Genomic DNA, 259,294 nt, shown 5'->3' on the forward strand with positions numbered 1-259,294 from the left:
GCTAGAAATTTCAATAGGCCTAAGCAAGGGGATGGTGGAAAAGTATGGAAGACAGGGCAAAGGCACAGAGAGAGAGAATGGAAAGTAAAAGGTCAGTTTGGCCAAACCATAGGACACCTGAGAGAAAAATATATAGTAATCTTGGAGAGGAGGGTTTAAGCCCAGACTAGACCACGAACTTTGATGGGAAACTAAAAAAGTGAACCAGCTTGGACATTCTATGTTGTAGGGTCCAAACCCCTTTTTATCTGTTACTTTGTGTTCTAAGATCCTTTTCAGCTCTGACATTTTACTTTAATCTCCCTTGCAGTTCTAACATTCTCTGTTCTGAGAGCCCTTCCAGCTTTATTATTCTGAGATGCTGGGCTCTAATGAATTATCTCAGGATGCCTAAGAAAAGCCCAGGACAGCACTTATAACATCATACTGTGACTGTGGCCTGTGTGATTTTTTTATAGGCTAGGTCTTATGAATGGGGGGTGGGGGGAGTTCCTCCTAAGGTGAGAAGCAGGTCCAGCTCAGAAAATGGATCAATAGGGATGTCCTCCTCACCTGCTCCATCTCTCCAAACCAAATTCTTGGCAAGAGAATGGGTAATTCTATAGAAAGGTTGTCATACCGAACCATGTAGGGCAGGAGATTGAAGGGGGAATTTCCTGTGGTGGGCTTCATTCATTAAGGTTCACCCCTGGCAGGGCAGTCGTGTTCCCGCACTAGGGCTGGAATTCCCATCTCCCAGGAATACTCCTTCTCCTGCTGGGACAAGACAGGCCACATGCTGCTCCCAGAAAAGAGAGGACCACATCATCCTGTCTCTTTAATTTAGTCCTGATGTTGCCAATTCATGGCAGAAGGGAGGGATAATGTGAGGCCCAAGAAGTCTAGATTGCCTAAGATTTAGGAATTGTCAGATTGTGCCCTTTTGAGTCTACTTCCTTCTGGGGAGAAGAGCCAGTTGGTCACTTGGAGGAATTGATGGATCCCCTGCCAATCACCCTCATCTGCATCAACATCATTAGAAGACATTTTCTGTGCATTTCCCCCAAATAATTCCTGATTTTGCCATATACAGTGTAAACTTGCTACTTTCTGGTGAATTATTTCCAGGGTGGTTAAAGCAGGCCTTTGACCTTCTGCTCTGGGCAAGCCACTTGTGCCAGTGAACAGAAGCTGAGTATATGTGCTTTGCCAGGACAACAGATGGAGAAGCCCAATCCACCCTTTCCGTTTTCTGCTGCCTGCCTACCAGGAAATGGGGTCTTTGAATGCACAATTGGGAGAAAGTTTAAGACCAATTCCTGAGCTGCTATGCAATAACAATAATAATAACAATTGCTATAATTTCTGTAGTCCTGTATTTCATCAATCCCTCTAATATCTCCTATGAGACTGAGATTATTCCCATTTTGCAGATATAAAACTGGACCCCAAGAACAAGGTTCTTTGGAGCATATCTTGTAATAACTCATCTTTGAGAATAACTCACATTTCTATAAGAGCAAGGCACTTCATTCACTATAATCCTTGAACTGGGGCTCAAGGTCATACTGCTAGCAACTAGTAGAGTCAGAATTTGAATCTGGTTCTCCTAACCTCCAGGCAAGAGCTCCTTCTGCTACAACAGACAAGACTATGGAGCAGACCCTAGAGCTTGGTACCTACAGGAATAGAAAAATGGTCTCCTAGACCAGGACTCACACTCACTAGACCAGAGCAGATGAGGGGTGTGAGCAATCATGTGGTAGAAAGCTCTTCCTAGGAGTCATGAAACCTGGATTTAAATCCTACTTCTTCCACTAATTCACTGTATGAACTTGAGCATTATTTCTTACCGACTCTAGGTCTTAAGATGTTCATCTATAAAGTAAGGGAGTTGGATTCAATTATTCCTGAATTCCTTCCAAGCTCTAACATTCTGTTACTGGAATGATCCTACAAAAATTGGAGAAAAGAGAGACTTCCATGATCATAAATAGTCAAGGAAGGCTTCTTGGGGGAGATGGGATTTCAGTTATGACTAGGAGGATGAGAAGGATCAGAGGGGTTGAGGAAGAGTGAAAGTATTCTTGAGGAAATAGAGCAGCAGATGGCTGGGGAATGTTTGGTTTCCTCAGACCACTTGCTCCATCCCCTAAAACCTATAACCTTTGCCTGAAGGAGGTTCTGTTTGTCCCCATCCTTCCCAAGGAAGGACAGCAAGTAGAGATAGCCATCCATTTTCCTTAGCCTTGGCTCTCCTTCAGAAAAGCCTGGAGCCAGAGAACGGAGCTGAGACCAGCCAAAGGGGTTGGGCAGTCATCCATGAGAGGTGGATAAAATCCAGATCTCAGCTTCCCAACCCTGCTCAAGGAGGAGGGGGACTGCTTCTTTTATTTGGCTACATACTGACAGACACACACACAGACACACACAGACACACACAGACACACAGACACACACAGACACACACACACACACACACACACACACACACACAAGCTCAGGGGGAAGCTAGTCCATAAGCAATCTTGATAGACTTAGCTCCCTCACAAACTCATCCCACAGAGGCTGAAACACTGAGAATCCTTTCCTCCTCATTCCCTGGAAAGAAAGTTTTATCAAGGAAAAGAAAAAAGAAGCAACATGTTTTCAGTCATGTCCTATTTTTCTTGATTCTTTGGAGTCTTCTTGGCAAAAATACTGGAGGGATTTGCCATTTCCTTCTTCAGCTCAGCTGACAGATGAGGATACTGAAGCAAACAGGTGAAGTGACTTGCCCAGGGTCACATAGCCAGTAAGTTCTGAGGGCAGATTTGAACTCAGGAAGAACTCCCAGGGCTAATAGCCCTAATTGACTTCAACCACCCAATTGCCCAGAAGCAGCACCAGGCAAAATTACTGGGTGAATTGCTTCCTCTATCAAGGCCCCCATCTATCAATAAAGGAAAAAGTTAATCCAAATGGACTCCAAAACTCCTTCCAGTTCTAAAATTTTGGTACAGTGTGTACTACAGTCCATTCTTTCCAACATTTCATATTCTGAGGTCTCTTCCCAAATCTAAGATTTCATGTTTTAAGGATCTTTTCATATCTGACAATTCAGATGCTGGATTTCAACAACCCATTCTGTCTACTAATCTCAAATAAATGATTGTTCCTGAACCCAGAGCTACAGAGCCCTGTACATTTAATAAATGCTTCACGACTTCCTGATTGTCTCCTCTGGCCCTTGATTGAGAGGCAGCTTGGTATGTGTAGAAACAGAATTCAATCCTCTGGATTGAAAGCCAGAGGACTGGGTTCGATGCCCATGTTTATGAGTTGTATGATCTTGAGAAAATCATTTTCTCTCTCTGAGCATCAGTTTCTACAAGAAGATGATGAAGAGGATGATCCCTGTCCCACATTCTTCAAAGGCATACAAGACCAGGAGTGGGTTGGAGCTAGCTAGCTACAACTAGTTCCTGATTAAATTTTCACTGTAAATATTTGCACCTTAGAAATAGAAAATGCTGGGCAGCTAGGTGGCACAGTGAATAGAGCACTTGTCCCGGAGTCAGGATGACCTGAGTTCAAATCCAGCCTCAGACACTTAATTGCCTAGCTGTGTGCCTTGGGTGAGTCACTTAACCCCCCATTGCCTTGCAAAAAAACCTAAAAAAAAAGAAATAGAAAATGCCACAAATTTTTGTTTTATTGTCTTATGAGTTGTGTAGACTTAAGAAAAAGATGGAGAAAAATTTAATGCATATTATACTGAAAAGTGTGTCTTTCATATATATATATTCCCCTCCACCCTCCAAAAAACCAGCATACCCTTGTATGAGGCTCAGATGATTATTATGTGTTAGTCACTGTGTTAAAGGGTAGGAATAAAAAGAAAGGCAAAAAAACACAGAACCTGTCCTCAAGGACCTTATATTCTAATGGGGATTCAACATGTAATCAACAAGGTAGATAGAAAATACAGAGTATATACTCACAACAAAGTGTCTCAATGGAGTCAAGAAGATCTGAGTTCAGATCCCACCCTCACTTATTGTGTGATCCTGAACAAGTCAATTAACCCAATTTACCTCAATATCATCATCTGTAAAATACACTGAAGAAGGAAATGACAAACCACTCCAGTATCTCTGCCAAGAAAACCCCAAATGGAGTCACAGAGTCTGACATGACTAAACAACAAAAATATACATTGTAGATAGGCAGGACTCTGAGACAGGAAAGCATTGGTAGCCTGGTGGACCAGGATAAACTTCCTGTAGATGATTGGCTTTGAGTTGATCCATGAAGGAAGTCAAAGATGTTTCAAGCCTTGTGTCCAACCTCAGGAAATATTACAATCCAGTAAAAGAGTGAAATCTAGTAGAGATCACTAATATACCAGGCAAGGTTAGAATTTAGAGGAAGAAGAGTAATTCCTCATGAACTGGGGGTGAAGGGAGAAGGACTTCCTAGAAGAGGACTTGACCTATACCTTAAAATAGAATTTGAACAGGTGGTAGAACAAGGGATGTCAAGCATTCTAACACACATTCTAGGTAAAGTCTCGGAGATGGTAGTTGGAAAGATGAGTTTGAGGGATAGTAGGTTACTCTGTCTAGTTGGATCAAATGGTTTATGGAGAGATGCATATGAGATAAGGTTGGAAAAGCAGACTTGGGACCATATTTGTGGATATCCTGAATGCTGTGCTCAAATGGGAGCTTTCAAAGAAGGATTGTTTCAATAGCAATCAGTCTGAAATTAGTAACTTTCTCCCCAGAACAGTTGAGCAGAGTTGTTCACTAAAGGCAGATGGAACAGGGAAATTCATAAATGCCTTTTGGAAGTTGAAGACCAGAGATCTCCATTCTGAAAAGACCAAAGCCCCCTTCTACAGAGGCAGGAGATTCCTTCCTTTATCTCCTTATTTGGCAAATGAAGGAACTGAGGCATTGGACAGCAAATCAGCTTGGCCATTTACACACCCAAGGGCCTGGTCTTGAGGTAACCTATGCAACTGCGTGATAAGGTATGAATTCTCCAAAGGACATAATGCAAGTCTGACTTATCTTGTATTCCCTTCATAGTAAGTCGATCATTGTGTGACTGAGAAAAGAGAGATCCCAGATCAGTCCATCTTCTACATGGAGCTCTCCAGGGTGGGGTTAGAACTCTTCTGCTCAGAGACCAGATTTCTCAAGCAAGGACCCAGAGGATATGGGTCAAGATTCCCAGGCCCGGTCAGGACCGTGGCAGTCCCCTGGGGCCAAGCCTGCCTACAAAATGTGTTTGTTTCTTGGATTGACTTGAATGTGCCCTCTATCCCAGGGCCCCTGGGCACAGACAAGGTTTCCATTCCCTGCTGGAGATAAGATCCAACTGCTCAGATTCCATAGTTCCCAACGTCACAGCCCTTGAGGCTTCTGCCCCGTACCCCATGAGGTCAACCAGCTAGACTCCATTCTTGTCAGGAAGGAGGGGCCCATCTTAATCAATTGGTAGCACAGCTTATATGTACCTTAGACCCCAATACAGAACACTGGAGTCAAAAGGGCCCATTTTGAAATCATCTAGTACAATCCCAGCCTACAAATGGAGAAACTAAAGCCTACAGAGGGGGAAGGATTTATCCAGAGTTCTGATTTTTTTTTCAATTGAGACAGAAATAGTTTGGTTTAAGGAATAATAGGTGGTGCAATGTAATTGAAGTCTATCATGGAAGACTCCCTTGGGACTTATGAACAACTGTGTTGCAACAAAAGAACTCTGTGTCTGTTGGTATTACACAACAATGTAAAGTGGTAGAAGACTTCCAAGCCAAGCACAAAAATAGTGGTGGATGCAGGAAGGAAATATATATATAAACACACACACACACACACACACACACACACACACACACACACACACATTCATACAATTCTAGAAATGGGAGCCTTGGAGTAAAACTCTTCTTACCCCATTATACCTCTGGACTTAGCCAATTTCACATAGCAACTTCCTCTGAAGATCAGAGTTAGAACCCAGATCATCGGGCCTCTAATCCAGAGCAAGATGATAGGTTCTCTTCCAGACATAACATTATGCATTCTGTATTCTAAGATCTCTCCTAACTCATTTTATTGTCTCCTTACAAATCTATATTCCATACTCCCAAGCCTCTCCTCTGTCTGTCTCTCCCTCCCCTCAGTCTCAGTCTTTCTCCTTCTCCCTCTCTCACTCACTCTCTCACATATACACTCTCCTTCTCTCTCTCTCTCTCCCCTCCCTCCCTAACTTTATGTCTATGTCCTATGACGTAGTTCCTCTCCAATCCTGACATTCTATGTCCTATCTAAGAAGATAAGGTCCCACAAGGTAGTGTTTGTGTGGAGGGTAGGTATTACTCCTATTGGGGTCATCTACTTGCTTCAGTCCTGTCTGACTCTTCATGATCCTATTTGGGGTTTTCCTAGCAGAGATACTGGAGGAAGACCAAGTAAAGTGACTAGCCCAGGGTCACACAGGGAAGTGTTAGGGCCAGATTTAAATCAGGAAGAGAAGTTTCCCTGACTCCGGTCTCTAGCAGTATCTCTGAGCACTATGGCACCATCTAGGTGCTCTTAGTTCTTAATTGTTCCTATTTAACTGAAAATTTACCATGTCCAGAGCTTCTCACAGAGTGGCTCATGAACATGAGAGGTGGTGTGGTACAGGGGACAGAGCTCTGAACTACAGGTAGGAAGGAAATTTGAGACCCTATCTTGGCCCTGCTAGACTTTGCTGTATGACTTTAGTCAAGTCACTTTCCCTTCCAAGTCTTAGTTTTCTCCTCTATTAAATGAGAGGATTAGACTAAGTGATTTCTAAAGTTCTAACTTCTGAGTTCTAAGACTTAGTGTTCATAGAAACATAGAGTTAGAGTCAGAATGGACATAGCTGTCTTTCAGGAAACCAGGGTCTGGGCTGAGGCATTCTGACTCACTGCTATATAGACTCTTTAAGCCCTTTCTACCTCTTGATCTTGATCAGTGGCCCTATTACTGCTGTTGATGGTCTGCCCCAAGGCTCCACTCACCACCTCCTCCCCTTACCTATCCCTGTGACTGCAGAGGAAAAATCCCTTTTCTCAACTCCCTTTACCCAATCCTCTTAGGGTATAAGTATCTAGAGTACAGAAACTGTCTGACATTTTAATTTAATCTCCAGGGCCTAGCAGGGAAACTGGAATGAGACAGATAATACCATCAATACTATGGTTTTCTCTGTCTCTGGCTCTCTCCAACTCTCCCCCTCCCCACCCTCTGCATCTCTATCTCTGTGTATTTCTATCTCTCTGCCTCTATCTCTCTGTCTGTCTCCATCTCTGCCTTTCTCAGCCTCTGTCTCTGTGACTGTATCTATCTGTCTCTCCGTCTCTGCCTTTCTCTGACTGTCTCACTGTTTCAGTGACTGTCTGTCTGTTTCACTATCTTTCCGTATGTCTGTCTGCTTCACTCTGTCTCTAATTCTGTCTGTCTCTGCCTTTCTCTGCATGTTTCTTTCTGTCTTTGTCTTTGTCTCACAGATCCTCCATCTCTCTCCTTGTCTCTCTCTCTCTTTCTCTCTCTCACTCTCTCTCTCTCACACACACACACACACACACACACACACAAACTCTTTTTTATTCTTGTTGGACTTTTTCTGTCCCTTGGCTTTTCCCATTCTTAGGCAAGCCTGGCATCTCAGAATAAACCCTGAACCAGGAGGCCCTCTGCTGGCTCAAGAAAGCCCTATGTCTGGGCTTCTGTGACTGCTTATATGTCTACAAACGTGTGTATGTGGTGGGATGGGAGGGATGCATTCCTACCACCACCCAAAAAAACCCACCAAAAGCCCTAATATTTTGATAATTTACAACTTGAATCAATGGGACAAAAAAGAGTACTCTCCTGGGAGTTTGAATACTTAAGCTTCCTGATAACTCACCATGCTATCACAGATGCTATTATATAGGGGTTGGAGAACCTGGGCTCAACTCCTGCCTCTGATGTTTCCTTCTTGAGTAAGTCTCTGATGTTCCCCAGACTTCAATTTTCTCATCTGTAAAATGAGGGAGTTAGGGGGTGGGGTGGACAGTGAGATACTAAATTAATTAATTAATGCAAAAAAAATGAGGGAGTTAGTCTAGATAGCTTTTGAAGTTTCTGACAGCTGCAAATTTCTAAGAGATGTATCCTAAGATTCTTCTAAGGTTGGCATTCTCTATTCTGTCTTCTAAAGTTACATTCAGTTGAGGATCCTAAGGGGACCTTCTCTGTGCTAAATAAATTGCTCATTGGATTTTCTGGAAAAAAACTTGAAAGTCAACAATAATAGTACTCTACTCCTCAATGCCCATGATTCAGGAATAGGGTTGCCAACTTACCAGCTCAGTAGAACAGTGACCTGGATAGAAGAAGGTTCTGGAGACATTTCAGCAGGGGATTTGGGAAGAGCCCTTAAGAACTACCTTTCACCCAAAGACTTAACATGCAACTCAAAGGCCCCTTTACTTCCAACTCCACATATAAACATGTACACTGACACATACACTAGGGTGACAGAATGGTGATAAAACAATGTAAAAAGAATCAAGTGAGCAAAGTATGGTGGCATAGAACTGCAACAGGGGAAACTGAGACTATAGCTGCAGAAGAACTAAAGTAAGGGGTTTCTACATTAAGTCTGGTATTAATATGGTAAGGAACCAGGAGTGAGGGAACAGGGAAAACAGGCTGCTTAAGGATTGTTGGACCAGTCCAAGTGGACATGGAGTAGGTCAAAGCTTCCAGTCAAGTAGCAATAGAATTGTTCCTCAGAGTAGCTTCCACGCCTCTAGCCTAGGTCCTGGAGATGGTTGATTGGCAGTGGAAGAATCAGTATACCTAGGTTTAAATTCAATTAAATTCTCAGTCACTGTATAATTCACTAACTCATTTCATGATTTATTTCCTTCTCTGGGACTCAGTTTCCCCTTTCTAGGTAATTGCTCAGATTCCTTCCAGTTCTGACTCTATGATTCTAGCTTAGTTCTACCACATCCTAATTGTGTGATCTTAAACAAGTCATTTCTCTCACACTCTGTTTCCCCATCTATAACATGAAGATAATAGTACTTGACTGCCTCTCTGACATGAAATCACAGAATTTTATCATAGAAGGGAAGGCATTGCCCTGTCCAAGGTCACACAGCTTTGTTTCTGTGATTTTATGATCTTTGGTTTACTTTGCTGTGGCAATATGAGCTTAGGAATTTCTTAAATAGTTTCTGTAAGTAATGGATAAAGATAACATCTCTCAGCTGCCTTACACCTGTATGCAGTCAATGCACCATTGATTTCATGAGGGAAAAAAGTCATAACTTGTTTCAGCAGAAGGAATGCTTTCTAAGAATAGAGATAATGTAGTCCGGTTGAAATTGTGATAAACTTGGCCTGAGTTGCAATTTTGTTACTTAATGAGCTATGTGACTATAAGGAAATTATTCCCCCCTCTCTAGAACTGAATTCCTTATCAGCTTCCTAATCAGCATTTATGAGGAAAGGGTTTAAAAGAATGGCAAGTTTTAGGGAAATGTAACTAACAAGAGGTTTACTTGTATCCTCAGAATTGTACAATGAAACAAGATGTCTACTATCTTAGCAACCTTTACACATATACCCGATCCTATTTTGGCATTGTTAAGGGAGACAGAAGTAGACTCCCCATTAAGTCTCAAAATCCCCTACAAGTTCATTTGTAAGCAAATACTTGAAGCATATTTTCTCACAGAAACAAGGTTATACATAGATGTTAGATTCCCAGGGTAGCCCACATTTAACTCATAATATAGGCTTAGTACTACTACTCCTACCACTCATACCTAAATTCAACTTAATTCACAGTGACTTAATTTGCAGCCCACCAAAGTTCACTTAACATCCCAGGCTAGCCCACCAAATCAACTTTGATATAAGGGATGACACATCTGACTTGGTGTGAGGAAGTCCTGAGTTCAAATCCCACTTCAGATCTTTACTGTCCATGTAACTCTGGGCAAGTTGCTTAATTTGTCTCAGTTTCTTCATATATAAAATGGGGGCTTGTAATAATAGCACATACTTCTAAGGGTTATAGTAAGGATTCAATAAGGCGAAGATTTAAAGTGCTTTGAAATGTTTAATAAAGATTAATTCATACTAATCCATAAGTCTGTGATCTCATCGATGTGGTATTCCATCCAGTGGTGTAGATTTCAGGCCATACTTACTTTCTCATCTTGTGAGTCTCTTGACCATGTCCTAGCACAAGTGCTTGACTCAAAGGTCACCCAAAAGGCTCAATACTTTCTCCTAGGTCTCTTACCATTACGTAGATACTTCTGTGGGATATGGGTATTCAGGACCATATCTCTAGAGCTGAAAGAGACCACAGAGGTCATTTATTCAACCCTTGTGTTAGAGATGAAAAAGTTAATGCCAGAGAAGTTGTTTCTTACCAGAGGTCACACAGAACCAGGATTTTCTGACATTCAATCCAGTATGTTTTCTACTGCATTATATTGGCTCCAGTGGTTCATCGTTTTATCCCTGGCCCTTGACTGATGAGTGGTCCCCCCTTTTTTTTTAATCATATGTCTCCTTGGTGAACTTATGTGCAAGGTATCAACAATTATGCAATATAATCTATTTATGCTAAATGAACAATCTTTCATTCCGTTTTTTGGGTCCCTGAAAATTTTAATTTCTGGAAGATAATGGTGTTTCATGATTCACAGTCATATAGCAACTTAGAAGTATACTGGTGCTTAAAAGATTGGCCTTTGTGTCAGGGAACCAAATTGGAACTTTCCCCAAAAAAAACATCTTCCCAAACACAATCTGGTTTACTCTTTCCCTCCTATTCAATTCTGGGCCCAGATAATTACTAGATGCATTTTCTGCTTAAAATAGATGTTCAGCTTAGGCCCAAAGGGCAATCAAACTGTAAATACCCTCTAATACATAAATATCACTCCTAGGCCTGTATTCCAAAGAGATCATAAAAAAAGGGGGAAAAGAACTCCATGTACAAAATATTTATAGCAACTCCTTTTGTGGTGGCAAAAATTGGAAAATGAGGGAATGCTCATCAGTTGGAGAATGACTAAACAACTTGTATATGAATGCAATGGAATACTGTTGTGCTATAATAAATGATGAGCAAGTGGATTTCAGAAAAATCTATAGAGAATTATATGAACTGAAGCAAAGTGAAGTGAACAGAACTAGGACATTATACACAATATCAGCAACATTATGATTGGCTTAATTCTTCCCAGCAAAACAATGATCTAAGACAAGACTCATGATGGAAAATGCTATCCGCATCCAGAGAAAGAATTAATAGAGTCTGAATACAGATTGAAGTATATTATTTTCACTTGTTTTTTCCTTTTGTTCTATTTCTTCTTTCACTACATGACTAATATGGAAATGTGTTTAACATGACTGTACATATATAACCTGTATCAAATTGCTTACCAGCTTAAGGAGGGGCAAAGGGAGGAAGGGAGAAAATTTGGAACCTAAAATTTTATGTTAAAAATGAATGTTGGGTCACCTAGGTGGTACAGAGGATAGAGGAATCAGGAGGACCTGAGTTCAAATTCAGCCTCAGACACTTAATAATTGCCTAGTGTGTGACCTTGGGCAAGCCACTTAACCCCATTGCCTTAAATAAATTTTTAAAATTAAAAATGAATGTTAAAAATTGTCTTTATATATAATTGGAAAAAATACTCTCTGGATAAAATAAAAAACTAAAACAGATGTTTTGATGAACTGGTATTCAATTCAATTAGATAAATATTCAATGGAGCAGTTAAGTGGTACAGTGGATAGAGCACCAGCCCTGGAATCAGAAGGACCTGAGTTTAGCTGTATGACCTTGGACAAGTCTCTTAACCCCATGTCTTGCAAAAATACAAACCAAAAAAAAACCAGATAAGCATTTATTAAGCTCCTATTATGTATAAGGTACCACCGCCTCAAGTGCTAAGAATATAAAAAGAGTCAAAAGATGGTCTCTTCACTCAAGGAGCATCTCCATTGGGAGAGTAAGCATGCAAATAAATATATACAAAACAAGCTTTATATAGGATAAATAGGAAATAATAAAGCACACTGGAATTAAGAGGAGTTAGGGAAGACTTTCTATAGAAGATGGGATTTTAGCTGGAACTTAAAGGAAGCCAGGGAGATCAATAGTCAGAGGAGGGGAGAGTTCCAAATGTAGGGAACAGAGAAAATGACCATAGTTGTGTGACCTTGAACAAGTCACTTAACCCCATTGCCTTGGAGGAAGGGGGGAGGGGGAAAGAAAAAAGAAAATGACTACTGTTTAAAGGTAGAGGATCTTGTTCATGGAAAGGAGGTCAATGTCACTAGATCCGAGAGTGAAAGAGGAGTAAGGTGGAAGAAGATTGGAAAGGTACAGGGGACTGAAGTAGGAAGGAAGGGCTTTGAATGCCAAACAGCATTTTCTACCTGATTTATGTATGGGGTTTTTAGACTAAACTCTTTTAAGTAATGCTGAAATTCAGTTAGGAGACTCTACAAAGTACCTGGGCTTGTTTTGTTCAGCACAATTTCAACTACCAGGCATAGAATCATCAGGACTTCCCAATATGTAAGTAATCTCTCATTTGGACTCTGCTTTGGACCTCCTCCAGAATTGTGGCAAACACTTTACTAAGCATCAATCTCTCTATTTTCTGTCTCATTTTATATTTTTATTGGTATAACTATAACCTAATAGTGTTAGCTTGCTTTGCATCTTTCAAAGATAGATGCATAATTTTAGCTTATTCATAGGAGTATTAGAGAAGGGGTGGAAGAGGAAGGGAAGGGAATAATCCCTTATTAATCACTTATTAAGTGCCTACTCTGTGCCAGAAAATGTTTTAAACACTCTGCAAATATTATTTCTTTTGATTCTCACAATAGCCCTTTGAGGTAGGTGATGTTATTATTCCCATTTTACAGTTGAGGATGCAGAAGTAAACTGAAGTTATTAGCCCAAGATCAAACAGCTAGTAATGTCTAAAGCTGAATTTAAACTTAGTTCTTCCTGATTTCAGTCCCAGTTTTCTATTTATTATATCATCTTTATCCAGCTGGCTAGAAGAGAATTTAAAGCATCATTTACTATACCAAATAAGTACTTTTGTTATAATCAACAAATAAAATGCATAGTGGAACCTTGTATTCTCTGTATTTTTAAACTTTATAGCTGATCAACAATGAAATAATACAGAAGGAAAAGTTCAGTCATTTTGATTCAACTCTTTGTGACCCCATTTGGGATTTTCTTGGCAAAGATACAGGAGTGGTTTGACATTTCCTTCTCCAGCTTATTTTGCAAATGAGAAAACTGAGATAAACTGGATAAAGTGACTTGCCCAGGGACCCAAACAAGTACATGTCTGAGGCCAAATCTGAACTCAGAAAACTCAGTCTTCTTTACTTCAAGTCTGGTGCTCTACCTACTGAAGCCCAAGCTGTTCAGTAGAAAAGAATACTGGTTAGGAAATCAAGTAACTTGAGTTTAAATCCAAATTCTGCCAACTGCTACTTGTTTAACCTGAGTGGGTCTCAGGTTAAAAATGAAGTAGTCTAGACAATCTTCCTGCAACAAACCTACAATCCATGAATATCTTCTGTGACAGTCTGTCTTTTCAGTACCTTCATACATTGTTGAAACAGATATGAACTGGTCCAGACTAGAAAACAATTCATAACTGCCCCAAAATCTGCCCCTTTGACTACTTCTAGAGATCAAAGAAATAAGAAAGGGACCCATAGGAACAAAAATATTAATAACTGCTTTTTTTTCTGGTGCCAAAAAAATGGAAACTAATGGTGTGTCCATCAATTAGTGAATGGCTGGTTAAGTTATGATTTAAGTATGTGGTAAGAAAGGTTGATGGGTATGGTTTCAGGAATACCTGGGAAGACATATAAAGCTAAGCAGAGTGAGGTGAGCAGAATCAGGAGAACAAGTTATACAATAACAGTATTGTAAAGACCAACAACTTTGAAAGACTTATTAATTCTGATCAATACAATGAGACCAATCACAATTATAGAAGAATCAGGATGAAACATGTTACCTCCTGATAGAAAAAGTGCAGATGGAGATTTTTTTTAATGTGGACAGTGGGGGATTTGTTTTGTTTGATAATCTATATTTGTGTGTGGTGTAGGGGGGGAATTCAAATTTGAGAATAAAATTTAATTAGAAAAAAAAGTCAACCTATGTCATTCTCATGTTTTCATAAGAATACCCTGGATACACAAATGAGTCAGCTTCATAAAGATTTTCTGGGCTGATGCGGAGTGAAACAAACAGATCCAGAAGAATAACATACACAACAAAAAGGAAGTCTAAGTAATTGAAAAACTAATAGAATTGAAGAATAAATATTGAAACATACTTTCCTTCTCTTAACATAAAAGTGAGAGGGTCCTGAAAATAGGTTGTTAAATAAATTATGAGACAGGGTCATTGTATTGTTTTGTGCTTAGTTGGTTGATGTTGTTATAAAGGAAAGTTCAAACAAGGCTAAAGGATAGGGCCACATTTCAAAAAATGACCATGATATAGTACCACAAGGTATCAATATAATTTTTTAAAATTTCAAAAACATGAAAAAGCATATGGCTCAGCAGTAATCGATGTACTATCAACTTGCCTCTACTTTTATGTTTAACAAATTTACTTTTACATGCATTTATAATTGATCCCTCTCGATTCTCACCTCCTATTGAACAATAACAAAAACAACCATAAAAATCCAACCATAAAGCAAAACCCTCATTATGTGTACACAGACTCCAGCAAAACAAATGTCCATAATGGTCATGCCTAAAAATGTACATTGTTTGCAGATTAAACTTATCACTTCTCTGGCAGGAGGTAAGTGGTATGTTTCATCTATTCTCTAGTATTCCAAGTTTTAATGTACCTTCTTTTTAAAAAATCCATTTCATTTTTTTTCAGTTAGCAAAAATTCTGCACCAACCTCCTTCTCCCCTCCTCAAAAAATTGTTTATATCCCAAGTTCTTCACCTCTCTTTCAGGGGTGGGGAGCATTTTTTCATCTCGCACCCTCTGGAATCACATCTGGTCATTACCCTGAGCAGTGTTCCCAAGTCTTTCAAAGTTGATTATCTTTATAGCAGTGCTATCATTGTATCAGCTGTTGTCCTTGTTCTACTTACTTCACTCTTTAACAGTTCATAGTCTTGGTTTCTCTGAAGTCATCCTCTTCATCATTCCTTATGGTACAATAGTATAATAATCAGATTTGCATACCATAACTTGTTCTTCTATTACCCAATTTGGAAGCACCTCCTCAGATTCTGATTCTTAGTCACCATAATAAGAGCTGCCATAAATCTTTTTTGAATATCCGTAGTTAAGAGTTCATTTTATTTAGGACCATTCCTTCCCTTAATCTAGTCTTCCTCTTATCCCCTCCCTGCCCCAAACCTTCTCCCTCTTCTCTCATTTCCTTAAGAGAAAGGTATTTCTGTACCCAACTTTCTGTATGTATATTCTTCCTGCATTCTACATTTCAGATCAGTGAGGTTCAAGAGATGCTTACTCCTCCACCCTGTCTACTTTTTTGTTTTTATAGACTTCTACTTATCTATCCTAATCATATTAAATAATTTTCCTTATCCTTCCTCCTCTAGTCCAATGTATCCTCCTCCCTTTCCGTTCTTTTTCTAAGATCATTAAGACATGACAGAATCATTACCATACCTTCTAGTTAAACTCTCTCCATAAGAACTGATGAAACAATTCTGAGGAAATATATGTATCATTTCCCCTTGTTAGAAGGGAAAAGTTTTTTCTAGTTTTGTTCCTAATGATTATTGTTTTATGTTTACCTTTTTCTTTCTCTTGTTACATTTATACCACAAAGTTTCTATTCTATTTTCATTAGAATTTTTTTCATCATAAATTTATTCAGTTCTACTATTCGAGTTATTCTTTGTTCTAAGTCTATATGCTTTGGCCTCTGGAATAACATACTTTAAACTCTCCAATATTTTAGAGTGATGGATGCTAAAGCATGAATTGTCTATGATTTCTTTGTGTACATACATATATGTATATATACATTTAATGTGTTTATAATGAGAATACACATGTGTGTAAACAAACATGTGTGTGCATGTGTATTGAATGTATATCTATAGAATACACACAGAATCACATAACTCTGGATTTGGGCTATGATGGTCCTGCAAGTTTTTCATGTGAGGGTTCCTTCAGGAGGTAACTGATGGATTCTATTTCAACTCTGCCCTTTGATTCTGAGATCTGTGTAATTTTATGATTTCTTGAAATATGGTGAATCTTTTTTTAGTCATAGAGTTCAGGTAATACAATGATTCTCAAATTATTTCTTTTCAGTCTATTTTCTAAGTCACCTCCTGTTGAACAATAATAAAAACAGGCATAAAATCCAACCATAAAGCAAAACCCTCATCATAAGTATGCAGAATCCAGCAAAACAAATGTTCATAATGGTCATGCCTAAAAATGTACTAAATATGTTTTTACTTTGAAATACTTTACATTTCTTTCTCTATGTTTTTTAACCAGTCCTATGACTTTGCTAATTACTTTGTGTTGTCTCATTGAATCATTATCTTCTATTTGATCCATTATAATTTTTAGGGAGTTTATTGCTTGCATAAGGTTTTGTACCTTTTGTGCCAAGCTATTAATTCCTTTTCCAATTCTTTAATAGTTCTTGTTTCTTACCCAATCTCCTCTATTCCATAAATACTCTTATTTATAAAACCATTTTAATGCTTTTAGAAAAAAATCTTTCATAATTCTATTGAACTTGAGCCTATCCTGGTTTTTTCTTTGTTTATAGATATTTTAGTCATTCTCATCTTCTGAGTTTATGATTTGAATGTCCCTTTCACCATAATATCTTTTTATAGTAGAATTTTTGGTTTGTTCATTTGCTCATTCTTCTAGCCTACTTCCTGATTTCAGACTTAATGTTAGGACCAAGTTCTGACAATTTCTGAAGTAAATGTCTGAATTCATCCTGCTATTGTTTTCTTGTGATATTCAGCAGCATACTATTCCAGGGTCTCAGGGACAGCTCAGGCTAGGGACCTGCAAGCTTTCAGTGCTTCCAAAGTGCTCTGATCCAGGGCAAAGTCTGATTGCTGCCCAAAGCTGACTAAAGTTCTTTAATTTCATGACCTGGAAATTGTGAGTCTGGGTTTAAATCTGGGTGACACACCAGTGAACTTGCCCTTGTTGGAATTCCAGTATATTTGCTTCTGGATTCAGCCTCTATCAGCCAACTAGAAAGCTCTGCTGGTTCAGAATTATCTAACTGCAGACTCCTCTTTGATCTAGGATTACTACCCTGCTTATTCCATTTCAGACAAGTTGAAAGCTAGAATTAATATACTGCTCCACGTCTGAGGGCAAAGCCACATAGCTGCTGCTTGCTTCTGAATTTGCTTGTTTGAAATACAGCTTACAGATTACAACAGCTCTTTACCCTGGGATGCCATCCCTAAACATAGGTACTTTCTTCAGTTAGCCCTGAATCTGCGACCAAGAACTGAATAATAAGCAAAAAGAGCTGTTAGGCTATACCTATTCCTACACCCTACACAACTTTAAATCTTTCAATCCTTTTTGTTCTGTGCTGGAATGCTTGGTGTATAGATTGTCTTCCTAGAGTCTACAGACCATTCTGTCTGTCTTCCTATGCCAACTTGGGCTAGAAAAATGACTCACTATGATTTTTCTCCTTGGGTTCCAGATCAGGATTCAGGCTAGGGTGTTCTATTTGGAGCAGTTGTGGAGTAGAGTTTGGTTTTCCTTCCTTCCTTTCCTTCCTTCTTGGCTTTGCTGCTTTCTTAATGTCCTTCAAATCACTTCTTATCTGTAGGAATTTCTTTTCCATTCATTTAGTATCTTTGCCTCTTACAAATGTCTTGAAAATAGGACTTTCAAAGTCCTCAAAAATCTTGTTTCTAGAACAGACCTCTCAGGGTATAATTGGTCTTGTCCAACTATTTTTCCCATCTTCATCATCTTCAGTGCCAATTCTATTTCCTCACATAGACTACTATTGATTCAGAAAATAGTTTCTTTTTATAGAAATGCTGACAGATTCATTTTTCTTTTATTTGTTGTCCTCCTTCCAGTACCATCTCTATATATATTCTTAACTTAATTGGATCTCGGGTCTGGTTTTTGGCAAACTTGTTTTTCCCTTTATTATGAAATGATGCTATTCCTCTAAGCTTTCACCATCCTCTTCTGTAAGGCTTAAAAAATGAATTTATATTCTAAATTGATGCTGCTCTTGGCTGTCATGGTTTCTCTGATGGCAATGGAATCAAGTGTTAGTGGACTAAGGAAGTTTTTCAGTTCTTCAGGCTTTCTTATTATGACTGTTCTACTTAAACTTTAGCAGGAAATGGTGGTAGTCTGTCAACATCTTTTCATTGTTACATTGTGGAGAGACCTTGTTTGAATAGGTCACATTAGATTTGCTGTAATTGCACTTCATATCTTCTCATCTTCATCCTTTCTCCTAATTATTTGTTACTAATGGTGATTTTTAATTTGTTCTAACACAGAGGAGTTCTTAATTTGAAGCCATGAACTTTTAAAAAATATATTTGGAAGGGTCAATTAAACAGTAATGTGGAAGGCGGCTAGGTGGCACAGCGGATAGAGCACCAGCCTTGGAGTCAGGAATACCTGAGTTCAAATCTGACCTCAGACACTTAATAATTACCTAGCCTTGTGGCCTTGGGCAAGCCACTTAACTCCATTTCCTTGAAAAAAAATTTAAAATAAAATGGTAATGTGGATTAAAACCCCAGTCCTGGAGTCAGGAGGTCTGGAGTTCAAATTTGACTTCAGATACTTGCTGTGTGACCCTGGGCAAGTCACTTAACCTCAATTGCCTCAAAAAAATTTTTTGGAAAACTGTATTTCAATATAATTGGTTTCATTGTAATCCTATGAATTTTACTTTATATATTTAAAAACATTCCTAGGCCATTCATGTAGGAAAAAAAAGATTAAGCCTCTGTTCTAACAAGTCAATGGTCTGACTACAAGGATAAATTACTCCTACATTAAGGAGAGATTTTCTTTCTGCTAAGATACAATCTGCTTTGTGTTTAGAACTTACCAAAGCCAAAAATTTCCTACTGTCTCTTAAAAAAAAGTGTCTTAGAGGTGTGAGACTTCTATCCAATCCCTTGCCAACATTTATTAGTCCTGAATTATATTCTCTTCATGTTTTCCTCTCTTCTCCTATATTCTCCTGTAAATTGAAGTCACAGTATATTCATGTCTACACAGACTTAGTTGGAAGAATCTTGCCAAGTTCTTCATGGACCTTCTTGACTTTCTCATCCTCTGCAGTAGACATTGGTCACAGTTTTCTTCATGGTAGCCTCCTCGCTTTTTGCTCATCCTGACCACTGCAAGGTGAGATGCCCCTTAAAATAATATCTCTTACTGCATTTGGGCATAGGATGGAACCAATTCCTTCATTTGCCTCTTCAAGGAGAATTTGTGAGCTCTCTGTTCAGTTAGCTGCAGCTTCTTTCTGGTTCCACTTATATTAAACATGTTCCTATGCATTTTCTCCTACTAACAGCATGGAGTAAGGAATAGAAAAGCCAGGAAGCCCTGGGTTCAGGTCATACCTTTGACTCATACAGTCTGGGAAGTCATTTAATCTCTCAATCAGTGCCCCAAGGCAACAGTCTAAGACTTACATTGAAGGGAGTTGTTCTGCTTTGGCACACCCAGAACTTCCTCATACCATTCAAATCTAGTCCTATCAGTTCCTACAATAGTAGTAAATCAAGTTACAGGTTGTTGCATACACCTATCATTGTTTAGAGACAATAGAAAAATGGTGTGATCTTTGGCACACTGTGACCTTTTACTGTTGCTCCATCATCTAGCATCAGGAATTAGAAAGCAAGGTTGCAAAGGATTGAGACTCATTTTAAAAATTTTCTTTGTTGGACGGCTAGGTGGCGCAGTGTAGAGCACCGGCCCTGGAGTCAGGAGTACCTGAGTTAAAATCCTGCCTCAGACACTTAGTAACTACCTAGCTGTGTGGCCTTGGCACTTAACCCATTTGTCCTGCAAAAATAAAAAAAACCCAAAAATAAAAAAATTTTTAAAAAAATTTCCTTTGTTGCCACTACTAGGAACAGGCAAGTTGATGAAGACTGGGCAAGAAAGATAATCTGTATTCAAAGCCTTTCTGGAGCTGTAGAGTTTAACAGAGATTGTATGTCACCTCCATACCACAATGAGGCACCAGAATTAGACTTTTGTGGAAGATATAATTCACGGTTAAAACAGTAACCAGTTGTAACAATACTATTTTCCAGCACTTTATTTTATAAAACAAATGGATATGGATGTGATATGGATTAAATAGGATTTGTAGGCTAGCCCAGATCATTGCCCCTTTTCCATCATCAACTCTGCTTGGTTTCCATCATACCCCCTTGCCCAGATTATCCATTGGTGACTTTCTTTTGTATTGTCTTCCTCCATTAGATTGCAAACTTCTTGAAGGCAGGGGGCATCTTCTTATTTGTATCCTGAGAGAAATGATTATTCATAACCAATTATTGGGGGAGATCCAGAGTTTCTCCTTTTTTTTCCCTAAAGTCCTCATTTCAAAGTCTCTGAAGATTAAACTAATTTTCTTCTCAATCCTGGTCAGATCTCACTCAACCTTTCAAGGAATCTAATCTATGATGAATTGTTGCCCATTGTGTTCCATTCAATCAAATTTGGATGGAAGATAAATCCTTTGACTGGACTGCCCAAGTCTGGGGGTGGACAAGACTATCATGTGACGGTCCTTCTCCCAGCCTTTGATTTAAGTGAGTTCACTTCTCTTTATAAAGTGCATTTCTCATTACTTGTTAACCAATCAGAGTTGATTGCCAACCTTAGAAACACCTACTCTTCTAAGGGCAAATAAACTAGCCCACCATCATGAGGGATTTTTGGCATTCAAAAACATCACTGACCCATTTCTGAATAAAATGTTAGCATTATTAATAAAATGATTAATTACCCAGAAACCATGTCTCTTGAACCTTTTAACCTTTTAAAAGTCACAATCCCAGCACTTAACATAGTCTCTAACACACTTAATAAATGCTCATTGGAATGAATTAAAAGCTTGGGAACCAAGACTAGCATTGTTTAGATTAAAAAAAAACTCTGAATGTGACCTTAGGACATCACTCCATGGATCATCTTCACTCTCTCCTATGCCTGTAACACTGGGCAATACCTGTCACACCCTTACCCCCATCCCCACTCCCAGTTATTACTTCTGATGAAGTAATAAATGAATTGCCTGGCCTGGCATCTGAGGTAGCATATGTGGAACATTCATAACAATTCAGCTTATCAAATATTCATGAGCACCTACTATGTGCTGGGAAAGATTTAAAAAAATATTAAATCTGTAATTTCATCAGGTAAGAGCTCTCCCTGTGAGAAAACTCCCTTTACCAATGCAGTTTAACACCTCCTCTGCAATTTAGAGTTGCTTAGGGCAAATGTCAAAAGGTGGATATGTCAAAAGCTGGATGTGAACATAAATCCTCCAACTCTCCAGAGTCTCAGATTCTGAAGCTAAATGAAGTGATAAAAAAAAATTAAATAAGTAGAAGAAAGGGATCAGCCAAGACAATAAGACTTGGGGCTCCCAATAAGACTTGGGGCCTAGATACATTTATCAGGGGAAAATACACCTTGATAATTTAAGATGCCTCTCTAGGTACCACACAAAGTCTGCTTGGATTGGCTGGGGGACTTGGATATGGTCTCTGAGGTCTGGATAAAATCCCTGAATCCTTGAATCAAAGATTCAAGTAGAGATTCAAGAATTTGGAGGTAAGGGAAGAGAGAACCAGCCCTGAGAAGAAATTGCTTGGAATAGGAAATTGCTTGTCCTTTCCATCAGAGTCTTAGCATTTCCCTTTCCCTATCATGCCCATCAACTGATGGTAGAGTCTGCATTGGGAGTCAAGGATTAACAGAAAAACAAGTCAAGGCCTCTTACCACTTATTTTAAGTGGGGTAGGGTAATTATCAAGACCAAACTTCCACTCTTACATAAGGTGGGGTTCCTGGCACTTAACAGCTTAGAGGGAAGTTAATAAATTAGGTGTCTATAAATTAGAGTATATAACACATTGTCCTCTCGCTGGAAAAGAAGCATATCCTATGTATAGAAAACTCTGGGTGAGGTTGTGTTGGCTAAGAGCTAATCCACCTAATCCACCTCCCTAGGCTCTAGTTTTCCAGGGGGCCTCAAACACATTACCTCTAGCCCCCTCTTCAACCTTCCCACACGCTATTCCACATCTAGTCCTGGGTTGCCCCAGCCTAGTCCCTTGATGGACTTAGTACACCTCCAATGACCTAGTGAGGAATTTTGCAATCCCTGGGGGAGATGGGGAGGATGGGGGGGGGGGGGGGAATGGAGAGTCTGACACCTCTCTAGGGTGTCAGATTTGAAGGCCTCATTGCCCTGGACCTTTTTCCCTTATTTGAAAATAGTACTCAATCAACCCTATGTTTCTGAACCATCTGAGAAAAAAAAATAGTACCTCAGTTCTGCATGACCAGAAATCATGTCTCCTTCCCACAAGGATTACCTCCAGAACCAGAGCCTCCAAGCCCTTACCTGGAGCACTGCAAGAACCATGTGTGGGTGATCCTCATCATTGTCTACCCTATTGGAGTAAAGCAAAGGTACTGGCACTGAGAATTGGTTCAGTCAAGTTCCACTTCCCCTATGATGGATCTTATCACCTGAACCCAGAAATCTGAATAGGATATCCATGCTGACTCAATTCTCAGATTGCCAAGGTTTGAAGTGAGAATAGGCTTCTCATTTATTTTCCACCTTGCACTTCTGGAAATCTGGCTTATTCTAAAAGAAACTATATCCCTAATTAGCCTCTTAGTACAGGCTACTCTCTCCCTCATGCCTTGGACCAAGAAGAATAGGGGATAGTCATTCTCCTCATTTGAATTTTTAGATCCTTCTACTACTGCCATCACTTAATCTCTTCTTTGAGGTTCAGTAATTTGGCATCATCTGATCTACATCTTTGTGATTGGGATCTCCCCAGGCTCCATACCACTCTCCTTCCTTTATGAGGGAGTTCTGTACCTAGTTCACAGACTTTTCTACTCTAATCCCTTCCCTCAAATATATGCCCTTCCAGTTCTTGAGATGTGCATATAATGTCAGATCTTTTCAATGTTACTGAATTTTGCTCAACCATTTCCCCTTCCTTTATTCTTTATTACAAGAGATTACTCTTCATTTATAAAATATATAAGGAACTGAGTCAAATTTATATGAATAGGAACCATTCCCCAACTGATAAATGATCAAAGGATATGAATAGCCAGTTTTCAGAGAATCAAATCCAAACTAATAATATTCATGAAAAAAGTTCTAAATTACTAGCAATTAGGGAAATTAAAATTGAAACAACTCTAAGATACCTCCTTATACATATCAGAATTGGATGGAAAAATAAATGCACTATTGGCGGAACTGTGAACTTAGACTAACCATTTTGGAAAGCAATTTGGAACTATGCCCAAAAAGCTATTGAACTTTGCAAACCTTTTCAATACTAAAATCAAAGAAATTGGAAAAGGATCCAAATGTACAAATATATTTGTAGCAGCTCTTTTTAAAGAATTCAAAACTGAGGGGATGCCCATCACCTGGGGAATGACTTAATAAGTTATAGATAGGAATACAATGAAATGCTATTGTGCTATAAGAACTGATGAAGGGGATAGTTTCAGAAAAACCTGGAAAGAGTTTGATACAAAGTGAAGTGAGCAGAGCCAGGAGAATAACTTATGCAATAAAAGCAATATTATAAACAATTTTGAAAGACTTAGTAACTCTGACCAATACAAAGGTTCAATCACAAATCCACAAAGACTCATGATGAAATCTTTGGATAGGTTACTGATGAACTCAAGAGAGTGTAGACTGAAGCATATCACTTTCCCTTTCTTTGTTTGATGTGGGTAACGTAGAAGTTTGTTTTCCATGATGGTAGAATAGATAGACCCTTAGTAGCTGTGTGACCCTGGGCAAGTCACTTAACACTATTTGCCTCAATTCCTCACCTGGGAAACAAGTTGAAGAAGGCAAAAGTAAACCACTCCAATTTCTTCACTAAGAAAACTCAAAATGGATTTGTGAACAGTCAGACATGACTAAAACAACTGAAAAACAACAACAATGAGCTTTCCATCTCAGTAGGGAAAAGGGGAATGGCATGGAGAAAATTTGGAACTGAAAATAAAATAAAATTGAATTTTAAAAAAGAAGGTATTTTCTGGCAGGGAATCTGAAGTTCAGGGAGGTGAACTGATTTACCCAAGAGGTAAACTTTAACCTAGATCCTCTTATTCTATAACTACAGTGAATGCAGACATACATGTGTGTGGTCAAACATATGTTATAGCATGTACATGTGATCCTACCCAACTGAAATCAGACATGTACAAATAGAAACATATATGAAAATAGAAACATATATATGATTTTAGACTTTGATGGATAACAGCTAACATTTATATAGCTTTGCAATACAATTTACAAGCATCAGCTCATTTTTACCCTCATTATTATTATTGTTATTATTATGTATTATTAATATTCCCATTTTACAGATGAGAAAACTAAGGCAGCCAGCAATTAAATGACTTGCCTCATATCATACAGAAATTAAGTGGCTGAGGAAAGACTTGAACTCAACATGTTTTACTGAGTCCAGGTCTAGTCCTAGCTGTTTCTCACTGGGGAAGATCTTGGCTCATTCACACTACCATTTTAAGCTGCTTCTGTCTGTATTTTTCCCCAAAACACTCCATAGGGACTTCAGTCAACTTGCTGGTGACCTTCCTCTGGATCTCATGACATCTTGCAGGCAGCACAGGAGTCTCCACTGAGTACTTCCCCTGCTCTCATTACAAGATCAGCCCATCTCCTTTTTAGTCATCTCTTTCTCCTAATGATGTCCTTTGTGCTGTTCCTCATGTATAGTTCTTGGTTGGTCAAAACACAGATGCTTACTTCTACCTACCATATCCTCACTGCCCTTTTAATGGCATGTATCTTTAATTTCTTTAGAAACTTCAATAACTCAGTCATATATTGTCATCGCAGGAATACTAATTTATTTTTTCCTAATAACATGTAAAGGCAATTTTAGCATTTGCTTTTTTTATTCTTAAAAATTTATTTTTCCTTGCGGGCAGCTAGGTGGCATAGTGGATAGAACACTGGCCCTGGAGTCAGGAGTACCTGAATTCAAATCCGACCTCAGACACTGAATAATTACTTAGCTGTGTGACCTTGGGCAAGTCACTTAATCCCATTGCCTTGACAAAAAATAAAAAATAAAATAAATTTATTTTTCCAATTATATGCAAAAAATAATTGTCAACATTCACTTCTTTTTGGTTTTTTTTGCAAGGCAATGGGGTTAAGTAACTTGCCCAAGGTCATACTGCTAGGTAATTATTCAGTGTCTGAAGCCACATTTGAACTCAGGTCCTCCTGACTCTATCCACTGCACCACCTAGCTGTCCCAACATTCATTTTTGTAAAATTTTTCCTCTAAACCTTCTCTCCCTTCTTCCCTAGCAAATAATCTGATATGTTATATATATGCACAGTCCTGGTAAACATATTTCCATATTAGTCATGCAGTGAAAGAAGAATCAGAACCAAGGGAAAAACCATGAGAAAGGAAAAAAAATTATTTAAGTGAAAATAGTATGCTTTGATCTGCATTCAGAATCCATAGTTCTTTCTTTGGATGTAGATGGCATTTTCCATCACAAGTCTTTCAGAATTGTCTTTGGGGCAGCTAGGTGGCACAGTGGATAGAGCTTTGGCCCTATCCAGTGGTTGGGAAGTGAAGTTGGGAAGACCTGAGTTCAAATCTAACTTCAGACACTTAATAATTGCCTAGCTATATTAACTTTTGCCTTGGAAAAAAGAAAACAAAAAAAAATTGTTTTTGATCACTGTATTGTTGAAAAGAGTTGTTATTCATAGTTTGATCACATAATGTTGCTATTACTATATACAATATTCTCCTGGTTCAGCTCATTTCACCCAGGATCAATTCATGTGAGTTCATTTTACCTGCTTACCATTTCATAAAGCAGAATGGTATTCCATTACATTCATATATCATAACTTATTTAACCATTCTCCAATCAATGGGCATCACCTCAATTTCTAATTTTTTACCATCAAAAAAGAGCTGCTATATATATTTTGTATATGTAGGTCTTTTTCCTTTTTTTATGAATTTTATGAACAGATCTCTTAGTGAAATTGTTTGATCAAAGGGTATACATTATGATTGCCCTTTGGGTATAGTTCCAAATTGTTCTCCAGAATGGTTGGACCAATCCACAACTCTAATAGTGCAATAATGTTCCAATTTTGCCACAGCCCCTCTAACATTTATCATTTTCCTTTTCTGTCATCTTAGCTAATCTGATAGGTGTGAGGTAGTACCTCAAGTTGTTTTGTATTTCTCTAATCAATAATGATTTAAAGCATTTTTTCATATGATAATGAGTAGTTTGGGTTTCTTCACCTAAAAACTGACAGTTCATATTCTTTATATATCAATTGGGGAAAGTCATATATTCTTATAAATCTGACTCAATTCTCTATATATTTGGAAAATGAGGTCTTTATCAGAGAGCCTTGCTATAAAACTTGTTCCCCAGCTTTTGCTTTCCTTCTGGCATTGGTTTTGTTTATACAAAACCTTCTAAATTTAATGTAATCCCCATTATTCATTTTACTTCTCACAATGCTCTCATCTCATTTGGTCAAAAATTCTTCCCTTCTCCATTGGGCTGACAGATAAACAATTCTTTGATCTCCTATCTTACCTACAGCATCCATCACCTTTTATGTCTAAATTATGTATACTCATTTTCTCCTTATCTTGGTATAAAAGGTATGAGATATTGGTCTATAGCTATTTCTTGTCAAACTTTTCCCAGCAGTTTTTGTCAAATAAAGAGTTCTTATCCCAGAAAGGGTCTTTGGGTTTAATCAAATGCTAGATTACTCTGGTCATTTACTACTATGTCATATGTACCTAATATATTCCACTGAACCATCACTCTATTTCTTAGCCAGTATCAGATAATTTTGATGATTACTGCTTTATGATATGGTTTGAGATCTGGCAGGGCAAGGTCACTTTGCTTTGCATTTTTTCCCCATTAATTCCCTTGATATTCTTGACCTTTTGTTCTTCCAGATGAATTTTATTTTTTTTCTAGCTCAATAAAATAAGAATACTAATGTTAAAAAAAAATAGGCTTTGTTTCAGAGAGACATGTGGGGGTCATTAAAAACATTAATTAGGCACCATTTCCCAAAAGCAAACAAGCCTTCTCCCTTTCAGTCTTGGAAACTATTCACTGATCCCTCTATATCGTGTCCAGAATGCAGACACCAATGGAGAGGACAATGGGCAGCAATCCATTCACTTCCCTACCATAGTCTGGCCCCTAGGCACAAAATGCATGGTCTAGTGAAGAACACAATAAGATCTTCCACACTAAACCAGTATTTTCTATTATGCTTGGTATCTTGAATGCAAAAATGGGACACTGGTAAGAAGGCAAAAAACGCAATGGAAATAGTGATATAAGATCAAAGAGAGAACAAGAATGGTCAGACTTAAAGAACATATAGAATTTTTTTTTTTTTTAGTTTTTGCAAGGCAATGGGGTTAAGTGGCTTGCCCAAGGCCACACAGCTAGGTAATTAAGTGTCTGAGGCCGGATTTGAACTCAGGTACTCCTGACTCCACGGCCGGTGCTCTATCCACTGCACCACCTAGCCACCCCGAACATATAGAAATCTTAAAACTATGCATCAAAAAAAAAAAAAGCTTTGCATTAGAAACTCTCTGAAAAGAGAACCAGGTGTTAGACAGACATGACAGTCAAACACCCACAGACATGCAAATGTATGCATACATATGTGTCCAAACATGCTGTCAGGTAAAGAGTCAAGCTGTATCTGGTCAGATTATGTTCAAAGCCTGGCCTAGGTTCTGGCAGTGACTTCACTGAGGAGAAAGATGGAGGTATGTATACCCTATCTTATCCATCTCTGGGTCTTGTTTTTCAACCTGGGAATTGGAATGACTGAATTAGCTTAAATGCTAATCTATGTGGGGGGGAGGCACTCCTCACATATGAAGGCACAATTCTACAATTTCATAATTCATAGATGAGACGAGAAGTCCAGAAAAGGTAGGTATCTTGTTCAAGATCACACAACAAGCTACTAAACAACAGTAAATTCAGGATGCTCACCTCAGGATTACTGTCATTCCTTATATTTCCTGTCCTGGGTTGCTTTTTATCATTGTATATACTCAGTATCGAGCAAAAGGCCACTTCTGATAACTGTATAATAAATATATGTGGAATTGAATCAAATTAATTAAATTAAACCTTACTCATGGAAATCATGATGGGGGCCCTAATCTTTTTCTAACTTCCTTCTTTACTCTCCCACACACCCTCCCCAGATTATATATATATTTCATCAAGTACTCAATTGTTTCTTTCAGTCTGGGGAAAAGAGGAGGATCGAGGGATGGAGGAGAAGAGGGTCAGGTCCCACCTGATACCCAAACAGCAAACTGGGTGCTGGGGTGGAAGAGAGGAAATCCTGGTTCACAGAGCTCAGACCTCTTAATCCTCCATTCTCTATGCCAAGGATTGTCAGGGACACATGTTTTTATGCACATGCATGCATGCATAAACAAACACAGACACACAAACACACACAGTATATTTCCCCTTCCCCCCACTCCTCAATCTGGAGCCAGGATGAGGGGAAAATGGACTAGCCAGAGAGATGTATGTATAAATGGATGCTTCCCCCTAGAGTTGTCATAGCAACTGCTACCCTTTCACCTCCACCCTCCTTCCCAACCTAGAGCAGGCCCAGCAAGGAGTAAATGGGCTCAGCTGAGCCTCTTGCTGAGGACCAGGGTCACTCACCCCCAGCCTTAGCTTAACAGCTGCCACTGATTAGGCAGCCACCCCCCAAGGGGGCCCTTGCTGCACTGCTCATATTTCTTTACCAGCTACGATTGATGCTCCACTCTGGTTCTGTCTCCTCCTCTCTCTCACCAAGTCTCAGGTACAGCAAGCCAGAGTGAAATCAAGATCTGGGAATGACCTCAGACCCTAAGACTTCAGGAATCAGTGACAAAATACCTGAAGTGTAATAGGAGTGTATAACCACATCAATGCAACATATACTACATACATGACCACATACATGTAACACAAACATGATGGAACAAGCAGCCTCCTTCTAGACCACATTATAGCAGAAAGGAGTAAAATTAGATTCAGTCAAGAGACTTCTCACTGGTTGGTGAAGGCTGGAGTTAAAGGGGAGAGGGAAACAGAATTCAAATACATTCCCTAAAGACCCATCTAGAGGGAAAAATCAATGCTTCAATAGAGGGGGCTGAAGCAGTTGACAGCTGGAGGTCCAGATCAAGCTAAACTTGAGGTAGTCTATATAGGGAAGACAAAGTCACAGAGATTCCTATCAGGGAGGTTTAGGTCAGCCCCTCAGGGGCCCTGAACTATTCATTGATGAGGTACTACAGGGGGTCTGCCATAAACAACCCTTACCTTGGAGTCAGGAGACCTGGGTCCAAAGGTTGGTTCCTACCTCTAGCAAGTCTCCCCCCCCTTCCCCACCCCCGGGCCTGTGTTTCAAGTACCTTTCCATAAGTTGTGAACTTCAGAAAGGTGTTGTTGTCATGTTATCTGCCTGATACCCCCATCCCCAAGCCAGGCTCCAGTATCCATCACCTGGGGAGGACATCCTGTCGTGGAATATCCCCCCAGGGGTCAAGGAGCTCTCAGATCACACACACACACACACACACACACACACACACACACACACACAAACACAACAGGAGCAGTAATTTGGGACCTTCAGGTTGTAGCTTCCACCAGAGGGTGCTACTCTGCTTTGGAGATCTCTGAGGTCATAGGGTTCTTTTCCCTCTTCCTCCTCTCTGTCTCTGGCAATCTCTGCCCTGTCTTCCTGGGGAATTGGCTTAAGGGAGGGGAAAAGAGCTGGGTGGTCCAGATAAATGATGAGGTCGGCTACTGCTGGAAGGTAGAGAAGCATGGGCGAGGTTGGCATACAGGAAGGATCTGCTATTTCCAGAGATAAGGAAGTCCTAGAGTTAGTGGTAGTATCCAGCAGTGAAACAAAGGCCTTGGAAACTCTTGGCTAAGGATGTATCTGGCACTGCTGCAGCCTCTCTTCAAGGCCCTGCTTTGCTGATAATAGTATGTCCTTGGGTAGATCACTTTATTCAAGGATCACAAATAGCCTTAAGTGGTGCAATGGATAGAGCACTGGCCTTGGAGTCAGGAAGACCAGAATTTGAATTCAACCACCAACACTTACTAGCAGTGTGACCTTGTGGAAGTCACTTAAACCTGATTGCCTCACATCCAAGGCCATCTCCAGTCATCCTGATCCATAGCTGGTCACTGATGGCTCTGGAGGAGAAAGTGAGGTTGGTGGCTTAGCATAGCCCCCTCATTTTAATCCAATTCACTTGCTTGTCATGTCATCACCTCTCTGGTATCAAAGTCTTCTTCGATAATAAGGGGCAGCTAGCTGGCACAGTGGATAGAGCACTGTCCCTGGAGTCAAGAGGATCTGAGTTCATATCCAACCTCAGACATTTAATAATTACCCAGCGTGTGACCTTGGGCAAGTCACTTAACCCCACTGCCTTAAATAAAAATTAAAAAAGAAAAAAAGATAATGAAAGACAAACATGCATAGCCTTAGAATTGGAAGGAATCTTAGAACCTGTCCACAGCAGCCTTCCCCTTTTGCAGATGAGAAAAGGGGAAAAAAATTACTTTTTCATAGTGAATGAACACAAATTCAAACCCAGTCTTCTGACTTCAAAACTCATCCTCTTTTCTCTATTTAGTTGCATTCAATTCATTCAAATATTTTTTGACTGACTTCTTGCCCTTTCTAGGCCTCAAAAAGAACAATATCACAATACACCTAAGAGGAACAATATCAAAGCAGCCAGAATAAATTATCTGTGATGACCAGTCTTAGGGGCAGCGATCAGACAATGAAACTCATTGCCCTCTTCTGAAGCACTGGAGCTGAAGGGGAACCATAGAGACAGAATGTTGCAAACTCTGTTTGCTATGGTCTCTGTACTTTGTCAGTTTAGCTTAACTATCTTTTTTGTTTACAAGAGAGTTCAGAGGATAGATTTGAAACAAATGGATCGTGTAAAAAGGCTCCACTCAAGTACTAAGAAATAAAAATAAAATGAGACCTCTCTAAGATTTCTTCTAGCAATATCTAAATTTGTCTTCTTGAAGGTGGCTCCTACCTTTAACATTCTCTGGCCTCAAGTCCAGATAGGTTCTAATGGCCTTTTCTGCCTTGATATTCCAAAGGTCTAGCTCTTTGAGGACAGACTTGTCCTATATTTTTTCATGACACAATGGAAACCCATCATATGTGGGTTGAATAAATGAATAAATGAATGTGTTAAACTGAGTTGGTTTATCCAAGAAGCTGTTTTGAAACTTTTTTCCTCCCCCTTCACTCAATGCAGACACACACATGCATACCAATACACCCTGGAAGTTATTTTGTAAACAACTGGCACCACCCTGGGTTATTTTGATTGTTGGGATGCCACTGTGACTTTCAGAAAGGCCTTCATTCCTTCTGAAGCTATGTCATTGTTGGGGTATTTGCACAATCTCTAGTTTCATCATCACCTTCAAATCTGGGGTGGCATCATCACTGTAATGAAACCCAAAGGCCAAGGCCACCATGATTAACAGGTCAACTACAAGAGTAAAAAGCTGGAACATGGTAAGTAAAGATTCTTCAAATCTTTAATCCATAAAACCCAAAATGTCAGAACCTAGAGGAAGCTCATAACACAGAACATCAAAACCAGAGAGAAAAAAATCTTTGAAATCATCTAATCCAACCTCTTCATTTTACTGACAAGAAGACTGAGGTCTAGAGTGGAGAAATGACTGGCCCCAGGTCACACCATGAGTTAAACCTTGAGGAATCCATTTATTTCATTAAGGGAGGTCCACATGCCAAGGTAACCTAGAAATGAAGCCTCATGTCAAACCTGGAGGCAAGATGCCCTCCTCCACACCCCCAATCTCTAAAAGGAAAAGGGTTTGGTTGCTCTTGCCCACATTCACCCACCCCAGGGCCAAACAACCAGCAAGTTTCTTCCTAAGGCCACAGAGGAAACCTGAGGCAGAGCTTGGCCTGTCACCTAAGCTTCACATGACTCTTCCTGGGCTTCTAACTAGCCTTCCAAAGGCACAACATGTAAGATGAGAGAACAGCGCAGATTCCTCAACCAAGGCTGGAAGGAGGAAGCAGGAGAAGGGGAGTGGAGTTCTTTAAGAGGTAACAGTATGCCTAGAAAAGTAGCCCACCTCAGATAATGTCCCCATTCATCACCACTGACTCGTTCCAGACTGCTTCCCTGAGAGTTTATAGGACCAAGTTAGGCAGGTCAACAGGAAGCCAGTTTAGCTTGGGTTGATTACCCCTTATTACCATGGAAACAGTCCTCATTTTGACTTGGGACCTCCCCTCAAAAGGGAGCTCTCTCAGTCTCTACTGTGTTAGCTCTTTCACTCCAACTGTAGTTTATGTCAGAAGACTCAAATGTATCCCACTGAAAGATGATATGGATATGCAAAGGCAATTTACAGATGAGATCAAAGCAATCCATAGCCATATGAAAAATTGCTCTAAATCATTACTTATAAGAGAAATGCAAATTAAAGCTTCTCTGAGGTACCACTTCACACCTCTCAGACTGGCCAATATGACCAGAAAGGATAATGATCATTGTTGGAAGGGTTGTGGGAAATGTGGGACACTATTAGTGTTGGTGGAGCTGTGAACTCATCCAACCTTTCTAGAGAGCAGTTTGGAACTATGCCCAAAGGGCAACAAAAATGTGCATACCCTTTGATCTAGCAATACCACTACTGGGTCTATAGCCTGAAGAGATGATGAAAAAGGGTTTTGGAAATCAAGTAAATGTCCTTCAACTGGGGAATGGCTTAGCAAACTGTGGTATATATATGTCATGGAACACTATTGTTCTATTAGAAACCAGGAGGGATGGGAATTCAGGGAAGCCTGGAGGGATTTGCATGAACTGATGCTGAGTGAGATGAGCAGAACCAGAAAAACACTGTACACCCTAACAGCAACATGGGAGTGATGATCAACCTTGAAGGACTCGCTCATTCCAACAGTGCAACAATCAGGGACAATTTGGGGCTGTCTGCAGTGGAGAATACCATCTGTATCCAGAGAAAGAACTGTCGAGTTTTGGGGGTTTTTTAGGTTTTTGTAAGGCAAACGGGGTTAAGTGGCTTGCCCAAGGCCACACAGCTAGGTAATTATTAAGTGTCTGAGGTCAGATTTGAACCCAGGTACTCCTGACTCCAGGGCCAGTGCCTTATCCACTCGCCACCTAGCCGCCCTTAAATATATCTTTTTTTTTTTATATAAGGTTTTTGTTTTTGCAAGGCAATGGGGTTAAGTGGCTTGCCCAAGGCCACACAACTAGGTAATTATTAAGTGTCTGAGGTCAAATTTGAACTCAGGTACTCCTGACTCCAAGGCTGGTGCTCTATCCACTGTGCCACCTAGCCACCCCCAAGAACTATGGAGTTTGAACAAAGATCAAGGACTAGTACCTTTAATTTAGAAGAAACAAAACAGATCTTACTGGCTGATCTTGCTATCTCTCATACTTTGTTTCTTCCTTAAGGATATGATTTCTCTCTTATCACATTCAATTTGGATCAATGTATGCCATGGAGTAGAGAAGACCTGACTGACTTCAAAATCCGGCTTTGCCACTCATTAACCACAGCAGCCCTAGCCTAAAAGTCACTCCAATGCCAGGCTCTTCCATTCACTTATTTCATGACCAGAGAGGCAAGTTTCCTTACCTGTAAACTGAGGATGTTAAACCAGATGAGAGAACTGCAAAGTTCTTTACAGACTCATTAATAAAGACTCATTGCAGATAGTATTCTCCCCACTTTACAGAAGAGACTTCATCCGAGAGGTTAAGAGACTTTCCCAGAACCACACATCCTAGAGATCTAGCTATAGCAGCCCACATGCCAAGACCCCAGGACAACTTAATTTATGCCTCATAAGTATATTCTTCATAACTCTCACCACCATCCCCACCCCCAGGGAAAGTAGAAAGGGATTATTTGTTCCATTATAGAAAGGACCCTAAGGGCACCTAGAACTATTTGTGTTTATATAATCTGGATTTCTACACAGCCCACAAACTGGACACATACCCCACAAGTCTCATTCACCTAACCCACTCACCTACCCAACCATAGTACACACCACAGGTCTCTGCTTGCTTAAACCTCCCCTGATCCCCACAAGCTCTCCCCACACTCAACCAAGCCAAACCACTCCTCACACTACTTCCCCATGCCCTGGGCCAGATTTTGTAAACCAAGAGAACGTGGGGTGGGTCCTACCCATGGGACTCTGTCGGAACCCAGAGTGACTGGTGCCCACAGGAATCTAGCTCTACTTCTTCCGGCTTCCAAATAAAAACCACAGTCCCCAGGGCCCTGAGCCAAGAAAAGACTATTGGGATGGATGCTCCAGCCCATGAGCTTCCAACATCAGCTACTACCTCTCCCGAGGTGGACAGTGTCCCCAAGGGCAATGTGGACAGACCCTAGAAGGCAGCTATGGGCAAATGATGTATTCCCCTTTCATGAGTAGAGAGGTATAAAAAGGGATGCAAAAAGAGGATATAATACGGCCTGAGTCCATATCCTGAACAGCCCTTACAGGCTTGGGGAAGGTTTTTACTCTAAAGGATAGAGATACCCAGCAGTCTTGGTTCAAGGTATGATAGAAAGAGAATTTAACTTGTATGCAGAAATTCCTGGTTTTAAACATTAACACTTGGAGTTGATCAGGGTTTGGTCACATTGACCTCTTCTTTAGACTTCAATGTTTCCTGTTTGGGCTAATCAAGTCTGACCCCAAAGAACTGAGAAAATATACCTCCCACTAGAGAGGTAGGAAAAGATGAGGGAACTAGGAATATAGAATGATGGTATATATTTTCAGAAGAAATCATGCTCTCAGTCACTATTGATTAGAGAAATTAAAACAACTCTGAGATACCAACTCACACCTATCAGATTGGATAACAAGACAGAAAAGGAAAATAGTAAATGCTCAAAGTCATGGAAAAATTGGTATAATAAAATTGGGATAAAAATTGGGATACTGATGCACCATTGGTCCAAAGGGCTATAAAACTGTGTAAATCCTTTTATCCTGCAATATTACTGGATCTGGATCCCAAAGAGATCAAAGGGGAAAAGAACTATTTGTATAAAAATATTTATAGCAGCTTTGTGGTGAGAACAAATTGGAAATTGGGAATGCCCATCAATTGAAGAATGACTGAACAAATTGTGGTAAATGAATGTAACAGAATAAGAATTGTGCTATAAGAAATGAAGGGGATGGTTTCAGAAAAATCTGAAGAATCAAATAAACTGATACCAAGTGAGTAGAACCATTATATACAGTGACAGCAATAGTGTAATAACGATCAATTGTGAAAGACAACCATTTTCATCAATAGGATAATCCAAGTACAAAGGTAGAAAATATGATAAAAAAATGTTTTGCACCTCCAGAGAAAGAACTGATTGGGCCTCTATGTATATTTAACTTTATTTTTCTTGCTTTTTAAAAAAATATGTGGACCAGTGGAATAGACTAGGTGTAAAAGCAGGAGAGGATTATAGTAATCTGCTGTTTGATAAACCCAAAGAGTCCGGCCATTGGGATAAAAACTCCCTCTTTGATAAAAATTGCTGGGATAATTGGAAGTTAGTATGGAAGAAACTTAGATTAGACCAACACCTCACACCCTTTACCAAGATAAGATCCAAATGGTTACAGGACATAGACATAAAAAACAATACTATAAGCAAATTAGAAGATCAAGGACTAGTCTACCTGTCAGATCTATGGAAAGGGGAACAGTTTATGACTAGGGAAGAGTTGGAGAACATCACTAAAAACCAATTAGATGATTTCAATCACATTAAATTAAAAGGCTTTTGCACAGATAAAACCAATGTAATCAAGATCAAAAGAAAAGTAGTAAATTGGGAAACAATCTTTACAAATAATGATTCTGACAAAGGACTCATTTCTAAAATATATAGAGAACTGAGTCATATTTTTAAAACAAAAAGCCATTCCCCAATTGATAAATGGGCAAAGTATATGCAGAGGCAATTTACAGATGAGGAGATCAAAGTAATCCATAGCCATATGAAAAAATGCTCTAAATCATTAATTATTAAAGAAATGCAAATTAAAGCTTCTCTGAGGTACCACCTCACACCTCTCAGATTGGCCAGTATGACCAGGAAGGATAATGATCATTGTTGGAAGGGTTGTGGGGAATTTGGGACACTATTACATTGTTGGTGGAGCTGTGAACTCATCTAACCCTTCTGGAGAGCTATTTGGAACTATGTCTAAAGGGCAACAAAAATGTGCATACCCTTTGACCCAGCAATACCACTACTGGGTCTATACCCTGAAGAGATGAGGAAAAAGGGTAAAAACATTACTTGTACAAAAATATTTATAGCAGCCCTGTTTGTGGTGGCAAAGAATTGGAAATCCAGTAAATGTCCTTCAATTGGGGAATGGCTTAGCAAACTGTGGTATATGTATGTCATGGAACACTATTATTCTATTAGAAACCAGGAGGGACGGGATTTCAGGGAAACCTGGAGGGATTTGCATGAACTGATGCTGAGTGAGATGAGCAGAACCAGAAAAACACTGTACACCCTAACAGCAACATGGGAGTGATGTTCAACCTTGAAGGACTTGCTCATTCCATCAGCGCAGCAATTGGGAACAATTTTGGGCTGTCTGCAAAGGAGAGAGTACCATCTGTATCCAGATAAGGAGCTGTGGAGTTTGAACAAAGTACAAGGACTATTCCCTTTAATTTGGAAAAAAAACCAGATATCTTATTGTCTGATCTTGTTACCTCTGAGAATTCTGTTCTCTTTAAGGATATGATTTCTCTCTCATCACACACAAATTGGATCAAAGTAAAACACGGAAACAAAGTAAAGACTGATGTTGTGCTATCTGTGGGGTGGGGGTGGGGGTGGGGGAGGGAAGCAAGATGGGGGAAAATTGTAAAACTCAAATAATATCTTCAATAAAAAAAATAAAAACAAAAAAGTGGGAAAAAAAAATATGGCTAATAGGGCAGCTAGGTGGTGGCCCTGGAGTCAGGAGTACTTGAGTTCAAATCCAGCCTCAAACACTTAATAATTACCTAGCTGTGTGGCCTTGGGCAAGCCACTTAACCCCATTTGCCTTGCAAAACAACAAAAAAAAAAACAATAAAATTTTAACTGGGGAAACATTTAACAAATTTAACAAAATAGATTAAAAGTATGTATTAAAAGGATATCTTTTTTTTTTTAGGTTTTTGCAAGGCAAATGGGGTTAAGTGGCTTGCCCAAGGCCACACAGCTAAGTAATTATTAAGTGTCTGAGACCGGATTTGAGCCCAGGTACTCCTGACTCCAAGGCCGGTGCTTCATCCACTACGCCACCGAGCTGCCCCCAAGGATATATTTTTTAAAAAAAGAATGATGATGTGCATGCTGTCTGGGGAGGTAGATACATTGATTGGTTCTGGTGAAATTTCTTTTCTTTTTTAATCTTTATTGGGAATATTAGTAGGATAATAGAGAGGAGGTAATCAATCTGCCTTAGATCCATACCATGTAACCCTAGGTAAAAAATCTAGTGTCCTAGGCAACTTCCTTTTTATTTTTTGGATTTTTTTGCAAGGTAATGTGGTTAAGTGACTAGGCCAAGGTCACACAGCTAGGTAATTAAATGTCTGAGGTCACATTTGAACTCAGGTCCTCCTGATTCCAGGGTCAGTGCTCTATCCACTGTGCCAACTGACTGCCCCTCTATGCAGCTATATAATACTATAAGTTACAGTATGTACTAATTTCCAATAGTAGCGGAAGTTTCTGCAGTAGGAGTTCCCTATAGCAATGAAATCATAGAGCCAGTTCCCACTGTCTATAACAAAAGGATTTCTGGGTGGCAAATGGGGGGAGGGGCAGGAAAAGAATAGACCCAGAAATGAATGTGATATAAAATGCAGCATGCTAAATGGGTCTCTCAAGTCCCCCCCCCCCAAGAACCGACATTCTACAATTTCACTCAGTTTACCTAGGTTGGACAGGATAAAGATATGGATTTGTCTGGGGATAAGGTGCTGGCTTAGCAGGCTAGGCAAGCCTGAATAGAAATCCCAGATGCCTGGCGCCTTTTTCTCAGCCCTGCCGTCTCCCAGGCGTCCCTGGATCCTGATCCTTTGCCCTCACACCTGTCTTTTCCAGGGGGCCCAGGAAAGATACACCAAGAAAGCTGGCCTCAATTTGGAGCTGTGTACATTTGTTTCCAGACAGATGAGGGGGAATAAATCATAGAAGACTAGGGTAGTGTGACCTTGGAGAAATCTCCTGGTCCTCTATTTCCCCATTTGTAAAATAAGGGAATTGAATTTGATCATATTTACAGTCCCTTCTAACATTGTCATTCTGTATCCTGGGCTGACATTCCATGAGTGTGATTCAGGGTGAACAGAAGCACACCTACACAAGGTGAGGTAGTGGGAGCCAGCTTCTTCCATGGGTATCTACCCTCAAAAACATATGAACAGGATTAAGCTATAATCAGTTGCTCCAGAGGCAGACCAGGATTGGTTAGCCTCACCCTAGACCCCTTCCCAACGAAGAGAATACTTTGAAACACAGCTACAAGCCCCTTGAACACCCCTAGTAGCTTTGGCAAAAAGCACTGTTTCCATGGCAACAGTTATAGCCACTTTTCTTCTGGTTCTATCCTCTGCCAGGGAATCTTTGCAGTGAAGATGCTAAGTGTGCCACTGGGTAAAAGAATCAAAGGATGTTTGAGTTGGAAAGCACGGATGTTAAAAGAATACATGACTTCTTCTGGTCAAAGGAATTTTCAATAATTAAATTCAACAAAGATATATTAGGTACCTACTGCATGCCAAAGAAGAAACAAAGGTCAGATGGGGGAGAGAGTGGAAGGAGGGATGCCATCAGCAGCTGAAACTGATTTCATCAATATAGGGAACTCTCTGTGTGTGGAAACTCCCTTCAGCAACATAAGCAATAGTAATTTAAGCCTTAGAGTGTTACCTTGGGCACCTGGGGTAAGTGACTTGTCCACATTCACAGAACTGGTATGTCTGAGGCAAGGCTTTGAGTGATGTCATGGCTAGCCCTCTATCTGTTATACCATGCTGCTTTATAAAGTTTGCATAAAAATACAAAATGTCCTAGAATGGGCCAGGAGGGATCTTAGAGACCTTATAATTCAACCTTATTTTACAGAGGCAGAAACCTGAGAACCAGAAACAAGTGACAATCTTAAGGTTACACAAATGAGTCAGAGTTGGGACTAGAAACTAGGTCTCCTGATTCTTAAGACTAAAACTGCCATGGAGTTTAGGAGCTGCCTGGCTGTCTGACAAATAGAGGCATATTTGCTGCTGGCTAGGGCACCTTGGATATTTTTCAACAACCACTTCAGCATCAATCGGAAATCTCCTTTCAGTGCTCTCACAAAAAACTACCATAAAAACCTCCAACCGACAAACTGATTAGTGTTTTCCTTTCCTGATCCTCTGGCCAGCAAGATCCCTGGGGAAAAAGAGGAAACCATTTCTCCTTCTCCAGTCTCAGCCTGGTAGGCCTAGCAGCTTTCCAGATGCCCTCTACCCTAGGTACTCAAACCAAGTGGCCACAGCTGTAATCTCTCCTGCTCTTCATTCCTTCAGTTGCCCCTCTCCATTCACTCCAATAGCAAGGATAGGGGGAAAACAAGGAGTCTCAAATGAGGACATCCTCAAGCTCCAAAACTGAATGAGGTGTCAGAAACTCTCTAATCTAATCCCCTAATTTCACAAAAGAGGAAACTGAAATTTAGAGATTAGAAATGACTTGCCCTAATTCCCACAGTAAATTCAAAGGCTGGGTTGGAAGGGATCTTGGTGGTAATCTAGCCAAATCTCTTACATTTTGCAGAAACTGAGATCAGAGAAATGATTTTCACCAAGCCGTGATGATCAGGAAGGTTTCCTGACTTCCTATTTAGTGTAGTCTCCAAGTCTCTGTGCCTCCCATCCCTAACCTGCCCCACTCTGCCACTTCTTTTCCTGGGTTTCCTATGTCTCCTGCTCTCCTTCCCCTCTCTTTCTCCTTCAGATCTTTCTTCCTCTGTGATTTGGAACAGGAGGTAAGGAATAAAGCTGACTATGGTCAGAAGACCAGGATGAATTAAGAAGTGGCCTTAGAGATCATCTTATCTGAGGGTTCTTAACCTGGGTTCACAAAAACCCTAGAGGTCCACTGGCTATCAAAGGGTAGATTTTAGGGCATCTATCAACTTAAATGGGGGGGGGGGGAAGCTTTATTTTCACTAGCCTTTCATTTCCTTTGTAATACTTTGTATTTTTTAATGCATTTTAAGAACTTGATTCTGAGAAGGAAGGGTTCCATTGGGCTACCAAAAGGGACCATGATATAGTACTTGATATAGTCCGATTCTCTTTTGTAGATGAGGAAATTTGAGGCCCAGAGATGGGCAATGATTTGCACAAAGTCAGTCAATAAAGACGCAGGGCCAAGATTCAGACTCATATCCTCTGTAATTTCAAACCCAGTATTCTTTCTCTTATCCCATTGCATGATGGCCCTTTCAATGAGCCAGGCTGGATTAGGTCTGTGAAGACTCTGCCCTCCAAAAATCTCAGCTTATCTAGGGAAGAGTTAATAATTACTGAAACCTTCAAAAGCTTTCGGTTTGTCCCCGTCCCCCTCCTCCCACCCAGGGCCAGGACCTGGGCCTAAACTTTGAAAACAGGAAACCAAGAACAGCATTTTCAGAATGAGACTTTTTTGTCCAAAGAAAAACCACTTAGGTTTATTAACAAAAAGCAAACTCCAAAGAAGGTCAACAGGGGTCCAACTAGTGGCATAATGAAACTGGGTCCCCAGAGCTCAAAGGAGAGACCAAGAGTTCAATTTCTGAGAGAATTTATCCAAAAGAAACAAGGTAACGAGCACGAGCACCTACCTATGAAACAAACAAACACACACACACACACACCTCTCTCTCTCTCTCTCTCTCTCTCTCTCTCTCTCTGACTTCAAGAAAATGTGCTGGGGCACCAGAATAGAAACCCCAGCATATGCTAGACCACCAGGAGAGAACAGCTTCCAGTTTCCACACCAAGTCTTTCCAGTGTCAGGCTGGTGGACATCCTGGTGCCCCAAGTTCCAGATACATTTATGTGCTGAGGGGCTAGCTGCCCTAATTCCCACCCTCTTGGGCAATTGGCAAACAGAGCATCAGCCCAACAGTATGTGCTGGGAAGCCCCTGAGAGGATTTAAGATGGGGGGGGGGGGGAGTCTTGCTTATGAAGCTTTCAGACCAAATACATGGTCCTCTGGCTTCTCTTCTTTCCTTCAAACTTTCTATCAAACAATGGAAAGAATGAGCTCAAAATGACTTCACATTGGCCTGGGATTCCACAGATTGGTTCCTCTCTCTTTGCCCCCAAAACCACTACTGGATTCCCCTTCCAGCTCCCTGCAAGGAGGGGAATCTCACATCATCACCACCGCCACCACTTTCTGTATTTGTCAAAGTGTCTGCTTCCATCAAGTCTATTAAGAAGGATCTAAGTAGGTGACATTTCTGTTGAAGATATTGGTTTTATGGAACCAGATGTGAAAGAACTCTGTCCTGAGGTTCCTGGCCCACCAATCCTAGGCTGGATCTCCATGAAAACATCCAACAATAGGGAGGGAGTGCCTTTCTTCATTGTGGGTATCCACAGTGACAACCACAGAGCCATTTTGTCCCTCCCAGGAGGGGGCCCCAAGCATCCCTTCTCCTCAGGAGCACAAAGCCAGAGGCATTTAAACATTGGCGCCTCTCTGAGCTGCCTCTCGAGCCTGCCGCAGCCCATACAACCACTTAATGACACGGGCATTTCGCTCAATGACAGAGACACCATAAGGGGTTCGCTCTCTGGCCTTGTCCTCGGCGGTGGCTTCACTACGCTGAGAGCGTGTGCCCTCTGAGCTGCTGGTGCTGACACTGTGAAATTTAACTGAAACTATGTCTGAGCTGGCCCTGGCAAAGTGCTCCACACCCAGGCCACGGGCTTCCTCTGGGTCCAGACCACAGTAGTTAAAGAAGCGTTCAAGGTCAGCTGTGGCCCTAGAGAAGCGGTCACTCAGGTCTGACTTGGAGCGATGCAGGTGGGTAAGACGTCGAGGGCCCTCTTGGGGACTGGGGCCAGGTGAGGAGCCCAGGTTAAGGCAAGGGCTGACAGGTGAGTTGGGCATGACCCGGATTTGGGGTTCCCCAGAGGGTCGGACATCCACCCTGCGTACTGCTGCTATACTGGGAGGTCGAAGAGGAGTAGAAAGGGAACCCTCAGAGGCAGGGCTCATTCGCTTCCCATCCCCCACGGACATCCGACCCAGGCCAGGTGAGGGACCTGCCTTCCACTTGCGTTCTGGAGGAGGCCCATCAGACAGGGGTGGAGGGCTGTCACACAAGTTAATGAGATTGCTGAGGACATCCATGTTGAGAGAGGCCCGGGCCCCACAGGCCTCAGCCCGACGGCTGCCTGCACCTGGAGATCGGCGATTGGGAGTCAACATTGCTCTACGAACTCCAGGGCTAAAGAGGGGTTGCTTCAAGAGTAAAGGCTTTATAGGCTCCTGGCGGGTGCTGGCCACCCGCAAACTCTTCACATATTTGGCCTTGTCTGCCTCCAGCCTCTCCACAGCACTTGGTTTTCGGACGTTGCCTTCACCCTGGCGTCGGAAGTAGCTGGGCCCCTTGGTAAGGATGCGGAAGGGCATGCTGGAGGCACAGGGTGCCCCGGGTGCTACCTCCTTCAGGCTGTCTGCTGTGGTAAGGGTCTCCACAGGCATGTTCGTCAGCTTTTGCCACTAAAGAACCCCGGGGACTTGTGGAAGCTGAGGCTGGGATCTAGCAGGAATCAGCAAGAATTCACATACCCTGGGCTGGTCACTGGAGGGGGGTGGTAGAGACAGCAACAGCTGGGCGTCTTAGGCTCCTGAGTCTTCTGGAGTGTCCAGTCCACTATAGGAAAAGAATGGGGGAAGATTGGAAAGCAGAGTTTCTATCAATGACTGTGGCCAGAAACCCCAGCTCAAACAAAGGCACAAAGGTACAGCATCTGAGCTACCCTACCCACCCCCAACCCCAGCTACCAACAGCCCAGTCTGCTAGAGAGCACAACTGAACAAATCCCACAAGCTCCCTTCCCTATTTCAATGCTCCAGGTCCCACCCCTAGCTGGTTTCCCCTCTCACCCAAAAGCCAATCAGTATGCAGGAAGGAGTTTCAAATACAGCCCTAAGACCTACCCTCTCCTCACACACTCTTCATTCTCCCAACAGACCAAGCAAAGATGGGAAAAGAGAAAGAAAAGGAAGGGAGGGGGGAGGGAGAAAGATGGAGACAGGGGAGGGAACAGGAAAAGATGAGGGACAGATGGAGGAGGTGGGGGAGATGGGGGAGGGGAGCTGGAAGAAGAGGAAAGATCGGAATGAGGGGAGAAACAGAAGGAAGAGAGAAAAAGGGAAATGGAGATTGTGGAAAATAGAAAGACAAAGTGGAAAGGAGACAGATTGAAGAAGGAAAAAGGATGAGGCAGTGAGGAAGAAAGGGGAAGGGAGCAGAGAGATAAGGGAGAAAGGAGAAGGAAGATGAGGGAAAGAAAAAGAAGAGGGGAATGGCAAAGTAGAGAAGGGAGATAATAAAGGACAAAGAGGAAAAAGATGGAGAAAGAGAGAAAAGGGATGATGGGGAAAAACAGTGTGGTTGAGAGAAGATAAAGAGAGAGAGAGAGAAAGGGAAGAAAGGGTAGAGATGGAAGTTTGAGAAAAGGTAGAGTAAGAAAGAAACAATTACAAAGAATAAGCAAGATAAGGGAGAAAGAAAAATAAAACTTAAAAGAGTAGGGAAAGAAGGATAGGGAAGAGGAAAAAGTCAGCAAATTTCCTTGCCCTTTTTGGAGTCTTTCCCCTGCCCAGGAGGCAGGCATATAGTGTGCTGCTATGGAAAGGACTCCCCCCTTTCCCCACTTCCCCCCTCCAGGGACTAGCCCTAACTCTTTAACACTAACTTTCAGTTGGATTTTGGGTGTTTCCTCTCTGTATCAAGGAGCTGATGGGTTTTACAATGCATCCCAGAGAGAGCTCTGGCCCTTGCTTTCCCACCAGCACCATAAGTTACACCAGAAATACTACAGTCCTGGCATTTCCTGGCCTTGCCAAATGAAAGGGATATACAGGGCATGGATATTGGAGGCCAAAAGTTCCTTTACTATTGGATCAGAGAATTCAGAGCTGCATAAGATTTTGGTCATTATCTAACCTTAACCCTGATTGTTTTACAAATGAAGAAACTTAAGTCCCAGAGGGTCCAAGGTCACAGAGCTAAAATTTGAGTTTGATTCAATTCAAGAGAAGGATGGTGAGGAGTTACAGATAGGAGAAGAGAACTTGCCTCAAAACCAAGATTTGAGTCCAGTTTTTGTCACATGATGACTGAGTGACCCTGGAATTGTAACCACTCCGTATTCTAGGTAACTCTGTTCTCTAAAGAGAAGGGACATACTAGTATTGGTAAAAGGGAATTCCTTTCTGGGAGTTGTTTTTACCAATGAAATTATATGACCAGTCCCAATCCCCCAGAGTAAGTTCCTTTGTCCTCAAAGTCTCCAGCCTGCCCCTAACTCCAATTTAACTTCAGCTGAGGCAAGCACAGCCCCAGGCTCCATGTACACAATCCTATGTAATGTAGAAGGGAGGGCAGGACCAGGCAAAGGATCTAGCTCCCCTCCCTGCCAAGGAACCAAAAATACCAGGGGTTATGATTCATCCTAGGTCACACAGCCAGTCATTCAGTGGTGAAGAACCCAGGTCTCCTGAGTCCCCAGTGCAGAATTTTTTCATTTTTTCCAGTGCTTGGAGATGGCCAGGGTGGGAGTAAGGGGGGGAAAAGGAAGGCAGGGGAAGAGGCCTTGACCTCCTAGTCCTAAGGGGCTGACAGTGGAAGCATCTTTTGGTGGATAGTTTTTGCACTGTCTCTCCAGCACAGGGCCAAGTAGGGCTTAATAAATGCTTCTGAGATGAAAGAAGGGTACAGGAAACCCTGAGGTTGAAAGGAAAGAACTCCAGCTTCAGAACCAAGGAGAAAGGGAGAGAAAGAGGAGGATGGGGGGCAGAAAGAATGATTCTCTCAAATTTTTCTCTGAGAGTCAAGATGGTCCTTCACCCCTCAAAAAGAGGGATGAGAAACAGGAGGGCCTTGAATCCCAAGACACTCTGCTTGGGCCCTCCCTGAGCCTTGAGTTAGTCCTTAGTGTTCTGCCTTTTTAATGTTATTTCTCCCTATTCATTTATATATGGTCATGATGAATGCCCCCCAGGATAATGTAAATTCCTGAGGGCAGGGACTAGTTTGGGGTTCTTTTGGCTGTATCCCCAGGGCCTGGGATAGCTAGGAGATACAGTGAACAGGTCTGGAGTCAGGAGAACCTTTGTTCAAATCTAGCCTCAGATACTATCTAGCCGTGTGACTCTAGACAAGTCACCCTGCTTGCCTCAGTTTCCTCAATTGTAGAGTGAATTGGAGAAGGAAATGGCAAATCACTCCTGTTGCCAAGAAAACCCCAAATGTGTTCATGAGAAGTCAGACAGAACTGAAATGACTAAACAACAACAAAAGTCCTTCGGCCTAGCTTAATAAACTGCTGGCTGACCTGGACACAAGCTAACCAGCTAAAAGTCACCTCCCCACCTGGCTAAGTGACCTGCTACTAGAAATGGGCCCTCTTCCCAATCCTTGCTTGCCTCCTGCCCTTCTCCTGCCCAGGCCTTGGGAGCTCACTTAGGCACCTCCCATTGCTGGCTGATGGGGGAGAGGCTGCAAACCAGTCAGACTCGTTGCTGAGAAGAGCTCACTCCCTGAGAAGGAGGTCACAGATGCCAAGGGCCGAAGCACTCCACCCCCTGCAGATGGGCAGGCTGAGTTCCCATAATTCTGCTGCTCTCTCAAATCCCTCATTTTCATCAGAGAGAATGATCTCAGGGATCCAAGCCCAGGGAATGTGGGAGGGAAATGTATTTTACCCCCAAAGAATGGGAACAACAAAGATTCAGGCACCCCTGGCTATGGGCGACCTCACCGGTGGGGGAAAAAAAAATCTTACCTTAGTCTCAAACTGAAATTCAGGGAGTCTCTTGCTAAAAGGGTACAAAAATGAAACCCTGATCCTCTCTCAAGCTTCTAAAACATCAGTTCTTTCTGAATCTCCAAGCACCCCAAGCATGTGATTAGATAGCATATATAATTTGTCCCATTTTACAGACAAGGAAACTGAAGTTCTTCTGAAAGGTGAGATGTCAGCCCTCCAAGAGGCAGGGAGGAAACAAAAGGAAAGAGTTCTAGAATGGAAGTCAGAGTCTGAATCTGAGTCTTGCCTCTGCTACTACTTAACTGTATGATTCTGAGTAATTTTGCCCCCTCTGGACCTCAGTTTCCAGGATTTAGCTAGATGGGCCCTTTCAAGTCTCAATCCAAAGATTCTAAGTGTCAAAGTTCACAGCAAGGGAATTTGATCAGAATTTGTCTCCATGCCCAGTCCCAAAGTCTAACTAACAGCTAGTTGGGATGGGTTTTCAAATGATGCGCCAAAATCCGCTGGCACAGTCCCAACGAGTGACTCAGGGCAGGCAGGATGAATGGCAGATCAGACAAGGGAAACGTCCCCAGGATCCAGTCCATGGCCGCCCTCGATCCCTCTCTGCCAATCCATCTCTCCCCTAAGAGGGCGGGGAGCCAGGTCCCCCAGAGTCCTGGAACACACAACTCGACAGCTCCTCACACTGAGGACAGGGAAAGGGGAGTGGGGCAGCCTCTTGTCCCAGTCCCTCCTTGTATGCCAAAGCGAGAAAAGTTAACATGGTGCCTTGCCACCCTCCCCCTTCAGGATCCAACCAGTTCTTACTATCCAGAACTCAGCCTTCTCTTCTCTGGTCTTAGTTTTCCTCCTCAGTCTTTGCTTTAAGTGAGGAAAGATATTCTGCTAGGGCAAAGAAGGGTCTACATCCAAAAATCTCAGGACCACTGTCACAAAGGCATGGCCCTGGAGGGGTCTCATCAGTCCCCTAAGTAATAATCCCAGCATAAATATCTCCCTTAACCCTCAAGTCCACCTTCCCAGGATACCATTCCCCACCACCACCCCGAGGTTTCCGGGATCCCCAGCGTCCCAGGTCTGAAGCCAGTCACATACCTGACTATGCTCTCTCCAGTCACCAATCCCTCTGCTCTGCCCTGCTCTGAGCTGGCTCCCCTACAGCTCAGGTAACCCACCTTTGCGCAACTTCCTGCTGCCGTCCACGGGGAGCAGAGCAGCCCTGGCCAGGGTGTTACCTGAGAAGGGACCAGGGAATGGGAGGGAGCCCTGCTCCAGACTCACAGCCCTGCCACCAAGCTGAGGGAGGAGGAGCTGAGGGCTCCAGAGAGCTAGCTGCAGGAACCTACGATCGGTGTGACCCAGGCATGGGGGAAGGCCCAGAGGGCGGAGACATCTGAGCATGAGATCCCAGCCCACCTCCTGGAGGAGCACTCCTGAAGCTCCATCCAAGTGAGAGGTTAGGCTCCTGGATTCTCAAACATGGATGAAGTGGAGCAGGTCAGCAGAGCAGCCAGGAGAGAACCACAGAATAGGATGTTGAGGCAGAAGGGGCAACCTTGTTGGAGTCAGAAACAAGAGACACGTTCTAGTTCTGGCTTTTATACTGTCTCTCTAGAAGACCCTGGACAAGCTACTTCCCCTGTCTGGGCCTCAGTTTACATTTCCAGAAAAATAGAGAAAAATCATACTTGTACCACAAGATTGCTGGGAGAAAAATACTTTGTAAATTGCTACAGAAATATAAGCTGTTGTTGCTATTATCAGGAGGCAGGGAAAGGAATGGAGGACCATCTGCTAGGGATACTCTAGAGGGGATTCTCCATTTAGGCAAAAGGTATAACTAGAGAGCTTCTAAGGTCCCTTCCAGCAGATCCGGTCTCCCAGGCCAAACCAGCACTGGCTAGCATAGTCAAGGGCCCCCTACCCTCCTGTTTCACAGTGCCTGGTATACAGTGGACCCTTAAAAACTGCTTGTCAACTAACTGGTTGCTACAGACACTGCTGTGCTCTGCCCCCCAAACTGGTCCTACCCAGAAGGAAGGGAAGACACAGGAACAGTGGAGGCAAGGGGAGGGTGTACAGGCTGATCATTCAGCAGACAGCAAATCATAATAGCTTCCATTTCTAAAATACCTTAACATATATTATTGCTAATATTGTTTTCCTACTTCCTCCTGATCCTTTCCATATTAACTTAAAGAAAGCAAGCTTGGGCAGGTGATATTAAGCCCCTTTTACAAATTGTGAACCTGAGGTTCAGAAGTACAAAGGCTATTTTCCAGGATTACACAGTGAGTAAATGGTAAGGCTCAAATCCAGGTCTGACTTGCAAATCTACAATTTTTTCAAATAATTCCCAACAGAGCCAGGCCCATAAATCTTAAAAATGCCAAAGAACTTCTGGAGTCAGATCTCCCCCTGCCCCCACCTCCTCCTCCTGCCAAGCACAAGTTCCTGAGAGAATAATGGAACAAGTTCGGCCAGAAGGGAACCCAATCCCATGTCCTCCTAGACAGCTACCCAAAAAAAAAAAAAAACAAAACAGGGGGAAAGGAAGGTGATTCAGCAAGGATACCTCTCTCTCTTTTTCTTCCCCCCACCCCCAACTATGAGTCAGCCCTGAAGTAATCACCAACCTGCCACCCACCCCCGAGGCACAGATGGGGTCAGCCTGGTACCTGAGCTACCAGGTTTTCCAACCAAAATTCCAGAGAGAAAAATCAATCCATATCTCCCCCTCCTTTCCAACTTTCTGGGAAGGATCACCCTTCACCTTCAATTTACATGCCAGCAGAGGAAGTAGGGCACTGAAAGATAGGTAGGTAATGGAAAAAAAATAGATTAGGAATTTGGGGTTTTGAATTTTCCAAAATCTTCCGATACAAACAATATAATTTTGGGCAAATCACTTCATCCTTCTAGATTCTATGGTCTCATCTATAAATGGGAACAATGATACTTATACTCCTTCCTTCACAGGGTTTTTGTGAAAATAACTATAACAATGGGATGCCTCAGGCAGGGCCAGTTTTCTGGTAAAATCATTGAGGTGGCTAAGTATGGGACTTCCTCCTAGATCCCAATTTACCAGCTTAAGCCTCAAATACCCAGAACTTTCCCTTCTTTATCCCTTAGGGACTGGACATCCAAGAATATATCAAAATCTTTAGAGTCATGAGCTTCAGAAAATAAAGGAACCTTGGAAGTTATCTAGTCCATTCATTTTTCACTGCTCAGATGATGGAGTTGAGATCCACAGAGGTCCAGAGGATTGCCCAAGGTTACCTGGACTAAAAATATCAGAGAGGATTCAAACCCAGGTCCTCTGATTTTAAATCCAGGGTTCTTTTGACTTTTCCCTGATTTATAAAACATGCTTTTATTTCTAGCCTGTATTACCCCCCACCCCGGGAGAATGAATTCCATGTCCCTGAGATAAAGTAGGGATCCTTTTAGTGCAAAGATTATAAATGGGCAAGAGTCAAATATAAATGGAAACTGCCTTATGCTAGGAATAAGATATCTGGTTTCTAGTCCCAGCTATAATACAAATTAACTACATGGCTTAGGTAAATCATTTATTCAGAAGCCTAGTGTAGTAAAGAGAAAGAACCTGGAATCTGGAAAGACACAGGTTCATCTAGGACACTAATACATTGTTTAGTGGAGCTGTGAACTCATCCAACCTTTCTGGAGAGCAATCTGAAATTAGGCCCAAAGGGCAATAAAAATGTGCATACCCTTTGATCCAGCAATACCACTACTGGGTCTATACCCTGAAGAGATTATGAAAAAGGGTTAAAAACATCACTTGTACAAAAATATTCATAGCAGCTCTGTTTGTGGTGGCAAAGAATTAGAAATCAAGTAAATTCATCAATTGGGGAATGGCTGAACAAATTGTGGTATTAGGTATGTATGTTATGGAATTGTTCTATTAGAAACCAGGAGGGATGGGATTTCAGAGAAGCCTGGAAAGACTTGCATGAACTGATGCTGAGAGAGATGAATAGAACCAAAAGAACATTGTATGTCATAACAGCAACATGGGGGTGATAATCAACCCTTAATGGACTTCCTCACTCCATCAATGCAATAATCAGGGACAATTTTAGAGTACCTGCAACAGAGAATACCAACTGGATCCAGAGAAAGAACTGTGGAGTTTAAACAAAGACCAAAGTCTATTACCTTCAATTTTTTTTTAAAAAAGTGTCTTATGTACAAAAAAAAACCAGGATCAAATTCTGCTTCTGGCACTTATAACTGTGTGGCCATAGACAAATTACATTACTCTCTACATTTTTAAATTTCCTCAGCTGTGAAATGGGATAGTAATGCTTGTGGAACAGAAGACAAAGCATTGAATTTGGGTTCAAAAATCTGTCTCTTACACCAGCTGGGTAACCCTGGGGAACTCACTGAAATTCTGTGGGCCTCAGTTTTTTTTAATTTGTAAAATATCTTTAGACTAGATGACCTCTAAGGTCTTCCAGCTCTAAATCTAAGAACACAGTTTTGAGGTCTTTGTAAGATACTTTGCAAACCCTGAAGCACTGTATTAATGTCAGCTGCTGTTATTATTCTCCCCTTCCTCATAAAATGAAAGAAGTGGACTCAACAGTCTCCAAGGCCCCCTCCAGTTCCACATGCTACTTTCTAAGGTCAGTTCCTTGTGAAGTATTTCCTGAACTTCAACTACCTGCCCAGTCCTGTGCTGTAGAGATTTAAAGATAAATAAGAGGAATTCCTAGTTTGCAGGAGCTCAAGTAAAGGGAACCAAGAACCCCACTCATCAAACAGAAAACAACAGGGCACAAAGAGATGATACCCTACTATGCTCCGCGTGTCTTTGGACTTTGCTTCCAGCAGACAAACAGTATCCTGGCAAACATTCGCTGAACACCTGCTTTGGGCAGGGGATGAAAGCAGCAGGTGGAAAAAGTAGGGCCTAACAGAAAAGAAAGATTATATCAAAGAAAAGATCACTACCAAGGCCAGGTTATCTAAGCCTAATATCCTATCCAAAAAAAATAGCCAGTTATTCCTCTTATTCATTAAACCCCAGTGTCTTTCTATAATCTTTAGGATCAAGAACAAAACCCTCCATTTGACCTTGTAAAGCCCCCTTTTTGTGGAAAGGGGAGCAAGGCAATCAGGGTTAAGTGACTTGCCCAGGGTCAAACAACTGATAAGTGTCAAGCATCCTGAGACCACATTTAAACTCAGGTCCTCCGACTGCAGCACTGGTACTCTATCCACTGTGACACCCAGCTGCCCCTGTAAAACCTTTTTTAATCTGGTCACTTCTTAGTTCCTGCTCTCCTGCCTGTAATCTGCCTCCTTGCAGGTTTTAGCACAAGTCACACCCTTTAAACTACAAGCAGGTTGCCAGGCCACCTCCCATCCATCCACATTAGGCCTGCCCAGCTCCCAATGATAAGAAGCCTTTCTCAGGTCTCCTTAATCTTCATAATGGAGCTTGTCCATCTCTTTTCTGTACATCGCTAGTTGTTGTCTCCTCCCTTAGAAGGTGAGTTCCTTGAGAACAGGGATTGGTGCTCTTGCTGAGCAGGGACTGGCACAAAGTAAGTAATAAACGCTGACTGATGGATAGTTGGTTCTAGAAGCTCAAGAGAGAGCTCAATCCCTGGTCAGGCCTTAAAATAATCCCTGAAGAACTGGTAGGATTTAGACAGAAGGAGGGAAGGCAGTAATGGACAAAGGAACAGGTCTCCTGGGTTCTGAGGACAAGAAGACCCCTCAACTGACTGGGGCAAAGGCATGCTGTGGAACAAGGGAGGAAGATTGAGGCCAGAACACGAAGGTTCTCAAATGTCACACTGAAGGCTGGAAGTGACTGAAGGTTTTTATTTGGGAACTATCTTTCAAATTTCAACATGTGCCTCTTAATTCTACTTTCCTGGGATGTGTAATCAATGGAGAAAGCCCCAGAGTGAGTATCAGGAAACCTAGATCTTCATCCTATCTCTGTCTCTGACTCACTTGGGTAATAAAATCATTTCCTATGACAAATCATTTCCCCTCTCTAGGCTTTCCTATCAAAAAATATTGAACTTAAAGCACCAGCCCTGGAGTCAGGAGTACCTGGGTTCAAATCCGGTCTCAGACATTTAATAATTACCTAGCTGTGTGGCCTTGGGCAAGCCACTTAACCCCATTTGCCTTGCAAAAACCTAAAAACAAACAAACAAACAAAAAATATTGAACTTAGGTGGACTGGGCAGGGGAGATGAGGTCCTCAGACCACCTCCTCCCTTCCCCTAAACCATCTCTGTCAGTCTCTTTGCTCAGCTGTTAGAGAATCCCCATATGGCAAAGTAGAATACTGAGACAGTCCTAAAGCTGGAACTCCAACTCAGGACACAGGATTCCAAGTCTAATGCCAACTCGGCTGCTATTTTTCCTTGGGGTGGGACTGAGGGAGAGACAAGCTAGAATTCCCCAGTAGAAGAGTTTTCTTCAGGGTAACTAGATGACACATTGATGATACACTTGGAATCAAAACAGTCTGGGGAACTCTACAAGTGGCTCCACCCTCTAGAGATGCCTCCTTTGCTCCCAGCACCCTTCCTGAGCTGGGGCAACTAGCCTATGTCCCTGGTCTGTGATACTGAATGGTACCTGGGTGAAGTCCTCCCTGCCCCCCCCATAGCTCCATACATTTCAAGGAGCACTGTAATGGTGAGGAAAAAGCCTTAACCTGGGTGTGAGAAAATCTGGGTTTGAACCCTATTTCTATCATCAACTCACTATGTGACTTTCCCTTTCTGAGTCTTAAGTCTCCTCATGGGACAAATAAGAGGTTTTCCTATGAGATAAGCTCTGAGATGTCTTCCAGCTCGAATGGTCTGCAGTAAAAGACAGAGGCAAGGAATAGAATGAACTCAAGAGTTGATTTAAGGAACTAAGTTTGAATCCTGGCTCTAATATCTAAAAGCTATAAGCATCTATGTCACTTTAACATCATAGAATCTCAATTTCCTCAGTTGTTTAAAAAGAAAAAGTATCTTTGAACATAGGACTAAAAAGGACCTTTGTGACCTGCTAGTCCAGCCCCTTCACTAGGGCTCTAAGGACCCAGAGAATGAAAGTGATTATCAGCCCAATCTCATGTAAGTAAAAACCACTGAGTCTGAATAACAAACTGGATGTTGGTTTCCTGACACTGATTCCAGTATTCTTTCTATAACTTTTAAAACCTTACCTCTGGGACAGCTAGGTGGCACAGTGCATAGAGCACCAGTTCTGGAATCAGTAAGATCTGAGTTCAAATTCAGCCTCAGACACCTAAAAATTACCTAGCTGTGTGGCCTTGAGCAAGTCACTTAACCCCACAGCCCTGAAAAAGTCAAAAGAACCCCCAAAAAAACCTTACCTCTAATTTTTTAGCATAGTGGGTATAATCCAGGGCTTAGTTAGGAAGACAGGGGCTCAAATATTGCCTCTTACACTTACTAAGCACTTATCTTGGGACAAGTCTCTTAAACTCTATTTGTCTTTAGCAGCTACTTAGGAATAATAAGTAAAACCTCATTTATATATTGATTACTACTTGTCCAAGTACTTGCTAAATTCTGGAGATACAAAGAAAAAATGGTTGTCTCTGACTTCTAGGAGCTGACTAATTCATAAACAGCCTTCCTCCTAAGAGGGAAGTGGGGATAGAGCATGGGTCTGGTGACCCTGGGCAAGGCAGAAGGCATTTAACCTGCTTCTCTCAATTTCAACCATAAAATGGGGGGGGTCATAAATAGCACTTCACAGGTTGTTTTGAGGATCAAATGAGAACTATGTAAAGTGCTCTAAAGAGTATAAATATGCCATTATTATTAAAATAAGGGTGATTATTACCCATAATTCCATAACTATCAGACACAAGAGGCTCATTCTGCACTAGTAGGAATGAGTTTACCATGAAAAATGGGCACTCTTACCCTTTAAGGGCCTTCTCATTAACAAGACAGTGGGAGTAGAGCTGAGGTATGGATTATCACCAAGAGGAAGCAAACCCCTAAGACCTTCCTCAAGTACACATCTGAGCACAGACCTTTAACTACTGTTCTAAAACTCTCCCAAGAACAGTTTTGGCTAAACCATTTTGGGGAAAATATATTTAGGACTGGGTGGAGTAGAAAGGGAGGAGATATGTATTGTGTTGGTTGGGAAGTATCTGTTATATCAAAACAATGTGTAATAACTACATCAGTTGTTGGGCTGTTGTTATTTTAAAAGTCCCCAAGTCTCTTTTAAAGTCCTGGGTGGGGCAATTGGGATTTTTTTTATAATCAAGACAGTTTTCCTCCTATCTAACTTTTCTGACCAGTTGCTGTTTCCTTTTTCAGGAAGGGTAATCTAGCCCTCACTAGGGAAACATCAAGGCCAGATAGTGTTCCTCTCCTTTATCCAGGCTAACCCTGGAATCAAGTCTTACTATCCGTGGGGGTCTGGGGAGGAAATAAACTGGCAAGGTCATATCCATTTCAAGTCAGCTGTTGCCTCACTGAACTGGCCCCAGACCCAAGCAGCCCCTCAGGCACCGCTCCAGAGCCTGCTGACCCCAGTGGTATTTCTGGAGCCTTACCTGATCCCCCTGGTGCATGTTACACCCTGAGAGGGCAAGACCAAAACCTAATCTGGTTCATCACAGCTGACTTGAAAACAGAACTAAAATCAAGGAGATTTAGATTAATCAAGATTACAAAGAAACAGATTTCAGTTCAATATAAGGTAAAATTTTTTGAGCAACAGAGCTACTCCTCAATGGAATGAACAACCATGAGGCAAAGAGCTCCCTCCCCATCACTGGCAGAATTTAAAAGTAGAGGTTAACCAAATCTGCTACTTGCTAGGGATAGTGCAGTGGCAACAGGAAAAAGCTGAGAAGTGAGCAAGGCCAAGCATTGTCCACTGTGAATGACTTAGCTATCCTGAGCAATATAATGACCCAAGATAATTCTCAAGGACTTAGTATGAAAAATTCTATACACCTTCAGAGAAAGAACTGATAGGAATCTGAATGCAAATCGAAGTACACTTTTTTAAAGTCTATTTTTTATGGAGGGTTTTTCTTTTTTCCTTTTCTGATCTATTCTCTTCTTTGTAACATGGCTAACATGGAAATGTTTTGCATGATTGCACATGTATAATCTATATCAAAGTGCTTGCCTTCTCCAGGATGAGGGAAGGAAAGGAGAAAATCTGGAACTCAAAAATGATACATTGTGAATGTAAAAATTGTTTTTACATGTACCTGAGAAAAAATGAAAACTTTTTTGAAAAAGAAAACTTTTTTAAAAATAAAATTTTAAAAAAAGTTAAAGAAGCTAGATTTGGAGTCAGAAGCACTGGATTCAAATTCCAGAACTACTACTACCTGTTCTACACTGGACAAGTCAATGCCTCTTCAATTCATTCTAAAGCACAGTGAATATTTACACTATTCTTAGCATTCCCTAATTGTTATTATAAGTCAAATCCACCACCAACCGCCTAACCCCAGGAGACTGTTAGCTTCCTAGGCAGCAGGAATTGTATTTTCTTTATCTTTCTATCCACAGGGCCCAGCATCCTGCCTTGCATTTAATAGGTACTTAAGAATTGTCAAATAAAACTGAAAAGAATCTTAATATCATTATACATTAAAATACTGTAGGGAACCTAGAGCTCCTCTTGCACAGATCCTGAATCTCCTTCCACTACACTTGGATAATTAGTCTTCTAACTTCTTTTAAATACCTGAGAAGATTTTAACACACCCTCATCTTCAAGAATAGGCATTAATTATGCCTCAGACACCTACTAGCTGTATGATCTTGGGCAAGTCCCTTACCCCCTGTATGCCACAGTTTCCTCAACTGTAAAATGGCTTTAGAGAAGAAAATAACAAACCACTCCAGTATCTCTGCCAAGAAAACCCTAAAAGGGTCAGGAAGAGTCTGAAACAACAACCACCCTCCTCCTAAGGTGTTCTCTTCCTTGGTTTCTGTGACAGTGCTCTCTTGGTTCTCCTCTTACCTGCTTCTTCTCAGTCTCCTTTGTTAAAGCATCCTTTCTTTTGCCTGCCAAATGTATAGATTCACTAGAATCCTATCTTGAGTCTCTTCTTTAATCCAATCTTCTTTGTTGATTCACCTACTACTTAAATTTCAAATTATCTCTATGTATTTTAGTCTCAGTCTGTACAACCAGCCCTCATTTCTGCCTTGTACTTCAGTCTTGTATTATCAATTTCCCGTTGTATAGCTCCACCTGGATATCCTAGACACCTAAAATTCAGGGTGTCCAAAACAACTTTCATCTTACTTGTAAAGATAAAAATCATTTGCTTGGTTTTTAAAACCCTGTATATCCTGACCCCTTTCTTAGACCTTCCTCCCTGCTCCATGTATCTGTGATCTGGTGACCCTTTGCCTCCTTGCTTATTCCTAACACAAGACACTCCATCCTCCAACTACAATCATTTTCAATCAAATTAGGGGCCGTTAGATGGTACAGTGGATAGAGCACCAGCCCTGGGATCAGGAGGACTTGAATTCAAATCTTCCCTCAGACAATTGACACTAGCTAAGTCACTTCACCCTGACTGCCTCCCATCCAGGGCCATCGCCAGTCATCCTAATCCATATCTAGTTACTGGACCCAGATGGCTCTGGAGGAGAAAGTGAGGCTGGTGACTGAGCACAACCCCCCTCACTCAAATCCAATTCATGCGCTTGTCATGGCATCACCTCCCTGATGACCTGGTCTTCTTCCAGAATGAAGGACAAACATCAGAAGCATTTTCACTAACTGGTTCCCATGTCTGGAATCTCCTTCATCTCCCTTTTCTGAATTCCTCCGGAAATAAGATAAAATCCCATCTTCTCCAAGCAGTCTTTTCCTATTGCCTTGCAAAAACAAAAATCATTCCTTACTGCCTCAAGGTAAAATATGAACTTATCCAGGTATGTCAAGCCTTTCACAACGTGGTCCCTATCTTCCTTCCCAGCAGAATCACTCTTTGACCTATATTCTGTCTCAATCGAAGTAGCCTCCTAGCTGTTCCCCATGGGTGGCATTTCACCGCCCACTCAGCATGCTGGCAGTCATGCTTCCCTCCACCAGGACACGGAGAAACACCTCTGGCAGAACCCCTGGCTTCCTTCGAAGCTCGGCTTGGGTAGGTGCTTCACACCTGGGGCCTTCCCTGAGCCTCTCAGCGTTGCTTCGCGCACTTTGCACCCACAGATCTGGCCTCGGTTCCTTGAAAGCAGAGGATGATACGTTTTTGTCTCGGGATCCCCGGAGCCTCAACCCATTGCCCTAACAGCGCCTTTTGCACAATTACAAATGACAACAATAATGCACAGCTCGGATGGGCCAGGCTCTATGCTAAAGGATCTACAGTTCTCTCCTTTGAGCTTCACAATAACCCGGGAGGTGGGCGGCGCTGTCATCGCCGTCGGACGGATGAGTAAACTGAGGCCCAGGGAGGTTTAAAGGAGCCCAAGGCCACACGGGCTGGAAGCGTCGGGCCCCGGCGGCCGGGCCGGCGGACTGGGAGGGCGCCCGGCCTCGCCGGGCGGCTCCGGGCCTTGGGAGTCCCCTCGGCTCCGTCGCGGCTCCTGCTGCGGGCGGGCTCCCCCCCAGCGCCCGGCCTCCACCCCGCCCCCGCTGCTCGGGCAGAAGGGGCACGGAGGTAGCCGACCGAAAGAGGGGCCCAGGCCCCCTCGAGGCCGCTCCGACCCGACCGAGCCCCGACACTCACACGCCCGTGGGACGCCCGGGGAGCCGCTCCGCGCGCCCGCCGCCGCCGCCGCCGCCCCTCCTCGCACGCAGCCTCGGGAGCCCGGCCGCTCCCAATGCCGCCAGGCCGCGGGCTGGGGGGGGGGCGTCTCGGCTGTCCCCTCCTTCCGAGGCGCCGGGACCTGTTCAGCGACATTTCCCCGCACTGCGCCTAAAGGCCAACGCAGCGGGTCGCTCATTCTGCCGGAGGTCACCGTCTCTTAGGCCGGGAGGCAGGAGAAAGGGGTCCTTCGGAATCTGAGCCCCCCCTTGAAAAGAGCGGAATGGTTCATCCCGGATACGCCGATTGGTTCCTGGGCTCCCTTCGAACTCCGCGCTGCCTCAGTTGCTAGGCGACCGCTTTATGAATGAAGTCTTCCTCCCAGGCCCGAAACCCCCTCCTCCCGCCCGGCTCCCCTTCTTTCTCCTTTCATCACCGACTACCGGAAGAAGCCGCGCCCACCACCCCGCGCGACCCTTCGTGACCCCGCTTGGGGCTTTCGGGTTTTGCCGTGGCCTTCTCCAGCTCATTTTACAGATGAGGCAACTGAGGCAGACATGATTAAAGGACCAGCCCCGGCTGCTCAGCGAGGCCGGAGTTGAACTCAGGAAGATGATTCTTCCCGCATCTCTGTCCTGGACCGCCAAGCTGCCCATCATCATCCGTACTTAACATCTAAATAGCTTTCATTGGGGGCGGCTAGGTGGTGCAGTGGATAGAGCACCGGCCCTGGAGTCAGGAGGACCTGAGTTCAAATCTGGCCTCAGACACTTAATAATTACCTAGCTGTGTGGCCTTGGGCAAGCCACTTAACCCCATCGCCTTGCAAAAAAAAAACATAAAAAAAGTAAGAAGGGTTGGCGAAGGCTTCCAGGAGAAGGTGAGGTTTTAATTGGGACTTAAAGGAAGGTAGGGAGGGGTCAGTATTTAGAGTGGAAGGAGGACAGTGGTCCAGGCATGAAGGGCAGCCAGAACAAATGCCCAGAGCTGAGAGATGGAGCACGGAGAAGGCCAGAGTCACTAGACCAAAAAAAAAAAATGTGTAAGAAGACTGAAAAGACTTTGTGAATTAATCGACTATGATGGACGAAGCTCTTCAGAGAGATAGGACAACCCTGGGAGACCTGTTATGGACAAGGTCAACCACATCCAGAGGAAAAAACAAAAAACACCAGAGAATCTTTTTAAAAACTGCTTTTATGTTTTTTCCTCCTATCCCATGATTTTCATTCTTTTCCCGTTGTCCTAATTCCTCATACACATGGGCAGCTAGATGACACAGCAGATAGAGCATTCATCTTAAAGTCAGGAAGACAGGAGTTCAAATCCAGGTTCACACACTTGACACCAGCTATGTGGCTTTGAGCAAGTCCTCTTGATTCTTATCTGGCCACTGGGACTCAAAGGACTCCAGAGGAGAAAGTGAGGCTGGTGACTTACCAGAGTCGCCCTCACTTAAATCCAATTCATCTATTTGTCATAGTATCATGTCCCCTGTCTTTCCAGGAACAAACATCATGATCATCAGTATGTAAGCATGTTAAACACACAGGTTACATGCACAACTTTTACCAGACTGCTGGAGGGGGATAGAAAAATGTGTAACTTAAAAAATATGCAAGTGGAAGAATGTTGAAAAATTTTCATAACATGGAATTGGGAAATTTAAATTAAAATTAAAAAAGAACATTTGGGGTGGCTAGGTGGCATAGTGGATAAAGCACCAGCCTTGGAGTCAGGAGTACCTGGGTTCAAATCCAGTCTCAGACACTTAATAATTACCTAGCTGTGTGGCCTTGGGCAAGCCACTTAACCCCATTTGCCTTGCAAAAAAAAAAAAAACCTAAAAAAAATTTAAAAAAATAAAAAAGAACACTGGAAAGATGGGAGAGGCTAGGTCATGAAAGGTTTTGAATATGAAAACAAAACATTTTGTATTTGCTTATATTTCACAGGAGGTAGTGGTGGACTTTGACTCTCAAAAAACATGTCTGTAAGGACAATTGGATGGCACAGTGGATAGAGTACTAGCCCCAGAGTCAGAAGGACCTGAGTTCAAATTTGGTCTATCATTTGATATTTACTAGCTGTGTAATTTTGGGCAAGCCACTTAACCTCACAAAACCAAAAAACAAACAAAAAAAAATGCCAGCACTAGGACTATTCCCCAATGAGATAAAAAAAAAAGAAGGGAAAGTCCTATATGTTAAAAAATATTTATAAAAACTCTTTTAATAATGTCAGTAACAGGCCGAAGACACTTAATTACCTAGCTGTGTGGCCTTGGGCAAGCTACTTAACCCTGTTTGCCTTGCAAAAACTAATAAATAAATGAATGAATGAATGAATGAATAGATAGATAGATAAATAAATAAATAAATAAATAAGCAAATAAATCATGTCAAGTAACTAGAAACTAAGTTAATTGGGTAATAGTGATACATAAAGTATGGCACATAAATATAATGGAATACTATTATGCTGCAAGAAATTATGAAAGGAAAACCTAGGAAGAATTATGGTTAGTACAGTGGATAGAGTTCTGGTCTAGAATCAGGAAGACCTGAGTTGAATGTGACACCAGATGCTAGCTAGCCTTGTCTCCTCAGCTAGTCATTTAACTTCTCTCTCCCTCAGGTTCCTCAACTGTAAAATAAAGACATTACTAGCACATACCTCTCAGGGTGGTCGTGAGGATAAAAAGATAATATTTGTTATTGTCTGATAACATAGTAGCCACTACTTTCATTGTATGAACTGATGCAAAAATGAAGTGAGCACAACCAGGAGAAAATTTATACAATAATATTTTAAGGCACTCTGATCAATTCAAAAATTAAGCATGATTCCTGGGGACCAATAAAGTCTGATACCCACCCTCGAAAAAGAGGGAAATCAAAAGAATAAGATACATTTTTGGAAATGACCAAACTAGAATTTGTTTTGCTTTGCTATGCATATCTTTTGTTATATGGGTTTTGTTTTGCTCTCTTTTCATCCTCTCCTTCCCTCAGGTAAGAGGGGAAGATGGGGGGGGGGGGGGGGGAGAAATGCTTGTTTAAAAAAAATAAAATTTAATTTAAAAAGAAAATATAAAGGAACACTGATTTGAACAACCTAGGTAGGATCACTTATAAGCACGGGGTCAGGAGTCAGGGTTCAAATCCTACCTTTGATTCTGGTTATCTGAGTCATTTGTATGAGAGAAGTGTGAGAAAAGTCATGTTATTACCTTTCTTTTAGTCTCAATTTCTCCTTCTGTAAAATGGAAGTAATAATAATACTTACCTTAAAGGGTAGTTGTGAGGATCCAATGAGACAATGTAGGTCAACTGCTTGACTGATATGCTAAATAAATGGGGTTTTGTTATTATGATGGTCCAGGAATAGACTGTTTCTTTTGTCCAAGAATCAGCCTAGCCAAATCTGAAGAGGTTGGCTAATCCCCAGCAGGTTGGCCAAGGTTTCACTAACAAACTAATTAAGCCCTGTAGATTCCATTTCCTCCACATTCTTGGCCTTTAAAAGCCTTCTTCTAGCTCCCAATTGCCTTTCCAGTCTTATTTCACCCTTTAGTTCACTCTCCAATTCAAGTTACAGGAACTGTATACCTAAACTAATCACTGAGAATTCTCAAAGGTCATCCCCACCCCAACCTACCACAACTCCTACCCACCCCCTACCTGCCAAATGCTTGGAATGTTCTTCCTCTAATCTCATCCTTTTAGAGTCTTTATCTTTCTTCAAGGTTCCACCCAGGTACCATCTTCTTTGTGTAGCCATCTCTTTAAGACAGCTGAAAATTCTTGCCCTCCTCAAAACCTTCCTAGAGCAGTCCTCTGATACTCACCTTTGTCCCCAACACTGCACATTGTATTATATGTATATGTGCCCCTGCCCATCCCCTTCTCGGTGGAATGTTAGTTCCCTGAAGAGAGAGAGAGGCAATATCAATTTTAATTATAATTTTTTATCCTTAATAGTGGTAGGAATTGCACACAACAGGTGATTAATAAATGGTTGTTCAATTTGATATGTATCTAGTCTCTCATGCACTTATGAAGTTCTGTTTTGTACTATGGCCTTATCCCCAAATAGACTATAAGCTCCAGAAAGGCCTGAAACTAGGCCTTAAACATCTGTCTCATTGAAGATGTAGAAGGGTACTAAATATGGTAAGTGCTCTGGGTTTGTGCACTAATATTCCTCTCATGTCCCCTCCCTGTCCCTCAGCCCCAAAAAACTCCTTCCTAAAACCATGGAGAAGTCATGGTAATAAATAGGAGAACCTACCCAGGACCTATTGATATAAAGAATTCTTTACATCCAAGTCTGAACAGTGTTTTGATGAATGATTTACCATCGCTATGCCTCAGTTTCCCTGTCAGCAGAACAGGATAATAACATTCTCTTTCCTACCAGGAGTGGCATACAGCTTTAATTAATGCTTGTGCCAATTAAGTGCTAGGAGATGAAAGGTCCTGGAAAAGAATGTAATGTTATTTCTATTCTTAGTCTTATGACTTCAAAGCATTCCTCCTTACAACATGCCCAGAAACTGAACAAATAGGGCCAGTCTTGCTGTGCAGATTTGGAAAGTAATGCCCCAAGGGCAAATGATGCCCCCTGGGCTGCAGAATGTGGAAGGAAAGGAAAGAATCCCGGGAGTTCTTGGACACTCACTATTTTCAGAGTTCTAAAACACTGTGCATTCTTACTTTATAGAATACAATTCCAAGAATAGTTGGTGATACCATTCATTAATCAATCATTGGGTATCTCAAAAGACTGGGTTGGACTCAATTTCTACCCTCAATGTGCTCAAATTCTCAAACAGATTAAGTGGAGTAAGTAACATACTATAATTAACTAGATACAAATAAGAAAGAGAGGCAAGAGAAGGATAATTATGCTGTTTATCTAGCAGGAATGGAAAAATAATCAACATTATGCATTATTGACATTTTGGTAACATGATCATTGGGTGGAGATTGTCCAGGACTAGATTACAATCCATAATACCTGTAAATCCATCCCAAGTCACTCCACTCTTTAAGGCCTTTAAGTGTTGTGATGGTAGAATAGTGCCACAATGTTCTCAGAAGACTCAGAATTTTCATTCAAAAGGCAACCCAAAGTTGAAGGATGGCTACTCCATTTGTACTGCAACACTGCTCCCAATATTGCATGGTGTAGCAGAAATAGACTTCATTTATAAATCTGGAGATAATTAACTGTGCTATTGTTGTTTAGTTGTTTTTCATTCATGTCAGACTTTTAGTGACCCCATTTTGGAGTGGTTTGCCATTTCCTTCTCCAACTCATTTTACAGATGAGTAATTAAGGCAAACAAGGTTAAGTGACTTTCCCAAGTTCACACAGCTAGGAATTTAAGGCCAAATTTGAATTCAAGACTTTCTGACCCCAAGCCCAGCACCTTCTACCACCTAACTGCCACTTGGGCAAAATCTGAACATCAGTATCATTTATAAAACATTGGAACTATAATATCTAAAGTTCCTTTCAGCTTAGATATACTTCTAGAACCTCAGAGGTGGAAGGACCCTCAGAAGGCACTTACTTCAACTCATAACTGAACAAATATCCCCTCTATAACATCTACAGCATGTGTTTATTCAGATCTATGGCAACCCATTCCACTCTTTTAACATTCCATATTGTTATTAAGTTTTTTCCCCTTAGATCTAGCTGAAATCTGCCTCTCTGCAATCCTACGTTCATTTCTTGGTACTCACTATATCCTCTGGAGCCAAAAGAACAAATCTAATCCTTCTTTTCCATTTTACAACCCATCAAATAGTTTAAACAATGATCTTGATGCCACAGCTTTTCTTTTCAGTTCTAACATTCCATATTCCCTTTTTTAAATGACATTCTATGTCTAATTCAATTTAACAGACACTTAAGGATCTACTATGTATCAGGCTGCACAAAGATAACAAGTCATTGAACTCAAGGAAAATGCATTTTACTAGGGTGATGCCACATGTATACAAGTAAATATAAATTAAACTAAGGAAGAAGAGAAGAGTGGTCTGTGAGGGAGGGAAAGACAAAGGTAATGTGGTTAAAGGAAGATAATACCTGAGCTGAACCTTAAAGGAAAATAAGACTTCTGAGTGGCAAAGAGAAAATATAGGAGAGGAATGTATTCCAGACATGGCAGCAGTTTGGGGAAGTAAGAATGTTGAGTCTCAGGAATGATAATGAAGAATATTTGGAAAATAAATTCAATTCAATTGGAAATATCTGGAAAGAGACAAAAGTCAGGCTGTGGAGAGCTTTAAATGCAAACATAAAATGTTTTTGTTTTATTGCCTTTTTCTAGAGAAAATAAGAAGCCTTGGAAATTTTTGAGGAGGGGAGTGTCTTGGTAAAATTATTTTGGCAGCAATGTGGAAGATGGATTCAAGAAGGGAGAGATTAGAAACAGTGAAACTTTAGGCACCTACTGCAGTAATTTAGGTGAGAAGGGCTGAGGACTTGAATAGGTGGTTAAGAAAGGAATCCAGATAGCAAAGACTTTGTTGTGGAAATAAAATCAATATGCTGGCCCATGATTGGCTATCAGGAAGTAAAGGAGAGGGAAGAGTCAAGGATGACTGAGTTTATGAATTTCTATGACTAAATAGCTTGGATGGTGATAAAGTCAAAAGAAATTAGAAACTATAAATGAAGGCCAGGTTTAGAGGGCAAGGTAATAAATGACTTTTGATTGTAAGAGATTGAATTTGAGATCTTGAAGGAACAACCAGGAGATGGCCAAGGTAAGAACTTCATAAATATTAATTGTCTAAGTGACTAAGATGGGCAGTGGGGTAATGGAATACAGGAGAGATACTAGAACTGGATAAAATTTGTTAATTCTAGGGTCTCATATTACCATGAATTATGAGAAAGGATGAGCAGTCAATGAGAACAATTTTGGCCATGTTTCAGGCCCAGGTGCTAGATCAAACACAACCTCTATGGGGCAATTCTACTAATGCCAGGGTTTGAGGTTGCCAATTAAGATTGAGAGGCCTTTGAAATGGTGAAAGAATTCACATACAGCCCTCTTCTTTACCCTACCCTTACCTTGCAAAGATAGCTACCTCTCTTTCTTATACCATGTGCTCCCCGCCTAGGCCCACTGGAGAACCATGGGCCCCTATATGGCCAGACTAAGCTAGACCTTATAGCTGGTTGTTCTCTGTCTCTCTCTCTCCCTCTCTCTCATCTCACCTAGCCTATCCTCGAAGTACTTGCTTCTTCAGGAGGAGAAAAGTTTTAATCTGTATACTTTATAGGCTTCTATAATAAATCATGAGCAGTTCAAAATCCCAGGGCTGCTGTATGTGAATTCATTCACTTTTACCAATTCTCAATTTTAAATTTGTTGACACCAATGATCAAAAAAACACTACCACCATCTCCTCCTTCACCCCTGTCACAAATGATGAAGTGACCTTTCTCCTTAGCAAGGCTGACCCCTCTGCTTGTTCATGCAATCAAATTCTTTCCCCTTCTCCTCCAACACATTGCTCATTCTGTTATCCCCCATTCTTTCACTTATTTTCAATCTCTCCTTGCTTATTGGTTCATTCACTACTACCTGCAAACATGCCCATAGCTCCTCTGTCTTAAAAAAAAAAACCTCCCTTCACCTTATTTTCTGTTCTTTGTAACTAAACTCCTCCAAAAGAACATCTACAGTAAACTCCTTCACTTTCTCTCCTCTCACTCTCTTCTTAACCCTTTACAATCTGGCTTATAAATAGCTTATCATTCCACCACAATGCCTCTCTTCTAAGTTACCAATGATCTATTATTTCCAAATCCAATGGCCTTTAATTTAAACTGTAATTCTTTTTCACCTCTCTGCAGTCTTTAACACAGTTGATCACTTTCTCCTCTTTAATTATCTTTTAAAATTAGGTATTCAGGACCATTCTCTCCTGTTTCTACTCTTTTCTATATGACCATTCCTTCTTTGTCTGCCTCCTTTGCTAGATTCTTTTCCAGATCATGGTCTCTAACCAAAGATATCCTTTAGGTGCTGTCCTGGTCCTCTTCTCTTCTTCTATACTACTTTACTTGGTGATATCAGTTCCCATGATTGATTGCTAAGTGTTTATTGATTAAAAGGTGGTATCCAGGAGTAGAATATTCCTACCAGAACCAATCATTCATGACCTACAGGAAGTCAGTTGGGGAATGGTCATAGCCTTCATCAATCTGGCTTGAGTTGTGTTGAAATCTTTACCATAAAACCAATAGCTAGGCTGTAAATAGGTATTAAACCACATAGCTATCATAATTTTATTTATTTTTTTTATTTTGCAAGGCAAATGAGGTTAGTGGCTTGCCCAAGGCCACACAGCTAAGTAATTATTGTCTGAGACCAGATTTGAACCCAGGTACTCCTGACTCCAGGGCCAGTGCTTTATCCACTGTGCCACCTAGCCACCCCGTCATAATTTTAAAAAGACATTTTCCCCTCTACCACTCCCAATAAGACAATAACACCTTATTGTGAATGTTTCCATGTTGCCATGTTGTCAAACCCTAGAAAAGAAGCAAAGTCCCTTCCAAACCTTCATAGGGAGAGTCTACTACCCTAATGGGATAGTAAAGAGGCTAATCTGGGTCAGACTCTTGAGACCTGGAAAGCTCACACCACCTTCATTAAGAACTTGGTAGAGATTGGGCACCTTCTGGGTATGTCTCCCCCACCCAAGAAAAAAAAAAGGCTACCAGTCCAGGATATATATATATTCTTTACTGGAAAAAAAATCAATCTGATTTCCCTTAAAGAATTTGAAGCTCCTGGAATATCAGAGAAGGGAAAATGCCTGTTTCCTGGGAATAGTCAGATTTCAAAGGATACACTCATTTAACAGATGAAAAAAAACTAAGGCTAAAATCAGCACTACACTTCGTGGCATACCAATTCCTAGTTCCTCAGACTGGTCCTGATCCCTCTTCTGGGTCCCCAAGGCTCCAAGATTATTAGACACCCATTCCCCACAGGGGACAATAAAGAGGAGTACCCACTCAGGTTGGAGGTCAGTAGACCTAGTTTCTATTCCGGTTTCTTTCACTAACCTCTCAATAACCTTAGGGGAGTCTCCTAACCTCCCTGGCCCTCAGTTTCCTATTTGCATTGTGAGAATAATAATAGCTGCCCTGCCTCCCTCCCTGGGTGGAGGAGCATATCAGATAAGATTCAATCAGATAATGGGCTTTGAAAAAGTGAAACATTCACAATAAAGTGTTGTTATTGTCTTATTGGGAGTGGTAGGGGGAAAATGTCATTTCAAAATTATGATGGTGTGGTCTAATACCTATTTCTTGACCTCTCAGTTTTCCTATCTAGGAAACAGTCTAGCTTTTGGCTTTATGATAAGATTTCAATACAACTCTAGGAATATTAGTATGACATTATATGCTGAGGTGGGGAGGGAAGACAGAGAGAAATAGGTTCAAGGAATGAAAATACAAAAATAAAATTAGATCTTCCTAATTTTTATAGAATGAACTTGCCCTAGGAAACACCTAGTTTTCAGGTTGTGAGTTGGAAATTAAATGGAGAGTAAATGCAAAAAACTTGTCTAAAGTCATATAACTGGTGGCAGAGCGGAGACTCAAATCCAGATTTTTTGACTCAGTATACATTGTTCTCTCTATATCCCCAGGTTCTAGACCATGTGGTTTCCAATTCCTTCTTCTAAAATAGTTTTTTAAATGGGGACAGGGATTTGGAAAGGATCTCAGACATTCTCTTGTCTCTTTTATAACTCTCATGCTCCTCCCTTAGAAAACAAGACAGAATTGGAGAGAATCTGGATACTGGAAGAGAGTGACTCTGTTGTAGATGGGATTAGGGTAACCAGATAAGCACAGAAATTTGGGGACCACTGAAAAGATGAATGAATTTGCACTCTCTCTGGGATGTTAAAACTGCTCAGGATGTTATTATAGTAAATTATTACAAATATACAGGTTAAAATTCCTAGAAAAGCAGTAAGTTTAAATGAGAGTGCAAGAGACAAGAGACAGAGAGAAAAGGGCAGGCAGTCATTAGGCTTGGCTTAGTCAGGCCACATGGATAGGGAGGCCTATAGTGGGCTCTGTGCTTCCTATTAAATACCCTTCTGTGCTAGGTTGGGCAAGAGGAGTGGTCTTACACCTTGGGCTAGGTATCTTCCAATGGTAGGCTACACACAGGTCCCTTCCTATCCCAAGGTGACTGACCTCTTAAGTTCAACATGTTATTTCCAGTCATACTTCTTCCCTCCCCATCTCAAGGCCAAGGCTAGCTTCATGAAGGGGAAAATGGGAGACAAGATACAAAGTAACAGGGTCAAGGGGCAACAGGATACAATCAACAATCAAGGTCAGTTTACATCTCAGGGGCAAACAGCCTTCCACAATTCAAGATTTTAACATCTTTAAGTGGGGCATTTAGCCTAGAGAAGAAAAGACTGGAATGGGTTTTACCTCAATGTAAGGAAAGACTTTCTGACAATTCCTTTTTTGTTGTGAAGGAAATGAAGTTCAGTGACTTGCCCAGAGTTACACAGCTAGTGTATGAAGTAGGATTTGAACTCGGGACCTCCTAACTACAGAGCCATTCACAGTTCTTGATGAACAAAAATAGGAATAGGCTATCTCTGAAAGTTGTGATTCCACTCTTCCTTGATTTTTTCATGGGGAGGCTAAAGTACCAGTTATCAAGAATGTTGCACAGAGGGATCCTATAGAGGTATAAGTATTCTAGTATGATGTAGTAAGAAGAGATCTGAAGCTGGGAGCATGGGGCTGAAACTTGTCTCTGGATAACCTTGAACTAGTAACCCCTCACCTTCATTTTCTACTCAACAACCTCTAAAAGATCTTTCTAGTTCTAAATCATATGATTCTAGTGCAACAGCTAGCCAGATATTGCTGGGTTGTGGCCCAAGTTGCTAACAACTTCTCTTTTTTTTCAAGGTATGAAGAGAAGGCTTTATTCATTTCTCGGGAAATGGACCACAATCAGTTAGAGAGACTGAGGCGAAAGTGAAAGGTTCAAGAATCACATTCATCCTAACTGGATCCCCCCCCCCCCCCCAACAACTTCTTTATCTCCATCCTTTACCTGCCTGCCCTAGAGGTTTGTCTTAGGTTCATTCATTGCTCCAGGAAAGCTTATCTCTCTTCAATAGAACTAGACTCAATAAAGCTCTAATTCCACCCCTTTCTCAGTTTCCTGAGACAATTCTGTTTGGGGCCCTAGTTTGAGTCCTGGTGCTGGAGAGAGAGAGAGGGTTCCTTTAGTGAGAAAATCACAGAACTCTGACTCAGTGAGGTAAGAAAGGATTAGACTTTAATTCATAGGTTGCACAAGCAGTTTACAAATAATCACAAAAACTCCATAAACTATTACCAAAAATTCACCTTAGGTCCTTTGAAGAAACAACTAGATAGTGAGTTTCTTAAAGGACAGGCTGATTAGCAGGAGCTGAGGGAAAGTCTAAAGTGAAGGAGAAGCAAATTTAGGCACTTTAAGGAGGGAAGAGCTGTCTGGGAAGAATAGCAAAGAGAATAGTCAAGTTAAAAAGTTGAACTTCTAAGAAGGTAATAGAGTTAAACAAAAAGAGACAATTATAAGCTGGGAAAGAAAATGAGTTTCTTATGAGATACTTTTTAAGGAGATAGTTAAATTAAAGAGATATTTATAAGCTGGGAATCCTTTCCAGGTGACTAATAAAGTTAAAGAAAAAGAGATAGTTGAGAGAGAATAGCAAAGAGGAAAGTCAAGTTGAAAAAAAGAAAGGAAAAGAAACTTAGATCAACATAAGATCTAACCACATAAATATGGGAAACATGTGGATCCATCTTAGAGAAAGAAAGTGAGAAGAAAGTTGAGCAGCTAGGCTGGGAGAGGAAGTGATCCTTTTTTTTAAGTACCCCCTAGGAGGAAGGTAGAGCAAAGGTGGCCTTTAGGGGGTAGCCTAACACCTGGTATAGTTGTAGTTTTCCATTCCACACATACAGATGTGTGACTTAAACCTAATGTAAGGCAGCAATCTACACATGATCGCTGTTCTTTAGTATAACACATGAGTGGAGTGCATTGCCCATTAAACATCCATTGACACCATACATGTTCCTACCCCAGGATGTGACCAAGGTCAGACAGTCATCTACCAAGACCAGACATAGGTATACCTACCTGGAGAGGGTTTCCAAAAGCCAATAGGTAAATTACAAGATTTCTTTCCAATACAAAAGGGTTACAACATTTCTCTGTAGTCAGAGTACTCTGTACTCCCCTGCCACACTTCCGTTGTTTATGTGTTAGTGTGTATGTGTGCTTGTGTATGAGGCATAGAACAATTACAATCATTTGAAAGGTTAATAATTCAAACCTCCTTGTGACATTTGCAACAGAGCTGCTCATTAGTTATTTTACTTTTCACCTCCAGTGAGTACAATCCAATCAATACAACGTGGGTCCTTTTCTCCCCCAAATCCCTCCTCTCTCTGGTTAACTCCTATTCTGTTCAGTCTTTCTTTGCCACTGTTTCCTCTCGTGCTCCAGAAAGGATGCCAGCTGAAGATCTCACAAGGCCCTGTATGGAAGGAAAGAAGATTTAAGAGAAATAATCATCTGTCACATGCTTCCCTAGACAGTCATGAGTTCACAGATTGCAGCCTAGGAAAGGTCTATCTCCCCAAAAATCTCAGTAACTTAGAGAATCTTCCTTTTGAGGCAAGAAAGAAGATGAAGTCTGAGAGATGGAATTACCCCTTTAGAGATCCAACTCAATAGCCTGGCTAATAGGAAGCAGTCAAGAGGACAGTATGTACTTGCTCTGAACTGGGGAGGGGGTATGTTGATCATGTACTCCAAAGGGGACACTTGATATGGATAGAAAGGAGATAGCTAATAGGAAGGAAAAGTGGATGGCAAAGAAAGGAAAAAAGAATAGAAAAAGGGAAGGGATAAGAGATGAAAAAGGAAAAGAAATAAGGAAGAGGAGGGAAAAGGGAAAAAAGATGGAGGAGAAAGAGAAGCCTTCATTATCTTTCTTGGTGGTGACTCCTCCATCTATATATCCAACCCTGGTCTCTCTCCTGAGTTCGAATTCCACATCATCATATATTGCCTACTGACATCTCCAGCTGGATGTCCAATAGGTATTTTAAACTCAACAAATATAAAACAAAAATCATTTTCTCTCCTCCAAAGCTTTCCCACATTCTAATTTCCTTATTTCTCTTGAGGGCACCTCCATGGTTCCCTTTAAACAACCTCAGAGTCACACCTGATTCTTCCCACTCTACTCCTCATAATCAATTATCAAGTCTTGTCAATTCTACTTCCACAGTATCTCTAGCATATGAGTCTAACTCTGTTTACACAGCAAACCATCTCATGCAGACTGTTGCAATAACTATCTAACTGGTCTCCCAGCTTTCAATCTCTCCTTTCTTTAGTCTGTCTTCTACATAGCTACCAAATTGATATTCCTAAAGTAAAAATCTCATTTTGACACTTTCTTGCTCAAAAATGTCCAGTAATAGGGGAGGCTAGGTGGCGTACTGGGGCAGCTAGGTGGCGTAGTGGATAAAGCACCGGCCCTGGAGTCAGGAGTACCTGGGTTCAAATCCGGTCTCAGACACTTAATAATTACCCAGCTGTGTGGTCTTGGGCAAGCCACTTAACCCCATCTGCCTTGCAAAAAAAAAATGTCCAGTAATAGACTCTTCTTTATGACTTTAAAAATTCCTTCACTGCCTGTCTCCTGATTATCCTTCCAAGCCTTATTTCACATTATGTTTCATCCAACTTGTCTGCTTATTGTTGCTCTTACAGGACATCCCATCTCCTAACTCCATGACTTTACAAAATCTGTTCTTTTTTTTGTTCTTTTTCTTTAATTTAGTATTTAATTTCTCCCATTTCCTTTTTTTTTTTTAGGTTTTTGCAAGGGAAATGGGATTAAGTGGCTTGCCCAAGGCCACACAGCTGGGTAATTATTAAGTGTCTGAGACCGGATTTGAACCCAGGTACTCCTGACTCCAGGGCCGGTGCTTTATCCACTACGCCACCTAGCTGCCCCAGTACGCCACCTAGCCTCCCCTATTTCCTGCCACCTAGTCGCCCCTATTTCCTGCATTTTTAAAACTTTGTTCCAAATTCTCTTTTCTTCCTTCCTTCCTCTCATTCCCTTGATTGAGAAGACAAGCAATTTTATAGAGCTTTATACATGTGTAGTCATGCAAAATATTTCCATATAGTCACATTATAAAAGAAAACATATTGCCCCCCCAAAAAAAACTCTCAAATAGTTTAAAAAAGTATGTTTCAATCTGTATTCAGACACCATCAGTTCTTTCTCTGTGGATGCATAGCATTTTTCTTCCTCATAGTCCTTCATAGTTGTCTTGAATCATTGTAACACTAAGAATAACCAAGGCATTCACAGCTTATCATTTTACAATATTGCTGTTATTTTGTACAGTTTATTTCCTGCACAAGCTGTTCTGCTTGCCTAGAATACATTTCCTCCCCATCTCTGCTTCCTAGAAGTCACAGCTCCCTTCAAAACCCAGCTCAAGTACCACGGCCTAGGGAAGCCCACCTTGATCATCTTTGTATCTACGTTCTATATATTTTGTACTTTTCTGAGTCTGTGTTATTTCTTACGACAGAAGATAAGCTCCTTAAGGGCAGGAACTATTTCATCTATGTGTTCCCCAGTACCTCACACAGTGCTTGGTACAAAGCATGTTCTTAATAAATGCCTGTCAATTTAATGAATGGAAAAACAGAAGGGAAGGGATAGTTAAGAAGAGAAGAAAGAAGAGCAGATGAATCAATCATCAGCAAATATTTAATTGAGGGCCTTCTATGTGTCAATCACCGTGCTGGATGCTATGGATACAAGTACAGAGAATGAAACAATCCCTCCTCACAAGAAGTTTATATTCAATCAGGGATGACTACAAATACATGTAATACATACACATTCTATAGAGATATAGATATATGTGTCTATATAATAAATACATATATAAAATAATTAAATAGAGGATAGCATTAAAAGAAGATCACTAGGCAACTTTCAGTTCAGGAAAGGCTTCAAGCAAAAAGGAACATTTGAGTCACATCTTTTTTTAATTAAATATTTTATTTTGTTTTTCCAATTACATATGGTGGTAGTTTCTATCAATCATTTTTTTGCATGGTTTTTAGTTTTACAATTTTTCTCCTTCCCTGTCTTCCTTCCCCCCCCCCAACAAAAGGCAATCTGATACAGATTTTACATTTGCAACCATGATAAGCATAGATCAAAATTGAACATGTTGTGAGAGAAGAATCATATTCAAAAGGAAAAAAGAAAACAGATATAACAAAATTTCATAACACATAAGACAACTTTAAAAAATTGAAAAAAGGGGTGGCTAGGTGGCATAGTGGGGGGTGGCTAGGTGGCGTAGTGGATAAAGCACCTGCCTTGGAGTCAGGAGTACCTGGGTTCAAATCCGGTCTCAGACACTTAATAATTACCTAGCTTTGTGGCCTTGGGCAAGCCACTTAACCCCATTTGCCTTGTAAAAAAAAAAAAGAATCCAATGTCTCAAAAAAAAATTGAAAATAAGCAGCTTAGGTCTTCATTTAAACTCCACAGTTCCTTCTCTGGATATGAATGGTATTCATCCCAGATCTTTAAGATTGTCCCTGATTATTACACTGATGGAATGAACAAGTTCATCATGGTTGATCACCATGTTGTTATTAGTGTGTATCATATTTAATTCATGCAAGTCTTTCCAAGCTTTTCTGAAATCCTGTCCCTCAGGATTTCTTATAGAACAATAATGTTCCATCACACGCATATACCACAATTTGTTCAACCATTCCCCAATTGATGGTCATCTCTTCAATTTCTAATTCTTTGCCACTACAGAACTGCTATGAATATTTTTGTACATGTGGTATTTTTACCCTTTTTCATGATCTCTTCAGGATATAGACTCAGTAGTGGTATTGTTGGATCAAAAGTGTGCACATTTTTATTGCCCTGTGGGAAAAATTCCAAATTATTCTCCAGAAAGGTTAGATCAGTTTATGCTCTGAGATACATCTTGAAGGAAGAGAGAGGCTGTGTGAAGTGGAGGTAAAGAGAGAGTGGATTTAATGCATGGGGGACAGTCAGGGAGATAAAAGATGGCATGTTATGAGAGAGGAACAGATAGAAAACCAATCTGGCTGGATCAAAGTTGGATAGGGCTTTAAAAGCTAAACAGAATTGTTTATATTTTATTCTAAAGGCCACTGGAGTTTGTTGAGTCAGGGACTCACATGATCAGATCAGTACTTAAGGCAAATTACATTAGGAGCAATGTGTAAAATGGATTTGTAGTAGTGAGAGACTTGAATCTGGGAAAACAATTAGGAGGTCAGTTCAATAACCTAAGGAAGAGATTATAAGGGTCTGAATCAAATTGGCACTTCTATGAAGAGAGAGAAGGAATTAGATATGAGAGATACTGTGAAGACAGAAAAGACTACTGATTGGATATGTGGGGTGAAGCATAGAGGATAATGCTGAAATTGCCAGTCTGAGACCCTGGAAGGATGATGGTGCTTTTCACAAAAATAAGGAAGTTTGGAAGAAACGAAGGGTTTTTTTTGGGGGGGGAAGGAGAATCAATTTAGTTTTAGACCTATTAAATTTAATATATCTCAGTGGTCCCCAGTTTGAAATATCCAATAGGCAACTGGTGAGCCAGGACTAAAGCACAGGGGAGGGAGAGAGAGAGACTAGGGTTGAATATCAAGATCTGGTATTTATCTGAACAGAGATGATAATTAAACCCATTTGATCTCATGAAAGTTATCAATAGAGGAAATAGGAAGGGTTGAATATGAGGAGTCAGGAGTTGGAAAAGGGGTTAAAAAAAAAGAATCAAGAACAGGGATAAAGCTGGGATTGGAAGCTTTCACATAGCCTGACTTCCTAGAGGAGGCTATTTCTCAGTTCAACTGCAGTGCAAATATATGATGGGAGCAGAGGGAGGGGAATTATAACAGCTGCTAGAGGGAAAGGGTTGTAGCAGTGGAGTAGAGGGAGCAGGGAGAGGGCATGGATTGGATTTGAGGGATAGAAGTGAACCTATCTGGGCGTCTCAGATTGGTAGACACTGGGGTTATTGTGGGGGTGAGGGGGATGTCAAAGGTCAAAGTCTGACCTCACAGAGTTAGCATATAAGGAATTGTTCAGCATATAAGGTATGACAGATGGGAAATCATGAAGAGTGGAAGTGAAGAAAGAGATCCACTTCAACACTACCCCCACGCCAGGAGCTCTTTGTTCTTTTTTTTTTTTTGCAAGGTAAATGGGGTTAAGTGGCTTGCCCAAGGCCACACAGCTAGGTAATTATTAAGTGTCTGAGACCGGATTTGAACCCAGGTACTCCTGACTCCTGGGCCAGTGCTTTATCCACTCCACTACCTAGCCACCCCTAGCTCTTTGTTCTTGAGAAGATCCCTTGTTAAGGACACACTACCCTCCTCACCAGGGTCCCTGTAGCATTGGGTAGAGGGAAATGAGGAATGAAAGACCTTAAAAGGAAGAAAACTGCAACTCTCCCTCCTCCCATACAGACTAGCTCTTGCAGACACCAGTCTTTTGGTTTTCAACTTGACCCACTCTAGCATGCAAATCAGAACATCCCTTCCCCCAAATTTTCCCCTCCTCCTAGTCTGGGGCCTCCAGCTTCAAAGCCTAGAAGAGACTGTTAATTTTAATCTAAGACAGGGCTGTCCAAAATGCAGCCTGCCTGTGGGTTTACTAAATGCTTTAGTAAATGAAGTCAAATTACCATAGAATTCTCCCTAAAATGGCAAATCAAAATATGTTGTCTATTGTTTCAATAAAAAACTTGTAAAAGTAAGGTTGGATAAACCTGACCTATGAGGTACTATGGAAAGAGTATTGGAGTCAGGAGTCCTGATCAGTCAGGTGATGGGACTCAGTTTTCTCATCTGTAAAATGAGGATAATAATCTTTGAACTACTTGCATGATGCCTAGGACTTAATAAATGTTGGTGCTTAATCAATCATCAAAAAATTTTGTATAAGAGATACAAAGAAGAAGGAAAGGTTGGACTGGAAGACTTTCCTTGGGGCTCCAGTTCCCTTGTTCTTGGTTAGTTCTGTGTGTGGCAGATGATTGGTACTAGAGTCAGAAAAAATTTTCTCCTCAATAAACTATCATATTTTCTGTCTGTCAGATCTCAGATCCAAAGTCAGTTGTCCTTTGGAATTCCAACCACCCCAAAATGGTGGCTACCACCTGGCAGTGAGAATATTGTGCTAAGTGAATCTGAGGTTGGACCCCAAGTCCCTGGCTTCCCCTTCTGCTTTGTGTTGTCTTTTTTAAACACAGATCTATGATGAGCAATCCAGAGAGTTGGAAGTTTCTAGCCTTGAGAACCACTTCAGGAGAGCTCCTTCAACCCTAAGTCAACAGGTGGTGGTACTTCCTGAAACTGTACTCTTTTTATAGGGGATGTTGATTGATTAAGAGTTATGCATGGCTGGGCCAGAATATCTGGATCTTCAAGTTGCTCGGATAATAAAGATCCCGAGTAAATGAGAATTATCTGATCATCAGTCCCCCAAAGCTGTCTTTACTTCCTGGGAATGTATGAGGTATAATAGATTCTTGTTTTAAATATTTTTTAATGCTCCCTCTTGACTCTCTTTTCTTTCAAGCATTTCTTTTATGGTAGGGAAATATATAGAGATATATAACTGTCCTATGCTTGATATTCATTTTGCTCATTAAATTCCTTTTTTCTTTTTTCTTTTCTTTTTCTTTTTATTAAAAAATATGCAATGCTTCACAAATTTGTGTGTCATCCTTGCTCAGGGGCCATGCTAATCTCTGTATTGTTCCAATTTTAGTATATGTGCTGCCAAAGCGAGCACTTAAATTCCTTTTTAAAGGACATCCTGAAAAATCTCTGAAGGAAACCTTAGAAATGAGCCAAACATCTTTGGTTTAAGAGATTCTCCCTGGTGTTCCCGACTGCAGGGAGAGGACATAACCAGCTAGAGAAAGTTAAGAAAAGCTGAATCTTTGGGGTCAGATAGCCCTTCAGAGTGAACTTTTTTTTAAGAAGTTCATAGCAGTAACCCAATACAAAATAACCCACTCTCTGGGTGCTATATTCAACTAGGAAAACAAACATGTTCATAGATAGGTAAATATAGAACACACACAAAATAAGTATTCAGAGATATGGGAAAATTAGGGTCTCCTGATTGAAAAGATAGCATTTGAACTGAATGTTGAAGGGAACTAGAGGCTTGAAGAGGCAAAAGTTCAGAGGGCAAACATTCTAGGCATAGGGAAGAAGGCAAGAGGGTTAGAGGTAGAATGTATTGGAACAGCAAGCAAGTCAACTTGGCTAGAGTGGGTTGGGAGAATAATGTACAATTGGCCTAAATAGATTGAAACCAAATTATGAATGCTAACTAACCCAATGCTCTACATTATCCAAAATCCTTGCCCTATCCTCCAAAGAGGAAGTATTGTGTTAAAATTGGAAGTCTCAATTAATTAATAAATATTGAAAATCATGACCTCTGGGTTCTCTAAAGTCCTTCCCCCACCCCCATTCCATTACCAATTCCTTATTTTCCCCATTTTATTCTATTTTTGGTTTTTGCAAGGCAATGGGGTTAAGTGACTTGCCCAAGGTCACACAGCTAAGTATCAAGTGTCTGAGGTCACATTTGAACTCAGGTCCTCCTAACTCCAGGGCTGGTATTCTATTTACTGTGCCAACTATTTTCCCCATTTTAAAGATGAGAAAACAAAGACTCAGAGAGATCTCCAATCCTTTCCAGGCCCCTCCAATCTTCTTCCAATCCCCACTGTCAGATACCTGGAGGATACCTAGAAAACTGACCTTTTCAAAACAACTCATATTCCAAAGCAATCCCTCACCCCTCCCTCTCCAGGTCTGGAATGCATTCCCTCCTTTTTTTCTATTTATTAAAATACTCTTCCTTCAAGGCCAAGTTCAGGTCTTTTGGCATCCTTAAAATTTTCCCTAACAGACCTTAGTCAACAAGCATTTAATAAGTTTTAGGTGCCAGACATTGTGTGGAATGCTGGGGATGGCTGGTTCTTGTCCTTCAGAATTGAAGAAGACCAAAATGTCATCACCAAGTTAGAGTCAAGTTACAGTATGTCTTGACTGTGGCTGATCAGAACACGACAAGCTCAGAATGTTCTACCACAGATAGGGTACAAATAGTCCATGTGAACATTTGGGGTATATACTCTAAATTTGTGCATTTCAAGTTTCTTTTGAACTACCCCAATTCTGCCTTGCTCACAGCACCCTCTCTGATGAGGACACCCCATGTGGGGCAGTCCTGTGCCCATGCCACTCATGCTGCACATGCATTTCCACAGATCTTAAGAAAGACCTTGACAGTGTTCTGGGATCTATTTTTCTTTTCTTTTCTTTCTTTTTTTTTTTTTTTTAAGAATTTTGCAAGGCAAATGGGGTTAAGGGGCTTGCCCAAGACCACACAGCTAGGTAAATTATTAAGTGTCTGAGGCCAGATTTGAACCCAGGTACTCCTGACTCCAGGGCCAGTGCTCTATCCACTGCACCACCTAGCTGCCCTTGGGATCTGTTTTTTTGACCACCAAGTGTGTCCTATGTGGTGTGAGTTCTTCATTAAATAATTTTTTTGGCAAGTGTATGTTTGGCATTCTAACTTGGCCAGCCCATCATAGTTGCACTGTCTGTAGTAATGTCGGAATGCTAGACAGTTTAGCTCCAGAAGGGATCTCAGTGTCTGGTATCTTCTCCTGCCAGGTGATCTTCAGAATCTTCCTAAGACAATTCAAATGGAAGTAATTCAGTTTCCTGGCATAATGCTGGCAGACTGTCTAAGGTTTCACAGGCCAACAACGAGGTCAGCACAACTACTCTATAAACCTTCAATTTAGTAGTCAATCTAATACCTCTTCTCTTCCACAATTTCCATCAGAGCCTCCCAATACTGAGTTGGCTTTGGCAAAGTATGTGTCAACCTCATTATCAATACAAAGAAAAGGAAAAAGTAGTCTCTTCTCAAGGACTTCATCATCTAGTGGGGGGAGACAACAGACAAGCAAGTACATACCAAAAAAACCTACATTCACACATATTTGTGTATACATGTCTATGTGGGGAGAGAGAGAGAGAGAGAGAATAAGTTGGGGTAATCAGCAGAGAAAAGACAAAAAAGGATTGGGGGGGCAGCTAGATGGTGCAGTGGCTAGAGCACTGTCCCTGGAGTCAGGAGGACCTGAGTTCAAATCCGACCTCAGATACTTAATAATTACCTAGCTGTGTGGCCTTGGGCAAGCCACTTAACCCCATTTACCTTGCAAAAACCTAAAAAAAATTAAAAAAAAAGGATTGGGAAGTAATCTCTCCACACATTTTTCCTAAAGAAATCACTTTGCTTGAGCTTCTCCCTACAAATGTGTACTTAGGTAGGCAGTCACAAACTTCCTGGGCCTCAGTTTCCTAAGATGTGAATGAAGGTATTAGAACTAGAGGACTTTAAAATCTCCTTTCCCTATGATCCTCTCTGATCCTCTGAACTTTGCTGCTATAGCTATATATGTACTTTTTAGTTGTAAATGGCATACCTTGTCCTAATAGTGAAAAGGTTGGGTTGAGAATCAAAAAAGGTCTGTGATCAAATCCTAATTCTGAATCTCTCTGTGCAACCTCAGGCAAGACACTTCAGTTCTGAGCTCAGTTTCATTCTCTGTAGAGTGGGGATAATGATGCTTGCATTACCTCCCCCATAGGAGAGCTGTTATGTCCAATAAGCTTTTGTAAGTCTTACCTAAATGCTGATCATCCCTTCTTCCTCCTCTCCTCTTTGATCCCCGTGTTTAGAGTTTTGACCCCTCCCTTCCCTCTGGGAAACCCTTGAACATCTGCTCTGAGCACCCCCCACCCCCAGCCTCAATCTGGGCATAAGGAAGGGGAGAGAGAATCTCAGCTGTTCCAGGTCCCTGGGGAACCCTGGAGGCTGGCACGTGTCAGAGGAAAAAGTAAAGTGAGAAATCATTGGAGCTTGGGGCCTCTTACTCACCCAGCCCCCTCCTTTGTTCTTCACCCTCCCCTCCCCAACCTCTCCTAGGACCTGAAAACTGCCTTTGTTTTCAGAAAGCCTGGCCCTAATTGTATAGTGTGGAATCCAGCACAGAATGCAGAATGATAGAATACCAGTAAAGGAAAAGTTCGTAGAATACAGAATGTCAGAGCATAATATATTAGTGCAAGAAGGAGCTCGGCCCTCATAAATCATCAGCATTTTTATGTTATCAACAAAGCCCAGCAATAAGAGGTAGAAAAAGAAATTCCATTTAAAATAACTATAGACAAAACAAAATAATTGGGAGTCTACCTGCCAAGACAACCCCAGGAACTATATGAACACAATTAAAGACACTTTTCACATAAATAAAGTCAGATCTAAACAAATGGAAAAATATCAATTATTCATAGGTAGTTAATATAATTTAAATGATGATATAATAATATAATAAAATTATCCACTTATTCAGTGCTATACCAGTCAAAGTACTAAATAATTATTTTATAGACTTAGAAAAACAATAAAACATATCTGGAAGAACAAAAGATCAAGAATATCAAAATGAGAAAAAATGAGAAAAATTTGCAAAGAAAGGTGACCTAACCATACCAGATCTCAAACTATATACATTGTAAAGCAGCAATCATCAAAACTGTCTAGTATGGGCTAAGAAATAGAGTCAGTGGAATAGATTAGGTACACAAAACATAATAGCAAATGACCACAGTAATCTACTGTTTGATAAACACAGTTTCTCAGAAAAGAATTTACTATTTGATAAAAACTGCTGGGAATACGGAAAATAGTAAGACAGAAACTAGGTATAGACCAACATCTCACATCCTATACTAAGATAAGGTCAAAATAGATTCAAAATTTAGAAACAGACAAATTAGGAATAAACAAGAGATAAAGAACATTATGAAGTACAAAATGGATAATTTTGATTACATTAATTGAAATGTTTTTGTACAAAGAAAACCAATGCAGCCAAGATTATAAGGAAAGCAGAAAACTGGGAAACCATTTTTACAGATGGCGTTTCTGATAAAGTCTTCATTTATAAAATATATAGAGAACTACATTATATTTATGATGACAATTCATTTTGGATTGATAAATGGTCAAAGGATATGAACAGGCATCTTTAGATGAAGAAATTAAAACTATTGACAGTCATATAAAAAATGCTCTCAATCACATTAAAATAAACCTGAGGTATCACCTGAAACCTATCAAAAGATTGGTTGATAGTGCAGAAAAGGGAAATAATCAATGTGGCAGAGATGTGAGAAAACTGAGAAACCTCCACTAATTGGTGGAGTTGTGAACTGATAAACACAACACAAATATTCTGGAGAGCAATTTGGATTTATGCCCAAGGGGCTATAAAACTGTACATATCCTTTGATCCAGCAATATCACTGCTATGATTCCAAAGAGATCGTAAAAAGGGGGAAAAGATCCAAAAATATTTGTAGCAACTCATTTTTGGAAATTGGAAATTTAGGGGATGCCCTTCAATTGGGAAGTGGCTGAAAAAGTTATGCTTTGTAAATGTAATGGAGTATTACTGTGCTATAAGAAATCATGATTGGGTGGACTTCAGAAAAGCCTGAAAAGACTTGCATGAACTGATGCTGAGTGAGGTGAGTAGAATCAGAAGGACATTTTACATGTTAATAAAAACTCATTTTGTGATGATCAACTATGATGCACTTAGTCCTCATCAGTATAGAGAGCAAAGACAATCCTATAGGACTTGTGATGGAAAATACCATACATATCCAGAGAAGGAATTATGGAATCTGAATGCAGACCAAAGTATATTATTTCAGTTTTTAAAATTTGTTTTATGCTTTATTTTTCCTTCTCATGTTTTTTTCCTTTTGTTCTGTTCTTTCACAAAAAATGATTAATATGGAAATATGTTTAATTATGTGTATATGCATAACCTATATCAGATTATTTGCTGTCAAGAGAAGGAGGGAGACAAGAAGGGAGGGAGGAAACTGTGGAACTCAAAAATCTTTCAGAAAAACTAATGTTGAAAACTGTTTGTATATAGTTCAAAAAATAAATTAATTAACTTTAAAAGAAGAATCAATGACAGGTGGATTTCAGAAAAACTGGAAACAATTAGTTGCACTGAAGTTGAGTGAAGTGAGCAAAACCAAGAGAACATTGTAGGTAGTAACAGCAACATTGTATGATGATCAGTGATGATAGGTTTAGCTCTTCCTTAACAAGGTCTCCTTTTTGTTTGTTTGTTTTTTGCAAGGCAGTGGGATTAAGTGACTTGCCCAGGATCACACAGCTAGGTAATTATTAAGTATCTGAGGTCATATTTGAACTTAAATCTTGCTGACTCCAAGACCAGTACTCTATCCACTGCACCACCTAGCCATCCAGCTCTTCTTATCAAAGACAATGGAGTGATAGAAAATGGCACCTCCACATCAGGGAAAGAACAATAGAATCTAATTGCAGAACAAAGTCTACACTTTTAACTTTTTGTTTGTTTTTTTGCAAGGCAATGGGGTTAAGTGACTTGCTCAAAGTCACACAGCTAAATAAGTATTAAGTGTCTGAGGGTGGATTGGAACTCAGGTCCTCCTGACTCCAGGGCTGGTGCTCTATCCACTGTACTACCTAATTGCTCCACTATTGTCACTTTTTAAAATTTGTTTTTTTGTTTTTTCTTTCTCATGGTTTTTCCCTTTGGTTCTGATTCTTCTTTCACAGCCTGGGTGACTAATATGGAAATATGTGTAATATGATTGTGCATATATAATTTGTATCAGATTACTTGCCATCTTAGGGTGGGGGGAAGAAAATTTTACAAAAGTGAATTTTGAAAACTATACATATAATTGGAAAAATTCATTAAATAAATATAAAAATTTTAAAAAGAAGGGACCTCAGATGTCCTCTCTTTTCATCCCTGCCCTTTCACTTATATTCAGTGTCTCTCTGTCCATAAGACTTTCTCCCTATTGACTTCAAATATACCTATGTCTCTCCACCCTGAAAAACCTTCATATGATCCTTGGATCATTCTGGCCTTGGAGTCAGGAGAACAGAAGTTTGAATCCAGCCTCACACACTTGATACTTACTAGCTGTGTGAAGTTGGGCAAGTCACTTAAACCTGACTACCTCGATTCCAGGGCCATCTCCAGACATCCTGATTCTTATCTGACCATTGGACCCAGTTGACTCTGGAGGAGAAAGTGAGGCTGGTGACTTAGCACAGCACCCCCTCACTTAAATACAATTCATGCGCTTCTCCTGGCTTCACCTCCCTGATGCCATGATCTTCTTTGAGAACAAAGGACTAAAAATATCATCATCATCATTCTATAGTCTATCCTTTAGAGCTAAATTCTAAAAAGACACCTACAATAGGCACCTTTACTTTCCTCTCATTCAATATCTTTCCCCCTAAACTAAACCCTCTCCACCTCCTACCTTCCCTCTTAGTATGGAAGGGAAAAATATCCTCTTGGTCCCTCAAATTCTCAAGTTCATAACCTAGAAATCATTATACATCCCTTACTATCTCTCACACACACACCCCAATTTCAATCTGTTGTGAAAGTCTGTCAAGTTATCTTTGTAGCATCTCTTTAATAAGCCCCCTTTCTCCTTTGATATTCCCCTTACTCTAAGTGCCTGGTATCTAGTTCATCACCTTGTACTTGGATTATTACAGTGGATAGGTCTGCCTGAAAAATCTCTTCCCATCCAATTCATCTCCAAAAAGCCACTAAAGGGATTTTTCTAAAGACAGATCTGACCATGTCACATAACTTACCTCTCTCACCCCCACTCAATTAACTCTAAAGGCTCCCTATTGCCTTCAGGATCAAGTACAAAATGTTCAGTTTGATATTCAAAGCCCTCCATCACTACTTCTGTTCTGCCTTTCTAGTCTTCTTTCATCTTATTCCCCAAGATGTACTCTTTGACTCTGTAACATTGGTCCTCAACACTCTATCTCTTGGCTCCAGGCATTTTCTTTGACTGTGCCTCATGCTTGGATCTCTCTCCTTCCTCTGTTCAGATCCAAAGACCTCCCTGGCTTCCCTTATGTCTCTCTCTTTTTTTTATTCTTTTTTTTTTTTTTTAGGTTTTGCAAGGCAAATGGAGTTAAGTGGCTTGCCCAAGGTCACACAGCTAGGTCATTATTATTTAGTGTCTGAGGTTGAATTTGAACCCAGGTCCTCCTGACTCCTAGACCAGCGCTCTGTCCACTGTGCCACCTAGCTGCCCCGCTTCCTTTAAGTCTCAACTAAAATCCCATCTTCTACAGGAAGCCCTCTGCACATCTCTTAATTCCAGTGTCTTTTTTTATACTTTTAATACTCTTTTAAATACTTATCTCCTGTTTATCCTGTATATAGCTTTCTATGTATGCATTTACTTACATGCTGTTTCCCTCATTAGATTGAAAGCTACTTGAGGGCAAGCATTATTTTATGTCTCTCCATACATCCCCGGAACTTAACACAATGTCTAGTGCTTTATAAATGTTTATTGGTTGATTGATTTAGTCCTACAACCTCATTTTATAGTCAAGGAAACAGATTTAGAGAGTAGCTTAATGCAAGTAGGTTTTATAGTACAGCCACCACAAATGAGTGAGAAGAAGAATGAAGGATTCCCTACTCATTTACACAGAATCTCAGAATTGGAAGGAATGGGGAGGATCTGAATCTGAATCAGAATCAGACTCTTACAGCTGGAAGGGATCTTAGAAAACAGGCAGAACAATCTGTACTCAAACAGGAATCTCCTCTATAATAACCTTAACAAGTATCCCTTTGCTTCACTTTGTATCCCCAGCTTGTTGGCCAGCAGCAGCAGCAGCAGCAGCAGCAATGATGCTAAGGAAATATTAGAGAGCAAGGAGCTAAATTTGTGCCTTTCTATCCTGCTCTTGTATATCCTGAGAAAATAGATTATAGAAAAAACTGCCTTGCACCACCTCTGGGAAAAGTTTGCTGCTATCTCTGAGAAAGTTCTCCTCCCTACCAGACCTTGGATGCTCATATCTTGCCAATTAGATAAGACACCTGGCCCTGCAGCCAAGAGAATCCTACAAGGACAAGGAAGTACAGGTTAGAGTTCTACAAAGAATATCTAGATAACAAACTGTTATCCAAAATGAGCTATTGTTATCCAAAATGAGCTAATTATCCTTGAGCATCCAGACATAACCCCCATGCTTTTAACATATATTTCCTGCTTTGTTTCCCTAAGAAATAACATATTTTACAGTTAGCTGCTTTGTCCCTTAAGGATTAGCCCAGTTGGAATAACTCCACAACTATATAATAAAACTTATATGTGCCTTGTATTTCTGAGTCTTGAGTCTTTCTCATAAACTCATTCACTCCTTGAATCCTATGCTTTATCATCATCATCATCACGTTCAGCAATAGCAGCAGCAATAGCAGCATAAAAACTTAATCAGGTGGGCACTGTAGTCAGAAGATTGAACCTGAAGACCTGAGTTCTTTTCCACTTATTATCTGTGTGACCCTGGGCAAGTCATTTGGCTCTGCCTCAGTTTCTTCATCTCTAAAATGAGTTAGAGAAGGAAATGTCAAACCATTCCAGTATCTTTGCCTGTACCCCAAATGGGGTAATGAAGAGTCATATAAGCAATTTTTACCTTTGCTTCGAGATTGCCATAAAGTAGATACCATTAGGAAGAAAGGAAATAAGTATTTAGTGTCTACTATAAGCCAAGTTAAGCAGCTAGGTGGTAAAGTAGATAGAGTGCTGGGCCTGGAGTCTGGAATAACTAAATTCAAATTGAGCCTTACTTACCAACAATGTGACTCTGAACAAGTCACTCAACCTGATTTACCTCAGTTTCCTCATTTGTAAAATGAACTGGAGAGGGAAATGGCAAACCACTTCAGTATCTTTGCCAAGCAAACCCTAAATGGGTCATGAAGAGTCAGACGTGACTGAAAGGATTGAATGACAACAAATGTGCCAGGTAAATTATAATTATCTTGTTTGATCCTTACAACTACCCTTCAGGGAAACTGTAATCATCATCATCATCATCATCATCATTATTATTATTATTTTACTCACTGTGGAAACTGAGGCAGAGAGAAGTTAAATGACTTGCTACTATTAAAAATAACTTACCTAGAAAACAGATTGAGGAAAAATAATTTAAATCATCAGGTATCCTTGAAGACCATGACTAGGATACTATATTTTAAGAAATCATAAAAGAAAACTGCTCAGTTTTATTCAAACAAGAAAATATAGTGAATTCACTGATCACCTCCTGAAAGAAATTCCAGATTTAAAATATTCAGAAACACTGTAGCAAAAAAAAGTCCAGTTTTCAAATCTAAGAAAAAAATCCTTTTCATATAGAGAGAAAAAAGAGTTCAAGTACCAAAGAACCTTAGTCAAGATCACACATAACTTTGCTGAAACTATGCTAAAGAGGGAAAAAATCTTGAAATGTTATTGTTCAGTTATTTTTCAATCATGCCCACTCTTGGTGATCCCTTTTAGGGATTTCTTGCAAAAATAATGGAGTGGTTTATCATCCATTTCCTTCTCCAACTCATTTTACAGATGAAGACACTGAAGCAAAGATTAAATGACTTACCAATCACACAGCTAATTAGCATTGAAGATCAGATTTGAACTCAGGAAAATGATTCTTCCTTACTCCAAGCTTAGCACTCTTCCTATCCACTATGCCACCTAGCTGTTCAAATTTAGAACATATTACAAAAAGTAACTTAAACTCTCTATCACCCCAACAATCTCTAAGAACAAATGAAAATGGGAACATTTTACATAGAATGGGTCTATCTCTGCTATGCTGGAAGTGAAAGTATTGACTATGCTCTGATTAGCAAGAAAAATTTGACCTGTTTCATTTCTGGCCAAAGTCCTCCACTGCTCCCTTCCACTGTCCCAGAAGCTCATATTAATTACAAACATTAATGTTGAATTTAATTTAGACTTGTCCCCTGCAGTTCAGAATCCCTGAACTTAAGAGCCTCAGTTTCCTTGATAGCAACAATTTCAGGTGTATATCACATACCTGTAATATTTTTCTTAAAACCTAAATTAGCTTCTCCAGTGTCTGTACCCTTGACTCCTAGTTCCTGCTTCTCTGTGATTTCTAATCATAGTCTATAGTACTGCTCCTACTGCCTCCCAATGCCAGTCTAAACCTAGTTCTTCACCATGTGATTTCAATATCCCAAAGAAGAAGTAGCACATTCCAGAATACCAATCATAGTCCATCACCCTAGCATTCTTGACACTGTTCAAATACCAATGGATGGGGATAGCTACCCCTGATTTTTTCTTTACTTCAGCTGAGGCATAATATATTTTGCTCCAATCTTTTACCTTTACCCTCTGTGTATCTCTCTGCTTCAAATGTGTTTCTTGTAAAAAACATATTGTAGGATTCTGGTTTTTAATCCATTCTACCATCTGCTCCCATTTTATGGGACAGTCCATCCCATTCACTTTTTTTTAGTTTTTTTGCAATGCAAATGGAGTTAAGTGGCTTGCCCAAGGCCACACAGCTAGGTAATTACTAAGTGTCTGAGACCAGATTTGAACCCAGGTACTCCTTATCCACTGCCCCACCTAGCCACCCCTAATTCACATTTACAGTTAAGATTACTAATTCTGTATTTCCCTCGATGCTATCTTTCTTCATTTATATTTTTCTCTTATTCCTCTCCTCACTAAAATTTTACTCTTTCCCCTTTGATTTTTCTTTTAAAATTTAAATTTTCAGTTTATTTTCACTTATACCTGTACCTTCTCTTTTATCAGTCTCTTTTCCCCTTATCTTTCCCTTTCCCCTCCCTCTTCCCTGTAGATTAGGATAGATTTTTAAACCCAAGTGGGAATGTATTTTATTCCCTTTTTGGGTCAAAACTATTGAATAGAATTTACTCAGTGTTCACACTTTCCCTTCTCTCCCTCTAAAATTATAAATCTTTGTGCCTCTACACCTGGTGTTATTTATCACTCTAGTACTATTAATCAGATATCATCAATCACAGTTTGAATATTTGATTTTTTTTGTTAAGCTCATATTGTTATCAAAGTATCATCACAGATTGATTGCTTGATAAGCATCATTGTCTCAAATTACATCAAATTATAGTTATAATCATTTTTACCTTACCCCCCTTTCAAGTACCCTCCAAAGATACATAATCTCCCTCAAGAGCCAAAGTATCATCCAAAGCCAAATAATTTCTTGAATTATTTGTGTCCCTCCCCCCAGGTCTATATTCTTTTAACCCCACCCAAGGTACTTAACCTCTTCTTAAATGAAGCACAGATTTAGTTGAACCCTGATGTAATTAACTACTAGTATTTTAAAGGGGAGGGGGATGCCCATCAATTGAGGAATGGTTAGACAAATTATGGTCCATGAATACTATGGAATATTTTTTTAGTTTTTTTTTTTTGCAAGGCAAATGGGGTTAAGTGGCTTGTGCAAGGCCACACGGCTAGGTAATTATTAAGTGTTTGATACTGGATTTGAACCCAGGTACTCCTAACTCTGGGGCCTGTGCTTTATCCACTGAGCCACCTAGCCACCCAATGCAGCATTCCAATACTATGGAATATTACTGTTCTATAAGAAATCATAAATGGTCGGAATCTAGAGAAGCATGGAATGCTATATAGGATCTGATGCTGAGTGAAGGGAACAGAACCAAGAGAACGATGTACACATTAACAAGAACATTGTGAGATGACCAAACGTGATGGAAGCAGCTCCTCTCAACAGTTCAGAGAGCTAAGACAACCAAATTAGACAGGCTATGGACAATGTTATCCCAATCTAGAGGAAGAAAAACAAAACAAAACAAAAAACAACCTTCAGAATCTGATGAACACTTTATAAAAATTATCTTTTATGTATCCTTTCTCTTAATCCTAATTCCTCATCCTGAAAATGACTAATCTGTATACATATTTATCAAAAATAAAAAAATACCAATGGACACAGCAGGGGTATCTACTAGTTAGCTATCCTTCATTCCCAATACATATTCAGTTACATTTTTTGACCTCTCAAGTATTCCTCTTTATAAGGTGTCTTAACCATTTACACTTATCATGGTGTTCTCCGTTATCTTTCAAACATCTTGGGCCCCAATTGGTCCCATCAATTCTTGGCAAATAGAGAGAAAGGAAATGGAAGCATTATCAGATTTTCTATTTTTGGGTTCAAAGATCACTTCAGATGACAACTGTGACCATGAAATTAAAAAAAAACACATTTGTTCCCTGGTTGGAAAGCTATGGCAGATCTAGACAGAACACTAAAAAGCAGAGACATCACCTTGCCAACAAAAGTCCATATAATCAAAGCTATGATTTCTTCTTGTAGCAATGAATGACTGTGAGAATTGATCTATAAGGAAAACTGAGCACAACAGAATCAACACTTTCAAATTGTGGTGCTGGAGAAGACTTTTGAGCATCCTTTGGACCATAAAGAGTGTCCTTTGGACTTCAATACCTAAAGAAATTAATTCAGATTATTCACTGGAAAGTCAAATGAAAGGATAAAAGGGCCTTATTCTATAGTCCATAGGGTCACAAAGGGTAGAACATGACTGATTAAATAACAACAATACTAAAAGACAGCTATCATATCTCAAAACTAAGTATTCCCTTCTCTAGAATTTACTTTGTTTCATTTGGCAGTTAGGTGGCTCATTGACTAGAATTAAGACGACCTGTGTTCAAATCTAGCTGTAGCACTTACTAACTGTATGATCCCGAGCAAGTCACTTGACTTTTGTCTGACTTGGTTTCCTCATCTGTGAAGTGGGGATGATAATAAATAGCATTTATCTCATATGAATGTTATGAAGATCAAATGATGTAATATTTGATAAGCACAGTGCCTAGAATGTAGAAGGTGTTTAATAATAAATATTTATTAATTGATTGAGCCTTGTAAAGTCATGGCATGATTCCCAGGACATAATAACTACCCTGAAGTATTTTACAGGGCTATGGAGAGGAGCATGATGAGTCTGGGTGGGCTGAGACACAATATGAAGGCTGAACAGGGGCAGTATCATAAAGGATGGTCAAGTAGCTCTGATCAGGGGCAGCTAGGTGGCGTTGGGGCGGCTAGTTGGCATAGTGGAGGCTAGTTGGCGTAGTGGATAAAGCACCAGCCCTGGAGTCAGGAGTACCTGGGTTCAAATCTGGTCTCAGACACTTAACAGACACCTAGCTTGTGTGGCCTTGGGCAAGCCACTTAACCCCATTTATCTTGCAAAAACCTAACAAAAAAAAAAAGAAGCTCTGATCATATAATATATGTGAGGGATAGCTAACCAGTAGATTGCCTATGGATGTTCCAAAACTTCAACTGTCATATAAACGCTAGCTTTTATTATTTCCTTCAATTGATTCTCATATAGAATGATCTCTAGGGCCTCAAACCTTCTTGGTCGCTGTATTTTGGACATTCACCAGCTTATCAGTAGTCTTGCTAAAATATTGTCTCCAGATCTAAATACAACCTCAAAATGGTCTGACCAGGGCAATGTATAAAGGGCCAAAGGGTTCCATAGTTGTAGACACTATGTTTCTTTTAATGAACCTCAAAGAAACATTAGTTTTGGTGGCTGCTTTTTTGAGCTCACAGTCTCCTAACACCTCTTAGCACTTTTTCGGAAGAAATACTTGCTGCCCCCACCTCTCCACATCATGTATTTGTGATCCATCTTCTCCTTAAATCAGAGAAACACCGTTCTATGGGTCACTGAAATTACCTTTTACAGAGCACTCCTCTTTGTAAATCTTAGCTGTTCTCCATTCATTCCCTAAACATAAAATAGGAAAAAGTAGTTTTCTTACTAAACATATGACATTTATTAAATAATTAATATGTGCAAGGTCCTATGTTGGAGGTGGAGAATATAAATGTAAAAAAAAAAAAATGATAGTCTCTGATTCCAAACAATCTGGGACTTAGACCCATGCAAGCTGACTTGAAAGTCCAAAACTGACCTGATGGCGACACCTCGTGGTCATCCAAGATAGCAACACCTGTCCTCACCAATGTCTGGTCCTGAGGCTCTGAGAAGGAAGCGGGGTTTTCCTCACCTAAAGGAGATGGAAGAGGAAAAGGGAAATGACAACAAATATTTACTCTGGAACTTTGCCCCAAAATTACTGAATTATGATACCACTACTGTGTCTCAATCTTAAGAAAATCAAAGAACTTATATGTATGAAATATTTCTAGTATTTCTCTCTCTTTTTTTTTAAAGTAGCTATTGGGGAAATAGCTGAGCACATTAGGTTATATAAATGTAACAGAAACCTATTATGTTGTAAGGAATAAAGAAAGAAATAGTGTCAGTGAAACCTGGGAAGACATATGAACTAATCCACAGTGAAATGAGCAGAATCAAGAAAACAATTTATATAACAAAACACTACAAAAATAGTATTTTGGGTCAAAGCAGCCAACTTTGCTGAAATAGCAAGGTATCCTAAAGGAGAGACAGGATACTAGGCAAGTCAAAACAGCATTACCATCTTGAACATCATCTCCCTTCAGACCCTGATGAAGATAGCCCAGGAGCCTGAACCTAGGATTGGCACTACCCATGCTTCTAGCCCACTGTCCTCAGACATCATCCCAGAAAGTCACAGACCTGAGCCACCATTCCCTGTGGAGTTGCAGTCTTACATCAACTCCTGAATAGTATAGAAGACTCAGAAAGGAAAATTCTTATTATTAAAGTCTTTGGCATTATCATATGGCTCAACATTAGAAACAGATATGATTTTTATCAGTGGAAGATGATATTAAAGAAGATTCATCATAGGGCAGCTAGGTAGTGCAGTGGATAGAGCACTGGTCCTGGAGTCAAGAGGACTTGAGCTCAAATCTGACCTCAGACACTTAATAATTGCCTAGCTGTGTGACCTTGGGCAAGTCATTTAATCCCATTGCCTTAAATAATTAAAAAAAAAGAAGAGGAATTATCATTGACTTTGCTGCAACACCCTATGAACCATTGGACTTTTCCATCTGGCCAGAAGCTAAAGTTTTTCATTTGTGTTGTCTCCCCTCTTAGAATATAAACTTCTTGAAAGCAGGAACCATCTTACTTTTCTTTTTATATCCTCAGTTTTTAGCACAGTTCTTTACATACAGTAAGTACTTACTAAATGGTTTATTCATTTATCAGTTCCTTCAATCCAAACAAAGAATTTGGAAAGCTTTTGACCAATCATGACTCTAGAGAATTTATGATGAAACTTGCTAATAGAGAGGTAGTGAATTCAGGATACAAATGAAACATCATTTTTTTTACACAGTCAATATAGAAATTTATTTTAAAACCTATTTGTTGCAAAGCTTTGTTTTTATTTTTTTTTCCAGTGGTAGTGAAAGGTTTGGAGGGAGAGAAAATCAATTTTTTATTATTTAAAAATATAAAATTTAAATACTTCCCCCCAAAAGTATAATTTGCTCTTCCTTCCTGATTCTGTCCATAGTCTTAGATTACTCAGTAAAGTTAAGCACAACTGCATTCTAGATATTGTACTAGGTTTTAGGGATAAAAAGGCAAGGGTAACATGATCCCTGTCCTTAAGGAGTATATGTTCTATGAAGGAGACAACATATACATTGTAGGATTTGTGGGAATTGAGTGAACCACATTCAGTCTATCTTGTGACTCAATTCTGGAACTAGCTCAGTTCCCTTACTATTCAATTATGGATCTAGTTCAATTTCTATTTTGAGAGAAAACCTTACTGCATTATTTGAACCTAGCCCTGTGTGACTGGGAAGCTAGACTACCTTAACCTGTTGCTTAGAGACTCTTAACTAAGGATCTGGGGTTATCCTGACCAAGTCCCAGTCAGAGTTGAAGATTTATGCAAGGAGTTTCCTCACAGTTATAAATATCAAGCTAGCCATTTGTCTTATTTTAAAACTGGCCTCTTTTTGGTCAATTAATTACTGTTTCTTTGTTTCTCTGATTGAATACAGATAATTGGCAGGAAAAGTGGAATACCTCTTTTTCTGTTTCAAGGAATTGCATCTGTTTTCTCTCCTCCTTCCAACTCAGAAAGCCTTTAATCTCTCCTCCAATTAGAAATCAGATTATATAATCATTTATCCTGGTTTATATACTGTTGTTTTCTTTTTAATGCATAAAATATGTCTCATTCTGATCTACTTCAACCCTAACTCCTTACCAGAAGACTACACACCAGATCTACCCACCTCTTCAATAATGCATTTTAGACTTCTATAATTAATAGACAATAATCAATAATAGTACTAATAACTTGTTTTACAGTACTTTTGTGTCTTCTCTCACTCATTTAGACCTGGTTCCCCATGAAGTGAAATGCATGACTGGCCATCCTTTCCAGCTCTAGTTGTATCATCTTTCATATTCCCCAGTGTTACCAGGATGGGAATTAGAAATCTCCTGGTTCCCTACAACCATTACAGAACCACTTTCTACCACGTCACTCAGAAACCTTTTCTCCTTTGAGGTTCACATTACCCAAATTTTTCTACTAATCCAGATCCCAGTATCTGTTCTCTACCAACTTCCAAGTCATTCTCCCTTCTTTCTTCATGAATGCAGTGCTTGATTCATAGTCTTCCTCACTACCTCAGCTTCTGTCTTCATACTAGGAGATTTCAACATACTTGTTGAATAAGCTAACCTCCCAATTTCCCAATCTTTTCAACTTCCATGACATACTCCTCTATTCTACCTCGGTTTCACACAAGGATTGTCATATCATTGATCCTGCCATCACCCACATGTGTTCCATTTACATATTCAAGAACTCTGCATTTACCTTTTGTCATTCAGTATTTTCTCTGCCTTACTACTCCTATACCTCTTCTTCCTCACCATCACATTCCAATCTCTCCACCTGTCACTAATTTTTCCCAAGTCATCACCCTTGTTCTGGCTATACGCTCCTCTTTTTCTGATTTTGACCCCTGAGTAATCTGGTTCAACCATACCCTATTTATTCTCTACTTGCTTCTGTTATGCCAAAGTGACTCAGTTTTGTGACTATTGAGTTTCACCTATAAACATTGACATTTTTGAATTTCAAATTCTTCAAATGCTTTCTTTAAAGCCTACCCACTCATGAGACATCAGCACAAGTTTTGATCAAATTACAGCTTGGCTGATGCATTTCTGTTCCCCTCTTCTACTATTTGAAAATTGATTAGAAGCCAAAGTCTTGAGCTTGCAGGTCCCTGCACTGACTGAGAGTCTTGGACCTGATTTGTTTCTGCACATGTCTTACTAAATAAATAATGGTCTAGAAGTAACTTAGTGACTTTATTTTCACTAACAGTTCTGGTGAGTCATCTAAGAGGAAAGCATGAGTCTCCATATGACAATTGGCCTTCAACAAAGGAACATCCTAGAGGTTCCAGTAGAAATCTTAACCCAAGGGGCTTCCTCAGGAAGGATCTTAGATCTCCATGGCATCCCGAACTTCATCCAGACTGCAACCTCAAAGAAGGGAAGAGAGTATTGATTGAGGTATAATGGGAACTACCTCTAATAAACTGATAGAGTCCCCTGGGATTAGGAAAAATCTCAATACTGAAGGACTGTCTAAGAATAGAGTTCTAAGAGGGACTTGACAGAGACATAATGGGAAGGGGTGGGTGGGGGGAAACTTGGCATGCTTAAGAAACCACTTTAGTGGGGAAAAATCAGAGAAGAAGGAAGTAAAGATTTTGGCAAATTTCAGAAAGAGTGTTATGAAGACAATGATTTGGGCTTGATGGGGCTTCTATTTCAGAAGTTCTCTAGCATGAATAAGATCTTGGAGAACTTTGAAAAGAAAAGAAATGCCTCATCACCTATTTAAAAAAAAACCCTACAACACAGCACCAAAGGGGAGTAGGATAGAGTTTCAAAAAAACTCTTCTAGCTATTGGTAATATTAAAGCAAGAGCTTAATTTCACTGATTTTTTTTTAAATTAAACTTTCAGTGGGAGATAAAAAGGAAAACTTTGAAATTCTTTCTGACTTTAAAACCCTGACAAAGTTGGAGATTGTAGAGATAAAGACAGACAAGAAAAAGAAGGAAATATTTTTCCTGGTTTGTAGAAATTTATGGCATTAGAAATGAATTAAAAGACAAAATTTGTAATGAAATGCAATATCTTTACTGTAAATTTACAGATTATAATTACTTCTTTGTGCAAACCTTTAGAGGTTTGCAGCTAGGATTAAGATTAAGTACAAGCAACACATACCTCTCTCCTTTTCTTGGAAGGAAATAGAAGTATTGTTCAAGAAGTTGATTTCATCTACTAGAAAATAAGCAGAACTGAACTGGTTTGAAATGATTCAACAGAATTTAATTGTTTAGGTCAACTAGGAGCTAAGGCACCCTAAATTGAAATGGGCTATTGTCATGAGTAAAGTTCAACAAAAATAGATTAAAGCACTTTTTTTTCCCTGAATACATTTCATTTTATTAACAGGGAACAAACCTAATAACAGAATAGGTGTTTGCCTTGCTTGAGACCCACTAGATCAAATGAGATGCAACTCCTCTTTATAATCACAGAACAAAGAACAAAACAAGATTAAGTAAGGAAATGTATAATTTCTTTGCATCCTCTTGGGGATAAATACAATATGTATGGTTACATAGTTGAGGTATGGGAAATAATATGATTGGCTGAAAATTGGGAATAGGGGCACCTAGGTGGTACAGGTGGCTGGAGCACTGGCTCTGGAATCAGGAGGACCTGAGTTTTAAATATTAACTCAGACACTTAATATTTTTTTTTACAAGGCAAATGGGGTTGAGTGAGTTGCCCAAGGTCTTAATTGTCTGAGACTAGATTTGAACTCAGATCCTCTTAACTCCAGGGCTGGTGCTCTAGGCACTGTAACATTTTGCTGCCCCTAGACACTTAATAATTATCTAGTTGTGTGACCTTGGGCAACTCACTTAACTCCATTACCAAAAAAAAAAAGAAAGAAAGAAAATTGGGAATGAGTGGTTAGCAACAACCTCTTTCTTCCCTCCTACAACTAAGAAAAGTTCAGTATTTGAGAACAGCTGCAAGGTTAGAGATAGTAGAATATATACTTCTTTGGATAGTAAATCTGACATCCTTGAAGGATAACTAGATAGTATAAGACACTAGACCACATCCCCTGGTATCTACCCACATTATTCAAAGTTAACAGATTTCCTTTAGGCAAGAACGGAAAAGAGATTAGCAGAAGAATTGAATATCTAAATTTAATTCATTTCAGGTCAGCTGAATCTCTGCACTAAGCTTAGAGACAAAGAATCATGATTTGGGCAGTTACAAGGCAAAATCAATTAATTGTGAATAGGATCAATAAAAATTATTCAGAACCAATTTAATCTTCTCACTATGCAATTTAAGAAGTAAAGATTTAGCAATTGTTATTCTATAAGGAAATCTGTACAGGAGAGATTCAGTAGAATGTTAGACAAGAATATGATTATGAAATAATAGGATGGACTTAAAGCAGTGAAGGTAAAGAGAAGTGAAGAATCAGAGTATAAAATGAAAAGTTAATTTTGAAGGTGTAGGTTTTAATCAAAGTCCACTAAACAGAAAAAAAAATTTCAAGACACAAGTTTAAGTAGATATAGGACGAGAATGGGTAGAAAGTTAAAGCTGAAGACTTTTCACTAAGTGTGACTAGAGAGTTTAAAGTAAAGGGCTTGGAGTTTGGAAAGAAGTTTGAGAAGAATTTGATTACACTGAGAATATTATCATTTGTGATTGCAAATTCAGATTTCTTTTGATTTGGTGGAAGTTTGTACTGAAACTAAATTATATTTTGATTTCATTTACAATGAGATACTTTTTCCTATTAGGATAATTGTGGTAAATCAGATGTAATGAAAAATGCATTTGCTATTTGGAATGGATTAGAAAAATCTGACTTTGGTCTCAGAAATTTATTAGTTTTGTGACCTTCACCTCAGTTTACCAAAGCTTCTTAATCTGTAAATTACCTCCCAGGGTAGTGTGAGGATCAAATGACATAACAATTTTAAAGTGCTTAGCACAGTGCCTTGCTTATATAGTAAACACTCTATAAATATTAGCTATTAATTTTTTTAATGTGATGACTATATTGAGTTTTGTATGTGATTTGTATATAGCATGTCTGATGGTCACTTATTTTTATATGAGGATTTGGTAATTCATTCAAACAAATTGATATTATTTGACTGACAAAAAAGTTTTGTGTTATGTTTTAGAAATCCATAGTATTGTTTATATTATTACTAGATTTCTTATTTTTCTTGTTTTGTGAAATTTGTGAAGCCCTTGTATCAGAAATGTTTTTCTAAAACAATCTCTTTTTAATTTGGATGCTATTAAATTATGAATTGAGCTGTTAACAGAATGTGGCCAAAATATTTGCAAGCTGTTAAATAATAATGGGGGATATTTTGCTTTAAAATGGATGATAATAGTAACTTACTACTGGGAGAAAAGTAGCAAAAGCCTCTTTATTTATCCTTATCTGTGATGTTCCTTGGAACTTTCTTTGTGGACAAGGCCTTGAGATTTTATTAGCCCTGATGATAGCATATCATAAAATTCTAAAGTGCTGAAGTTTACAAACTATGACCACTCCGAATCAAAGTGGGGAGACTTACAAATTCATTTATAGTAAAATATGAATTTCACTTGAGATGATTTGATCATCACTAGTAAATATTATATATATTAATAAATTTTGTGTATTGAAGTTCATCTTTGAACCAATAAACCTTAGATTCAAAGATTTCAATTTTGCCTTAGCTGTTAATAGGTATAGGGATAAATTAATCTGGAGATTTACTTTAGTCAATATTTTCCTGGGGTTTTTGAGTGAACTATCATGTGTTAACTGTATGCATAAGCTTCCAGAATGTGATTATTCTTAATTTATAATTGTAGGATAAATAATATATACTTGTTAATTGTTATTGAAACATGAGAAAAATAATAATAACCTAATTTTAAACTATGATTGGTCAAGTTTTACTATTTGAAGTAAAATCTCATGAGATTGTAACTTGATATTATTCTGAGTTTTGATTTCAGTTATTGTCTGAATTGTCATTAAGCCAATAGGACACCATTCAAGGGGAATGTCAAATGCTATCCAAAGGGAATGTGGTCTAAGAACTGCTACAGGCAAATTCTGTGTAAATTCTGTAAATGTCTGTGACTGGGGAAAGTTGAGAGGATAAGATTAAAAAGGCAAAAGTAAGATTCCCTACTCAATTTTCCAATTGTGCTATTTTCTTTGTCAATGGAAATTTTCCATTCCCAAATTATGAACCTGGCTATGATATTCTATGAATTCTGTGGATCTTTGCTTAAGATTAGCTATTAATTATGACTCCTATTTAGAATCAAAGAAAGCTAAGGACATTTTTCCCATTATGGTTTTTGACAGCTTAATGTATGCCCTTGAAGGAATGGTCTTGATATTATCATAACCATGTCCCTCCTTTTTCTTTTCATAGCAAATTCCTATAATTAGATAGAGTTAACAGTGAAAATTTTGTTGTTGCAATACTAAATCAATTAACAGATCAATATTAAAACATCTAATATAATATGGAAGTATTAAAAAAATCTTACTTATAATTTGAATTTGTGGTTAACTCCATAACCTAAGCAACTAGGTAAAGGAAACTTACCATTCCCTTGCTAAAAGATGCATACTCATACACAAGATTAGGTCTTTAAAGTATATCATGCTTTCAGGATAATAAATAAATAAATAAATATATATATATATATATATATATATATATATATTAAAATCTATACACACACACACACACACACACATATATATACCATATTTACATACAAATATATGTCCACAGATAGATTTATCCCCAAAAGAGAGTACTAAGATAAAGATGAAAAAAAATTTAAATTTAATAAAATAGTAAATTGAGAAAGCAATAAGATTAGACTGTTAGCAACATGGGGGTGATAATCAACCTTAATGGACTTGCTCATTCCATCAATGCAACAATCAGGGACAATTCTGGGATATATGCAATGGAAAATACCATCTGTATCCATAGAAAGAATTGTGGAGTTTGAACATAGACCAAAGACTATTACTTTTTTTTTTTTTGCAAGGCAAATGGGGTTTTAAGTGGCTTGCCCAAGGCCACACAGCTAGGTAATTATTAAGTGTCTGAGGTCAGATTTGAACTCAGGTACTCTTGACTTAAGGGCCAGTGCTCTATCCACTGTACCACCTAGCTGCCCCGACTATTACTTTTAATTAGAAAAAAAACAAATTGTTTTTTTATTATGTAATTTTGCTATCTCTTATACTTTATTTTTTTCCTTAAGGATATAATTTCTCTTTCATCACATTCAACTTAGATCGCTGTATACTATGGAAACAATGTAGACTAGCAGACTACCTTCTGTGGGGGTGGGGTGGGGGAGGGAAGTGAGATCAGGGGAAAAATTGTAAAATTTGAAATAAATAAATTTTTTAAAAAATTAGAAAAAAAATTAAACCATAAGAATCTAAGGACAAGGAGATAAATAAACCATTGACTTCTAAATGTTTCCAATAGGAAATTCAGTAAATTTTAATAGAAAATTCTAAAAATTGGATTAAAGATTTTACACATAAAATTGCATTAATAATTATAAAGAAAACTTTAAATTATCTTTTTCCTACTTTAAAGTCAAAATCTTTTATTTTGGAGTATATGAGAATGTTTTTCTTGTCAATATTTCCTTAGGGTAAAAATCCAATAATGGAGTCTTTGGATCTGATCATTCCATGGATATTTTAATTCTTTATTTGCATAATTCCACAATACTTTCCAAAATTGTACCATTTCATAGTTCCACCAACAATATATTGATGTCCTTGTCTATTTACAATCCCTTCAATGTTGACTTTTACCATTTTGTCACTTTTGTCCATTTCAGTATGTGATGTGAAACATCAGAGTCATTTCCATTTTCATTCCTTTCATTTTCAGTCATTTAAAGCATTTTAAAAATATTGAATATTATTTTAAAAAAAATTTATTTTTATTTTAAGGCAATGAGGTTGAATGACTTGCCCAAGGTCACCCAGCTAGGCAATTATTAAGTGTCTGAGGCTGATTTGAACTCAGGTCCTCCTGACTCTAGGGCCAGTGATCTATCCACTGCGGCACCTAGCTGCCCCATTTAAAAAATATGGATGTAAATGCTTTGCAATTCTTTTTGAGAATTATTTGTTAATATTTTTAAACCATTTATCTATTCAGGAATAATTATTAGTCTTATATAATTTTATTAATTGCTTATATATCTTAGATATCAAATACTTATCAAAAAAATTTGTTAGAGAGATATTTTATAGGGCAGAACCAAGATGGTGGAGGAAAGGCAGGGAACTCACTTGAGCTCTCTTAAATTCCACTCCAATTTTAAATAAAACCTCAAGATGAATCCTGGATGAGGTGGCACACTTTTCTAGCCCAAGACAAGAAATTCAGCAGAAAAAATCTCTTGCACCTGAGTTAGAGTGAAGTGCACTCTTCACAACCAGCAAATAGCAATAAGCTTTAGGGATAACTAAATCAGAAGCAACAACTGTGGCTGCCGGATCTCTCAGTCCATAAGTGATAGGAGTCAAAAAACTGGTCAGAAGTTTGCATGGGTCCCTTTGCTGGCACTGGGTGTAGAACTCTGATGCATTGTCCAAAAATGGAGCCACATCAAAGTTCTGGGTAGGTTGCCATCCCAGGACAAGGAGTAAGGTTAGCATAGAAAAGTTTATAGCCAAAGAGGAGCCAGGACCCTGATAACAGTTCTAGAATCGAAAAGGCCTATGATAGCTCACAGACTAGAACACAGTCCAGGAGGATAGTAAATATACGTTTCTTCATATCATGCTACCTTGGAAGAACCAAAAACACACAGACCCTCAAAATTAACTCTAAAAACAACTGCATACAGCAGGGCCGCTAGGTGGCGCAGTGGATAGAGAACCGCCCCTGGAGTCAGGAGTACCTGAGTTCAAATTTGACTCAGACACTTAATAATAATTACCTAGCTGTGTGGCCTTGGGCAAACCACTTAACCACTTGGGCAAACCACTTAATTTGCAAAAACCTAAAAAAAAAAAAAAGACTTCAGCATCCTATTCACCCAGAGAGCAAAGTCCTACTTTAATATAATTTTAAATTCACAAAATAGGCTGGAAAAGTGAGCAAACAACAACATAAAAAGAATCTTCCCATAGAAACTTACTGAGATGAAAGGGAAGAACAAAATGCAAACTAATAAGACAAAGTCAAAGCATTTTCTAAATGAAATCTAAAAAAAAAAAAGTGAATCTCTGTCAAGTCCAAAAAGGGCTCAAAAAGGATTTTAAAGATCAAATTAGAGAAGTAGGGGGGAAATGGAAGATAGAAATGACTCTGATGCAAGAAATTCATGAAAAAAGTCAACTGCTTGGTGAAGAAAGTAACACCTTAAAATAATGGTAAAAGAGGCACAGAAATCTACTGAAGAGAAAACTCATGAAAAAGTAGAACTGAGCAGATGAAAAAAAGATATCCAAAAAAAGTCAATGAGGAGAAGAATGCCTTAAAAAGCAGAACTGGGCACAAAGGAAAAGATGTACAAAAATTCACTGAAGAAAATAATTCCTTAAAAATCAAAATTGGGCAAGTAGAAACGTTTGACTCCAGAAACATCAAGAAGCAATAGAACAAAATCAAAAGAATGAAAAAAGTACATAAAATGTGAATATTTCATTGAAAAGCCATTAATGGGGGCAGGTAGGTGGTGCCTGGTGGATAGAGCACCAGCCCTGGAGTCAGGGAGGCCCTGAGTTCGAAAGCTTCAGACACTTAATAATTACCTAGCTATGCGACCTCAGGCAAGTCATTTAACCTCATTGCCTTGCAAAAAAACCAAACAAACAAAAAAAAAGGAAAACAATTGATCTGGAAAATAGATCCTTGAGAAATAATTTAGGAACTACCCAAAGACCATGATCAAAAAAAGAACCTAGACATTATCTCTCTTTTAAAAAATTATCTATTTATTCATTTATTCACAATTGATATTTTATTTTTCTAATTATATGTTATGTAAGTTTTTCAACATTCATTCATCATGCTAATGCATATTTATAAATTATACAATTTCTTTCCATCCTCCCTTTCCAACCCCCCCCAACAGCAAACAGCTTGGTGAACATTGTTAAATATACATTTATATTTTACATGTTTACAGATTAGTCTTTTTCTGTATGAGGAATTAAGACTAAGAGAAAAGAAAGAAAACCATGAGATTAGACAGAAAAACATAAGATAAATTTTTAAAAGGTGAACACACTGTTCATGGATGAAAAGACTGAGGAGGTGGAGAGAACACTTGAACTTCAGTCTCACTGGAATTGTCTCAAGGAGGGAAAAACACACTCAGTTGGATACAGAAATCTATCTAATCTTACAGGAAAGTTGGAGAGAAAGGGGTAAGAGAAGGGGGGAATGCTAATAGAAGGGAAGGAGGATTGGAAGAGGTGGAAATCAAAAGTAAAACACTTCTAAGCAGTGATGGAATTCAAATAAATTAGCAACTGGTTCACTGCCCTCAAAAAGATATACTGAGAAATAGTTTAATATTTCATGCATTTAATACTCAAATAAGAACAATAAAAGAGGTACACAAACTAGATTATGTTATATTACTAACTAGCAAATGTATTCATGACCACAGCAACCAATTTTGGAACATATGCAGAATCAAACTCATTCTACTTACTGTAACTCTTTTTGCCTTCTTACTTCCATATCTTCTGAAATGGTAAATTAAATAACCATTGAAATCTATTTCTATTGGTTCATTATGTCTGGACTCCTATTGGTTTCACTGTTCAGGGAACACTAGCACATTCATAATTATCTCTGTGGAATTTTGGGCCTAAAACAGAGCAGAAACAAACAATAGTATATCACCCCGGTTGATTAGCACTTTTTCTCTATACATTATATATTTGTTTAATTGAAATAACAAAAGCAAGGTAATTAAAATGTAGTATTTCAAAGTTATAATGAATGTTGAGTTTTTTTATTTTTTTTATTTTTTGAAAGACAGCAGGGTTAACTGACTTGGCCAAGGTCACATAGATAAGTAATTATTAAGTGTCTGAGGTCATATTGGAACTCAGGTCCTCCTGACTCCAGGGCTGGTGCTCTATCCACTGTGCCACCTAGCTGTCCTAGGTATAATAAATTTTAACAAATGTTTAAATAAATATTACAAGCATAGTTCTGTCAATTTTTTTCACCTATGGACAGAATGAATATTGCTAAAGGTATTTGGAAAATACTGTTGCACAGCTGAAAGTTAAAAAAGAATAATGAAAATTGAGGGGATGACCATCAATTTGGGAATGACTAAACATATGTTTATAATGGAATATTATAATGTACTATGAGACATGATGAGTAGTATGTGCACAGAAAAACCTGGACTTATATGAACTGACGTAAAGTGAAATTGTACACAGTAACAAAACTGTATGATGATCATCTAACTATGAATAACTTAGTCATCTCAGCAATACCATGATTCAAGACATTTCTGAAGGACTTATGATGAAAATGTTATCTGCCTCCTGAGAAAGAACTGGAGTTCTTTTTTGAAATTTCTTTTTCTTTCTTTCTTTCTTTCTTTCTTTCTTTCTTTCTTTCTTTCTTTCTTTCTTTCTTTCTTTCTTTCTTCCTTTTTTTTTTGTTGGTGTGTATGTTTTATTTCACAACATAACTAATATGGAAATATGTTTTGCATGACTGCACATGTAAAATCTTCATAAATTTACTCACTATCTCTGGGCAGGGGAAAAAGAAGGAGGGAAGGGAGAATTTGGAACTCAATTTTTTACATGTAATTGGGCAATAAATAAAATAATAAGTAAATGTTAAAAAAAGAAATATTTTCCCCCATTCAATCACTTTATCTTATAGATATTAATTTTGCTTGTATAGAGGTAGTTTCAGTTTCAAATGATCAAAGTTATTCTTTTGTCATTACTTCTATCTCTTCTTTGATTAAGAATGCATCTCTTTCTCAAGGCTCTGAGAAGTACATGATCTTTTTGCTGGGCCATACCAGTCATTCTGGGTTTGTTTGTTTGTTTGTTTTTGAAAGGAAATGGGGTTAAGTAACTTGCCCAAGGTCACACAGCTAGATAATTATTAAGTGTCTGAGTCTGGATTTGAACTCAGATCCTCCTGACTCCAGGGTTGGTGCTCTATCCTCTGCGAGACCTAGCTGTCCAAATACCAGTCATTCTCATCTATGTCTTGCTACTGGATTATGAACATTCTGGAAGAGAGAGTGGGGCTAATGGCTCTGCACAGCTCTGTTTCACTTAAATCCAACTAAAAATTTCAAGTCAAGACAATACCCTCCTAGTATATCATTGATCTTCTACCAGAACAAAAAATAAACAACCATCTATACTAGTAGTAGCCATCTCCCTTGGAGATCCAAGAGACCAGTTTCAATTGAGCACTGCTACTACTTTTTTCTCTTTGTCCTCCTCATTTTTCTTTTTGCTCTGTCCACATGGGGAATTATACCTTTGCATGTGGATGCTCTGTCCAAAGGAATAAATTTAGATTGCTTATATTTTGCAAGTTGTCTTGGGGTTTGGAGGTTAGATATTTTTGTTCCCTACTTATCTATTCTATCATTGCTTTTTGGATTTTTAATCAAAAAAGCTTTTTAAAAAAAATATGTAATACCTTGGGAGGGGTGGAAGGGAGACTGTGTCTTTGAGGTGATGCCTTTATTGTTAAGTTTAGTGTTTTAAGAAACCGTGAACACTTAACCCAGTTGTCTCCCCCCACAAAGAAATATAGTGAAAATTTAAACTGCTAATTTAACAAAATGGGGAAAAGATTAGAAATGTGCATAAGGGGACTTCCATGGCAGAACTAAGATGTGGCATGAAGCTAATATGGTTCCAGAGCTTTTCCCTATACAATTTTAAATGAAGCCTCTACACAAACATTAAAGCTACAGATTCCATTAAAAAAAAGATCAAAGTAAGTTTTCAACTATAAACATTGTAGGTAGAGCATTGTAGAAAATCTTCAGTGAAGATCTGTCTCTTTGTGGAGGGTGGGGGTAGGAGGGGGGTAGAAAGAAGTAAGAGCCAAATAGGCAGAAGAGTGGAAAACCAATGGGAGGCTTTTAGCAAGACAGCAGGGAGGGTTCCAGCCCCAGACAAACTCTGAATCTTGGAAATACTGAGGCAAAAGACAGGACTGGGCTGGGAACTACATAGTCAGAGTCTGAACATAAAGGAGGAAACAAACCTCTGCACAGGAAGCACCTGGGCTGCATAGGTAACAACTTGGCCAGAGATATAAGCCAGGGGTCAGACCTCAGCCCCTGCACAGAAAGCTCAGGACTATATTCTCTATATCCCAGAAACAGAGCTCAAAAAATTAAAATAAGCAAAAAACTAAAAGAGAAAACTACATAGAAAACTATAGTTAACCATAGAAAACTACAGTTAGAAAAAATAAAAATGCCATCATAATGCAGTCAAAGGAGTCTATGAATTGAACTCAAATCCAAAACCTCATAGAAGAGCTTAAAAAGAATCTAAAAGCCAAAGGAGAGAGAAAGAAGAAAAATGGAGAAAAGAAATGAGAGCCATGCAGAAAAATTATGAAAAACTGAAAAAAGCAATCAACCTCTTTAAAAATAAAAAATAGTCAACTGGAAAAAGAATGAAACTCTTCAAAAAATAAATTTGACCATCTGGAAAAGGAATGCTACTCATTTAAAATTCAAGTCAAAAACTTTAAAGGGGAAACAGCTCAACAAAAAGGAAAATTAACCAACTGGATAAGGAAACACAAAAGCTAACTGAAGAAAATAAAACCCTAAAACTAAGAATTAGACAAATAGAAACTAATGAATCTGTGAAACACCAAGAGTCCATCAAATAAAATCAAAAGGCTGAAAAAATTGAAGAAAACATAAAGTACCTTTTAGGAAAAACAAAGGATCTGGAAAATTGATACAAGAGGGATAATTTATGAATTATTGGTCTACCAGAAAGGCTAGATTTAAAAAAAAAGAATCTAAAAAATATCTTTCAGGAAATTATAAGGGAAAATTGTCCCAATCTATTAGATCACGAAGACAAAAATGGTCTTTGGAAGAATAATTATCTTCAGAAAGAAACCCCAGGATTAAAAACTCCAAGGACTATCATAGCTAAATTCCAGAATTCTCAAATAAGGAGAAAAATACTGCAACCAGTCAAAAAGAAGCAATTTAAACACAAAGAAAGCACAATCAGAATAACACAGGACTTATTAACTTCAACATTAAAGCATCAGAGGGCCTGGAATATGATATTTCAGAGAGCAAAGGACCTTGGATTACAACCAAGAATTTACTACTATGCAAAATTCAGCATATTCTGTCAGTGGAAAAAAAAATGGATGTTTAATGAAATAGAGGACTTCTAAAATTTTCTGATAAAAAGACCAGATCTGAACAAAGAATTCAATTTTCAAATAGAAGACTAAAGAGATGCATGAAAAAGTAAATGGAAAAGGGAAAAAAATACTACTCAAGAACATTAAGAACCCTAAAAGGTAAGATAATACTTCTAACTCTTGAGAATTGTATTTGTCTTAGGATAGTTGAAGGGTTGAATATAGTTGAAAGATATGGATATGGTTTGTTCTTGTCCTTTGTTATTGAAAAAACCCAAAATGAAAAATCCCATGTTTGAAACAAATTACACTGCATTTGACTGTGGTTGATCAGACTAATGTGAGCTCAGAATGCTCTACCACAGGTCAGGCACAAATAATCCAGATTGAGTACCTAGGGTGTTTACTCTAAATGTATGCATCTCAAATTTCCTTTGAGCTACTTTAATTCTGCCTTGGTCATAGAGCTCAGCACTTTCTCTGATGAGAGAAGCCCTATTCCAGTGTCTCCCATGTTGCACAGTCAATTTTAAAGTTCTTCAGAGAGACTTTCAGGTTGTTCCAGTTCTTAGAGTACTTAGAGGCTCTATATATAAATAAATACGAAGTAATTTTACTTTACTAGACACCTTGAGATTTGTAGTACAAAAGGGGCAGAGGGTAGGAGCATACTTAGAAGGGTTAGATGTAAGAGATTAGGAATTGATCTTGTCTTAATCCATACTTTAGTTAAGGATTTTAGTACCAAGGTTGGAGTGCTAAAGGGACAGTGGGAGAGAGTGTACCCTGACACTTTGGTTGGGGAGGGCTGTAGGGCTTTGGATGGTGTGCTACAGAGACTGAAGGAGACTTACAGGAAATGGACATGAAAACATCATGAAGCAATTTTGTCTTGCTTGACTCTTTGGCTATACTTGGAGGGATCATGCCTTGGGGGGGGCTATAAATGGTTAATGATATGATTTGACTTAATATGATGCTTTGAGTCATGAGGATTATATGTCCATGGAGGGTATAAAGTGATTATAATTTGATGTGATTCATAACTCTTGAGAAGTGTATTTGTAATGAGACAGAAGAGAGGAGGGTACTTAGTGACTATAAGGTAATTCTGCTTATCAATCAATCAGTTTATCAACTATGGATAATATTGCTTCTCTCAGGTCAGATAAAAAGCATATTTTCAAAAAAAGGGGATGTAAGTATAAGACAGGGTTTAAAAATAAAGCCATAAACAGAAGGACTCTTCTAGGAGAAGGCTAGGTATTAGTGGATAAATAATATCAGGTGAAGAGGTACTAAGACCTGTTATAGTAGAGGGAAAGAAGGGAGGGTGTGAACACTGAGTAAATCCTACTCAATAAATTTGACACAGATTGGGAATAACATACATTTCTAATTTGGTTTAAAAAAATCTATCCTACTCTTACAGGGAAGTAGGGGGAAGGAAAGAAAAGGGAAGAAGGGACCGATAAAAGGGAAGACCAAGGTAAAAGTAAAAACAAATCTAAAGTTAAAATTTAAAAGAAAAGTTAAAGGAAAAAGGGGGAAAAATCAGTGACAAACAATAAGAGAAAAGGAAAGACAAAAATAGAAACAGAGAAATATAGCAATGGAGGGAAATACAGAATTAGCAATCTTAATTGTAAATGTGAATGGGATGAACTCTCCAATATAATGTAAGCAGATAACAAAATGGATTAAAAATCATATTCCCGTTAATATATTGTTGACAAGAAGCACATATGAAGCAGAAATGTACACAAGGTAAAGGTTAAAGACTGGAATAAAATATATTATGCTTCAGTGGAAATAAAAATTTTATGAAGAAAGGTAGAAATAATAAATACATACAAATCAGATCATGATACAATAAAATTGCATGTAATAAGGGTCATGGAAAGATAAACAAAGAATTCATTGAAAGTTAAATAACTTAATTTTAAAGAATGAATGGATCAAACAACAAATCATAAAAATAATCAATCATTTCATCCAAGAAAATGATAACAATGAGACAATATATCAAAATTTACAGGATGCAGCCAAAGCAATTTTTAGGGGAAATTTATATCTCTAAAAGTTTATATGAATAAAAAAAGGGAAAGAGGAGATCATTTTATTATGTATACAACTAAAAAGCTAGAAAAAGAACAAATTAAAGATTCCCTGATTAAATATCAAAATAGAAATTCTGAAAATCAAGGGAGAGATTAATAAAATCAAAAGCAAGAAAATCATTGATCTAATAACTAAAACTAAGAGTTAGTTTTTTGAAAAAAACCAATAAACTTGATAAACCTTTAGTTGATATGATTAAAAAAAAGAATTCCAAATTACCAATAACAAAAATGAAAAGGGGGCAGCTAGGTGGCATAGTGAATAGAGCACTGGCCCTGGAGTCAGGAGTACCTGAGTTCAAATTCGGCCTCAGATACTTAATAATTACCTAGTTGTATGTATGTATGTCCTTGTGCAAGCCATTTAACCCCATTGCCTTACCAAAAAAAAAAAAAAAATGAAAAGGATGAACTCACCACCAATGAGGAGGAAATTAAAGAGATATTCTGGAGCCATTTTGCCCAACTCTATGCCAATAAATTTGATAACCTGAATGAAATGGATAAATATTTACAAAAATACAAATTCCTCAGATTGACATAAGAGGAAATAAAGTAGCTTAAGCAGAAAAATAAATTTAAGAAACCATCAATAAATTCCCTAAGAAAAAGTCTCAAGGTTCAGATAGATTTAAAAGTGAATTCTACAAACATTTAAGGAACAATTAATTCCAATTCTACATGAACTAATTAAAAAATAGGAGGAGTTCTGCCAAATTCCTTTTATGACACCAATATGGTGCTGCTTACCTAATTCAAGAAGAGGCAAAAACAGACAAAAATATAGACAATCTTCTTAATAAACATTGAAGCAAAAATGTCAAATAAAATTTTAGCAAAGAGATTAGAGCAAGTTATTACTAGGATAATACACTATGATAAGATAGGATTCATACTGGGTAGGCAGGGATGGTTCAATATTAGGAAAACACTCAAGGTAACTGAACATATCAATAACAAAACCAACAGAAATCATATGTTTATCTGAATAGATGCTGAAAAAGTCTTTGACAAAATACAACATCCAATCCTATTAAAAACACTAGAGAGTATAGGAATAAATGTAGTTTTCCTTAAAATAATAATAACTATCTAAACTATCTAAAAACCATTAACAAATATTATCTGGAAATATTAATAATACAAATATACTTCTCAAGAGTTATGAATCACATCAAGTTATAATCACTTTATACCTAACCCACTTTTCAAATATTAATGGAATGAACTAGGAGCATTTCCAGAAAGATCAGGGAAGAAACAATGATACACCTTAATCATCATTACTATTTATTATAGTATTAGAAGTATTAACTTTAGCAATAAGAAAAGAAAAATAAATTGAAGGAATTATAATTGGCAATGAAGAATCAAAACTTTCACTCTTTGTAGATGATATGATGAAAAACTTAGAGAACTCTAGAAAATCATCTAAAAAAACTACTTGAAACAATTAACAAATTCAGCAAAATAGCACACAAATCATCAGTATTTCTATATATGAACAGTAAAACCCAAAGGCAAGAAATAAAAAGAAATTCCATTTAAAGTAACTGCAGACAAATCTATCTTCCAAGACAAATCTAGAAACTATACAAACACAATTACAGATCTAAACAATTGGAAAAATATCAGTTATTCACGGTTAGGTCAAGCTAATATAATAAAAATGACAATTCTACCCAATTAAATTACTTATTTAATGCCATACCAATCAGACTACTAAATTACTATTTTATCAAACTAGAAAAATTAGTGATAAAAATTCATCTGCAGCAACAAAAGATCAAGAATATCAAGGAACTGATAAAAAAAAAGTAAAGGAAGTTGGTCTAGTTCTATTAGATCTGAAACTTTACTATAAAGTGGCATCATCAAAACTGTCTGGTATTTGTTAAGAAATAAAGTAATGGACCAGTGGTTTAGGATATATACCCAAAAAACAGTATTAAATGATTATAGTAATCTATTGTTTGACAAACCCAAAGACATTAACTTCTGGCATAAGAACTCACTATTTGACAAAAAAAATTGTTGGTAAAACTAGAAAATTGAGCAGCAAAAACTAGGCATAAACCCACATCTCACACTCTATACCAAAATAAGGTCCAAATGAGTTCAGGATTTAGACATAAAGGATGATACCATAGACCAATTAATAAATCAAAAAATACTCTGTCAAATCTATGGAAAAAGGGGAAAATATAACCAAACAAGAAATAGAGTGCATTATAAATTACAAAACAGATGATTCTCACTAAATTAAATTATAAAGGTTTTGCACTAAAGAAACCAATTCTGCCAAGATTAGAAGGAAAACAGAAAGTTGGAAAACAATTTTCACAACTAGGAGTTCTTATAAAGGTCTCATTTTTAAAATACGTAGAGAACTGAATCACATTTATAAGGTCTTAAGTCATTCCCCAATTGATAAATAGTCAAAGGATATGAACAGGCAGTTTTCAAATGAAGAAATTAAAGCTATATATAATCATATGGAAAAGATGCTCTAAATCATTACTGATTAGAGAAATGCAAATTAAAACCACCATGAGGTACCAACTCACACTTATTACACTATCTAAGAGGCCAAAAAGAGAAAACAATCAATGTTGGTGAGATTGTGTGAGGATTGAGATATTAATGCATTGGTGGTAGAGTTGCAGAACTAATTCAATCATTCCCTTCTAACCGTTCTAATAATGAGAAAGTCCTTATGAGTTACCAGTATCATCTTCCCATGTAAGAACATAAACAGGGCATCTAGCTGGTGTAGAGGATAGAGAACTAGCCCTAGAGTCAGGAGCACCTGAGTTCAAATTCAGCCACAGACACTTAATAATTACCTAGCTGTGTGACCTTGAGCAAGTCACTTAACCCCATTGCCTTGTAAAAAAAAACCAAGAATATAAATAGTTTAACTTTAATTTCCTCATGATTTCTCTTTTCTGTTTACCTTTTTATGCTTCTCCGGAGTCTTGTGTTTGAAAGTCAAATTTTTCTATTCATCTCTGGTCTTTTCATGAAGAATACTTAAAAGTCCTCTATCTGATTGAATATACATTTTTCTCCCTGAAGGATTATACTCAGTTTTGCTGGTTAATTGATTCTAGTTTGTGAAAACAATTGACCTGGAAAATAGATCCCTAAGAGATGAGTGAAAAATTACTGGACTACCTGAAAACCATAATCAAAACCGAATGAAAGAAAAAAATAGAAGTCTGTGTAAAATATCTCATTGGAAAAACAACTGAATAAGCCTAAGAATGATCTACTTTACCTTCACAAAAGAAACAATCAGGAAGGGGAAAGACCCTGAGAGTTTCTGGCTGGAACAGAAACAATTGCTATTTCCACTCACTCTAAATCAATCAGTGCCCAAACAATGATCAAGTAAGGTCCAAGTACTGGTCACTCAGTGAGAGCCAGAATGACTTGGGTTAAATACTTTATCAAAGCTTGGATTTCCAAAGCTATATTTTAATAAATCATAAATGAAAAATACATGAGATGAGAGAGCTAGTTGTCCCCGTTTTAAAACAAACAAATAAAAAACAATGATCTGGGAGGCAGTGCCAAGGTAGTGGAGTTTTCCAAAACCCTCCAAATATCTTTAAATAATGACTCTAAACAAATTCCAGAGAGGCAAGAACCCATAAATAGAAAATGAAGATTTAGAAGGTCATTAGGAAAGAACTGTGTACCTGGGTGAGAGTAAAGTACAGTACAGTACAAGCCAGAAACTCTGAAAATTTCCCCCCCCTCCCTTATTGGTTCTTTTGTGAAGATAAAGTAGACAATTCTTTGCCTTATTCCTTCCTAGCCTTAATCACTGGAAGGGTGTTAACTCAAACAAACTGAGACCAGTAAAAGATTTTAGCTCAAAAAAAGTCAAGGTCTTTCAATTGCAACCAGGGCTATCTCCACTCATCCTGATCCACGTCTGGCCACTGCACCCAGACGGTTCTGGAACAGAAAATGAGGTTATGACTTTGCAGAGCCCTCCCTCACTTAAATCCAATTCAATTGCATGTCATGCCATCCCCTTCCTGATACCATGGTCCTCTTTGAGAATAAAAAACAAACAGCAACCTATAGCAGGAAAAGCCTCACTGCTGGTCCTTCTTTCTTCTCTCTCTCTCTCTCTTTCTTTTAGTTTTTTGTAAGGCAATAGGGTTAAGTGGCTTGCCCAAGGCCACACAGCTAAGTGTCTGAGGTCAGATTTGAACTCAGGTACTCCTGACTCCAAGGCCAGTGCTCTATCCATTGCACCACCTAGCCCCCCTTTTTCTTTCTTATGTAAATTTTGATGAACTACAAATCACTCTGGCTCTCATTGATTGGCCAATATTATAGACCAATTTATACTTGGTCATTGTTTGTACCCTGATTGACTCAAATAAATGTAACTAGCATTTGTTTATGTTCTGGCCAGAGATTCTGAGAGTTTTTATCCTCCTTGATTGATTCTTTTATGAAGGCAAAGTAAGACATTTGATTGAATTCTTACCTGCCTTAATTACTGATTGGATGCTGCCTCAGACAAACTGCAATCTGGGAAAGACCTTAGCTTAAAAAGGCCACGATCTTCATCTCCAGTCATACTGACTTCTGTCTTGCCCCTGGATTCTGATGATTCTGGAAAAAAAAGAATAAGGCATCTGATGGCTTTGCATAGCTCTGCTTCACTAAAATTCAATTCACTTACAAGCTAAGACATTGCCCTCATTGGATTTCTACCAGAATGGATAAACAACAATCTGTGAGTAGTAGTAACTTACCCGCTTGGGGGACCCAAAACACCAGTACTAGAAGGGCAATGCTACTATTTCTTCCTCCTCTTCTTCCTCTTCCTCTGTCCATGTGAGGATACATATCCTTACATGTAAGTGGGTATTCTGCCCATAGGAATATAATTCTTGTATAGCTCTGAAAATTCAGGTTTTGATAAAGCCCATTCTAATGAATTCCCTGAACTGAACTCTTGCCTATGCCTTTAAACCAAAATCACTCTGCCTCTCATTGATTGGTCAATAATAGATTTGGGTCTATGAACAACAACAAACATAATCTTTCTCTCCTAATTTTTTTTTAACAATATGAGTTTTAGTGTTAAGGTCACAGTGTAACAGGAATGCAGTGTAAAATGTTGGTCTAAGAATTTTTTCCATACTGCCTTCCAGTTTTCCTGGTGTTTTTTTCATCAAATAGGGAGTTTTTCCCTCTGGAAACTTATATTTTCATTACTTTCATTACCTTTGTCATTACTCTTCATTACTTCCTTTTTCAAGTTAACTTTTTGCATTGGAACTTTAGTGATTCAGGTTATATTTGAAAATCACTAAAATCTTTGATTTTTTTTTTAATTCAAACTTGTCTATTCATACCTCCTCCATGTTGTGGGTGTATAGTTAATATTTTTGAAACTTTATGCCCATTACAATCCTACCTCAGATACATCCTAGCTGGGATGACCCTGGGCAAGTCATTTAATCTTTTATCTCATTTCCTTCAACTGTAAAAATAATACCACCTGCCTTACAGGATTTGTCACAAGTTCAAATGAGATCATATTAACACATTGCCAGATACTAAGTAGGTGTTTCATAGATGCTTATTCCCTTCCCTTTTTTCCCCCAAAAAGTCTTGGTCTTGAGGGTAAAGTTAGGCTACTTTTAGTCTAATTTTGTTGGTATAGGGAATATAATAATATAATTAAGTGACTTGTCCTTGCCTTTCAGCCAACATGAATCAGAACCAGAGGTTAGGTCTAACTTTATACCAGCATTCCAAGCTCATGGTGAGCATTGAAGAAATGATTGTTCACTACTTTATTGTTAGCCACCAGGCTGTCCTTCATCATTTCAATCAATGTGGCCAATTATTCTCATCAACTGAAATTCTAGGCTATGACCTGGAACCAATTATCGATGAGGTTGCACTAAGTAACTGTTTGGTGCTATGGGGAATAAAAGAAATATAAATCATGATCCTTCCCCTCAAAAAATTTATAGTTTGGTGGGCACCAGCATTCCAGGAATGAGGTCAGGGTTATAACCTATACACAGTAAACAATTAATACAATACTGTAGGAAAAGAATGGCTATTAGAGATTCATAGAAAGAGTATTACTAGGTGGCGGCTAGGTGGCGGCTAGGTGGCGGCTAGGTGGCGGCTAGGTGGCGGCTAGGTGGCGGCTAGGTGGCGGCTAGGTGGCGGCTAGGTGGCGGCTAGGTGGCGGCTAGGTGGCGGCTAGGTGGCGGCTAGGTGGCGGCTAGGTGGCGGCTAGGTGGCGGCTAGGTGGCGGCGTGGATAAAGCACCGGCCCTGGAGTCAGGAGTACCTGGGTTCAAATCCGATCTCAGACACTTAATAATCACCTAGCTGTGTGGCCTTGGGCAAGCCACTTAACCCCCATTTGCCTTGCAAAAAAAAAAAAACAACCCTAAAAAAAAAGAAACAGTATTACTCTAAAAAAAAGGTCAAAAAAAAAAAGAAAGTATTACTGACTTTGAGTCCTGACTGCCACTAATTTATTGTGTTACCTTGGGAAAGTCAATTAATTTCTCTAGACTTCAATTTTACCTAATTGTGAAAAAAGGGAATGGATTGAATCATTTTTCATACCCCATGCTACTCTTACAGTGTTCTAAGGTCCCTCCCTTTCATCTCTGACATTCTTTTTTTGTTTTAGGTTTTTGCAAGGCAGATGGGGTTAAGTGGCTTGCCCAAGGCCACACAGCTAGGTAATTATTAAGTGTCTGAGACCGGATTTGAACCTAGGTACTCCTAGCCGCCCCTCAGCTCTGACATTCTAACAAAGTTAAAGCAGCAAGTAATTTTTGTCCAAGTAATTAGCAGCTCAAGACCTCAGACCCAGGTCATCTGGTTATATTTCTATTGCTCTCTCCTAATCCTGACATGCTCTGTCCTAGAATCCTTTCCAGTTCTGATTATCAAAGCCCTTTGCAAAAGAATGCACAGTATATTATGTGCTTCAGAGAGAGCAAAAGTAGGGGAATCTTTCTTGAACTTCATCAGGAATTGGAGCAGGGGCACAGAATTTAGCGATTAAGATAAATACTACTTACCTTTGAAGAATGAAGAAAGAGTTCAGTTCCTTGGCCCATACCCAAGAGGCATTCATAAAGTATCAAAGACAGAAAGGAATTTTTGTCTATCAGAGCTAGAAGGGTCCTTCTAAGTCATCTAGACCAACTTTTCATTTTATATATGGAGAAACTGAAGCCAGAGAGAAGAAAGTCACACAGAAAATTGAAGGCATATTAGGACCAGACTCCAGATTCCAGGAATACAAGATGACCTTGAATCCCAAATTTATCTACAGTCATCTTTAAATTCTGATGCCCGCTAACCCATCCTTAGTCAAGAGGTCACAGTTCTAGGTATCTAATCTGGAAAAAAATCCCTCTAGTCCCAGGGAGAAGGGAAAGAGGGGGAATGGGGATATTGGTGTGAAGGTTGTCACCTGAATATAAAGGTATCCGGTGACCCTGGATCAATTTCCTCAGGGAAGAAACAGGGACCAAGTTAATGCTTAGCTGCCTATTTGCCCCTTCTGAGAGGAGACTGGGAATCAGCCAAGGGTGGAGGAAGCACTGAGTGAAAGGAGAGACCTGGAACTACGGGGAATGGAGGAGGAACCTGAGACAGAGAGACAGACACATGGACAGACAGACAGACAAAAAACAGACCAACAGTGACAGAGATGAGACAGCACACTTTTCCTGTGCCTTTTCATCCACTTCCAAGCCCTTAAGATGGGATAAGGAAACTTTTGGTGGACTTCCCTTACCTTCCTCCAACCCCAGACTTTGATAGGAACAGGAAGGACAGGTCTCGATAGACTACTGGCTTCTCTTTCCTCCTCCCCAGTAGAAGATCTGGCAAGGTGACAGAGGAACTCCCCTAACTCCTTTGGGGGGGCCCCTTCTCCCTGTCTGTCATCTACCCGTGGAGAGAGATGAGGTGAGGGATGGGGAAAGAGGTGGAACAGGGGAAGGTAGAGGAGAGGGTTAAGCAGAGGGACCCAGAGAGTGATTTATGAATCCCTCCCCTGCTGGGCGTGCTGGAGCTGACCTTGCTTAGACGTCTGGCATCTGTTCATATGAGCACCAGGGCACTACGTCCGACTGCCCCCAGAAGCCCAGTAGGAAAGCAAGACTCCCAAGTCTGGGCAGAGTGGCCTGGACCAGGGCCAACACTCACATTCTCCTCTAGTCCTCCCGAAACAGGCTGCCTCCAGGTAAATACTCTTGGGACATTGGGTTCTTGGGGAACTACCAAGCAAAGGGGAATGGGGGAGCTGGGAGAAATATAGTAGGAGAGCTAAGGAGAAGGCTTGGACAGCTGGGATACCCACTGCTTGGGAGTTGGGAGAAGAACAAGACATGTCCTGCTCCAGATTAGACATACCCCTGGCTTCATGGGATTATAAAACCAAGAACTGAAAGGTACTGCAGAGATCATTTAGTTCAATTCCCTTGTTTTCTAGATGAGAGAAACAAGTATAGAGATTGACTTACCCAAGATCACACCCCTTAATTAAGGGTCTGAGTCAGAACTTGAAATTTGGTCTTCTAACATCAAATCTAATTCCAATTTTATCTGGAGTCCTCATTGCTCCTGGAGGAGGTCTTGCTCCTATGAGCATTTAATTCTAGTGCCTTCCCTTTGTTAATTATTTCCTATTTATCCTTTTGGGGTTGATTTGTGTGTGTGTATATATATATATATATATATATATATATATATATATATATACATATATATATATATATGTATATATATAATTTGTATGTTGTTTCTCCCATTAAATTAATTGCTTGAGGGTGGGGATGAGATTTTGCTTTTTTGTATCTTCTATACTTAGCACAAAGAACCTGGTCCATAGAAGGGACTTAATAAATATTTATTGACTGATTTATATAACTGACCCAAAACAATTAGCACCTGTGGGACTGAAATAGGACTAAAAAAATTTGTAGTTTTTGCAGAAGCTGATCCCCTTATATTTCCAATCATGACTAATGAATGATCAACACGTATTTATTAGGGATCTTAGGAGGAGGCTCTAGGAGGTTCCATGGTATGTCCCTGAGAAGGGCTGCTCTTCTAAAGGCTTAGGAAGCAGGCTTGCCAGAGAGAGGAGAATACTTTGAAGAGGTCTGCCTCTCCTCTCCCCTAAGAATCCCAGGTCCTTGGTTTTTCCTCTTCTTATCCCATATCTTAACTCTTCTCATTTACTTATTTCTCTATACCTGGAAGGAGCAGCTGCAGAATAGTGGGAAGAGCATGGTGGGACTGGGTTTGGGAAACTTGGGTTGATTTCTTTCCCTATCACTTGCTAGCTGTGTAATAGGGAGCAAATTAATTCCCTTTTCCCACTCTGAGGTCTTTTCTGCCTCTGTAAAATGAGGATAATAGTTCAGCCCTCCTTCCTTATATGAAGTTACAAGGATGACTAAGAAATTCCCCGTTAAGGGGGTCTATAAAGTGCAAAATACCATAGACCTGGCAGCTAGCGTGAGGTGCTTAGCACTAATGAAAAGAGACCTAGATTTAAAGCCAGAAGGTATACTTCTACTTAGCAGTTATGTGATTTTTGAGCAAGTCACTTTCTTTCTGCCTTGTTGGTCAGTCAGGTTTTTTTCAGCCATGTCTAATTCTTCATGACCATATTTGGGATTTTCTTGGCAAAAAAACTGGAATGATTTGTCATTTCCCTCTACAGTTCATTTAACAGATAAGAAAACTGAGGTAAGAAAACTGAGGTAAACAGGGTGAAGTGACTTGCTTAGAGTCACACAGCTAGGAAGTATCTGAGGACTGATTTGAAGGGAAGATTCAATCTTCCTGACTGGCACCCCCTGGCTGCCCTCTGCCTTAGTAACCTACGTTGTAAATTAAGAGTTTAAACTTGATGCTTTTTATGTTCCATGGTCCCTTTCACTCAAGCATTCTGTGGTTCTAATCATGCCCTTAATCCAATCATCTAGTAGCTTTCATTACTTTCCATTAGGAGCTTCCACTTCAGTCAGACTGCCAACTTGGATGATTGGATGACAGAAGCTGAGATAAAGAGCTTAAAGGGACCCCCCCAAAGGCCACCTCAAAGTAAAACCCCTTCATTTTATTGATGATTGCCAAGACTTAGAAAGATGAGGTGATATGTCCAAGCTCCCAGAAGTAGTGAATGTTCGAGATAGTATTTGAAACCAGGGCTTCTGTCTTCTGGCCCAGTGCACTTCCCACTACACTTCAATGATGAGGTCAAGGAGTAGACATACATCCCATCCTAAATGCTACAGTTTGACAACCTCTGAGATACAATTTGACTGGAAAGACAAGGAAACACTTAAAAGCCATTCAAGACAGCATGTGCTTAAGAATCTGATTGCAATGGTACAGACTGTAAAATGCAAATAGTTCAGAAAAGGGAGTGATAACTGTGGACTTGAGAATCTCGGCTCTTGGACTCAAAAGATCATAGACTGTTCTAAGTCTACCTCTTCATTTTACAGAAGGAGAAACTGACTGAGAGAGAAATATATATAAGACCCACAAGACCATAAAATGGCACAGCTAAGGTCTGGTCCTAGTTCTGTTAGCTCATTATTTGATCATGGGAATTCACTTCCCCTGAACAGACCTTATTTTTTCTCACTTTTTGAATGAAGAGAATGGATGAGATGATATTATAGGATGCTGCAATTATTTCCAAAAGATTTTCTGAGAAGACCAGATTCTGACCTTGAGGTTGGCCAGGATCTGGAGAAGCAGAGTTCAAAAACACAGAAATGGAGCTGTAGCAGTCCAAGTTATGGAGAGCAGTGTGCATACATGACCAAGAACAGAATGAGTCTGATATGTGGAATCTGACTAAAGTAGGAAGGTCTTAATGAGAAGTAATAGGATACAATGATGAATGGTTAGAATGAAATATAATTAGTGCAATCTTAAGACTCCCAGAGTCTTTCAGCTGAAAAGGACCTTAGAACATGTAATGTCAGCACACAAGGATCCCAGAAGAGGATGAAGAATATGGGAATGGGAAAAGATACCCCAAAAATAGAATATCAGTCATAAAGAAGTCCTATATAAATATTCTAATTAGACAAATGGAATCCTCAGAGAAGGAAAGGTAAATTTGCCCATGGTTACCCAGGAAATGGTAGAACTGAAAATTTAAACACAGGTCTCTTGAGTCCTCACAAAACAAACAAACAAAAAATCTTTGAAGGAAATGGGCCTTTGCAGGAAAGGTAGGATTTAGACCTACTAGGCTGGGGATTAGATAACATATTTCCGAGGAGAAGGGGAAAAGGTTGTCAGGAAGTGTGAAATGGCTAGAATGAAAAGAGAAGATAATGGGCAGATCTTTCTGTTCTCAAATATTCTGACACCAAGACTCTCTCAAAACTGGGTTGCAAATAAAAAAGAAAAGCCAACACAAAGCCCTTTAAAGGAAGAAATGACAATAACTAGGGGATCTGAGGGAGTAAAAAGGAGCAATTGGGTTTCAAGCTAAAGGATTTGAAGGACAGTTATCCAAAGAAACAAAGTTAGATTTGGACTCAGAGGGCCAGGCTTCAAACTCTGTTTTGCTACTTACTCCCCTGTGTGACCTTAGGCAAGATCAGCTCCCTCATTAGGCCTCAATTTCATCTTTTGTCAAATGTATTTCATAAACTGGAAAGTCCTTTGAGCTCTAAATACTGTGAATCCTATGACAGGTCCTGCATCTGAGTCATTCCTTAGGAAGAGTGACAGTGGAAGCAGGAAAGAATCAAGGAGTAGCATAAAGAAAATTCCCTTTGTTTCAGGAAGTCCTGAAAAATCAGAAAAATGAATCCAGTCAGTTTTGACTCATGAGAAGAGATCAGCTACTGTGAGCCTCACCCCAGGAGTATGTTCAGTGTCAATGTTTGCCTAATTTATAATATCTAACTTGCAGAATGAATCCTTTTGTTAGCACAGAGGGGTGGCTAGGTACCTGCCTGCCTGTCATCTGTTGAGCCTCACTGTCCCAGCCCTTTAGAGGTGGGGAAGGTCAATTTTTCAAATCCATGACTTTATTAGAGAAAGAGAGGAATGATTGGCACAATGGGAAGGGCAGACCTATCTCTGTAACTTATTAGTCTTTCTAGATAAAATGAAGGCATTGGATCAGAAAATATTGAAGGTTCCTTCTAGTTCGAAGACATGTTATTTTAATTGTAATAGAGGATCAGAACCTCCCAACGTCCCTTCCAGCTCTAAAGCTGGGGTTCTACTTATTCCTGTTCCATTATATGTGGATGGTTCATACATTTAGAGCTTGGAGGAACCTAAGAAATTATCAAATCCAACCACCTTCATTTTATAGATGAAGAAATTGAGGCACAGAGTATAAGTGACTTATTCAGGGTCACACAGTTACTTTCTGAGGGAAGAGTTTGAACCTAAGTCATGCCAATATTTAGTTTCCTATCCACTATACTCTTCCTTCTCGATAGGTAAATATCCACCTACTGTCTCAGCTATTCAGGTTATGCCAAGTCAGTTTATCTCATCCACAAATTTCAAAGCAGTGGAATAACCTGTGGGACAGGTGACCTAACACTTCCTGAAGAAGCATGTAACCTCCCTTCCCATACCTAATACTACTCCTAATGATAATATTTAGAGAAACCCAACTGACTCAGAAGGTTAACAAACTTCTTTCAACTTCTAGGTTTTTCTGAAATCAGTAGAATTCCCTCTCCCCCATCTCTCTCCTTGCACTCCTCTGGTACCTTTTATACTATCCCCTGCTAAAGAATTGAAGAGTTGGTGGGAGGATTCCCAAGACAAAGCTGACCTGCTTTTTGATATAGATCTTATGCCCATCCTTGGGAAGAAGTGAGTTAACTCTAGCTCCCAGGCCTCCCCTGAATAGCTTGGTAGGGTCAAGGTCACTGTTGGGAAATGAGGTTGAATGACAGAACAAAGACTGTCACACTCCCAATCCAAACTAATAAACATTTAAAAAGCATTTTTGGGGGCTAGACACTGTCCTAAATACTGGGGATACAATTTTTTTTAAAAGATAATTCTTACCCATTAGAGGAACCACAGCCCCATCAGCTCCACCCTGCTAAACAAGGCCACAATTCAGAGGGCCCTCCTTGTTTTTGTTTCCTTCCTCTGTGCAATTAGAGATGTAAGAGGTGCCTGCCATGGTGTGTCCAGGACAAGTCTTAGAGACAGGAAAGCCTGTGCCCAGAATCATAGCTAGCTATGTAATCAAAGAATGTCACTTAATTTCTCAAGTCACCAAGACTTTCTTTTCAAGCTCAGAAGTTACAGATGAGTTGCTTATGTACAATAGTGGAAGGAGTTTCCAACTCCCAAGACATAGGTCTTGAACAAAAGCATAAAATGAGTTTCATTCCAGCCCTGCCTTCTCCTGGTTATGAGATTCAAACAATGGCTGGGAAAGTGCTTTGAAAAGCAATATACAGGTAAAGTAGCTTCCAGTCCCTGCTGCTAGTACCTTTAATCACCACATTCTCACATCCATTTTGTTCTCTCCCTTCATTGAGCTTTGTATCTCCTTCTCAGTTCTCTCCCTTTCTTTTTCTTTGTCTAAGACTTGTCTATCTCTTATTCATTCACTCTTTTCTCTCTCTCTCTCTCTCTCTCTCTCTCTCTCTCTCTTCTAACTTTTGTTTCTTCTGAATTTTCATTTAGACCCTCTGACTCTTTGTTCCCTCTAAATTTATATCTCCTTTGATTTTCCTTGGACATTCAGGAAACAAGGCCCTTTCTGGTCAGTTCTCTAAACAAAACTTCCACTTCAAGCCAAAAGGCACTACTGTCAACCTCCCCTTTCCCTCCCACCTGATCTCCTCACTCACATATACCCAAGTGGTTGCTTCATTTCCCCACTACCACCAGACATTTGTGTCTCAACAATTTTTAAGCTGCCCTCCTCCTGCTTCCTGACTCATATCCTTTCTAATTTCTGTTTGTCCACACTCCTCCCACTTCCGCTGGGCCCCTCAGGAGTAGAGCTCATTTTTGTAATCCATTGTCAGGATTCCTGGAAATCTGTCTCCTGATCAATGGTCCAACCTCTTCCCATTTCTGGGCCTCAGTTTCTCTTTTGTATAAAAGAGATTCAACTGGATGACTGACGATTACGTCCAGCTCTTTCTGTGTTCCTTTCTAGCTCTAACATATGATTCTGTTGTTCACAACTATCTTTCACTAAACCTCGTGAGGAAGGGAGAGAAAGAGAAAGAAGAATTTGTCAGCGATAGGGAACAATTTATCATAATATTGATAATATTAGCTGCTAAAATGTAGACACAAGGTACAAAAGCTTTGTGGGTAAAAACAACAAATTAATTAATTTCCTTTTCCTTTCAACAGGTGAGTCCCTAGACATTCCTGGAAGTCCCCAGAGAAGGCCAGGGAAAGAGAACCCATGGCTCTGCTCATCCACCTATTAGTCTGCATCTTTGGCTCTGGCTCCTGGGTGGCCATCAATGGACTCTGGGTAGAGTTGCCTCTTCTGGTAACAAGCCTACCGGAGGGCTGGTACCTGCCCTCCTACCTCACAATCATCATCCAACTAGCCAATGTGGGACCACTCCTCATCACCCTGCTCCATCGATTCCGGCCCGGCTGCCTCTCTGAGATCCCAGTAATATATGTTGTGCTGGCCCTGGGCACAACTGCCTGCCTCCTCTTTGCTTTCTTGTGGGAGAAGACTTTAGTGGTGGCTGGTGTTTCCCATAGTATAGCTTTTCTGGTCCTCACTTTCTTCCTGGCCCTGGTGGACTGCACCTCCTCAGTCACTTTCCTACCCTTCATGGCCCGCCTGCCAGCCCAATACCTCACTTCCTACTTTGTTGGGGAAGGGCTGAGTGGTCTCCTCCCTGCTCTGGTGGCTCTGGGACAGGGCTCAGGGTTCAACACCTGTGCCCAAGACAACAATGGCTCCATAACCACTGAACCACCTAACATCACTGAAGCATCCTTCCCCCTTGAGTCACTGAACATCACTCTGAACTCTGACCTCACCCCCAGCATCCCTCAGCAGACTACCTGTGATGTGCCAGCCAACTTCTCCCCTTTTGTCTTCTTTCTCTTGCTGACAATCATGATGGCCAGTTGCCTGGCTGCCTTCTTCGGCTTAACTCGCCTCCTTAAGCAAAGGGTGCTCTCCACCGAGGACCTCCTGGTCAGCCAGATGACCCTCAGTTCCCTCCAGCTCCAGGAAGCCTCAACTGGCAGCAACAACAGAGACAGTTACCCCTCAGTGGTCCTACCTGAGGAGAAGGGGACCACTGTCTGGCCACGGACCCAATTAGCTTTCATCTATATCCTGGTGGTCTTTGCAAATGCCCTCACCAATGGAATCCTCCCCTCTGTTCAGACTTACTCCTGTATGTCTTATGGTTCCTTGGCCTACCACCTGTCTGCAGCACTTAGTGCTATGGCCAACCCCCTTGCTTGTCTCCTGGCTATGTGCCTGCCCAATAGGTAAGTGACCCTGACCCCTGAAACATCTCTCTACTGGAGGGGAGGGGAATGGGTTAAGCAAGAGTTAGGAGCAGGAGAAAGAGGGTGGCAAGGAGCAGCCCCCACAGAGCAGAATTATGGAGGCCATAAAACACTTGATCAGCAAATAAGGACCTCTGGATTCTGCTCTCATCTCTGCCATTAATTAAACCCCCCCCTTAGCCTCAGTTTCCTCCCATTTAATGTAATCATAATTAAAGAATAGATGTACAGGAGGAAGGAACCTCAGAATACATCTAGTCCAAGTATTTTTTTTTTAGGTTTTTGCAAGGCAATGGGGTGAAGTGGCTTGCCCAAGGCCACACAGCTAGATAATTATTAAGTGTCTGAGACCGGATTTGAACCCAGGTACTCCTGACTCCAGGGCTGGTGCTTTATCCACTGCACCACCTAGCCACCCCCAAGGGTTTTTTAACATGGATTCTGAGAACTTTTTTTTAAACATTAGTATATTATATTTTAAATCATTTTTCTGAAAAAGGATTCCAAAACATTACCAACCTGCCAAAGGATTCTAAGATACAATAATAATTAAAAACTGATCTAATCTTGGGGGCAGCTAGGTGGTGTAGAAGATAGAGCACCAGCCCTGGAGTCAGGAGGAACTGAGTTCAAATCCAGCCTCAGATACTTAATAATTGCTTATCCTGTGACCTTGGGCAAGTCACTTCACCCCATTGCCTTGCAAAAAAAAAAAACTCCAACCCTAATCTAATCTTGCAGAGAAGGAAATTAAGGCCTAGGGATGTTAAGTAAATTATTCAGTTTAAATATTGATTGATTGATCTAGATAAATTAAAGAGGAAGAAAACAGTTAACAAGAAAGGTAAAAAAAATCTAAAAGAAAAGCCAGAATTGGAAGGAAGATAAGAATTAGATGTTGTGGGTTTTTATTGTTGTAAATCCTTTCAGTCACAAAGATAACAGGAGTGACTTTCCATTTTCTTTTCCTGTTCATTGTTCAGATGAGGAAACTGAGGCAAACAGGGTTAAGGATTTGCCCAAGGTCACACAGCTCATGTCTGAGGTCAACTATGAACTCAGGTCCAGCACTCTATCCTAGTCACCTAACACTAAAGATCAAGAAGTAGAATTTGAACCTGGATCTTCTGCTCTGGAATGGGTGAATGTATTTTCCACTGAACCATAGTGATCTTTAAGGTCTTATCTATCTGGACATTCTTCCAGAGCAAAGAATCAGTGAATTTCTTTCCCTGGGCTAGGGCCAGGCCCAAATGTCTTCATTTGTGGCAAGTGACCATTTAAGTTACTCCCAGTCATAAAAAATCTTAGCACTTTTAAATAACTTTGTCCTTTTTTGATTCTCCCACCTCTGGGTAGGAAGGAAGTAGGAAAAAAGGTCATGGATGAATTTAGAAGCTGGCATGTTTAGATTCTTAAGTCTCAATTTAATTGTAACCTTTCACCTTGAGTATATTGAAGGTTGGCAGATACTGCATTAAAAGTAGAATACCAAATGGACACAGGGCTGTTTCATTTTATAAGCTGAATTTTCCTTGTGTGCAGAGAATAATTATAGAAATGTCCTCCCCTCCAGGACAGAACAGATTCTTAGCTGAGACAGTATTCACATACAAAAAAAGAATTTAACATTTACAGTGTTCACATAAACAAGTCCAAATGAACGTCAGAGAATCAGAGGTAATGAAGGACTTTTAGAAAGCAGATAAAAGACATGGCTAAGAACAGGTCCTGTGACTTCATGTGGAAGAGAACTCTCAGACGAGGAAGCTCCTAGGAATACAGTTTCAGTTTTTGCACCTTCTCTAGAGTCTTATGACATTACCAATCTTCTAATATGCTGATAAAGGTCAGATAGTATGTCAGAAGCAGGACTTGAACCCGAACCCGGATCTTCCTGGTCTCATCTTCCTATGTCAATGTTGGAAGATACCCTAATCAAACACTGTCATAATTATAGATCTGAAAACTAAGACTTAAAAAAAGGGACTTCCCCAAGTAGCAGAGACAGTAATAACTCTCCTGAATCCTCATGTCCATCACATTCTTCTCTGGTTGCTGGCAGATGATCAGTCATATTTGGGTGGGGCAGATTCTTACTCTTAAAAGTTTATTTTGAAGGTGAGGATATTGGGAGGGAAGTGAAGGCACATTCTGGACAGTGACAAGTCTTGAGTAGGGACACTTCTTCACACTATTTTTTGTTTCCCTTCCCAGGTCTCTCCTGTGGCTGGGGGTCATCACAGCAGTTGGCACTGGTTTTGGAGCCTATAACATGGCCATGGCTGTCCTGAGTCCCTGTCCTCTGCTGAAAGGTTCCCACTGGGGAGAAGCCATCATTGTGAGTAACTTCTGCCCCACCTCCTTTCTCCTTCCATCCTTTCCTCTTCTCCCTTCTCTGACTCTGTTCCTTCTAGGTCAGAGTAGCTATCAGATCATTTGTTTGGTTTTCAGGTGGGGAATCATCTCAGGTTCCCTCCCATGGTGCTGAAGGGAAAACACTGGGGCTCCAATGGCACTGGGAGGTCAGCTTCATAGGGTTCTTTTCCCAGTGGAGGATCTTGTCTAAAGGGAAGGGGTATGTCTGTATTTTCAGGTTATCTCTTGGGTACTTTTCACTGGGACCCTAAGCTATGTGAAGGTGATGACTGGGGTGCACCTGCGGGACCTGAGCCACAGTGCGCTTGTGTGGTGTGGTGCAGCAGAACAGTTGGGATCTGCATTTGGAGCAATACTTATGTTTCCTCTGGTCAACGTGTTGCAACTTTTTAAGTCTGACAATGGAAGCAGCCTGCAGTGTCTCAGCTGAGCATGCTTCAGGACCAACTTTTCTGGGATGAATTTCACTGGGTCAGGAAAGATAAAGCCATGGAGAACCAATCACATCCCCATTTCAAGTTTCACCCAGACACTGGCATAGACACTCCCAGCTCTCCTTTCCAGCAACAGAGTTAAAGCTTCCATAGCTTGAGCCCTCCAAAAGTCACAGTCACAAATTTCACCATTAGATAGTCAGGACTTTGGTAAGTGTTTTTAGAAACCAGTGTTACTGTCTTTTGGGTGCATGCTCTGCCTCTGGGGAAAAGTAGGTTAGCCCACAAGTCAAGTTGCCTGGAACCCTGAGAACTTAAGGAACTTGCCCAAAATCATGCATCCACTATGTGACAGCAGCAAGATTTGAACTCGGGTCTTCTGGAGACTTGGTTTTTTTATCCACTAAAGCACATTTCCTTGTTTTTGTACTTCAAAAAAGTTCATGCATCTATTTCTGAGATGAATAAAATCAGTTTTCTACTTATTCAATGCAATAATTATTAAATAAGTGATATACTGTGCTATACATTGGGGATACGAAGAGGAAATATTTAAAGCATCAACAAACTCACAACCCTCAAGCTTACATACTAATGGGGGGGATTCAATTTGTAAATTAAAAACATGATAATTTGAATAAGAATATGTTAATAACTAACCATACTTTAAGAAGTTTCCCATAGGAGTGGCATCTGAACAGTTTTAAAAGGAGCTAAGAATTCTTTTTAAAAATACATTTTTGTAAAATTTTCTTCCTCCTACCTTTCCCTCCTCCCCATTCTGATACAGATTATATTGGTCATGCTGTGAAAAAATCAGAACAAAAAGGAAAAAACACAAAGGGAAAAGCAAAACAAATTTAAAAGGTAAAGATATAGGATGCTTTATCTGCATTGATTCCATAGATCTTTCTCTGGATATGGATGGCAATTTAGAATTGTCTTTGATTCTCTGTATTAGTGAGAAGAGCTAAATCCATCATAGTTGATCATAGCATATATTGCTGTTAAGATCATAATACAATGTTCTGGTTCTGCTCACTTCACTCAACATCAGTTGTGTAAGTCTTTCCAGGTTTTTCTGAAATGTCTTGTTCATTGTTTCTTATAGAGCAATAATACTCCATTATATTCTTATGCTATAACTTGTTCAGTAATTCCCTAATAGACATCTCCTCAATTTCCAATTTGCCATCACACAAAGAATATTCTTATACCTGTATGTCTTTTTCCCTTTTTAATAATCTCTTTGGGATACAGACCTAGTGGTGGTATTGCTGGGTCAAAAGTTCTGCAGTCTTATAGTTCCCAATCCTTCTCCAAAAGTGGTTGGATCAGTTCACAATTTCACCAACAGTGCTTTAGTGTCCCAGTTTTCCCATATCCCCTTCAACATTTATCATTTCCCTTTTCTGTCATATTAACCAATCTGATCAGTGTGAGGTTCCTCAGTTGTTTTGATTTGCATTTCTCTAATAGTGACTTAGAACATTTTTTATGTCTATAGATAGGATAAGGACATTCCAGACAAGGAAATAGTTTGTGGATAATCCCAAAGATTACCCCAAAGAGGAGGGAAATCTGAGATTAGAGAATAGCTGAAATATATAGAACACATGAGAGGAGGCAATATGAGATAAATCTGGAATGGAAGGTTTAGTGTTAGGTTAATGGGAGTTTAAGTACAAGATTGAGGGATTGGCATTTTATCCTAGAAACAACAGTCAATAAAATTTCTTGATCTAGGAAGTGGTGTAGTCAGACCAGGGATTTAGGAAGTTTAAATTAGCACTTCTGGGAGAATGGTTTAGAGAGAGGAGAGATCAAAGCTGAAACCCACTAGGACATTATTACAATAGTCTAAACAAGAGATCTCAAGTCCTAGTTCTTTAGTTCCTCCTAGGCCTCCACTATTTGTATCTCTTCCTGGCAAACAATACTTAATGTTTTTTGCCTACTCCTGTTGCCTAAAGTGGGGAAGTAGTTTGAGTGAAGGAAAAAGGGATGTATATCAGATGTAATAAAGATAGATTTGATAAGTTTGGGCAGCTAGTGGAATGGGGATGGAAAGTGAAAAAAGAAAAAGACAAGATCACTCTGAGGTTGTAAACTTTAATGACTGGAAATGGAAACACTAATACTTCAACTATAAAAAGGAAAAGCTGGCAAAAGGATAGGTTTAAAAGGAAAATGACAAGTTCAGCTTTGGATGTGTCAAATTTCTTAGGGACAAATAGGTAAAGATATACAACAGTCAGTTTGTAATGTAAGCCTGGAGGTCAGGAGAGAGATCAGGATTGGGCTATGCACTTTTGGATATTTTAGTGCATAGATATAATCATATATATATATATATATATATATATATATGTATGTATGTATATTAAATGAGATCACAGAGATAAACAGAGAAAGAAAAAAGTAAGGGGAAATAAGAGACCAGGACAAAGCTTTAGTAGACTGAGAAAGAATGATTAAGCAAAGAGGAAAAAATGTCAAAGACAACATGAAGAGACAGGGATCCAAGAGGAAGATGTGATTAACAGTGTCAAAAGCCTGCCAAGAAGTCAAAATGGGTGAGTTTTATCAAAGAGATATCAAGTGCTAGATGGAGAGTATGGGATAGTCAGCTGAAAGTTTTCGATGAAAATGACCTAGACATGACCTAGGCCCATGTAGTGTGAAAGGAGCCTTTAGAAAAGAAGGTTCAGAGAGTGGGAGAGTCTGATTAAAAGTGGTAAGATCCTGGAGCAGACAAAGGGATGGGATCAAACAGAGAAAAGGTTTGGAACTGCCAAGTCTGGGAGGGTGAGAAATAGTCAATCAAGGAAGAATAAGAGGATTGCTGTGTAGACACAATATAATTTCCGATTATAGGAAGGGAGTGTGAGTGAATGAAACTGGATAAAGAGGGCAACCTAGAGTTTGTCCTAACAAAGCAAAAGCAGAAACACCACTAGAGGGTAAGAGAATCAAAGACTAATCTATATATCCATTTCAGGGAATCTATAAAATCAGTTTTTTATCTTTACAAGACAAAGAATCAGAGCTCAGGACTATCCCAGGATCAGGAAATCAGGAAATCTTCAAATTTAAGAGTAAAGGAGTTAAAATTGTATCAGGACTGGAAGATATTAGATAATGATAATGATTAGTGATAACAATAATAATGACATTTATATAGTGCTTTAAGAGTTTGAGTAGTGCTTTACACAAGTCTATCTCATTTGATCCTCTCAATGACTCTTTGCTTTTATTTCCCCCATTTTACAAATTGAGAAGACTTGACTTCTAGAGTGGTTAAATGACTTAGCCAGAGTAACATAGTAAGTGTCCAAGGCAAGATTTTCACTCAGATTTTCAAGTCTCTAGTTCCAGCACTTTACCTACTTCACTAATCAATCAGTTGCCACATAACTAGCATTCATATAACTTTTTGATGTTTACCAAGCACATCTCTCATTTGATCCTTATAACAACCCTGTAAATTAGGTGCAATATCCCTATTTTACTGAGAGAAAACTGAGAGAGAGGTTAAAGTGATTTGCCCAGACTTAAATATCTAGTAAGTGTCTGATTCAGAAATCCAAATCCAGTCAGTTGATAAAGAGAACTGGACCTGGAGTCAAGAAGATTTTCTGAGTTCAAATCTAGCCTCAAATATTAACTAGCTGTAGGACTCTGAGAAAGTCACTTTACCCTTGTTTGTCTCAGTTTCCTCATCTGTCAAATGAGCTGGAGAAGGAAATGGCAAAATATTTCTGTATCTTTTTGTTTGTTTGTGTTTTAGGTTTTTTTGGCAAGGCAGTGGGGTTAAGTGGCTCGCCCAAGGCCACACAGCTAGGTAATTATTAAGTGTCTGAGGCAGGATATGAATGGTACTCTGTCCTCTGCTCCACCTAGCTGCCACACCTAGTGTATCTCTTGAGTTTGACTACTCTGAGATCAACAGACTGTCTCAATAGGTTTGGCATTAATATAGTGAGCTCCAGGAAAGTGGAGGCCACCAGAGTGCCTAAGGAGGGCAAATTGGCCTAGGTCAAAAATAGAATGATTGGCATAGTCCCAGAATTTCTGACCTGAGAAAATCTTTATAATATCTCAGAGGTGATGAAATCACAGAATCATAGAATTGAGCCTGAAGAGGCCTTAGAAAGCATCTAATCCAAACCATCTTTTGAATGAAATCTTTTCTTATTCCTACCTACTGCTAAGGGCCTCCTCCCAAACCATCTTGTCTTCAACTACATTGTATTTATTATTTTTGCAGTTATTTTATTTATATTTCTATATGTAACTTGTCTTCACAATTAGAAATATTTTGTATGAAATGATTGAGTCTATCTCCATGACAGTGCCTGGCACATAGTAGGTGTTTTATAAGAACTGATTGATTGGCTGATTACAAAAGAGGAAACTGAGGCACAAAGAGAACAGGAACTTTATCCAAAGGTCATACCCGCAATTGGTAGCAGAGCCAGGACTAAGAAATCAGTACTCCTAATTCCTTCTAGTGCAGGGCTCCATCTACCCAAGGCAGAAAGAAGAGTTTTCTTGGACTGTGTTCAACTTGTTCCTACTCCTTACCCCTCATACATGCCTTTCCTTTCCACCCACCACTTCAAGTTCCTCTGATCCTTCAAACATTGCCGATTATAACACAGGAGAAATAGCCTTGAAAAGGCACATAATGTACCCAAAGGTTTTCCGTTTTTTCCAACATATCTGGAGCAATCTCACACTTCCTGAGCCTGGAGAATGAAAAAAGCATTCAATACAAAAAAGTTGAGTTTCAATCCACACGTCTTTACTGACACTTGGAAGCAGTTCTGAAGAAACTGGGGCCTGGGCTGGGTCAGACATGGACCTAGGGCTGGGACAGACTGGGGCTGGGGCTGAGACTGGAAAAAGAAAGGAATGGAGCAGAGGGGAGACAGAAAGAAGGAGTGGGAAATCGTGCCTGGCTCTCTGGATGATTCCATAGAAGAAAGCTCAGCCTTATACAGACAAAACTAATCCAAGTGAAACATTCAAGGCTGAATTATGTTTGACACAGGAGGATGAGGTCAGTGTTAACTTGGAGAACCAAAGAAGACTCCTCTGCTCTTCCTCCTCCTCCTCCTCCTCAATCCCTCTCTTTCCCATCTTGCCTAGGAAGAAAATTGAAAATCCCCCAAAGCAGAAATGTCACCCAAGTGTGTAAATAGCACAGCTAATTTTCAGTCACAGGTCCTGAGACCCCAAGTTCAGTATGCTTTCCATTACATCGCACTGCTTGCCCACAGATTATAGGAAGGAGCGCATGGATGCTCCAGAAATGGTGAGATGGGACAATTCCAGCCTGGAGAGTATAGTGTGTATGTATCAGGGAGTCCAGGGAGTTGACAATAGTAGCAATTATTCATCTGTCTTTAATGCTATACAATTTACAAATCACCAACAATCCCATGTAATAGATAAGGAAACTGAGGCCTGGAGAGGGAGAGTAATTTCACTAAAGTCATAAGTAGTGACAATAGCAAGATTAGATGACCAGCTCAAGATACATCTCAATAGGTATAATTAATTCCATTAATCTCCTAATTGTCCATTCAGCTTTATTTACTCCCATAGAAAGCTTAAACATCTTTCCTTTCTCATTTCATAAAATTGTAGATTTAAAGACAAAAGAGATCTTAGAAGAAAATATACACTGGGAAAACCATGGTTTACAGACAGAGGACCTGGGTTGAAATTGTACCTCAATCATTTATCCCCTTGGGTATGTAATTTAACTTCTCTGGTCTTCAGTCTCCCCCATAAAAGGAAAACAGAGCTCCAAGATCCCTTTCAGGTCTGAGTCTAGAGTCCCACTTTCACCTATTCATTTTATAAAGGAGGACAACTCTTCTCATTGTGCTAGTGTTACAAAAATCAGATACAAAGCCCAGAAGGCCTGGTTCAGAGGATTTCCTTCACCTGGGGTCAGGCCCTTGAATCAGAATTGACCCCAATCCCTCTAAGAAAGGTAGGATGCAAAGGTCTGCAGGATGGGGATGAGGGAAGAAAGGAGAGGGAAGATGGAAAGAATCTCACCTGCTAGGAGAGCTAATTAGGAAGAAGTTTCAAATTGCTGACTCTGTTGAATAAGCAGTTTGTTTCTAAATCTGCTGGAAGCCCTCAGGGCCGGTCTCCTTCTTTGGTGGATAGTCTTGCTTCTCCATCCACCCCCACCCCCCAGAATCAGTCTTATTTTGTCTAAAATCCTACCATTAATGCTTCTGTCCCTTGGAAGAATCCTAGAACATAGAATATCAGAAGAAGAATCTAGGACTTTAAAGACCATTTAGTCACACCTTTTCATTTTTCAGATAAGGAAACTGAGGGCCTTGAAGGGGTATGGGCTTATCCAAGGTCATATGCTGGGTCAAAGGCAGATTCAGTGGTAGAACTGGCTCTCCTAAGCAGTTTTCCACAGCACAAATGCTGATTTCCTAATATGGCAGTGGGTCACAGTTCTCTCCCCAAGGAAGATGCCCTATTCCCAGGGCTATGGAGGACAACACTAAGGAATTGCTTCCTATCCTGTGATGAATTGATATGTAATAGAAGGATTCCTTTAGCTTTATTTGCCAAAACCTTCCAAAAACCTACTTCCCTACTGTAACCAGGATGTGCAGAGGGAACTAGTATAGACAAATCTTAGCAAGAAAAGAGTCCCACCCCAGGTTTGAATCCCAACTCTGACAATTTTGAGTTATGTGAATATGTGAATTTCCTTGATTTTTCTGGGACTCCTTTTCCTCAAGTATAATATGAGAAGGTTGGATAAATATCCTCTAAGGCTTCTTCTAGCTCCAAATTTTATGATCCTATGACTCAGGCAGGTCTCAACTAGAAATTCTAGTACCTAAGGTAAATGGATTAGGGATTAGGGAAAGGAGAAGTGGAGATCATGGGAACTGAAAAGAGGAAGGAAACTAGGAAGTAAGAATGTTTGAAGGAAGCTATAGTTGGGGTGAAGACATGAAGTCAAGTATTAAACGTAAAAGGAAGTAGAAGAAAATGAGTGGCCTTAGATGACAACCAGGTACATCTGGAGATCAAAGAATATAGAAAACCTTAAGAAGGAAGACCTGAAGGAGGCAGTGGGGAACTAGGAGTATGATAACACTTTTTCCTGGCCCTGTGTCTCAGAGAAGGAGTAGCCAGTCTCAGAGAGAATGACAGGAGATAGTGACTTCAGGAGAAAACCAGATGGTAGAAGGCATAGGAGATATGGAGAGAGGGAAGCAAAGATTCAGGAAGACATAGTGGAAGGTGAGAGAAGACAGTGATACTGAGGAGGACTAATGTTGAAGTTACTGGAGCAGGGAAAAGGAAGAAAGAATGGCCAATTCTACTGCTGAATTCCAACTAATTCTAAATATGGCCTGTAACCATATAGGGTGAAGGATCCCCCTCCTCCAGTTAGAGTTTTATTTTTGGTTTTGATCTTTTGGGGCAAAGGCAGATTCAATGACTCTTGGGCATCTCCTTTCTACTATATCAACAACCTTGCCTTGCAATGTGATTCGGTGCCACCAGGTGGCCCTGTGGCTAAAGTCAGGAGAATGGTAAAGTGGGAGAACATATATGGAAGTGGTCCTACATGAATAGAGTTTAAAAAGAGTTCTTTTTGTTTTTCATTTGAGTCCAACTCTTTTGACTCATTTGAGGTTTTCTTGGCAAAGATATTGGAGTAGTTTGCCATTTCCTTCTCTAGCTAATTTCAATAATGTGAAAACTGAGCCAATCAGGGTTAAGTGACTTGCCTAGGGTCACACAGCTAGGGTTCACACAGAAGTCAGATTTGAGTCTTTTCTGGGTCCAGTCCCAGTTCTCCATTTCAACAACTTGCTGGGCTCTAGAGAACATCTTTCACTTCACAGATGGAAGCCCAGAGAAGGGCAAAAAGTTTCCCAAGACCCATAGGAGTTTTGAATCCATATCACCAAAAAGGAAAAAAAATCAAGAGTATAAAATGAGATTATACATGTGAAAGTGCTTTAAAAAAATAAAAAATTTCAGAGAATCAGATATATAAGTAACAGGTACCAGAGAAGTCACCCAGTCTAATCCTCTTCATTTTACAAATGTAGAATTGAAGAGTAAGTGACTTTCCCTAGTCCACACAATGCTTGTGCTGGCAGGAGGACTCAAATCCATATCTTCTGACTTTATATCCAGCATGCTTTTGTCTATAAGTTAAAAATTGTATTTTTTTCCCTAAAGTCCAGACCTGTAATTTCATTAATGCAGAAACAGTGAACCTCAAGTTAAAAACTTTCAATGCATGCATATCAGCAACTATTTTGCAATTTATAGATTTGTCTAGGGCACTGATTACAGTATTCTCCAAGTCAAAGAGTATGACATTTGTTCACCAGACAGGTCTTGAAGTCCAGGTTAAACTACCAGCAAAGCCTGCCCTGTTTTCCCATGCTATGCTCCCTCTCAGCTATCAGTGTGAATACAAAAGACTTATAATAAGATGACTTCTTCTAGAAAGAGACTTGCCTCCAGGTCTGCTAACAATTTACATTGTGACCCTCAGATGCATCATTACTCTTCTCTTTGGATCTCATTTTGTAAGATTGTATATTTATGACATCCTGTTTGATGTTCTAAAGTCTTTTAGAATATTTTATGTTTTCTAGGGCAACTAGGTAGCAAACTGACCTGGAGTCAGGAAAGTATCTTCCTGAGTTCAAATCTGAGCTCAGATACTCACTAGCTATGTTACTCTGGGCAAGTCACTTCACCCTGTTTGTCTCAGTAAAATGAAATGGAGAAGAAAATAACCACTCCAGCATCTGTGCCAAGAGTTGAATATGACAGAAATGACTGAACAACAAAAATAACGTTCTATGTTCTCAGGTCCCCCCCAGCTCTGCTACTCTGTAATCTATAATTCTGAGATTCTGTTATTCTAGTAGTCTACAATTATGAGATTCTATTTACCAAAGATTTTCCTTTCAATGACTTCTGGTGTTCTGTAGACTCTGAATAGGGCTGGATTGAGAGAAGGAAGTAAAATATACTGATGGGGGCAGGGACAGATCAAGAACCTTAGTAATCTATTGCCTGACCCTTTCCTAAATCCCTCCCTGTCCCTTCCCCTAGGGAAGTGGCTTCCAACCCAGCTACCCACCCTCCCAGCTGATGTGTGCACAGTTCTTCCCCAGCCCAGCTCTCTAACCCTTCCCTTTGTCTGGGGGACTCAGATGTATACGGTTCCTATTAACCCCTTCATGGTCTCAACTCTCCAGTGTGCAGCTGTCATGCCTCCCCCACCAAGAAGAGGGGAGAGTAGGGGGAAGGTGGCCGATGTGTAGGGACCCTCTCTCCACCCCATAGTTAATCACAATTAGGGAGAGGCATGTCAAATTCAAGGCTGGTCTCATCCATCACCCAGCAGCCAGCCTGAGCTAAGGGGGTGACCCAGATCCAAATGGCTCTGCAGGAGCTGGGGGGAGGGAGAGGCCAAAGATGGAGATCTCCACTTTCCCTTCTATTGCTCCTAGGGAGATTTATCCCCTGGGAAAATCTGCAATATTGGCTCACCTCCACTCCAGTTGGAACTTCCCCCCCCCAGCACCTCCCTCCACTCTCTCTCACAGGCCCATCTTGGATTCAAAGAACTGGAACAGCTCTCTTTGGGAGGAGCACTAAGACCCTAATAAGTAAAAGAACAAAGTCACAGAATGAGTCATTGGCAGAACCTGGGATGAGCATACAAGTCTTCTGACTTTGAGGGTTCTTTCTACTGTGGTCTCTCCATAATGTAAATTAACATTTTTTTAGGCACTAATGTTGTAAAAAAAACTGTATGAGATAAATTCACATGGTCTAATTAATGAGAAAAGATATACTTTTTTTTCTGCCACTGACTTGCTTGCTGTGTAGTCCTTGTCAAGTCACTTCCTTTTCTGGGCTTCAGTTTCCTTATCTGCAAATGAAACAATTGAAATAAACATATTTTGAGCTTTTTTTTCCACCTCTGATATTATGTTCTAAGGTAACTTCCAGTTGTGACATTCTAAAATCTATGGGTATTAGACTCACATCCAGTTTTAACTCAATAAAAGCACTAATGTTTTCACTATGGGATAAAAATAAAGAATGTACATGGTAAGAGAAGAGAATGATCTCTCTTGACCCAGAGATAGAAAAAAGCTTCACTAAAAATATGAGACTTGAGCTGGGTCTCAGTGTGAAAGAAAAGTGTGAAAGGCTGGATGGGGGGAAAGATTTGTCATTTGAAGTCAGGAATGTAACTGTGCAGGGAGAGGTGGAAGGAAGCAAAGCAATTAGTAGACTCGGTAATCAAATTTACACGATGGGGACCTTTGTTTGGATTTTAGAGCTACAGAATGTGAAGTAAGACTGGGAAGATGGGTGCTCTCCTGCCCACCCCTCAGCCCCCAAGATGCTAGGAATGATTACTGAACACAGAACATCAAAGCTGGAAGCAACAATAATAACAACTCACTTTTACACTGAGTTTTAAGAGGAAGAGAACAAGCATTTCTATAGTGTGTCAGACACTCTTTGCATCTCATTTGATGCTAATTTTGAAAAGTGGCGTTGTTATTATAGCAACCCTGTGAGAGCCATAGACCAGTAGGGAGCCCAAGGTGGAAGAATCCAAGATGCTTGGAAATGGGAGGAACCTTTCAGAATATCAGAGAGAGCTGAGAGTCCCAGGCCCAGGAGCTTGAGCTCTTGGATTTAAAGCCAGCGCTACTTCAGCGCTGTGTGAGTGGAGACTTGACCCGGGCAAAGACTTCCCTCCCTAGGATTCCCGCACCCCTCCCGTTTTTTGGCCCGAGGGGTCGCTAGGGGGCGGCACTTCTCCGCTTAGAAATCCGACAAGATGTGGGAGGGGAGGGGGCACTGGGAGCGCGGAGGGACCGGGCAATGGGAAGAGGAGGGAACAGACGGCTCCCTTGGGTCCCCGTGAAGGTTGATTTCCAGCCCATCCCAGCCCCCTCCCACCCCAGTTTCCCGGCGGGGGACCCAGTCAGCCGGGAGGCGGGGGAGAGGAAGAGGGAGGGATCCCCCTCCCCTCCGTTTCGCTCACTCGTCACAAAAGGGAGAGTGCCTGGGGGCCGCCCCTCCCCCTCCTGGCATCGGATAATTAACTCGAAGCCAATAAAATGCTGATTGGGGGCCTTTGTGCGCGCGGCGCATTGTCATGTAAAGCGGGGCCCGTTACGGTCCCGCCGCGCCGGGGGGGGGGGGGGGGGGGGGGGGGGTGTTAGAAGGGTTGTGGAGGAGGGGAGATGAGGGGGATCCGAACCTCCCCCTTCCAGCCCCTCCAGGCCGGGCCCGGCCCCGGCCCCGATTCCGACCCCCGCCCAGCTCACGCAGCTGGTCCGAGCGGCTCTGGCCACCTGGACCTTCTCTGGGCGGGGGCCGGGAGATCCAACGGGGCCGCTGCCCGACGGCCGGGCCATCTGCTCCTTCCTCCTCCTTCCTTTCGCTTCCTTCCCTTTCTTCCATCCCTTCCCTTCCCTTCTCTCCCCCTTTACTTCACCACATCTCTCCTCTTCCTCGCCTCTCACTCCTCTTTTCCTCAGTCTCTCCCCTCCATCCTCCAGGGTCCCTCCCCCGGGGCAGGAGAAGAGGGTTACTTGGGGGGCACCCCATTTTGCCAAAGGAGAGGAAAGAAAGGAGAGAGGTCCCGAGGAGGATTCCCACATTTTTCGAGGGGACATGCGGGGAATTCTGTGGGGGCTCGGATGGGTATTGGGGGCTGCTGTCCAATCCCCGCTCCGTATCCAAGGGTTCATTGGAATTCCTTTTAAGGGTTGAGCACCCTGAGATTATGTAGTGAAGGGAAGTCGACTAGTCCTTTGTGGGAATGGGTGGCCCTGGAATCTGAGAATCCTCAGGGGGAGGACCTTTCTGAGGTCTGCCAATGATTGTTCCCCTCCTATTATTTCCCACCATTACTGCAACACGTCCCAGCACGAGTTCAATTTTTTGTGTTTTGTGTATGTGTGTATATTCAATCAATATTTATTAATCAAATTCAATGCCAGGTCCTGTTGTTGAAATAAAAAGGACAGAAACCTGGTCCCCACCTACCAGAAGCTCACATTCTGAAGGGGGGGAGCTTTGTACAAGCAAGATATAAATAGTAGAAAGGGGATAAATCTCAGGGAAGCTCCAATGTGACTAGTGGCTCAAGTTAAAGTCTCTGGGTCAGGCACTTCCTCTAAGTATTTTAAATAACTGTCAGGATAAGAGAGCCCTCGATAAAATAGACCTGAATGTCCACCTGTTTGTTTGTTTTGTTTACAAGGCAATGGGGTTAAGTGACTTGTCCAAGGTCACATAGTTAGGTAATTATTAAGTGTCTGAGGCTGGATTTGAACTCAGGTCCTCCTGACTCCAGGGTCAGTGCGCTATCCACTGTGCCACCTAGCTGCTCCTGTATGTACATGTGAACAGGCCTACTTGCCATTTCTCAATTTCTAGTGTAATTACCTTTATCTCCATGCTATCCTTGAGGAAAATAGTATAAAGTAAACGCAAGTATGTATTAATCTCCTACAGTATAACCAGTTGGCAACTAGGTGCTGCAATAACTAAGAGTGTTGGGACTGGAGTCAGGAAGACTCATCTTCCTAAATTCAAATCCGGTCTCAGATATTTACTAGCAAGTGGGGCAAATTCTGTTTGCCTCAATTTCCTCATTTATAAAATGAGTTGGAGAAGGAAATAGCAAATCACTCCTATATTTTTGCCAAAAGATCCAAATGGGGTCATGAAGAGTGGGACAGGACTAAAATAACTGAACAACAATGTGCCAGTCAATGCAATAGGTACTGGAGATAAAAAGATGCCAGGGAGGCAGAAATGTCTCCTTATTGGTCATAGATGGAGGAAGCAGAGAGACTCTGAGATTCTGTTTCCATCCTGTCACTCCAACTCTAAGATCTTCCCATCTTTCTCTCTTTTTCATATTTATCCCTCTTTCCTTTTGGGGGGATATGTCCAGAGGCCATATATTCTGGGGGCAGATATTCTGCCCTATCTGTCCTTTCCCCTGAAAGGGAGGGAACCAAAAGGGTTCCTAAATTTCTTCCCCCTTCCCTCTCCCCCACAACATGCTCTCCCCTAGTTTGGCCCACCAGACCTGCAGCTCTTGCCTGAACCTATATCAGCTGTTGCAGCTTCTCAAGATGCATAGTTCTGCCAACTGAGGTGCCAGGGGAGGCTGTCACCCTGTGGCACAAAAGACAGCTCTCCTCACTCCTCTTCTATCCTCTCGGGCTGGGGCCAGGAGTGGGGACTGTGCCAGACCCCGACCACCTGGCCTTCCAACTGCTCACAGCGGCTGCCCCAGCCCTCAAGCCCAGCTGATTTCTTATCTTGTTCCTGAAGGAGTGTGAATTTGGGGAGGGATGGGGGAAGGGCATTGACCAGGCCCCACATGCCCTGGCAGAAATAAGATCAGAGGAAAGCAAAACCTGAAGAAAGGAAAATAGAGAAATGAGAACAAGAAGGATATAGAACAGAAGGGAAAAAGAGTAAGGGAGAGAAAAATAAAGGACAGAGAAAAAGAAGGGAGAAAAAAGGAGGGGGAGGGAAGAAAGAAATGGAGGAAGCTGGATAGATATGATGTAGAAGAAGGCTAGAAATAAGAGAATAGTCCATCCCAGAAGGCAAAGTAACTCTAGAGAAACTTGCCAAGGGATATTAGCACTTGGAATAATTCCCCTGAGCTTAGGAAGGCATGGTGGGTCTGGGAAGAGAGTTTGATGAATGGTCAGTGAAGTGAGATCTTGGGCTTGGAGAAGAGGGTTACTGGGCAATTCCCCCCCCCCCCCACAGCCCAGCCTTATTCTCTCTTCTTGAGTGAACTGAAGAGAATAAATTCAAATTAATTCTGTTCAAAGTCTGTGGATCTCTCAAGGACAATCCCGATAAACCTATTATGTAAAATGCCATCCACATACAGAGAAAAAACTATGGAATCTGACCAAAGAGCAAAGCATGCTATGTTCACTTTTTAAAACTTCTTTTATATTTTTTTCCTTTCTTTCTCATGGTCCCTCCCCATAAATTCTAATTCTTCTTTCACAACATGACTAATATGAAAATATATTAAATATAATTGTAAATGTACAACCTATATCAGATTGTTCAATGCCATGGGGAGGAGGAAGATATAGGAGAGTGATAGAAATATGTGGAACTCAAAAGTTTGCAAAAGGAAAAATGCTGAAAACTATCTTTGCATGATATTGGAAAAAGTTAATTTTAAAAAATGTTTGTGAATTTCTTTCCCAACTTAAAATACTATGGAAGATACTATTAGCTTCCTTAAAGATAAAGATTTTGAGGAAAAGGAGTCCTTATTTGGAAATCTCAGGGAGAAAGGAAGATTTGGGAACATTTACAAATATTGTGACGAATGAAGATTTCCCTTCATGATCATTTATTTCATTTTTCTGAAGGTGGAAGAATCTATAAAGGGACATTCTATTCTGTATCTGCTTCTCAGCAGGAAAGAGAAGAATTGATTTCTGAGGTAGATATAATAGAAACTTTAGAAGGAAATGACAAGAAGGATTCTACTTAGAAGTCAGAAAAGACGAGAACCTCAAGAGTAAAATTTCAAAGACACAAAGGGAAACAATCCTGAAAGGAGAAAAAGCAGGGTAATATGAAGAGAACAATGCAAAGAGAATTCAGCAACTATTTTAGATCTTCAGAAGATGGAAGCAAGGGCAGGTAACAACGAAAGAATATATAAGATTGTGGCAAGTTCTTACACTACTACAAGTAGTATAAGGCATTAGTCCTAAAGCCCCATAAAAGGCTAGTGAGGCTAGTGAGAAAAGCAAAATAAAAAGGGTTCTCAAGATGTGGGAGTGGGAGGAGAGGGGTGGAAAATAAAATCATAAATGAAAATAATTGTTGCTTTGTGGTATAAAGGAAAATGATAAATGACAATAAAGAGAAGGTACAATGACTCCTTTTTCATTACGTTTCTTTGCCAAGAAGAATTACACTTAGGTGTGTCTGGAAATGACAGCAAAATATGACTTAAAAGGGAAGTGATACCTCTTATTAGGTAGGAGATATTAAGAGAAGAGAGGGAGAGGAGAAGAGAGGATGTGTAAAGGCCATCAATTTTGACCTAAGAAAAATTCTAAAAGAATCATTAAGGAGATGATTAATGTGCATTTAGAAAAGGAAGAGTAAAGATAATATTATTAAGTTATACTGGTTATAATAATTATTGCTATATTAATCTAGATGACTAAATTTAGTTAACCTAAATTTTAGCAAAGGATGAAAATTTGATAAATTATCACATTCTAATTTTTCTTGTGGAAATGGAGTGTGCCAGACAAACTGATGATATATTTAGATGGATCCTGAGCTGGTAGATTAGCAGTACTAAGAGAATAATCATAAATAGGTCAATATGAACTTAGTGGAAGGTCTCAATGATGTGTTTGGCTCTATGCTGTTTAATACTTTTATCACTTTTGTAGATGATATAAAGCAGGGAGGTTTGATGATAGAATCAGTATTCAAAAAGATCTTGACAGACTGGAACATTTTGCTGTAAGCAAGATGAAATTCAATCACAACAAATGTAAAGTCTTATATTTGGGTCCAAAAAATCAACAAGATGAAGAAGTCTGATTAGATCTGAGGGGGATTAGTGGACTATAGACCTAATAGCATCAACAACAGGATATGGTAGCCAAAAGACCTAATAAAGAGATAATAATGCTTCTAAATATTGTCCTGGCAAACTGTATCTGGAATATTATGTTCAATTCTGAACCCTATATTTTAAGCAAGGCACTGATAAACTCTTGTGGCCAAAGAAGATGATGAGCCCATGGAATATCATGAGGATCAGTTGAAAGAATTGGAGATGTTTAGTTTGTAGAAGATCAAGTTGCAGTAGGAAAAAGGGACTTTATAGCTGTCTCCAAGTATTTGAGAGGCTGTTCTAGGGAAGAGGGATGAGATTTGCTTTGTTTGACCTCCAAGAGAAAAAAACTAGGAACTAGTTCAAAGAAGTAAATATTAACTTGATTGCAGGAAAAATTTCCCAGCAATTAGAACTATTCAAGAGTTGAATGGGATATTTGAGGAGGCAATGAGGTCCCTTCCATTAAACGTATTTTTTTTTTTTTAGGTTTTTGCAAGGCAAGTGGGGTTAAGTAGCTTGCCCAAGGCCACAAAACTAGGTAATTACTAAGTGTCTGAGACCAGATTTGAACCCAGGTACTCCTGACTCCAGGTCCGGTGTTTTATCCACTGCGCCATCTAGCTGCCCCTCATTGAACATCTTAAAGCAAAAACAGGAAGACAAATTAGTTGTTCATTATTGGTATAAGGATGGGGTTGAAATCATCCCCATTCAGCTTGGATCTCCGACAGTTGATTAGCAGAATAAGAACACTTTTTGATTGAATATGAACCAGGCCTATACATTTTCTTGAATCAATCAAAACCATTGTTTCGAGACTGTCACATCCTGAGCAATAAAATGTATAAAAGAGAAAGCTATTTCAAAATGGTTTTTGGGAGAAGACCCTTCTCTGAGAGGCTGGAGAAAACAGATCAAAGCTGAGGTAGAGACGAGGAGAAGATATGAACAAGTATGTAGAGTAGCTCTGCAGACATCATCTCTGAGATTACAGTAGATACAAATACAAAAACCAAGGATGATCTTTGACATTAAGGAACATATTCAAATAGGGCAAACAACATTCATGAGAGTGTGGTGGCTTTAAGGGTCACTTCTGGTCAGAAAGCTACTATCATATCACTTGAACCCATTGGGAAGTAGAATGACACTTCCCATATAACAGCAATGATTATGGTTCATGATTCTAGAACTGGAGGGAAGAATATGAAGATAGCAGTCTGGCAAAGAAAGGGTATAAGTCAATGCAAGGCAATTGGTTTAGGGACCGTGCAGAAGTTGATGAAGTAAAAGTAAAGCATAGTTAGGGGTTTCTTGAAAGAGTGTTTCATCATGTCATCAATGAGAAAGCAGAGAGTGACCAAGGGTGGGAAGAATGAGACATGGTAATGGAATCAGAACACAAAATTTGTCTAGCATAGCCTGCCCTACTGAGAACCTGGATCTTAAAGAAGAGACCAACAGGATATGGATAGAGTGAGTTAAAGTCCTGCAACAGTTCCATAGTTTCTCTTAAACTAAGGAATAATTAATATCCAGCCACTCCTTATTCTGGAGCATCAGGTAGAAAGAGAGAAATTTACAGAGGTAGAACCCTAGCCTTCACCAGTTTCTCACTGGCTATTTGATCAAGAGCAAGACCTTTCCTTTCTATGAGCTTTAGTTTCTGTCTTTGTGAAGTGAAGATAATAATATTTGCATACCAGCTCTGATAAAGAAATCTGAGATCCAATTCAACTTGCTGTATATAAGGTACTGGACAAGGCATCAAATATTAAAAATTATGTAGTCGGGTGGCTAGGTGGTGCAGTGAATAGAGCACCAATCTTGGAGTCAGGAGTACCTGGGTTCAAATGCAACCTCAGACACTTAATAATTACCTAGCCTTGTGGCCTTGGGCAAGCCATTTAATCCCATTGCCTTGAAAAAAATCTAAAAAAAAAATTATGCAGTCCCTATCCTCAAGCAGATTACAATCTATAGGATGGGACATGATATACACAATAATAGTGTGATTGATGGTGGTGGGAGGAATAATCCAAATAAAGGGTCTTAAGAAAATGAAAGGAAGAGAACTGATGGTAAGAGAATTTAGAATCTGGAAGAAGGATCTTTGATGGCCTCTCATTTTACAGAGGCAGAAACTGAGAAGTAAGAAAATAGAAATGATCCATCCAATGTCATACAGTTAATAAGGAACAGCAGCTGGACTTCAGCCCAGGTCCACTGATTCCAAATCTAGTATTCTTTCCATTACATCATACTGAGCTATTATCATCACTCCAGTTACATAGGGGAAAAAAGGCTGAATTCTATCTCATGAGGTCTGAGTAGGTTCTTCCCAAAAGGACCAGAATGAACTTCACAGAATGAATTTTCATTGAATCAAAGAGCTGGGTTCAAATCTTAGGGTTTTTTTTTTTACAGTCTATGTGACCCTAGTCAAGCCACAACTTTTATTAGTGTCAGTGGGCTTATCTACAAAATTGAGGGAGATGAATTAAATGATCTTTAATGTCCTTTTCCAGCTATCAAGCTACCCTCCTTTGCTCCAATGAATCCTAAACTGGGCAGGGCTGAGAGCATCTGCAGAATTCTCCGTCCTCCCTCCCCCAACCCCCTCAGGGTGACCATGGCTCCCGGCTTTTGTCCTTGCTCTTTGTCTAACAATCTGTTTTACCTCAGGAAGATGAGCTTCTGGGAGCAGTCAGTCTGTTGTTTTAACTTAAAAACACAGATCCAGGCCATTTTTGAGGGGATGGGAGTAGGAGGGAGAATGTTTGAGGGAGGAGAAGGCAACTGTTTCCTAATTACCCTGGGGAAGGTGAGAGAGTCGTGGGGACCAGTTCTGAATGCTGTAGAAATAGTTTTTAGAAAAGGCTGTTTCTGGCTGCAGTCTTTCCTTAGCTCCTCTTGCAACTTTAACACACAAGCACAAAAGCAGAAAAAAAAAAAAACCCCTCAGAACATAGGATGATAGTTCCTCAGGCATAAAATGTCAGAATTGAAAGGGGCCTTAAAGCTAGATCTCACCTAACCTCCTCATTTAGATTTTTCAAACTAAATCTGAGCTAAATACTGAAATAGGGAATTGTTGTGGCTTAGGGATTCCCTGCCCTTGGCCTCACCTTTCAGAATGCAGATAAGAAGCTGATTTTAACACATGATCTCAGCAAAGTCAGATTTTGAAGCTGTCTTCAAAGGCCTTTCTGAGAACCGATAACCAGTAATGGTGCCAATCCAGAAAGCTGGACAACATTGTTAAGCATTTGATGTGAAGCATATCTCCTTTTTATTCATCTTCCTTTCTGACTTCTGGGCTCAAGGTCTGTTCTCTCCAGTGTATCATTATTTATTTCAGGTCTCTCAGATAATCCAAGATCCTTACCACAAAGCCTGGATGCTCCCTCCTGCTGAGCAATCCCCTATCTCAGTTCCCTTTCTTTGGGGGGCTCTTTTAGCTCCTTTCTAATCCTTGAGGTAAACTAGCCCTGTCCAGCCCTCTCCCCTTCCCTGGTAACATGGTGGACCCAGGGGTTCTGCTCTGATGCTTTAGAGGGGTGGGGTGTCAGGTAGACTGTGCCTAGACTACAGGAAAGGGGGTGGGGGTTGTGAAGTGAGGAGAGTGGAATGTGTCTGGATTCTGAATCAGACGACCTGTATGATTTTGATAAAGCTCCTTTCACCTCTAAACACGTCTTCTGAAAGAATCTTGTATATTGCTCTAAAGATCCTAAAGCCCATTTTCTCGCACACCAATCCTAGGAGGGACAGTTAGGTGGCCAAGTGCTGAGTCTGGAAGACTCATTACCCTTAGTTCAAATCCAACCTCAGAGGATTTACTGTGTGACCTTGGGCAAGTCACTTCACCCTATTTGCCTCCACTGCTAAGAGGTGAATTAAATGAGCTGGAGAAGGAAATGCAAACTCCTGCGGTATCTTTGTCAAGAACACCCCAGAGAGGTCACAAAGAGTCAGACACAACTAAACAGCAACTTTTCATTCATTTATGTATTTATTTTTGCAAGGCAATGGGGTGAAGTGGCTTGCCCAAGGCCACACAGTTAGGTCATTATTAAGTGTCTGAGGTCGCATTTGAACTCAGGTCCTCCTGACTCCAGGGGCCGGGGCTCCAGACACTGAGCCACCCAGCAACTTTTTGAGGCAGGTGCAGCGATCATTATTCCCATTTTACAGAGAAGAGAAACTTAGAGGCAGGATGGGGAAGTGCAAATCGCAGACAGGCTGACAGCACCATTGTGCCGGTAATTGTCGGAAGCCTCGCCCCTCGCCCCTCTTACACGGCCTGGCCTGGGGACTGCGGCTCTGGCAGACCTAACAGGATTCTTTCGATTGCGGGTCCATCGCCTGTCCTGGCTCGGTCCCAACGCAGGCCCGGCTCTGGGGCCAGGCTTCCTTTAAAGTCCTGGTCGAGCTGCGCGGCGGGGAGGCCCGATGGTGGCCCGGGGTGCCTGGAGCCCTGCCCGGGAGCTGGAAGGAGCCCGCCGCCCCCCGCGCTCCCTCCCTCCCTCCCTCCCCGCCTCGGCCCGCCCCTCCCCCAGGCCCCGGGGGAGAGAGAGGCGCAAACAGATGGACGCAGCCTGGCAGGGAGGGGAGGCGGGGAGGGAGGGCGAGTCCCCGGCCCGTGGCTGGCTGACGGGCGCACAAAGGCCGCGCCGGCGGCTGGGCGCTCTGGGGCACTTGGTGCGGCGCCTTATCGCCGCGCGCACACCCGCGGCCCGGCCCGGCCCGGCCCGCGCGCCGCGCCCCCCCCATTCAGCGCCGCACAAAGGGCGGCTGGCGGCCGAGGTGCGAAGATTAATTGCCCAATAAGGATGGGAGGGGTGGGGGAGGGGTGGGAGGGGAGTGAAGAGGGGGGCGACCTCGGGGAGGGGGAGGAGGAGGGAGGAAGGAGGAGGAGAAGGAAGACACAGAGACACAGACAGAGAGAGAGAAACACAGAGAGACACAGAGAGAAACAGAGAGACAGAGATAGAGAGAGGGAGAGAGAGAGCGTGAGAGTCCTGAATGCCAATGTAAGGTGGAGGGCGCCCGCACCCGAAGGGCTGCCAGGAACTGGGCCCAGAAGGGGCTCTGTGGCTCCCTTCCTACAACTATATTATCTTCCCCTCAAAGCCCAGTTTTAACCCCAACCCCCAGATATTTTTTTTTTTTTTAGGTTTTTGCAAGGCAATGGTTCAGTGGCTCGCCCAAGGTCATTATCAGATTATTCTTAATAAGAACTCTCGGAGCAAGTCCATTCTGTAACAGGAGGGAAGGGAACCAATGGCCGACAGCCCTTTTCTAACATCCTCCGGTTCTACAGGTCCGAAGAGGGACTCCCCGTGCGGGACGGAGCCCAGGCCGGGTGGCCACGGAGCCCCGGCACCTGACGCCTGACAGTTTAACTCTCCGCGCCCCGATCTACTTCGACATGATCTCGGCCCGTGAGACTATCCCGACAGGCCCAAAATAAGGTTTTGAGATGTAGAGCCCCGACTAGCTCAGGCTCCCAAAGCAGGTCGGAGAAGACTGGGAAGAAGCAGCTTCGGAGGGAGTGGTGGGGATGTTCCCCACCCATTGGCCAACGGTTACAAAGGGGAGGAGCCCCATCCTCTAGTCCCAGCCCCGCACCTCAGCACATTGCACTACAAGCACCTCCCCCCACCCCACCCCGCAACTCCAATCCCACCAATCTTCCTTTTTCTATTCACTTTCCTAGACACTAATGTTGGTTTTTCTGGATGAAGTTCCAGTTTTTTCCTAGATAGGATTTAATTTAGGGGTCATCACCCTTCTGCTTTGTTTGCCCTATATTTGGATTTATAAAATAATTTGTTTGCTAAATCCCCAAATATTAGAACAAGGGAATTCCTTTGGAACTTAGAATATAAATCAGTAGTGAGTATGAGTCGGAAAACCAGGGCAATCATTTTGGCTTCTGCTAGTCATTCTTTTTAACTTTTTTTTTGCAAGGCAAAAGTGACTTGCCCAAGGTCACACAGCTAGATAATGAAGTGTCTGAGGTCACATTTGAACTCAGGTTCTCTTGACTTCAGGGCCGGTGCTCTATCCACTACACCACCTAGCTGCCCCATTCTTTTTAAACTTTGGACAAATCATTTCCCCTCAGAGTCATAGATCTAACCCTGGAGTATAAGAACTTAAAGGAGCATTGCAATATAAAATGGAATGATAAAACTGTACTGTACTGAAAACAGTTCCAGAAATATATCCTCAAGAAAGGGAAAGACAAAGGGAAAGGTCCTATTCAAAAAATACTTATAATACTTTTTTGGGTAACAAACAAATGGAAGTAAGGGAATGCCTATGCCTGAGGAATGTCTGAAAAATTGTGGTATGCAATATTACAGTTCGACAAAAAATGACCAAGATGGAGAAATCAGAGTAACAAGGGATGAGTGAAGCAAAAGGAATCTAGGGCCTAATTTATACAATGACCACAATAAAGTAAAGGAAAACAACACTGATGATTGTGGTGACCATTCATGATCCCTGAGGACTGGTGCTGAAGCATGCTTCCCTCCTCTCAGAATGATTCTAGGTGGAGAATGAGTGTATACATCTTGAGATCTAGTCAAATGTTGATTTTTCTTTTTAACTTAATGCTACTTATTACAAGAGAAGGTTCTATGGAGGACGGAGGGGCAGTCACTGAGAAGTGACAGTAATGTAAACAAAAGATACATCAATAAAACATGGTTAAAGGAAATGGAAAACATTATTAAGAAAATTAGATGTAAGGAGTATTGCAACATAGAATATTAGAATTAGAAGGCATTTTGTGAACTGAGGCCCAGAGAGAAGTGACTTGTCTAAGGTTACATAGAAATTTTAAGGTAGAGCCAAGATTTAAATGCTAATCTCCTGACTTCTAGCCTGTCTGACTAGTTTAAATCCATTAAAAGCATCTTTTTTTTTAGTTTTTTTTGTAAGGCAATGGGGTTAAGTGGCTTGCCCAAGGCCACACAGCTAGGTAAATATTAAGTGTCTGAGGCCAGATTTGAACTCAGATACTCCTGACTCCAGGGCTGGTGCTCTAACCACTGTGCCCTCTATCTACCTCTGAGTATCTCAAAGCTGAAGGATATCTAGTCTAACACCTTGACAAGATCTTCAACAAATGCACACTCAACCTACACTGATGGACCCTCACAATAGATAGCATAATACAGTGAAAAGAGCAAGAAAAGTTAGAGCCAGACAAGCAAGTGCTAGGTCTAAATCGTATCTTTCAGCCACTTACTCGTTGTGTGTCCCAATTTCATTTAATTTCTCTGAGCTTCAGTTTCCTCAGCAAGAAGAGTAGTATAATACAGCTGCCAAGGAGAGAGTGGTGCAATGTAACGATAGTTGGTTTGGGGGAGGAAAAAGAAGGGAAAAGTCATTTCTATAGTACTTATTTTCAGGAACTGCACTAGGCAATTTTTACAAATATCTCATTTTTTTTCTCATAACAATCCTGTGCTAATATTGTCGCCATTTTACAATTGAGGAAACTGAGGCTGAAAGCCTATTCACTGTCCCACCTACCCGCATCTAATTCAAAGAGTGATCTTGGGCAAGGCACTTCACCTTTTCTGCCTTTGTTTACTTCTCTGTAAAATGAAAGGTTTAAGACTAGATAACCTCTAAGGTTCCCTTCCAATTTTATACCTATGATCCTATAGATTGAGGGAGAAAAAGAGAAACAGTCAGAGTCAGGCAGACCCAGGATGGCTCCTTGGAGAAGTCTGGGAGGGGTGAGAGCCAAGTCTAGGATTTATGGCTGCAATCAGAATAATGAAAAGAAGGAACTGTGTCTGCCAATGCCCAAGAACCAGAGATGCTGCCCTATTACCCAAAACAGTCCTGCTTTACGTTCTTTAAATTAGCATGAAACCTGCTGTTTTGCATATTATTTACATACAATTTGCATGTTAATGAAGGTTTTTTTTATGTTAGAATGCACCCAAATCCCCCCAGTCCCTGATCCATAGAACATAGAATGTCAGAGCTGGAAGGGATCTTAGAACATATAACATTAGAGTTGCAAGGCAGGTGGATATCATCTTAAGCAAGGGTTCTTAACCTGAGGTCTGTGAACTTTTAAAATATTCTGATAACTATTTTAGTACATTTGGTTTCCTTTACAAACCTATGCATTTTATTTTGTACTTTTAAAAACTTTATTCCAGGGGTGGCTAGGTGGTGCAGTGGATAGAGCACCGGTCTTGGAGTCAGGAGTACCTGGGTTCAAATCTGATCTCAGACACTTAATAATTACCTAGCTGTGTGGCCTTGGGCAAGCCACTTAACCCCATTTGCCTTGCAAAAGCCTAAAAAAATTTTTTAAAAATTAAAACAACCCTTTATTCTGAGACAGGGTCCACAGGCTTCAGCAAGAGGTCTGTGACTCAAAAATAGATTAAGAAATCTTGATAGAGAGGAAGAAGAGTGAGGTGTAAAGTATTGAAGAATAACTTTGGAGATGGTTAGACAGGGCAGTAGAGCCAGTCCTTGGAGAAGCTAGGGAGAAAGGAGGTGAGGGAGAGGTGAAGAACAAACATGGTGAGATTCAGGTTAAGGTAAGGACCTTCAGATTCTTGACTCCAAAGGCAGAAAGGCCAACTGAGTCTGGGGGGTGCCCAGGGCTGGTGGGGTGATGGACCTATTGTCCCTTGCACTGGTCAGACCATATCTGTAGCTTTGAGCTTCAAATTGGAGGTCCAGTTTTTAGTGTCACATTTTGGGAAAGACATTAAATAACTGATGAGTGTCCAGAGACAGGCAAGAGAGTTATTAAGAAACCATGCCATGGTTGAAGGAAGTATCATCTTCAAAGATCTGAAGGAATCTGAAAGAAACTAGACTTGCTCTAGCTCACAAAGCAGAAGTAGGGTAGAAGTCATAGAGAGGTTGAATTCACTTGATAGAAGGAAAAGTTTCTAACTTCTAAAATTTCCAATAGTTAAAATTGTTCAAAATATAAGGTGCTCCTTTGGGAGCTTGTTTGTACCCCAGATAGTAAAAGTCTTTGTAGAGAGGATTCCTTTTCATGAACAAGCTGGACAAAATGGTCCCCAAGGTCCTAAGTCTTCCCACTCCCATTCTCACAAAACCAATGACTCTCTCTGAGGAAAGGGAACAGCCATCTTCAGAACCCAGTAAATGCTGTCTATGGCATGGAAAAAAAAGAGGAACATGGTGACAAAGTAGCTTCAGGTCTTCCATCCTCCCCACAACCCCTCCCTTCCAAGCCTTAGTCTCAGACAACACAACCCCAGCTGGTGTATCTTAAAGGGGACAACCTCACAGGCTGAGTAGGCAGTCCCTCAGCCTGGGAAAAACGGCAGCTCTTAAATCAAGACAGCCAGCAGGCTCACTGAGGTGCTGCAAGCTGGGGCAAGCACCAGGTGTGCCCACTCGAGCCTGGGGGGACACAATGGCTGGGCTGATGGCTGCCCCGAAGCCAGCAGGTGGAGATGGGGCATGGTGGCGGGGGGGGGGGGATCTCTAGGAGGTAGGTCTTTTTCTTAGCATTGCGAGTGGGTACTGAGAGCTGCTTTGGGCAATGCCAGGTGCTGGGCACCCAGCCCACATAGCTCTCTCTCTCTCTCTCTCTCTCCTCAGTTTCCTTGTGGCCTGGCACTTCTCAGATCCTGGGCAGTCTTTAAGACCAAATAGCACCAAGGCTCAGAACTCTTTGATTCCTGGGACAGGGGTCCTTCTGAGCTCTCCTTAGGTCAGCCTGGCCCATGTCTTTCAGCCTACTATGAGTCTACTTACAGAGTTATGTAGATTAAAGGTTATTAGAAGTTATCTAGTTTCATTTTATGTTCCCCAGTTACATGTAAAGACAATTTTTAATATTCATTTAAAACAAATTTTGAGCTTCCTTTCTCACCTCATCCCCTCTTAGAAAGTAAGCAATCATGCAAAAGCATATTACCTTATTAGTCATGTTGTGAAAAGACACAGACCCTAATGAAGAAAAATCATGAAAAAAAAAATGAAAACTAGGATGCTTCAATCTGCATTCAGACTCCATCAGTTCTTACTCTGAAAGCAAATAACACTTTTCAACTTGAGTCCTTTGGAATTGTCTTAGATCATTGTATTGCTGAGAAAAGTTAAGTCATTCATGGTTAATCATCATCTAGAATTGCTGTTACTGTATACAACATTTTCCTGGTTCTGTTCACATTACTTTGCATCAGTTCATATAAGTCTTTCCAGGTTTTTCTGAAATCAAACTGCTCATCATTTCTTCTAGCATAGTAATATTCCATTACAATTATATATCACAACTTGGTCATCCCCTCAATTTCCAATTCTTAGCCAAGAGAAAAGAGCTATTAACTATTTTTGTACAAATAGGCCCTTTCTCCCTTTGTTGTAAATCTCTTTGGGAAACAGACCTAGTAGTGTATAGCTGGGTTTGGGGCATATCAACTTCCTCATTCTTAAGAGAAGTAAACTGTGACAGAGAAGAAAGTGATTTGTTTAACAAGATCATACAACAAACTAATGGCAGAAGCAGGACTAAATTATACAACACACACCCCTGACTGTCAAACAAATTCCTTTCTTTTAACCGTTATTTCTCCCATCTCTTACCTCTTCTGTAATTCTTTCATTCATCCAATGACCTACTTCTGAGGAGTCTCCACAATTGAGGCATCTGCAAGTCTGAGAGGCAGCCAAAGAGGAAGCCATAAACTTATTAATTAGGTGATTAGTAAGACATGTAAAATATTTCTTTCTCTGGACCTCAATTATTCCCACCAGATTATTCCAAAGGTTCCTTCTAGTTCTAATAACTGATGTCTATAGAATGCTTCAAATTTTCCAAACATAGATCTATCACTATTTTATATACCTTTATATTTCATTTTTATAGCTACCCTAAGAGAGAGGTGCTATCATCTTGCCCATTTTATAGTTGACAAAACTGAGGTTCAGCAATGTTACTCAATTTACTAGGGCTCATGCAGCTAACTAATGTCTGATGAAAGATTAAACCCCAATTCAATACTCTGTTAGCTATACACACAAATTCTAGAATCATCTTATTTGCAAAGTCTAACGATAAGAACTTAAAACGATACAAATAAGTATTATATGCTAAACTTGCTCCAAATTCTAGCCTGGTGCTCATTCCAATGAGTAGGATGGTCAGGGCTGAGAGATGCCAGGGAAGAAAGGCATAGGCGCTGAGTGATAAGGGAAGGCTTCCTTGGAACGGATAGGCAGAGATAAGGAGAGAGGAGTGTTCAGGTGGTTGAAACAAGAGCAGTTAGGAAAATTAAAGGTATATCTAGAGGGCAGTAAGTATACCACCCTGCCTGCAGCAAAGAGGATGAGTGTTAGAGGAAGGTAAAGTGATATCAGAAAGGAAAGAGAAGTCATCACTTTATCTCTAGGAGAAGGAATATGGGTGTATTGTCACCTTAGGATAGCCTAGATAAGAAATCACTGACTATTAGGAAAACTGGATTCACAAACCAAAAAACTACCTTGGTTTCTATCTTTTCTTCAGGTCTAGGTTGATGATAGAACACAGATCTGATTTCTATGAATAAGCAACTGTATATTAAATCAAATATCAAAACTTTAAGATTTGACAAAAATAAACAAATTTTAAAAATTTTTTAAAAACAAAACCTGAGTTCAAATCTAGACTCTCACTGTATATTCTTGAGCAAATTACTTCCCTTTTCTGAGTTTCAGTTCCCAGTCTTTAAAATGGAGTTAACTCCTGTTATTAACTCACATAGGTGATTGAGGGTCAAATGAGAATGCTAACAAGTAAGTGCTTTGCTAGATTCTAGGGACTGTCATTAGATTAAATTCTACACCTTCCAGATTCTTTTTTCTCTTCCTCTTCTCTAACTTTCTATTCATGTAATCCCTGAATCTCCTATAGGAAAGAGACCTTAGAATCCAAGATAAAAAATGTTAAAGATTGGTCCCTTTGTTTTACAGAGGAGGAAACTGAGGTCCAGGGAAAGGAAACAAATTTTACAAAAATCAGGCAGCTAATGAGAGAGATGGGGATTCTTTACATCACTTCATATAACACCAGCAAATGGAATAAATCTGGGAAGGAAAGCTAACCCACTACAGGATGATAGAATTCAAATTTTAAAATGATTGGGACAGACTAGATCATTGGACAGAATCTTAACAAAATGAAATTTAGCAGAGATAAAGGTAACATCTTATATTTGGGTTGAGGAAACCAGTTCAAATCTGCCTTCAGACACTTACTAGCTGTGTGACCTGGGACAAGTCATTTTATCTCCTTGCTTCAAAAGAAAGATCTAAGGGTGGAAGAAAGGATGGTTTTTAGTCTGGAGAAGGGAACTCAGGGAGCCTGATAGCTGTATTCAAGAATTAGAAGAGAAATTGGATTTGTTATGTTTGACCCCATGGGACTGAACAAGGAACCATGGTTGAAAAAAGTAAAGAGGTCACTTTAGGCTTAATGTCAGGAAAATCTTCACAACAATGCAAATCCTTTAAAAGTAGACTGAACCTCATCATGAGGTTCAGAGACTATATAACTATTTGTCTGATTTGTTATAGTGTAGTTCTCTTTTTAGGTATGGGTTGGAGAGGGTGACTCTTCTCAAAAAGTTCTTTCCATCTTTCAAATTCTGTGATTCTGTGAATCTACTATTCTATCATTCTTTCTACTATGCTGTATAACAGAGAGATCATAAATGCTATCAAACCCTACTGATGACCAACCAGATTTTCAAGGTTTGGATTCTGAACCAGATGGAATGTCTAGAAGTAAAGAGGGGCAACTAGGTAGTGTAGTAGATAGAGCACCGGCCCTGGAGTCAGGAGGACCTGAGTTCAAATCTGTTCTCAGACACTTAATAATTACCTAGTTGTGTGACCTTGGACTTAACCCCATTGCCTTGCAAAAACCAAAAAAAATTGAAGAGATAGGGGCTACACTATTTCTGTGCATTTTGGGGTGACATTTACTGGCCTTTGTAAATGAAAATGGCAAACTTGACCCACTATTACTGGAGCCTTTGCCCTGATCTCTATCTCTATAGATGAAGATATGCTAGGAAGTGCCGGCCACAGTCCTTTTTAGATTCCCCTTGAGGCCAAGGGATAGATTTACAATGTGGTTATTGTTAGTCAGAGATCACTTTGAAACTGGGAAGGGGCAAATACTGGATATGGTTCAGTCAGAAAGAGGGGGGTCAAAGTTCAGTCTAGAGTTGGGACATAGATACTGAATGAAATAAGGCATCACTAGTGATTCATTGTAACTGGTAGAGCTCCCAGGCTCAGCCATTTTTTGCCATTAGATAAATAAAATACAAAGGGCATATGAATCCTAAGGCCAACTGGCATCTCTTGTCTTGGAGTTCAGTGATGAAGAATCTCTTGTGCTAGCTAGACCAGACTTGAGGTGATGGTGGGTGCTGGATGGGGAAGGTTTCTGTCTTGTTCTTTGGCACTCAACTTCTCTTACTCCCTCTGTGTCCTTACTTGGCTTGTTTCTGCCTGTGCTTGTCTGGCTGGGCAGTCCACTGTGGACCTAATGAACTGGCTGGCATTCCTGGCCCAGTTACGCCCTGACAGGTGTTGTATTAGCAGGGGCTACCACTCCTGCCTCGGCCTTCTCCTGTCCAAACATGGAAGGGGAAGGGGAAGAAAACCCTGGGCTCACCCAGGTAACAAGACTGGAGTTAATTAATCATCTAGGATCACTTTCATGCTTTTCAAAGTCTTAAGCCCAAACCAGAATCACTGACTCTTCTACAAGGAAGGGATGCACTCCAAAGATCCATTTATCTGCTTCCATGCAAGACGGTAATCACCCATCATTATGAGTAGCCATCTTATTCCCAGTAATCACTGGAAAAGGGGACACTCTACATTGGTAAACTAGAGGAAAGGAACAACAATGAGCAGGAAATCAAGAGGTCTGGATTACTGATTCTGACACTATATGGCCTTATTGCTCCATATTTGAACTTCAGTTTCCTATTCTGTAAAATTAAGAGGCTGGACCAGATTGTTTCTAAATTCTTTTCCAACATTCACATTTATGCCAAAGGCTTACACCAAGTCTGAGATCTATGTTCTAAAGTCCCATTCTTTGACTGATCTTCCTCACTTGTTCTTTCTGGTATTACATAATCCATTTTTCACAACTTTCATAGATGGGGAAGTTCTTCCTTGGGTCTAACTTCAGGTCTTTCCAGTGCAACAGGAGCTAATATTTTCTTTCTTTGCCTTCAGTGGAGATGAAGAAAAATGAATCACTGTTTCCAGTGTTATAAGCTATTTGTAGATACTGACCAATTTTTGGTAGCCTGATTCTAACTAGTCTGATACCTTTTTAAGCTTAGGCTGAAGGTTAATACTGAAGACTACTTTTTAAAATCACAAGGTATGTAGCAATCTTTAAACATTCATTGTACTTCTTTTCTTATTTTCTCTTCAGAATAATATTAGTAGAGGGGCAGCTAGGTGGTGAAGTGGATAAAGCACCAGTCCTGGAGTCAGGAGTACCTGGCTTCAAATCTGGTCTCAGACACTTAATAATTACCTAGCTATGTGGCCTTGGGCAAGCCACTTAACCCCATTTGCCTTGCAAAAAGAACCTTAAAAAAAGAATAATATTAGTAGAAATATGAGTAGCTCAAGTATTTCTGTGGCTTTAGAATTTCCAAAGTACTCTCAACAATTCTTTGAACTAGGTGGAGTTCACATCTTAGCCTAATTTTTCATTATTCTTCTTTAGTTATTTCAGTCATGTTCAACTCTTCATGGCATCATTTAGAATTTTTGGGGGCAGGATTCCTGGAGTGGTTTGCCATTTCCTTCTTCAGTTCATTTTACAGATGAAGAACCTGAGGCAAACAGGGTTAAGTGATTTGCTAAGTGTTTGAGGCTACATTTGAACTTAGGTTGTCCTGACTACAGATTACTGCACCACCTATATGTCTTATCTTCATTTATCAATGAGCAAATAGACTAAGTGAAGGTGAAATGACTTGCCCAGGGTGATGAAGTTAGTAAATGACTGACTCAGGCCTTCGGTTTCCAATATCAACCAGATTGCACCACCTCTAACCTGTGGATGATTAAAATAGAGCAGGCTAGAGATAGGAATCAAACAAGTCTAATTTCAACGTGAGGGAAATGACTTGCAAGTGAAATTTTCCTTCCTAAGAAGAGGGGCTCACCAGTTTATGGTAGGGGTATGGTTTTTTTTTAAGTGTGAAAATTATGAACAGCATTATTGAGTCTTGAGTAAACAGTTTCCAAGTCCAAGGTTGAACTGCAACAGTCTCCAAATTGTTAGGACCATTGAAGCTTGTGGTTGTTTATCAGGGTATAAAACCAGGGTTAGTATTAGTGACAGTAGCAGTTGGGCATCTGATTAAGTTAGATGGTGGTTACAAGCATAGGGGATTATTGGTAGTTATAAATGTGAGGGAGGTTATTGTTATGCCAAGTTTAGGGTACAGCATTAGCTCTGAAAAACCAAGGTGTCTCTTAATTGTATCTTGACATTTCCCTTTTTTGGCCAAAGAGAGGGAATCTGAAAGAACTCCTACCCTTCTGGCCAATAAAGAAGAGGCAGGTATAAGCCAAGATACTAGGAAAGGCCATTTGGACCAGGACAAGGTGATGACTTGAATAGGTATCATCTTAGCCATTATTTGCTTGAAAGTAGAAATGAGATGGAAGCCAAGAATGTAAAGGGAGAAAATGCCAGTACATGTTTGATCAGGATCTTGGTGGTTGAAGTCAAGACAAAAGGGAAGAGGAGAAAATACTAGGACAATATACTGTTCTAGTACTTGTCCAGAATTTTGGAATTGCAATCTCATCTAGATGTTGGCATTAGATGTACTTTGGGGGTGGGGTGGGGAATTCTACCATCCACTAAGGAGCAGGAGCTTTCTTCAGATAATATAGGAGTTCACACCCATAAGGCAGCTATGGGAGTAGTCAGAAGGATCAGGTAGGGTCCCTTAGAAACAATGATTAGAATCAACAATTGTGAAAAATATTTCTTGCATCAATATTTGGATTTGATTTTCTGGTCAGCATCTCTAAAGAGCATATAGAGATGGTCATTTCCCAGTCATGGAAGGTTAGGTTCAAACAATGCAATAAGGTTTTCACACAATTCCCATAGCTGCATAATTACATTAAGTCAGGTATAGATCAAACTACTTAAAGGACTCACAATGGAAAAGTTTTGAGAGAGGAGATTGACATATATTCTAGTGACCTATTCTTAATATCCATTTGACCAGCACATTTGAGTCCCAGATGTCTCATGTCGTTATCTGGTCACAAGATGTCTTTTCTTAAACAATAGGCTTTATTTTCTGGGCTGCTCTAAAAAGGGCTCTGCTTCTCTGATTCCAAATCTAGAGGTTCCAAGATAATTCTAGCTTAAAATAAATTTGGTTTTCTTAATATAAAATATAATATAAATATAAATAAATCATATAAATATAAATCTATAACAATATAAAAATTTGGTTTTACTGAATATAAATTTAAATTTCTAATCTTGAAATTTCAGAGTTCAATTTATATACCAATTGCTATTTCAATCCTTGCCTAAATTCTGTACCTGATATAAGAATCCTTAAAAATTCACAAGGGTCCATCAGACAGATAAATAGAAAAATAATTTCACATTTTTTTTACCATTATCAATATAATTTATATGTAAAATTCAGTTAATTCTAAATTAATAAATCCTTAGTCCAATTTGGAAAGTTATTTAAAAATATACTCAAAACATGAATTCCTATTACAGATAAATTTGAAAGTCAATCATATACTTATGTTTATAGTTATTAGAGAAAATAGTCTAATACTATTGCTTATTCAAAAATTACAATTTGGGGCAGCTAGATGGAGTAGCATTTTGGTCCTGGAGTCAGGAGAAACTGAGTTCAAATTTGACCTCAGACATTTACCAATTGTGTGATCTTAGACAAGTCACTTAATACCATTGATTCACCAAAAAAACAAACAAACAAAAAAAAAAACCCAAAGCCTAACTATTTATTTAGAAAACTTTTTACATCTTTGTCTTATTCTTGTCTAATCATTTCTCCCCTCAGGAGGATATCATCTTTATATTATAATTTGACCACAAATATAGATTAAACTTGTAAGATGTTTATACTTGCATCTTATTATAGTACCTCAGAAATGTTCCAATATCAATATATTTTCCATTTATTTATTCATTCATTCATTCATCTATCTATCTATCTATCTATCTATCTATCTATCTATCTATCTATTTATATTCTTTTTTAGGTTTTTGCAAGGCAAATGGGGTTAAGTGGCTTGCCCAAGGCCACACATCTAGGTAATTAAGTGTCTGAGACTGGATTTGAACCCAGGTACTCCTGACTCCAAGGCCGTTGCTTTATCCACTACGCCACCTAGCCGCCCCCATATTTATTTATTTTTAAATTAAAGATTTTATTTATTTTGAGTTTTACAATTTTCCCCCATCTTACTTCCCCACCCCCCCCAGAAAGCAATTTGTCAGTCTTTACATTGTTTCCATGTTGTACATTGATCCAAATTGAGTGTGATGAGAGAGAAATCATATCCTTAAGGAAGAAACATAAAGTATAAGAGATAGCAAGATCAGACAATAAGATACCAGTTTTTCCCCCCCTAAATTAAATGGAATAGTCCTTGAACTTTGTTCAAACTCCACAGTTCTTTATCTGAATACAGATGGTATTCTCCATTGCAGACAGCCCCAAATTGTCCCCAATTGTTGCACTGATGGAATGAGTGAGTCCATCAAGGTTGATCATTGCCCCCATGTTGCTGTTAGGATATACAGTGTTTTTCTGGTTCTGCTCATCTCACTCAGCATCAGTTCATGCAAATCCCTCCAGGCTTCCCTGAATTCCCATCCCTCCTGGTTTCTAATAGAACAATAGTGTTCCATGACATACATATACCACAGTTTGTTAAGCCATTCCCCAGTTGAAGGACATTTACTTGATTTCCAATTCTTTGCCACCATAAACAGGGCTGCTATGAATATTTTTGTACATGTGATGTTTTTACCCTTTTTCATCATCTCTTCAGGGTATAGAACCAGTAGTGGTATTGCTGGATCAAAGGGTATCCACATTTTTGTTGCTCTTTGGGCATAGTTCCAAATTTCTCTCTAGAAAGGTTGGATGAGTTCACAGCTCCACCAACAATGGAATAGTGTCCCAGATTTCCCACAACCCTTCCAACAATGATCATTATCCTTTCTGGTCATATTGGTCAGTCTGAGAGGTGCGAGGTGGTACCTCAGAGAAGCTTTAATTTGCATTTCTCTAATAAGCAATGATTTAGAACAATTTTTCATATGACTATGGATTGCTTTTATCTCCTCATCTGTAAATTGCCTTTGCATATCCTTTGACCATTTGTCAACTGGGGAATGGCTTTTTTTAAAATATGACTCAGTTCTCTGTATATTTTAGAAATAGTTTTTTTGTCAGAAACATTAGTTGTAAAGATTGTTTCCCAGTTTACTACATTTCTTTTGATCTTGGTTACAGTGGTTTTATCTGTGCAAAAGCTTTTTAATATATTATTTAATAGATTTTGTATTATATTTATCAAACTTCTTGCATACAGAAATTTGCTATAAAAGAAAAGGGTTATATACCATAATATGGAGAAAACTCCATTAGCTCTGTTTGATTCCAAGCACAAGTCATATCTGACAGCCAATATGTAGCCACAGAATATTAACCAGGTAGGGAAATTTCCTTTTCAGAAAGGAAATAGCACAATAAGATTGCAGCACATCACCACATATCCCTGTAATCAAAGCTCAAAACAATAGTAAATTACAGTCCCTAAATTTTTTTTCTTTTTGGCAAGGCAATAAGGTCAAGTAACTTACTCAGGGTCACCCAGTTAGATAATTATTAAGTGTCTGAGGCTGGATTTGAACTCAGGTCTTCTTGACTCCAGGGCTGGTACTCCATTCACTGTACCTAGCTGTCCTGTCCCCAAAATTTTTATCTTAAATAGCAAAATTTCACTAACCACAATTTAGGACTTGAATATCTTTCCTGATGTTTCCTAAGAGATAACATTTCATTTATCCTTTACATATAAATTAAAACTATCCATATTCTGGGGCTTTAGACATACTTGATAATTGACTCATCACCACATCTTTAAACCACCCTATTCACTTCAAAATAGGCAGAATTATGAAATGAAAATTCACTATTAAATTTATTATTATCTGTTTTATAAAAAAACTCATCAAACACTTAACAGTTTTCAAATTTCTATTTTTTAATTACATCCTTTTATAAACCCAATTCAGATGTAAAGACATTCAGATAAAAAAAGGTGCTTTGTCTAACAGCAATGGTCTCTCAAATTCACAATATAAGAGAATTTAGAAATACAATAATATATATATATATATATATATGAACATTATGTGTTTAAAACAGGAAACAAAATTTCAGATAATATCAATGGTGTTTCCAAATTATCCCATACAAAAATCATTAATCTTATTACCTTTGGCATTTCCAAAAAACCCATTTTAGAGCTATCAGGCATAGAATTGAATTACATTCAATTAAAGAAATAATAATGATATAGTGCTTAGCACATGCCAATTATGGCATTAAGCACTTTACAATCATCAAATTATTTTAATCTCACCACAACACTGGGATATGTCTTTACAGATAAGGAAACTGGGGCAAAAGGGAACAATAGAATTTGCTTATGATTACAAAACATAAATTTCTGCAACTGGGATATAATTTAAGTTTTTCCACATTTTTCTAACTTTTTTTCAACATCTATATTTGGGAATCTACTCTGGGATTACAGGGGTTAACAGGGAGAAGGTGTCTGATTTGAGAGAGTCACAGGAGTCTCTTTTCATGGTCAAGAAAGGGCTAACAAGAGGTGGCTAAAAGGTGCAAAATATTTACCTTTCTTTTTCTTTCTTCACTCTGGGATTATTTCCAAACTAGCTGCTTTTCTTTGCCCTAGAACAATGAAGCTATCCATATCCATCTTCAGGGGGAAGTGCTATCTACTTTTAACTTTTATAAAATTTAATCCTTATATTGGGGCGGCTAGGTAGCATAGTGAATAAAGCACCAGCCCTGGAGTCAGGAGTACCTGGGTTCAAATCTGGTCTCAGACACTTAATAATTACCTAGTTGTGTGGCCTTGGGCAAGCCACTTAACCCCATTTGCCTTGCAAAAAAAAAACCTAAAAAAAATTTAATCCTTATGAATTTCTTAAAACAAATTCTATAGAATGATACCCCCAAAACTTACTAAGATATTGTAGAAAGGAGCCAGGTCTTCTCTCCTGCAATCTTAAAAAATAAAAACTCTTCAAACTTCTTACAAACTTTGATTATCTGACTTTATTACTATAATTCCAATGTTACCAAAAGTGAAATAATGGGAAAAATTGTCTTGCAAGTTTGTTTTTCCTTTTTCTCTTTTTTTCTTAAAATCTAATGTCCTTCAGAAAGCCTAAAGTGGGAGTTAGTCATGTTTACTGGGACAATTGCTCCAAGATAATCGTTGCCAGTGTTCTAAACCTTTGGCTTCAAACTTTACGAATTTTTTTCTTACTGGCTGCATTTAAAATTTTTCCAGTTAACAGGATCTACAAACAACACAATCAAGGCACAGACATTTTATATTTTACAAAAATACAGATAGAATGACAAGACAGATACAGATGGACATAAACAGTTCTAATAAAGCATACTGTCATAGTCCCTAACCAGGTATGTGTTACTGTCTTAACAGAGGCACTGAGCTAACCAAACACTCTCTTAGTTTAGCGGGGAGGTGAAGCCAGAATAAAGCCTCCTGGTCTTCAGAGGTCAGAACCAAACAAAACAGTCAAGAACAATTGGTTAGGGTAACAGAATATAGAAAGGAAATCCTTACCCCAGTGATACAAAATGAATCAGATCACAGGAAGACTTCAGAGTTTTCTTCACAAAGAAGAGTAAACTGTACTAAGGCAGGAGCTTGGAGATTGAAGCAGGGACAAGGACACAGGACTCACTAGATGAGGGAGAAATGTATCTCTGGTGGAACCAGTTTTTTCCCACTGGTACCAGAGTCCAATGATCTGCCCGTATCCAATCCCTCTTCTGACACCACATAATGACAACTGGGTAGACCCAACTTCAAACATAGAGAGCCAGAGCTGAGCAAAGCAAATTAGAGTCAAGAATCAAACAGAAGTTTAATTTCAAAGTGAAGAAAATGGTTTTGCAAGCAAAGGGAACAAAACACATGTGCCAGGACCCCACCTATAAGAATCCCTTTAATGTGGCTGAACCTTGATATATATACTTGTGGCTCGACAGAGCCAAGCAATGTAGTGTAGCACCAGAAGTGAGGCATAACAGCAAGAGTGAGGCAAGGTTATCTAGTAACAAAAAGTCTGTACATAGCAGGACTTCCTGTCTGAGCCTTTTGGTGTTTGGTGTTTGATTGAGCTCAAGGACCATCAGTACTGAAATTGAGTTGCAGCATCGTTCATCCAGGGAGAGATTGCCAAGGATTTTTGTTATGCCAAGTTCAGGGCACAGCCTGTTTCTTGAACAGTAACTCTCGAAAACAGGGTGTTCCTAATACCTTGAAACCAAGGTCAATACTTGCCTCCTAGGAGACTGAGAGGACCAGATAATAAAATCTCTTGTAACCCCTGGTAAGTCCTTTAATATTTCTGAGACTCAGTTTACTTATCTATAAAATAAGGGTAATGGTTTTGGTCCTGTCTCCCTACAGAGTTGATCTGAGGTTCAAATGTTCCAGTGAATATTTTGTACCTATAAGGCATAAGGCATCCCAATAACAGCCCACCTTTAATATTCAGAGTCCTTGTCTCAGAAAACCAAGCATTACTGTTCCCATTTTATTGATAAGAAAATTGGGAATCAGGGAGATAAAGGAAGACAGTGAGTGTCAGAACTGGGAACAGAAACCAGGTATCTCCTGGTTCTAGATTTAGAACTCTCTCCATTCTTCCATGCTTATTCTTATGATGTTTATTACTCTATACCTGGACAGCTAAATGGTGCCATGAGCACTGATTCCTGAAGTCAGGGAAGACCTGAGTTCAAATCCAGATCTGAGTTCAAATCTGTAATCATACACTTCCTAGCTGTGTGACCTTAGGCAAGTCCATCTAACCCTGACTGCCTTGCATCCAGGGCCATCTCCAATCATCCTGATTCATCTCTGGCCACTGGACCCAGATGGTGCTAGAAGTGAAAGTGAGATTGGTGACTTAGCACAGTTTTCCCCTCACTAAAATCCAATTCATGTGCTTGTTAGGGCATCACCTCCCTAATGTCATGGTCTTCTTCAGAAATGGACAGGGCAGCTAAGTAGTGCTGTGGATAGAGCATCAGCCCTGGAGTCCAAAGGACCTGAGTTCAAATAAGACCTCAGACACTTAATGATTGCCTATGTGACCTTGGGCAAGTCACTTAGTCCTATTTCTTACAAAAAGTAAAAAAAAAAGATGACAAACATTTTCATTCTATACCTATGTCAAATACCTTTCCAATCACTGCAAATGGAGAAAATAGAGTAATAGGCCAATTCCAGTAAACATAACAACTTCCCTTCAAGCTGATTTAAGATGGTAGAGTTAGAATGTGGTTAAATATTTAGATCAATTTCCATGTGCAAATAGACTATTTTAAATTAGGGGTTTTCTATTCACTCTTTCATTCAGGAGAAATTGAGGCCCAGAGAGACCCGATTCCCTCAAGTCACACTGAGTTATTGATAAAGTGAATTAAATACTGATTTAAAAAAATAAAGCAACTGGATTCCAATTCTCCTATCTTTCTGACTAGTTCTATTTTATTTTGGAGAAATATTTTATGAATGTTCATTGTCATTTGTCAATAATTTCCCTCTCCCCCAAACCTATCTGTTTAATTATATATGTTTCATTCCATAACTATAGCCCAAAATTTCTCTGTCAAGAAAAGTATTGTTTAATATAAAAATACCTCATTAACAGTCTTCAGAATTATCTAGTATCCTTCACAATACACCAGTACCAGGCAAAGTTGTCCCAACTATTGGTGTCAATATTTTAACCATGAGGTGGAATATGTGGGATGAGCTGGTAGTTTCATGTAGGTTATGCAAGATGGTAATTATCCATGCCAATTTTGATGCCTTTTCTGGGTGCCAGAGATGTCAGGGTCAGTCTACAAATTTCTTCCTTTTAGAGTATTTAGAGTATTAACCCAGAATAAGCCAGAACTCCCAGGCAGCCATTTCCCATTAGTGCTGTATGAATTGTATATTTCTGTGGAATGATTAGATTGTAAACTCTTGGAAAAGAAAGCTTGTTTCTATCTTATCTTTATATTCCTAGCAAACAGGACAAGACCTTGAAAATAGCAGATACTTAATAGACATGATTAATTGAATTGTTGAAAGCTATTTAATTGAAAAATGGAATGTTATAGGTTTTTTTGTTTTTGTTGTTTTTTTTTTGCAAGGCAAATGGGGTTAAGTGGCTTGCCCAAGCCACACAGCTAGGTAATTATTAAGTGTCTGAGGTCAAATTTGAACTCAGATACTCCTGATTCCAGGGCTCTATCCACTGCGCCACCTAGCCGCCCACAATGGAATGTTTTAACACAAAATAATTTTATTTTGAAAAATTCTCTAAGAAAAACAATAGAACCATGATTATTAAATGAAAACCCTTCTTGCTTGAAATATATAGTAACTAAGACTACACTGACATCTTTTCAGAAAATTATCATCAATCTCATCCTCACTGCTGCTATCATTAGCATTGAATATTATTATCACCATCCACTCCTCCACCAACATTACCAACATAACCCTCAGTCCCCATCAACATCTTCATCATCACTGTCACCACAATCATCCCTGTCATCAACATGGTAATAATTATCATAATTTACCAAGGTCTTTATCATCATCATTGCTATGATCACTATAACCAACATCACCATCATTATCACCATCATTATCCCCCAATTCCATCATCATCCCCCTATTTATTGTTATCAACACTCTCATTAGTATCACAATTATTGCCATAATCATCATCATCATCAACACAACTAGTATCAGACAATTTATTAAGCATTTATTAAGTTTTTATTATGTATGTGGGCCTGTGATGTAATACTATTTTCATTATCTCCATAACAATTCCCATACTCACTATTATACCCAGTCACCATATTATGCTGGCTTTCATTACTGCCACCACCACCACTTTGGGAAGGGGGGATGGTAGGAAGGACAGTTAAACCTCATCATTTCAATTATTGTGTTAAAAGTAAAGTAAAAATATATAGGCTGGGCATATATAGATGATATATGAACTTCGGGTCCTTTAAACAACAGATGGGGGTTCTGTTTCTTTCTTCTCCTTATATCTATCTGAATGAGTGCTAACAAAACTATATTGGAGAATTTGAGAGTGGCATTTCCCAGATTTGGAAGGTACCTATGTCTAATTTAGAAATCTCCCATCTGCCCCTACCCAATTACTTAAAATGTATAGAACAAAACATGTAGGAAGTAGTTCTCAGACTTTTAGTTTTCAGTATCACTTTAGACTCTTAAAAATTATCAAGGATGCCAAAGAACTTTTATTTATGTGGGCAATTTCTATAAATATTTACTATATTAGAAATTAAACTGATGAAATTTAAAATATTATTTCATTTAAAATAGTAATAAACCTAATATAAATAACATATATACTATGAAAAATTACCTTTTTTCCAAAAGAAAAAATTTGGTGAGCAGGGTAGCATTTTTTTTTACATATTTTTGCAGATCTCTTTAATATCCAGTTTAATAAAAGATACCTGGATTTATTATCTGTTCTGAATTCAATCTGTTATAATATGAAAAAATCCAGCCACACACAGGTAGCTGGGAAAACAAGGAGTATCTTAATAGGAGAATAACATTTTGATATTATTATCAAAATTAATTTGACTTCATGGACCCTCCCAAAAGGTCTTGAGAACTCCTGTATTCCAAGGACCACATGCTGAGTGCCTTAGATCTCCTAAGTTAAAATTGAAAATTCAACTATGTCTGCAATAACCCAGCTCTTTCCAGAATAACCTTGGATAATTTCTATTTCTAGATACTAAGCCTGACAAGAATTATCAAATCTAAAAAAAAAAAAGAATTATCAAATCTCAGGACAATGACCCACTTCTCATGATTCATGTGGCTATAAATGGTGCTTTCAGAGGAATCTCGACAATATTGATAAAGTTTATAAAGTCTTAAGCAAGAAAATGATGACCTTATGAAGATAGAGAAAAACAGCATAATCAGAAGATTGGAGTACACAATAATTATCACATGAGTATGAGAAAAAGTGAAAGAGAATGAATGGGTAAGGAATCTTGATGGAAACCTACCTGAAAAAATGTTACAAGGTTTCATGCATTAAAATTAATTTAAAAGTGATGTTTTCACCATTGTGGTCAATTGACTTCAGAAAAGAAATTTGTAAACAAAATATAGTAATTGAAAATTGAATTTAGATCACTAAAAACACAGCTTAAAATACAGGAATAAACAAGTTCCAGGCCAATGATGGAGTGCAACTGACAAAGATTGGCTGGAAAGTATTTGCTTGGAGTCTTTTTTTTCCTTTTATTTAATATTTATTTATTCTCATTTTGTACAATTTTTTTATATATTAATAAAATATTCTTGTTTAAGAATAAACAAAATACCCCCTCCCCCAAAAAAATATAGACTCACTTGAGCGATAAAGGGGAGAGAAAAAAATTAAAATTAAAATAAAAAAATAATAGTAATAATTGTAGGTATGGCTAGGTGGAGCAGTGGATAGAACACCAGCCCTGGAGCCAGGAGCACCCAAGCCCATATCCAGCCCCATACACCCAACAATCACCCAGCTGTGTGACATGAAAGCCACCACAACCCTACTACCCTGCATAAACCAAAAAAAGAAAAAAGAGACTTAAAATAAAAGAAAATAGTACTAATAGTAGGGGAGGCTGGGTGGCAGACAGAGCATTGGCCCTTGAGCCAGGAGCACCCGGGTCCAAATCCAGCCTCAGACACCCAAAGATCACCCTGCTATGTGGCCCCAGGCAGGCCACCCAGCCCCATTTGCCCTTCGGCCTCCAAATAATAATAATAAAAAATGTGCTTCAATCTGTGTTCCAACACCACCAACTCTGTTGTGGGTGGATCACATTCTTTATCATAAGTCCATCACAAAAGTTACTTCCATATTTTTCCACCATTACCATTGTTGATTGCAACTCCCTCCTTTCGTATTTCTCCACTACCATGTATTATATTTTCTCTCTCCTTTCACTCTGACTCTGCTGTAGGGTAGCCGAGTGGCGCAGCAGGCAGATCCCTGGCACTGGGGCTAAGAGGCCCTGAGACCCCATACCACCCCTTAGGCCCAGCATCCACCTGGCCCTATGGTTCCGGACAGGCCGTCCAATCCCAGCTCCTTGCAAGAAGTAAAAAAGAAAATGACCACTCTTCCCCCATGGTCCATCCTCTCCTCCTTCATTTACATCCCCACCCCTTCCCCCTGTCCCCCCCCTTCTTACTCCAGATATCTATACCCCATTGAGTATATTTGCTGTTTCCTTTCCTAGCCACCTCTGATGAGAGCAGAGATTCCCTCATTCCCCCTGGCCTTCCCCCCTTCTGTATCATTGCAATAGCTCATTGTAATAAAGAAAAATCTTATTATATGAAATATCTTGGCCTATTCCCCCCTCTCCTTTTTCTTTCTCCCATTACATTTCCCTTTTTTTCTATTGACTGCATTTTTATACCATATTTTATCTTGAAATTCATCTTTCTCCTGTGCTTCATCTATAAAAGCTCCTTCTACCTGCTCTGTTAATTGAGAAGGTTCATATGAGTATTATCAGTGTCATTTTTCTATACAGGAACATATGCAGTTCATCATCATTAGGTCCCTCATATTTTCCCCTTCTCCTCCAATCTATATGCTTCACCTGAGTCCTGTATTTGAAGATCAAACCTTCTGTTCAGCTCTGGCCATTCCAACAGGAACATTTGAAATTCCCCTGGTTCATTGAAAGTCCATCTTTTTCCCTGGAAGAGAACATTTTGCTGGGAAGTTGATTCTTGGTTGTATTCTAAGCTTTTTTTTTTTAAGGTTTTTGCAAGGCAAATGGGGTTAAGTGGCTCGCCCAAGGCCACACAGCTAGGTATTATTAAGTGTCTGAGACCAGATTTGAACCCAGGTACTCCTGACTCCAGGGCCAGTGCTTTATCCACTACGCCACCTAGCCACCCCTGCCTTTCTGCTCTTTTCCAGGTTACCTTGAATAGGAGAACTGCCTCACTGGGTCCCTCTGTGGGTTCTGTCTCTCAAAAATTTAGTGTCCTTAGTTTAGAAGTTTTATGAGAGAGCCCCTAAGACAAGATCCTCTCTTGTCATCATCTTGGCTCTGCCCCATGCTTGAAGTCTTGTAAAGCTAATTAAAAGGGTTTTTTAAACTGACATTAGATGGAGAAAAAGGAAACTGCTTTTACATACCCAGCTTCATTTCATAAAAAGTAGCTACAAATGTGGAGATACTCAGAAATTCATAGGAAATAAAATCCAAGAAAGTATCTAGCAATAAAACACATGGTCTCAGTAATCTATGTACAAAAGCATTGAAGTATGGATTATAGGAAGAAGACTAGAAACCTAATACAAGGAGGGAATTTTGACAGCATAGATGAGGGTAGGACCTAGAACCAGAATAAGACTATTGAAAGACATGCTTTATTCAAAAAGAGCAGGTTAGGTAAAGGTATGTGGAGTCATATTGCATATTTATAAGAGATATGCATCTGACAAAATATAGAAAATAGATCTGAACAAAAAAACAAAGGTATTTGGGTAGAGAGTAACAAAGGAAAAAATAGAAGTTATTTTATCTTTAGACTATATAGCTGTAGTGGGCAAGGCTGATCTAGTAGTTTGGGTTGGAGATTAGAATGAAATGAGACAATCATTGATTCATAAAAGAATTAATAAAAGAAGGTTTACTTAGTCATAGCAGGAAAAGGATATTCAGAATGGGGGAAAGATATTCAGAAAAAAATACAACATTAATTCAGTTAAATGCAGTTTTCCTTCCTCCTGTTTTGCCCATAGTAGTCCATTAAGATCTAGCCTCAGACTTCTATTGAAGCTCCTGAATTCTTTTTTTACTCAGGCAACCAGGAAGCTATAATCTTGTCTTTCTGATCTAGTTGAGTCTCAGGGATACTTTCAATATCTTTTTCAAAAAATATTTAAAATAAGAAATAACCTTGACTTCTATTAGGAAACTAATAACTACTTCTCCAATCACTATTACAGATCTGTGGACACATGTTGTTTATCCTTTGTTTTTGAAGATCAATTATATTATTATTGTACCATGCCTTCATCAAGTTTGGAATCTGTTTCATGAATTTCTCATCTATTTGCTTTTTATGTCCCTATTTGAATTGGGTGGATAGGGTATATAAGAAGGACTAGCAACTCTAAGCATCTAATAACAGAAAATTTCAATTATCTGAATATCAGCTGTAGCCCTCTCCAATGCCAAAAGGAGAGTAGCTTATCATGTCTTCATTTGTCTTATGATAATTTCATCCTTCAAAATATGGAGAAACTAAATAGAGCTTCTATTATGGATCTTATTCTCACCAATAAGGAGAAATCAATTGCTGTGGTAGAAATATTAGGAACTTTGATGGGAGGTGGCTACTTTACCTTAACATTATACCAGAAAAGAGGTAAGTTGTGCATTGTCTGACATGAAGCCTAGATTTAAGGAGAGAAAATTTTAAAGGGTTTAAAGAAAGGATCAATACAATCCATTGAACTGAAATTCTATGGAAGTTAATCTAGAAGTGGTAGGAAGCTCTACAGAAAGAAATTCTAAAGAAACAAAAGAGAAAATTTTGATTAGGAGAGTGAAAAGGGTGGTATTGTTGATGAATGCAAAGATGACATTCAAAATCATGACATGATCTGCAGAGGGTAAATCTATGATCTCATGTGGAGGTTGACAAGTAAAGTTAAGGACACCAAAAAAGGAAAATGCTCGTTATATTCAGGGAGAAAAGAAGATCAAAGAAAGAATAGAACAACTTCACAGTATGTTAAGGATGATGAAAACAAATAGTGGAGGAAAGGTTAACCTGCTCCATTCTTGTTCTGCTTTCCTTTTTCTTTGTGAAATATAATGATCTTTAGGAAGATATTGTAGATAATACACACACACACACACACACACACACACACACACACACACACACACACACATATAAAAACACAATCCTAAACAGGCATAATAAATGAATCAATGTACTCCATATTCATTACAAAGACCCTGAATACAGAGTAATTTCAGATTTCTATGTATTAAAAACAATTTTAAAAAGTCCTATTAATTAAAAGAAAACAATTAATAGGATATAAACAAGTTGGGAGGAGATATCCAAGATAAGCAGGGAGATAAGAAGAAGAAAATCTGGCTTCCTCTGATGAAACATCGGGCCCAGATGAAACATCTTCCAGCATGTTGAAATAACTGATCCAAGGGATTACTGATATACTTGTAAGTAGTTTTAGTAATATCAGGGAGAATAGAAAAAGAACTGGAAGGCAAATGTCTCAATTCTCAAAAAACTTTTATATATATGGAGATATATACATATACATATATATATGTATAAACATACATATATTATACATATTTGTATATACATATGCACAAGCATACATGATATTATTACTAAGTATGATATTTCTATATCAATTAACTTAGTTGGGTTGCCTAAAGAAAATCTTTGGAAGAATTAATTTTTTTTTCATTTTTTTAAAATTTTTATTAAAGATATTATTTGAGTTTTACAGTTTTCCCCCAATCTTGCTTCCCTCCCCCCACCCCCACCCCACAGATAGCACTCCGTCAGTCTTTACTTTGTTTCCATGTTGTACCTTGATCCAAATTGGGTGTGATGAGAGAGAAATCATATCCTTAAAGAGAACAGAATTCTCAGAGGTAACCAGACCAAACCATAAGACATCTGGGTTTTTTTTTTCCGAATTAAAGGGAATAGTCCTTGTACTTTGTTCAAACTCCACAGCTCCTTATCTGGATACAGATGGTACTCTCCTGTGCAGACAGCCAAAAATTGTTCCCAATTGTTGCGCTGATGGAATGAGCAAGTCCTTCAAGGTTGAACATCACTCCCATGTTGCTGTTAGGGTGTACAGTGTTTTTCTGGTTCTGTTCATCTCACTCAGCATCAGTTCATGCAAATCCCTCCAGGTTTCCCTGAAACCCCGTCCCTCCTGATTTCTAATAGAACAATAGTATTCCATGACATACATATATCACAGTTTGCTAAACCATTCCCCAATTGAAGGACATTTACTGGATTTCCAATTCTTTGCCACCACAAACAGGGCTGCTATAAATATTTTTGTACAAGTAATGTTTTTACCCTTTTTCCTCATCTCTTCAGGGTATAGACCCAGTAGTGGTATTGGGGGGTCAAAGGGTATGCACATTTTTGTTGCCCTTTGGGCATAGTTCCAAATAGCTCTCCAGAAGGGTTGGATGAGTTCACAGCTCTACCAACAGTGTAATAGTGTCCCAGATTTCCTACATCCCTTCCAACAATGATCATTATCCTTCCTGGTCATACTGGCCAATCTGAGAGGTGTGAGATGGTACCTCAACGAAGCTTTAATTTGCATTTCTCTAATAATTAATGATTTAGAGCATTTTTTCATATGGCTATGGATTGCTTTGATCTCCTCATCTGTAAATTGCCTTTGCATATCCTTTGACCATTTGTCAATTGAGGAATGGCTTTTTGTTTTAAAAATATGACTCAGTTCTCTGTATATTTTAAGAATTAATTTTAAAAAAAGAAAAAGAACTATTAGTATGTCAAACTCAGAAGAGGAAAATAATTTCACACTTTCAAGGAAAGCCTCAAGAAACATAAGCATATCCATAAAATCAATTAGAAAGCTAAAAGAAATAATGTACGAGTTCTTTTAAAAATTTTTTAATTCAATGAGAGCAAAAGAGGAAAGAATTGGAAAAGAAATGAAAGTTATGAAGGAGAGACTTGGAAAGAGAATTAATAACTTAGCAGGAGACTTATGAAGCCTTACCCAAATAACAAAATTCCTGAACATTAGAATGGACCAAACTAGTCAATAACTCCATCATACGACAAAAAATTTTAGAACAAAGTCAAAAGATTTGAAAAATAGAAGAAAATATAAAGTATTTCATTTCAAAAATAACTATTCCAGAAAATATGTCAAAGACAGATAATTCAGTAGTCATTAAATCCATGACCAAAAACTATCATGGGTATTTCAAGAACTCATAAATGAAAACTACCTTAGATCTCTTAGAATAGGGGTTGGGAATCTTTTTTTTTTCTCCTGCCGAGAACCATTTGGATATTTATTATATTATGCACAGAGCATACAAAATTATCAATTTAAAAATTAGTCTACTATATTTGGGTGAACATTTAATTAATTCATTTCTAAAAAGGCTCCTAGATTTATTGGGTTTTGAGTTGCCATGGCAGCACCAAACCAAAATATTTCATAAGGCTTATATGTCTTGCGGGTCAAATGTTCCCCACCCTTATCTTAGAATGACTAGTAAAGCAAAACTAGAAATGTATCCTCCAATAACCTCCTGAAAAAAAAAATCCCAAAATGAATATTTCCAGAAAAATCATAGTCAAAATTCAGAACTTCCCGGTTAGAGAAAAAAGATACTAAAAGTAGAAAAAAAAAGTTCAAGTACCAAGGAACCAAAGCCAGGAAAACATAAGATTTAAATCTGGTTTACCATTGTAAAAAAATGGAAATCACAACAGGACTGATATAGAAATACATGAAACACAATTGTGCATGTACAACTTTTACCAGATTGCTTGCCATCATGGGGAGGGGGGGAGAGAAAAGAGGGTGATAGAAAAATGTGTAACTCATAAACCTGCAAATGGATCAATGTTGAAAACTACCTTTGAATATAATTGGAAAAATAAATTAATTTTTCAAAAAGTAGAAATCATGGAATAAAATTTTATTATACAAAATATCGTAGCCTAATCCACCTCTCCTTTCTCTTACTACCATTACATTTCCCTTTTAACCATTGACTCTATTTTTACAGTATATCTTCAAATTCAGCTCTCTCCTGTGCTTCTTCTATAAAAGCTCCTTCTACCTGCTCTGGTTTTTAAGGGGTTTTTTTGGTTTTGTTTTTAGGTTTTTGCAAGGCAAATGGGGTTAAGTGGCCTCACACAGCTTAAGGGGTTTTTTTTTGCAAGGCAATGGAGTTAACTGACTTGCCCAAGGCCACACAGCTAGGTAATTATTAAGTGTCTGAGGCTGGATGTGAACTCAGGTAAGACTCTAGGGCTGGTGCTCTATCCACTGGGCCACCTAACCGTCCCTCTACCTGCTCTATTAAATGAGAAGTTTCTTATGAGTATTATCACTATCAATTTTCTATGCGGAAATACATGTGGTTCATCATCATTAAGTCCCTCATATTTTACCCTTCTCCTCCACTCTCTATGCTTCACTTGAGTCCTGTATTTGAAGATCAAACCTTCTGTTCAGCTCTGGCCATTTAGCAAGAACATTTGAAATTCCTCTGGTTCATTGAAAGTCCATCTTTTTCCTTGGAAGAGGATGTTCAGTTTTGTTGGGTAGTTGATTCTCAGTTGCATTCCAAGGTCTTTTGCCTTCCAGAACATTATATTCCAATTCCTACAAGCCCTTAATGTAGTTGCTGCTAAGTCCTGTTGTGATCCTGACTGCAGCTCCACGATATTTGAATTGTGTCCTAGCTGCTTGTAATTTTTTCTCTTTGACTTGGGAGTTCTGGAACTTGGCTATAATATTCATGGGGGTTGTTTGGTTTTTTTTGGATCTCTTTCCAGGGTAAATCAGTGGATTCTCTCAATTTCTATTTTGCCCTCTGCTTCTAGGATATCAGGGCAATTTTCCTGTAGGAATTCTTTAAAAATGAGGTCAAGGCTCTTTTCCTGATCATGACTTTGAGGTATCCCAATAATTTTAAAATTATCATTCCTGAATCTGTTTACCATATTAGTTGTTTTTTTTTCAATGAGATGTTTCACATTTTCTTCTAATTTTTCATTCTTTTGGTTTTGAAGTATTGTGTTTTGACTTTTCATAAAGTCAGTAGCTTCCTTTAGCTCCATTCTACATCTGAAGGATTTGTTTTCCTCAGAGAACTTTCTTATCTCTTTTTCCATCTGGCTAATTCTGCTTTTTAAAGCATTCTTCTCCTAAATAACTTTTTGAACTGTTTTATCCATTTGACCTATGCTGGTTTTTAACATGTTATTTTCTTCAGCATTTTTTTGGATCTCCTTGACTAAGCTGCTGACTTCTTTTTCATATTTTTCCTACAACTCTCTTATTCCTTTTCCCAATTTTTCTTCTATCTCCCTTACTTGATTTTCAAAATCTTTTTTGAGCTCTATCATAGCCTGAGCCTAATCTCTGTTTTTCTTGCAGTGTTTAGATGCAGGAGCTTGTACTTCCTCATCTTCAGATTAAGTATTTTAATCCTTCTTGGGATCATAGGCAAAGTATTTCTCAGTGGTGTTTCTCTTTTTAATCTGTTTATTCATTTTTGGGGGGTGCTTCCTAAGCTTTTGAGTATTATTGGGTTACCCCCCCACACAAGGATCTCAGTGTGTGAGGCTCTGTCTTCCCTCCTGGTCTGTGAATGACCAGTACAACCCTCTGCCACGGGGCTGAGGTGGGGGTCCCTGCTGTTCTACGGGGGTCCTAGACTGTGATCAGGATCTGAATGTGGTCAGAGCCCCAGAGTCCTGTTCCAGGTACAGAGGACAGATGTTAGAAGTCTCTCTTCACTCCCCTACCTTTGGTAGGCTGAGTACTCAAGGCTCAGTTGCCTGGGGGCTCCTGCTTACCAGCTCTGTCTGCTTCCATTTCCTGGATCTGGGATGCCCCAGCCACACCGCTTGCTGAGTGCCCTGAGGGCTTAGCTTCACACCCTCGCTCTGGCAGAAGTCCCCCCACTGATCTTCCAAGTTGTGCCTGGTGCTCCCTGGGGTGTAAATCAGGAAACTGCCCCTACTGTTGTGAGCCGGGCTTCCAGGTACCCTGGGGCTGCCTCCAGGAGGCTGAAGTTCTTTCACTCTGGCAGGCCACCCCTCTAACTGTGGAGCAGAGCCTTTCCACTATTTTCCAGGTTATCTTGGGCTAGCGAATTGCCTCAGTGGATCTTTCTGTGGGTTCTGTCTCTTAAAAATTTAGTTAGAGTCATTATTTTATGAGTTTTGAAATATTACAGAGAGAAAGCACCTAAGAGAGGCTCTTCTCCTGTCGACATCTTGGCTCTGTCCCCGGAATAAAATTTTACAAAAAACAAAAGAAATAGACTTACTATCAAGAATAACTTACCTAGCAAAGTTGAGTATAATTCTACAGGGGAAAAAACAGACTTTTTATGAAATAGAAAACATTCAAGTATTTCTGATGAAAAGACCAGACCTAAACAGAAACTTCAGACTTTCTATTTACAAACTATTTAGTTTACAAATATAACAATAAACATGGGAAAGAAGAGAAAAACAAAAAGGCAAAGGTTTTTGAGGATGAAGTGAATGCATTCTATTGTGGAATGGGGATGATAATAAGCAACCTCAAAGAACCATAGTGCAATCAAGGGTCATAGAAGGAGACAAATAAGATGAAGGGCTGAAAATGTTTTTTGTTATGCTTTGATTATTTCAAAAGAAAAGAAAGGGATGGAGAAAGAACACACTAGAAAAGAAAAATGGAGAAATGGGGGCAGGGCACAATTAGATGTCTATATTTACATTATATTTATATACTATATATTATATTATAATGGAGATGAAAGTGTCACTTCAACTTCAATTTCACTGAACTGAACAAAAAGAATAGGACACAGAAATACACACACATCAAGCTTGATGTAGAAATACATTCAACTCAACAAAAGAAACAGAAGAAAATAGGAAGATGGAAAAGAAAGAAATAAGAGGGTCAGCTGATCTAGGAAGGGATTAGTCTTCTTCCATATAGAGAAGGAGTTGGGAACAAAGAGAAAAAGGCATAAAAGAATTAAGTTGCAGGAAAATACACAAAAATTAAAAGATTTTACACAAATTCAATACAGATAAAATTAGAAGGCAAACATAACTAGGGGAAAAAAATCATTGCAGCAAGTTTCTCTGATAAAAGTCTTATTTCCAAGATATATAAGGAATTAATTCAAATTTATAAGAATAAAAGTCATTCAATAATTGATAAATGGTCAAAGGACAAGAACAGGTAATTTTCAAGGCAAGAAATTCAAATGATCCATAGCCATAATTTTTTTACAATGCTCCAAATCACTAATAATTAGACAAATGAAAAACTAAATGAAAATAACTCATACTCCTCTAGTTGGCAATGTTAACAAAAAAGGAAAATGACAAATATGGGAGGAGTTTGGGAAAGCACATAAATTGATGCACTACTGGTGAAACTGTTAATTGGTATAAAACCATTCTGTAAAACAACTTTAAAATCTTTCCAAAAAGTCATTAAATTGTGTATATCCTTTGACCCAGAAACATTGCTAATAGGTCTATATTCCAATATTCCAAGAAGATCAAAGAAAGACTCAAAGGTCTTATATGTTAAAAAAAATATTTATAGCAAGTGTTTGTGTGTTGGTAAAGTAAAAACTAAGGGAATATTCATCAATTTGGGAATGGTTGAACAATTGTGGCTTATGAATTTAATGGAACACCATTGTGCTAAAGGAAATGAAGAAAGGCAATTTTAGAGAAATTTGGGAAGATGTATAGACTGAAACAAAGTAAAGTGAGCAGAAGCAAAAGTACAATTTATTCTTTAATATCAGCATGACAAAAATGAACAATCTTGAAAGACTTAGAACTCTGATCAACACCATGACCAAGTATGATTCCAGAGGACTCTGAGAAGGAGAATGCTATACACTTCCTGAAATAGAGCAGTGTAGGAATTTGTTTTGCTTGGCTGTGCCCTTTTTGTTCAAAGATTTTGTTTTTGTTTTTCTTTTTTTTCTGATTGAGGGAGAAAGGAATGAGAAAAAATGCTTGATAATTAGAGATAAAATTTAATTTTAAAATGCTAAGTGAAGGAGTTTATATTTGATTCTAGAGGCAGTAGGAAGCTACTCTACTTTATTGAGTAGAGGAATGATGTCAGATTTATGCTTAAGGAAACTCACTTTAGTATATATGCGGAATATAGATTGAAATGGGGAGAAATTTGAGGGAAGAAGGTCAATTAGGAGACTAATCAATCAAAAAACATTTATTAAATGTCTGTGCCAGGCACTCTGCTAAGAACTAAGACCAATGCAATGGTCTAAAACAAAGCAATGACACCCAGAATGCCATAGGGAAACCGGAGGAAAACAATTAGAACCTTTATAAAGTGACACAACAAATCAGTAGGTAGGACAAGACTTTAACCTAGACTTTGTGGTTCCTAGTCTACCCTACCAGACTTACAGAATAGGATCCTCCTAATAGAGCTTTTCAGCATCAAGAACAGTTATTTAAAAGGAAAGATTAGAGCAATGTCCTAGCTAGTCTAACTTCAACCTGAACAAAAATCTTTCCATTGTTCTTAGCTTTTATTTAAATTAGAGAAGGAAATGAAAAATTACTCCACTCTTAACCAAGAAAACCTCAAATGGGATCATGAAGAGTTAGATACAGCTGAACAATTTGAATCTCTCTATTAATAGGAAGCTCAATACTTGCCCAGGTAACTTCCTCTATTCATTGCAGCTAATAATAATTGTCCTTCGTATTCAAAAAAGGACCACATCAACAAGTCAATGGTGGCATGACTTGCACATTATGTTTATTATAGTGAGAGGTATATTAGGCAAAGACATCTTTCTCACAGGACTTTTTTAGAGCTATTTCACCCCATAGGAAACAGGACTTCTGATGATGGTCTTGGAGTCCTTGGTTGGCCTTTCTCCTTCAGTCAGCAAGGTACCTTGGAGGACTGCCAGGCAGAGTCAGTTTGTGATATCTGGTTACAAAATAGTGACAACATGATACATCCAAACCAGTCTCTCTGTGGACTAACTGTCAATATGGACTCTTCTCTCAGATCTTCAAACATACTCCCCCCTGGAATCCAAAGATTATAGTTTCCCAGAACCTGCCTGGAAGGTCATGGGAATAATGCTATCAGAATACTAGTTGGCATCATTTATGGTCAGAACTACTATAGTATCTGAACATCTTCAAAGCCTCCAACTGTTAGAAATGTTTGCCCAAGTGTGTGAAGAATTCCCCCAAAAGAATGAGTAAATGAGAACAATTCATTCTAATGATTATGAAGGCAACTAAGCAGGCATTGTAGAACACTTAGACTTTGGTTCGACATTAAAGACATCAAGATCATTCACTACGTACTGAGCCATCACCTGTCATCTTAACATTTGTCTCGCCACTAGACTTCAATGACTCCAGAAGAGTGAATGAAGCTAATGTAGAGCAACTCTGCCTGCCTTATATCTAATTTATTTGAGAGTCAAAAGACATTACTCATAATTTTTTACCTTAAAGTCCTGTGACCACAGGCAAGTGACAAAACAGCAGGTGCAGATACACTGGGAGCTGTAGTCACAACCCTGCATGTAGGAGGCCCAGGCCAACCTCCCTGGGTGACTGAACAGCTTTTACAAAGGATCATACTGCTCACCTCCTGGAAAGCTAGAAAGGAGCTGAGAAAGGAGCTAGAAAAGGTGCTTTAAAAATTGTCTGACCTGCTTACTGCAGCAAGTAGGGATCCTATCCTGTGGTTTAAACATATAAAAATGTACAAAAACTTTCAAAGATGATTCCACTCTCCATTAGTACATGCAATGTGTATGTTTTTATGTACAACACAGAATACAGTAGACCTGAAAGACAAATATCTCTCAATGTGAGGGAACTCACAGGTATTGTATCCAAATATCAGGGTGAGACAAGGCTGACAAATGAAGATCAACTTGCCGAAGATGAAGATGGATACACATTTTCTGAAGTGACCACAGTGATAGAGAGCACTGTCATGCAGGCATGAGTTTTGAAATCAGCACTAATCTAGTCAACAAGTTTATATGACTCCGAAAAGGAGTGAAAGACAGGTTTGTTATGATATGATTGCCATTTGCAGGAAAGTACCATATCACCATCATCAGTGAGTATATTCACTATGACAAACCCTAATGAGGTCAAAGAAAACTGTTATGAAGATCCAGAAACCTTCATCACCAATATGTCAAAAGAGGATAAGCTTGCAATTCTGTACAATTTTATATAATTTAGCATGATTAGGAGATAGCTAGGTGATGCAGTGTATAGAGTGCCAGGTGTAAAGTCAGGAAGACTCACCTTCCTGAGTTCAAATCTGACCTCAGACAATTATTAGCTGTGTGATCCTGGACAAGTCACTTAATCCTGCCTTAGTTTTCTCATCTGTAAAAAGAACCTGAGAAGGAAATGGCAAACCTTCTAGTTACTCTGCCAAGAAAAACACAAATGGTGTTATAAAGAGTCAGACACAACTGAAGAACAAGCTATGGCAGGAAGTCATTGGGAGAAATGGAGTCAGAAACAGCACCAGCAATAATCACTTACTAATGAGGGTGTGCATTTCATGATCTTTTCATCATGGCTTCCATTTATCTAAATGCAACAAAACTTTGTGGATGCACCTTTGCAGCAAACATTGGCATTTAATTGACTATCACTGTAAGGAGAAGAGACAGATAGGATGTGAAAGTGACAAAGGTGATGTGTGTACAGAGTACTGGAATTATCATAGACATATTCCCCCCAAACTAAACATTCAACAAAAGAAGCAATCCCAAGGCAAGAGGCCTACCAGAAGATTTAATTTCATAGATCAAAGTTCTTCTCCAAAAGTGAACAGTTTCTTGCTAACTTGGAGGCAAAACTGGACCAACACTTGGTTGGCAACAGTGAAGCAGAAAAAGAATTGGCAGTTTTCAGAGATTTGGTATACAGAACCACATTTAATTTTCTAGGTCAAAACACTCACAAACATCAAGATTGGTGTACTAAAAATGATGGTGCAATTCAGAAGCTGCTAAATAAATAGGAACTCCATAGGTTTGTCAGCAGAATAGTTCTTTCTTTTTGTAGTTTTTTGGCAAGGCAAGGCAGTTAAAGGAAAAATGAAATTCGGTTTTACACTGATAATAGCAATCCAAAGCACTTTTATGATGTCCTGAAGGTTCTTTATGGGTCAAAGACTTATTGTGCTTCTCAGTAATTCAGCACTGATGGAGTCACATTGATTAGTGATAAGGACATGATCCTAGAAAGATGCGCTGACTATTTCCATTGCATTCTCAATAGACCATCATCAACGAATACTGAAACCACTGACGATATACTTCAGATTGAAGTCAAGTTCTCTCTAGATGAACCTTCAACTGAAGAAGAAATTCAGAATGATATTAGACTCCTCTCATGTGGTAAAGTGCCTGTTGCTGATTCTATTCCAGCTGAGATTTACAAGGCAAGGGCTCTACTACTCATACAAAAATCTAACTGCAATCTTCTGGGTTATATAGCAAGAGGGCATTTATTCCCAGGGAATTCAAGGATGCTTCCATTTTCTATCAATATAAAGAAAAAGGAAATAGGTTATCCTGTGACAATCATGGAGTGGGGAAGGTTGACGGGGGGGGGGGGGGGGGGGGGGGGGGGGGATGGGAAGGAGAGATCCTCTCTCTTAGTCATTGTCAACAAGATTCTTGCCAGAGTTCTCCTTAAGAAGCTGACCTTTGAATGGCTTAGCAAACTGTGGTATATGTATGTCATGGAACACTACTGTTCTATTAGAAACCAGGAGGGAAGGAAATTCAGGGAAGCCTGGAGGGATTTGCATGAACTGATGCTGATCGAGATGAGCAAAACCAGAAAAACACTGTACACCTTAACAGCAACATGGGGGTAATGATCAACCTTGACAGACTTGCTCATTCCATCAGTGCAACAGATAATTTTGGGCTGTCCTCAACGGAGAATACCATCTGTATCCAGAGAAAGAATTGGGGAGTTTAAACAAAGTTCAAGGACTATTCCCTTTAATTTAGGGAAAAAACCTGGTATCTTATTGTCTGATCTTGTTATCTCTTATACTTTTTGTTTCTTCCTTAAGAATATGATTTCTCTCTCATCACACTCAATTTGGATCAATGTACAACATGGAAACAATGTAAAGACTGACAAATTGCTTTCTGTGGTGGGGGGAGGGAAGTAAGATGGGGGGAAAATTGCAAAACTCAAAATAAATAAAATCTTTAATAAAAAAAAGAAGCCGACTCTTTATCTATCCAAGACCCAGTGTGGCTTCAAAAAAGAATAAGATATGGTATTTTCTGCTCAACAACTATAGGAGAAATGCCAGGAGCAAGGAGAGAGAGTCTATATACAATATTGGTCAATCTGACCATACTGTCAGTCATGAGGGCTTGTGGAAAGAAGTAAGTGTTCTCAGTGAACAAAACAGATTTCCAGGAGCTCAAAAGAAACAAGAGATGGCAATTTTAGAGACATCTCCACTCCAAATGGATTATTTGTACCCAACATATGGTAGAGGCTTCCAAACTCATATTGGTCTGATCAGTCAAATCAGACACACTGTATATTGACCTCAACAAAGGTGATATCATTTTGGTCCTCTTCAAGCACAAAGGACAATAACCAAACCTAAACTAGAAAACTTTCCTCTATCCCCCATCCCCACCCCTCCTCCCCCAGTATCCGGGATGGCAGTTTATTGAGTCAAAGGCTATAAGAAAAATGAGTCTGGCATTGTGTCTGATATGAACTGTAGAGCTGAGTCCAGAGAAGAGAGAGCCCTTAGCAAAAGAAAGCAAGGACCCAATGGTCTAACTGATAGGGCACAGCCATTATTCTTAACTTTAGATAAGCAAAAACAAAATAATATAAAGTAATGTTAAAGTAATATAAAGTCATTCTGAGAGGGAAAATGCAAACTGAAGACAGGAAAGGACTGGTATAGGCTTTAGTCCCTGAACTATGTCTTGAAGGAAGCAGGGTGGGGGCAGCTAGGTGGCATAGTGGATAGAGCATCAGCCCTGGAGTCAGGAGGATCTGAGTTCAAATCAGACCTCAGACACTTAATAATTGCCTAGCTATGTGACCTTGGGCAAGTCACTCTTAACCCCATTGCTTTAAATAAATAAAATTAAAAATAAATAAAGGAAACAGTGATTCTGTTAGGTGGAAGAGAGTAGAGAATGAATTCTAGATTTTGAGGACCACCTGGGCAAACACATGCAATGTGGCATGCAAGTTAATGCATGGGAAAGAGAGATGAAGTCAATTTGACTAAAACAGAGAATATGTAAAAGGGATATGATAAAATAAAAATGCAAAGCTCAGTTAAACCTGTGGTGTGTGGGGCTTTAAATGGCCCACTAAGGATTTTGTATTTTATACTATAAGCAATAGGGAGCTACTAAAGAATTCTGAGTAGAACTTTCCTGTCCTATACAGTCACCATCCTATCAACAGCAGACACAGCAGGGTAGGGTCATGCCAGGCCTGAACTCAACAAGGAGGGAGATTTCTCTTTCCAGCAGGCTGCTCAGACCACCAAGGCCATAGGCTGCCTCTCCTCCTGCCTTGAGCCCCCTCCACTTTCAAGGAAAACATAAGCTTCTAATATAAATGCAAATATTTCTTAGTCCCCAGGCTCCCTTCTTCAGTTCCAGCCTTCCAGGGAAGGACTGAAGCTGCTGACACCAGACAGAGGAGATAAGGCAGCTCTGGGGCCAGCCCCCACCCCCAACCTGGCTTCCTGGGTCTGTCAGCAGCACAAAGACACCAAGACAGATTCAGAATGGCCTTATTCCAAAACCCTGCCATTCCTTTCCTGGCACTACAGTCTCAGATTGGAGAGCCAGTAGACTACAGGGGAAAGAATTCTGGACTAGGAAATGAAGAACTAGGTCCTAGTTCTGGCTCTGCCTCCAATTCAGTCTCTTTCCCCTTTTGAGCCTCTGTAAAATGAGGAGGTTAAAATGCTAGGTTTTTTAAAGGGCCTCTCCAGCTCTATGACTATAATTTAAGGTTTATAAGTAGGGTCTGAACCTTGGAGAAGCTCCCAGTCTGGCTGGATAGATAAGACAAATATCACTAAAAGAGAGATAACAATAAATATCCTTTCTCCCACACTTGACAGTTTTTTTACACTCTTTTATATCTATTATCTTATTTAATCCAACAATTCCCTTATGAGAGAGGCAGGGCAAGGATTATTATCCCCATTTTAGAGAAAAGAAAACTAAGGTCCTCATAGAGGTAGTGACATGTTTAAGGCCACACAAGTAATAAGGGCAGAGTCAGGATTCTGAACCTAGGTTCTTTGACTAACAAGTCAAGGTTCCTTCTACTATATCAACCTTCTGTTTTCCTTGTAAAAAAGGAATTTCCATTTACTTATTTCCAAGTTTTTTGAGCTGAAAGATGAGGGGGAGATGAAAAGCCACCAACCATACTATTTCTCATGAAAAGTTCCACCCATGGGTAGACTGGACTCTTTCTCTCTGTCTCTCTCTCTTTCTGTCTCTTTTCTTTCTCCTCCACCTCTCTCTCCACTCTCTGCCTCTCCTCTGTTTCTGTCTCTCCCCTGTCTGCCTGCCTGCCTGCCTGTCTGTCTGTCTGTCAAACATACACATATCTTCACAATTCCAGAGTGGAAGAGAACACCCCCAGTTTTTGTGGCTTTCAAACAATTGACCTTGCCTCACAAAAGTCTTTATTTTTATTTCACTTCTCACTTTACCAAATCATTAAATTCTTCCCATTGATGTCCAAGCAGAAGAGTTCAATGAAGAAGGTATGACTTAAGCCTGACCTCAAGGAGAGAGAAAGATTTATGTAAGAAGAGAGGAAGGTCAGGTAAACAATAAATTAGAAAGGATCTTAGAACATCAAACACAGAATTTAGAACTTGGAATAGAGAAACATGGATCAATCAACCAAAAGCACTGTTGTGCTAGGCCTTAGGGTTACAAAGGCAGAAGTTAAATAGCTCCTGCCCTCAAGAAGCTTATATATATAAGATATGGAAAATATATAAATATAAGGTAATTTAAACTGAGGGAGTCTGTAGCCACTGAGGAAATTAGGAAAGGCTTCACACAGGTGGCATCTGAGCTGAACTTAATGTCTTTGGTGTCTCACAAGCTCTAAGTACTCCATAGTGCCCAATGCCTTTTTGGCCATTGAAATAGTTGTTCTCATCTACCCATTCATCTAGAAGTTTTCATAGGTTTGAGGCCCATCAGTTACTCTTAACCTAATTTATTGTATTTGTGAAGATGGTTTCCTGGGGTGTGTCCACTACACATGCTATAGCTTCTTGGAGCCACAAAGGGAACTGGATGGCTCAATGGTAGTATTTGCAACAAAGTCATAAAGATCTGAGTTCAAATCCTGCCTTGATCATCTACAGACTCTGTGTCTTTGTAAAAGTTAACTTGACTTTCTTCATTCAGTCTCAGTTTCTTCATCTATAAAATGGAGGTAATAATAGCTAATAATAGCATCTCTTTCAGACTTGTTGAAAGAATTAGATAAAATGACATATGCAAAGCATTTGGCAAATCTTAAAGAATAATATAAATGCTAACATCTTAGACATGAGAAGGAAACCTATGCAAAGTCACATAGACTAACGAGGAAGTCACTTACTCAAGGCCACTTGTACAAGGTTAATACACAAAAGACCCCCAAATTCAAGGATCTTGACTCCTGTCCAGTGATTCTTCTACTACCTAAGGCTGCTTCCCATCCCCACCACCCCTATCTCCCACACTCAGCTTGCTCAAAGACAGAAGCAGAAAACTGGATTGTGAGGGTGTCATCTCTTCTTCCTGCCCTGCCCCTGGGTCCATACTATCTCCTCCCCTCCCCCACCAAGCCCCAACACCAATACTGCCTCCCCCCAACCCAAACCAAAGACTGAAGACACAATCACATCCTAACCCAGGGAGAGGGGAACACTATTTCCATACAGCTGCCCCAGGGACGGGAGGGGTGGAGGGGAGCAGGGAGCTGTCCGATCTCCCCCATTTTCTTTGAAAAGGAAGGATTGTCTGGGATGTTTGGGGGGCTGGGGGAGGGAGGGGAAAAGGAGCCTCCTCCAGGCAGGAGTATTCGCCCAGCTCAGCGGGGCCTGATTGCAGGTTATTATCATACATTATCTCACTCCCCTGCTCCTGAAAAGAACCCAGTTCCTATTCTTCCTTCTTCTCAGCCCTCCCTTCTCTCCACTTGTCTTCTACACTTAATTACCTCACTTATTACGCCGCAGCCCGGAGAGGCAGAGAGAAAGTGCAGGGACAGTCAGCAGGCAGAGCAGATCGCCACAACTGGGGCGTAAGTAATCCCTTATTCGGCTAACGGGCCTTCAAGGGAGGAAATTGCACAAGCAGGCATATAAATAAATAAGGGAGTTCAGATAGCTTAAATGCAGCAAAGACTTTTCTAGTTGGGATGGGGGCTGGGTAAGAGAACTTCCAGAGCAAAGGGGTCCAAGGCTGACCCGTGGTATTGACATCCCCCAAGCCTGCTCTGGTTGGTCCTAGGAGCTGCTGACCTTGGACTTCCACAGGCCTCTCATGTCACAGCTCAATGCCACTGAGACAGATGGGACCGTGGTGTTGCTGGGGACAGAGGGGGTGGGGTGGGAGTGAGAGCAGAAGGGAATGATCTCCCCTCACCTCCCCCTCCTTGACACAGGATTCACAGTCAGAGCTGAAAAGAGAGGCAGGGGCTGAAAGGAGGTCTTTTGGGTGGAGTACACAGGCATGTGTATATATGTAGGGGAGGGATGGAGGGGTGGAGGGTGACTTAGAATCTTAGAATGTCAGAGCTGAAAGAGCTCTCATATATATTAGAAATCTGAACAATGAGTGTCAGTATTGGACAAGAACATAGACACAGAACACCAGGGCTGTAAAGAACCTTAGAACATAAAGCACAGAATGTTAGAATTTAGGAGGGCTCTAAGAATATAACGTGTTAGCACATATAACAAAGAAAGTTAGCTCTGTAAAGGCTCTTAGAATATTGAATGTCCAAGTAAGAAAGGACTTTAGAAGGGGAAACATGGAATGTCAGCTGGAGTGGGGGGGAGTTTAAATAATTTCATCTAATCCACCCTCTGACATTTTTCAGAGGAAGAAATTGAGTTCTAAGAACAGGGAAGTGCCTGACTCATGGTGGTGCAGCTTATTATTGGCAAAGTCCCCTGATTCCAAGTCAAAGGTTCTTTTCCTCTATACCACAGCTGATACCTTGAATATGATAAATCTTCAAATAATCCCAATCCAACATGATTGCTTGAGCCTAAAATAGATGTGAGCAAGGGGAATCCTAGAGATACTTCACAGTTCCTGAGTTATCCAGCTTGGTTTTTTTTTTAAAATTTAATCCCTGATTGCTCTAAGAAGTTTCATGTTACAATCCCTTCCAGCCCCTCACCCTCAAACCTCTTTCCACCATAGGACCTGCCATCATGGGAATTTACTCTTGCTCAGTTGAGACACTGATATTCTGAGACCCTACAAAGGGGTTTATCTGTATACACAACCAGTCACTTCTTCTTAGATCATATAGAAAGTTAGGTTGAATATATACTATATATATATATATATATATATATATATATTTCTAGCTGTGATTCTACAGATTCCAAACCTTAGAGAAGGAGAGTAGTAGCTATCTTTTGGAACTGAGGGACCTTTAAATGCCATCAACTAAAATTGTTGCTAATAATTATGCTTTTTGTATTTTCATCTTTCAAGGCTCAACTTCTGCCACAAATCCTTTCCTAACTATATAAATCTTATCTCTCTCTCTTCTGTAAAGTCCTGTTGAAGTTAAGGTCAGTACACACTTTTGTACTTAGTTTATTGTTTTCTTTGTACCATGTCACTTCAACTAAACTGGCTTTGCTAGGGCAAACAGCTGACACCTTGAATATGGCAAATCTTCAAACAATCCTAATCCAACATGATTGCTTGAGCCTAAAACAGATATGGGCAAGGGGATCCTAGAGATACTTCACAGTTCCCGAATTATCTCTGCTTTTTTTTTTTTTTTTAACAATATGAGGAATCAGAGAATACTGGGTTTTTCTCCCATGATGGAGCTAAAATTTGACCTGAAAAGAGGTTAAAGGGAAAGGGGTGAGATTTGGATGTCCTTTGACCTGATTTCTGAATGAATAGGCATTGAAATGGTGGAAAATGCACCAAACTTAAAGTTTAAAGCCATGATCTATTGCTGTGACCTTAGAAAAAAATCATTTCTCATATACTTCCATTTCCCCATCTGTAAAATAAGCGTTATACAACATATACTCTTATTGTTTTATATATATATATATATATATATATATATATATATCTCAAGTCTGTTGTAGTGATCAAATGAATTGATCGTTGTGAGTGATTTACAAACTCTATAATGCTTTAGTCAAGTCAATAAATATTTATTAATATTGTATTAAATATGAGAGATACAAATATGAAAAAAGAAAGGCAATCCCTGCCCTCAAGGAGTTTATACTCTAATAGGAAAAGACAGTTCACAAAAGGAAGATATAAGGTGGAGTGAGAAGCTGCCCAAGCTGGGGACATGGTAAAAATGGTTAAATCAAATAGATTCCAAAGAGCAATACAGTCAGATGAGAGATGAAATGCCTGAGCTGAGTTCTCTCCTTAAATGGAGTTTTGGAGCTTATGAATGCACCCACCATTTGAAGGTTTAGAGGATTATGCTAGGGTGGGGCATAAAGTAATAAGATGATGTGATTATCCCAATAATGAGTTTCCTGGTTATGATGGAAAAGTCAGTCTAGAGAAGTCCCAAAGTAGAGGAGATTGGTGAGAAAATTAAAGAAGTATTATTGTTATTATTATTGTATATCATATTATATAGCACACGTATTATTAGTAGTATCCTATTAGAAAACAGACCAACTTTATAGGATCACAAATAATGCAATTCACAATGGATTAAGATTTTGCTTATCCTTTAAATCTTGGTTCCTGTGAGCTAAGCCCCTGATCTAAGAGTTGTAGGAGGTAAGGAAGTCAAAGATCTGGTCCTTGCCCTAGCAAAGCCAGGAGTTCAGTTGAAGCGACATGATACAAAGAAAACAATAAACTAAGTACAAAAGTGTGTACTGACCTTAACTTCAACAGGACTTTAGAGGAGAGAGATAAGATTTATACAGCTTGGAAAAGATTTGTGGCAGAAGTTGAGCCTTGAAAGATGAAAAGTATATAAAACATAATTATTAGCAACAATTTTAGTTGATGGCATTTAAAAGTCCCTCAGTTCTAAGAGATAGCTACTACTCTCCTTCTCTAAGGTTTGGAATTTCTAGAGTGACAGCTGGAAATATACACGTTCAACCTAACTTTCTATATGATCTATTTCAACATTCTTTGTTCTAAAGTCTCTATCCACTTTAACATTTTATGGTCTATGTTCTAAGGGCACTTTCAGCTCTGACAGTTCAAATCCTGAAGTCTTGTCCAGTTTTCCTCTTTCATGACCTAAAAACAGATTCTTAGTATGTCTCAAAAGTCTTTTGGATCATTCTGTATACTGCCGTTTAAAGTTGGCAAGGGGTTTTGCACACATTTTTCTCATTTGAGTTTCAAATCACCAGATAAGACAAGCACCAGAGGCATCATCATCCCTATTTTAGATGAAGAAACTGGCACTAAGAGAGATTTAAATGGCATGGTCATAGTCTTGGTCAGGAAGTGTCTGGATTTGAAGCCAATACTCTATTCATTATGTTACACTGCCTCTCTAACATTTTTTGTTCCTACATTTCATTTCCTAAAATTCTATTTTATATGTTGAGATCCCTTCCAGGTCTAATATTACACATTTTAAAGTTCTGTTATAGCTCTGACATTAAATGATTTGGGGAGTCAATCTTATAACCTTCCCATAGAAAATGGAAACAGTCCTGCTTTCTCACCATTTTCCTTTGTGCCTGAGTTGGTGGAAGAATGAAGAAGAAAAGACTGCCGGGTGAGGGGAAAAGTGAACAGAACTGACTGCTATGCACTGCCTGAAGCACATCCCTGAGAGCCTCAGGAATGCCAACTCAGCAATCCTTGAAGCAGCAGCAAAATCTGGTTCTGGGCCCAGCTAGAAGGAAAGAAAAGGAGAGCTAGGTCTCCATCTCCTTGAACCCCAAGGCAGGTGGGGAGTCAAAATTCTCCATTCCAGCTCCCCATTCTTTCTTTTACAGCATCCAAAGTCCTGGTGTGGAAACAGTCAAAACTAGCTGCCAATATTAATCAGTACTGTGGACATCTGCCTCTCCCAAGGCTTGATCATTCCAGCTTATATTTTCTAATGGGGAGGGGGAAGGGAGAGTCGAGTGAAATTTTATTAGTCATGTGACCTTTGTCAAGTCACTTCTACTCTGTTTTTTTTTCTTTTTAGTGAAGGGAATAGATTATATAATTTCCAAGTAGCCTGTAAGTAACAAGATTTAAGAGACAGTCTGGAAAGGATCTTTCCATAGACTTCAAAAACTGGAAAAAACCTTAGAGATGATCTAGTCCAGGAGTATCCCAATTTGCTTGGATATGTTAAAATTTGATACATACTGACAAAACCATAAATACTGGGTTGAGAAGTATAAAGCCATACATGCAAGGAGAGTTGGAGGGATTTTTTTTTTAGCAAAATAGAGAAAATTAAGCCTATTTTCATACTGGAAGATTACTTAATGTAATAAGTATTTTTGGTACATCTGTGGTTTCAATTCTAATGTTTCAGAGAGGAAAAATCCTTGGCATTGAATTTCCATAAGAACCATTGTTACCATTGGAACAGAGCTCAATAGAATAGTTTTAGAGACATCATTCTAGACTTAACACTCTTGCTTACAGCTAGAGAATTTGAGAGGCCTAAAATGAGAAATCAATTTTCCCAAGGTGATATAACTGAGAAGTAACTATCAGGCTAGGGACTTAAACCTAGTTCTTTTGATCCCCAGCCCAGAAATCTTTGCACTAGTCTCCTTAAGAGCATTACTGTATTTACTGAAAATTGAGTCCAGACCTTCTCTATGACAGGAAGGATTCAAGCAATGGTAAGTTAGCATTTCTTACAAGACATAGTTTAGAGTTCAGCTCTACTACTTATAATGTTTGTCCTTCATTTTTAAAGAAAACCACTACATGAGGGAGACAATGCTACGACAAGCACATGAACTGGATTTGAGTAAGAGGGTGCTGTGCTAAGTACCAGACTCACTTTCTCCTCCAGAGACATCTGGGTCCAGTTGTCAGATATGAATCAGGACCACTGGAGATGGCCCTGGATGCAAAGCAATTAGAATTAAGTGACTTGCCCCAAGGTCACACAGCTAGTAAGTGTCAAAGGCTGGATTTGAACTCCTGTGTTCCTGATTCCAAGGCCAGTGCTTTATCCACTGTATAACCTAAGTATTCTACTCTACCACTTATTATTGGCCATTTAAACTTAGTAAATTTTGTGATGTGGAAAATGGGAATAAATGAAACTTGCCACCTCCTCACATAGTTGTTGTGAGCATCAAATGAAGTAATGAACATAAAAGGTTTTGCAAAATTTAAAACGCTATGACAGAAATGTCTGTTATTATTCCTTTCTTTCATTTTACAAATGTAGACAAATAATGCTTAGGGAGATTTACTGGGGTTCAGAGGAAGTCCAGTCTTATAGCATACAACTGGAACAAGCCCCATTCAACCTTCCATGAGTTCCATTAGAGGAAATGGCGATGTCCCTGATGCTGCATGCTGGTTACTTAGGAACTACATACCACACATAAAATTTGAGGGTATTTGGAAAGGTGAATTAGAGAAGAATAAGGTGGAGAGCACAGAAAAAAGGAGATTAAAAGTAGTCAGTCAGATTTGGAATACAGGTTTTGATAGGTTGTCTTCAGACCCAAATGGCAAGGGAAAACCACCACCTAGCCAATGAGAACTGTGAACTTGATATCACATGCACTATCCCACTGAACAAATATTGGACAAAGCTTCTAGATTTAAAATTCTCTTGGGTCTTAGCCTCAAGGGATGGTTTCTTCACAGAGAAACAATGTCTGCCCACAACTCCCTTGACATATGGTCCAGTTATCCTACTGGGCCAAAATCCAGAAGAGCTATTCCCCTTACCTACCACAAGGACCTTGTCCCAATCATCCATGGGCTCTTCTAGCTCATGCTTAGCCACCAATAAACAAAGGAAACTCTCCTGCCCAGAGAGTTTGCTCACTCATGATCAAGCTTTTTCTACCAAGATTTCTGTCTATTCCTGATGCACGTGTGTCTCTATTGTCTATCCCCTGCTTCAGGGAAAGATAGAACTGAGTAAGTGTCAGAACCAATGCCCCCACACACACACACACAGCAGGAAAATAAATTATTTTATTTCTGAACAGGAATGATTGGAATCTCTTGAATAACTGCTTCCCTGTCTCTGTTGGAAGTGTGGGGGGGGGAGGGGAAGCAATGTATTTTAATCCTTTTACCTTTACTTCCCCATTTTCCAACCCCATTTCCCTGGCCAAAGAAAGTTCTGTCTTAAACTGACCTGGTTGGTAGTATTAAGCACAACCCCACTAGAGAAGAGGGAGAGGGACTGGCATCTTTTTCTTTAAGGCACTGCTCTGGCCACTACCCTGTCTGTTCCATGATTTGGGAAACAAGAAAGCCAGAGAGGAAGAAGCAATTTAAAGCAGATGGGCAGTGGGTGATCTCACTGTTTCTTCCTTCTATTCCTCTCCCCTTCTCTCCCCCTCCCTTCTCCTCAGGCCTCCTTCTTCCTCTTTCTCCTTTATGTCCCTCATCTTTCTCTCTGCCCCTTCCCCTTTGAATCTTTCCCTCCTTCTCTCTCCAATTCCCCTTCTATATTTTCTCTACTCTTGCCAGCTAGTCCTCTGTTTTTCTTTCCTCATACTTCTTTTTCTTTATTTTATTTTTTCTTCCTGTTCATTCTTTTTTTTTCCCTCCTCCATCCCGAGTCTCCCTATGTGTGTCTCCTTGTCTTTCTCTCATCTTCCTCTTTCTTTATTCTTGCTCTCTAGGTGTCTCTGTCTCTCCTTGCCTTTCTCTCCATCTCTCCCCGTCCCCTTTTCTTATTCTTGAGCTTTGTATTTCTCTGTCTCTTTGCCTTCCTCTTTGTCTCTGGGTGTCTCTGTCTTTTCTAGTCTTTCTCTTCATCTCTTCCTCTCTCCTCCACCCACTACCCCATTCTTGTTCTTGAGCTCTCAGTCTGTTTCCCCTTGTCTTTTTATTCCTCTCTCTGTGTATGTCGGGGTCTTTCTCTCTCGGTCTCTCTCTCTCCCTCCCTCACTTTCTCTGCTCCTGCCTCTGCTTGCTCTGTGCCTCCCTCTCCCCCAGCTCGCCTGCTCTCTCTGCTCTGCTCCGCTCTGCTCTCCACCCTGCCTGCCCGAGCAGCCGGTTCATGGGGAATGTGAATGATTGTCCTGAGGGACATTTGATGGATTAGAGAGCTAAACAGTTCCATTGCGAGAGGACCACCTGATCTCCAGCCTACGTCCCATATAAAGCCGGCAGCCGGACTGCTGAGCTCAGCGAGTGTGCCAGGCAGCGCCGCCTCCCCTCCCCTCCCCTCCCCTCCTTTCCGCCCGGGCCCTCCCTGCCTCGCTGCCTAGGGACCGCATGCGGGTAGTGCAGGGAGCTGTCCAGTGCTGAAGAGCCCGCTCTGGAAGGCAACAGCGTCCACTTCCCTTCAGCCTACAGCCCCCGTGCCCCCAAGCTTTCCCCCCTCCCCTCCCAAGGCCCCGCTGAAGTTCCCCGCCGGGCCGGCTCCGGCTCCGGCTCAGCACAGCACCATGCCCCGCTCCTTCTTGGTGAAGAAGATCAAAGCAGATGCCTTCCAGTGTAGCAGCGTCCCAGCTCCCAGCTACCACCCCCTGGGATCCGCATATGTGCTGCCGGGCTCCAGGGGGGCAGCCGGCCCCACCGGGGACAGCGGTGAGTGGGGCCTCGGGAAGGGGGAAGGGGATATGGCGGAGGCTGGGGGGGGTGCAAGTCCTGGAGCTGGAGAATCGGGAAGGGAGATTCTGACCCTCCCTTTCACCCAAATCTGGAGAACCCTCCCCCCCGCCCCCCTCCCCACTGAGGATACTCTACACACATCCGCCAACTCCCAGGAGGGTCACAGTGGGAAAAGAAGAGCGCTAAGCAGACGAGAACAGAGTCAATACAAAGGGAAAAGTCGTTTGGGCGTCCGCCCTGGGCCATGCTCTCAGACTTTGAAAGTTGCATCCCTGGACTAGGCTGGGCTGAGGAATGAGGAAAGGGAGAAACCCGTGGACCCCTGAGTGGACACAAATATAGCTGGAAGTATGGAGTCTCTTTCACTTATTAGAGGTGCTGATCCTGGGGTGACCCAAGTCAGAGTCAGGGGGTCAATCTTGGCTTTGTGATCAACTATAGTTGTAGTTAAGTGACCCTGCCCACACACAGCTCATGTGGCATAAAGCCTGATGGTCAGTAGTGACAGCTGGCTGAAGATTCTGACCTCTATTTGGGTCTTCTGCAAAGTAGAGTCTGAGATGAAGGAAAATCATTTCTCTCCCTTTCCTAACTCTAAGAATTTTCAGCCTAGACAGGATCAGGTGCAAAACCAGCTCCCTCACCACCACCCCCTCCTTGTGAGCTTTTGTTACCCTCAGCCATATGCATCCAGAAGGCAAGATCTTGTCATGGACCCAGCCAGAAGAGGTTTTATTCAAAGGGTTTAACCAGGGAAATAGCTACAAATCTCTGAATTAAGCAAGCTTGAATGGGGGGGGGGGGATAAACCTTGAATTGTCTCTCCTTCCTTTTCCTGCTTCTAATCCCTCCTGAACCATCATCTGGGTCTTCTTAGGGTGAGTTTGTGCAAGGAAATGGGATTTGTTAAAGGGTATGAGTGAAGAGATTCAATGGAAGGGGGTTAAGAGGATAAGACTTCTGAAAGAGTAAAAGAAAGCTGGTCTTTCCCTAGGGCCCTCTCCAAGAATCAGAAATGACAAAAGGTTTTCCTTTGGTGAACCCCTACTGGGCAGGTGCACAGGGAGGAGACATCACTTTGGCAGGGAAAGGTCTGGCATCAGCTGGTGACATCGGCTTCCGGACTCTGTGTGTTTGTGTGTGTGTGTGTGTGTGTGTGTGTGTGTGTGTGTGTGTGTGTAACCAGGGAAGAGGGAAAAAGCAAAGAAGAAAAGAAAGAGCTGGGGGGGGGGGTTGGAGGAATAATGGAGAATAGAAAAACAGGAAGGTGGGGGAGAAAGAGCAAAATGGCACCACTGAGTCAAGATAACCTGGTTCCTTCAATAATCCTAAATCACCTACATTCCTTCAGTCTCCCAGACTAGATAGACAAAATTAATAGGAGATGAACACTCTGACCTATCCAAGGTCAAAGAAGTTAGTAGCAAAAGCAGGACCCCTGCCTAGACCTGAAATTCCCCCTCCTCCCCACCCAAACACACATTTCCTCTTGTTAGGATCAGTCCTTTTCTGGTCAAAGCACAAATTCTTCTGGGAAGATTCAGGGTAAAAAACAGAAACATCTAAGGTGGATAACTGATGAAAGGGGATGAGGAAGGTTCCTCTGCCAGCTCTCTTCAGCTTCTGTTCATATTGGTCTGAAAAGACTGAAGGTGGAGGAAGAGAAGCAAGATTTTGCCAGAGAGCATCTTTTTCTCTAAAGTAATCTTATTTTCCATTCCCCTGAACAATTCCCAAGAGAAGGGGAAGTTGAAGCACCTTCTATATCTGAATTGTCTCCTCTCCACCCCTCATCAAACACTGGAGCAGAACAAAGCCCTTTGGCCTGGATCTCCTCCCCCACAATTCCCCCTCCCTGTACATTTTTCTCTCCCCTGGGAACAGAGAGTAGAGAATCACATAATCATAGAATAATAGACCAGGAAGAGCCCTTAGAACATAGAACAAACAGATTGTTAGAGCTAGATAGGATTCTATAGATCATTTAGTTAAATGTTCTCATTTTACATTAGGGAAACTGAGGCCATAAACCACTATGTTTTTTTTTCCATTTGTTCATGATTAAGGGAGATGAAAGGGAGATATTTTAGACTTGGAATAAGTCAAAGGTAGTAGGAAGGTACCCCAAAAAGAATCCCATAGGCAACTAGGAAATTGGAGTTAGGGTGGGGGGAGGCAAGCAAAATCAGAAGAAAAGATACAGTCAGACAGAGACCCCCCACCTCTGTTGTCCTAAGCTTGTCCCTTTCTGACTTTCTCAAAGTAGAAAAAACAAACTCTAGAAAGGATATGAACTCTTTACCCTCCAGAAACTACTGGAGGCACAGGATTGTGCAGGCTAGGGTCAGAACTAGAAGGAAGAGCCTTAGGAGGAAAAGGGCTTCCAGAGATCTAAAATTTATTACTACCCTGGCAGCCAGGGACCAGTGCTCAAGGTTGGACATTTCACTCAAGCCAGAGAGAACTTGGTATTTGCAGGATGACCACCTTGCTGACAAAACTCAATTCTACCTTATCTGAGTGTATAGCTAGTGTAGACTGAACCATAATGCCTTCAAGAGGTGATTCTACAAGCCAGCATCTCCAAACATTAATATACTTGGGCATAACGGGGCAAATAAAACTGGAGACCTATGAGTCATTGGATGCCACCTGTGGGGGAGGGGTAATTGATAGGGGAAGTGATTCTGCCCCTGGGACCTTCAGGGAAGAGGGTGGGATTCTAGAAGGCTAGGACTGGTGGGTGGGCGCCTGTTTTCTCCAATCTCCCGGAAATAACCTTGCTGAACGTTTGAGGGAAGTGTGAAAAATTGCTGAGCTGAGCGCTTTCTCTCCCAGCGTGTGTGACTGTGCTGTGTAAACAAGGAGAAAGAGAGGAGAAGAGAGGGGAGGAGAGGGGAGGGAAGAAAGGAGGAGGGAGGATAGAAGAGGGAAGGGGGGGAGGAGGAGCCCTGGGGCTGCAGACAGTTCCAGTTATTAGAAAGATCCTCTTACAAGGACTGCCTGCATTTTGCAGCCACTCAACCAGGCTGGGGTGGAGGAGTTGGGGGGGGGGGGGGAGCTACAGGAAGGGTCAAAGGGAGAAGGGGAGGGGGAGGGAGAGACATGCCACAGTGAGGAGGGGGCATGGACAGAGGAACAAAGACTGAACTAAAGCACCCCCAAAGGGAAAGAAGAGGAGGCTAGGAGCCTGCAAGGGAAAGGAAGATAAGAGACCCTCAGAGGCTACCCAGATTAATGGAGTCATATTCCAGTCCCCTGATAATAGTTGGGGTTTGGAAATAAGGGGAAGACTAATTTGTCCATAATCATAAAAATCTCACATCTTTTTGGAGATTTAGTTTTTATTTGAACCCCACACTCAAAACAGCCTCTCTGGACCTCAGTTTCCCCTATCAATAATGTGAGACAATATTTAAGTTAGAGGAAGGAAAATTTAGACTAAGGTTCAGCAATCCAGATTTCAGGATCTTAAACCTCCTGCTCATGAGAAGCAAATATTCAGATCCCAGGATCTTTGGGGCTTTCCTTCATTATGAACTGGGAAGAACTATATGTGAGAGTTTCTCTCACCTTCCCTACCTCAGCTCCCTTTCTCACTCTTTCTCACTCTAGCCACCACATTCCTCCTTCTTAAGCTCCCATTCCTCACACACAAAGACACAGACAGACAGACACAGACACCACACTTGTTCTTTGTCTCATTTAATAGCTCTATCTTCTTGTGTCCACCTGTCTATCTCACTACATATCTATCTCTTTCTAACTGTCTTCCAAGGGCATCTTTTTCATTCTCTTTCAGTTTGTCCTTCTTACTAGATGATTCTTCTTAAATCTCAGAGTATCAGCACTGGAAAAGATTTCAGAGGTCATTTGATTTCTCTTCCTTCTTGTTTTACTGAGAAAAAGACTGAAGCCCAAAGCAGTAAAGTAAATCCTCAAAGTCACAAAGTGAAACAGTTTACAACTGAATCCAGGAACTCTGATTCCAGAGACAGAGCTCTTTCCACTAAGCTTAATAATAATAATGATAACATAGTTAGCACTTATGAAGCTTTAGATTTGCAAAGTTTTTTACATCTATATCATGCTGCCTCCTGCTGTGGTTCTTTCCAACTTAGAGTCAATGTTTCTCTAATTCTCTTTCTCTCTCTCCTCTCTCCCCCTCCCCCTTTCTTTCTTTCTTTCTTTCTTTCTTTCTTTCTTTCTTTTTTTCTTTCTTTCTTTCTTTCTTTTTTTCTTTCTTTCTTTCTTTCTTTCTTTCTTTCTTTCTTTCTTTCTTAGGATTTTGCAAGGCAAATAGGGTTAAGTGGCTTGCCCAAGGCCACACAGCTAGGTAATTATTAAGTGTCTGAGCTCGGATTTGAACCCAGGTACTCTGACTCCAGGGCCAGTGCTTTATCCACTGTGCCACCTAGCTGCCCACCCCTTTCTTTTCATGTCCAAAATCTCATTTGAACCCCACAATAGTTCTACAACACTCACCCTCTCTGGACCTCAGTTTGGGGGTAGTTGAGTCCATGGTTTCTGAGACTTCTTCCAGTCCTAATGAATAAAGTTTACTCACCGCAAATCCCAAAATCTTTCAGGTAGGGCTGGGGAAGGTGATGCAAGTATTTAATTCAGAGGAAAGAATTTAGACTCGCTCTCTCTCTCTTTCCTGCCACCCCCCTCCTTTATATATACTATCTCTCTTTTGTTTTTTTTTTTTTAGATTTTTCAAGGCAATGGGGTTAACTGGCTTGCCCAAGGCCACAAGGCTAGGTAATTATTAAGTGTCTGAGGTCAGATTTGAACCCAGGTACTCCTGACTCCAAGGCCGGTGCTCTATTCACTGTGCCACCTAGCCACCCCTACTATCTCTTTTTAGCTGACTGAGATATTGGTTCACTATCTCTTGGAGAATCAAAACCAACCCCTCCATCACTTCCCCCAGTGCCAGGAAGTATGTGTGTGAAAGGAGTTGATGCCTGTAAGTATAAGACTTAGCCAAGGAATTCCACAACCATCTGCCCCCCAAGCAATTCAGACTTCAAAAAGTTGATGTTTCCTGTTTCTCCAAGAGGCCTCCCCACAAGCACCAGAAACACTGGAACAAAACACTCTACATTTTTTATCCTGCCCCCAAACTGGGAACTCCCACCCCTTTAAAACAAAACAAAACAAAACTGCAGTTCATAAATCTCAGCTCCTCAAAAAAAACAAGCCTGAATAGGGATGAGGAAGGATCAATGCTGAAGCAATAACATATTTCTCTCCCCTCCATGGGATACATTAACAATCCCCCAGTGTCAAAGGGAGTTCTCCAACTCTTGCCCATACTCTTATCTATTTGACCACATTACATCAACAGGCTGAACCCTCCTCGACTCCTACTCAGGATGGCGCCACAGATACTGATAGGAAATTATTTTAGTCCAGAGCCTGAGAGCCTGCTAGGTGTCTCTGGATGAAGCATCAGACGAGTCACAAGTCACCCTAAGATAGTCTCTCTATGGACAGAGAACTCCAAGACACTTGTCAAAAAAAGGAAAAGGTTGGGTGTGTGCTCAAGGTAACACAGTAGACCTAGTGCTGCAGAAAATCTGAATCTGATGTTTTCTGGCCTTGCCCTTCTTTTATTCTCCTCCCTACTGTAAACACACACACACACACACACACACACACACACACACACACACAAACACACACACAGAAACACACCTCACTGTAGTCACTTTCAATACTAAACTAGGAGAAGAGCAAGCTAAATTCTAGGTTTGAATTTGTCCTCTATCAAATATGAAAGTTGAATTAATTTCCAAGATCCTTTCCAATCTCAAACTCTCTCATATTCCCCTATTGTCAAGCTACTGAAAATATTTCCTGATATTATGGCATAATTGAGAATTTCCAAAATTACTCTGATTTGAGGTAAGATCAAGGAAGGGGGAAGGGAGGAAAAGAGAATGGAAGAGCAAGGAGAAAAAGGAGAAAAGAGAAAGAAGAGAGAGAATAAGGGGCAGATTGAATTCAGGAGACCCAAATTTAAATCCTAGTTCTGACAGTGACTAAATTTCAACAAGTCACTTCCCCTCCGAGACTACTTTCTCCTCTGTTCAATGGAATTAAAAGCACTTGTAGTTCCTATCTCACAGGGTTGCTATGAGATAAACTGAAGTGTTACTAAAATGTGAGTTACTAATTATAAAGATGGGAATAGGTAAGGGAGAAGGGGACCAAGGTTCATTGTAGACACTTATTAAGTCTTCCCATTTGCCCTTCCCATCTCTCTTCCCATCAATTCATAATCTCCAGGGTCTCAATCTGATCAAATCAATCAAGGGATTACAGGATGCAGAGTTGGAAGGGACTTCAGAGACCATCTAGCTCAAGCCCCACCTTTCTACAAAAGAAACTAAGGTTTAGAGGTTAAGTGATTTGCCCAAGTCACAGTAACTAAGCAGCAAAATGAAGATTTCTTAGCCAGGTCCCCTGACTACAAATATAGTACTTTCCCCCATTTCCATTGTTTTCGTGGTTCTATGTCAGAAAGAACAGAAAATTTGGAGTCAGAATTGGGTTCAAATCCCAGCGCTGCTAATTGCTATATATATATATCACCTGTAGAAAGCTACTTAAATTCTTCTGGGTCTTAATTTTCTCACCTACAATATTAATCCATTAAACTAATTAATCTTTTAAAAAGTAAACTGAACATTGTGTAATTATCATTATCAAGTTTGTCCCAAAGAAGAGGTAAGAAAATGAACCTCATGAGGAAAGATGGATGTGAAACATTGCATGATGAATTCATTCATTTTACTGAAATGATTTTTGTTCCCTTCTCTTCCTTTCTATTATTGTTTGTTATGAGATGGTTCAATGAGTAGGGAAGGTAGGGAGAGATATGTTGAAAAAATAAAGGTGAGATAAAACAAGTATTTAATAAAAAATAAAAAAAATTAATTAAAAAATTTAACTATCACTAAACACTTTTACATTTTCATAATGAAATAATAAATTTCCTGACCTGCAATTTCCCTTCTTGCTTAAGTCTCAGTGTTTTAGGGGCTTATCTTCTCATTCTGTCCCCCCATGTCATCCAAGCCAGGTGGTCTCCAATTTCTTCTCCAGACTCATGATTATTCCTGCCACCATAGGAAGCCCCTTTGAGAATGTGGCCCCCAGTTGTGGGTGGTATTTTTGGGTAAATGCCTAGGAACTACTCAAATAAATAATAATAAGAGGGGAAAAAACGCCAAGCCCTGTCCCAGGGCTGGGCACGCAGGCGCGGAATGGGCTATTTTTATCTCCAGTTGCTGCTGACAGACCCAGCCTTCTGCTCAGTTGGCTAGAGACAATTTGAGGCTTGAGGCCCCAGCACAGTGAGCCAAAGTGCTCTAAATATACCCACTCAACATCACTGCCTGCCACTGGACAGGGCCAAGGGGCTCATCAAAAAGGGCCAGCCTTCCACCTAGCACTTCCCTGGGATCCTTTACAGGGAGGCTTATGTTGTTTTTGAAAAAGCCTTGAGTTTTTGACAAATTCCCCCCAAATTTAAGAGTAAATGAGTTAGTATGGTAGCAATGAAAATACACTGAACTGGGAATCAGAAGCCTTAAATTCAAATTTCAATCCAAATACTGGTTTACTGTCTGACTTTGAGTGAGTTACTGCCTTTTTCTAGGCCTTAATTTTTAACCTCTGCAAAATGCAAGGATTGTTTCCTAAGAGCCTGTCTAACTGTTTTGGTGCAATGAAAACAGTCATGACTTGGAGTCAAGGATCTTCAAGTAAAGAACTATATTATCTTAAGCAAATCACTTCTGATTTCTAAACCTTGGTTTCCAACTCTGCAAAATAGAATCATTTTTTTTTTATTTTTTAAGACTTTGTGAGAAAAGTGCTTTGTAACCCATAAAGTATAATTTAAATAGAATCTTGTATTAGTGTGCTTTTAGTCTTTCAAAGGTTGAAAAGACCATGGGAAGGAATGGCACTTAAAGTCCCTACCAATTCATTTTTAAGAGATCCTGCAGGTGCCCAGCACATCAATGAAAGTACTATGAGAATGGTCCCTGTGATAGAAACCTCAGGTAGGTGTAGGGCTAGGATGGGGGGGAGAGAACACAATACAATAGTGGTCCAACACACACATAATAATGCACTTTGTTCAGTGAATCTCAGCTGGCTCAGCCCTGCCTACCATACCATAGCTTTAGTTTGCAGAAGTCTTCAGGAAGATCTAAAGAAGCAGAAAGAGGTAAACCCAACCTAGATATTGCTGTTATGATCCTAGCATAGTTGGGGAGTAGCAGGGAAGGTGTTGGAACAGAGGATGGAGGGCAGGATATAGATCTATGATGTTAGATAAAATAGGATGATAGATGCAGAATTAGGATTATACTGAGAATTAATGGAAGCAGCAGCTTAGAATATACTGTCACCCCAACCCTAAGGGCAGGGTTCCTACCAAGCATATTCCCTACTGGTCCTAAGTTTTGGTCAATTCCTTTCCCCTTGTTAAGTAGTTTGACCTGCTCTGCCTTATTTCTGTCTGAGGCAGATAATTCCAAGGGATAGAAGTCAGAAAACTACAGTACCCAGAGACCACCATAAGAGGGCAATGGAGCAACTGAAAGAGCTGGACTAGAGGAGGGTGAGAGACTAGGGTTTTAGGGCAAGACAGGGAACCACTTTATAGGAGGCAGCTAGAGGAGTCAACTTGAGAGGCTGTACAGCACCACAAAGTAGTTTCCAATCTCTTCAAGTTTCTAAATCCTTTTTTACATCAAAAAATTGATTATTTGCACTAAAAATGGTGAAAATCTATAAATTCAGTAATACTTATAAATGAATTTGTATTCTACTAATCACAACTGTATGCATTTGAAAAGTATATATGGGAACTATTACTCAGTCAACAGAAAGTATATTTAGTCATTCACTAGTCTGAGAGCACCAGTCTTAGATGAGAAGAGCTGGTTCTCAAATCCATTTCTCATACTCTGTGAGATTAGAAATTATTTCCTATCTCTGCTCCTCAGTTTCTTCTTCTGTCAAATGAGACTAAATAAGACATGTTCCTTATGACACAGAGCTATTGTGAAGGAAGAACTTTGCAAACCTTAAAAGTATCCAATCTAATAAACATATACTAAGCACCATGGAATCAGGAGTCAAAAAATGTTGACCCCTCACCCTTGTTCCAACTCTAGGACAATTCCCCAACTCTAAAGAGATTCCTTCACAGATCTGCATAATACACCTAAAAAAATAAAGAGCCCTGAGGTAGGAAGAAGATCTGAATTCTATTCCCAGCCTTGTCATTAAATCACTATATGACTCTGGACTGGTCCTTCATCCTTTCCATTCCTGTTTTCACCTCTGTAAAAAGATCTAAACTTAGCTATCTAGTCTTGAAAGTCCATTTCATACTATGATTCTAAAAGCCACTGCATGACCTCAGGCAAGTAACTTTGTGTCTCTGAGACTCAATAAAATGAGGATAATAATTTTTGCTTCCCTCCAAGGGATGGTATAAGAATCAGATGGCATTAAGAGGTAAAAATGCTTTGCACAGCAAGTGTTATACAAGCGCCAGGAGGCATTATTATCTATTAATACAATTTTACTTTTTAAATCAGTGGGGTCCATAAGGGCTCAAAAAATTCAAGATGATATCTATTTTATATTCCTCCTACCCCCCAAAAGATTGGAAGTACCTTAAAATTACTATTTTGTAGGCCTGGCAAAGTACTTAATATTTGTTACATTGGATTGATACCAGGATGAAGATAAAGAGATTTCTAAGATGTCAGTATCCAAACTCAGGTTCAAAATCACTTCCCCAGGAGAAACTGAGGCACAAAGAAATTAAGTGGCTTCCCCAAGGTCACACAGCAAAGAAACAACCTAAGATGAAACAGTTTTCAGAAAGGATCCTGGAGGCTTTCATTTGGGGCTTGAATGCAGACCTGCCTAGAGACAGGGATAAATAAAATGAATCCTAAGGGAGGATTGCCCAGCCTTCAGGAGTCTTGGAGGCTACACTCTAGGAGGTAGATAGAAACACAAGACCCAGGTGTCCTGGCTCCCAGCCCTGATGCTATCCCCAGCTGCCCCCCCTTCCTCTGCTGATTCATTCTAGTGCTAATCACCCCATTCATTCCTCCATCCCCTCAGCATTTCTGTTCTAGGCTGCCAACAGCTGCCTGCCTTTGCAATCTTAGCGATTTCCCCCCTTTTCATCCTTACCCTTCACTTAATGGTGTGACCTCACTCCCTCAAAGAAAGAGGGGGGGAAAGATCCTGCTCAAGGGGGCCTCTCCAGGGGGAGGGAACAGAAGGGGACTGAGCTGTTACCCTCTGGACTCTTGGAAACTGAGAAACTGACACCAAGAGCAGTACCTCATTATCATCTGGGGAGGTGGTGGTGCTGTTTTAAGTGGAAAATTCAGGTCTCAGGAGCAGGAAAGGGGAGCTGAGAGTCTAGGAAGATCTGAATTCAGGGCTACTTAAGCTTCTGACTACCAACCTAGGAATTTAAACTCCTGAGAGCAAACTAAGGATTTCTTTTTATTCCATATGATCCCACAGAAGCCACTATTAGTACTCACCCCACAAGAATTCAGAATATCAGCCCTAGAAGGGATCATAGAACAAATCATGTTAGAACTATAAAGAGAGGACATCAGTTCTGTATGGAGGAAAGGACACTGGCATTGGAATCAGAGGACTAAGGTTTGAATCCTTTATGTGCTATATGTGATCTTGGGCAAATTTGTTAACCTCATAGAGAGTCATTTCCCTCATCCATATAAAAGAGAGGTTTAGAATCTCTAAAGTCTTACCCACTTTGAAATCCTGTTGAATTTAGAACATGGATTGTTAGAGACAGAACCTTAAAATATAACATGAAAGCTTATGGAGGGTTACTTGGAATATAGAAGTCATAGAGTTTTCTGCTACTCCTTTAAATTTCTTTAATTTTGATATATTTTGTTCTTACATCCTCATTTCTAAATATATCCCACTCCCCCCCCCCCCAGTACTCAAAGAGCCATTCCCTTGTAACACAAATTAAAAAGAGAAAAACAAGTAGTTCAGTAAACCAACCTAAGCACCAATTAATTTTAAGGACAGGTATAATTGTCCAAACCTATAGTCCTCCACTTTTTCAAAGAAGGGAAGGCAATAATTTTATTTTTTTTAATCTCTTGAGTTAACTTTGATCATTACAACTACATAGAACAAATCACATAACCACTTTCAGATTTTTTATATTTTTTCATTCACATTACTGTAAAGATAGGATATACTGTTTTACTGGCTCTGAGTTCTTCACTGCATCAGCTCAAATCTCATCGTTCTCCAAACTCTTCATATTACTTGTTCTTATGGAGCAATAATATTCCATTAAATTGATGTATCACAGTTAGTTTAGCAATTCAGGTACTGATGACCCCATTTGAGGTTTTTTGTTTTTAGGTTTTTGCAAGGCAAATGGGGTTAAGTGGCTTTCCCAAGGCCACACAGCTAGGTAATTATTGTCTGAGGCTAAATTTGAACTTAGGTCCTCCTGACTCCAGGGTAGGTGCTCTATCCACTGTGCCACCTAGCCACCCCACATTTGAGGGGTTTTTTTTGGCAAGGTGATTTGTCATTTCCTCTCCATCTCATTTTTATAGATGAGGAAACCCAGGTAAACAGGGTTAAGTGATTTGCCTAAGGTCACCCCACTGGTTAGTGTCTGAGACCAGATTTGAACTCAGGAATATGTTTCTTGCTGACTTTAGGCCAAATACTCTAACCATCGCTGCCCGTACAGCATAGCAGGGAGTAAATACAAAGTCCAGAAAGAGGTGATGGGTCTAAAGAGTATGGTGGGAATAATTCTGGAAGGATTCCTGGAGAGGGGCCTTCATTAGCACCTTCTATGTGCACAGACTTGTGCTGGGGGTCTGGGGTAAGTCGTTTGAGGATTGGTTCCTGTCCCTCCCCCCCCCCCTCCCCCTGGAGGGTACAGCCTAACTCTTCCTTTTGTGTCTACCTGCCCCACCAGGTTACGCTCCACACTGCCTTCCGCCCCCCAGCTATGACAGCGAAAAGAAGCCAGGGCTGGAACTGGCACCGTCGGAAGCCGCGTACCCACCGGCGACTGAGGAGTACAGCGACCCCGAGAGCCCGCAGTCCAGCCTGTCGGCGCGCTACTTCCGAGGGGAGGCCGCGGTGACGGACAGCTACTCCATGGATGCCTTCTTCATCTCGGATGGGCGATCCCGGAGGCGCGGGACTGGGGATGCCCGGGGGGCGGGGAGCGGGACCGGGCCCGGGGGAACTGGGGGCGGGAGCGGAGGGCACCGACACTCGTGCGGTGAGTGCGGCAAGACGTACGCCACGTCGTCCAACCTGAGCAGGCACAAGCAGACGCACCGCAGCCTGGACAGCAAGCTGGCGCGCAAGTGCCCCACGTGTGGCAAGGCCTATGTGTCCATGCCAGCCCTGGCCATGCACGTGCTCACGCACAACTTGCGCCACAAGTGCGGCGTCTGCGGCAAGGCCTTCTCCCGGCCCTGGCTGCTGCAGGGCCACATGCGCTCGCACACCGGGGAGAAGCCCTTCGGATGCTCGCACTGCGGCAAGGCCTTCGCCGACCGCTCCAACCTGAGAGCTCACATGCAGACGCACTCGGCCTTCAAGCACTACAAGTGCCGCCAGTGCGAGAAGACCTTCGCGCTCAAGTCCTACCTCAACAAGCACTGCGAAGCCGCCTGCTTCAAAGGCGCCGAGCATGCCTGCACCGCCGCCGCCGCCTCTCTGGACAACTAACTCAGCCCCGCCCTCTCTGGCCAGGCCCTGCCCCGTCCCCTCTCCTAAAGCCCTTCCTCAGCCCCGGCCCAGGCCCAGTTCCCGTCCCACTGCAGTTGGGTTCACACTCCGCCCTTTCTCCACCCTTAACCTCTTCTAACCTCTCCGCATAATCCGGCCGTCTCCTCCACCCATCCCACTCTAGCTTCTCCCATTCGCATAAATTGCCCCCTGCAAGGCCTGGCTCAAACTCTCCCTGCCCTACTTCTCCCTTTACAACCCAGGGATTGCCTAGTTTAAGGACCGCATGTCTTCTTCCCCATGGTCACTTACACCCAAACCGAACCTCGGAAGCTCCGTCCCCACGAATCCCAAACCCTCTCCTGGATTACATCCTTCCTTTCCCAGCCAGGACCCACCCCCCACCCCCAGGAGTTCTCCCCTCAGCGGACACCCCCTTCCTTCTTTACTACTCCCCCTTTTCCACCTTCTTCTTACTGCCATCCCCCATTTCCCCCAGGCAGCCCCAGGATGTGAACCTCAGAGCAGAATGGGCCCCTGGGGTACGGGAGCTCGGGAACCTGCTGTTCCCTCCTGCTCGCCTCACCACCAGCTCAGGGAAAGGGCGGGTTCCCTTCCCCAGTTGTGGGTCCTCTTTCCTCACACTCCTGTCCCCTGCTCTGTCGTCCTTCCTCTCTGAGCACTTTCCCAACCCCGGAAATAGGACAGATCCTGGGGGGAAGAGGAGAGAGGTCTGGGTTTCCCTGGAGTAGGGTCAGAGTTATTTATTTGTATTTATTTGTATTTATTTGTATTTATTTATTTATTTATGTCTGTATGTTCCCTCCGGAAGGGGAGTATCTCTCTTTGGGAAGGTGAGGCTCTCCAGCTGGACTGGGGGGGACTGGCAAGGCTTCTTATAAGGTGAGGCACTGACTGAAAGGACTTAAGGATCTATCTGACCGGGGGTGGAAGGAAGGCACTGCTCTGTGCCCCCCACCAGGGAATATGGAATGAATTGAGGAAGGAGTCACTGGGGGGAAGATGATCTACAATACAACCTCAGCGTCTACCCTAAAAAAGATCCGTGGACAAGCGCACCCCTGTTCTGTAGGGGGTTGGCAGACTCCAAGATTCTTCCTCCCCCACCTTCCCCCACCCAATTCCTGCCTTGCTCGAAGAGCGTTGGACAGAGGAAGGGAAAGACTGAAGGGGTTTGTGAGGCAGGTCCCCACTGCAACTCCTTCAAGAAGCCCACCAGGATAACTCTACCTATGAAAAGTCCTAATTCACATTTGTTCTTTTATGATGTTTCTGGAGGGAATCGGAGCCTCCAGAGAGCCCGGGTAAGGTGGGACAATCCCTGGGGTCAAGGGAAGAGGCCATAGCTTCCCCAACCCCATATCCGTCCCACCTATAGCCCGTATACCTTTGAAATGAAAGGCAGGAGGCCGCCTTCCAAGTCTATGCAACTTTCCCAGGAGAGGGGGGCACAAGACACCCCCCTCCACCCAGGGGCCAGCCCCTAGCCAGGACCTCACATCCTGCCTCCTACCTCCCCTGATGGCGGCGCAGAATGGTCGGTGCCTCTCTAGAGCCACTGAGCCCACACCCTTTGCATGCCTGCAGAGGTATCACAAGCACACGGCCCCGCCCAGGGCCCTCTTCCCCCTCCCCTGCAGGGCCGCACACGCCTCCCTAGCGCATGGGCCTCGATCCCCGCTTTAAGCACACATCTCCGTCCCACACCCTTCCCCCAGCAATAACTTCACATCCAGATAGGAGGAAGGGGGTTCCCCACTCATTTCTTCCCTTCACCGGGACAGGGGGGTGGGCTTCCCCAAATGTAAGGATTCAGCTGTCAAGTACTGAGGTGGAGGTAGGGCGGGGGGGACACAGAGTTACTGCAAAATTTTTTTCTTTCGGATGTTATAGCAGACTGCATCGGAAAAAGCCCCGGGTATCCACTGACCTGGGTTCTAGTCACTGCTCTCTGCTGTGTGACCTTAGGCAAGTCACATAACCTCTTCGGGTCTCAGTTTCCTCATCTGTAAAATGAGGGAGTTGGACTAGACAGCCTTTACTATCCTTTCCAACTCTGACATTCTATGGTTCTAGGCCCTTCCCTGTAAGGAGAGAGACACTGGGGTGCTGGGCGGGGGAGGGGGGGAGGAGGGTATTGTAGTATCGATTCCCAATGTGTGTTTATATTGTAAATAGGAACTTCCAACAGCAATAATTTTCCATGCATGTTCGGCTTTTTGGCCAGATTTTGTACAAGCGCCTAGCGCTCCCCACTCCCATCCCCATCCCTTCCCTGCGCGAGCCCCCTACTTCAAGGCTCCTCTTGCCCCGCCCCCGCCGGCAGTATTACTTGTAATGCAATTCAGGGATAATAAAGAAACTTCAGCCACTTAGTCGGAGCTTAATGTGCTGTCTTAGTGGACCGTCGAGGAATGGACAAAGGGCAACACTCCTCAGTGATCAAAACTGGGTCACTGGGAGAACATAGAAAAAAACCTTCCTGACCTCCCCTTTGGTAGTTGGGGGGTAGGTATCTTCAGGACCTGCTGGACAGCTCCCCCGTGCTCTCATCTCAGACAAATGAAATGCTTCTCTGAACTTGTTTGATCCTACAGAGTTAGGTTAGGCCTGACTCGGTCTCTAAGATCCTTTCAACTCTTACTTTTCGTGGTTGTAAGAAACTGCCCTCCTACCTCCAGGATATTGGGCTAGTAAGATCTGAATTCCTAGGGGGCAGCTAGGTGGAAGCTAGATGGCTCAGTGGACAGAGCACGGCCCCGGAGTCAGGAGGACCTGAATTCAAATGTGGCCTCAGACACTTAATAAGTGCCTAGTTGTGTGACCTTGGACTAGTCACTTAACCCCATTGCCTTAAATAAATAAAAATTTTAAAAAAATATCTGATTTCCTGAGGGGTTTCTGTCTAGGGGCCCTTAAATATCCAACAAAGAGAGGGAGCACTGTTCAGTTTTCTGAGGTTCCTGCCATATTAAAAAAAGACAAAATAGGACACCAAAAAAAAAAAAGGAAACAAAATGAATTTTTAAAATTAAAAATGCTTTATTCTTTTTCTCTATGCAAAGCACTACTAATTGAGGAGGGAAATCTAACTTTTATGTAGTATATTACACTTTATTTTATTGGGAAAAAAACAATTTTTTTTTTTCTCAAGAGTTTGATATTGGTGCTAAGTTTGGGTCTCTCTGAGCTTCAGGCAGAAAACTAATGGTCCCTCTACAGGGTTGGGAAGGGGATAGAGCAGGAAGCCCTTGCCTGCATCGCCTAAGGAGCTCTGAATGATAGGCATACATGGTTTCATTCTCTCTTTTCATTTGTCTGGCTATCTAAGAAAAAAGTAAAAGATTTAAGCAGAAAAGATGAATCAGTCTCACTAAGCATCTCTAGGAGTCTACAGTTTGCACCCTATATGGTAAGATAAACAGATAAGAATACGAAACACTGTCCCTACCCTTAGTAAGTCCACTTTAGAGAAAGGTCATCATTAGAGACCAATATCATATATTATCACAGTAGCTGTCTTTTATTTAGCATTTTAAGGTTGCAGAAAGGGTTTACACAGATTCTTTTGATCGTTGCAACAACCCTTTTAAGTAGATACTTTGGGTCTTATTATTCCCCCTTTTGTAGATGAAGAAACTAAGGCTCAGAAAGATTAAGTTACTTTTTCATGGTCATATAGCTAGAAAATTTCAAAGATGACAGAGATTCAACCCAGAGTCTCTCCTGGCTCAGTCCTTAGGGCTCTTTCTATTATGTCATGATGTCCTGGACTGAGTCCTAATCCTACTTTTGATCCTGTGTCATCTTGACACGGGATCAAAGGATCATAGATTAGAATTGAAGAAGAACTTAAATGTCATCTAATCTTTTTTTTACTTAATAGAATTCTTTTTTCCAATTACATGAAATGATAGTTTTCAACAATTGCTTTTATAATATTTCTGAGTTCCAAAGTTTTCTACCCCTCCCTACCTCCTCAAGACAGGAAGCAATCTGATAAAATATATATATATATATATATATATATATATATATATATATATATGTATATATATATACTTATACTCATAAAACATTAATTATATTTCCACAATAATCATGTTATAAAAGAAGAATCAGAATGAAAGGGAGGAAAATAGGAAAAACAAAAAACAAAAAAGTGAAAATAACATGCTTTGATATATGCATCTAACCTAATTCCATATTTTATAGGCAGAGAACCAGAAGACTAGCAAAAGGATCATCCAAGGTCACACAGGTAGTAAGTAAAGGCTAAGATTCTAATCAGAATTCTAGCTCAGGTGCCTTGACTCCCAATCTTTCCACAACCCCACAGCTGCATCACTTACCTTCTATAAAATGAGGGATTTGTAGTCATGAGGAGGTACTCTAAGGAAACCTGAAAAACAAAAATTTGGGAGTGAGAATGAACAAAGCTTATCTGAAGAATGTACTAAACTAGTGTAGTTAAAGTGAAGGATTTGTGAAGGAAGGAAAGTGGAAGATGAGGTTGAAAATGGAGGCTAGGGCCAAGCCAGAATGGACTGAGTCTAGATGACTTATGAAATTGCTTCTACCTCTAAAATTCAAGGGTTTTTATGATATTGGAAGCCACCTTTTTATTTTTAAAGCAGAGGAAGTGATTTGAGGAAAGTGGTATTTTAGAATGGTTAATTTAGCTACAATATGATGAGTGGTTGGAAAAATAGAGATTAGAAGCAGAAAAATTGATAAGGCTACTGTAAAAATCCAGTTTAAGAGGTGTCAAGGTTTTTGAAATTGTGTATTGTCTGTAGGAATGAAAATTTTTTAATCACTTTCCTGTGTCCCAGCTGACTCATTACAATTATGCAACTCTAATAGAAGTATCAGGGCCAGACCAAACAGGTTTGATTCAACCATCTTCAGGTCTTTGCAAAGTAGTTGCTGAATGTTGAAGATGCAGAATTTGAGTATATAGTTTGACATATCTCTCTTAAATTTCTGGGTGTTGTGGGTCCAATTGATTAAAAAGGGATCAATTTATTTATTGAGTACCTAGTATGTGTATGTCATCTTGTCAAACACTGTGACTTTAAGAGTAAGTTAAACCGATCAACACTTTAATCTAAGTGGTACCCAAGGAATTTGTGTATTACTAGGATAACTAAACTAATCAAATTAAGGAGGTCATTAAAAATGCAAGACATCCAGTAGATGCCCCCTGAGGGCAGGGACTAGATTTTCACTTTTCTCTTGGTATCCAGTACATATATCAGGTGTTTAATGAATGTTTTTTGGTTAATTGAAAACAAAATAGGATACGGACCATTATGCATGCTATTGCAATTCAGATGAGAAAAAAATCATCAGTTTGTCTAAATTCCAACTTTAAAATTCTATGGGGGCAGCTAGGTGGCTAAGTAGCAACAATTAGAAATGAATTTGGAACAACTGATGGACTTAAGATTGGGAAAAGAGTACAACCTTATTCACTTAACTTTTTGCAGAATACATCATGTGAAATGCAAGGCAGGATGAATCAAAAGCTTAAATTAATATTGGTGGGAGAAATATTAACAATTTCAGGTAAGCAAACAATATCACTCTGAAGGCAGAAAATGGAAAATAATTAAACCTCTTTATGAGGGTGTAAGAAAAGAATATAAAAGCTAGTTTGAAGCATAACCATAAAAAAACTATGATCACAACAATTGGTTTCATCACTTTCTAACAAATAAAGGGAGAAGAAATGGAAGTGGTAACAGATTTTATATTCACTGGAGACAGTGACAGCCATATAATCAGAAGACACTTGCTCCTTGGAAGGAAAGCTTTGGCACAACTGGAAAGCATACTAAAAAAGTAAAGACATCACTTTGACAACAGAGTTCTATAGAGTTCACAGGGTCATAAAGATTTGGACATGACTGAACAAATGAACAACAACAAAGATGCTGAAGTGGTTTACCAAGAAAATCCCAAATGGGGGTTACTAAGAGTTGGACATGACTGAAATGGTTGTATACCTCTGTATGGTCAAAGCTATGATTTTTTCCAATACCAATGTATAGATGTGAGAGTTGTTCTATAAGGGAAACTGAGCATCACAGAACTGACACTTTCAAATTGTGGTTCTGAAGAAGATTTTTGAGAGTTCCTTGGCCAACAAGGAGATCAAATCAATTCATACTCACAGTAATGAATTGACAGCTTGTTGGGAGGACAAATGCTGAAACTAAAGTTTAAATATTTTGACCACATAATGAGAACACAGGACTCAGTGGAAAAGACCCTGGTGCTGAGTAAGAGTTGAAGGCAAAAGGAAAAGGGGTTGAATGGTTTCCTCTTTTTTCTCTGCTTCTGAGAAATGAGCAGCAGAATTGGTTGGTGTCTCACTCTATTTGTTACCTATGTGATTCAAGTCACTGCCTCTCCTTGAAACTCAAGTGTCTTCCTCTATAAAATGAAGAAGTTAAATTGGACAATCTCTAAGATCTTTTCTCACACCATATCCTATCATCTCCAGGAGAGTAAAAGAGTAATTCTATGCCCAAACCTGGACTTTCCACCACTAAAATAATGTTCTCAACTCTGAATCACATCAATGGCAGAGCAAGATAATGTCACAGGAGGAATAAACAGGAGCTTGGAATCCTCATTGCTCTGCTTTCAGTATTCTTTGGACTTTTATGAAATGTGTTGTTTTTCAGTCATGTTGACTCTTTGTGACCCCATGGACCATAGTATGCCAGGCACTTTTATCTTCCACAAATTTTATTTGTGTTAAGGTATATGGGGTCATAAATATTTGTTTATGCCTGAATGAATGAACAGCAACAAATGTGATAAGCATTGTCCTAAGTGATAGAGTTAGGGAAAAAATGACAGTGACAACAACAACCATCAATATATACATATATACAATATATATCTATTAAGGATAATTTAGGGAATACATGGAAAGACTTTTTATAAAAAGTGGACCTGAAGAAAACCAGAACTCCCCATTGTCCTGTCCTTCAACTTCCTAAAGCAAAGGCAGAAATTTAAAGTCCAAAAAAAACTGCCCTTCTTCCTCTCCAGCCCAACTTTGTTTACATTCATAAGCCTACTTCCTTTTGTGAGTTACTAATTCCTGGGTAAGAAGGTAATATACAGTGGTATAATATTTCATTCAATTCCAACTTATTTCAATCTATTCCGTTCCCCACTCTGTTTTGTTTAATGAACTGCCACCTCTCCATAGAGGCAGAGGCAGCTAGGTGACTAGTGGATAGAGACTGGTCTCAGACACTCACTGCTGGGTGACCCTGGACAAATCACTTATCTTCTGTCTTAATCCATTGGAGAAGGAAATAGCAAACCACTTCCTCTACCAAGAAAATCCTATACAGGGTCATGAAGACCCTTATCAATACTTTTTTCTCCCAACCTCTCAGACAAAGAAGTTTAGACTCTGAACAAGAGATTGGTCCACTTTCAGAGAAAGCCTCATAGAAAGAGCTCTCAGAAACTAGTTAATGATTGAGTATCTCCAGTTTTCCATACGCTTCCTGTCCATTCTGCTTCCTAAACTGAACTATAAGCATCATGTCAATGTTGCAGGACTATAGAGCAGTTTTAAGTTTAAGTCTGGTGTCCTTCTCTTTGTTACCCACCATTTTCTGATTTCTTGACAGAGATACTGGAGTGTTTGCCACCTCCTTCTCCAGTTAATCTTACAGATGAGGAAATTGAGGCAAACAAGATTAAGTGACTTGCTCAGAGTCACATAGCTAGAAAGTGTCTAAGGTTGGATTTGAACTCAGGAAGAACAGTCTTCCTGACTCCAGGCCTAGTACTCTATCCATTATCCATCTAGCTGCACTATTAGGCAAGATGACAGCACAGATAATCCAAAGCAGGCAAGCCCTTGAAAAGTTTCTGGCTTGCAACTTTGTTGGCTCTATCACCTCACCTCTATAGATACTCCTCCAATGAGGTAAATCACAACTCATCCATTTCTACCTATCATGGCTACTGTTGGGGACAACTTCCTATAATCCACTCAGATTCCACCCAATGGAGAATAGGAAAGCTGCTTAAAGAGCTATAGGTAAGTGACACCAATCTTTTTTCCCCCCGTTATATATTTCTTCAATTCTAACTACTCTGATTTGATAAAAATAGGCCAAATCTCAAGGCCAAGGATTCTGGAATTAAAAGACAAGTCTGCATTTTTTTACATCAACACCTCTCTATTCATATACACATAAGACCTGAGTTCAAATTTGTCCTCAGATACTGGCTGTGTGACTCCAGGTAGGTTGCTTTTTTTGCTTCAGTTTTCTCCTCTGTAAAAGAAGGGTAATAATAGCTGCTACTTAGGGGTGGCTAGGTGGCACAGTGGATAGAGCACGGGTCCTGGAGTCAAGAGTACCTGAGTTCAAAAATTGCCTGTGTGACCTTGGGCAAATCACTTAACCCCATTGCCCTAAAAAAACAACACCAAATAAGTTGTATTCTTCAGATGAGGAAAATAAAACCTGAAGGTCAACCTGTAGTGATGTAAGCCAAAAGCAATTAAGGGTGTGTGTCTGTGTGTGTGTGTAGGGAGGAGCTAGGTGATGTCGCAGTGAAGCACAGGATCTTAGGAAACAGCCTGGCAGCCAGATGATTACCCTCCCCACCACCTCCACACACCCACGAGGTCTGGGATGTGTCATAATCAGATCACCGCTGCAGAGCTGGAAGCCACCCACTGGCCCAACTCCCCCCTTATACAGACAAAGACGGCCCAGACAGGTTAAGTGACTCGCCCACGGCCCCACGGCTCTCACATGACAAACTGCCCTCCAAACTCATTCCACTGGACCGGGCTACCTTCCCAGGAAGTCACCGGGCGAGGAGCCGGAGTGCAGGTTGTGACCTGTTTTGCCGACTCATCCTGGGGCCGCAGTGTTTTCCTCCAGCGGGGCGAGGGGGGCCGCCGGGGCGCTGAGTCACTGCCCCGAGCTCCGTCCCACGCGTCCTCAGACCCAGTCAGGGGCAGCCTCCACGTCGCCCGGGCCCCGGGAGGGTGGAGCGAAAGGGGAGGAGTGGAGCTTGGGGAGAAGGCCGACCTCGGAAGAGAAAGACCCGCAGAGAGAGCGATCCGAGGGCTGGCAGCCAGGCGGAGAGAGCTTCTGGACCTCGGGCGCCCGGCTTCCACGCCGCGGCCCTCTAGATGCTGAGTGCTGCACTCCGGGCCGGGGAGAAAGTCCGGGCGCTGAAGGGGCCGGGGCGGGCGGCGGGCAGGATGGGGCTGCGGGCCGGAGGCAGCCAGGGTCGGGGCGGCCCCCGGGCCGGGGCCCCGGAGTCGGAGGACCGCAGCGTGCACTCGGGCGGCATCGCCGCCGTGCACAACGTCCCCATGAATGTGCTCATCCGGCCGCTGCCCTCCGAGTTGGACCCGGACAAGGTGCGGAGCCTCATGGACACCATCCAGGTAAGCCGTCCGGGGGGGCCGAGCCTAGACCCAGGCCGCGGAGATCCGGGGACACCCCCCCATTTTGGGGGCCTTCTTGGGCAAGCCACTCCCTTTCTTCGGGCCCCGGAATCCTCACTACAAAGTGGGGCAGTGGGACCGATAACCTCTGAGACCCCTTCGCGCGCTCGGGCTCAGGCTGGTTCCTACCGCCTGCGCCCTAGATCCCAAGGGTCGCCCTTTCTCTCCCTCCCCCACTTCTCCCCTCCCTAGGAGGATCCAGACCGAGTGCCACCTATTGATGTCCTCTGGATCCAAGGAGCTCGAGGGGGGAACTATTTCTACTCCTTCGGGGGGTGCCACAGATACGCAGCCTACAGGGAGCTGCACAAGGAGACCATCCCCGCCAAGCTGGTCCGCTCCACCGTATCCGACCTCCGTGTGTACCTGGGCTCTTCCACTCCGGACCTGCAGTAGCAGCGCCCTTGGGGCTCCCTAGTTGGTCACTGAAGAGCCCGGGTGAAGACAAGCGACATTGATCCTTACCAGGGCCGGGCAGGGTACGAAAAGTGTGCACTTCTGACTTCGAACAGATCCCGGAAAGACAGAGTGTGACCGACTTGGGGAGTATTCCTCTGAGTCTAGAGAAGAAGGATAGGGGTTCTTCCCTGTGATGACTTGTTTAATATCTTAGACTCCTATGACTTGGATCGGAAGGCTGTTGACCCAGGGTTTAAGGAGAGAAGGGAGCACCCTGCCCCACCCCATAGTGGGGTGGGGGCAGTGGTAGGAAAGGAAAGAGGAGTGAGCTTGGAATTTGCCCCTCCCTTGTTCAGATCCTAGTTTTGACACTACCTGTGTGAACAGATATAGCTTCCTCCTCTATAGCATGAGGAGGTTGGATTAAAGTGGTCTCTAAAGTCTTCCAACACTTTCTGAGATAATGTGGTAAGGGATCAGAAGGGAGACTCCTTTGGGAGGGGAGGGGTGAAAGAAGTGATGGAGAACTGAATGTTCCTCTCTAAACTTCCTGGGGTAGGGGAAACATGTTCATATATCACTGCTAAGGGACCCATGTCTAACTCTCCCACTTCTCTCCCCATGGAGAGGGAAATTCATATCAAAACAGCAAAAAATGAAGGCCCCAATAAATTCTGATTTGGTGAAAAATGTTTTAGGCTTGGAATAAGGTGAGACCATGGGCAAGTCACTTGTCTTCCCTTTCTCTGCTTTTCTAATTGTGGTAAGATACTTGTTTTAACCTACCTTTCAGGGTTGTAACTGAAGGAAATTATATTTGTAAACTTTAAAGTGCTAAAGAGATGGGAGTTATTATACTCTGATTCTCATGATGAGATCAAGATGGAAAGTCTAAGGACCAGCTGCTCTCTATTATTAGTCTTTTATATTTCTTTTTCCTCAGACTATTTATTTGAAGGTGAATAAAATGACTAATTTTATGATTGAAAAAAATGTATTCATTTCCTATAGAATCAAAGAAAACATCATTGGGTTAATCAGAGTAGTAGAAACAACAGAAATGTGTATCATTATCATCATCATCATCATTGTTTTTATTGTTAAATTTCAGTATAGTTGCTAATCTTCACGAATTGAAGATATTCCCTTACTAGGAGTTCCCAAAACAAATGAAATCACAGATCTGGGCCACATTATTTTTGTTGTTGTGACAAGGAAGAGGAGGAGGAAGAGGATGGAATGGTGTTTTGGTGAACCGATGTGGTTCCTTGCAATGTACTTTATTCTTGAGAGTCCCTGAGATCTGTCTGATGCTGAAAAACTGGGAAGAATGGTGCTCCCTTTCTTTCTGGTGGTTCTTCCTAGATATATCAGCCTCTACTGAATATCTGCAAGACCCTATTCAGGTCTCTGATTTTCTGGAAAATAAAATGGATTGGAAGCATAGCCCCCTGTGCTTCACACCTCAGAATATGATTGGTAGAAAAGGATGGAGGGGAGAGGGTGCCTGGGGTCCCTGGGTTTGTTGTTGCCCCTTTCCTTTCCTTTCCTTCATTCTTGAGGAAGGAGGTGGTACCATGACATGCAAATGAATTGGATTTAAGTAAGGGAGGTCTGTGCAAAATTACCAACCTCACTTTCTCCATGGGAGCTATTTGGATTCAGTGGCCAATTGTGCATCAGGATGACTAGAGATGGTCCTGGTTTTGCAGTGGGAGACCTTGGCCTTTTTAAGCTAGTCTTTTTTAACAGCAGTTTCCTGGAGTTCCCCAGGCTTCATGTGCTGCCATTCTAAGGGGCCACCAGGAGATGGCACTATGATCCCATCAGCCTAAAATCTGGCCCAAACTTCACATACCAATTAAAGAGACTGTGCCAGTGTGGACTGGCTACGATTTTTAAGACCACGCCTCCTCTCCTTGTGGCATTGATCAATCTCAGACTCCTAGGATATCAGAGCTGGGAGGAACCTTAAGACAGAATTACAGAACTGATACTGGCCTTTAGCAATTCAATTTAGCAAACACTTGAGAAGAATCTGCTGTGATAAAGAATAATTCTGAGCATGAGAGCATGGAGTGTTAGAACTCAAAGGAATCTTAGAGATCATATTTAAAAGGAGAAAAATGAGCCATTTGGAAGTAAAGTGACTTTTCTAATGTCGTTGAATGAATTAGAATCATAAATTAGCTCTGAAAGAGATCTTTGATAGTGGTAGAACTAAGTCTAGAACCCATATCTCCCAACACCCAGTTCAGTTCTAATTCCACTCCACCCTTATACAAACATGCCATAAACACATCCATATAACAGTCAAGAAGTATATGGAGGGGGTTGGCTAGGTGGCGCAGTGGATAGAGCACCGGCCTTGGAGCCAGGAGTACCTGGGTTCAAATCTGGCCTCAGACACTTAATAATAATTACCTAGCTGTGTGGTCTTGGGTAAGCCACTTAGCCCCATTTGCCTTGTAAAAACCTAAAAAAAAAAGTATATGAAGGGGCAGCTAGATGGTATGGTGAATAGTGCCCTGGCCCTAGAATCAGGAGGAATTGAATTAAATCCGGCCTGAGACACTGGGCAAGTCACTTGATCCCAGGACACAGTGCTAGCCTCTTAGGACTAAAATGAAACAGTCCTTTCCCTCGAGGGGATTATATTGAACCAAGAAGATAATGAGTGAGGTAATGAAATGGTATCATATGCCATTTAAAAATTAATAAGTCTCATTGCTTTCAGAATAATGGAACAGCAAAATGGGCACTGAGCTCAAACCAGATGACGTAGGTTTGAGACCCTACTATGAAATTTAAGAGCCGAGAGACTTGGAGTCATATCCTGATAGAAGTTTGCATATTTCTAAAATCAGAAGATTTGCATTAGTTTATTTTTTTAATATTTTGTTGATATTTTTTCTTTTTTAAAATATCACTTTCTCCAGATTTCTCCTCCATAAAGGCAATCTACCTCCTACCTGTCTACTTTCAGCAGGGTAACAAATACATATAGTCAAACAAAATAAATCAACCCAATACCCTTTTCTGAAAATGTATGCCTCATTCTGTATCACCAGGACATCATTTCTCTAACAAGAGACTGGAGTGAAGTTCACCATCAATCTTCTGAAATTAGGATTAGCCACTTAATTGATAAGAATATTGATGTCCCTTAAACAATTTTTAATCTTAATTCATGCCTTCTGATTTCATTCATTTTCAAATATATCCCTCATTTTTTACTCAGTGAACTTTTCAGTACTAAATGAAAATGTTATAATCTACTTAACCTCACCTATCCTGTTTCCTCATTTGTAATGGGGAGATCATTAAAAATAGCTATTATTTACATGGCACTTTAAGTTTTAAAAAAGTATTATGTTAGCTATTTCAGTTGATCTCAACAACCCTGTGAAGGTAGGTATTTTCTCTATTTTCTAGATAGAAAAACTGAAAAAGTGATTTGCCCAGGATCACAGCTAGTGCTGGAAATAGGATTTGAACTCTCTCAGATCTTTCTAATCCCAACTCCCAACACTGTCCAAATTATCACCCAGATGTTTAATTGTAGAACCTGAGCATGGTGGGCAAAGTAGGAAGCCACCTAGGTAAGGCACAGTATACAAAAAGGCACAATATGATATATTTTAGCTATAATTATCCTATAAATGGTTTCCTCAAGAAGTTAAAATATACAGCAAATTAGTATAACCAGCACAAAAATTCATGCTTAATAAAATGGCTTTCTGGGATTGTTAATAGAATATGGGATTGGAGGAGTTTGGAGAAGGCCTAGGTTCAGATCCAGGCTTTTTTATGGTTTGTCTATCTGGGACTAAGTCCCCATTTGTAAAATGAGGGGAATGGACTTGGTGACCTAGAAGACACCTTTCAATTTAAATCCTATACTATAACTCCCAGGGCCCCTGTACCATGCTGCCTCATTAAATTCTCCCTAAAGCAGCTCTTCTGTCAGTCTGTCTGCTCCCTCCCCACCTGTCTCCCTTCCCCAGTCCTGACCCCTGATATAGCCTGACAGATGACCTCAGCTGCCACCAATCCATTCGTTCTGGTGCCTGGGGGAGGGGAGGAACAAAGGGAGCTTTGTGGAGGGTGGGGTCCCATCCCTTCACCTAGCTTGGGCTTCTGGGGTCCCAACTCCGGAACTCAGAGAGACTGTCCCACTGGACAAGCGTGTAATGTCTTCCAGGCCTATGGCTCTTAGGCTTTTAACTGGCAGGGAAATCATTATGTCCAGAAACTCATAATCGGTTTCCAACTTCCTAACACACCCCAAGATATTCATTCCCCATTTCCAGATTTGCTCCAACATGAGAGATGTCAACTGGGAGAGAGCTGGGCAAGAGGAGACCTGGATTCTCATATGTCTGTCATTAGCTGAATAATTTTTTCCTCACCAGGCCACAATTCCTTCATCTGTAAAATGAAATTGGACCAGATCATCTCTAAGGTCACTTCCAGCTCTGATCTCTTGTGTTCTATATCCTTTCCAGCTCTACCATTCAGTGGTTCATTGATTTACTCTTATCCCTACCAGGAAGCCAAAAAGTGACTATCATAAATTTTGAATTTGAATCAGAACTTCCATTTTAAATATCACATATTATAAATGAAGAAATTGAGTCACAGAGTTGAGAACTTGATCAAGGTCACATAAGATAGTGACAAGCTAAGCTGGGATTGGAATCTTGATCCTAGGAGGAAACATTGACTTGGGGAAAACAGAATCCAAGCTACTCTTCACCCCACTTCCCTACCCCCAACCTCCAAAGCAGTATGATATAGGGGAAGAGAAAGTCTTAGGTCAGAAAGTCTCCTAGGTTCAAATTTCATCCCATCTCTCTTACTCATTATCTATGTGGGCTTTAGTAAGTCATTTAATCTCTCTAGTAATCAGTTTCCTCATGAGTGAAAGGAAGGTGGTGGACTAGCTGACCTTGAGTCCACTTCCAACTCTAAAGCTACAATCTTTTTTGCTACCTTTGTTACCATGAGAAAAGTGGACCCTTGCTAAGGAAACACAGTTCCCATCTATCTCCTCTCCCTTCCCACAATTTTTCCAGACCCCTAATAAACACAGACAGTGCATGGGTCCCCACATGGGTCCTTAAGGCTTTCCAGTCACTGTCATCAGTTCCTTGGCACATGCCCTCAGACCATGTATAGAACCTTTTACTAATGGTGAAATGGAAAGAGCAAGACTTAGTAGAAAGAGCAGAGGTCCAAGATTCAGGAGACTTAGGTTCAAGTTCATGCCTCTCTAATTTTCCATGTAACTTACAGCAAGTCACTTCTTTCTAGGTCTCAGTTTCCCTATCTATACAATGTGATATATTATCCCTGTCCAAGTCTATCTCACAGGGCTCTTGTGAGTATCAAATGAGATAATGCATTTAAAATATTTCATAGCCATTAAGTATTATTTAAAATGCCAGCTATTATTGTAGGATTTTTAAAGTTACTGAATGTTAGAACTATACAATGATAGCTAAAGATGTTACTACCATTAGAACAAGAATAAAAACAATAAGGAACTTAAGCAACAAGTCAGGCTGGGGCTAGATATCAATGATCATAGAACCATAGATTGAGAGCTGAAAGGACTTGTGGAGTTCAATTCCCTCATTTTGCCTATCAGGAAACTAGCACAGAGAAATTAAGTGATTCAACTAAGATGAAAGATAGTAAGTATCTAAAGGGGAATTCGAATGTGGGTCTTTCTGACGCCAAGTCCAATGGTACTCTTTACATTATGATTTTTTTCTGGCCCAGTCCTTCATTTTACAGCTGCAGTTCAGAATGTGACTGACCCTTATTAACTATTCCAAAGCCTAATATGAGCAAACCTTTTTGCTTGGTGCTAACAAGAAGACAGAGAAATTTAGGATTCAGCACCTAAGTTCAGTGAGCTCTCAATATAATGGGGGAAACAATACACACCTTCCCAAGAGCTCAAATAATACAGAATAGTCTATGCTAGGGGGCAGCTACATTGATTGGCTCTAAAGTCAGAAAGACTCATCCTGCTGAGTTCAAATCTGACCTCAGATACTTATTAACTGCCTGAGCAAATCACTTAACTCTGTTTGCCTCAGTTTCATCATCTGTAAAATAAGCTGCGAGAAGGAAACAGCAAACCACTCCAGTATTTTTGCCAAGAGAGCTCCAAACTGGGTCATGAAGAGTTGGACATAACTATGCTAAGGACCAGGTGTCAGAGAAACAAGCAAGGATAGAAAATCTCAAATAGAGAAATCCCCCATGGACCCTTTAAGCCATTTATAGCACTGTTAGGCATATCGTCCAAAGAGGTCAAAGATGGGGGGGGGGACAAGCCCATAAATACAAAGATATTTATAGTTGCTACTTTTTAAAAATTACATTAATTTTGTTTTTACATTAATTTTATTTCCAAATATATCCCTCTCTCCCTCCTATCTAAAGATCCATCCTCAGTAGCAAGGAATTTAAAAGAGAGAGAAAGTAACCAACCAAAACCACCAAGGTAATTCATTCCATGTTCTGCACTGATAATGCCCTATCTTTGTAAAGGCTGATGGAATTATAGACCTAGAACTGGAAAAAGTTTTAGCGGCCATTGAATCTAAGCCCCTTATTCTACAGGTGAAGAAACTTCAGCTCAGGGAGGAATGACTTGCTACCCAAGTAGTAAAGTCAGTAAAGTTTGGACCTAGATTTTTTTTACTTCAAGATCCAGTGCCCTTTCTGCTACACTACACTACTTCCAGTGGAAGAGATGCATTTTCTCATTTTTTTTCCAGACCAAGTGTAATCATAGTAATTACAATTTTGTGAGTTTTTTGAAAATTATTTACATTTACATAATTTAAGTCAATGTGTGTATTGTTTTCTGGCTTCTGCTTGCTCCATTCCTTATTAATTCATAGGTTTTCCTATGCTTTCTCTATATTCTTTATAGTAATTGTTTCTACTGGCACAGTAATATCAACATTCTATTACATTTTTAAATCACAATTAGTTTAGCCATTCTCTATTCTATGTCCTTTGCTTCCAGCTCTTTGCTATAACAATTACAACAAAAAATTGTATATGAACCTGGATTTTTTGAAGATTCAGACCTGGAAGCTTAGTGAGTGTCCATCAATTGGTGAATAGCTGAATATATTGTGACATATGAATGCAATGGTATGTTATTGCATGGTACAAAATGAGAATTCTGAGAAAGATTTGTGCCTCTAAGTTTCCTTCCTGAGCTAAATCTCTGATCCTATTTTAAGACTTGTATGAACTGAAGCAGAGAAATGTAAGCAGAACCAAGAGAATAACACAGGTGATTGACCTGTGTTGTATGATGTAAAGAGAATAATATTGGGAAAACTTCAGAATTCTGTTGTACACTATGACTAATTGTGATGATGGAGGGTTTTAGGGAATTGTGGTGGTAGACCACAGGTGGAAGCATACATTTTCAGACATGGTCAGGTATGGCTTTGCTTAACCATTTGTTACAAGGAAAGGTTCATGGGTCGGGGGAGGGGGGTGGGGGGAGAATCCCTGGAAAGTAATGTTTCTTAAAAGCAGGGCATCAATGAAATCTTTTTTTTTAAATCTCTTTGTTTAGCGTAGTCAGGAAGACTTTTCTGGAAAAGGCAGGCCTAGAAAGATGGATAATACTTGAGAAATGGAAAAGGAATATTCATGGTAATTTGAATGGGGTTGGAAAGAGTCCTGTCAATGAGGAATTCAATTTGGGTGGAATGAACAGAATATAGACATATATGGAATTGGTGGAATATAAGATTATAATCTGAGTGTGGGCTGAGATTATAGAGGGTCTCAAATGTCAAATTAGAGTTCAAACTTGATTCTATAAGAAAACTATAGGGGCGGCTAGGTGGCGCAATGAATAGAGCACTGGACTTGGAGTTAGGAGTACCTGGGTTCAAATCCAACTTCAGACACTTAATTACCTAGCCTTGTAGCCTTGGGCAAGCCACTTAACCCCATTGCCTTGAAAAAAATCTAAAAACAAAAACAAAAACAAAAAAAAATAGAAGGTTGTGAGCAGAATTTAAAGGAACTGAGTCTGACATCATATATAGAATGGATTATTATATCATCATTAGACAGAGATTTTGATTCCTACCTGACAGAAGGAGAAGCTGAGGCACAGAAAGAAGTGATTTGTCACTGAGCTGACCCATGTTAAAATGCCCATATTGGATTTTTAGTTCTGGTATCTTTTCTAATACCCCTCGGTAACCCCTGTAAGGTTTGGTTAACCCTCCCTTTTCCTTGATGAGCCAGAAGTCTCCACCAGCATAAAGGAGCTCCTTGAGATTGTTGATGGAGTTCTCAACCTCCTTCATTCCCATTCCCCCTTCATCCATGAACTCAGACACTCATTGGTTGCAAGAGACAGCCTGGTTTGCCAAAGGGAAAAGTCCCTGGGCCTTTAGAGGCCAGACTACCTTTCATTGGTCAGGAGAGAGGCCCAGTGGGTAGCTCTAGGGGCCACACAGAGGGGGAGGCTAACCCTGCTGTGGCCATTTCCCCATCCCAGGATCTGGAATCCATTTGCTCTGGCCTGAGCTATGTTTTCCTAGCAGGCACAGAACTGAGCTGCGGAGAGCCAGAGTGAGGCCCTGGGTCCTACCCCAGCTCCCCTGGCCATCTGCTCCCTGTTTATTTATTTATCCTGAAGTATCACCTCTTGGCCTGACCAGGGGCACCAAACATCTCTACACCCTATGGGGATCAGTGGGAAGGGGCTGAGAAAGGAGGAGATGGAGGGGGAGGGTGGTGGGGAAGGCTGAGTAGAGGACAGTCCCCCACCAACTATCTTTCCTGTTGAATATCCCAGGTATCTCAACACAAAGCCAGATCCCACTCTATTGATTGGTTCTTTGCTCTTCTCTGACACTTACTGTCCAAAGTCCATCACTGACACAATGACAAAAGCTTTCTTTATAGAGCTCAAAGTGCTTTGCAAACTGGGGCACCATTTGGTCTTCACCACAGCCTGGTATTATTATCCCATATATCAGATAAGTAAACTGAAACTCAAGGAGAAGTAATTTGTCCAAGGTCAAACAAATAGCATGTGGCATGTTTACCTGAAGGACTTCTGAAAGACGGCAACTGTCAGGTTTTGTCCACCAGAAGCTGCTACTGTTTCCTTCTTTCCATCTTCCCTGCCTGAGCCTCTTCTACCTTTAGGGTTTCCTGAGGGCATCCTTGACTCTGTCTGAGGTATACCATCTTCAGTGGGATCTCTTATCATTAGTGAAAAATTACCCAATGATTTTCTCCTCTATTAAGTAAAGGAGTTTTGTTTTAGAATACGTATCACAAAATGCTTTACATATCTGATCCTTACAACAATCCCAGGAGGTATTATTTATTGTCCAGTCATTTTTCAATTGTGTCCAACTCTTCATGATCCCATTTGAGGTATTCTTGGCAAGTATACTAAGTAGTTTGTCATTTCCTTCTCCAAGGAAACTGAGGCATAGAGGGTTAAATGACTTGTCCAGGGTCACACAGCTAGGAAGTGGTTAAGACCACATTTGAACTCAGGTCCTCCTGACTCCAGGACCAACACTGTAATCCACTGTATCATTTAGCTGCCCTACCCTGTGAGGATAAATGTTATTATTATTATTCCTATTTTTTTAAAGATAAGAAAACTGAACACAGACAAGTCAAATGACTTGTCCAGAGTTATACAGCTAGTAAATATGAGGCCAAATTTGATCTTCATTACATCTTCCTGCTTCCAGATCCTATCTTCTATAGCCACTATAAAACCTATTTTACTTAGTCTAGATTGTCTTAGTCCCAATTCTGGCAATCTATATTCTGTCTTCTAAGTTCCTTTAGGTTCTGTTCTCATTCTCTTTGTTTTAGGTCCCTTCCAACTCTGGCATTCTCTTTTCTAAGTCTCTTTAAGCTCTTACAATCTATGTTCCATGGTTCCCTTGAAGCCCTGATATCCAGGTTTTAGTCTTTAAAGTCTCTTTAAGATCTTGTATTTTGTATCCTGGGATCATTATTATCACAGAGACTAAGAGCTAGAAAGAACTTCAGAAGATATCTAGTACTGACCTTACTAGAAATGGAGTTTCTCCACAACAGCCTAGACAAGTGATCTTGAAATCTTTCTATGAGTAGTCATAGAATAGTCTAGAAAGCTAACCCAGTCCCCAGGAAACCAAGACTTGGGACTGAGTGCCTGAGGGCTCAGGCCACCACTGCTCTCTCTCCCCCTGGAAAGTACCTTCCTGGAAGTGTCAGTTCTAGATTTATTTTTGTCTATTGCAGACTATCTTTGAAGAACAATAAATCATCCCTTCTCCCAACTCCCCACGTTTCACATCCCCTCACCATCAAGATTGTAAAGCTTCCTCTACTGGGTTTTCCCAAAAGTCTATGGGGGACAAAATGTCACCACCATCTATAATGTTTCAGACATCTTCCAAAGTGCAAAACATCCTTTTTGCTATCCAACAGTTCTCTGTCTCCATAACTATACCATACCATGACATTTTGTTTTCTCTTCCAAAGATAACAGGTGATCAGTTACTTCCCTGAAACAATATGTCTCATAGTTATTAATATTTCTGATTATTCTGACATATGCAAATGTAAAAGAAATTATGCAAGCTGCTCTTTAATGATAATTAGCTGTGAGAAGGATGATTGAAAGGACCTGAAAAGTCTGACATTTCCTCTCAAATGAGGAAGTCTTGGAGATTTGCCCCTGGCTTATGCCATCTTTCAGAATGGGCCATAAGAGACCAGGGAAAAATGGTCTCTGAGCTGAAGGTAACAGAATCACACATGTCTCTATCCTTTTCAGCAAGAAAGTCATTCACTAAATCAAAGAGTATATGAGGGGCGGCTAGGTGGCACAGTGGATAAAGCACCAGCCCTGGAGTCAGGAGTACCTGGGTTCAAATCCAGTCTCAGACAATAATTACCTAGCTGTGTAGCCTTGGGCAGGCCACTTAACCCCATTTGCCTTGCCAAAACCTTAAAAAAAAAGAGTATATGTGAGGGAGGAGAAGATTGGAAAGGAAAGGAGAAGAGGTCATGAATATGTATTTGATTCTGGAGAAAATAGGAAGTCACTAGAGTTTCTTGAGGGGGGTTAGTATGAACATATCTACAGGAAACTCATTGGAGCTGAATAGAAGATAGACTTGAGTAGGGAAAGACTTTTGGTAGGGAAAGCAAGGAGAAAGTTATTACAATGGTCCAGAGTGAGGAGATGATATTCTGCACCAGACTGGTGGTGGTATTAAAGAGAAGGGGACATATCTGAGGGATATTAAAAGGTGAAAATGAAAAACCTTGGCAACAGATTGGACTGGGGTGCAGCAGGAAAGATGAGGAGTTGAGCATGATGCCTAGCCTGGGGGACTAGAAGAATGATGGCACTTAACAGTAAAATGGAAGTTTGGAAACTAGGGGAGGCTTGAGGAGAAAGATAATGAGCTAAGTTTTGGATTTATGGAGTTAAACTTATCTACAAGATAATGTAATTCGAGACAGCATGTTTATCAAGTCAAAATGCTCCAAAAAGATCAAGGACCAAAGGCAAGATTAGAATCATGGAATATCAGAGCCTGAAGGTCCAACTCTTTAATTTTACAGATAAAGAAATTGAGGACCAGAGGAGTTCAGTGACTTGCTCCAGATCACACTTTGACTCAGATACAGTTGAATCAATCAACATTTATTAAAGCATTTATTAAATGCCTATTAGATTCTAGGATCTGAATAAATCAAGACAAGTGAAACAGTCCCTGCTCTCAAGGAGATTTATTTTTTCCTTACATACTTACATACAAACTAATAATATATATAAAAAAATAAAAAATGAATTTGGGAAGGAAAGGTATTCAAAGAAGGGGGAGGGGGCTAGGTAAAGGAAAGGTTTAACATAAAAGGCTATGCTTGAGCTAAGTTTTGAGGGAAAATAGTAATTCTAGGAGACAAAAATAAGAAGGGGATGAATCCCAAGCAAAGGAGATACCCAGAGATGGGACATATGTGAGAACCAATAAGAAGGTGTGAAGAAAGCTACTAGAAAGAGTGTTATGTGTAACAATGGGCAAGTTTGGACCAGGTTATGAAAAGTGAAATAGGGGAGTATTTCATCCTAAAAGCTCATTGAGTACGGGCAGCTAGATGGTATAGTGGATAGAGAGCACTGGCCCTGGAGTCAGGAGGACCTGAGTTCAAATTTGATCTCAGACATTTAACACTTAGCTGTGTGACCTTGGGCAAGTCACTTAACCCCTTTACCTTGGGGGGGGGGACTTAAAAGGAAGAGAAGGGGAGTAACTTGTTTAGATTTGTGCCTTAGGAAAATCACTTCAGATGCTTTAATGGTTACCTGAGGGTGAATGTCAATTCAAATTTTCTGACTCCACAGATGGGACTTTTTCCCCTGCTCCACACTGGCTTTTCTTTGGCACTTGGGCAAGAGTTCCATCAGTTCAGTTGTATACTTGCCATTTCCTTTTCCAGTTCATTTTTACGGATGAGGGAACTGAGGCTAACAGGGTTAAATGATTTGCCCAGGGTTACCCAGCAAGGAAATGACTGAGACTAGATTTGAACTCAGTCCTTCCTAACTCCAGGCTCAGTACTCTATCCACTTCAAGAAGTGCTCTAGACGAAGTTTCAGGTTCTTCTTCTTGGACTTCATTGTTTTCTGGAGAAATTATACAAGTTTTCTTTTCTCTAGTGCTTACACTTTAAAAAATGTTTTCTTATCTCAAAACTGGCCAAGAAAGGAAGGAATATAAGGATTATTATGCATCCCCTTCCCAAAAGGTCAGAAACTAGGAATTCTTACACTTAGGATAATTTCAGTTTGTTCAGGAATGGATGTGAGCTCAGGAGCATGCCAACTGAGTGCAGTCTCACTGGCAGAGGGGTATGGCCCATTCCCACCCCCACCCCTGTGGCCTATTGTATATTTCCTTGAAGACTAGAAGAAAAGATAGTCCTGGGAAAGGGGTACAAGACAACAGAATGGGATTGGTCAAGAGGGTGATCCAAGGGGTTGTTTGTATCTCAACAGGGATCTGCCAGACAAAAAAGTATTAGAACAGTTGTCTCTGGAAAGGAGGAGCAAAAGCCCTCCTCCCACTCTGTTGAAGGGAACAAGGAAGGAGGAAATGACTTGACCAGTTATACAACTACTAAATGGAAAAGCTGGATCTCAAACACAGATTTCCCCAATTCCAATTCCAGAGCTCTTTCCACTACATCGCAGTCTCTCCAAAAGAGCTCCTAAGGGAATTGGCTAGGAGTCTGACCTGTACCTCAGCTGTAATAGCTCAGGTCTCACCTCCATAAAGGCTTCCTTGAAGGACGCTGGGTGATATGATGGAGAGAGCTCTGGTTGGGACTCTGGACACCTATATTTGAGGTATCCTCATCCAGCTAGCAAACCCAAGGATCCTTGGAGATCATTATTTCACTCCTCTGGCTTCACTCTTCTCTTTTTTAAGTGGGCATGATGATCTCTAAGAGTCCTTCCAGTTCTGGCATTCTATTGTGTGTTCTGAAAACCCCTCTGGGTCTGACAGTTTGTTGTAAGGTCCCTTCCATTTCTAAAACCTCTATCCATTTTGCCTAAGACAAGGATTTGGAAATTCTTGGACTTGGGAGTCAGGTAAGCAACTTATCCCCAGAGTGGTGTACAAAGTATATGGATGGGCATACAGAGAGGCTAGATGGAGAAGCAGATTTGGAGTGGACTGGAGCTCTCTAATTCCTCTGGATCAGTATGAGCTTCTTTGAACAAGTTTGCTGCCCACCTAGGGTCTGCTTGAAGCCCCAGGGATGGTAGGAGGGAAGGGGAAGAGGAACCCTTGGGGCAGAGTACCAGAAGGCTGGGGGAGGGGAGGCAGGTGTCTGAGGTTGACCCAGAATTCAGAGGATTGGGACTGGACTCTCTCGGGAACCCCTACCTCCCAACCCCCTGCCTCTCCTGCTTCCCTTCCCGCCCCTCATATGGTGTCCATGTGCTCTGCTGCCGCACCTGAATACACACTCCCAGCCAATCTGTCTTGTTGCTGTCAGGAGGATCAATAGTGCTCCAAGGCCTGAGCCAGCAGGGGACCTGGGGGAAGAGCCCCCTCAGGAGGAGGGGGGACCTACTGTTGGAGGATGTGGGGGGAGAGGCCCAAAAAGGAAGCTAAGAAGGGCCAGGGGGGGCATGGGCACTTTGCCAGATCCCTTTGGGGGGAGGATGGGCAACCCTAGACCCTTTAATACCTCAACCCTGTTTCCCACCTGGAGAAGATACATAAGATAGAAAGAACATAGCAATGGTACAAGTCTTAGACTAGGAGTCAGGAGATTCAAGACCTGTCCTTTTTCTGACTATAAGCGAGGCAAAGTCACTTCATTCCTCAATAAAATGGGAACAGGAATCCTTGTATTATCTATGTTGCAGATGGTGAGAAAATAATTTGGTAAACAATGAAATGCAAGAGAAAGAGAGCACTTATTGCTATGATTAGATATGTCTTGACATCCTTTGCTCCCTTCTGTTTCTTTACTAATATGGAGAGAGAGTTGAGAAAGGAGAAAACAGGGACATAGAGAAAAAAGCATATAAGCAACAAGAGCTACCACTTATTGCTTTTAAGTTCACAATGTGCTTTACAAATATTATGTCATTTGAATCTCATAATAACTACGGGAGGTAGATAGTTATTATCCCTATTTTACAGATAGGAAAACTGAGGCAGATAGAGGTTAAGTGCCTTATCCAAGATCACACAGCTTGAAGTATTACAATCCTGTGATTCTATCCTGCAATCTATCCACTAGCCAATACCTACAAGAGGCAAAAGAACTGGTATAGAATTGTGTGTTATACTCCTTATCCAATAGAAATGTCTGAGTGCTGAGAATCAAGAGATTTGAATTTGAGTCTACATCCTAGTTCTGTGTGACCTTGGGCAAGTCTCTATCCCCTCTCTGGGTTTTACTTTCCTCCTTGGCAAAATGGGAATTAGAATATTTTTACTGTCTAATTCACATGTATTAATGAGGAGAGTGTGGTTGGTAAGGTAGTTTGGGAATCAAGATGACCAGACTTACTTTCTCCATCATCTTTGAGTTATATGACCTTAAGCAAGTCTCAACTTCCCAATGCTCTGGGCACTTCTTTCAGACTATAAGCTACAGTTTCCTTCTTCAGTGTTCTCTACCCCAATGAAATCAAAGCTTAGGTTTAAAAAAAATCGAGTCATTTCCATTTTTATACTTCATACCAGAAAGTATAGAGAGGCACCATTTATTCTACAGAGAAAGGACCCTGGAGAAGACTGCAAAAGACTAGCACTCAGGACTCTTAACTAGTTCTTTGACCAAGTCATAGATCCTCTCTGAGGCTATTTCCTTAATAGAATCCTCATAGGATAATTCTAAGGAAGGGTTCTGTAAACTGTTAAGGGCTTCATAAAGTTGAACTATGGAGAGGTAGATTCCTGGGTAGAGCCCTGCAATAAGTTAGAATCCAGGATCCAGAGGGAGAGATAGGGGCTAAGGGAAGGAAATCCAGAAAAGAGATGCCTCCAACAGCAAGAGTGAAAGCAGAGAAGTTGCAAGCTTTGCCTTGATAATGGCAGAAGGAGAGTTGGGAATACATTGTTTTATGCTGAAGATAGCTCTCTCCATATACTAATTAAGATTTTGCTGCCCTTCTTCCTCCTCCCAATTTCCTTGAATCCCTGGGAAATTCCAAATGTGTGGGCTCCCCATGAAGCTGGGGCCTAACCACTCCCTCTCCTCCCAGATAATCACTTTCCTCCAAACTTTCCCCAATGGGTTGGAAGATCCAAAGTTTTGGAGATAAGAGAGGGACACTCTATCTTCTTTTTCTGCCTAGCCCAATCCATACATAGAATGAATTTGTGAGAACCCATTGGGTATAAGCAAGAACCTAAGAGGGACAGAGTAGAGTTAGCATAGATGATGGGTAGTCTTTCAATTCCAAAATTCAGTCATTCAGTATGCTAAACTGTGTTCTCAGGTCCTTCTCATCTATAATATTTTAGATTCTGTGTTCTCAGGTCTTCATTCTAAGAGGTCTAATGTTTTAAGGTTCCTTCCATTTCTAAGATTCTAGGATTCTAAATGATGGGATGCAACCTGTGGCCTTGACCTCATTAATACTTTGTTCTTAACACCTAAGTTAAAAATTCTACACTGCGACAGGCATTGGCTTTACTTCAATACTACCTTGCCCAACTTCCAATGTCCTCTGGTCCCCTAGAAGGCAAAGAGAGGGGGAAGGGAAAGGCCAGAGAAAGGACAAATGAAAGAGAATCCCCAGAGAAGACTATCTTGCAAGCATCCCTAACCTTCTATCCATCCATAGGAGCAAATGGTACTCCCTAGCCACCTATCTCTAGCACTTGCTCCATCTGTGCCCAGACCCTCTGCCTCATCACTGAAACCTGGGAAACCAAATAGACATTTCTACCACATACACCATGCCCCCTACTGGGGACCATCTGTTGCTGAGAATCCTGGGGAAATAGATGAGCCTTGGTGTCACTGATTTTCTAGAGCTTGGAATCTTAGAATTCAAGTCTGAAAAGAGCAATGAGTAGAATTTACAGAGAAGCATATTTTGACTGGTTTATGCCTACTGAAGACCTCTTTCTCATTTTACAAATGGGGAAATTAGGAAATAATTTGATGGAGTTCCCATAGTGATCAAATGAGAGCATGGACATAAAGCATACTTAAAAGTTTCACATAATTGTCCATTATTATCATTATGAGAAGCAAAACAATTTAGTGGATAGAGTGATATCTAGAAGACAGGTTCAAGTCCTGACTCAGACACTTTAATAGCTGTGTGACCCTGACAAATTAGGACCTTCTGAGGCTCCTTTTCTCCAGCAACTAAAAGGGGAAAGAATAAAAGCACCTACCTAAGAGTTTTGTTGTGAGGATGGAATATATAAATGCAGCTTATTGACAGAGTGGGAAATAGAGTCCATCTTCTGATTCCTGGGTCAAAGTCCTTTCTACCATAGACTTCATTGACTCACTCCCATAGGCGAATAGGAAGAGATTCTCTTTGTGTACACTCCAATTTCCAGTCAACCCTATCTTAGGGAAAGACATGATAAAATTTATCTGAAGTACTATTATAAGAGAGAGGGAGCAGATTCATTTGAGGAAATACAAAAAAAAAGTTAATGATTTCAGATAATTTAATGAAGAACTAGAGCTGTCTATAAATGGAATGCTCTGCCGTAAAAGTTACTGAGATCACAATAGCCAATTTTCATACATGACTTTAAAGTTTGCAAAGTGCTCTAGACAAACTATCTCATCTAATCCTTGAAACAATTCCATGAGATAGATGACTTTATTATCCCCATTTTATAGATGAAGAAACAGAAGATAAGAGTAGGTAAATGATTTGCCCAGGGTTACACAGCTAGAGCATATAAGGTTGAATTTGAACTCTTGTCTTTCTGACTTTCATGTCCCAAGTGCTATCCACTAGACCTGATCATTTATAGGAGACCTAAAGGATTTTCAAGTCCAAACAAGGCTCAGAGTAATTGGCCTCTGAGGTCCCTTCCAGCTTTGCATTTCTATGATATCATCTATGTTCCTTGGAGATAAGGTCTCTGGTTCTGGTTCAGACTTCTCCTTCACCTCTCCTTCTGTCTCCTCCCGCCCAACTATCAGTGCTTGGGCTGGTGGCCAGTGGCCTTCTGCTCTCCCAGCTCTCCCTCAGAGTCTTGCTCTTTCTGGGTCATTTGGACACAAGTGGAGGAGGCCCCACCTGCAGCTGCAGTCTGAGCCGAGGTTGGGGGTGGTGGTGGAGTCCAGGGCTGAGGCTGCCACTACTGAGCACAGCAGGGCCTCTCTCAGGGGATGGGAAGCCAAATGGGGGAGGAGGGAGACAGGGTTGTAAAGCTGTCAGGTCTGAGGAGGGGAGGGGGGAAGGAAGAAAGGGAACTGAAATGAAGGATCATAGGGTCAGAGATGATCTGCCTTTCTCTCTTTCCTCATTTTCTGCCCTTTTCCAACTTTCACCTATCTGTCCAGTCCCAACTCATATCTCCCTTCATCCAGGAAGACTTCCCTGATCATCCAGCTTCCCAATTATCTCTTCTTCCTCCTCTTCTTCATCACTCTTGGAGCACCCACCTCCATGACTGTCTCTACTCCTCATTAACCCTTATTAATTACAATTTGGTTTTTGTTCTGCTATCTTCCTTGCCATATAGTTAGAGCATCAGTAACTTTTGAGTTACAGGCTGTCAGAGCTGAAAGAGTAGGGGGAGCCCAAAATACAGAATATCAGACCAAGAAAGAACATCAGAATGCAGAACAAAAAACATCAGAGCTGGACCATACTTAGAACACAGAGTTCCCTTTCTCAAGTTTGCATGTTGGGCAAGAGTGCTGAATTTGGAGTCAGAAGAACAGTATTTGAACCCTGGCTCTACCACATACTGTCTGTGTAGTGACCTTATACAAGTCATTTCCTGTCTCTGAACCTGCTTCCTCCTCAGTAAAATGAGGGGGTTTGACCAGATAACCTTCAAGGTTCCATTGACCTCTGAGCACTAGAATCCTCTGAATTAAGGATGCCAATGTATTAAGAACCATTAGGGATTTCCCCAGGGGTCATTCCCACATCCCCTCTGCAGGAGGGGCAGCCTCTATGGACCCATTGTATTTCTCCTAGAAGAAATCAGATCCTGTTTACATGCCCAATGACTAAAAGAACACAAAACCAGGAAGGAGAGCCACCGGGAGAGTACCCTGCACATCTCAATCTTCAAAGCCTAGAGATCTTAATTCCGTCATCCTCATAGCTCCCCAGAGGCAGGAGTTTAGAAACCGCAGAATCCCTGGAATGCCCTCAACCTCCATTCACCCAGCCAAACTTTCCCTGGCCTTTGAGGACCAACTCAGGTTTTGCCTCTTCTTTAAGCCCTTCCCTTATGACTCCAGACCATACCCATCTCTTTCTTGACTGATTACCCATTTCCACACTGTCATTCAGCACTATTTTCTATACTAAACTTTACTTTTCAAATCTTTGTCTGTATATAATGCAAATTCATGGATTCATATATAATCTTCTTTCTCTGTTCTTTTTTTGTATGTCAAAATTCTCATATTTAATACTTGACAAGTTTAGAATAAGAAAAAGAAAAATATTAAGAAAAATGAAATAAATTAAACCAAGCTAACAAAAAGGATTACAACTCTATGTATGAAGTCAAGGGTCCATCTTGGTCTATATCCACTAGGTGCTTAATAAAAGTTTATTGAATGCATTGTTTTTTTACTGTTGACTTTAAAAAATGGTTATTGGACTAGAATCAATGGATGGAAGATACACAGAATAGAGAGTTAGACATCAATGAGAGTAATTGTCCATAAATGGAATTTCTGGTAGTGGATTCTCCTTCAAGTGATTTTCAGTCAAAGGCTAGATGACTACTGGTTATCGATATCTTAGATGCTTTCTGAGGTCCCAACCAGCTCTGAGCTTTTGTAATTCTACTTATGTTAGAGAAATTTTATTATTTTTCAGTTATCAAGCAATTATTTTTCCCTCTCATCTCTCTCTACAAGAAAGGGAAAAAAAGAAAGGAAAGAAAAAAGGAAGGAAGAGAAGAAGGGAGAGAGGAAGAGAGAGAGAACCCATGTATTATATATACATAGTCAAGCAAAACATATGCTTATACTGATAAAGTTGAAAAATGACTTTATTATTCTACATATTAATTCATTATCTCTCTAGAGTCCTTTATCAATCCTCTAGAATCATAGTTAATCATTTTGTAGATCAGAATTCTTAAGTCTTTAAAAATTATTCATTTTTATAATATCTGTTGTTATCTTTGGGTTGTTTCAGTTGTGTCAATTCTCCACAATCCCATAGGGCATTTGCTTGGCAACGATACTAGAGTAATCTGTCATTTCCTTCTCCAATTCATTTTATAGATGAGAATCTGGGGCAAACAGGTTTAAGTGACTTGCAGGGTCAAACAACTAGTAAGTATCTGAGGTCACATTTGTACTCAGGTCCTCCTGTTCCTGATCCTGTGACCAATGCACTCTCCACTATGCTACCTAGATTCCCCTTTTATAATATCAGTGTTATGGTATAAATTATGGTTGCCCTCATTTTATTACATCAGTTCATGCTTTTCCTCATTTTTAATAACACAATATTCCATTACATTTATATATTACAATTTGTTCAACCATTATATTTATGTGAACTTTAAAAAGCAAAGTCTGAGTCGGGAGAAGTGAGACCATCTAACTCATTTTCCAGAGAAGAAAGGAAAGAAGAGATAAAAGATGAAAGGAGAACTGTTCAGAATCACACAGCAAATCAGTGGCAAAGTCAAAATTAGAACATAGTGTGGAATTCTGTGAATTTGGTTAGGGGAAAATATGCATTTATTTTCACTAATCATTTACTGAAATGTAACATTCCTTGATTCAAAAATATTAGGTTGAGACAGACTCTCTAGGCTTCACCAGACTGCCAAAGGGACCCATGACATAAAAGGTTAAGGACTTCTAACAGTCAGTGTCTTTAAGGGTTTGGAACATTGTGTATCCTGCCAGACCAGACTGTAGTATTGAGTGGTTTTACTTAACTTAATGGGAGTGGAGAAATGAAGGACTTATGTAAATACAGGTGATTTTTATTAAAAGCTATTAATAAAAAATGAAGATTCTTAAAGGAAAAAGGAATGAAAGAACCCAGTGTTTTTAGACTATAATCTTTTTATATCTCCAATAATGGCAAGGCCAGAAAAAGTACCTGACAAGAAGTCAGAACACCTGAGTTCCTTCTGGAGTTGCCATTTTATAAAACGGTCCAAGCCAGTCTGCCTTATTTCTCTTTCTGATTCTGTTCCTGACTTTTTTTCTGCTTTGAGAACCTTCATTTTACAATCCATTTCTGTTCTTTTTCTCAGTTCTTCTTTGCCTTTTGTCTTTTCCCATTAATATGTAGACTATCTTTCAATTTACTTATATTGGTATCCCCAACCTTTAGCATAGTGCCTGGTACATAAGAAATCCTTAATAAATGTCTGTTTACTTCCTAGTCTAGTCTCTCACATATACTAAATTTGTGACTTCTTTGGTCCTTAGTTTCTCCATCTGTAAAATGAGGAGATTGCACTAGATCTGGAGTTCTTATTCTTTTTTGTCATGGACTCCTTTGTCAATGTAGTAAAGCCTATTAACTTCTTTTCAAAATAACATTTTTAAATCATTGAAGGAATACTAGATGATGACAAAAGTAACATTAGTGAAAATAAAGATGTAATTTTTTTTCCAACACAAGTTAACATTTTGAAATCTATGAGGGTCTGTGGATCTCAGGTAAAGAATCCATGTAGTTGATAGCCTTGAAGATTCCTTACATTTCTATATTGTATATAGTGTTTCTATATAGTATTATATATATATATATATATATAGTTCCTTCTCATGTCTCATCTACAATTCTATGGTTGAAGATAATCAATTGTATATTCAACTGGTTTGTTTTTGTTTTTTAAGTATAAATATCCAGGCTGGTGACCATGAGATGCCAAACTTTTACTGAGGCTATTCAAAGATAGGAATTCAAAGGGAAAACCTATTTTGTTGGTTTCCTCAAAGGCAGTTGGAAGTAGAAAAATACAACTTGTCCCAGAATAGCCTAATGAGAAAAGATAATTTTAAGATCACAGTCTCAGTGTTAGAAGGGACTTTAGAGGCCATCAAATCCAATTCCCCTACATTAACAGATAAGAAATTGAGTCAGTTTTTTGTAATAGGTTAAATGTCTGAGGCAGAATCTATAATCAAGTCTTTCTTATTCTGAACCTGTAATATCATTCAGACTCACCAGTTAGGCAGGAGTTCATGAATTTCAGTCTTACCCAAAACTGAGCCTTAAAGGGCAAAACTATCTGTAAATTGACTCCTCTGGAGATCAGCCAGTCAATCAACTAGCATTTATTAAGCCCCTCCAGCATGCTAAACATCATACTAGGCACTAAGAAAGAAAGGCGAAAACAATTCTTATTTTCACGAACCTCAGAGTCTAATGGGGAGATAGCATCCAAACAATTATGTACAAATAAGATGTAGGATAAACTGGAGCTATCTCAGAAGGAATACACTAAAATTAAGGAATGGGAAAAATTTCTTGCAGAAGACAGGACTCTAGCTAAGACTTGCAGAAAATCAGGGAAGCCAGGAAGCAAAGATAAGGGAACGTTCCAGAAATTTGGGATAGATAGCCAATGAAAGCCCATGAAGTCAGAAAATGATCTGTCCTGCTGGAGAAGCATGCAAGAGAACAACAAACCAGTAAGTTGATAACAAGAGTTCTTGAATCTACAGACTCCCTCACAGTCTGCTTTCAAAGAGTAGAGTCCTGATCTACTTGGAGCTTCCAGGAAAACAGATTAATCACAGAATTTTAGAAGAAAGGCAGTTCAGTATTATAGAAAGAACCCTCAGGCTTTACATTTCTTTTTTCTTTTCCCCAAAGAAGAGATGGGGGAGCAGCTAGGTGGAACAGTAGATAAAGCACTGGCCCTGGAGTCAGGAGGACCTGAGTTCAAATCCAGCCTCAGACACTTAATAATTACCTGGCTGGGTCTTTGGGGAGGAGCCAAGATGGCTCCCCAAGTCTTTACCTACCAAAGATAAATGAAGCCTCTGCTCTGACATTCACATTACATATCCCACAAGAAAAATAAAAGATTCCAAGAAGTTTTCAACTGTAGACACTGTGGAGGATCTTCTGTGAAGGTCTGCTTCTTTGGGGGAAAGGGGGAAGTAAAGTCCAGGAGGATGAGGATCATGGGAAAGTCACCAGGAGGCTTTTAGCCACAGTGCAATCCAGGTCCTGATAGCTTAATAATAATTGAGGTCCCAGTCAGCAGGGAGGAACCCAACCCCAAACAAATTATGAACCTGGAGAGCACTGGGGTAGAAGACAGGACTGGATTGGAAACAATCCTCTGTTAAGTCAAAACCTGGACATAAGGGAGGAAATAAACCCCTGCAAAGGCAAGGTCTGGACTGCATAGGCAACATCTTGACCAACAATGAGCTAGGGATCAGACCCCAGACTCTGCAAAATAAACGCTTGGATCTAAACTCCATATAACCCAGGAGCAGAACTACTACAACAAAAATGAACAAAAAAGCTAAAGGAGCACTCACTATAGAAAAATGCTTCACAGATAAAGATGACAGCAATGCCATGTCTGAAGAAGAAAGCAGTGAAAAATTACTCACAGAAGTTTCAAAACAGTCTATAAATTGGATTCAAATACAAAAGTTCTTCAAAGACCTCAAAAAAGAAAACAAAGAAGAAGAAAAGAAGAAGAAAGATTGAAGAAAGAAATGAAAGTCATGCAGAAAATTGTGACATATTGACCAAAGAAATCAACTCCATTAAAAATAAGAATAACCAACTGGAAAAGGAAACACAAAAGATAATTGAAGAAAATAAAATCCTAAAAATTAGAATTAAACAGTTAGAAACTAATGAATCTATAAGACTACAAGATTCCATCAAACAAAATAAAAAGGCTGAAAAACTGAAGAAAATGTAAAGTACCTTCTAGGGAAAATGAATGACCTGGAAAACAGATCCAGAAGAGACAATATACAAATCATTGGATTACTAGAAAGCCTAGACCAACAGTAGAACCTGGAAAACATCATGAAGGAAATTATAAGGGAAAACTGCCCCAACCCACTAGAACAAGATAACAATATATAACAATTGAAAGAATTAATAGAACCCCTCCAGAAAGAGACCCCAGGATAAAAACTCCAAGAGTTGTAATAGCCAAATTTTAGAACTTTCAAATAAAAGAGAGAATATTGCAAACAGCAAAAAAGAAAACAATTCAAATACAAAGGGAATACAATCAGACTAACACAGGACCTATCATCCTCAACACTGAAGGATTGGAAGAACTGGAATAACATATTTTGGAGAGCTTAGGACCTGGAATTACAACCTAGAATGTACTACCCTGAAAAATTCAGCATATACTATCAGGGAAAAAGATGGGTGTTCAATGAAATACAGGACTTCCAGAACTTCCTGACACAAAGACCAGAACTGGACAGAGAATCCAATCACTAAATACATGACTGAAGAGTTACATTAAAAAAAAGGTAAATGAAAAAGGGGACTGAAAAAACAAAATTGTTTTAAACAAATGTTGGTCACTAAAAGGGAAGATATAACAATTCTAATTCTTTAGAACTTTATTTCTCTAAGGAAAACTGGAGGATAGAATATAGTGGAAGAGAATGGACCTGAAGGATAGGGGTATGATTGGGTCTTGTCTCTCAATTGAAGAGGTCCAAGATCACATCACTATGTTTGAGACAAAAAGCCCTGGGGAAAACAAAAAGCTGGAGTGTTAACTTCAACTGATGTGTCTCATTATACTATGACTCACTTTAATCACAAGGTGCTAAGCACCTTGTCTAATGAGGACATCATAAACTGGGAGGATCTGAGATAATGTCTCTGTTACAATCATTTGTAAAGTTCCCAGTGAGATCTCCAGAGCCTCCCAGTACTTTAGAGATTCTTAGTTATTTAGATCAGCATCTTGTGCTTCACTTAACAAGGGGTGAAGTACCCTGGGTGGGGGGGGGTAAAGGGGGAGAGAAATTGATTTTGGTTCACTAGGAGGTAAGGTAAAAATGATTATAATTACAATTCTCTGTGATGACATCTTGATAACAATAGGGGCTTATGAAGCAATAATATAACCAAAATGTTTGATGATACCTGATTAATAACATTAAAACATTAAGGGGAAAGGCACAATTTTAGAGGGAATGAAGGGAGAATGTGAATGCTGAGTAGATTCTATTCAATTGATTTGGTCTAGTTAGAGAATAAGACACATTCCCACTTGGGTTTAAAAATCTAACTTCATATACAGGGAAGGGGGGACAGGGAATGGGAAGGAAAGGGAAGAAGGGACTGATAAAAGGGAAGGGAAAGTATAAGTGAAAATAAACTGAAAGTTGAATTCTTAAAAGAAAAGTCAAAGGGGAAAGGTAGTAAAATTTTGGTGAGGAGGAATAAGAGAAAAGGAAAGTGATAAATATAAGTAGAGCCAGATATCATGGAGGGAAATACAGAATAAGTAATCTTAACTGTAAATATGAATGGGCCAAATTATCTATAAAATTGAAATGGATAGTAGAATGGGTTAAAAAACAGAATCCTACAATATATTGTTTACAAGAAACACATTTGAAGCAGAGAGAGACACACATACAGAGTAAAGGTAAAAGGGTTGAGCAAAATATATTATGCCTCAACAGAAGTAAAAAAATCTGGGGTAGCAATCTTAATCTCAGACAGAGTAAAAGCAAAAAACAATCTCATTAAAAGGGATAAGGAAGGAAACTACATCTTCTTGAAAGGCATCATTGGTAATGAAGCTATATCATTATTAACATGGATACACCTAGAGGTATAGCATCCAGATTCCTAGAGGAAAAGCTGAGTGAATTACAAGGAGACATAGACAACAAAACTTTAATAATGGGAGACCTCAATCTCCCTCTCTCAGAACTAGATAAATCTAACAACAAAATAAACAAGAAGGAAGTTAAGAAGGTGAATGAAATCTAAGCAAACTTAGATATGATAGACCTCTACAGAAAACTTAATAGGGATAGAAAAGAATATACCTTTTTCTCTGCAGTACATGGCACCTTCACCAAAATTGACCATGTACTAGGACACAAAAACCTTAAAATCAAAAGGAGAAAGGCAGAAATAATACACACTTCTCAGACCATGATGCAATTAAAAATTTCATGTAATAAAGGGTCAGAGAAAGATAAACCAAGAACTAATTGGAAATTAAATACTTTATCTTAAATAATGGGTGAATCAAACAACAAATAATAGAAATAATTAATAATTATATTCAAGAAAATGATAATAATGAGGCATCATACCAAAATTTATGGGATGCAACCAAGGCAGTTTTGAGGGAAAACTTTATATCTCTAAATGCCTACATGAATAAAACAGAGAAAGAGGAGATCAATGAATTAGGTATCCAACTAAAAAAGCTAGAAAAAGAACAAATTAAACAATCCCAATTAAATACCAAATTATAAATTCTGAAAATCAAGGAAGAGATTAATAAAATGGAAGGAAAAAACCATTAATCTCATAAATAAAACTAAGAGTTAGTTTTATGAAAAAGTAAAAAAAATAGACAAACCTCTGGTTAATCTGATTTAAAAAAAGAAGATAACCAAATTACCAGGATCAAAAAATGAAAAGGGTGAACTAAGCACCAATGAGAAGGAAATTAAAGAAATAATTCATTGCTACTTTGCCGAACTATATACCAATAAATTGGACAACTTGAGTGAAATGGATGAATATTTACAAAAATACAAACTGCCCAGGTTAACAGAAGAGGAAATAAATTAATATTATAAATTATATATAACCCCATTTCAGAAAAAGAAATTGAAGAAATCATCAATAAATTCCCTAAGAAAAAGTCTCTGGGTCCAGATGGATTTACAAGTGAATTCTACTGAACATTTAAGGAACAATTAATTCCTATTCTACATAAACTATTTTAAAAAATAGTAAAGGAAGGAGTTCTGCCAAATTCCTTTTATGATACCAATATGGTACTGACACCTAAACCAGTAAGAACCAAAACAGAGAAAGAAAATTATAAACCAATCTCCCTAATGAACATTGATGCAAAAATCTTAAATAAAATTTTAGCAAAGAGATTACAAGTTATTATGAAAATAATACACCATGAACAGGTACCAGGTAGGCAGGGATGGTTCAATATTAGAAAAAAACTTATAACAAAACAATAACAAAAAAACCAGTAACAAAACCAACAGAGATCATTTGATTAACTCAGTAGATACTAACAAAGCCTTTGACAAAATACAACATGAGTTCCTATTTAAAAAAACACTAAAGAATATAGGAATTAATGGAGTTTTCCTTAAAATAATAAACAGTAGTTATCTAAAACCATCAACAAATATCATATGTAATAGGGATAAATTAGGAGCATTTCCAATAAGAAATGGATGCCCATCATCACCATTACTATTCAATATAGTATTATAAATTTTAGCTTTAGCAATTAAAGAAGCAAAAGAAATTAAAGGAATTAGAATTGGCAATGAAGAAGCAAAACTTTTACTCTTTGCAGATGATGTGATGGTATACCTAGGGAACCCAAGAAAATCATCTAAAAAACCCCTTGAGACAATTAACAAATTCAGCAAAGTAGCAGGATATAAAATAAACCCACATGTATCATCAGCATTTCTATTACGAACAACAAAACCCAAGAACAATATATAGAAAGAGAAATTCCATTTAAAATAACTGTAGACATTAAACACTTGGAATCCACCTCCCAAGACAAACTGAACACAGAAACTGTTTGAACCCAATTATAAAGCTCTCTTCACTCAAATAAAGTTAGATCTAAATAATTGGAAAAATGACAAATGCTCATAGTTAGGTTGAGCTAATATAATAAAAATGACAATTCTACCCAAATTAAATTACTTATTCAGTGCCATACCAATTAAACTACCAAATAACTACTTTACCAAGCTAGAAAAAATAACAAAATTCATCCAGAACAACAAAAGGGCAACAATAGCAAGGGAACTGATGAAAAAAAAATATAAAGAAAGGTGGCCTACCTCTACCAGATCTCAAACTGTACTATAAAGTAGCAGTCATCAAAACTCCTTGGTAGTGGTTAAGGAATAGAGTAATGGATTAGAATAAATTCAGTAGATTAGGATAAACTCAAAAGAAACTTTAGTAAACAACTACAGCAATCTACTATTTGACAATCCAAAGACATCTTATCCTATCCTCTGAGATAAGAACTCACTGTTTGACAAAAATTTTTGGGAAAACTGGAAAATAGTATGGCAAAAACTAGGCATAGATCCACATCTCACACCCTATACCAAAATAAGGTCAAAATGGGTATAGGATTTAGACATAAAGAGACACCATACATAAAATAATAGACCAAAAAAATACTCTATTTGATCCTGGAAAAAAGGATAAATTTATAACCAAAGAAGAATTAGAGCACTCTTTACACTGCAAAATAAATGATTTTGACTATATTGAATTAAAAAGGTTTTACACTAATAAAATCAATGCTACCAAAATTAGAAGAAAAGCAGAAAACTGGAAAGCAATCTTCACAATCAAGAGTTCTGATAAGGTCTCGTTTCTAAAATATATAGAGAATTGCATCAAATTTTTAAGGTCACAAGTCATTCCCTAATTGGTAAATGGTCAAAGTATACGAACAGATAGTTTTCAAATGAAGAAATTAAAGCTATCTATCTATCTATCTATCTATCTATCTATCTATCTATCTATCTATCTATATAAAACCATATGAAAAATGCTCCAAATCACTATTGATTAGAGAAATGCAAATTAAAACAACACCTCACACCTATTAGAATAGCCTAGATAAGAAAAAAGGGAAGATGATCAATGTTGAAGAGTTTGTGCAAGGATTGGGACATTGATGCATTGCTGGTGGAGCTGTGAAAGGATCCAAACTTTCTGGAGAGCAATATGGAACTATGCCCAAAGAGGAAGAAAACTGTTCATACACTTTGACCCAGAAATTCTAATTCTAGGACTATATCCAGAAGAAATTGTAAAAAATGAGAAAAGTCCTACATGTTCCAAAATATTCATAGCAGCTCTTTTTGTAGTGGCAAAGAACTGGAAATTGAGGGGGTGCCCACCAACTGGTGAATGGCTAAATAAGTTATTGTACATGAATACTATGATATATTATTGTTCTGTAAGAAACCATAAATGGCTGGGCTTTAGAGAAGCATGGAATGATGTATGGGATCTGAAGCTGAGAGAAGGGAATAGAATCAAGAAAGCAATGTACACATGAACAACATTATGAGATGAACAACCTTGATGGACGCAACTCCGCTCAACAGTCCAGAGAGCTTGGACAACTGTATTAGACTGGTTAAGAACTATATTATTACCAACCAGAGGAAGAAAAACAAAACAAAACACATGGGAAAAAAATCCTTACTGAATCTGATGAAAGTATTTTTATGTATCTCACTTAATCCTAATTCTTCATGCCAAAAATTTAACAAAATATGTTTGTAAAATATCGACCTGACTGTTCCCTACTGAGAGGAGGGGTGTGGGAAGGAAGGGTGGAAGAAAATTTTGTGACTCGGAAATATGCATGTACAAATGGATGAAAATTAAAAAAAAATAATTACTTAGCTGTGTGATCTTGGGCAAGTCATTTAACCCCATTGCCTTGCAAAAAAACAAAAAATGGAAAAGAAAAGATGAGATGGGAAGGAGAGGGAAGAATGTGCAACAAAGGTATCCATGCAAAGAAGAGAATAGAAGGAAGACCAGAAAGAAACATAATCATACAATTCAGCTTCAACAGTTACATTTGCAGTAATTATATAGTTTAAAAGAATAGCTTAAAAAGGTAGGTGGCACAGTGGATGGAACCCTGGACTAGGAATCAGGAAGACCTGAGCTCAAATGTGACTTCTAACCCTACTAGCTGTATAACCCTGGGCAAGTCATTTAATTTCTCTCTGCCTTAGTTTCCTTATCTGTCAACTGAGGATTTGGCTAGTACCTACCTGTCAGGATTATTGTGGGAATGAAATGAGAGAAGTAGAGTCTATGACACATAGCAAGTGCTACAGAAATAATAGCTATTATTATTATAAAACCATGCTGTATATGGTTACCTAGGTGCCACAATGGATAGAGTACCAAGTCTGAAGTCTGTGAAACAATTCAACAACAGCAAGAAATGACTGCTTAAATTCTAAAGAGTGGATAATAGCTAAGGCTTTCTAGTAGAGATGAAAACTCTGTTCTAGTCAAGACCAAAAAGGAACTGACAGAAAACTCCAGCTCAGGCCCTGGAATACAATTGTCACTTAATAATAATTAATAATAATAATTAATTAATTCCTGATCATTAATTGACCGAAAGAAAAAAATAGTGCAAGATTTGGGGTTGTTTCCCCCATCTAATCCTAAGTCTAAGGGTTGATTTTTGGAAAGGTATATAAAAAGCCACTAGTCTTTGAATTAAAGCCTACATCAGGTCACCCATGAGGAGGCTGAAGTCAGAAACCAAAGTTCTACCGGTCAGACGAATTTTGTTTGTTTAGCAGCAGCCTCTGGTTGAGGTAAGTACACATAAATCAGAGCAGCCTCTGATTGAGGCTACTTGACGAGCAGAGAAAAGTAGGAAGCAGACCCATCAAGAGCAGAATGTCAGTGTTGTAAATTTATGGCATAATATTTTATTGCTACTTTTTAAAAAAAAATTTTTGTAAGCCAAATGGGGTTAAGCGGCTTACCCAAGGCCACACAGCTAGGTAATTATTAAGTGTCTGAGGCCAGATTTGAACTCAGGTACTCCTGACTCCAGGGCTGGTGCTCTATCCACTGTGCCACCTAGCCACCCCTGACACTTTTCTTACTATGGTAATTCATTAAATGCCTTTGCTTTGAATTAGTTGTATATCCTAGTTGATTAATAAAGGTAAATATATCAGTGGGGAGGCAGCTAGTTGGCACATTAGCTAATCTACTGAGTCTGGAGTCAGGAAGACTTATCTTCTTAAGTTCAAATTGGCCTCAGACACTAGCTGTTTATGCCTGGGCAAGTTGCTTAACCCTTTTTGCCTTGATTCCTGGCAAATCAGTTCAGTGTCTTTGTCGAGAAACCCTAAATGGGGTCATGAAGAGTCAGGCACAATTAAAAAGCAACTGAACAACAACAGCTACATCAGTGGGGACTCATAATATTATTTTGAGTGGGTAAGGAATTGCAAAGCATTGTTTAGTTTGGGAGAATTCACTCTGCCAATTTATTTTACCCAGGTATAGTAACTGCATGCATCATGTCCTGTCCATAATCATTGTTTAATATTTATTAATTGAATGAATGTTACTTTCTGTTCCCTCTAACATCAATTTAGTACTGTAGAGATCTTTAAATAGCATCTGCTCCAAGCCCTTCATTTTATAGATGGGAAGCTGAGGGCCAGAGTGAGGAAGTGACCTGATAGAGAATAGCATGGTTAGGACTCAAAGTCACGTCTTGTGATTGCCAGAATGTTGAATGCATTCCTTGCATTCCAATAGCAATATAACTTCTTCAGAATATTGTCACCTCCATTGTCCCACTGCATCCGGGGCCATGTCCAGTTATCCTGACTTATGTCTTGCTACCGGACTTCAATGACTGCAGAAAAAAGTGATATTGATGACTTTATACAGTTCTGCTTCACTTAAATCCATTTGCAAGTCAAGACATTATCCTTCTGATGTCAATGAAGGATGGGCAACAACAAAACTCCAGTCTTCACAAAAGATAAGGCAGACATTATTATATTTATTTTAAAGAGAATGAAATCTAAGCCATGTTCTCAGGTTCCTCTCTTTTCTCTCCATTGTCTTCTTGCTGTTCTTACTGGTAAGGACCCACATGATCCTCCCAGGTCCATACCCTTGACCCCAAAAGGTTGTTGCTACTCAGGCTCATTCCCCAGTAATCAACAATCTCATTCTTTCTTTTCCTATCCCAATGACACTAAATGTCTGTCTACTAAGAGCAAACCCCCACTCACCAAGCCTTACTGTCAACGCTTCATCCTTATCTACCTCAATACTATATCTCTAATGTCTACTCCTTATGTGCCTACCCCTTCTACTCTGACCATTGAAATTTCCAATCTAAAATAATCTTCATTTTACAACTCTTTCTCTCATACTACTTCTAGTTTTCAACTCTGAACCCTGTACCCTCCTTGATGTATTTTTTCACATATGTCTGACTTTTCATGACCTCTTTAGAGTTTTTTTGGCAAAGATACTGGAATGGTTTGCCTTTTCCTTCTCTAGCTTGTTTTACAGGTGAGGAACTGAGGCAAACAGGGTTAAGTTATTTGCCAATGGCTAGTGCTTGAGGCCAGATTTGAACTCAGGAAGATGAGTCTTCCTGATTCTAAGTTTAGCTCTCTCTCTACTATTCCAGCTAGCTGACTTTCCTAGATGATACTATGGGGATGTAATAGACTTTCCTTTTCAGAATTAGTTTTGCACTTTCTCATATCCCTAAGCTCACTTATGCCAGAGATGAAATGGAAATACTCCTTGTCTTTAATTGTTACTTCTAGATTCTTTCTTTCCTGCAAATTTATCATCCAACCTCCATCCTGGTAGCTTTCTTCTACTGACCATAACCAGATAATTCTCTGAGTTTTTTCCCCTACACTTTCACTAGGTGATTTTTTTTGGAGGTAATAAGGGGTAAGTGACTTATCCAGGGAAAAAAAAAAGTAAGTTTCTGAGGTCACATTTGAACTTGCATGTCCCTGACTCCAGGGTTGGTGCTCTATCCTCTGTACCACCTAGCTGTGCCTCACTTGATGATTTTATCAGTTCCCATCAGAGGTTAATTACCATCTATGTTGATGACTTCCAGATCTCTATATCCAGGCTCAGTGTCTCTCCTTTATTTCAAAACCACAACACCAGCTTCATCAACATTTCAAATTACATGTCCTGAAGAAATCTTAAACTCAACACACTCAAAACAGAATTCATTATCTTTCTCCCAAAACCCACCCCTCAGAACTTCCCTATTACTTTTGACAGTATGATCATTCCTCCAGTCACTCAGATTCAAAATCTTAATGTTATCCTCTACTGTTCGTTGTCATTCACCTCACATATTGAGTAAGTTGCTAAATCTTTTTTCTACCTCTACAACATCTCTCCAATATGTTTCCTGATTTTCTCCCCACACCAGCAACCCTAAAGTTATGACTTTTATCACCTTTCCTCTGGAAACTATTTCAATACCCTCCTAATTCATATCCCTAATCTCTCTCTCTCTCTCTCTCTCTCTCTCTCTCTCTCTCTCTCTCACACACACACACACACACACACACACACACACACAGCTCTCCAAACTATAATCTTTTTATTGCCTCTAACATCAAACACAAACACAAACTCTTCTGTAGTCATTTGCCCTTTCACACTCTGGCTCCTTCCTATCTTTCTTGTCTTAGTCCATATTACACTATCCCTCAAACTCCATGATCTGACTATCTTGGCACACTCCTCATTCTACATATGCTATATTTTATTTCCCATCTCTGTATCTCTGTACCAATCTGCCTGGAATATATTCTTTCCTCTCTTTCAATTCTTGGAATTCCTGATTTCCTTCAAGACTCAGCTCAGGCACTACATTCTACATGAAATCTTTCCTGATCACTCTTAGCTATTAAAAAGCTCCCTGTGATAATCACTTTGTATTCATTTTTTAAAATATACTTACATGTATACACATTATTTCCCTTGTTAAAATGAAAAACCCTTGAGTATGGCGAATGTTTTTGCTTTTTCTTTGTATGCTTAACACATTAAACTTAATAAATGTTTGATTTTTGATGAATGGATTAATATTTTTACTCTTGACCATTTTAGTACTTCCAAGTGCATATTGGGCATCCTAAAATTCAACAAATCCAAAATAGAATTTTTTGTTTTCCTCTCCAAACCTATTCTTCCCCTTAACTTTCTGTCCTGTGGTCTCATCCTATTTTATGTTTCTGTCCTTTGTTCACTCTGTCCCCACCTTCCCATATAATGTCCTAATACACTTTTAGATACATCCAGCTTTTTTCTGATCCATATCTATACAAACACTACTCCAAGCCCTAATATTTTTCCTCTAAACTTCCTTCATGAGCCAGGATTATGTGACATCATAGTATTGCAATAGGATATTAATTTTAAAAAGTATATACATACAAAACAAAAATATGAATCAAATAGTAAATACTGTATCACTTAGGTGGTATAAGAGCCTGATCATGCCAAGTTTCTCTAAGACTTCCTCGGATAACCATTTTAGGTGTGAAGTCAGATAGGCTTGAGTTCAAATCTGATCTCACATAGTTCCTAGTTGTATGATCCTGGGTAAGTCTACCTTTATTTGCCTCAGTTTTCTCAACAATAAAATGTAGATAACAATAGTACTTACTCCCTAAAAGAGATAATAATTATAAAACTCTTATCATAATGCCTGCATACAGTAAACACTATAGAAATATTAACCATCACCAAATATTGTCCCCAACCATTTTTCAAACTACAACCTCTTAAACTTCCAAGGAATATAGGTCATAAATCCTCTTAGCTCCACTGCCTGAATTTAAAGTCCAACACTCAAAGCTAAGGGAACAAGAAAATCTGGTTTACTGGCTCACTTTCCCTCCTCTTTAAGCTGCTGTATCAGCAGACTGTATCAATCTAGGAGAGGGTAAAGGGTAGTGGTACCTTCCCTTATGGCAATTGCTTCCTAATCTGGAAGAAGGGAAGTCTCTTATAGTAATAGATGGATAAAGATGGGAACCAGTTTCCTGACATCCTTTTTGAATTTCCCCAAACCTGATAGCCTTCCCTCCTACCAACAATTTTGCAAATATTTCTTCTCCTTCAAAGAGAATCCATGCAGTGGTAGTCATCACCTGCTGTGTGGGGCAGGTAGCTCTGAAGGAAACTCTGCTTCTTCTCCACTTGTGTGGAGCCCATTAACCCAGTCATAACAGTTGACACTAGGTCTTTTCTTTAAGGTTAGCTCCTATGGTAATAATTCCCTCAACTCCCATTTGAAGGTAACCTGTCCATCTCCAAAGATCTTAGAGTGCTTTGCTCATGTCTACATTGTAAGCATTTCTTACCCTTTCCTGTATCAAGGTTATTTTTGAACTAGTTCTTTTCATACCCATCTTTGTATCCCCAAGGTAAAGCAGAGCAGAAAGGCTCCCTATCTGGTAATAGATTTTTATGGAAATGTTGAAAGGAGTTACTTGTCTTAAATCACAACCACTTTTTCCACTCATGAAAGTACCTTTTCCTCCAAATTTGTTTCTCTCCTTAGGATTTTCTTCCATCCTGCCTCTCCCTACCAACCCATGTTTACACAGTCCTTTATATCAAAAGCAAGATGAGTGACCTTGCCCTTGAACCCCACAGCTGAACCCCAGGGAAGCTTCCGAGGGAATCCCTAAGTCTGAAGAGCAGCAGTCAGGGGAGTGGGAGGGGAGAATATCCACCTGGACTGAGATAGAAGGGGCTAAACTGAACTGCAAGGCAGCTGTTTTTGAACCCCCTCCTCCTTCTGTCTCCAGACCCTGGTGGACAGGAATTCCTCTCTGCCGCCTGGCGTTCCGGTGGAATTTATGGGCCCTCCACAGGCAGACAAACAGAGAAGGAAAACATCTCTCTTGAGTCCCACTCAAATCAAAAGTCCGATTTCCGCTCAGCCTAGAGGGGCCCAACTCAGCTTAAAACTCTTTAGGCTGGGACAGTCATTACTTGTCCAAAGTCTCCAGGACTCAGCTTTTTTTTTTCCTTCTCCTTCTTTTACCTTTTTATTTCCTCATCCTCCTAGAATCTCAGATTGTTGGAGCTGGAAAAAAAGCTAAAAGGGCCTTTAGAGATTATCTAGTCCAACTACTCCATTTTACAAAATGAGATCATCAGAGACCAAATGATTGGCCCAAGTTTCCTCAGTAATTTAAAAACAGAGCCAAGGAACATAATGGCAGCATCCTAGAGAGGGCACTAGAATGGAATTCAGGGAAATAAACTCACCACATAGGAATAATACCATACAGGGGTCAGAATAACAGTTTAATTCCCATTTTACAGATTAAGAAACTTCGAGAAAGTTAAGTGTTTTATCAGAGATTGTATGGTTTGCAGGAATTGTAGGAAAATAGAAAAAGCACCCAAATGCTTTTTCAAGGGGCCTTGGGAAGCCCTTGACCCCTAAGGAAAAAGAACTCAGCCTGTTTTTCCTTGCTGGGCTTCCGGTCTCGTCTTGAATCTCAGAATTGGGGGGGAGGGAGGAAGGGATGAAAGTGAGAGTGTAGCAGCCACAGAGGCAGAGAGCTACCTTGACAAGGTCCAGACAGGAAAGGAAATTTCTTAGTAATAATTCATCAGCTCAGGAAGCAGAGGGAGACCAGTTGTGTGATACTGACCTTACTGAGTTTCAGGGAGGGGAAAAGTATGGGGGACCAAGGGCCATTCACTGGTGGTCCTGAGGAGGTGGAGATTAGCCTGGGGGCAGGGCTACTGGGAAATGTAAAAGCAGAGTCCTGGACAAGCATTTTGGGCCTGTCTGGCAGTATCTAGAACTAACTTTAATCATCAATTGCCTGCCCCCATGTGCCAGCTTCAGCAGTCAGTGAAGACTCTGATCCCCTACACAGCCAGAAAAGATGGAATTTCTCTTTTCCAGCAAGGTGAGGAGTTCTGTTAAACTCTGGAGAGGAGAACCAGAAGATTGAAGGAAAACCCTGGGGATGAGGCTCCCAACTTCATCTGCCCTGCCATCATCATCATTTACACCAGTCAATCAATTATCTAGTATTTTATTGGAAAGAGTCATGGTCTGGCAGAATCAGGATACCTGGCTTCTAGTCTTGGTCTTGTCCCTAGGCTATGTGACCTTGGCAAATCATTTCTTTATGGATGTCAGTATCACTTATATATCAAATAATGTAGTTTACTTAGGGAATCTCTAAAATTTTTTCCTCCTCTAATATTCTATGATTGTAGTTCATAGGATCATTGAATGAATGAATGAATGAATGAAAAGCATTTATTAAGTGCTTGTTATGTACTAAATGCTGGGGAAACATAAAATCAAGAGTATTTTTCCTGTCCTCATGAAGCAGTGGTAGAGAGATACAATATATATAGGAAAATCAGAGAATGTTATTTTGGTGAGGGAAATCTAAGGGTTGGTGAATGGAAGAATAGGGAAGTTGATTGGTCATCTCTTTTCAAAGCAGAGGTAGTGTTGATTTGATTACAATTTCCAGAGCAAAATGTAGAAAGCTAAAGGGTACAAAGTTGGGGGCAAAATTCAGAGTAGGAAAATGGCTTGAGGGTAGTGGGCCCAAAGAACAGAAATGATGAAATGACAATGCAATAAGAGTCTATCATGAACCACTTTCAAAATGATTTCTCCCTGTCCTAGAATAACAGGGGTTCAGGGCAAAAACCTTTCTCCTACTGTACATGCCTAGCACCCTAGAAGATCCAGAAGTGGGTAAAAATTTGTAGACTTGCTGTGTCCTCATAGAAAAGAACAGAGGCTAAATGCTGGTATATTTTCTGGCTGGAATCACTGTCAAATTCCTATGTTCCCATTTATGTTCTATATTACACCCCTTCAAACATTCTATGTTTAGGTTAAATTGAACTTTTAGCTCTTCCTTCCATTAATTTGAAAGAACTTGACCTTCTCCTTGCATTCCCTGCTTGGACTGAAGTTCCTATTTTTTAAACCAAGAATTAAAACACACTGTAGTAAGCATCATACACCCTAACAGCAATATTGAATGATGAGCAACTATGATGGACTTGTTCATTTCAGCAGCACAATAATCAAAGACAATTCTAAAATGCTTGTGATAGAAAACACCATTCATATCCAGAGAAAGATTGGTGAAGTTTAACTGCAGACCAAAACTTACTAGCTTCAACTTTTTTTTATTTTTAGGTTTTTTGCAAGGCAAATGGGGTTAAGTGGCTTGCCCAAGGCCACACAGCTAAGTAATAAGTGTCTGAGACCGGATTTGAACCCAAGTACCCCTGACTCTAGGGCTGGTGCTTTATCCACTATGCCACCTAGCCGCTCCTAGCTTCAATTTTTAAGTTATCTTATGTATTATGTTTTTTCCTCTCTGTTGTTTTTCTCAATTTTGATATGATTCTTCTCCCATAACATAACTAACATGGATTTATGTTTACCATGATTATATACATATGGCCTGTGTTGGATTGCTTTCTATCAGGGCAGGGAAGGGAAGGAAGGGAGGGAGAAAATGTAAAACTCAAAACCTTGCAGATAAAATGATTGCTGAAAACTACAGTTCCATGAAGTTGGAAAAATAAATAGGTGAAGTATTTAATTAAAATCACACTGTACTTCTTTCTCTCCCTTCAAGATACAGCTCAGGTAGTCCCAGCTAGGTGAAGTCTCCCCCCATGCTGTGAAACCATGGATAAAATCACTGAGACCTATAGACCTCAAGTCCCCTCAGGAAACTGAAGAGAGTTGGCCTTTTAACATCCAAGGGATACCTGTGCATCACTCTGACTGTCCATATATTATTGATCACTCTCACATGACCACCCCATCTTCTTTTCTGATTACACCTTTCCTAGATTAAATTTTAGGACTTTTTCCACCTAATCAGGTGCAGTCTACTTATGCTAGGAAGAAACCAAAAGGCTTAATAAATGATTGTATTTAAAATTTCATTAAAACTCAAATGTTTTAGGGTGGCTAGGTGGCACAGTGGATAGAGCAGTGGCCCTGGAGTCAAGAGTACCTGAGTTTAAATCCAGCCTCAGACACTTAATAATTACCTAGCTCTGTGGCCTTGGGCAAGCCACTTAATCGCATTGCCTTGCTAAAAACAAAACAAAACAAAACAAAAAAACCCTAAAAAACCCCCCACAGATGTCTAGTTTCTATACCTTCCTTCCATTAACACATCAGCTCTCAGGCTAATTTGGTCTGGGGATTAGTCAGGGTGGAGTTGAGAAAAAGAACAAGGTTTGAGGTGGGAGGAATGATCCATTAGGAATTTCTGAGCAACCAAGGGTCAGGCATAGACATTAGTGAAAGAACGAGTGTGAAGGAAAGGAGTCAGAGTTGAAGGAGAACCTCTAGGAGGATCCCAAAAGGCATCTCCCATATGATTTAGACACCACTCAATTTGGCAGGCTGGGGATTTGAGGGGACCAATTTAATGGAAACAGGTGGAAGATAGGATACATGAGTTCTTGAGACAGGATGACATAAAGGAGAGAGTCCTGTATTATGAATGGGGAGAAAGCAGGCTTCAATTCTGTCTCAGTTGTTTATTATCTTTCTGAGTTTGGATAAATCTCTTAATCTGTCTGGTCTGAGGAGTGAGGGAATAGATTGGAATAGATTGCCTTTCCCTTCCAGTTCTAAAGCTGTAGTTCATTCCAGAATGAAAGGCCTGCCTAGTCATTAGGGTGTCCCCTATGCATGGGTAATTTTTATTTCTGCAAAAATTAAATTTTTCTTTCAAAGATCTTAATCTATGCCCAAAGGGTTAATAAACCTTGCATATCTTTGATCCAGCAATAATACTGCTAGGTTTGTATCCCAAAGACAAGGGATTTGGGGGGGGGGGGAGAGAAAGGATCTATTTGCACAAAATATTTATAGCATCTCTTTTGGGGTGACTAAGCACTGGAAACTGAGGGAATGGCCATCAGTTAGGGAATGGCTAAACAAACAGTACATATGATTGTAATGGGACATTATGAGAAATGACAAATGATTTCAGAAAAACATGGAAAGATTTTCATGAACTGTTACATAGTGAAGTGAACAGAACCAGGAAGGAGAACATTGTATAAAGTTACAGCAATATTGTTCCATGAAGAATTGTGAATGATTTCACTATTCTCAGCACTGCTTTCAGCTCTGACATAACATAATTATGACATAACTATATAATGACAGATAGATGGTTAGATAGATAGACAGACAAGCATACATGCACATCATACATCTGGGATCTAAGAATGAAAAGTCTCTATTGGGGAAAAAGGTGAGGATTAATATATTATGAAGAAGAGAGCCCTCTCCTGAGAATTTGGAAGCCTAGGTTCTAGTCCCATAGAATTTAGGCATGTTATTCCCCCTCTCTGGACCTCAGTTTCTTCCTCTGTAAAACGGGGTGGGTTGGATTATTATCACCACCAACAAACATTCATTGAGTGTTTACAAAATGTTAGGCACTGTGTTAAGCGCAAAGGATAAAGGAAAGGCAAAAACACCAGCCCTCACCTCAGAGTTCTCATTCTAATAGAAAGAAATAATATGCAAATAACTGCACATACAGGATATATTGTAATCGGCATGTAATCTCAGAAGGCAGGAGCTTAGCAGTGGAGTCATAACATGACATAACACGACGTAACATGATGTAACATAACATAACAAGAGGCTAATGCATCACTGGTGCTCCCTTAGGAACATATTTGAATTTTAATAGGACCCGGATCCACCTCCAAGTTATACAGACGAATAAAATAAATGAATGTGCTGGCAAGATCGGGAGGAGGCTACCGCTCTGCGTGCCCCTTCTCTTCCCAGACCGTCGGCCCGCGGACACAGCGGCTGGTCAAGTGCGACCTGAGACAGTGGCAGCTGCGGGCGGGCGGTCTGCGGGAGCCGGGGTCCCCTGGGTCTGCGGGAGCCGGGGTCCTCGCGTCTGCGGGAACCGGGGTCCCCCGAGTCTGCGGGAGCCGAGGTCCTCGGGTTTGCGGGAGCCGCGGTCCCCCGAGTCTGCGGGAGCCGCGGTCCCCCGGGTCTGCGGGAGCCGCGGTCCCCTGGGTCTGCGGGAGCCGAGGTCCTCGGGTTTGCGGGAGCCGCGGTCCCCCGAGTCTGCGGGAGCCGCGGTCCCCTGGGTCTGCGGGAGCCGAGGTCCTCGGGTTTGCGGGAGCCGCGGTCCCCCGAG

General features: G+C 40.1%; 4 protein-coding genes and 1 non-coding gene across 25 annotated transcripts; 3 read left to right on the forward strand and 2 right to left on the reverse strand.

The window, feature by feature from the left end:
* Nucleotides 1-37,457: 37,457 nt before the first annotated feature.
* Nucleotides 37,458-218,765, reverse strand: FAM110A (family with sequence similarity 110 member A). 20 transcript variants are annotated; one of them, XM_074211797.1, is made up of 8 exons: nt 218,594-218,765; nt 212,970-213,019; nt 154,049-154,120; nt 137,610-137,686; nt 113,860-113,987; nt 103,526-103,684; nt 91,704-91,799; nt 37,458-43,529 (listed from the first exon to the last, which is right to left on the reverse strand). In XM_074211797.1, the coding sequence occupies exon 8, from the start codon at nt 43,355-43,357 to the stop codon at nt 42,329-42,331; it is 1,029 nt and encodes a 342-aa protein (XP_074067898.1). In that variant the 5' UTR covers nt 43,358-43,529; nt 91,704-91,799; nt 103,526-103,684; nt 113,860-113,987; nt 137,610-137,686; nt 154,049-154,120; nt 212,970-213,019; nt 218,594-218,765; the 3' UTR covers nt 37,458-42,328. The 20 variants fall into 20 exon arrangements, 18 of the variants coding, with proteins under 18 accessions (XP_074067898.1, XP_074067903.1, XP_074067897.1 ...); XM_074211802.1 differs by lacking the exon at nt 154,049-154,120 and having other exon boundaries at nt 137,629-137,686; XM_074211796.1 differs by lacking the exon at nt 154,049-154,120.
* On the reverse strand, nt 77,339-77,442 carry LOC141510396 (U6 spliceosomal RNA). Its single transcript, XR_012474890.1, has one exon. It is a non-coding gene; the product is annotated as a U6 spliceosomal RNA (small nuclear RNA).
* On the forward strand, nt 117,238-129,144 carry LOC141505715 (solute carrier family 52, riboflavin transporter, member 3-like). 2 transcript variants are annotated; one of them, XM_074211794.1, is made up of 4 exons: nt 117,238-117,614; nt 123,767-124,882; nt 127,121-127,244; nt 127,500-129,143. In XM_074211794.1, the coding sequence occupies exons 2-4, from the start codon at nt 123,822-123,824 to the stop codon at nt 127,710-127,712; spliced, it is 1,398 nt and encodes a 465-aa protein (XP_074067895.1). In that variant the 5' UTR covers nt 117,238-117,614; nt 123,767-123,821; the 3' UTR covers nt 127,713-129,143. The 2 variants fall into 2 exon arrangements, with proteins under 2 accessions (XP_074067895.1, XP_074067896.1); XM_074211795.1 differs by lacking the exon at nt 117,238-117,614 and adding an exon at nt 117,646-117,822 and having other exon boundaries at nt 127,500-129,144.
* SCRT2 (scratch family transcriptional repressor 2) lies at nt 195,615-208,596 on the forward strand. Its single transcript, XM_074211814.1, has 2 exons — nt 195,615-195,756; nt 207,830-208,596. The coding sequence occupies exons 1-2, from the start codon at nt 195,615-195,617 to the stop codon at nt 208,594-208,596; spliced, it is 909 nt and encodes a 302-aa protein (XP_074067915.1).
* On the forward strand, nt 217,261-222,573 carry SRXN1 (sulfiredoxin 1). Its single transcript, XM_074211815.1, has 2 exons — nt 217,261-218,068; nt 218,321-222,573. The coding sequence occupies exons 1-2, from the start codon at nt 217,808-217,810 to the stop codon at nt 218,522-218,524; spliced, it is 465 nt and encodes a 154-aa protein (XP_074067916.1). The 5' UTR covers nt 217,261-217,807; the 3' UTR covers nt 218,525-222,573.
* Nucleotides 222,574-259,294: the final 36,721 nt, after the last annotated feature.

The sequence above is a fragment of the Macrotis lagotis genome, chromosome 1, assembly GCF_037893015.1.
Source record: "Macrotis lagotis isolate mMagLag1 chromosome 1, bilby.v1.9.chrom.fasta, whole genome shotgun sequence".
Classification (NCBI taxonomy): domain Eukaryota; kingdom Metazoa; phylum Chordata; class Mammalia; order Peramelemorphia; family Peramelidae; genus Macrotis; species Macrotis lagotis.

Bases quoted from the DNA above. Each gene is read 5' to 3' on its own strand.
- SRXN1 (XM_074211815.1), top strand. From the start codon at position 217,808: ATGCTGAGTGCTGCACTCCGGGCCGGGGAGAAAGTCCGGGCGCTGAAG. The intron at 218,069-218,320 runs GTAAGCCGTCCG...TCCCCTCCCTAG, and splicing joins GCCTCATGGACACCATCCAG to GAGGATCCAGACCGAGTGCC.
- SCRT2 (XM_074211814.1), top strand. From the start codon at position 195,615: ATGCCCCGCTCCTTCTTGGTGAAGAAGATCAAAGCAGATGCCTTCCAG. The intron at 195,757-207,829 runs GTGAGTGGGGCC...CTGCCCCACCAG, and splicing joins CGGCCCCACCGGGGACAGCG to GTTACGCTCCACACTGCCTT.
- FAM110A (XM_074211804.1), bottom strand. From the start codon at position 43,357: ATGCCTGTGGAGACCCTTACCACAGCAGACAGCCTGAAGGAGGTAGCA.
- LOC141505715 (XM_074211794.1), top strand. From the start codon at position 123,822: ATGGCTCTGCTCATCCACCTATTAGTCTGCATCTTTGGCTCTGGCTCC. The intron at 124,883-127,120 runs GTAAGTGACCCT...TTCCCTTCCCAG, and splicing joins GCTATGTGCCTGCCCAATAG to GTCTCTCCTGTGGCTGGGGG. The intron at 127,245-127,499 runs GTGAGTAACTTC...CTGTATTTTCAG, and splicing joins ACTGGGGAGAAGCCATCATT to GTTATCTCTTGGGTACTTTT.